This window comes from Catharus ustulatus, chromosome 1 (assembly GCF_009819885.2).
Source record: "Catharus ustulatus isolate bCatUst1 chromosome 1, bCatUst1.pri.v2, whole genome shotgun sequence".
NCBI lineage: Eukaryota > Metazoa > Chordata > Aves > Passeriformes > Turdidae > Catharus > Catharus ustulatus.
In genome coordinates this window covers 39,846,539-40,134,896 of record NC_046221.1, presented here as the reverse complement: position 1 = coordinate 40,134,896, position 288,358 = coordinate 39,846,539, and the positions used below count along the sequence as shown (strand labels likewise).

Sequence of the window (288,358 nt, the reverse complement as noted above, 5' to 3'; positions counted from 1 at the left end):
CTTCAACCTGCTCTGCTCCTGTCCTGTCTCTCTTCTCAAAACCCAACCTATTTTGGATTTGACATCTGGTGTGTATGTAACAATTTCAGCATTATGGGAACATTGTATAACAATGTGGTTGCATGCTACAGAGGAACTGGATGAAAACCCAAAGCAAGGAAGGCCACATAAACAAGGGAAACATTAGAAAGAAAAGTAAAGATAGGTTTCAGCAGCCAGGAAAAAAAAAAAAAAAAAAAAAAAGTTCACCCCTCAAAAGCACAGGAAAAGAGAAGGGGCAAGGAGGAGAAAGAAACAATAAATAGTTTAAATATGACATTGATTACAAAGTTGCTTCATTGTTCATGTTTGGCAGTAGAAGAGGAAGGGGAAAATAGCTTTTTGGAATGCTGCATGAACATTAATATTGATGGCCTCATAAAAGTAAATTTGGGTTTCTCAGGGGAGAAGAGTGCAGACACTCCTTTGCCATTTAAAGCTGAAGTTCATGTGGAGGAGCGTCACAAAAGTCTTCTTTCTGTGTACCAATACTCTGAGTATTCAAGAGACCAAATATTTTTGGCAATGTGCCTGCTTAGATGAGTGTGTTGTGCTGCCTGCTGGGTTATGTAAGGGGGGATACTGCAGCAGAGACAGTGAAGCAGGAAGCCTGAAATGTTCCAGAAGACCAACTGGGATTTCCCCTGCTGCTATTGTCACAGCAGAGCCACTATTTTTAATTTAACTAGTAAAAATTAATTTACTTCTCTTACTCTAAGCTTAGTCTGCTACCAAATGAAAAAAAGAATGCAGGCAATGCTAGTGGGATTTTAAACACAGAGTTTAAACACACTAATTTCCTGGCTGGAGGGGAGAAAGCTGGAAGACCGAGCAGCACAGACACACCATGTCTGCCTCATGCAGTACTGTGATGCTTGGTGGTGGGGGGAAATACTTGGCTGTGGTGCAAAAATGATAGAAAGCCAAGTGAAGCTGGCAACTCTGCTAACACAAACCAGAAAATAGCCAAAATTCTGTAGGAGATGCATCGTAAAAAAAAAAAAAATAAATGGAGAGGGCAATGTGATGTAACTGGTTATTAAAGCAGAGGGATGGGAACCAGAATGCCTGATTTCCAGTGTTGTCCAAGTTACACACTGAGAACATAGTCATGCCAGGTACTAAATGTCTTCTCACTTAGGCTCTTGTCTATTCAGGATATTGTTGTGTAGCTTTTCCATATTCACCTGCTTTAGCGAAACATTTGGACTACAAATACAGTTCGAAATGCTCCTCTCTTCCAAGCTAGAAGCAGACACTTTGCTGTGTTATTGTTTCTAGGGTAAAAGCATTATGTACACAGACTGAATGCTTTAAAAGTAATTATTTGAGAGTCTGCTTCCAATAAGATGCATTGTCCTTTCTGATACTGCCTTTTTTGAGTGGTAATATATGCAGCAGTAACATAAATCCTGTGACACATCTCTGCAGGGTATATTTGCACATGATAAATATACTAAACAATATTAGCTCTACCATGGCTGGGTTGCTGATGAAAAGACACAGTAACAAAGGCAGTGAAGCGTAAAAAGTCATGCATTAGTCACATATGAAGCTAGAGCTAACAGTTCCTGGACCCTGACCCAGTGTACTTTTCCTTTGGCCAAAGGGTAAATTTGAGCGTAAAACGGACAGAAAAATTTAAATGTGTCCATGGTTACTTGAATTTCAGAGTTGAACACATGACCTAGGAGAGATGTGACTTCAGAGATGCAGAGGAATGTAGGAGAATGTGATGAGTACTGATACGTTCTGAAAAATTAGGAAGTGGTTAACTTGTACTGCAATGCACTTATAAATAATTACTTTCCAGAGATTTATAATTTGTTCAGTGATTTCCATGGCACATCCCATCACAACCCCTGGCTACAGTCCTAATATCCCCGCTAAGTTCCTTGTCTAGTCATTCTGTCTTCCCTCTCTCCTCCTTGACCTCTAAATCCTACAGTCCACCCATTGTAAATTCTTGAGCTAGTTTTTCTCTCTTTCCACAAGCTTACAGTTTCTTTTTTTGAGCGTCACACCCACTTGTACCTTGCATTTCTGTCTGGCAGCTTTGTCCTCTATCTGTAACAAAAAGGAAAAAAAAAAAAAAGATAAGATAAAACATCAGGAAAAGCAATCTCTTGGTCCTGATAGGTAAAATCCCAAGGCATAACTGTTGTTAGGAAAAGTTGAGAATATTGTTGCACTTTGGAATTTCAGGTGAAAAGTGCAAGTGAGTCCCTTCTGAGCACTGATGAAGAGGTTTTCCAAAGACTTGGACCCTGGGCAAACTTGGTTGTGCTTTTCACTGAACAAGGGAATGGACCTACTCATTGCACAGAAATTGCCTCCTTACAAATTTCACATTTTCCAAGATGTGAAGTGCTGCAACTGTTCAGAGGAAAGGTTTTGAACAGACACAAACCCAGGTAATGGTAAAAGAGCAAACTGTTAAAGCACTGCAAAGTTATAGAAAGACAATATAGGGCATTATCCCAGAAAGTGCCAGACAAACTTACTCATAGCTGATGCTATCAGCACCACCTCTTACTGCAATTCACACATAGTAAACTCATACTTTTTCTGTCATAGTTAGATTTCATGTTTCTGAAACACATTGTAGGGTGATATTTTTCTTGAATGCTTATGGCCAAAAAAATCCTGCTGTTGATCCTTTTGATTTATGTATCAGTTTACCAGTTTAAAATAAGTGCTGTGTAAACAACAGTGAGATTCATAAAATATTGTGGGAAATTCTAAACCATTCATGTCTCAAGGTTTCATCAGATTAATAAAAGCAAGAGTTTCAGCTTCATCTATAAAATAATTGACACTTCTTTCTCTGTAGCCCTGACTCTGCAAAGTATCAATTGCCTTATATGAAGCCCCCAAATCTGTCAAAACATTTTGGATCAAGTACTCAGCTCCTGGAGCACTGAACTTCAATATACCAATTTTATCTGGATGCTGTGTTTGGTCTCTTAAAACTCCTGTCTTTTGTCATTATAATGTACAGTCCTTTATATTCAGCTTGCAGACACAGTTTCTGTTGATCACTTTAAACTTTGGCATGGCTCTGAATAAACCATGCAGCTTTTTGTACTGCATACCAGATGTGGATTAACTAAATGGTGCTCATTTTCCTAGAAATCAAAATCAAAAAATGTACTTGTGCTTAATCATTATATATCTATTTAATCAACCATTAAACCATTTAACTGTGGGATATATTTAATCAACCATTTTCCAGACAAGAGAAACATGGGTTTTATGTGGTAAATCAGTCTGTGTAGGATAATCTGCATTTTTCAGATTTCCCAAGGTGCTTATTTTAAGTGGTATAAGGTTTGCCTTTTTTTCTTTCTTTCATCTGGAGTATCACAAAGTGCTAGACAAACTGTAGCTTTGAGGAGCAGAACACTTCTGTGGGGAAATATGGCAACTAGTGACAAACAGGAAATGTGTGCCACTTAAAGAGAGTATGAAAAACAACAAAAATAAATCCCACACACTCAAACCCAGGACCAGGTTGAAACTATTGGGATGGTTCTCTCCCTGGATTTGAATCTTTGACTCACCTTGTACCATTCTAATATTTTAACTGAAGAATTGAGTTCAATTACAAAAAGGCTAGGCTTGCACTGGGGAGTCCAGATTCCCTACAAGCTCTGCTTTTGCCCCTTGTTCTTGACTTTATTTATGTCAGAGGCTGCTAGGTGAGCTCAGTTCTGGGTAGTTTTGCAATGTACACAAACATCCTGCAGAAAATAGAGTTATTATTCCCTCTGATTAATAATTTTAATTGGTTTAATGGAGCTTTACAAAATACAAATTGAAATACATTAATTTCCATGCGGGCTTTCAAAATCAAATGGATCTAACTGTGATGAAGACGGAGTCTGTCACTTCATGGGCCTGTCACCCACCTGTCATCAGTTCTCAGGAAGGTTTTCATGGAGGAAAGAGTGGTGCCGTGGAGAAGACACTGGAATGGCTCCTAACACAGCAGTGCACCAGCTGTATGACAATTCTGGTGGCACCAGGCAGTTTTGCTGCAGACAACATGGTTCATATCTCTGCTTCTGAACTAAGAGCTTGTGTAGGTGAGTTCCCAGGAGACAATGCTGATGCCAATCTCTTTGATTCTTGACCAAGACTCCCGAACTTCCCATTCCTTTTGGACCCCACTGCCAAAGCCTGCAAATACTACAAAGCCCTCTACTCCTTTCATCCAAATGTTTTTACACCCAAGTCTATTTCCCACTGGAAAGCCTCCCATTCCTTCTCACTTCCCAATGCTCATCCTGCAGCCTGCAACAACCACATGCCCCCAGTGAGGAGCATTCTGCTCTGTTTAGCCTTTGACCTGTCCCTTCCTACATCCCCTGCCAGAGCTCTTGCCCCAGCCTGCCACTCCTGCTCTGCCCATCCAGCTGCTGCTACTCCCCCATCTCCTACACTCCCTGACCCTCCTCCTGACTGCCACAACCACCTAAGGATGGTGCCTGTGTCATGCCCACCTATTCCCTTCTTCCTGCCCACTAGGCAAGACTTAGCCCATCTTCTGAAGCATTTCACAAGAGCAGGTTCCAGATGTGCTTCCTGGGCATCCTCTCTGAGAGCAGCGTTAGAAGATGCATTCTGGAAACCAAAAGGGCGTGTGAGTTATCCTACTGCAAAACTAAAGAGGGCCGGAGCAATTGTGGAAAAAAAAAAAAAAAAAAAATTAAAAAAACCCCAAACAAACCAAACAAGCAAACAAACAAAAACAAAAAAAAAAAAAACAGATCAGGAAAAAAACAAAACAAAACAAAACAAAAAAACCCTAAACAAAACAATGAGTCTAGTCGGCATGGGAAGGGGAGAGATGGAGCTCTAGGACCTGAGAGAAGATAATGGTGGTATCAAAGACTGAGAGTTCAGATGATTTTGATGAGGGCAGAGTTGAAAGAAAGGAGGGAAGAAAACAAACTTGCTAGTGCACATCAGGAAGGTTGTTTCATTCTTGTAATTGTGTGAAACTGTGAGGAAAGGGTAGTAGGAGTCATGTTTCATTTGCTTTCACCAAAAATAAACTAAACAGCATAATCCTGTGCTGGGAGGGGAATGTTCAACCACGGACAAAGGCTGCAGCCTACGGCATCCAGCAGATCTGTGTTGGATGCCACCACAGGACGTGGATGTGCTGCCACTGCCTTTCAAACAAAAAGCCATTTGCTTTTCAAAGTTGTCAAGAGCCCCTGAGAAGGGCGGGCGAAGGGATGTGACAGGCACTTCGGGGAGGTCACAGCCGCCCGTGCTTGGCAGCAGTGACACAGCTGCACAAAAGCTGGCACCCACTTCGCTGTGCCTCGCTGGGACCGATGATTATCGCCTCTAATCCGCACCAAGAGCTGACTCTGGGCTCTCTGTTGTGCCCCGTGCGATCGCATGACTGCACTCTCTACATGCATCGTCTGTAACCTCGGAGAGCTCTGGGATGCTCTGAACGCTCCAACTCGCCTTTTTTCCTTATGGTTTCCATTGTCGTGACACTAGAGGGTGACAAAGATTTAAACGAGACCCACAACGAAACCTTTAAAACTGGAAACTTGAAATTCGGATGAATTTTTTCAAAACTGACAAGTCTTCCACTGGAACAGGTATGAAGATTCAGTGCTGCTAATGGCATTTTACTGGAAGCTGGTGGCACTTAGTGGAAACTTGTTTGGTTTGGATCAACCCTTAAACAGATTCTTTAAAATTAAGAATCACAGAATCACTAGATTGAAAGAGTGCTAAGGTGATAACAAGATTTTTTCTAGGACTTTTCCAGAACAGAGCTGAAAAAATATACAATTTTTTTTTTTCCTTTTTTTTCTTGGAGTGGTCCAAAACATGATGCAAAATAAAGCAAATTTGAAGTAGTGATGGGAAATCTGTGTTTGTGGAAAGTGTGAATAAAAAGAAGACAAAAGCTACATAATCAAATTTAGGCACAAAAAAGTACTATTGCTATTATGAACAGCAGTTCTCAGTTAGAGAATTATGCAGAAAAAGAACACTTTTCTGTATTTAATTCTGTTTACAAATGTGAATATATTGGCTAAGAAGTGAAAAATACAACACTGATGAAACTAACCTTGTTTTCTGAAACAGTCTCATGATTTGCTCCTGCATTTTTATGGGCATACAATTCATGTTTCACTTGAAAATAGCGTTTGGAGACATATTAGCCACTTGATAACACTCAAGTGATTCAGGATCAAATCGACCATGCTGTCACTTTCAGACACTGCAGCAATCATGTTAAGCCTTGAATCACTTAAAACACGGTCTATTATGTATGTAAAAAAATTAAATTATTTAAAAATTGTAAGAAATGCTCTGCTGAGTTAATTACCTTAGCTTTATTTGCCAACTCCAAGTAATCTTTGAGTGAAATTTGCATGATGCTACCAGCTCCCAGGATCTTATCATGAAATTTTGTAGAAACTGTAATTTACTGGCACTAAAAAGTGTGTAAATCTCAGCTTTCATGTCTACAAAATCTTTCCAGGCTGTAAGACAGTGGAAAAACAGTGGAAAAGAAATGAATCTAAATTTCCAGCCTCTGAACTGCAATGAAAAGAGCTTCCCTTTGTTATTTTAAAATGTTATTTTTAATTTTATTGTTATTTTAAAAATGTTTAGGCAGTCTTATGATGTTTGGGCTCTTATTCATCACTCTCAGGGCTTGCTGTTGGCAATACAGCGTGCAAATGGCACCAGTCTGGGTTAGCGGGATCACTGACTGCAGTGAGGAATTTACCCCACCCTTGGAAATGAGAAAAAGACGTGTAAATCCCTTTCATGGAAACCTTGGGAAGAAATAGGAGATTTGGTTAAAGATTCTGGCTGCTTTAAGCACTTGGCCAAAAGAAACTATGTTTAGTGGTCAGAATAAGACACAGACTGTAACATCAGCTGTTGCCAGATCTAAGACAGTCATCACCTAACAGACCAAAAGTGCCTTTGTCCTCCTCTATCCCTCTGCACAAGTGCCCTCCTGGGTGATGTAGCATTTTCTGGCAGAGAGGTTGGGATGGCATTTTTTGTGGCATCTATGCACAAGACGAAGTAATGGTCAAAAAGAAGGTGTGCTTTGCTCAAGGGAGGATGAAAGCTCCACACAGACTCTAATGTGCATGTTCTTCACTTTGGATAAACCCTGGGAGAGGGAGGATCACCTCCTTTGGGGCTCCATGTGCTTCTTGAGTGAAGCAGAGAGGGCAGGATATTGGTGTAGGATGTGGGTCTGGGAAAGAGACCCTTCACATGCTTTAATAGCCCTCCTTTTGCTCCAGTTTCCCCTCTAAAAGCGTGTTCCCATGATAAAAACTTCTGTAATGTGTTTTGACATCTCTATGGTCCAACAGAAACACTGGTAAAAGCTGGAGATGAAGAAGTTGCTGTCGTAGACGTGTGTCGGCAGAGCAATGAGGGCTGAAGTCACCCAGTCCAACTGCAGGTGCTCAGCCACCATGGGTGTGTTGGGGCTGGAGCTGCCTTTGGTCCCCAGATGAGCAGTGACTGGAGAACTGCTGGGCTTTTTGGGATTGAACTGGCCCTTCTGCCCAAGTGTGTCATTTGCCTTTGCGCTGTGTTTTCCAATGAAAGAGACACCAGGAAGCATTCCAAAGGAAATATGTTTTTTAACAGTTGCTTGATGCAATCTTCTCTGTATTCCAGCAGCCCTGACTGATCCTCAGTGCTAAAAAATGAGGGCATAGACACCCAGGAGTTAGTTGATCTGAGAGAGGGAGCTGCTTTCACACAATGCAAGGACTCAGCCCCAGCAAAGGCAGGCAATGGCAATTAGATCACCACATGGATGGTTCACAAAGCCACTGGCGGTTTTGGTGCAGAGAAGAGGAATAACACTAATGTGCTCAAGATGCTGTCCAGAGAGAACAATCTACACTGGTGTCTCAAAGACTGGATCCAAGGGAATGTAAATGAAAGTCAATGAGAAGGGAAGTAACCCAAAGCACAGGACAGGTGGAGAGCATCTGTGATGAGCACGATTTTGCCGTGGGATCTGGGGCTCTACTTGTAGGCAGGACACAAAAGCCCCCATGGTTAAAACAATGCTACTGAGTACAACAGAAAGGCATTTGTGTTTGTTTTGCTTGTAACCTTTTTGTTACCCCAACTGTTTGTTTTATTAAGCCACTGAGGCTATGGGTAGGTATGTGGACAGCCAGGCAGTGTCTGAGGTATCTGTTTGTCAGCCCTGCAGGCTGGAAGCGATGCCTTTGAGGCTGCAATGCCCATGCTGATGGAAAGAGCACAAAGTCCTCCCTGGCAGATGGCAGAGGAACCTCCAAAGGAGCTGGCTGTGGTCCAGATCACACCCTCATGTAGGAGCTGCTGTCCGCTGCTGCAGTCGCTGTAATGAAGCAGTAGATCACCACATTTCTCAATATGTGCTGTGGAAATCTGTTTGTACTCACACACATGGTCCCTGGAAAAGGGCCTCCAGTGGAAGGCATGAACACAACATCTTGCCAATTTGTTTTATACAACAAGCTGATTTGCCATTTGAAGGAAAATGCCTCCTTCGTCTCAGACACTTCTTGTCTGTGGCTGTTCCATTTTTCAAGAGAAAGATGCAGGGGTTTTTTCCCCCTTTTTCCCCCAGACATTTACATTTTTCTTTCTCTTCCCTAATTCTTCAGTACTTTCCTGCCAAAAAGTACTGTTGGCATATATTTTTCTGTAAACACTCGTTGTGAGAGATTAAAAATAATTATTTATATCTTGGAAAGAAGAAATCTAGACTGTTCTGCACGTTTCTCTAAGTGGCATTATGCTTTGGCACGGATTGGGAATTGTTTGTAGCATTATTAATGACAGCACTTTAAAAGTTTACCTAGTCGTGTGCTTCACACAGAAACTATGAAGACACAGCATATTCCTCCAAAAACTGATGATTTTTAATAAAGATATAAAAATATATAATGCAGAAAACCAATAAGTACCTCATAAATTCTGACTAATCTGCATTTTAAAATCTAAAATTATAAACTTACTGTTTTTGATTTCTAAAATTATTTTAATGTTCCATCTATTTTTAAAATTACAGTAATTTCACGACTATAAGGCGCACCCTTTTGACTAAAATTTTCCCCTGAACCCAGAAATTCACCTTTTAGTCCGTTGCACCTTATCTGATGTACAAAGTTTGGAAATTTGCGAACCCGGAAGTGAGAGCTGCGAGCTGAGCCGGGACCCGCGGGAGCTGCAGCCGTGTGGGGGGAGTCGGGAACCGCGGGAGCTACGGCTGCTGGTCAGGGGAAACCGGGAACTGGCACGGCCACCGGCCAGGGAGAAGCGGGGAGAAGCAGCGCGGCCATGGGGAAGCGCCAAGAAGTGCCACAGGAAAGTGCTGAGAAGTGGCGAAAAAGTGCCTCGGGAAAGCGCTGAAAAAGCGGTGAAAAAGCGCCGATAGAAAGCGCCAAAAAGCAGTGAAAATCACTGCAGAAAAGCGGCGAAAAAGCGCCGTGGGAAAGCGCTGAGAAGCAGCACCGCCGCTGGTCGAGGGGAAGCTGGGACGCAGCGCGGCCAAGCGGTGGGAGCCGGGAACCGGGAGCCGTGCCAGCCAATGCCAGACGTGGGCGGGAGTGCCGGGGCCCGCTGCACGGGGAGGGCACCTGGGGCTATGTTTAAAGGCTACACTGATCTTTGAAAAATGTTTGCAAATTGAGCACCTGCCAGTAATTCGTTATTTTTTTGCATGCCGCGTTGCTCCTTGCTGCAAAAAAAAGGTGCGCCTTATAGTCCGGTGTGCCTTATATGATCTACAAAGTTGCGAATTTTGCTGACTCCCGGGGGGTGTGCCTTATAGTCCGGTGTGCTTTATGGTCGTGAAATTACTGTACCTGCATAAGTGTTGTGCTAAACTACACATAATCTCACCACGGTAAATTTCTTGGATTTATCATTGCAATCCAGTCTTGTGCTACTAGCTTGAAAACTTTGATGTTGAGCTTGTAAATCAGGGATAAAGTCACTAAGAAGATGTTGTTTCACAAATATCTCATGAATTGAGGGTTGGAGTCATGATTCTTTGCTGACATTTACCATTTGTCGCCACTGCGGCCTTTGTGAGCAGGATCGTCTGTGGTCCAGATTGCATTACTTCAGAAGTACAGAGTCTATAATGCAGTGGTAATGGGGACTTCTCTGGTTTTCAGAGAGATCCACAGAGGAAGAGAGCAGCTTGGTGGGTTTGTGGCATCTCTTCTACCTCCTCACTTTGAAACCTGGGGTGAACAGATCAGGTTGGAGCATTGCTGGGCTCTAGATATGCTTTGGCTGCAAGAGAGATCTACTGGGAATTGCTGCAGCCAGAACACGTTGGAAGTCTGTAACAGTTCTGGCTTAGGGGAGAGAGCCTTCAGCAGAGTCAGAGGAAAGTGAAAAGGAACAAAGTTGCTGCACATCTATTTTCTTCCTTCTGCATAAGCAGTAGGTGTGGGTTGTTAAGAGTGGGGGATACTCATCTACAAAGATGTCTGTTGATGCTTTGCAAGATTCTTAAGTTCATGATACTTTTAGATCTGGGGGAAATGTCCCTAGCTTATTACAGATCCTTCTCTCAAGTAAAGCCAAAGCAGCAAGCAAATTCAAATAGGTTAGCAGATGCCAATTGTGGAGATCTAGTGGATTGACAGAAATATTTGGGGAATTTTCAGAAAATGGATGACAAGTAATTTACAAAATTCCATCAGCCAAATCCTCATCTGGTTAATATAACTTTCTTTCCCTATGAAACTGAAACCTCCAGATTCATTAACAGCAGATGAAGATCTGGTCCTTGTCTGAATTTTTCCAGGCAGACATCTATTACTTTTGCCCTCAAATACTAGCCCTATTCCTTCAATAAATCCAAGCAGCCAAAAATTTAAAAATTAGGGGGAGGGATATAAGCGGAATTCCAAATTCAAGCCAATAATGAAAAGTTTCTTCTGTATAGTCTGGAGTAATAACTTGTGCTTCTCCATAATGGTCACATTGAGATGGTAATAGTAAGTGTAGTTAATAGCAATCGATATACTGACTGCTGTCAATACACAGGTTTTGTTCAATGTCTCATGTTTTCAAATGAATATGAAGTCTTCTTTACAGATATAGAAAATAGTTGACAATAATAAGAAAGCACAATTTCTTGTTTGCCCCTTCTCTGATAGCAATGAAAAAATCCTGTTGGTTTTCCAAAAATAATTCAACTGAATTCTGAGAAATATGGTTAGGGTCTGAAAGGTCTCTTTTTCATGAAAAAAACCCCCAACAATATGGGGAAAAATAATCCCTGCCCTCCTCCTTTTTTTACTATACTGAGACTCTCTGAGCAAAATTAAAATGTTACTGTGGTAACTGTACAAGCTGCAAGACACCATCCTCCAGAAAATGACCTTCTTATCACTCAATGGACATTTCCAATGCCTGTATGCCAGCATCTTGCTTTTTGTAACATATACCTTGTGACATTTTTAATGGATCTTTTGTGATTGTTCTTAATGCAGATCAAAACCCATTTATTTTCTCTAGTTTGTATAAGCTTGATGCTGTTACACACACTCTTTCCTTTGTCTGGGTGTCTGTGTGAGAAATATTGTCTATATTGAATTTTATCACTAAGGAACACCCACTGTACTTCCTGTGTTATGTGCCAACACATATTCATCAGTATTTCCATTTGTTTAGATTAATATAAATATTTAAAAGTGGATAACAAACTTCTGTAAAATAATAGGCTCCCTCAGAAAGTCTTAAGGATCTGGGCTGAATAGGTAAGACCCAATAACTTAGAGTCAAAATTAAACTTTGAGCCCTGGATCACCCAAATGCACAGAAATGTGTGAGAAACCAAGTTATCTCTTCAGTCTTCATTGCAGTGTGTTGAGCCAAGTAAGGTCACAATTTTTTTCTCTCAACTTCAGTGGTACCAAATAAAAGAGATGACAGACAGAATCCTTGTATTTTATAGCCCTGGAATTACCCAAGGAATTAACTTCTCAGTAAAAATTTAACTGTTGAACGTCATCAGACACATCAATTCATGTTCTTATCTCATGCCCATAATATACACAACATTGTCAGATACCAGTTTTTCATAATTATTCTAAAATAATCAAATAAAGGGGCTTTGTCTGGGATTTTGAGTCTGTTAGCAGACAGTCTTAGAGTACAGCAGCTGCTTGAAGGGGTTTCCTGAAAGTCTTTGTTCAAAGAGAATTACAGCCAAACAAAACATTACTAAGATGGAATTAGTACTAGCTACAAAAGAGGATGTTAAAAAAACCACACATACATATCAGACACTTGAGAGCTGATCATGGGTAAGATAAAAGACATGCAAAAGCAGCCAGCTTGTGTGAAATACTCTTACCCTCCCTGCCTGCCTGCTTTCCCAGGGTAATATTGCCCAGGCTACCCATGTTATGGAGCAGTACGAGTTGCAGTGACGAGTAACATGACCCCTCTGGGCAGAACCAGTCTTTTGGTCACCTCTCATCCAAGCATCCATTTCCTCCTTCAAATGGCAGCAGGAATAGAAATGACTGGACTTTCTCACACTTAATTCTTTGCCTTTCTTTGATGTGCATAGAAAAGAATTAATCTACTAGAATTATTTTATTTCTAGTTGGTTTTTTATTCTCCTCTGATTTCTGTGCCAAAAAGCCTGAGTGAGATTTCAGTGTTGTCCTCTTAAAATAAGTACAGTTCTTAGGCCAAAACAGTTGGAATTCCATCTGACACCACAACCTATTATTTTCTCCATCAGAGAAATCAATATCCATATTCAAATAAAACCCCAATAAATTTTTATGAGGCTGTATAAAGAACGTAAATATTATTTCATAACTAATAAGACCAAAACGCTTTTTGAATATGTTAAGTTGGCAAAGTTAGCAAATTGTGAGATTCCAATACATCTGGTAAGACATCAATAGCTTCTCAGTATTCTATCAATAGCCCAGGAGTAGAGTCAGATAACTAAGCATGAAAGATAGAGGGCCTTCATGGCCTTTAAAGCATTAACAGCTCAAAAGTAAAATTTAAAACAAACAAAATTCCAAGACCTGAGTCTTCCAATGTGATGAGGTTTTCTGCAAATTCTTCAAGTGAACTATGATATCACTTTTGGTTTTTGCTACTGTAGTTGTTGCCATCACTGTGCTCAATGAAGATGTTTTTACTGAGAATCAACCTTATTTCTAAATCAGTAAATACCAGTTAAGGTATGTTGATAGAAGTGATAAATGGGATGTAGTAATTCCCAAACAGAGATCCTTTTGCTTTCTCATGCAGTGAACTCTTGTTATTGTCAGGGAATATTAATTTTTTAAAAAAAAGGCTGCAAGTAAAAGTACGTGTCAGGCTCTTTTGGAGTGTTATGTATAGAATTTGGAATTGCTAACCTGTTCCTTACAAATAATATCTGCATATGATTAATAGAATTACCCACTATTGCCACAGACCTCTCTAGAACTCATGCAAAAGTGCCTCCAGCCTAACTACATAATTAATGGCACCACAAAATCTCATTCACTAATATCAGAAAATGATTTATTACCACAGATATATGCATTCATTCAGAAAAAAACCCCTTACATTGGATATACACTGTGTTGGATGAAGTAATGTGGTAAAATTATTCTTGATACTTTTTAGATATTTATCTGAGAACCCTAATGAAATTTACATGAAATCACTTTCAGTGTAGTTGTTTTTTTATATAATTTTTATTATCTGGGGACATTAAACTCAAAGAAAACTAAAAATGCACAAACTTTGCAAAATTGCTGTCCATTTAAAGAAAGCTAGGTCTAGACTTTAAAAGATTTGAACTGATAATCAAGTATATAGGCCAGTTACATTTCTGATTTCATCATTATGGAAAAATACTGTAGTATGTCCATGATATTCAATGTTTTTCCCAAAATACTTAATAATTTATCATTGCCAATAGTTTCAGTGTGGGAAACAGATGTATTTCTCCATGTCCCTCCCTGTGGTATATTTGAGTTCCCCATGAAGGAAAATCACTACCAGAAGATACGCAGTTCTACATGGCAGTTCTGCAAAGCAATGAAACTTCACTTTGCCTTTTCTCATAAAAAAAAAGCAACCGAAAAAGAAAAATCTTGATTTTGAAGTCTGTCTTAGTTTCTTCTCAAAAAGAAAGTTTAGGTCTCTGAATATCATGTGCAATAATCTGTGCTGGAGCTTAAAATAGTTCAGACATAGTTACAAAATGTCATGTACTTACTGTCTGAAAACATGAAATAGCAGCCTACTACTTTTTGTGATATTCCCTTTTCCAAAATTCACTGAAGTAAGTGGAAATGTTTTCCACTGATTACATGAGTTTTGGAACAGATTGTGTTCAAACCAGTTAAGGTTCTGCCTAAGGAAAGATTACAGGAATATGATTCTATTCTGAGAATTTAAGAAAATGTCTATTTTAAGAGATTTCCATTTAACTTTTTTTTGCAGGACAATCGAGTACTTAAACAAAACTGAAAAAAAAAAGGAACTAAAGGAAGAGTAATCTGCTTACTGGATAGCAATCTCTTCTATTCTATCTTCTTATTTTATTTAAATGACACTTTTGTTCATAAATATGCAACATCTTAAAATATTCAAATTTCAAGGAAAAAACTGAAGGAATTATTTGACTACTATTTCAATATTGCTGATATTTTGCAAATTATTAATTTAATTAAAGATACTCAGGAAAGTTCAATTAAATATAAGTAAATTCTGGCATTTGCATTGCAAGATTTAATTGACTTCTTTGACTAATAAACACTTCCGTTTTCTCACATACAGTAGATTAGAAAACTGCTGGAGGTAAAAATTTGTAGTATGGAGAATTGTCTGAGCTCCATGACATCAGCTATGGACTAATTATTCTCACCAATTTAATTTCTGTTGTTTCCCCCAATATTGCAATGTCCATGTTTTGCAAGTATATCAATAAATATACTAATTCTAAAGCATTAAATGTATGTCATGTCCTTTCCAATGAAGTAGATATAAATGAAATAAACTTCTTAATGTCTTATAACTAGTAAGATATTATATAAAGTGAATTTTATCATTAGAAAATGACACATTTTTCATGTGTCATGTAAACAGCAAGGTTACAATGCAGAAATTCCACATATGGAGAGCAATCTGTCAGTATGATCTTTTTTCACTAATGAGTACATATGGTTTTTCCTCATGTTTTCTCTGAACACTTGTACCTAACCCACAGTATTCCACAGCAATCAGATATTGTGGCAACAAGCCCACACACAAAAAATAGAACTTTGCTTATGCAGTGAAATCAAAACTTTGCTAATGCACATATATATATCTATGAAGGGTTCTTTTCCTAGGAGGAAAAGAGGCAAAAACTTCAAACTGTTTTGAACAATGAACTGGCTGGCCCTGCCAAACGTAGTTGCCTGTGATAACAGAGAACTGGACTAGATGACTCAGTCCTGTATTCCTGTTTAGGACAAGTCTGATTTGGTGTATAGAAAATATTGTAGGAAATCTCTAGGAGGTAGCTAAAAAGGAATTGAATAAATTTATTTATTCATTATCTATACGTAGGCAGAAACTAGTATGTTTGGCATATGTTACGACTTGTATTTAATTTCTTCTCATGAATCTCAATAACGTATGGTTTAATAATTATTTATGCATGAGTTAGCAAGTCTTGAACCTTCCAAAGGAGGTAGATTTTGTTTTGGTTTGGTTTGGGGTTTTTTTTCTAATGCTAATGCAAACTGTACGGTGTGAACTGCAATCAGAGCCCTGGTTTTGGCACTATTGCTTTGGCTGCTGCCATGGTTGTGACATTTCAACACCTGGTGATGCCACCAGCACACTGAGAATCAAGGTCTGCTTTAGAGATCATCTCTGTGGGACAGGGTCCATCTCCTGTGGGGCTGGGCAGGCATGAAGGAATCTCCCTGGCTTACCTGAACCTAGAGTCCCAGTCAGTTAGACTGACTCTGCTCTTCCTTGTAACACAGCAGGGGTCTGTGAAGCCCTGCTGCATTTCAGCCCCTTTCTTCAGGGTTACCAAGGAACCTAAAACTGAGTGAACCCCAAAAAGGAACGGCTTTTCTTCCAACCAGGAAGATTATGGCTAGCCCATCTGGCATTGATCCATCAGCTGCCTGTGCTTCAGACTTCTGTAGAGACTTTATACCAAAGGTCTGGGATGAAAGGGAAGGGATGAAAGAGGAGGTTAGCAATCCTGCTGAAATGCTAACTGGAACTGAGAGATCTGGGTCATGGATGAGGATTGCTGCCTCAGTGGACATACTTCTGGGTAGCACCTAGAAAATATATTGCTCAGCTCTGAAGATGAACTCAGGTAAGGAAAAGGAAATGAGGCTTGGCTTCCATACTCACATCCCTGCATCATGCAGAAAGGTGATCTTGAGGAAATGTACTGTTACCATTAGGGGAAAGAAATGATAATGTACCTGTATCACTTTATCTCCTGTTACTTTTATGCAGTTACAAGATTTTGATAATATTAAAGACTTTGCATGCAATTTTATTACTCTTCACTTTCTCTCACGTATTTACATAGCCAATTCATAGCACAGTCAAAACCAAGTACTAACAAACATGAGTCCAAACTGAGTACTTTTGAAGGCCATTGCAGACTTTACCTGCCAGCTGAAGAGCAAATAAAGGCCCAGAAAAGGCTGCTGGTGCTATGTGAAATCAACCTCTGCTGACTAGCTCTGCCTTATCTCAGACTATATCTGATACCTGGTCTATTTTGAGTATCTCAACTGAACTCTCCAATCTGCAGGACAGATCATTACAAATCACAGCATTCAGCAGAGCTGGGCTTGCAGCAGGGTGTTTTCCAGCCCATTCCTTGAGGTGGCTGTGTCCAAGGCTACTACAGGGCAGGTTAAAATCAAAGTGCTGCTTGTGAAACATGTTCTTTCCAAGTATTTTTAATCTGAACAAGAACAACAACAAAGATTATTTTTCCCCGGATTGATGCATTTGTGGGGATAAAGGATAGATTTTGCCTTGTTCATATTTTTTCATGGGTGACTACATAACAGACCGAGGTATCCTTTCTCTAAAGTCTGAGCTCTTCTTTAATTTTGCAACGCTGTTGGTGTGGAGAAGGAGTTCAGATTCCCCATTCACACCACAAGCACATGGACTAGCATTAAACTGCAAGAAAACAGTCTGGGGTCATTATAGTATTTTTTTCTCATCTGTGCCAGCACTGTTCTAAAACTACCAAAGGACTTCATGATAGAGTGCTTCACTAGTAACTTAGGCAAAACTGACTGTGATACTAGTCCATGCCATTTCAGAGACTAAATAAATGTGAAGATTATATTCATTTGTTATGTCTAATTTGAAGTCATATCTAGAAAAAGAATTGAATGTGACACAAGATCAAGAAAGCACAGACTACCAAAGCTTTTTCCTCATCAACTTTTGTCTGAAAGTTTGTGTCCAGGGATCCAGGCTTTAGTGCTTGAGTGATAGATGTTTTAATCAGCACTAGGGGAAAAGCCAAAGTGGAAAATATTCTGAAGCTTGTGTCTGTCGCATTTTATGGATTGACAAATGTTTACTGTTGTTTAGCAATATTAATGGATTGACGTAGAGAGAGAGATTTATTGGAACTGTTCTAATATCAAGATGCTTCTGCAAACACAAAAATAGATTTAAGACCCAAAGACTATCCAGGCTCATTTCAATGTCATGTACAAGTTTGGCAGCCCTTTTTGCTTTGATTTATCTGCTCTCTTGCTGAGTCCATAGTCTCTAAGACTGGTTCCTTGTTGATTATCACAGCATTACGGATTCCACTTGCTGTAAATAGGACAACTATTTATATAATATTTTCACAAAATATTATTTTATTATTAAATATATTTTAAATAATTAAATAATAGCAGTAGTTATTAATAATTATTTCCTTTTAACTACTTTTTTTTACTACCTTTTCTAGAGATTTCTTAACTGCACCGGCGACAGAAAAATTAAACAAAATAATGAAAATACAAATAAATCTCAGCTGACAAAACAAAATATAACTTAGGGTATTATTTTCTTTTCCTATAAATATGAAATAGATTTCACATACCTTTCCTGTGTTTATCTAGACTTTTCTTCCATAAAACTTGTGACTGCAAGGGCTTGCAGGTCTCATGCAAGAATTATTCTTGATCAAAAATTTCACAAACATCTAGTAATTATTTTGTTAGCTAACTGGAGACTGTGAAATCAATAGCCATTTTGGAAAATTGTTGCCTGTCAGAGATAATGTTTATCTAGCATAGTTCTGGTATTTTCTGCTTTTCACTGTTTTTCCATTGTCTGATTTTCACTTCCACTTGAAATATTTTTGAACATTATTTTCCTACTCTTGCTGTGCATTGTCTTCAATAAAACTGTACCTAAAGAGAAAATAAACATTCTTCAGCTCTCTGCTCTGATCATTTGGCAGCACCGTCTCACTGGTTCACTGTCTCAGTGTAAAGCCCAGTTTCTATTCCCTTGTACACAGCAGCAAGGTGAAGCAAAACACTTCTAAAAACCTAAATATACGTTTGAAATCACAAGAATGGAAGGGGAAGCAGGGACTACAGGAATACATTCTTGATATATTTAATCTCTGATCTCTATTGACCCAAGATAGAACATTCCCATTTCATGACTTGTTTCTGATGATCTAAGTGAACTTATTGTCTGTAAATCCTTCCTTAAAATTCACCTCCACCCTGATGTATACCCTGAACTTTGCAAGGCAGATGGGCTGGGTTCTCTTACCTAATTTAGTCATCTAAAAGGCATTTAAGCACTAAATATAGACCAGTTACCTAGGTGCCTACTGCAGTCAATGGACACAACCACATGCAGAAAGTGATTCATCACATCCTAAAATATGTTGGATGAATGGCCCATTTCATGGATCTGTCACTCTCCATGGACTATGGCAACAGCCCGGGTGTCTAAGACCAAATACCTCACGTTTATACAGCTAAAGTTAGGTGAGCTAAATCCCACTGCTGGCATTTGCATTGGATTTCCTGCCTTGATTGAAACAGTCCTACTGTTTCTTTGTCTATCTTGTCTGTGGTAACTATACATAATCTTGTTTATTGTAGACATATGTTCTGGTTTCAGGTGGTTTTTTCTCTTACTCACAAATTTCAAGCTCTTTAGAGAGGGGACATGGAGAAGTCTCTCCCTTCCCAGTTTCCTCCTCTCCCCCTAAAAGAACAATAAGAAATAATTCTGGTGCCAACAAAAAAAATCATTTGACACATACCCTTTAAACAATCTGTAGCAGCCAATTTAATCAGTAGAATATGTGACATCTCTTCACGAAAAATCCCCACAAATAATTTAAAAACTGGTACTGGAAACTCTTACTCTCTCAGTACTACTGAGGGCAATTTAAAGATTTCTATAAGTAAGGGTTTGAAATTAATGAGAAGACATGCAAAAATAACAATTACTTGCATCAGTAAGATTTGCTGAATGTAGCCTTTAATTTATCATCTGCAAATGCAGCCCAGTGAAGATGTAGTAAGACTTGCTTTTTTGTAAGAGTTACAGCTCCAGATTGTGTTATGTGATAGTCCATGATTAAATAAGTGCATGGTATTTCTGAAGGATTATGAAGGGATATAGAAAGATTATTTTCTTTACCACTCTTCTTGTGGAATTTCATGTATTTGGACAGTGTATAATTGAAAGTTCCATTTATTGCTATTTCCCTTTTAAAATTAAAACTCCTGAAGGTGGAAGCCAGAAACAATACCTCTGGGTTAATTATGTAGCACGTAATAGGATTAAATCTGCAAAAATAAAAAATAAATGTCATTTTCAGCATCATTAAGGCTTTAACAGCTATTGGAGTTGATTTAAACAACCCATAATGACAATGTCCTACCCTAAACTTACTGAATTCTAACAGTTCCCATTCCAGACTGTTAAAATTATGCACTTTGTGCCAATTCCTGAGAAGTTCCTTCTAATACCATTACACCTAGCTTAGTATTTTCTCAGGGTTTCTCATTAGAATTTAGAATTTCATCATTTCATTTGATTGTAGTAAATGCTTTAGACAGCTGGAATAAAAGAGGCTTTGTTTCATAAAATCATTTAGGTAGTTTCATATGTTTGAAAGAGAGTTGTGCTGGAAGGAGTTTGAAGCAGGCTCAGAAATTGCAGCTCCTTCCAGCACATCACATGTGAAGAAAGAACCCAGAGAGAATTCCCTTTGCTGAGCATGAGGCCAGACTTTGTGGAGAACTGAATCATTGCCAGCTCTCAAAATTTCTCAACAGTTACTGTTCATCCTCACCTTTAAACATGTCTAGTTCTGTGGAGTAATTTCTACCAATTCCTATGGGGGCCAGACACATAATCAAATAGAAATAATATCCCCCTCAACTTATTTATGTAGAAATTATTTTAAATACCATATTTTTCAGCTTTGCAAGAAGAGTTTTTAAATACTGAAGGTCTAGATTGCTGTCTGTGTGATAGAACCATCTACTAATCTATGTGTCCGTGTATTCAAAATCCCTGAAGCAAACTGATATTTTCTCACAAGAAACATCTGAAATGAAATCTCACAAATTTTATGCTGATGGTGGTTTGATGTTAGTTTTTACACAGCAACCTAAGACCACATTATTGAGGAAATCTCTTAGAACAGAATCATAGAATGATAGAATCACTTAGGTTGAAGAAGATCCTTAAGATCATCAAGTCCACTTAAGTCCAAAAGTGGACACCAAGTCTGAATTTGTCTGTTTTTCTAGAGTGTCATTTTGCTTTTTCCATTATGTAGAGAGATGATAAAGGCATTGACATCCATGGAGGATGATTCACAGTAGCCAGTGAATAAAAAGAGAATTTTAGGATCCTCTCTTCTTTGGCTATGTACTGGTTGAAAGTTTTCAGTCTCCTGGGGTCAGGTAGATAAACCCATGACCAGTTTTCAGACAGGTTGCTGATGTACAGCCACATGGTTCCTGGCCTCAGGGCCCAGGTTTCTGTGGAAAAAGAATGGAGGTTCACCAAATGATAAAGTGCTACTGTGCTCCTGCGTCCCACCTCTGATCTGGGTGACTGGAGAACCCAAACTCCAGGTTTCAAGCACTGTACTGTGTGAGAAATGCATCCCTTTCCTTTCCCCAGCTTCTTTAATTTCTCATGGTGCTGTCAAGTCACGTTGTATGAAATATGTTCTTTGGTGCTCAAGTATTCCTTGCAGGATTTTCTTATGTAATAATTTCATTGCCTTATATTTACTTTTGCATTTATAAATGATCCATCTATTTTTAATTTAGGTAATGAGTTCCTTCTACACTGAAACATCTCATTTTATTCATAGGTACACATTTCAGCAGAAATCTTAAAATATTAATAAGATTCTCTAGTTGTTTTTTTCCCAGGCTGTGAATCAGTCCCTGATAAAAAGGACCCGATCCTGCTTCTGTTTAAATCAACAGAAAAACTTTTAATTCCCTTTGGACAGAGATGAGCTCATCATGACACTGAGGAAAGTTTGTTTTACTTTTTTTTTCCCTAGCAAAGTATGTTTTGCTATCCTTCTGTAAGACCAAAGTACTTGCCAATATTTAAACTTTATTTAGGCAAAGCTCCCATGAATATGGGTGTCAGGATAAAATCTACTGGCTCTTTTAATAAAGGAGGGAAAAAAACCCAATCAAAGCCCTGATGTATTTTTCTTTTCCATTAGAGAGAAGCAGTAAGTGTTTTTCCTCAGCTCCTCATACCTTATTGCCCTGGGGTTATCCCTCAGGGCAGTGGGATGGGTGTGAAGAGGCCCAGAGCTGGTCCCTCTGTAAACTATTTTTGTGTGGGTCAGTATGAAGAAAGCTATAAAATCCCTGATAAATCCACCATGGTCTTCCTTGGTTAATGCCTTGATTTGTGCTTTTTCCTTAAAACTTTTTTTAATTTCTCCTTTGTCATATTAGGATTTAATTATTAAAATGGAATAACCAATATCCTCCAAATTCAGTGCATGAGGCTTCCCTGCCAAGTCCCACAAACAAAATTACAAGGTCTGGTGAAATCCTACACTTCTTGGTTATTAGCTCTGTCAAATGAATCATGCTTCTGGGGAATCAGATGTTCTTAGGATTTAAACTCTCATAGCAGTAAATGCAGAAAAATATCTGAATAAAACTTTGCTTTTTAATGAATTTCATCACATGATTTCTGCAACATGTCCTGTTATAAAATGTAGGAGTAACACAAATGTAGCATGACAGAGATAATAACTATCATAGCCCCTGCTAAGTCATGGTATGAGAAATTAAATTTATAATTAATAGTGACCCATCTCTTGTGGAACAAGGTCTTGTTTTGGATAGTTTCCAAGTAATTTTCTGTGTCTCTAGGCACAGACTCACTGCAGAGTGTCACAAAAATATCTTGCTTCAGAAGTAGGAAGGATAAAATAATGTAAAAACTAATTTTAAAGCACTTGAGACACCTAATCTTAGGACAGACTCATTTTGTAAAATTCACAAAGGAAATGTGCACGTATTGAAATATTTTTCTGCAGCTCTTTTGATTGTTGGTTCATTTATGGGTTTTCTTTTCATCTGCTCTGATGTGCAAAACGTAAATAAATATATAACAGAGTGAATGCAAACATTGTAACCAAATTAAAAGAATTGTCAGCAATTACCATTGTATTCCTCTTAATTTGCAAATTTAGTACTCACTCTGAAAAAGACAGAGGCAAATCCTATTTGTACTATTTTTTAGGAGATAAAACCCATTGCAAAAATCCCTTGTAGAGCAAAGCTTCAGATAGAAGTGAGGAACACAGCCTGACTCTAATCCAATTTTGACGCCTTCTCCCGCGAATAACTGGGGAGTTGTGGCAGTGTTCAGCCTTTTGGTGGTACCTAGTGTCTAATTCTACAGCCACATTGCAACTCAAGCGTGTCAGAGCTCTCATTTCTTCTAGCACATGTCATACATGGCCAAACCTGCCCTAGATTATTGAGGGAAGGGACAAAAGTCCACAGGCTGCTACTTTTGCTAAGTTTAAGTGGTACCTCATTTCAGAAGCATGGCTCTGGAGCCAACGCTCTCATGCACATCCCTGCTGGAAGCTGTGTGTCCATACTGACTCTGTGGAGACCAGACAGGTCTGTGTTCCAAGGATAAGCATGGAACTACCCACAGCCCTGATGCAATGGCACTGTGCCAGATAATCTGCTAAAGAGATGACATCAAGCTACCAGGGAATCTTTCATCCCTTCCCTATGCTGTTTGATACACTCAGGAACAGAATTTAGTAGTTGTGCTGCTGAAATCAGTACAGGTCATAGCCATTGTGAGCAGCTCCCGCAGGGAAAGTTCCAGTCCTCCCCCAAACTTTCCAAAGCTTTCAAAGCAAAAGAAATAAACCTCAAAACCCCCAAAATGAAAAAGTAAAACAATGAAAAGCCCTCCTAAGACATTTAACAGGCAACTGAAGTATTTTTTCCAAGACACTCAGTACTGGGTGTGCAACAGCTTTGAAGGAGGACATGCAATACATTGCAGAATTTCATGTCTTTAATCGTATTCCCATTATGGAACAGAAACTGGCTTGGATTTTGTGTGGGTCTTTTTTCGAGCTTGACTCTGACCAGTAAATTTCTTTCTGCTATAAAATGTCCTCTGATGTTTCCTATTGTAATAACTAGTCTTACATGGTTCCTGAGTCTGTTATGTTTTAAAATTCATTTAAAAGAATGACCCTCTTTCTTCACTGTTAAATTCATTAAACTCAAGAGACTTAATCTCTGTAGGAAATACTAGTTTCAAAAATATTTAAAGTTCTGAAGTTTTAATTTACTTTTTGTTTTTCCTCTATCTGATATCATTCTGATATCTTGTCACTGGAAAACTAGTGTCAGGAGACCTTGATGGAGTAGTCTGTATTTCCATTAATTTATTCTTGCCAGATAAATTATTGCCAGAACTTCTCAGTCACTGTCTTTATTAACTCAGTTAAATTTCTCCTTCGGGTCATTGTCCAGTAGTTTGTCCAGCTCACTGATCTGCTGGCAGACTGAAGTATCCAGTGTCCGGAAGAGCACTCTAGCAGGGAAGATGATTAAATCATAACATTTTTGGAATTACACTTTTTATTTTTTTTCAATGAAAAACAGTTTTATGAAAAACAGTCACTGCAGATCCACTTCCCTCAGAATACAAAGGACAAAACAACTCCGTTTAGTAAAATAATTTGTTTGGGACTGACTAGTTGGTTTTAAACACAGTTTTTCTTTGAACACAAAGCTTCTATTCACAAGAACAGCCATAGCCTGCACTGTTATTGAGGGGTGGTGCAGCATCCCTCCTGCCCAGCAGGACCCATTGAGAGGCTTAATGTTATCTTCTTATTTGTATTTACTACAGAGATAAAAGCTTCCTCCCCATCTAAATCTTCTCCCACCATGTTCTCACAAGTCTGCATAATGAGATTAATAAATAAAGCTTCAAAAGGTAACCCGATCAACAAGACTTTGTATCCCTCAGCTTTTGGTTGTGGTGAAGCAACCTGATGGTGACCTATGGTGAACTGGCAAGCGCCTGGTGCTCCCAGACACTACAAAGCACCTTAAATTACAAATCTATTCTCCAAAAAGTGATGCTAGAAAAATGATACAACCAAGTTATATTTTTGTATTGTTCTAATTTGTTCCAGACAAAACATATCAAATTTACAAATGGAAAGGAAAGCTATCTCCCTTTGCAGCCCTAATGTATTAACTTGCCAATACTTGGCTCTATCAACTTGCTAAGAAGTTGAATGTCATTTTGGATTCTTTCTCCTGTTTTTCCAGTGTGTTGCAATGAGCAGGCCAGTTCCACCACCAGAAACACTTGGCAATCAGATTGTCTTCAGTAGCTTTGCACACATACAATGGATTCTGACACTGCACAAGAGAAATAACAGAAACCATCTCACTTCCTCTGGTCTCTGCAGAGCTAGCAGGAGTCAAAATAAACTGCCAATCCTCCAGGCAAACAAATAACATGAACACACATGGACCGAGGCTGCAGCAACAATGGCCAGACTTTTGCAGGATCTTATAGGAAGCTGCCCTGCCTTTGAAAGCAATGGGAAGCCCTGCCTAAGGCACAGGCAGCTTCCCCCCACCCCCTTGCAGCTCCTCAAATTGCACTGCTGAATGTCTGGTCCACTCAGTGAGGTTGGAGCAGACTTTTCCTGGAGGACTGGCCCACATTATACATCCACCTTGGCACCCATTCAGCCTGCAGTCTTTCTCCCCTGGTTGCCAAAAAGCATGCTAGTAATTCAGATACACTGGTGGGTCTGGGATATGAATAGTTGGCCACTGGGAACAGTATGAAAACTTTATTGTTATTCATAGCCCATCATAAACCAAAAATGATTCGCCACATGTAACTGAGCTGGTTTTGGATTTTAAATCCTAAGACATCAAACCTTCCAATCTATTTCAATTACTAGTTCTTTTCTTTCCATTGCTCTGGGAGAGAAAGAAAAGAAAAGCTTCACTCCAACACAATAAAAAAATCCAGGGGTTATCAAGAGGCTGTTCAGGGATTGTTTGTGGTTTGTCAGGCAAATTTATGCAGTCCTTAAGTATACAGTTGGCACACCACTGAAAATGGGTCACTTCTGTATGTCTTTTGGGACAAGGAATTTAGCAGGTTAGTCAGATGGAGAGTTATGCAAACATGGTTTAAAAAGCCATGTTTTTGTAGATGGTTTCAAAAAACAGATTAAAAAACTGCAATTCATCAAAAGCTGACCAGAGAGAGATGGGGAAATAACACAGCTAAAAATGAAAACATTGGAAGATAGATGGGGTTTTCCTTCAACAGTGTGATGAAGAACTGACAGTGAGAGTTGGCTCTTCATGGATTCTGCTGTATTATGCTCTCAAAGCCATTAAAAGAACTGTTGAAAAATTAACCACCACACAGGAGTTCAAAAAATCTCTCAACCATGTGTTTATTTTTCCATCATGACACAGCTTTATGCATGCAAGAGAAAGAAGCAATCTACCATTTGTTTAAAATAACAGAGTCACAAGAAACCCTAGCTCTTATATAATCTAAAACCAGCAATATTAAAAATCTATCTACAAATTTCTGGAGTTGGACTTCTTATAGTATATTTGTGTGTCCTACACGCCTGCAGAAGAGGAGGTTGCTCCTCTCGGAACTGTCAAAGCTGTGGGCAGGTTTAGGGATAATGCCATTGCTGTAGTGGGCAGATACAGCAACATGGAAATCAGCTGAGCTTTGTCATTCTGAGTTTGTTTCATTCCAGGCAGGAACCCCACTGTTTTTCTCCACTTCACCTTCTTATGGTCTCTCACACCCTCAATAGTACATGCTGGAGTATCCTTCAGCTGTTCCAACTCCTTATTCTCTTGACATCTGGCAACGAGCAATTGCTAGCTCTGTTAGACACAAACCATTGCTTTTGGTGGAAGAAGACTAGTTCTTTCAGCCCATCAGAAAATTACAATGGAAACCTGTGTGGACAAGGTTGGGCACTGCCCACCCACTTTGCTTTCAGTCAGTGACAGCATTTCCTCTGTTCCTCCTTATTTTCTTCTGTTCCTAATTCAGCCATATGTTTGTGTTTTGTACATGTAAGTGAAGCTAGCAGGAGGCTTGCTGCTAACTTCAGTGGGGTTGAAATTTAACCCGCTATCTCCATTTCTGCTTGTACTAATAAATGAAGGAACTGGAATTTCAGCAGTGCTTTTACAGACAGAGAGATGCACACTTGGGTTAAGATCACTGGGGTGAAATTCAAGACTGTTGCAGTCAATGTGGGAGCTATTTTTTTCACTACGCCTCTGTTTAGCCCACACTTGAGAAGAAAACACACACAGACACTGAAGAATTATTTATTTAGAATAAACATCAGTTGAGGGAACTGAATGGTGGAAGCTGCTAAATTGCTTGTATCCCTAGTCACAATTATAAAAGCTGCCTCCAAAAGGGAATAGCATAGAAATAATATTCCTTTGGTCTCTTTCTCTTTTTTTCTGTAGCAGTCTTCTCAGTAATACTCTAAGTGATCTGGAAATGCAGCAACAGTATATTGTAATACTAATTTGAGTATGGAGGAAAAGCATTTGCTGTCAGTATTAACCTTTGTTTATTACTGTGAAAAAGCCACAGTAGCACGTCATGCTGAACTAATTTGAGAATTATGTGTTGAAATTATTATGTAATTCTTTTGTTTCCACCCTGTTCAGATGTTCTATGACTGTTTCTGTGTATTTTGTTTTAAAGTGTTTATAAGATTGTTTACAAGGCTTTGCTTGTTTATTGTCTAGTAAGGTAATAGATGCCAGAGCTGACTTTATCTTGGTTCCTCACCACCACGTAGTGTTATAAGTAGGGTTAACTTCTAAAAATTCAAATTGCTTCCACTGTCTTTGCTGTGCAAATAATACTGTGCATTTGGTTGCTCTTTTAATTCACTGATTTATCTGCACTTTGGATTCTGGCACCAGACTGTAAAGGCATCTAAATTTATTAAATTGGTAGTATTTATTGGTGTTTGTATGTTGCCTTTTCATGGTTTCCCTTCCATTCTCAAGGAAAACAAGAAAGAGAGAGAATTAAAAGCCTGTGCAAGGACACAGAGGAAGGTGGTGGCAGTCTTAGTAAGATTACTGCAGTCTCTTGGTGCTCATTCTCAAGCCACTGCCCTTCACTGTGTTGCCATTTGGAATCACCTCAAGAGAGCTACAGGCACCTCCTACCCTCCTAAACTGGGCTGGAAGTGATGCAGGTTGGAAGACTTATCTTTCAAGGCAAACTTTTCAATACACACATGGGAGGATGCTGAACAGAAGCTACACCGTTTTTTTTAACGTGCTGGTGGGGGCTAGTATTCTGCTCCACAGTAAACTCCCTACAACATCCATTCATTTCTATTTCTAGAACATTAAGTCCTTCTCAATATACAGGTCCACCTGTAAACTATGTGAACTGCTGTAGGAAGAAGATGGAGCGCATTCGCTTTTCATTAATATATATATTTGTACATGTATATATTTAGTATATTTTAGAGAGTTTTATGTGCTTTTTCAAAGGAATATAAATATATATACATTTGCATAAAGACTTGGTTCTAATGCTCAGCTCTGAGTAAGGAAAAAAACTGGTCTAAGAAGCCGAACAGCCTGTGCAACCAAATTTAAGACCCTTCAGTTTTTTCATTGGAAAGCTTCAGGTGGGTGCTTGTGATTACACAGCAGTCTGTGCACTGCAGGAGTTCCTATGAGAAAAAGTGGCTTCACCAGTTTTGCAACCTTAATAAAAAGTCATTCTATCATAGAGGAAAAGAATTCCTATTTTTGAAAAGCATGGCATGATTCATCTGTGTTTAAGTCACTTTTTAGAATAAACAAAATTTGTGTTTTTAGAGCACCAGTCTCTGCCACGTCGCTGCTGGTAAGATACAGTAAACTGCTGTGCTTCAGCTTCCCTGAACAGCAAACACTGGGGCCTATGGAACCAATATGAACTGATCTTATATAAAGGTTTAACTCACCAATGACATGGGAGACAAAATAACTCTCCTGCATGTTTGCAGAGCCTGCTGAATCGTAAAAAATGAAGTAGTTCTGGAAAACACGCCATACCACTAGTTCAGAAATAATTTATGTTTCCCTTCTAATTATATGCTGAATTTTGGCAGCACAGTCAAGGAGGACTATTTATTATACACAGTAGTTGCAAAAAGTTATCTCTTATTCACATGAAATAAAAAAAAAGAAAATTACAGTAATTTCACAACTACAAGGCGCATCCTTTTGACTAAACTTTTCCCCCGAACCCGGAAGTGCGCCTTATAGTCCGGTGCGCCTTATCTGATGGACAAAGTTCAGAAATTTGCCAAACCGGAAGTGAGAGCTGCGAGCCGCGGGGGGAGCCGACAGGGCCGCGGCTGCCAGGTGGAGGGGGGGCACAGCGCCGGTGGGCACACCCCGGCCCCGTGCAGGCAGGACAGTCCCTCCAGAGGCACGTCCTGGCCCCATGGAGGGGGCACGGAGGGACGGCGGCCATAGCCCAGCCCTGGAGAGGCGGCACGGAGCGGCGGCGGGCATGCCCCAGCCCCGTCGGGTACAGGTGGGCCCGGGGCCCATGGCTGCCGGGTTGAGGCGGGGCCTCGGCCAGAAACCGCGCAGGGGGAGCTGGGGGTGGAACCTCCCTGCAAAAAAAAAGTGCACCTTATAGTCCGGTGCACCTTATATGATCTACAAAGTTGCGAATTTTGCCGACTCCCCAGGGGTGCGCCTTATAGTCCGGTGCACCTTATGGTCGTGAAATTACTGTAAGTTAATAGGATAGTCAGAAAAGCAAATTGATAAAGAAATCTTATTCTTTTAGACATAAATAGTCAAATAATTTATGAATATGATTGACACTTCGTTCAAAATCCTTCAACAGTTTTGGATGGTTTATTAAGGTTAGCAGAATTTCACTTTGCAGGGAGTGTCAGCAATTTGTCCTCTTCTTCTCCTCACAAAAGGATGCTCTTATCGAGTGACTTTCCTGTGGAAGAGAGATGACCAGGCTTTTTATTTTTGACACTTGTCAAGTCAACTGTCATGCGTTTCCTTTGTTTGTTTTTTTCTGTGGTTCTCATTTCCAAGACATATCCTGTGGACTGTTCAAGTGCATTTCCAAAGTGAGAACTAAGTATATCTGCACAGTGTCTCACAGCAAGTTGTCTGTCTGAAATGACTGACTCTTACACTAATTGAGCCCATCCATAACTGTACCAGGGTTCACTCTTAGTCCTCTTCAAAGCTCCAAAATTTAACCCGACTTTGGAGGGCACAGCTGGGGTTTTTTCCACATCCCAGATATCTATCCTAGTAGAGCACTGATCTTGGCACAGACAAAAAATTCTACTTGTGAGGTGTTAGTTTTTCTTGTTGGACCAGTGTCAGCATTCCTACCCTAGAATGTGAACAGTTAAGAAATTTTTTTCTGGAACAACTGAGCTAATTAAATTTATAGTTTCACAGTGTCTCTGATCCTAAGATAATTTACTTGCGCACTTTTGCCCCCTTATTAGGTTACTTTGTTATAGGTTTTATTTGGTTCCAGGGAACATCAGGGCCAGTGAGAGCTGGGTGCTCTGCAAGGGCAGGGGAGCCTTGACTTGATTCTGGTTGCAGCTTCAGTTGAGGAAAGAAGAACATAAGACATTTTCCTCTCTATAGCAGAAAACCCAGTGATTTGCATACACTCTGATCTCATCTGAATGTGGTTTTAGCATGGCTGCTTAAGTTATTAATAGACTACTTTTAACTTGGACCTCCCTAAATATTCTCACAGTGGTATTGTTACCATAACGGAGCATACTCCTACATTATCCTCTTTGGTTAGCCTTAAAAATACTTCAAAACCTGAAAGGAAGAATGGAGTCTTTGTCTATGAATGCTAAAATCTATCTTCATCCATGAGAAGCTGTCGATGATCGCCATGGAAACATTTGCTAATTGTCCATGGAGCCTGTAAAAATAGTAACAAAAAAAAGGTAAGATTTGTCAAGAAATAACACTGTGAGGTGTGACCTGAACCAGAAGACTGTCAAACGACAGAAAGACATGGTGTGGTATAGCAAAGCCTTTTCTTCTCCTGATCCTCTCTTGGGTGCAGTCCACCTTGGTGTCTTACCTACAGAGACCATTCCCATTGAAAAAGAGTAGTGTCATCGTGTCCCTTGATGTCTGCTTACAAGGCATCTTTCAAAATACAGGGGCTGCTGGACTGTGACTGCAATCAGAAATCAGGATAGCCATCCATTCTCTATCATAGTTTGAAAGATTTGAGAAGTCACATTTCTCACTTTTAAATTTTTTTATAATTCCTTTTCCCTCTGTAAAAATGCCATTTTCCAGGTCTAAGTGTATGCTTCTGGGCTGGTTGTGATGCAAACCCAGTCGTAGCTCTCACTCTGTGGAATCTGCAAGGTACAGTAATTTCACAATTACAAGCCGCACCGATTATAAGCTGCACTTCCGGGGTGGCGGCAACGTTTCGTTTTTCCTCCATAAATAAGCCGCACCGGATTGCAAGCTGCACTTTCATTCGCAGCAAGGATCCACGTGCAACTTTCACAAAGTTGCCATTTAGTAACAGAATCGCGGGATCGCGGGATTTACTGGCTTGGCTCGGGGCCATGCAGGCTCAGATGGGCCCCGCTTTTCCCCTGCAGGGTCCAGACGACCTTGGATGGGTCCCGTTTTTCCCCTGCCGGGGCCGTGAGAGCTCGGATCAGCTCAGGGCCGTGCAGGCTCGAACTTCTGGATTAGTAAATTTCTGAACCTCATCAACATATTAGCCACACCTGATTATAAGCCGCTCTTCGGGTTCGGACCAAAATTTTAGTCAAAATGGTGCAGGTTGTAATCGTGAAATTACTGTAATTCAAAAGCTTAGAGTAAATGAGTGCAGTAAGTGGGAGAGACAGGACAAAAGAACACACTGATTTATAACTAGATTGGTCAAAAGTACATCTCAAGAAGCCTCAACAGCTGGTTGTTGATTTTCATTTCTGGGTTTTTTTAAATAATCTTAAAGTGCTACTGCTAAAATCTCGTATTTGCCCTCAGTTCTCCCTTGGCCAACCCATGGAGCATTTGGGCTCTTAAAAAAACACACTAAGGGTCTCTGTATCTTGTTAATCATCAGGTAGCAAAGGAATTTATCTGTTGTAGGAAATACTTTTGTGGCTGCAATGGTTTTAAAAGAGTTATGAAATGACAGCACCAATTTCGTTCATCACCAGTTTGGACTGCCAGCTATCAGTAGTTATTGACCTAACCTGCTTGTGTACTACTCTATTTAAACAATTCTTTACTCATTAAATGGGTCATTTAACATGGGCAGAAAATAGAATCAAACACAAGGAGTGGCTGTGCTTTGCTTCTGTCTTCCCATTAGAGAGGACTCTGTTCCCTACTGGGTCCCAGTGTGAATGAACAAAGTCTTCTCTTAAGAGAAACTGATTCCTTACTCACTAGCAAAACAGTGGAGCTTAGAATTAGTTTCTGCTAAAAGGCTTTCCTCCTTACTGTTCTTGCAGGACTTTATAAGAAGAAATATATCTATAAATATTTCGCTTAAAAGGGGATGCCATATGGACTTCTGCCATGTGGGCATTCAGAACATGTATGACAGAATATTACTACAGAAGAATTCTTGAATAAAATCACCATTTCAACCACCACATGCTTAATATTGATTATAAACCAACAAGGCCCCCTAACAGAACGATAGCAATGGAAATTTTCAGTGTGCTTTGGATCAGAAAGAAGTAATGAAATTGCTTTATACATTCCTACTGGAAATGTCACAAACCCACATTTCTTTACTATCTGAAGTCCATATTTTGACACATGAAGAGCTCTGCTTTCCTGAAGGTGCAACAAACCAGATCACTTAGGGGTTTAGTTAGTCTCTTAATATCATCTCTTGCAGATTTCATTGGGGATGACATGAAAAGGTAACTAGAAAGGTGAGAGGGAGGCTTGTTAGGCTGAAGACAAAAGCAATGGCCAAGGCAGAGCTGTGTCAGGACAGGAGCTGTCCAGGCAGCCCACGTTTACTGGATGAGAGCCACTGCACAGCTGAGGCCTTTTCCCTTTCCAATTTTTGCAATTCTTAAGCCTATGTTCTTTCAGTAACAATACCAGAAAAGTCCATTAAGCGAGCTGCACATTTGTCTGTTCCTTTATTTCTTCTTGGCGGATAAATCTTTTCATATGGTAAGTTGGCTGAGGTAAAGCTCATGGCAGCAACTTTGTTCCAGGTGAACATTATTAGATATTTCTCTCACAAGATAACTGCTGGCTTAGAGATAACTAATTTACTCCTAGCTCCAGTATACACTATGTGGTGATCTCACCTATGACTGGTCAGCACATGATCTTAGCAAGCTAGAGTGCATCTTTTTCCATATAAACACCGGCTTAATTTTTTTGCTAGTGTACAAAAGGGCACTTGAACTTGTTCAAGAATATTTTTTCTGTCATGCATAATTTTTCTATTATTTGTTGTTACATTAATTTTCCAGAGTGTGTATCAGCACAGTCTAAAAACAATCATTAGAGGAAAACTGAATAGCAAAAAAATACTGATATAAACTACATATTTCACAGAAGCATTTTATATTCTCTGTTCTGATGTATTTTGTTGTATCTTGATGAAATGTTTTATATCAAGGAAAGAAATTAAAATCAATACAGCTTTATATCTAGGTGCAGCACGCACAGATAAAGCATAAGTGAAATGAGATAAAATATTCTGCTTGATGATTAACATTGAATAAGGTTGTACTGAACAAAAAGATGCCAGAGCTTTTCATATGAATGTGTATCAACAAAAAATGAGTGCAAAGCAGTAAATGTTTTGGGATTGTTACTGATACAGCATCAGAAAAGTTTAGGCAGCCAATACTAGACTAGCTCAATGAGCAGTATGCTGAAATTTTATTCAACTAGAGACTTAGATCTTCAGTATCCACTCAGACATGTAAAATCATCTGGAAAGGTGAGTTTAAGGACTCCTGAGCAGTAAACATAGGGTTAACAACAATAATATGCAAAAAATAATTGCAACAAGAAACCTAAAATTCAAATATTGCTTTAGAATGCAAAAGAGTGCAAGAGATGAGTCAGTCTCAATACCTTGGCAGTAATATGCAAGCCAGTGGGGATATCCAGAATGAAATCATGTCACAAATTGGCAAGGCAGCAGCTGCATTTATCTGCTTTAAGAAGATTCAGTCCTTGAAAATCTACAACTTAAAGAACAAGCTGAATATTCAATTCGTGTTATTTTCAACTGAACAGATGGATGGGAAAGCTGAAAATCTACCAGAAATACAGGCACTCATCTAGGAAGTCTGATAAAACACTCAGAGAACTTAAACTTAGAAAAATAGTAATTTTTAATAAGTGAATTTCTAACAATTTTTCCAAAAATTGTGTGTATTATCAGATATTAACAGCAACAACAACAAAAAAAATAGCTGTATCTGTGATACATGTTGGTAATAAACATGAAGAATGGGCTGGGTAAAAGTCCATACAGAAGTGTAAGCAAAAAGGGAGAGCTAAAAGGACACCTTGTGCTGAACACTCTGAAGGACTCCCCACCATGAAGATAATAAAAGTTGCTGCATGTGCAGCCCCCCTGGCTGCTGCCAGGAGGCTCCTGGTGGCCCCCACCAAGCACAGCTCTGGCCAGCCTCCCCTTGTCCCCCTCCCACAGCAAGGGCTCCCAGAGCAAGAGGAAGCCCTGGGTGGCTGCTTCTAAACTGAGGAACAGCCACCATCTCAGAAAATACCTGCCTTTTACATGAGCTTCTATGAAATTCAAGTCATGAAACTGAGGATATTTGTGAATTTGCTGTTTGTACGATGCAGCAAAGCAGGGGCCACTGTGCTGGATGGAAGGATAAAAGCACTGCAATTACTCAAATAAACTAGAACAATGCCTGGGTGCATCAAGCAGCTGCTTCACCTGGTTGCACTGTCTGCTTGGGAGTTTTTCCAGTAGATTCACCCTACTCAAAATTTTAAGGGAAAAATCTGCAGGAGAAGATATCCCTTTTTTTGTATGCAAGTACAGAAAGACAGTTCTAGTAATTTTTAGTTGTACACTCAAAAAATAGTGTGATGTGATAGTGTAGTAGGAAGCATGAATAGCAAAGTCACAGACCCTGCTTCAGACATTGTTTTTCATTACACTGGGCCTTGTCTACTCTAACATGCTTCCCAGTTCTTCTCAGCTCCAGTCAATTATGTCTTCCTACCTGGTACTTTAGCAAAGAGAAAAATAAAACCACATCAATAATACAGTTTAGATCCATTCTTTTGCTGCTGGATGGAACTAAAGAAACCCAGGAACTTAAAATGTATCTCAGGAAAGGTCTTTTTCCTAATGGTCACTGTCTCTCCTTGTGCTCTGTCTACAGTACCCCTATCAAACAGCCAGCTTGTTTTCCTTGACCTGCTATGTTAAGGTGAAGTTTCTGTCCTGACTTGCCTTCACCTTGCTCTTTTGTCATCAATTTTATTTTATTGTCATCATTCCCCTCACCTTCTCTCATTAATAAAGCATGAAACAGCATATTTTGTTGGTTTATTACAGTCTTAGCCTGCAGACCTCCTTCTATACAGAGCAATTGGACTTATAGGACATCTTATATATCCTTGCTAGCTGAAAATCTCTAAGTTTGTATAAAAATGAGTAAAGGTAATCCAGTTCATCAGCCCTAAATATTTTAAAGTACTTTTCTTTTTTCTCTAGAGTAAGAATGGTCCTTCTTTAGGTCTCCAGAATACATTGAAACTTTTCTAGAGCTGATCATTACAGTGGGTTCTGAATTTGATAGGTCCACAAACATGATATGGATAGACCCTCTGGCAGTGTGTTGCCAGGACTCAGGACCAAATTCATGTTTGTTTAAATACGTAGCACGTTTCACCTGGCTTATGAGGATTTGTACTTTTTTGAGTACAAAATACACTTCTTCTGTGAAGACTTGAAGACACTGAACCGTGTATAGAAGTTATATTTTAATGTATTTCAGTACATTGTATTAAATAGCTACTCTATTATTCAAAAAGAAGACCCCAACTGACTTTGTAGGATTGCAATTCACTGGCAATATCTTCTAAATATAAGCTGAGCAGAAACATGATGTAGAAAGCACTGATACCCAGTCAGCACGTGCTATCCCATTTTCAGAGTAGAATCACGTTAGAGAGTAGCTGTGTTCTAGAAGCTTAAATACTGACTAGGATGGAGCTTTAATCCTGTTACTGCCTTTGAACCGCTCTCCTGTCTCAGCTGCGATATTATGAGGCTGTCTAGTCAAATTAATTGCATCCCCTAGTAGGAGTCATGTAGGTGCTACTCTTATTTCTACATTTGTAATGCAGGCAGCACTGTTATACCTAAACCACATCTTTGCATCATTTTCTTTCCTTCCATACCTTATCACATTGAAAAGTTGCGGGTAGAGATGTGAAAAAAAAACCAAACAAACAAACAAAAAAACCCAACAACACACAAGACATTGAAAACCTGTAAGTGAAAAGGTAGTCTATTTTAGCAGCTACGTAGGTCAGCCTCCACACCTGGCCACTGGTGCGAAGGAAAAAAAATTAAAACTAAATATAAAATAATTTTTTAAACCCACAACAAATAAACTTTGCAATCCGTAAGACAGACGGTGCCCAGTGTCCACGAGGTGCTTGCAAAACCACCTCCACGAGCCCGGGCGCTGGCAGCGGCCGCTCTTACGCAACCGCTGCTGCCTGCGGGGCGGCTCTGCGGAGCGGGGCTCGGCGCCGAGCCGGGCGATGGCCCCGAGCGCTGCCTCGGCTCCGCGCCGCTAACCACACACCGCCCGCACCGCCCGCACCGCCGCAATTAACACCGTTCGTCCGCCCGCAGTTCTGGCCGTGCAGAAAGCGCGCATTCCCGCGGAGAGCAGGCGTGGTGGGGCCTCTCTCTGCCGAGCGACAGGGACACTGTGGGTCTCGTGTCCGGCCAAGCCGGCAGAAGCGCTCAGGAGAGGCGTGAGGAGCTCCGGGACTCTGCGCTGTCCCCGCCGCCGTGCCCAGCGCTCCGCGCCATCTCGGCGCTCAGCTCCGCAGCGCTGCCCTCTCCCTCTCCCTCACCCTCTCCCTCTCCCTCTCCCGGCCGTCTCCCTCCGCAGGGAGAGCCGCCTGACCGGCCCCTCCAGCCCCCCCGGCCCCGCGTCCCGCAGCCGCCCCCCCGCGGGGTCAGCCGGGGACAGCGCCCGCCTCCCGCCGCAGGAAGCGCCGCAGCCGCCCCGGCGCTTCCCGCTCGGCGCTCGCCTGTGGCAGGTGAGACTCGCCGCGTCCCTCCCCGCTCCCCCGGGGGCCGCCCCGCACGCTCTCCCCGCCGGCCCACGGGACGGGGCTGGTGGGAGCTGTCCCGGGCCGGCAGGGGGGGCAGCCCGAGCAGGCGGGAACCGGGCGGGGATCCGGGCCGCGCTGCGGGCCGGCGCTGGGCCGGGGCGGCCGCGCTCCGGCGGGGATGCAGAGGCGCCGGGCGGGAGCGGCGCCGCCGGCCGCCCCCGCAGCCCGGGCCCGGCTGAGGCCCCGGTGTGCCGCTCCCTCCCTTCCCAGCCCTGCTGGGGCTCCCCTGCCGGCCTCGGGCCCCCCGCGCCGGCGAGCACCGGGCTGGAGCTGCGAGGGCAGCGTGTCTGAGCGTCCCCCGGCCCTGCGTTTTTGCCAGACGTGTTTACTGGCTACACGGGAAGAAAATAAGCTCCAGGAAGGGCTACGTCGCGTTTGCTGCTTCTGGAGAGTTCATTCCACCCCTGGGAACTGCTCAGAGCTCGCAGGAGGGGCCGGGCTGCTCCGTAGGGAATTCAGGCGCTTTCCCTCGCGGCGCGTGTGGGAGCGCTGAGCTCAGCTGGGACGGCAGCATGGGAGATAGCTGGGAAACCCTGGGGAGCTCGGGTCACAGATGGCAGCGGCCGCGTGTTACCATTCCAGACTGCGCTCCGTGACCAGCTGACAAATTGAAACAAGTTGTGAGAACCTCTCTGCGAATGTAGGAAGGCTGTTTGTTAACCGTACTTGTGACTACAAAGGAGCATGAACCAGATTGTTTTGTTGTTCTTATATTTTTTAACGGGTGCTACTGACCTCCTACTCGAGTGAAGTCAATATCCCTCATGGAAAAAAAATCCATAGAGTTGCATAGGGTGATCTGTGGGATGCTTCTGTGGGAGTGATGTAAACAAACTAACACAGAGTATTATATGGAAAATAAAATATGGAGTAACTTAAGCCCTGCAGCAACAGGTGGCAGAGCTGAGGAGAAGAGAGTGCAAGTCCCGGCTCTCTGTCCTGCACCTCTGTCATAGTGCAATCTTTATCTGTTAGGGGTAGGGCTTTGTCTCACCAAAACAGTGGCTAAACGTGTAGCGAAGCAGGAGGATGCTCTGCTGGGTCATGCAGCATGGAGCAGTTGTGCCCTGGGGCCATGGAGGCAGTGAAAAGTGGAAAAAGCCTCAGCAAAAAGCAGGCACCTACAGAACATACACGATAATCAAATCACAGTTCTTTCCCCCGTTAAAAATTTTTCCTTCCTCCCAGAAAGTATACCTGAAAGAAAATGCTGCAGGGTACTGAAGCACTAAACCAGTGGCAAAGGAAAACAGAATGATACTGTGTATCATTAAAAAAAGTTAATATAGTCAATTTATGCAGGCAAAGTTGCCAAAAGGGGTAAGGCTTGCTTAAGAATTTAAAGCACAACAGCATGCTTGGCTACAAAAGTTTAAGGTCTTGGCCTTCCTCATTGAATCAATAAACATAAACTGAAAATAGACAGATTCTAATATAAATTTATACTGAGCAGTTGAGATAAAACTTGAACGGAATAAATGAGAAGGCATTGTTTGGAAAAAAGGCTTGGGAAATGGTATCAGGATTTATAAGGGAAATGAAGAAAGACATATTGTCTGAGATTTAGAAAGGAAATCTCTTAAAAAATGAAGCCTAGCAGAAAGAAAGAAAGGGAACCTGCTAATACAACAATACTTTGTTTTCATGGAAAAAGTAGCAATGAAAAAGTTTTGAGAAAGAAAGGGCTGGGGAAAAAAGTTATATCAAAAGAAATGTTGATGATAATGATGGAAACATCCTATTAAAAAGAAATTGAAGTGCTCCAGGTGACAAACATTTTCAGAAAGTAATATTGGAGTAAGTGACTAGCTTAAGAGAAACAAACAAAAAGGACATGGGGTAGTATTTCTCAGAAAGAAGCTGAAATACAGGAGATAAATTCCATTAATTTCCATCACACAAATTGTCACCATCTGGAGATCAACCTGACTAATACACAAAAAGAGAGAGGTAGCTTACAGAAAAATTGTGAAAAAGTATTAGGAATAGAGAGTGGGGAACAGAGCATAAGCAGATAGCTGAACTGCTACAGGCATTTCTGCAGATTTTTATGTGAGAGGGAAGGATGCCACACTGCTGTCCTAGGGAATTGTGAGCTCATTTTGCTATGTGGATGGCAGATAAAACTAGAACCCCTAGAACTGAGATTTCACTGTTTATTTTCTTGGCACATAAAGATACTCTGGAGAAACCCGAGAAATTCTTGAATGTACAATGGGCTGCACTTCCAGAAAAAGGACTAAGCAGGAAAACAGCTGATATAGGATGATGTATCTGCCATGACAGGGGGATGTCAGAAGCAAGGCCAATAAGTTAAGGAGGATGACCCAAAACTCCCTTATGGGGCATTGGAAACCAAAGGTATTTACGGAAAATACAGATTTTTATATACACCTGAAAGAAAGACAAAAGATTGTGAGGTTATTACCTGGGAAGTATTACCAGCTAGAAGGGGCAACTGTGATAAGGTTCAGCCATTCATGTACAGCAGCACATACACAGCTATGAGGTACATTGTGTTACAGGATGTCCTGCAGACCCGGAACAGCCTAATAGCTATCCTGTACCAAGCTGGGCTTTCTAGGCCATGACAGACCAGCATTTTATGTAAAGAAAGGGGGTGACTAATTTCTTCATCTACCCAAAGGAAATGTAGCACTTTTAATGGGGTATTTAACACTGTAACAGGAAAAAACCCCAAAAACCCAACAAATCAAACCATTAATAAAAAGGAAGGAAAGCTTTTGTAGAAGGACAAATGTAACAATGTGGTGCATTTATGAGAATATAGACAGCTAAAGAAAAGGCATTACATAAATAAAATTATAGAGAAAAAACAGAGTAAAATTCCTGACCTTTCCAGGTCAACAAAGCAATTCAGCCCCATATGCAATCAGTCATAAATGATGACAGTCATTCTAACAAAAGATGTCTTCCATTAGGACACATCCTGACATAAACTTTACACTTAGGTCTGACCTTGGCTTCCTGAATATGGACCTATTTGTTTTTACTCTTTTTATGAAGTTCTTAATACTTCCATTGCAATTATTCCATTTGCATTTCAAAAAATGTGCTGCAGAGCGGAAAACAGTAATGTCATTCCTAATCAGTTCTGTCCCTACAAGTTTAGCAAAACATAAGCGAGAACACATGGAACCTATGAAACCTGAGGAACCTATGGAACTTAAGCTGAAAGACAGATAAAGATATGCAGGATCTTCCAAACATTTCCTGTTTTTATATTAATGGATTAATTAACCAATAATGGGAGGAAGAAAAGGATCCACACAAAGCTTTCAACATATTAGCTGAAATGTTGCACTTGTCTGACATGTTGTGGCTATAGTTCAAATGAGATATTGGGACTGCATGGTACTATCAGTTCTGTCCTCTTCCTTGGTGCATTAAGGTTTTAGCCATTGTTTTTGGAAAACAACAGAACACAAAAGCCACATGGTTACTTCAGAGAGGTGTTTTCCTTTAACGTTTCTAGAGTCAGGTGCAAGAGAAACCCTTGACTCTCTTCTGTATGACTAGGTCCTGGTGGTAAACCTTCATCAAAAACATGGTAAAGTAAAATAGCAGGAACTTTACCTGTCCTCCTGGTGAAGGTAAGGAGTTTTTTGTTAAGAGGTTTGATTTCTGAATGACAGGTAACTGTGTCAGGCATGAGTTGGGGGAATGTAATACTTGGTGTTGAGATAAAACTGCGGAAATCCTGTTTGTAAAACTGGCCAGCTGAAGATCAAATGACAAAGAAAACGGAGTAAGTAATATACATAGGAGGACTTTTAGAGGGTTCTGAGTCTCAAAATCATAATTCAAGAGTATTGGAGTGGAAAATGTTGCAAATAACTTTTATGACTTTGGCAAAAATATGTCATATAACACCACTTTCCTAATTTTGTTGGGATAATGACAGGTTAATAAAAAAGTAAAAGGAGACTATAAATAAGTAAGTAAATAAATAAATAAATGAATAAAATTAACCAAGTAAATAACTAAGTATGGTAAAGTAAGGACCAACATGTTATGAAATGGCAGAGTAGGTGTACATCTGGAACTGGAAACTCAGACACTATTTACTATATGTATGCACATTTTGTTCTCCTTTACTCTGGTCAGGTTATATGCATTTAAGTTCATTTATAGTGATGTTTAAAAAAAAAAATTAATTACTGGTCTTCACAGTAAGGATGAATGAGTTATTAACTGTTCTGAGATATTATAGGAGATGTACTTAGGATCCGGGATCTGTCCAGTCCTCTGGGATTTAGATGGAGGATCTCATTAGGTTCAGAGTCACTGCAGTAAGTCCAGAAATATACAGATGCTAAACAAAATGCAAAATCTTAAGTATTGTTTGCAGTTAATTAAAATGCTATTTTTGTTTGTTCTACCTCCCTCTGGCATCTTCAAGTCCTAATTAATTCTTAGCTGTGGGTGGTGGGATTAGGATTGGCAGCAAAACACACCTCAAACAGCCCACCAGCACCATAGGGCTGTACGTGCAGAAGTTCTGCCGAAGCAAAGATCACATTCTTGAGAAGTTAGATAAAGGTTGCTATTGTTCTTGCCGCCAAGATTATTTTTATCGCATTGTCAACATAGTTGTTAATGTACAAACATGCAGGTGAGATACAGAACACATGAAACTCATAAAAAAGGTGGAGATGTTGTACGCACGTGCAATTAGAGCACTGGAGATGAGATGTACATAAAAATGCTGAAGGGGAGCATGTGTTCGCTTGACAGATTAAGGAGCTGGCTGGCACTGCTCCTTGTGGTGAACTGCTCGGTGACATTTATGGCACTGATAAATAAAATTAGTGAGCAAATATCATTAATTGATGTAGTTCAAGGAGTGGCTGTTTGGCATGTTTCTATGGAGGTGGTAATTCAAGTGCATAACCAGAGCAACAGTGAGGGATTTTGAGTTTTGTTGGTTTTTTTTTTTCTTTTTCTATAATGTTCCAGTTGTTTCAGAGTACAATGAGATTTTTTGGCTTAGAAGTACTGCTGTAATTGGTTTCTGGGACTTTCTTGATTTGACCTAATTGGACATTTTGAAAGGTTGCCAAAGTACGGGGTAGGATTTTGCCAGTTTTCCATCAATGATTAATAAAGCTCATTTGGAGGATCAGTTAGAGTTTCAAAAATATTTTGCACCAGAATTATTATAAAAGCAATGAATTCTCTTTTATTAATGGACATTTTTGATGTCGAATGATGAAAAACAGTGCTACAGTGAGCAGTAAATGTACTTTTTTCGGAGAGGATTACCTCCCTTCAGGTTATTATTATATTATTTCAGGAATTTTATAATCAGGGTGGGAAAGCACTTTAATTCTGGTTTGTAGTGATACTTTTGGCAAAATTCAAATTGTTGTTTTTAAAAAATTATTAGACTATTAAAAAGTGGTTTAAACAGGTAAGATTTCCTGAAAAATTTATTTCCTTTTCACAGTGCTTGAAGTTAAGAAGCAGCTTTCTAAAGGTCTTTAGAAAGAATAAGTAACTGCTAACTGCTCTTGGTGTGTCTGAAGACCTAGTGAATTTAAAGAAATGAAGTGATATGTTTGGAGGAAGTAAGAGCAAGTAGTGTATGCCATCATCAGTTTCTAATCATCCCAGCTCCTCCCCAAGTTCTTGTTTTCATAAAGATAATTTAAAAACAACATGCAAGTGGTTCAGCCTGTCTCTGTGCATTTATAATTTGTTTATTTCCCTGGTACACAAGTATAGATGTGGATTGTTTTTTCTACAGTCAGAGGACTGACTAGGGTGGATAAGTTAACAAGCAGGAGGTTCCTGCATGTTGGAATTAGCAACTTATCTGTCTCATCCATTTCTTGTTTGTTCATGTTTTGCTCATTCAGTTGTATCCTAAAGAAATGAGATACCCAGCTATTACGGTAATGCCAGTTTCTAATTTGTTCCAGGAGTTCATAGCCGTGGGTCTAAGCGCATCAGGAAGGACCTGTAGGTGTTTCCACACTACTTGTTATTGCATTTGGGTCATAAGTAAGTTTTTAATCTTAATGTTATTGGGTTTCAGCTGACCGGGTATCTAAAAAAAGTGTAGCACTGCTATGCTATGCTATGCTATGCATAGTTATGCCATGAGTTGCTATACTTACTCTTTATAAGTCAAGCAAGAGCTTTTACTGAGGCACTTCCCTCTGTAAAGCTTTATGCACACCAGGTAACACTGCCAGTCTGCTGCAGTGCTTGAAGGTCACTTGAAAAACCAGAGTTTTGATTAAAGTAGGACTCGTCTTCCTCCTTCTTCTTTCCTACAGGGAGATTTTTCAAGCCGGCCTCCAAAGCACCTTCTGGGATTCCTGACAGATCGGGTTTTCTAGGGGAAGGAACTGTTTCTTTTGCAGACACTATTAGCATAAATATCACAACATGAAGCCCATAATCACACTCAGAGGACACTTTCCTCTTGTATGTCAGGCAAATTGAGTTTAATTTGGCATTTACTGAAATATGACAGTTGAAAATCTACCAGCACTACATTTTACACTGATCAGGTATATATACGACATTATGTGCTACACTTGGGGCAAAAAATGGCAACCCATTCTGAACTAATAGATTTATAGTGCTATCCATTAGAGCATTTCCACTAGCACCAGGGTAATATTTCTGTTCCTGTTCTCTCAAGAGAATTTACAAACCAAAATACTTCCATGAAAACTCTATGCATATCTCCAAAATCTTCCAGAAATTCAGCTATGAATGGATTCAGGATGAAGATGGTAAAATGATCTCGTTTGTTGCATGTATTAGGCCTGCTAAAATAAAGCTTAGCAAAATACTGCTTAAGCAAGAGTGGAGGATGAATGGGAAGATTATAGAGCATTATTTTACATGTTTTTACTTACTGAAAAGAGTAGATGACCTCATCTTCTCCAGACTAGAGATAGCAAGCTTCTACCTTCTATTCTGAACTTAGTAGAAAGGTGGAATCTCAATTCATAGATTTTATTTTTAGTCTAAGGTGGAGGTTGCTTCCCAGCATGTCTGTGTTTCTTGCTCTCTTTTCCACAGTAATGATTGCTTATGAAGTTGATTTAGAATAGGGTGAGCTGCACGATCCCACAATTAATACACCCACCCACCTGGTGATTGAGCTCCATATGGTCTTGGATTAGGAAAGAGAGAACTTGCAAAGCTCTTGCTTCTGTCATGCCTCCAAAATCAAGACTCTCCAGCGTGTTTTAGCTTTGCCTCAGAGTATCCCAGTTATAATTATTCCAACTGAAAGAGCGTTTCCAAGCCCTCGTCTTTTAACTGAAACCACTCACCGTGGTTTAGGACAAGGCATCTGGTTTCAATAGGACCTCTACACATCTTCCCACTCCACCTTCTCTCCCAGCTATATTCACTCTTCATTTGATTCTTTTCAAAAGAGATGTCTCTTGTCCACTGCTGAAAGCAAACTGTGTTGCTAGCCTTTGGTGCTGCCACAACCACTTCAAACTAGAGGCTTTTCTGCAGGCCAGTTAAACGCTATTTCTTCTTTCCTGATGGGTTGTTCCTTACTGGGGTGCTCCTTGACCATCCCATTTGGTATGAAGGAAAAGCTACAGATCTCAGCTACTGAAGCCTGTCATTTGTCATCTCCTTTTTGCATTAATAAATTAATGTGAAGTTGCTTCTGATATGTATTTTTGTAAAGTCCAAACTAGGTCCACTGTCATGAAATTTGGATCCATGACTCATTAAAAAAATCATCACAGATGGCACAGAACAAGAATGGTCATGATGATCTATTTAGAGAATAAGGAAAATAAACTACTGGTTTTGCTTACTCCAGTAGCCCATCTAGTTCAGTTGCCCTTGGCTGATGAGTACAGGATGCTTGCAGAAAGACTGGAAGAAATAGAACAAGTGTAGGATTTCCTAACTTCTGGAAGTCAGAGGATATGGGAATTTCCTAAACCAGAAATTTCACTGGATTGCATCATCATGTTTATTGGCCATTGATGGACTTGTCGACCATAAATTGTCTGATCTGTTTTGAACTTTCTTGAACCTCCACATCATCTTCTGATAACAGTCCAAATAGCCTTTTTTAGTAAAATAGTTTTGCAATAAAAAGAAGAACATACACAAATTCCTGTTTAGTCTGGAAGCTGGCTTCTTCTAGGAGAGCTGAGACCTGTTTTTCCCAATACTTTCTTGCTACAATTTAGAAACACAGATCTTAAAAATAATTTTTGATAATAATTTAATCTTACTGTTTTCTTTCAGTTCAGATTTTTTTGCCTGTGTTCATTTGCCTTTGTGGACTGAGCACTAATTTCCTGTGTCATGTGCAACCCTGCATAACTTGAAAAAAACTCCCTGCTGTGTTTTTTCATGACAGATCAAAAATGGCTATGAACTGTGCGTTGGAGGTTAGAATATGACTCCAGATTTGTTTCTCTCTCTTTTGCTTTCCTTCTTGTTATTTATTTTTCTTTCCTATTTGTCTCAATTTTCATTCATTTTCTCTTCTGTTCTCACCCATCCACTCTGATTCCACTTGAATTCTGGTGGTAGGATGGAATTGGATCTCTGTACAAAAGCAAAGTATTATTAAATCAGGTTATTTTTATATTCCCCAGAAATCTTGAAGCAGACATATATTACACTGTATTGGAAAATCGAAAATGAGGAGGAAAAGGAACAGTACATAGTACTACTGGTTTATTTTCCTTTTTGTTTTTCTCCAGGAAATTAATATTAGCCCCAGACAAAGACTAGAGAATGTTGGCCAAATACCTTCAGTTAACGCCAAAATGTTTTCAAGGGTTTCATGGCATTTAGAGAAGACTGGCCTCAGCTAGCATTAATAATAAATGGAAAATAATCTAGAGTCATTGCAGTCGCATACTGTCCATCAGTTTTGTTGTGCATACAAGCACTGCTTATCCATCGTTTAAAGCGGGACTCACACAGGATGCTTTCCTGCTGTGCTGACTCACTCCTGGTTGTCTAAAAATGAAAAGGGGCATGTATGCTTGCTGATTTTCACATTCTTTTTAACATTTTAAAGACAAAATGTTTTGGATTCTCTTTGTCTGCCAAAAGGTGAAGTATTCATTTAATCAGCAGACTGGAGTAATTTTTAAACTGCTGCTTTACCATGATTGTTTTCATCTTTAATCACCGTGTCCTATGCACTGTAGTACTCAGGAAGTAAGAGGCCTTGGGAAATTGCAAATAAAACCCGGATGTCTTGTAAGACCCTCCTTCAAAAAGTGATTAGAGGGTCCCCTGTTCACCAGATAATGTGTGCTAGGTGGTCAAGTGATTCAGCTAAGCTCATGTTTCATTGCCTGTGCTCTCTGCCTGCTTGTGTACAAACAAATGAAAAATGGAACAGGTGAGGTATGTAGTACTGAGAGAAACATGAAGTCATGTGTATTAGAGCTGATGTGCCAAGCAACCACTCTGAAATCTAAGTTCTGTAGGGCAAAACAAACCAACCAGTAACAAGGAAATCTGGCAGCTGGTGTCAGGTGCACGATGTCCATTACCATTAGAGAGCCCAAAGAAGCTAAAGCCTGTCCAGCCCTGAAGTGTGAAAGCCAGACAAAAATTACTTTGGAGGAAAAGTAAATTGAGAGCAATAAAGGATAAAAAGCTGAAATCCACCAAGGTACCAAGTTAAGTTGTTGTGTTAAAATGCAAAAAAAGAATACAGTTTCATTGACAAGAGCCTTATGTCCTGAAAGGTGTTTAGATTCTTTTCCAGCTCATCTCGGAGCTGGATCGCATCCTAGGCACTCCTGCTCCAGCTATCAGGTAATTGATGAGGTCAGCATTAGGTTGCTTTTTGATTGAAGGGTACTTTCTGACTCCTGCATTTGTGAACAAAGTCATGGGCTGTGCATAACTGATGCAGTAGGAAACAGTGCCTGTACACAACCTGAACTTTGCTTCTCAGAGAGGAGGAAAATGCTGTCATTACTGTCCTGGTACAAACTATGTGCTGCCTCCCTCTGCTCCTCCCTCCCTCTTTAGTGCCTGCTCCAGGTCAGGCAGCACAGATACTGCCCTGGTTTCAGAGGCTCTTTGACATGTCCTCTTCCATGGTACTGAACCCTCATTTCACAGCTGCTAAGAAAAGCATTTATGTGAATGCATGGTAGTCACAGCAGATCCCTGGAACTCAAAGAGCGCAACAGGACCATCCTTTCTTTTTCCCTGACAGGAGTAGTGTTTCAGGCACTGGGATGGGCATTGATAGTGAAAGTTGCAGAGGGTTTGGGGTCCTGAATTTCCCAAATCTGGGGACTTACAGTTCATATGCAAGTATCATCTTCTGCCTAAACAGATGGAAGGGAAACTGTGGTCATGTGAGGACCCAGGAGCATCTGTCCTCATGCAAAATAAGTGGCTAGAGGAACACTTTGGGATACTTTGACTTATCTATTCCAAAAGATGCAGGGAATTGGCATCAGAATACAGGAGGAAGCCATGCCTCTACAGTATCCACAAATATTTGCTGTTGCCATCAGTGAATGGTGTTCTGTGTCGGTGTCATTCGATGGGGATGATGACACATTTTGAGGCTTCCATTCTCACCATCACATGGCTTTGTGTCCCTGCATTTTAGTCATTTCAGAGCAGTGCATCACCACCCCACTGGCTCATGCTGTGCTCTGTGTTTAGCAGCACATATCTATGACACAGGGAGTGAAGAATGAAGTCTAACTCAAGTCCTTAGCTAACCCATAAGTGAGGGATTAACTGCCTACTGCAATCTTTTACAAAGTATTAATCACTTAACATTATTTTCATTTTTTCAAAAAGTCTTTTGCTGCCTTAGTATGTCAGCACACAACTGGGTCTGAAATCATGGTGTTTGAGCGACTGCTGATACATTAGATGGCCACTGCTGTTGTTAACCTGACAAGGAACCTGTTGTGTTACTTTCTGGGTGAATGAAAGTACATGTGGATGGGCTACAGCTATCAAGGTTTGCTCTTGCTTTACAAACCTGTCTTCCTGGCTGTGGCAGAGTTAAAAAAATAATTACAAGTTTTTCAAAGGATCACCCACATACACATGGTATGAGAGCTCTTTTCTTTGTTGGTTTCATTTTATTTGTACATGACTCACTCTTGGCAAACTGAGTGAGCCTCATGAGCCTGTAAAAATTCTGTTTGGATTAAATGATTTGCATTAAATGATTTATAACTGCAAGATGGCTTTAATATTCCTGTAATTCCTTAAGGAAAAACAAACTGATCTTACTCTTTCAAGTAGCTATTGCTTTCACGCCTGTTTCTTCAGACGCCATCTTACTTGCTCAAGCTGATAGCTGTTAATGAGACTCTGGGTACTTCTTCCTTGCTTTCCTGGCCTCATGAATTAGAGATGGGTAGTGGGGATGTACTGTCATCTTTTTCTGAAAACATTCTTCTGAGCGTGACTGAGGGCCAGGAAACCTACAGCCTCCCAGACCTGCTTGCCTTGCTAGGAGCAAGGAGCAGCATTTGTGCTGGCCTGAGGTGCGGTGATCATGTTTCTGAGACCCAATTTACCCCGGTTTTGTAACCCAGAGGCCCATCAGTCTTCATTTTCCTGTCAGAGCTGGTGTGCTGGTTACAGCCACTTCATTCCTGCCGACTCCTGCATGGATCAGCTGTCAGCAGGGCAGCTGGGCTATCCTTACAACCTGACCCCTTGGTTCCCCAAGCTCAGAGATGTGGGGGCAGGGGGAGAGCCCTCACTGGGCATCCCTGCAGAGAGGGGACCGCCAGCTGCCAGCCGCCACCGAGGCTGCCCGTACCCTTGGGACAGAGGCCTCGCAGCAGGGTGTGCCTGTCAAAGCCCATGGGAAAAGCATGCGAGTCAACAGCGGGACAGCCCAGCCGGATGCAGGACGTGCCATCAACAAGCCCTTTAACTTTGTGTTTGCGCACAGCCGCGGCTGCCCTGGCTGCCCCACTCCAGAGGCTGAGGCGCGGCACAGTTGTTAGCGGAGCCGCTGCCTTCGGACTCAGACCACGGGGAATCCTCCTCCCCTCCCGCGCCCGCGTCCCTCTGACAGAACGACCCGCGGGATTTTAACATCCGAAGCAGAGAAGCGCCGCGGTCCCTCGCCGCCCGCAGCCGCCGGCCGTGCCGCACCGCTCCCTCCGCCCGACCCCCGGGGCGAAGCGGTCACCGGCGGCGCCCCGGGGCCCGCCCTGCCGGGCACCGCCCGCGGGGCCGCGGCGCAGCCGGGGGGATCCCGGCCCCAGCGGCGCTACAAGTGGCCGCCGGGGGCGGTTTCGGCTCCGGCTCCGCCGCGGTTTCCCTCCGCCCCGCGCCCGCCTACCGGCGACCCTCTCCGCGGCGCGGAGGGGCCGCGGGGCGCGTTGCGTAACGCGGCGCTGGGCTCCGCTCCGCCGCGCGTCGCTCGGGGAGGCGCGGCGAGGCGAGGCGGGTCGGGTCGCGGCGGCCGGAGGTGAGCGGTGGCGGCAGCGGGGCGGGCGGGGCCGGGCCGGGCCGGGCCGGGGGGGCGCAGCGCGGCGCGGCGTGTGCGCGGCCCCGCGGGAGGCGGCGGCGCAGGCGGGGGGAATCCAGGTCACGTCCGCAGCCAGACGGCGGCTGGCGGGAGGGACGCGGCCAGAGGCACCGCACCGCACCGCACCAGGCGGGCGGCGAGCGGCGCGGGGCAGGCGCGCCACTGCGCTCCGCCGGTAAGTGCCGCGAGTCGCCCGGGCGGGCAGCGCGCCCGACCGCGGGCATGGGCGAGTAGGGGGTGCCGGCTCCGCAGGTTGGCGTCCCGGAGCGCCCGCGGGGAACTGTGGGGCGAGCGCGGCAGAGCCGAGCCGCGCTCCCCGCCGCTCACTATATTTAGCCGTCAGCGATGGGGAGCGCGGCGCGCAGACGCTGGCGGGGACGGAGCTCCGCCGGCCCGTCGGGGCGCCGCCCGCAGCAGCAGCGGCAGCATCCGGGGGCGGCGGGGGGCGAGCGGCGGCGCGGCCCGGCGGGGAGGGCAGGGACGGAGCCGCGGCACCGCCGGTATTCATCACCGGGGGCAGCGGCGGCGTGCGCGGCTGCCGGCGCTTCCTGATTTATTTATGTTTGCAGCATAGGTGGTATTTCCCCGTTAAGAGTTTGTCCATTGAAGTTTTCTAATTGACTTTCTAAAGCGGCGGCGACAGCAGCGACAGCAACTACAGAAATCCGCGAAGTAAAAAAGCCAAATGTGTTAATTGTTAACTAAATATAGACGAGGAAAGCTGTAGTGGGTGGATTGATCAGGCAGCGTACGAGTAAAAAGGAAAAAGGCAAAACTGTCCATGAAGCCAGGTGCCGGTAGGAAGGAAGCATCGCACCTGTTCTGGTGAGTGGTAGGAGCCCCATAGCCCCGTGGTGCCCCGAAACCTTGCACGTCCTCCTGTGATCCGGATGGGGGAACGCGAAACACAGGTTAAAAATGCTGTAATAAATACCAGGTCTGACCAGGAAGGCAAACGGGACGTTTTTTTTCTACAGTGTAAACCGTGTTGCCTTTAGTATTTTAACTTAACACAAAATTCGTGCATTCCAACTGAGCCATCTGCTAGTTATAGTAACATATTTAGAGTTTATTTACAAAACTTAGTCTGTCGTAAATATATGCTTGCATAATTGATAGACTGGATATTTTTATAAAAAATGGTTTGTTTTCCTTTTGCAGTTCAGTATTACTTGTGTGTTGAGACAATTTTCTAGATTTTATGGTCCCTGTTTTCTGTTCTGAATAAACATTTGAGAAGAAAAACCAAAACAACAGAGCAAAGGGTTTGCTCTTTTAAAAGAAATTTCTGTAATAACAAGGTAATTTTCAGGAGACTTTGCCAAATAATCAATGCAGTTGCACTGGTTAGTTGTATTGCCTCACAGAGAGGCTTGAGTTCTCTCCCTTACTTTGAACTCTAAATAGCACAGCTCTATGAATGTATAGTCATTTTTAAAGAGAAGAAGCTGGAGTACATCACTGGAAAGTATAACCTTTCACTTTCTCATAGAACAGCTGTTTAAGGCACAATAACAGCAAAAGTTTTGTGAAACTGTGTATGCTGACTTCCTGCCTGACAAGAATTTTTTTTGTTTTCAAATAACTGGCATGAAATCACCCTTCATATTAGTCCCAGGACCCTTAAATTAGTCTCAGCCTTCTTCCAGTTTATTTGAATTGGTGACCTTTGGATGAGCTGGTGTGTTCCATTGTTACTTGCTAATGATGGAATAATCTGGTCCTGACGTACCAGTTGTGAAACCAAGGGAGCTGCTGCTGGATGGAAATTCAAATGTATTATGGCTCCATGTTGGAAAAGACAGGATTTAGCTGTGGTTTTCATCTGCTTTTAACTCCATGTACTCTGGTTTCCAGAACTAAAAGGACTCAAACCAAAGTCTGTTAGAGTTGATGGAAAATCTGCCATTGATTTTTACTGGTTTTGGATAAAGTCTCGAGCTGGTGTTGAATACATCATGGCTACTCCAAATTGTTCAGTCCTTTTGAAATTCTTTGCATATCCAAGTCATTATGTAAAGTCAATTTTTTTGTGTGCTGCCTTTGTGAGAATGTTCTTTTGCTTAGTAGAAAGTGGTGGTATTTTTATTCACTCTCTTACATACTACAGCATTAATTTTATTATCTGATCATTTCCTATTATGTGAAGATGACACAGGTGATTTTGGAAAAAGTGAAAGTGCTTTTACTGAAGGCTGCTTACACTGAGGACAGGTTTCTTCAAGTATTTTTCAAACAACTTGCAGTAGTGGGACATCTGAAATTGTAAGACATGCTGTCTCTAATGTCCGTGTTGTACTTCCCTTGCCCAGTATATGGTTGTTTGCTGCCTTTTGTTTGTTTGGGTTTTTTTATTACAAATGTGAAGGGGAGAAAATTAATGTTAACGATAACAGATACTTGTGTTCTGTGAAGAAGCTTGCAGAATAACACATACCTGTGGTAGGCATATATCCTCTCCCTGCTGTTGATGATGAGCAGGAGTTTTCCTCTTGGCTATATGTAAAAACCCAGCCAAGAGAAAGTAGGGAGGAGAAGGATTGCTAAACTTAAATCATGGAAGTTTGTCAGAGTTTGTCTAGTGTAGCCTGTCTTGAAATTTGATTCCATTTGGAAGGGAGTCAAGGGATGAAACCTCAAAAAAAACCCACCTGATTTGAGGCAGGACGTCCTCCAGCAAGAATCTCATTTACCACCGGAAGGGTGAGACGTGGAATTTTGGCTCCTTGAAAAAGGAAATTCTGGAGCTCATTATCTCTCCATCATATTCTGGTTTACTGATTTGGGGTTTGCTTGTTACTAAAAGTTGAAGAAGGCGAAATAGGCATGCATGTGAGAGAAGCTCAGGTAAATAGGCTGAAATGAGGGAATGCAGGAGAAGCACCATTACTGTGAGCCCTCATGCCTTGGATTTCCTTCTAGGGTTTGGAAAGTGTTAATTTTCCCAGCCAAACTGATTTGCTCTTAAATGAGGGATGGCTGTCATGGCAGAAAGCAGAGCTGTAATGCAAGGTGCAGGGTAGCAGTGCAGAGCTACATCTTTTCTCTGTCTTGTCCTTTTTCCCATGGGATTTCCAAAACACCTGAGAATCTTGCCTCTGGAGGAAAGGTGGAGATAGTGCTGGGGCACTCTCCACCTGTCTGCAGGGACTGAGGCAGCACATCCATGCCACAGGTTTGCAGAGATTATGGCCAGGATCTAAATGTGTGAATTCTCTGTCAGAAAGGGTCAGAGGATCTATCAGGAAGGATTTTCCTAATATTTCCACAGTTTGTCTTGGTTCCCTTCTTTCCAAATACCAGAAATTGTTATGTATGTAGTCCTAGATTCTCTCCTGCATGGCCCCACTTAAGTTAATAAATAAAAGCTGTTCAGTAGCTCTTCAGGTGTATGACAGCAGAATTCTGCCAAGTCACCAAGGTGCTTTCCTTCTATCTGCTTAACTGAAGGAAGGCCTCTGGGTGGCATTCCTCCTAGTCCAGGGAACTCCTTGGCTTAATTTAGCCCATCAAAAAAGTTAGCAGAATAATTCACATGGCCACTAGTGTGACAGTACTGCTGCTGGCATTTTTTAAACTTTTCATTAATGGTGCAGTGGAGAAATAATCTCCCTTCTTAGGGATGAGCTAGGATTTTATTGTACAGGGATAACTAAACAAACAATGCATGTGTTATGAGAACCTTCGTCATTAAAATCAAGGGCAGACTATAAATTTCTGTGTAAAGATTAAAGAATTGTATTCCTTTAATTCTGTGTTATTCCATCAGTTGTATGTGGTCCAAGAGGACATTTTGAATAAAGTAATTGAGTCTTGCATAAGTTGTTTCTCTCATTTAATTCACAACACGTGAATGAGGTTGTTTCCATTATTCATCACAACTACTTAATTTAAATATGGTCATGGCAGGGGGACAATGCAAGTAAAAAGGCTGGTTGGAAAAGTTGTTTCTGTTGTTAATATTTTCAGTGTATGGTTACACTGCCAAAGTGCATTTAAGCCTGCAACTAGAGAAGAGTAAATTGAAAGCAAGTAAAATTTTTTTTACTTTTTAATTTTTTTTTTAAATACAGAAGTTAACTTCAGTATTCCATTTTGAATGCTTTTGGTCATAAAAATTCTCATTTTACTCTAACCCATCTTAGCTTATTAGAAATTAAGTACCTGTGAAACTAGTGAACTAATGAAAGAATAAAGAATTAAACCACAGTTTAAAAAATACTTTATATCCTCAAGTGTCTTAAATATAGAGAAGCTGCAATAATTTTTACTGATGAACTAAAAGGGCAAATACTCTTATAATTAGATTATGCGCATGAAAGCAGTGTGATCATTCTAGACTACAGAACTGTTCTGTGTCCTCTGGTGAACCTAACCCAATAAATTAGGGTTCTGTTTTTCCATTGGAAGAAATAAAAGGACTAATTGTCAAGCTGCCTAACAGTAAGGTAGAAAACAGAACAGGAAGATCAATCATCAAGTGAATTTAGAGTCAAACCAAATGTAAGTCTTTCTTCTACTGGGTGGAGTGAAGTTGGTACATGTAGAACCAAGTCACTTGTATGTTTGCATACACAATGATTACTGTTTTATCTTGGGCAGAAGTTCCTTCTGCTCACCTGCTAATTTTTTTTGCCTGTTTTGATGCTGATGTTTGAGTATGTCTTGAATACTCCATGGGAGTTGGTTGGCATGAACTGCATGCCATGGATACAGCACCAGTGTTGCTTGACAGTGAGATGTGCTTTGCAACAGCTGTGGTGTAGGAAAATAAAGGAGCTCTTTGAAGACAATTAGAAGTATCTGTCGACTACTGAAGTAGTTGGATCCTTGAACAATTGCTCACTAACTGATACCTTAGTGACATACATATGGATGAACCATTTTCAAAACATTCACTGGAAAAATATACTTCTGTGGGTAAGAAGAGCTGTTTTCATCACCACTGCAAGTTGGCTTCCTTGAGTTGTGTGTCATGTGTGCTGTCAATATCTACATCTGTACAAGGCTCTTGAACTATGGGCCCTTTCCTTTCTTATGTTTCCATTTGTAGACCTTCACTTCTTTCTTCCGCTGACTTGGTCTTGCACCTTGGGCCCCTTTAGATTCCTGTTATCTCCACACCTCCCACTCATGATTTTGCGTTGTTTCTCTTGATTTTGCTATGCCAGCTCCTTGCCATTTGCTCCAGCTCAGCTGTTCTTCAACAGGTATGGAGTACTGCTGCTGCTTCTTTGTTTCCTACCTGTGGAAAGAATGAGCACTAATAAATTGAAGCTATTTCTTTCGCATTGTTTTTTTTTCTCTGGCTTTTAGCACAAAATCATTCCTGGTCCATTTGCCTACCTTCTTGCAACTTTTGACGTGTAGGAGTGCCTTCATGTGACTTTATGCTGTTTTCTAGCTTTACATTAAAATAGTTTTATTCCCATGATTTATTAACTTGTCACTGGCTCTGTTTTATTTTAATATTTCATACATGTTTTAAAAAAATGTGGCATGTTTGTATACTAGGTGCTTCAAAGTATAATTATGAGCAATATCATTTATGTGTAAGACTTAACATAACTCTGTTCCTCCCTTCAGGAAATTGAAGGGTTTATCTTGAGCCTTCTTTTATAAGTTAGGTGTCTTACTTTCCATACTGCATTTTTTCTCATTAAAAAAAGATAAGGTGAAATGCATTATCCAGTTAGATAAATAGGGAAAAAGTCTATACAGAGTTGTAGCCATGTAATTCTAGAATATACATGACCATGCAGATATACACTAAAAGAATATTCCCTCGCAGAGTATTTGTGACAAAATTAATTTTTAAAGGAAAATAATTACTTCAATTAAATATTAAAGTATAATTTTAGTTCTAAAAATACGGAGAAAATTGTGCCAGGAACATAGAGTACTTCCTATGTAATGCTGAACTGCATGTAATTTGTGTTGTGCTTGATTCACTGATGTGACTTACTGAAGTGATTTAGTTTATCGAAATTCTCTATGTGACCAGAATAAAACAGCTTGGGCCAGAGAACTTGGATCAGCTATTTAACTGTGGAAGTTGCTGATTATTAAGGTTAAAGAAAGGAGAAATACCGAAATTATGGTTTGATATGCAGCCTTAATTCAGGTGTCATTGAATATATGCAGGTAAACTGAGGTTTAAAGTCTGTGTACGATATTGCTTCACTTTTCAGGGTGTTTAGCCCTGTGTAATAATTCTCATCCTTGAAAACTACACTTCCTCTTAACTTTATTTGAAACCAAGAAACTTGGGATCAGATGACGGGGAATGCAGGTGATTATGCAGAACATTGCGAGCATGTGGTCCTTGGTGTTATACATGTGTAACAGTAATTTTTCACTGGTTGTGAATTTTGAGTTGAAAGTTACCTCTGCACCATGAAGGTATCTAACCTGATTACCCAACTTTGTATTTAATTGTTGCAAACTGTTTAGCTCTCTTTGTTTCTCTTGCCTGACCTATTTTTCCTGCCCCCAGTCCCATACCTCAGACACCTCACACTTTTCTCCTTTGTCAGAAATGGGAGAGAGATGCGAGAAGCATTTCATTTTTCTGAGGAGTCTTATGCATGGAGATAGCATCCTTGACCTTCTTTCCCCTTAGAACGTCCTTTCAGTTGCTCCAGTTCTGAATTTGGCTGATGTTGAAGGCAACTGCCATGCACCTGGTTCTTTCTTACAGGGTCGTCTTGCTGCCAGAAGGGATAAGCCAATGACAGGAGTCACACTTGCCATTGTGTGACCTGTGTTTTGCCTTCTTGACTTTTTGTATTACTGAGTATTGAGTTTTTTGGGGTTGGTTTTTTTTTAGTCCTCTGTCCCACTGCCATTTGGCATGTCCCTCCCTGGCTCCCCTACCTTGCAGTTCTGTTGGCTGTGTATGGGAGCACTGACATGTGCTGTGAGACTTGGACAAAAATGGTGATAGCCTCTGTAACCTCCAAAATGCATGGAGACTTCTTTCCTGCTGAGTAGGTTGTTGCACAAGATACCATCTTGATGGCAGCTGTCTTCATTTGCATTGAACTCTGGGAGAACCCAGAGACTGCTCTGATACTCAGGCCTCCTAGGAAGCCTGTTTGCTTTCATCCTCTGCCCAGGGAAGATGAATCTCACCCGCTGCCACTCTCACGGCAGGATGGGGGGAATGCGCTTGCAGCCATTCTGGCCATGACTTTCCAGTGGGTGGATGGTGGGAGTGTGTTTTGCAAGGCAGAAAGATCTTCTACTGTTATCTCTTCAAGAGACCTCATATCAAAGCACTCTGTTAGTTTTGGGAAGTGCTTTCTGTGCTTAGAGGTTAGGCACGAGTGGGAATAGTATGACCCGGGGAAAGGAAAGTGCTGGATTCTATAATTCCCCAGGCAGAAAGGGCTCTGGTCATACTGTTTTTACAGAGCAGTTGCCTGAGCTGACCATCCTCATCTCTCCATCCTACTTGCAGTGACATGGATAAGTCTCCTTGCTTTGGCTCTGCAGTGGCTTCTCTTCAGTGCCACTTTCCTTGCGAGGAAAGCCATATGTATATACAGTGTGCTGCCTTCTGTTTTCGGATGTCTTCACATGTTCTGAAATACATGATAGCTTGTAAATTCAAGAATCTGGATGAAACGTGTTTTTTTTTTTTTCCAGTACTACAAGAAATGTTTGTGAAGAACAAATAAACTTAGGCAAGCCCCTCTCCCGACTAGATTTTTATTTTCAGAGGGACAGCAGGATTCATCCTTGTCATAAGGTCCTTTCTTGCCAAGTTACAGGTTCTCTTCCGAGGAATAGAATTCAAGTAGTTGAAAGAAAAAGAATTTAAAATTTTGCCTATAGAAAAAAGCCCAACCCCAAACATTTCCTTTGCAAGATTCTTTGTACAGGTTGCCCAGAGACATTTTGACGTCTCCATCCTTGGAGATACTAAAATAAACAGGTGGACATGGTCCAGGGCAACCTGCTTCAGGCTACCCTACTTGGGTACTGGACAGTCTGCAGAGGTCCTCTCCATCCTCAGGCATTCCTTGAATGAAACTTTCTGAAAAGGTTTTGAAAGAGAATTGCAGTTCACTTTCATAGAGCTGAGCAAAATACAAAATAATTTAAGGTAGATTCATTCAATGGAAAGTATAGAGCACACTTTCAAATTAAGCTGGTCTTCCAGGCTTGCCCATAATAAATTTAGGAGACTAAAAAAAATTATTAATTTATACTTAATTCACAGAGCAAATCATATTGCTTCTGTCTACACAAACAACTGAAGCGTCTCTGTAACTTTAAAAGGGGCTCTAAATGCATTTTCCATGCACAGATCAGAGTTACGAGCTTACTTAAAACTTAGAAAGAGATTTCATGCTCTCACCTTTGCACATAAGAGGCCAATTCTCAGGATCATTGCCTTTGATCCCATAGAAAGAATCATAGGCTTAAAAAGGAGCCAGGATTTGCCTGCTGTTTAGTAGTAATTTTCTGATTATACTTTGTTCATAGGAATGTAAATGTAAAGAACCAAATTTACATGAGCAGACTACTGTGTGAACCTTGTCCTTCCCTCTCCCTCAACCTTTGCTGTCCAGTTTGGCTCCCAGAGCATTTTCAGAAGTCTCTTTCTAGGGTTACTTGTCTCTCTTGCAAGAAAACCAAGTTCTGAAAGCAAGAAAGTGGCAGAATTGCAGCCACAAAACCTGAACTTAAGCGATCTTCCCTCTCCCATTACTGCTTCACCTACTCATGAGGCAGCCCTGTGGGGACCAGTCTGGACACTGGCTGGCAGCCAGGTGTGTACCAGACACCTCTTTACCTTTGCTCATAGATAGAGCTCATCCACAAATGGCAGCTAGAAATTCATGCCTATAAGTTCACATTACTTTTATCTGTGTTTTACAGCAACAGTGCAGGCTACCTTTTTCCTGAAAAAGAAATTATTTCTTAGTATTTTTAACATACTTAATTTCCTCATTTTAGGACTAGCAGGAAGGTTTATCAGCAATTTATGGTGAAGATAGAAGGAAAAGGAGAATTGGACTGCTGACAGGATATCACTTGCTGGCTGCACAAACATAGTGTGCAATAAGACAAAAAGCTTGGACTCCCCTTTGTGAAGTTCAACTCCAAGCCAAATTAACTTAACCTCAGCCTCTTTTCAAAACGTGTCTGTATAAATATAGCTGTAGTCTATTTTGATGATCACAAGTCTGCAGCTGAATTAATTATCTGATGGTGCAAGGAAGATATGTAAAGGGAGACCTTTACCACTGAAACCCAGATTTACAAGATCAAATCTACACTCTGATTTTCTTTCCTAATGTTTTCTTGCTAAGTGTTTCCTTATACATCATGCCTAATCTTGTCAATATTTCTTTAGGTCTTGCTCCCTTAAATAGCTCTGGATGAGTGGAACATCCCATATATTTTCAAAGGTCTCCTGGAGTCAGTGAAAGCCATTTGTGTGAACGTGGTCAGCTGAAAGAGCAAAGGCATTGTGAGCACTGCACAGTTTTAAGACAGTCTGTGTTTGGGACATGGGAGTAGTATGGCATAACTCTGTTTGCTTTGGAAGGTAATCTAATCTAAAAGGGCTTGAAACAATTTGCAAATTAGGATTGTGGAAACCTCAATGTCGGTGTTTTTTTTTCTTTAGGGAAGAAATATTTAAACCCAAAAAGAGCATTAGGCAGGAAGAATTTGAGAGATTCAACCTGGCAGATGTTGCAAGGCATGTGATAGAATAGGACTGAGCTTTACCTATTGCTGTGTGAAGTTAAGATCTGCAATCTCTGTTAGGAGCTCCAGATTTCACAACACTTGGGTGATGGTGTAACAGGAAGAAGGGTGTGGGCAAAACTACAGAGCTACATATGAGTAATTCAAGACCTCACCTGTTTTCCCATATGGAGAGCAGGACAGAGTGGGGAAGGCAGATGGACAGATCAGAAGTTAGAGTTTAATCGCTTAACTTTTGCTGAGTTTATCTGTACTGAGGATAATCTTTGGGGATTCATGTTTGTTGCGTACTTTTTGCATTTTTTGGTGAATGCATTTTGAGTCAGAAAAAATGATATCTGGTGTAACACCTTTTATATTCTGTCTCAGCATAGCAAATCTGAGCTACTAAATTATAGCCAGCAGTTTTTGTGGTTCTATACTGGTAATTTACTTGGATGTGTTTTCTGCAGTGATGTTCCTAGTGGTGAACAAACTACCTTTTTAATAATATCAAAGGGGTGGAATTACTGCCTCATTTCCATGTGAAAAAGTCTCAGTGAGTGTTACAGACAGATGATGACCTCAAGTAGTGCCCCGAAGTGATATGTCAGAAAGAAAAAGCTATGATCCCAACAATGATTTTTGAAATTTGGTCAACATTATATATGTTTAATAAATGCACATCTTCCTGCAATGTTTGAAATTGAGGTCAGGACTCCAAAAAGAAACTTAATGAGATTGTCTTCAGTGGCTATTACAACTGGAGAATCGAGAAAGGCAAAAATAAAGGTAGGTGATACAAGCTTGCTGTTTTCCAAAGCTCAACAGTTTTGTGAGCAAAGTGATCTGCTTACAGGGTGTTTTTAACATGGAAGTAATTTTATCTACAGTGCTACATTTGGAATCAGTTTACCCAGCCATCTGCATCTGTGTATATGGCAAGTCTAATACCTTAATTTGGGGATTAAATTTATACCATGCTCTTCAGTGTTTTTCTTCAGACCCTTACCTTAGGTTTTGGTTTTGGTTTTTTTTGTTTTTCTTTTTCTGTTATAATGCGGAGTCTCATTGAATATTGTTGCATTTCTTATTTACTGATATCTTATGAAAAACTTGGTGAAAGTTTGGGAAAACTCAAGGCTCCTTATACTCCTATATGTCAGTTAGCCAGTGGTATTGATACTGAATGCAATTAATGCTCTTCCCTTTGTAATCCAAGCTAATGTCCTCTAATCAACATTATGTAATTCAACAAATAGAGCAAAACCTACTGAATTAAGATACTGTACTGTTCTACTATCTCTGGATGTGCAGCATAGCACGTATTTTTGTATCTTCTGAATATTTTGTAGATCGGTAGCTGAATTTCTGGGAGTAAATGCATTGTATTTTTGAGTTAATGAATTTCACTTTCTTTCAGCACTTCTGTTCAAGTTATGTTTCTGCTGAATTACACATTGTTAATTATGAATAATTTTATCTCTTTGGTTAACAGAAGAAATTGGGGCATTATTAGGGTGTTGGCCTTGCTGTTTCCATAACAGGTTGGCTGCTTTGATCTGGCTGTGTTGACAGTAAAATTGGGTCTTCTGCTTGGACGTGTAGAAGTATGTGTTTGGTTAGACCGTTATCAAATTGGAGCAAGTAACTACAATGGGTAAAGTGAAGACAAGCACAGTAATGATAAAAAAAAAAGAGAGAGAAAATTAAGCAACACAGGGTCACATAGAATGCTGTCACTTTGCTGATGTAATTTGTGGCTGTAAGCAGAGGTCATGGTGTCATGCTACAGCTATCCCAGCTCTTCTCAGTTTTATACCATTTTCCTGTAGCTCATACAAGCCTAGTCCTAGAACACCACATTACCTTTTGTGTACTGCTCCTTATTTATTCTTTTTTTCCTAACCAGAAGAGATTAAATGGGAAAGAATCCAGGCAGGATTTGGAAAAGTAATAGAGAGTGTGAAATGAGTATTAAACTAGAAAGTACTGCAAAGTGTCTGTATAAATCTGTCAGTGACCTTGTCTGTTGTATTGACTGAAAGTATTGGTAAAAGGTAACTGCAGAAAGTGAGGATTTTTAAAATTTTAAAAAGGGGATTTACTTACTCGACTTTGGTCAGTGTGTGATGGTATTACCACCCTGGAAGTGGTCGATAGGAATTAAGTTGTGTACAGCACCAGCAGCTGTGTATTATAGAATGATAAAACTTTGTTAGAATGGGGGGTAGGCAGCTACTGAAGTCGCCTCTTGTATGATCATTTTTGGTATCGGTGGCATGTCCTGGCTTTGTACACTAAATGCCTTTGACCTAATTTAATTCTAGTGTAACAACAATGAGAGTATGGGGCATTTACATCATGGAAAGGAGAAAGGAAAATACATTGAAGTATTTCCTTATTTAAGTATAATATTTTTCCTTACCTAAACATATGCAATAATATATTAAGCAAGATACAGGAAAAATAGGATTCGGTGGTATTTGCCTAAAGTAAGCATATGCAATCTTGTAAGTGCTGTGTGACATTTTAGATTTTTATTTAATTTACCCTTAAAGCTTCAGACTGGAATTTAAAGTGCCCTAAAGGAGTCTTTATTCTAGTTGAAGTGCTGTGATTGCACTGATCTTTTCATCCTTTTCTTTTTTTTTTTTTTTGGTAGTATTTTAAGGTTTTTGGATTGTCAAGGAAGAAGTGTCTCTCTTATTAGGAACGTTGGCAGCTAAAGCTACTCAGTGCCCATTCAGTGATCTTAACAATCACCAGTCAGCCAGAAAAGGAGGAGGACCTTGCAGAACTGCAGGTTATGTGCGACCCTAATTCAGAAGTGTGTCTGTAATTTAGAAAACTTGCAGGGCAGGTTGTGAGATCCATGCTGTGGTTTTGCCATCTCACTGGCTGGCTGGCTCTTCTCAACAAAAAATGCTGTTTAAAATGTTACAACAGCTTTTGTGAAATTGTGATTTTAAATCACATAATCTCAAAAAAATCTGTACCCTAAGAGTATGAAGATTATAGATTGGTCAAAGCACAAGAGATTGCATTTCTAGACAATGCCAGGAGAAGTACACGGGGAAGAAAGCCAGAATTACCAGCTTTTGTTCCTCTACTTGCTTGGTATCCCAACAGGACAGCACTCGCCAGAATGGGATGGTCATAGCTGGGTTTGAACAGAGGTATCATGGTAGAACTTCAGTGCTTTTTGGTGCAAAGAAATCTAATGGGACTCTTATCCTCATGAAATTTTCAAATATATCCCAACATCTTTTATGTAGCATGCCAAGTAAAGAGCATTAGTCCTAACATTTAGACAACATTCATTTCAACTGGATCTTTTTCTAATGCACCCATGTTCACAAAGAAAGATAGTTGGGTGCTTGGTTTTTCATGTATTCATGTAATTCCTTATTGTTCTTAATTTTAAATTATTGTTTTTAAGAATCCAGCTTGTTCTAGAATAGTCCTTACAAATAAACATTTTTGAAGATTAAATGAAAGGTCTCAGTTCCATAGAGTATGGTAGTTTATGGTCTTTAATTCCTGGCATTACTTCACAGCCACCACTCTCAGCTGCTGCAAAGTCATAAGGATCACTAGATTCCATTTAATTTGTCTTCTAAAACTGCTGATGAACTTCACAGGTGTCTGTGTGGCTCTGCAGAATGTCTGGGAGCAAACTGTTTTAGGCAAAATCCTTAGAGGTGAATAGTGGATGTAAGCCTATTTTTCATAATTTTCATTCTGTCACCATACCCCCCTGAGGAACTTTTGGAGCCTAGTGGTGGTTTTAGAAATGAATAAGATGCATATAGAAATAAGATGCATATGGAAATAGCAATAATGAAGGAGAGATTATTTTACCACTGTTGGTGATAGTCTGGAGACGAATATCCTGACGTTAAATTCCCAAAGTGCTATGAAGTCATATAATAAAAATGAGCAGTTTGTATCCCTATTATAATTATGGTGTTAAATTTGTGCTACTTTCTTACCTGAATTTCAATATGTTTGGTCTGAATTGTTTGTAAGGATGGAGTAGTAATCTATCAAAAATGACAAAATTGCCATGGTTGGTTTGTGTTGTGTTGTCCAAATAAAAATCCCTTTTCTTTTTGTGCCTGCATATATTTAAGACTGCATTTACTTATTTGTATGTTACCCATTTGTAAATAGTGCTTTGCAGTCATATGAAAAGAAATACAGTCTTTTCAAGATCTTCCAATATATTTGTATGTAATTATGGCCATTTTCTATAGCTTTTCTGTTTTTTAACACTTAATTAGGACAAATGCACCTAAGTGATTCAATTTTCGGTGCTGTCTGGTTACCCATGTTAAAAATTATTCTTTAACTCTGTGTGTTTGCTTTTTTGAGGATATCGTGACTCATTATTTACTCGTGGGTAATCATCTTTAGCAAACACAAAGTGCATCTTGTGGGAGCTAATACAGAGCTCTGTGTGTATCAGTTGGAAAGAGACCCTTCGATTCGAAAGTTCCTGCCAGCTGTCACCTCCTGAGCTAATATCACCTCATAATATAGAGCCAGTCACAGAATGCAGAAGTAATGTTTGTGTTTTGAGAAAGCTTGCAAATAAACCAGAACTCAGTAACATGTATGACTTCAGAGCTGCAGCAAAATGTATCTGGGCATATAATATACAGATTTCTGTTTTGTGTCTGGTATCTTACTGCGATGTTTAGTTAGTATTATATACATTTGCAATTAATGGAAGCAACAGAAAAATGGCATAAAATAGAATAACTTAATCTTGTCCTTTTTCCTGCTGTGGGAAGAAAATATACTTTGTATCTGTTACCAGTTCCTTTCCTTAACATGATATCCTAGGCTTAGATTTTGAATCATTCCCCGGCTGACTAAGTGATGACTCGCTCGTTTTGTCTCCTATTTATAAAAGAAGTGAAAAGATTTAGCTCATGAATTTTTCATACAGACTACAGATGTACTAGTTGGGGCCAAATGCTGTCCTCAGTTACAAGTCAGTGTCGCCGGTGAGCTGTCAATGGCAGTGCTGTGAATGCATTTCAGCGTAGTACTGAGACTTGAATGTTTTGTTTCTGGTGTGCATGTGGGGGTAAGAATTAAGGAGATGGTAGATAAACTGATTATAAAAATAGATAGGAAATAGAGGTTCATTTTCCAGTTCAACATGCTGCTGCCAGTACTGAAGCAAGAGTAAAACCATTACTCACTGCCCTGCGGGTGCTGCGCCCTGCAATGAATGAGCACCGTATTTTAAAATATCTAGTAACATTATGAAAAATTGAAGTCGAAGCAGAAGTTCAGATCTTAATTAGTGAAACTGCCTTTCCACCTTTGGTGCTGCCAGCCAGAAAAATTTGATTATATTGTAAACTTTCCCAAACGGACTTTGCCTTTTGCCTTCTTAGGAACTGCCTGTGAGACCAACAGCAAGGAAAGGTGTAGCACAGAAGGCAGCTTTATGTGCCTGGTTTCAGGCTGGTAATATCCCTCTGAAGTTTTACTGTATTCTTTCAACCTCCCTGTTTTTCTGTACTTTGAAGTTAAAAACTAAGTTAACCTTTGACCAAGAATTTCAAAATCACCTGGTAGAAAGCCGTTCCCTTTCTGCTGCCTGATAAATGAAAAACTCTCCTCTGCGTATAGAACTCAAAAAACTTCTGTAGAAAAAGATGTGAGGCTTTATTAATTCTGAATTGCAGTTTTTCTGGATAATTCTCTTTAGGAGGAGGCACCTCTTCCAAGTGTTTGAAGCTCTTCCTTCCTTTCGGATCTGGAGAATAGAATACTGAGCAAAAATAATTAGAGGGAAAATGTTAGCAGCACTGCCATGATGTGAAGACCTTACCTGCAGCTGGGGTCTGCCAGGTAAATGAGGATGGCTGTCAGCCTCACCAGCTCGACAGCTGATATAAAAGACACAAAGAAAGCTAAATGGAAATGCGCCCTTGCCATGTGGTTTTTTGTGCTGGAATGAGGAAAAAAATCTCTTTGTGCTGAGCATAAGGTTGTTTTTTCCCATTGCTTGTCTCATTCAGCGTCTGTTTTCTAGAAAAGGGCAGAGCATGGGCCATTTCTGGTTTCACAGCCCTCTCCAGCTAGTGGGTATAGGAAGTCTTCTCAACCCCTGTACTAAATTTCAATAGAAACTGAAGAGCACTGTCTGGTATAGGGTAGGTGGCATATTTCATATTTGAAATTCCAGTCACTGCTCCTTGCATGAGCATCTTGAGGTTTCTGAGTGAATCTGTTAGCAGTTTCATAAGATTACTGTTCTCTTGTAAGGTTTTTTCAAACTTTTTTTGTCCTGATCTTGTGTCTGGATGACTCTGCTCTGTCTGTTGGGAGGGTTTTGTGCCAGGGAAGAGCTGGGTGTTGGTACCCCCTGGGCGTGGCATCCCTGGGCGCTCTGTGAGCTGCCCTACATCCCCCTTGGTGCTTCTGGGAGAAGGCTTCACATGGAGAAGGCTTCCTGTCTGATGCACAGGGTAGCATCAGTGGCATGGTTCAGCAGATCTGCAGTTCTGAGAGAGAGGGGATTTACAGACTGCATCATGGTCTGTAGAGCTGGGTGAGTGGTCAGCACCTCTCTTGCACCTACAGATAGTCCAACAAGCTCTGCAGTGTTGTCTGTGCATATATGCTGAATGCTCCTGCTTCAGGTTGGGAAAGTCAGAGATTCCTGCTCATGATGCAGCTCTGAAAGCATCAGGGTAGGACATTTTTAGTACCTTTTCAGGAAGTGTACCTGATGTGTACCTCAAAGAGATATTCCTCTAATGGAGGCAGTGTTGCTCATTGTGGGTTAAGGGAAAGCAGGTGGGACATGAATTCCTGAAGTATTACCAGGATAATGCAAGGTAGGTCTTTTAAGAGAAATCATAAACATGTTTGGCACATATACACAATAAAGTGTCTCCTGTAAGACTCATTCTTCCAGTGTTGGCTAATCAATTTGGTACGCTGTTTCTGAAGGTTTGATTTCTTTTATGCTTTGTGTCTCCTTCTGGAATTCAGATGTCTGGCTGGTGAGGTCTTTTTGATGCTGTATGTTGTATTAATAGCCCTTATGAACTTGTCTTGCAAAATTACTAGATTTTAATCACTCCCTTCTTTGAGAACTGAATCTTAAATATGCAGACTCCTTGGCACTTAGACAGCTTTATTTGTCTATCAAAATACATTAAAGACAAGTCAGTCTATCAGAGCTGGCTATCTTGAAAGGGTTACTGATTAAGTTATCAGCTTTATCCAGGGGCAGCACAGAGGTGAGAAACAATAGATAGATGGACAGAAAGATTGGAAAAGAATTATTAATTTAAGTATCTTGGAGTCATAAACTCCTGTTTTAGCAGAGCAAGTCTGTCATTATCTGCTTTGCTCTTTCTGTGGGAAGTTCTGATCTCTCTAAGGCTGCTGCTGAGTGCCATTTTGAAAATCTTGTCAAGGACAATTGCTGTTGCAAAGGTAGTCGTTCACACATTCTGGAAGATGCCTGGGATATAAAAATGGTGATGTCTCTAACTACCCATTTCCTTGCTTTTTCTCTTCTTTTCCTGAAATTTTGAAAAAGGTGTTAGGGAATGATGCTGGTAAAATGGATTGACTGCCCTTGAGTTTTTAAATTCCATCTTTTCTTTGTTTTGTCTTTTGATTTCTTCTTTCTTTTGAATTTCCTGGATTTTTGTTTACCTTTTAAATTATTTTCTGTGGAGAGTTAAAATTCTCAGGGAGGTTTTTAGGCATAGAATATGAATCGTGCTAACTGAACAAAGAATAGTTCCTACTGAAACCTGTGTGGCAACATGAACACAGAATGGAACAAAATAGGATATTAAGAAGGAATCTCAAAGATGTGATAAGTCCCCCCTTCTTTGCTACTAAAATACCTTAAAATTCAGAGAAAACTGATAAGGCAGTGTGTTGAAAATAGGCAATATACAGTATAAAAGCACAAGAGCACAAGTTTAGCTTTCAGCTTACATAATAGACAGGGGAAAATGTCACTCCAGATTATACTAGTTGCACTAAATGCCTGTCTATTAAAAGCAATTGAGTTTTTTTCCTGCTGTGCTGGCATATAGAGCTGCTGTCTGCTGTGCTGTAGCATTCAACCAACACAATTTCAGCTATGCTGATTTTTTTTTTTCTGAAACTCTATGTCTGTCAGTCACTTTGCAGAACTTGCTTGGAATTATGGATATAAAAGCTGTGTGACAAGGAAGCAGGCTGCTGTTTCATCAGTCTCTGCTTTTCAGTGTCTTTGCTCAGGGCAAAGCAGAATTTTAAGAGTTTTGGAATGTCAATTCTTCAAGTGTTGTGCAGGCAGACTGCTACTTATGCTAATTTTACTAGGTAAATTTTGGGGAATTTTGATCCTTAGCATTTATATTCAGTGGTTGAAATATGATATGTTTAAGCTTTTAGAGGCACGGTGCTTGAAATGGGTTGATGTTGCATTATGCACCGTGTCAAAAAGGAGATGAGCTTTTGTTGTTGCTATTATGATTCTTCTTCTGAAACTTGGGCAGAGGTTGTTTAATTTGTGAGCAATCTAAAGTAATTTTCCTCCATTTAAGAAAGAGGCTTGTTTTTGTTTGTTTATTTGTTTGTTTTTTAACTGGCCAGTTGAAAACCTTGGCTGTTGTGTTTTGTTTTGCTTTAGGAAAGAAACTAGCCAAAGTGATTCTTTCATTTTCTACAAATTATGGTGCTACTCTGATAATCGTTAAGGAATTTATTTTTTGCTGTGTTTTGAGACTAGATACAGGATCTTAAATTTTCAAAAGTGAGTCATGATTTGGCATAAGGCCATTTTAGAGTGCGTAACCTAAAACATCTGAAAGATGGTATTCAGTTCTTACTGAAAACAAGATTCTATTAAAGACATTTTAGTTGGTCAGAGAAGTGCCCAGGCATCCAAAATCACCACTTATATGTGCAAACTGAGCTTATTAGATTTCCTTCCAGACTGTGTTTGAAAGCTTTAAATAGTTTGAAAAAGTTAGAAGATTAAAATCAAACAGATTTTTACATCTATCTGTAATTACACAATACAATGTGATGATAGTATGATTTATGATATAATGTCATTTATTATAAAACAATTGTGTTATTATTGTCTGTATTTAGCACAAGGGGAAGGCAAGCAGGAATAACTGATGGCTAGACAGCATGGTAGGTTCTGCTGTTTTGTATACTGCAGTATAGAATCCCCCAAAATTTTCTCTTTATAGCCCTTACAACACTGATTTTGTGGCTATTTCATGGAATCACAGAATCATAGCATGGTTTGGGTTGGAAGGGGTCTGCCATGGGCAGAGATGCCTTCCGCTTGTCCAGGCTGCTGAAAGCCTTATCCAGCCTTGCCTTGAATATGTCTAAGATTGGGGCATCCAGAACTTCTCTGGAAAACCTATTCCAGGGCCTCACCATCCTCATAATAAAGAATTTCCTCCTAATATCTTATCTAATACTCTATTTCAGTTTAAAGCCATTCTGCCTTATACTGTCTCTGCATGTCCTTGTAAAAAGTCCCTTCTAGCTCTCTTGTAGGCTCCCTTTAGGTGCTGGAAGTGCTCCAAAGTCACCCCAGAGCCTTTTCTTCTTCAGACTGAACAACCTCAACTCTCTCAGCCTGTCTTCATCAGAGAGGTTTCCAGCCCTCTTACCGTCTTCATGGCCTCCTCTGGACTCCAACTGGAAGTTGCTAAGCAGCCTGACATAGAAGAAAAAACTAAATCTTACAGAGCAAAATACCTAGCAAAGATTCTTAAAACAGCAGCACCAAAACTCAAAAGTTTCATTGAATGACAATTTATATATTGATAGATAAAAGTGGTGTGCTGTGTTGATTTCTGCCAAGGAAACTGTTCAGATTTTTGTCACCAGTGTGAGGATAATCTGAACCACTACATTGTCCCCAAAATCCATTTACGAAGACATTCCATAAGCATCAGCTTGTTGATGTGTTTCATTCCCAAACACTGGCCATTTCTCTTAACTGCTAAAACAATCGGGAAAATAATTTGCACATCATAGATAAAAAGATCTGATTTAAAATAGATGGGACTGTTACAGTCATACTTGGTGTTTACAGCATCATTTTCAGCATAGCATAAAATGGAGATTAAAAAGTTATTTAAGAGTTCACCATGGATGTATCCTATGGGTCAAGTTTTCTGTTCATTACTGTTCTGAGTGAAAAAAGCAGGTACAAAACAGAAGGAAATCTAAAAAAGTTCCATGAAACAAGGAGCTGCTCATCAAATAACTTGATAATAAGTGTCAGCATCCAGTGGAAGATGTGTTCATAGTTAATCATTTTGATTCTTCATCAGTGAGGAAACCACAGAGTGTTCTGTCCAAGTTTTTAAAGATGCCATCCAAAATGCCGTCCAAGATTTTGATTAAAACAGAGTATGCCTTTTGCACAATGAGTTGTTGTGGCTGGATCTAATTAACAATGAACAATTGGAACCACGAGAGAACAAAATAAAATAATGATTCAGATAAATTATAGAGCTTTTCCATTACGTAGTCCATGTGACTGATCCCAAATACAAAAATTGTAGAATTTTTATTTTTTTTTTAATATCAGGATCAAACACCAGAGTTGAAATACTATATGTAGCAAAAGCTCTTCTGGTTTGTAAAACTGAAAATGTGGCTTTCTTATCCATTGCAGTTCAGCTGTGAAATTCACTTGCTTTGTCACAAAATCACAGAATATTCTGAGCTGGAAGGGACCCACAAGGATCATGGAGTCCAACTCCTTGCCCTGTAGAGGACAGCCCCAAGAATCACACCACGTGCCTGAAAGCATTGTTCAAACACTTCTTGATCTCCTTCCTTTTAAACAAGAAAGTAAACAATTATGAAAACCTTTTCTGAATTAAGTGGAAACGACAAAGTCTTTTTGTGCCTTAATATTGGCTATGAACATGGAATCATGCATCAGAGGGATCAGGCTGGAAGACTGTGAACCTCTGTCTCCTATTTTCCCTGTCCCTCTCCTGTGAAGCAGGCTTTGAGCACCTCCTATCACCATCAGGTAAAACTGATGTCTTTTGCATGGATCTGTAATTCCCTTTAATTAATCTAATTAATCATAGTCTGTCTCCATAAAAGCAATTAATAATAAAGTAGTGGATTTTTTTGGTAATACATTGCACTAGCAACTGTTTCAATGTGTTCAGGTGTAACTTTAAAGTCCAATACAGAATTGCATGTTACTGATACCAATAATCAGTTATTAAAAAAATCTAAACTAAGTAAATGAATCCCTGATCTTAGAGAAGAGGTTTGGGAAAGTGTATCCAATTTTATATTCTGTATTTTCTTGAACAACAGCCAGATTCTCCCATTTTAATTTACCAATAAACTAGTAAGGTCGAAACAATCTCAGAATAAATTTATACAAAATGTTTTGACTTTGTGATTCCCAGCTCAGTGTTTTACTGTGAGGAGACGTCGAAATCATTGTGAGTTAACAACAGTAGAAACTGTGGTGAACATTACTAAATAAAAAAATGTGCATCATATAGTAAAATAACTTCTCAACTACGTTCTGCTCACGGAAAATATTGAAGTGAATTTTAACATAATCTTTAATTCAGACAGTAGGATGCTTGAAGTCATCTTTGCTTTTGCTGTTATGGTTAAAGAGCCCTTACTATAAACAGTGATAATGCTCAGAGGATTTCTTTTTTTAAAAGTTATTCTGTGTATAGTATTTCTTTTAATACATCCTTAAGCATAAACCCTCTTGATATAATTACAGCTTTGTAAATCCCCATTATTTGTTCTCCCTTTATAATAAAGGATTTGTCTGTTGAGTTACAATTGCAAGTACCTCATAAACCCAGCAGCTAAGTATTATCTGTGATACACTGGAAGAAACAAGCAAATACCATCATCTTTCTAAAAATACAGAAGTGTAAATGAAGCCTTTTTTTATGGAGCTTCCAAAGTGAGGTTAATACCACTTTCCTCTTGCCTGCTAGTTGTGCCTTGAAAAGTTTTGTGCCTGAATCCAGTTTTGAATTTGAATACCTTGACAGATTTTTTTTTGTTCTGTTTTCCTTTGGTAGAAATAAGCACAAAAGGCAATTCCAGTGGATCGGTTTTGATACATTACTTCATAGCTCCTAAACAGATATCTTACCGAGTCCATTTGTCTCTTAATTGGAGTTTAGCCCTATTCCACCTTTAAAAAAAAAAACAAAACAAGCAACAAAACCCTGAACCTTCAGCATACTTGACCTTAGCTCCAGAAAATAAAGCAAATATAGTTTCTTAAGGCTTCTATCCTGTGAGTTTAGCCAGAAAACCTTGATTCAGCAAGATTCATAGTTGGTTATCACTAGCAAATTATGTCAATGTCACTAACAATGTTTTCCACTGCCTCTCCACAGGAGATGAAGTTAGGCAGCTGCAGACACTAGTCAAATATAACTCAGTTTAAGTGACGATTTATATTTGTTCTATATACTGGGCATAGGGAGACATTTTCCAAAGCCCTTTTTTCGAAATACCTGTTTCTGTTTCACTGTCTGTTTCTTATACTGGCAACCAAATCTGTCATTTGAAAGACACTTCCCAGCAGAATTGTGGGCCTGATGGTTATACAGCTGTACAACAGTTGTTGTACAATACACCTTAAAATCTTTAGAGTACCATAAATAAGAAGAAATAACTTCTCTTTAAGCTTGCTTTCACTGACTTTCAAATGTCAGATTTCCATTTTATTTATTCTTTGGGTACTTCTCATAGCTCTCAATATGCAGTATGCACAGCTTAAGGCCATTTCTAGCTCAAATCATGCAGTCTGTGCCACAGTTCTGAACAGTTCCCTGGGACATGTGCTATACATAGGACTTAAATGAAGGCACATGCCATACAGGTAGAAAGAAGAAAGAAATGTAACAAATAAAAGATCCTAAACTCAAAGCAGTTTGTGTGCTACAGACCAGTTCACCATTTTCCCCCATTAGATGCATGTATTAAACCTTTGCTTTCATGGAACTTAATTTTTGATGGAATTACCCTGACAGCTACATTCCAGTGTGCAGGTGTGATGGTTGTCATCCACCATCCCAAGAAAAACAGAACAGCACCAGTTATTAGAAAAAGCAGTGGGGGAAAAAATATATGTGTTCTTCTGGATGTATCATGAGTTGGAGGCTGCCAGGCTTTATTAAGTTCTAGGATGTGTTGGGTTGGTAGTGACACCCTGGAAAAGATAACATAACAAAGTCTGTCATGTTTTATTCTAGGACTCAATAATGAACTTACTGGCTGGGGATTTTATGCTGCAATACTTACTGTACATGTGTCCTTCAAGATACTAGCTTATTTAATTTGGCCATCTCACAGAAGATAAACCAAGGACAATTAAGAAAATCATAATCATTCATTTGTCAGTGGGGTGATTATAAGCAGAAGAGTATATGCTTTCTGAGAAAAAATATGAAGGTCCAAGTCATGTCTCTGCAGTACATTCTTTATGCTTACTCAGACGTATGGACAACGATTAAAATCAGGCATCTGGTGTAAGGCGGTCTGAGTCTAAGGATGATTGAATGGCTGAAGAAACCTTGTTTTGGCTGTCTGAGCTTATCTTCCTGGGCTCCTCTTCAGTAAGTTGGCATAGGAGGGGAGAAAATTCCAGGGTGCTGTTCGTGCCATCAATCTCAGAAGTAGTGACTTCCACCGATATTTGCAGTGTATGGTTAAAAACATGTGGATGAATACCCCTGAGTTCCCCAAACTTCCCGTATCACCATTGTCATATGTTGCATATAAAACTTGAAGGTTCCCCTTGGATTTGACTATTAGCTGGTTGGTTTTTTTAAGTTTTGATGAATATCAATACTTTAAAAGTATACATGAAGGCTTCTCTTCAACATCCTTATGCTTTTCACGCTTGAGTCTTTGGTCCTATGCAAGGTTTTCAAGCCAAAGGGGACTGCAAGGTTTCTCATCAGCTACAGTGTGCATTGTTGTGCTTTCTGTGGCATTGGGCCAGGCCATACTATGGAGATGACATCTTTAAATACCTTTCAGAGGAAGAAAATAATTGCATTTAGGGCAAATGATTGTGTTATGTACAGAGAGAATAGCTGCCCTTTTCTGGGATCTGCTTAGTTCTCTTGAATTTAATTAATTCTTACATTACAAAAATGCATTAACTTTTCTTTTTAAGGGCATAAATAATGTAATTTTTCTATAAAGAGAAGTAGAATAAGTTTGAAGATTTTAAACAATTATTTTGGTATGGTTTTTATTTTAAAGGTAAATTAATTTATTGTTGTACTTTTCAAAGTCAAGAAGAATTGTGACAGCATTTCTAATGTAAATACAATGTACTGTAATAGAACTTACAGGTCTACTAGCTAAAGTGTATTTAATCTTGTTAATTCTTCATTAAAGCAGAGAATTGTAATGGAAATGCTGGCAAAACAGGACTGCAGACATTACTGTGTGTGCACTCATCATCATCATCACAGGAGAGGATAACAGCTTCTGGACAGCGTTTTTGTAGCATTTTCTGTAAAGCAGCTTTGAGCTCTTTAGTATACAGCAGTACCAATGATGAATTTGTTTCCACGTTATTCCATCTCTGAACACTTGGGTCAAGCTACCTGGCTGATGTTTAAAACTTCTTAGATCCAGGAGGATGACTAGCTTACAAAAAAAAATCATTTAAGTCACTGATTTCTATGACAGTGAGTCATCATGAGCAATAATAAATGGTGACTTCTTTGACAATTTTCTTGGGGAGCAGGGCAGATGTGAGAGGATGGGTCTTGGCTGGTCATGCTGGAGGGGCAGCAGAGCACTTGCATTTGGCAGCCCCTACGTAGGCAGGTATAGCTGAGGGTGGGGTTACTTGCAGTTTTTTGGCAACAGTGGTTAATTTTTAATCTGTATGTATGCTTTAAATTGAGCTATTTTATGAGTTTTCTGCCTCCCAGCTATGGTCTTGTTCTTGCTGCCCATTCTGAACACAAGCTTTCTTCTGCCCTTTTATCCTGCAGAGAGCCCATACCTGCCTGCTGATTATGATTAGCATTGTACTGGTAGTAAACATTCTCAGGATGCATCCCTAGGTCCCAGAGTTCAGCCTGTGCACACCAGCCTTTCTGCTGCCTCGCAGCACCCAATAGTCCAAGCCATGCTGTGTAGAGCTCCAGAACTGGGAATGCCTGCCACAGATTAGACTTTGGCATGCTGCAGTCATGGCTTTTCACTCTGCAGAGTGCATGGCACAACTTGCTAGCTACTGCAGATACTGGAACTGTGAAATCAAATGGCCTTGAGTCAAGACTGGTGGGGCAGGAAGAATTAAATTAACTTTCTGTGCCAGCAGAGTTCCTTGCATCTTGAGGAAGAGCTTTTCTGAGGGAGGTCAGTGAGATTTTTCCCTGCTGTCTTTTTCTTTCCCCTACTTTTTTTGTTCTTTTTTACTCCACCTCCACTGACATGCTTTTAATTCTAACAGGGAGCTGCTAAACTGAAGAACTGAAAGCCAGACTTACTGGAGAAGCTTTAAGAATGAATTTATCTCCTGGTCAGGACTGCTCATCCCCCACTCCTTTCTTTTTCCTTCCTTGACTCTGATGGAATGAGAGCTCTCTGGCTTTTTCAGGCCCGTTTGGCTGTCTGGGATCTTTTGTGAAAAGGGAAATTGTAGTTACTTTGTTCAATCAGTCTCTTTGTGGATCTCTGAACACCAGAGCATCCTGCAAGGACTAAAAAAGTAAACTGAAAAAAAAAATCTAGGGTGAATCCTTCTAGAGGACTGAATAGATTTCCATCTTTTGGTAACTTTGTCTTTTTCTAAATATAGATGTCTGTGATGGGCGTGAGAAGCTTGAAAGTAAGTTTTAATAGGATGAATGGGATTTGATGGATAAGGGGAAAAGTATAAGAAGAAAAGTACTGCTCTCATCCCTAATCTGATATCTATTCAAAGACTTAGGCAGAATTTGTACTTTATATCTAAATTTTTGGAAGAGTACCTAGGTATCTTTTCTCCTATCATGTACTGGATAAGTGTTGGATCATATGGAAATGAGTTGTTTTAGCTAATTGAGTGTATTCCTTTTAGGGATCAAACCCATATTTTAGTTAACGACTAAATTTAAGTTACCTTCAGGTTTTCAGTTTCTCCTAAACAGCATACAACAAAAAAGGTGAAATAATAATGACTGAAACAAAAAGGAACATTTTTTATTTGTACAACTCCGTGCAGTCAGGAATTTTCTGTGTGTTAAAGTAGGAAATTTTCATCTTCATATATTCTACTGTCTGATCATTTTAGCAGTATTGATTTCCTGTGGTTCAACAAGTCAGTGGTGAGTCTTCCTTAAGAAAAATCATGGTAGCAAAGTACATTGTTTCAACAATCTCTATCAGTAGTCTTTTTTTACTGTTAATTACAGTATTTACAAAACTGAGAAAGTTCATAAGTTTTTCTGAAAAAACTGGAACTTGAAAAAATATTTATGTTGTTTTTTTTGGTTTTTTGTGGGTTTTTTTTTTGTTTGTTTTGGTTTTTTTTTTGGATAGAAAGGATAATTGTGAATACCCTGTTGAATTTACAGAGCCTCTTGTCACTGAGTGTGGACAGTTGTCTACTTAGTTTAACTTGATGGTACTGATGTGCCTTTGAGGCAGTCTGATAGAATCCTCCTAGAGTCTGCCCAAAGTTAACACATTTGGTGACTGGTAACAAGTATAGTTTTTACTGCAAAGAGGCATATGCTTAGCAAAATGACACATCTGAATATTGCAATGTAAATGTCTTCACTTTTTTGCCTTTTTTTTTTTTCTGTAGTGCTCTCCCCCTCCATCTAAGCAGTAGGCATTAAGCATGAAGGCAGTGAAAGCATTAAACAGGAGATATATTTTAATTGTAAATTCTTAGCCAAGGTGTCCGAGGCAGATAAGGCAGGAAACCTGCTAAGTCTTCTGTAGGGGCTAGTGAATGCTTGAACCTCACTTATCCAGTGTTGATTTGGGCACACTGGAGTGGAGGTTATCTCCATTGGATAAAAGCCAGATCTTCTGAGGCTAGGAGCTTCCTGCTATCTGCTGGAGATAGTAATGGGTCCTCTTGAGCACATGGCTACTGAGACCATGGGGCTAGGCAGGCAGCAGGGCCCGTGAGAACCTGGGGCAGGAGGTGCTCAAGGCCCTCATTATAGCTTGTCCTGTTATCAACAGCTAGATCAGATAAGGAAAACTTATGCAAATTGGTTTTTTTAAGCATGCTAGGGTGGTTTGGGTGTTTTTTTTTCTGAGAGTCATAAACTCTGCCAAAGTAAGATTCCATTCTTCTTTTAAAAGTATGTAGGATGCGTTAAATATGCTTCAAAGCAGCTTGTGCTGTGAGTGTTTCTAGCATAGAAATACTTTCCTTTAAAACTGTGGATCTTGTCACAGGATCTTGTCATCCTGGACTTTTAGTCTTCTTCAGACTGGCTTCTTTACCTCCTTTATGGTTAAAAGAGGCTAACCTGTGAGATACTCCTATCCCTTCCCAGAAAACAATTCTGGTCCCAGAAACTTTGTGCTGTGGACTGCAGTAGTATTGTGACAGGTGAGTAATAGGGAATCAAGATGCATTATGTCCTCAGTTGCACTCTGGCTAGCTTCAATGGGTGTTTTGCATGAGAAAAGTAAGAAGGATTTGGCTCGTGCTGTAATAAATCCCACTCAATCCTATTGAAACCCTGCATAGCATCCAGTGATAAAATACTTACTGGTTCTGTCCTTTGATTCCTGCATGCAAAAATCTTTCTTAAATTACCTTTTGTGGGTGACCCACACCTGAAGCCAGACAGGTAAATGTGAGCTAATCTGGTACTGATGTATGTTTTTAATAGATTATTAGCAGGGGGAGCTGTAGAAAAATTAGACCTGTGAGGATTTTATGTTTGGCTAAGTAATTAAATGACCTTAGAGTTATTCTTCTTCCTTTAAAGGTACACATGTGCAGGTACTCTGCTGTGGGAAAAATCAGACTTTGTAAATGTCAGCTTTCATGAGCTGACTTATAAAAATGGGATCTCATGGCTTTTCTCAAAACAGGTGGTTAATCCAAAGATTAACTGCACTCCAGGAATGTCTCTCTTTAAGTTTACCTTTCCCATTTGTGGAATCGCCTCATTTTATAGGTGTCTCAAAAATATCAGGTGACCATACCCCAAAAGAGGGTAAGAGGCACTTCCACTATTCTCTTAAGCTTTTTTTCCCTCAGATTGACAGATTCATTCTAGAAGACTCTGTTTGAACTCTGCTGTCCCCGAAATCACAACATTTTCACTGTAGAACAAAGAATTCATCTCTTCAAGCATTGCATCGATTGCATGCTTTGAGGCCAAGCTTCGAATTTGTCCTTGGCAAAGATGAACAAGGTCTCTCCTTGTTTTCTCTTCATCTGTAAATCTCTAACCATACTGACTGATGGCTAATGAAGTGTATGGAAAGTGCTAGAGGTTGAGATGTTTTGCCTGTGACTCAGCATGATTTTCTCTGCTTTTCAACAAATACTGCTAATAATTGTCAGATTTTATTAGACTTGGCTTCTTGTTTTCTATTTCATGCTGTATATTATGCTAATTTAGGAAATGAAATAAAAAGTGTGGTTTTGTTCTTGCATACATTGGTGACAAAAAATACCCATTTGCTTCAGAGTTACCAGAATCCAAGTCCCAGTTATAATGCTGATGCTTGCAAATAGTTCTCCCCAGTTGTAAAGGACTGCAAAAAACTAGTGAAAAAATGAAAGGTTAATTAATATTTTTGCAGGCCTCAACATTCATTGATTGTTCTGAGTTATGCCTGAACTCTCCCAGAATACTCTTAATACTTTTTTGTTGTTTGATTTTGTGAGTGTATCGGTAAATTGTTGACAAATGTATCATACAGAGCGGCTGAGTTGAAGTAGGTGTTTATTGAAATGGCTTGATGAAATGGCTTTCATTCTTCTAAACTGCCACTGACCCTACCTGAAAATAACTACTTAAAAAAAAAAAAAAAACCAACCTTCCAGGCTGAGAAACTCTTTGAATATGCATACTGCAATGCAAACCCATCTTATAATAGAAAATACCAAATGTCCAATAAAAATAATGGAAACATAAATACTGTTCATGAGATTCCGATTGAAGTGAAAATAAACCTACTGAATGCGTCTAATCAGCCAAATAGGTGGTGAATTTTAGGTGGTGAATTGATGAGATCAGTTGTTTGTATTGATATTTCCAAAGCATTTGAAATGTTTGTTCAGAACAGCTAATTAAGATGGTAAATAAATAAAGACCTCCACGCCAGAGTGCTGAGAATGATTAACCTTGCAAAATTACAGACTTACTACAGTTATGTAAAAAGAACCTTTCAGTTTTGGTGTTAATTGAAGTGAAACTAAAATAGTTACTTCAGAAGGTTCTTTTTACCAAGTGGATCTTTAATACAAATCTTTTTACTCTTTTCAGTGAAAGAACAGAAAATGAAGCTCTAATAAGGTAAGATTTTCTTTTTATTCCACTTTAGTAAGATATTCAAGTTAATTTGAGATAATTTTAACAAATATACTCAGTATTTTGGTCTAGATCCTGGACCAGTAGATTTCAGATTTCACTAATAGATCCCAGTTTGGGTCACTATGTCAAAGCACAAAAAAGAAAGAGTACATCATTGCAGAATGAGTCTAACAACACTTAACTTTTTCTGTTGGTGTTGTTTCTGAACCACTATTTGGTCTTTAATCAAAATAAGATGCTTTCATAAATTTGGAAACTTCTTTTTGCCTGTAAGGAATTTGCAGGTAATTATTTTTCAGCAGATGCTATAGTTTTTACTATGCAGTCATTGAAAATCTTCATTTTCTTCCAATTTGAAAATGAAATATTAGAGGATATGCTGCTAAGTAGCTTAGTCATAGATTTTTGGTTTTTGAGATGTGGTGGTGGGAGTTTATGCGTTACATAGTTAAATAAATAAAGGAGGGATAAACTCTTCTGGGAGTGAGTATTTCCCTTATATATAACATAATTCAGCTGCATTCTGAAAATAGATTCTGCATCATCTTCTAGATGGGCAGAAGGCAGAAGAAGGTCTTTCAATACACTACCAACTGTAAGAGATGTTTAAAATGTGGTTTTCCATTTCTTCAATTGCTAGTGGAGATGCTGATATTCATGTGGTGTGTCACCTAGAAAATGAAGCATCTATGTTGAATAACAAAGCCAGGTGTACAATAGCAAGTTGTTCTGACTGGCAGCTGAAGTATGAACCTGTTCAGAGCATTACAAAAATATATAATTACTTTCTTGTCACAGTTAATATTTCAATTATAATAGTCATTCTCAGGATTCCAAGGAAGGGAAGTGTTGTTGGTTATTATCATCTTTTCCTCCCGTATTTGCCTGGTTTGCTTTTTTGTATCAGTAGTTAAAGTAAAATTTTACAGAGTTGTTAGCTGGATTTCGTACACCTCTTTCAAGTCAAATGGCTTCCAAATGGAAGAGTGTTCAAAAGAAATTTTTTTAAAAGCTGTTGACATCAGTAAAATTGATATGTCTGCATAAACTGTGTTCCTGGTTTGCAGAGGGGCATTCTTGGAATGGGGAAGAGGGAGGCTTAAAAAGAAAAGACATTTAAGCTATGCAAAACATAAACTGCTAGAAACCACAAGTGAGTAGAAATGTGAAGTATTAATGGAAAAAACAGTAGCCTTGTGAAAAAGTAATGAGGTGTCATAACAAATGGTGGTGGTGTAAACAGCAGACTCTCTTTGCAATTCTTACTTTATATTGTATCATGGAGAGTATGTGCATCTATTTGCAGCTACAAAGGTGTGTGCTTATATAATACATCTCTGACAGCAAGATGCTGCTGGTTTTCACTCAGTCAGTAAAAAGGACTGAAAACCCTTCTGGAATAGGGCTGATGAAGCTAAGGAACTTTATAATGTGTTAAGAACCACATGGGTAGTGCAGGGATTTAGTAAATGCCAGAAGAAATTCTAGTTCTGAGCAGTCTTTGTACACTGCATCATCAGCATCCATGATCCAGGAAGAGCACAAGTCCTCCTTCTGTCTCTTTACCAAGATTCATCCATACAAGCACTGGGCAAACGTTGCAAAAACGATTTAAACTTGCTGTGTCTGTAGTTGATCACCTAACACAAGGGAGCCTTATATGGAGCCTCTGAATGGTGCAGTAATACAAATACCTAAGTAATGTGCCTAAGTAATATAGCATGACAACAGTGGTGGAAATTTACTTATTTTGTTTACCAGAGTCACAGCTGGAAGTATTTTAGGGTATACATATCTCACTCCTGGATTTCTGCCTTGGCAGCGCCTGCAGAAGTACCAGGTCATTTTTATGTGATTTGACATATGGGCAGTAGTAAAACACCTGCCACCAGCCATCTTTTTCTTTCTAAGTTGACTGTAGTGTTTAGTAACTACTGATCCAGTTAGAGCTAGAATTTATCAGTTAGGTTGAAAATGAAGCTATGCAGGTCACAGTGCTGTTCATCCCAAATTTCCAAGTCATACAAATGGGTGCTACGGAAGCTGGAAAAGCTTGTTAAAGAAGATGTTCAGTGCCTACCCCTTGCATTTGAACTGAGTTTTCTCTTTTAGTCTCTTTAGTCAAAAGCTATCTCTAATACATCACCACAGATGCTGTGCAATTGACTCAGGAATCCCTGTCTTGGTTTGCCAAGCAGGCAAACTATTTATCTCAGGTAAGAGAATTTTGAGGTGTGATGTGGTTTGTATCTAAAAATATCAGTGTAGGGAGATGGGATAGGGCTCCAACAGACAAAAACATAGGCAAGATAAGGAAGAGGAATTCACCTTGGAATTACGATACCGTGGGTGTAATTAACCATTGGAAATGCTTAGAAAGGAATGTGGTAGATCACTTGGAGTAATTAAATCAAGATTAGATCTGCTTCTGGAATATCTTCTAGTAGAGTTACAAGTTCTTGTGCTTTGTAAAGAAATTGCTGCATGAGGTATTACAGGCTGTGCCAGGCAGGAAGTCAGACCAGATTACCATAAGAGTTCCTCCAGGCCTTTTAAATCCACATCTCCACCAACAAAGGCTCTTATGTGGTACAGGCTGCCACAGAATTTCCAAAACCTGAGGTGGAGCAGGTCACTCTTGTTTCAGTGGTGAAAGGTTAAAAAGTCTTTGAGCAGATTCTTGCAGAGACATGGTGGTAGGTACTCGATGCTGCTGAGCTTGTACATCTTGTGTGCCTCAGTCCCATGTTCCAATACTGAGCCAGTTTCTGCCCTTGTCTGATCAGCCCTGACTGATTTAGTAGGTTGCATTTTTTATTGAGTTCAGTGAAAAATAGTAATTATTCTTTGATACTTGTTGAATCCGTTCTGTGATTCAAGTAAAGTCCTGAATGAGTTCAGAATTTTCTTCAGTTACTTAGTGAACATAATTCCATTGTCTTTAACACAGGATCTTCTGTAGCCACTCTTAATACTCCTGTGAGTAGAAAGGGCAGGGGACATTTTTAGCAGATTATGTAGAATTCCTAGGATAAAATAATCTGCTTTCCCCAAAACTGAAAAAGTAGTAACTTGTATGTTTGTTCTGGGACCTGCATGGAACACTGAGAGTGGAGGATACTCATATTTTAGTTCGCTTCAGCTACAGAACAGTGTATTCTTGTCTTACTGGGTAAGAGACAGCAGATCCTTTTAATAGAAAAGACATTAAAATAGATCAATAAGTAATTTTATACTAGAAGAAACACAAAACACAGTGGTGAACAAGAATAGACCCTGGCTCCTTCTTATTACTTTGATAAGCTCATTAATTTCAACATTCAGAATTAATCAGGAATTACTGTGCAAAATCTTGCAAATGGAAAAACCCACCAACTTGAGCTCAGAATTATGTCACCCTACTGTACTTAGGTTGCATAGCTTTTGTTACAGGAATGTTCAGTAATTCCACAGCAGCATGACAATAAGAAGAACTAAGAGTTGTCCTGGCCGTATACGGGGAAAAATCTTATTCAGGAAAGTTTTCATGTAATTCTCACTCTGTAGAAAAATCTATGAAAAAGTTTTTCTGAAAAATTATCCAGGGTAAATTCAAGAATGCGCCCAGGAATATCAGAAGATTTTTTTTTTCCAGAATACCTGATACTCAGCCTGACAGAAGGTAGTTTGCACTTGGTACCTGATCATACCTACTGCTCTCCCTCCCTAAACCAACGCGTATTTATGGTTTACAATGGGAGCCTAAACCCAAATTGGAAACAAAATATTGAACTAAAACAATAGTAGAACTAAAATAGAGAAGAGAGTTACCATTGTGTTTGATAAACCAAAGTATGGGGTTTGAGGTAAGTTTTGTGTCCCTCCATATGGAGACTCCACCTGCTTTCATGGACATCCAAGAAAGAGAACAAAATGCTGGAAAAAGATAAAAGGATAATTACCCTTGCTAGTAGGTTAGGGATTCATGGCTGTGGTGAAAGGAGAGAAGGCTTTGGTTAGTCAGGAATCAAAGATGTTTGCTTGGTTGCTATGCAATAATAGTTGTGATTTTTTAGCAAGAGGTTTCTTCTGCACCATGTGTTTCTTCTGCACCATGTATTTCTTCTGCAAAATGTATTACATGCCTATGGTTTTCACAAATTCCTGATAGCCATAATACTGACTGTGGGGAGTATTTATAAACAAACTTCAGGATGCCTCTTTTTCACATGTTTTTGCAACCAGTGAGTCACTCTTAATGGATACTTCAGTTCTGAAAAGGAATGGAGGAGACAGTGCCATGGAAGAAAATTGTCCTCTCCATTATTTGAGACATCATATTGCTGCTATTTCCTTCCATGTGAAAGCTCATGGCTAAGTCATTTAATGTAAAGGAAAACAGTCTTTTCTACAACAGAAGAAGTGCCTCTATTGGACAGTGGCACACAAGCCTGCAAAATTGACTTTGGTTATCACTGAGGGTTTCCTTGGCATTTCTTTCTGTTCAGGCAATTAATGCTGTAAAAGCATTCCATATGACAGAAAAGAGCAGTTGTGTTGAGGTCTGGGGAGTTCCTCTGGCGCATCTCCAGTGCACTGCTGGTCCAAAATTCATTGTATCTAAGAACTGCACTTGCTTTAAAAGCTCGGTTTTACTGCATTTGAAAGCTATTCAGTCTTGTTTCCTGCACTTTGTTTACTTAGTAACCCCTATACAAGAATCCATGATTTTGCCTGGGTAACTTGCTGCTCTCTTCCAAAAGATAAATATACTGTTTTTAAAGTTTTTTAAATCCCCATGCTAGGTTGGGGCAAAAGTCAGTGTAAAGAAGTAGCTGGTGCTTACACTGTGCTCACAATGTCTGCTCAGATGAGAATGTTGTGCTCACTGGTACAGAACTCTGCAAAAAGTGTCGATTCAGGGAAATTTGCTGCCGTGAGAGAACAGGAGCATCAGGAATGTTCTCTCCCACTTAATGGAAATGTGGCTTTTGGTGACTAGTACATTTAAAAAATAGCAGATTGCGTGTATGTGCTCGTTGACAGAGTCCAACTTGAACATCACAGTGATGTTCAGGACAGCAGATCCTGCTGTTTGCTGCAGCCCCAGGAGACTGGATGAGGCTCTGGTAACAGCAGGCTGGTACAGCATATGTCTGGCTGCTACCAAAGGGGATTTGCAGCTGTACAATTTTTGGTTTTGAGTAACCTTTAGATGAGTGCATCTGAAAAATTGCCAGGGTGGCCAAACAGATTAATGCCCATCAGCAGGAGAGACAGCTGTTCATTTGACAACATCTGCTTCATTTGACTGTGTGGGTCATCTTACCAGAGGGAATGGGCTCCAGAGACCTGCCTGTAGAGAAGAGAGGCAGGTAGGACAACATGCACTGTGCCAGAAATTCTCTTCATCTTTGACATTACAGAAATGGCCTTGCCTTATGGATGTGATGGAGGGGTAGGCTGCTTATCCTTATTGTTTGACCTTTGCCCTTCTGCACATAGCCCCTCTATTTACCCTTCTGCACATAGCTCCTGAGGGATTCCTGCATTTACAGAATAGATGGGTTAATTACAGAATATTTTAGATGGCTGCACCCTGCTGCTAACACTAGTAAAAAACTTCCCAACCCCCCAATATATTACTGTGAAAATATGAATAAGAAAATAAAGGTTGGAAAAGTCCATGTTGGCTGAATAATATTAGTGCTAATCTCTCTAATCAATAAGTATTCTTTGCCTTTTTGCTCACTTTAAGAATCAAAAACCTGTCTAGAAGCTGCTACAGATCTAGACAGTGTTAGCTAGATTTACTTCTAGGTCATTCTCATTCAGCACCATCCTCAGAGCAAACTTTGGTTCTATTATTTCAGTTTCCCCATCTGTGGCTTTAATCCAGTTCTCTTTCTTTAATCACATCCTACGTAGAATTGTCTCACAGCTCTTTTCCACTCCAAGTTTAAGGTCTCAGTTGTTGTGCAGGAGACCCTGTGAATGATTTTATTTTGAGGTAAACAGACAGTAAAAACATACACCAAAGCACAAAAATCTTCTGTCATCTGTTATGTGCCAAGTGCATTTAATTATTTAGTGTAGCTTGTAACAGTAATGAAGTCCTTGTAACATGAGATTTAACACTCTTCTATTAATTTTTCCCTAAGAGGTGGGAAAAGACTGCTGTATTTTTGTGTGCAAACTGAGAGCATGAAGCTAATGAGATTTGACTGAGAATACGTAAAAGGGGCTGGAACCTTTTAGTGCTTCTTAAGAGTTTTGCTAATAGGTAGTAAATCCAAGCACATCCCACAGTTAGATAAGATTCTGCCTGTGTTGGCAAACCAGAAGGTGCTGTCTGATGCTTTGCCAAGGCAAAACAGAGTTTTCTTGAGCCAGCTGTATTTTTTTTAATGTTTAGCTTAGTAAAAAGAAAAGTTGTAAGTCGCACTCTTGCTCAAGAGGTATCATTCAGAACAATTTTTTATAGCATGATAGATTTCATGTTGCTACAAAATAAATATTTAATCAGTGGTAATATTTTTGGTTCCCTCAGGCAGGGAGAGAAGTTCTAACTTTTTACTCAAGTAAGTCCAAATGGAATCTAGCAGGAAGTTCACAATAAAATGCATGTATATCCTAGAGATTTTTTAAAATGGATTTTAGGTTCAGCCAGCCAGGAATGATGGCTGATTTTGTTCCTGACAGAGAACACTTCATCTCAAAGTTAAAAAGCCCCTATCCCCAAAAAAGGAAAAGAACCCAAAAAGAATCTGTGTTTGATTGGTTTGAGTTGTATCATGAACTAGATCAGTTATAAATGAAAATGGAATTATTGAAAAAAGGAAAAAAATAAAAGAAGAAAGGCAGCCTGAAATGCTTTGTTTACAGTTACAAAGCTTCCACAACCATGCCAACCCAACTCAATGACTGAAGGGAACAGTCTCCATAGAGTTACACTTACTGGTTAGTTTTTAATTCCTTGATCTTGTGTCATCTACTGGGCTCTTTATTCAGGGGCTTCACTTTGAAGTACAAAAGTATATTGTGTGCAGGGAATATTTCTTACCTTGACAGCTGCTCTGTCAAGCACAGCTGCAGAATTGGGCCCTTGGAGGACGTGAGTTCTTTAGGGGCTTCCTACAAAAGCTCTAGCTCCCATGACCTTCATCAGACAGGAGGATGGGAACAAGCACTTAAATTTCATGCTCCTCCTATGTCTGCAGAGGCAGCAAGGACTAAATGGAGCTCACTTTATTTTTTTCTTCAAATGTGAACCACTGAGTGAGGGTCTTGCTGTTTTCCCTTTCTGCTCAAGAGTCAGTAAGAGCTCTTCCCTGGTGTCATGATGGGCAGACCTCTATTTGTAATGGGTCAGTCTTGAGACACTCATGATGCTTGCATTTAAGAAAATCTTTCAGAACACATCTACTCATTCGTGCTCTCTTTTGATCTGTTGTTGATCCTTCTAGCCATCAGCATCTTTAATTGTCCTTTCATAAATTAATTTAAAAACCAATCATCCCTTCTTTGATTTAGTAATCCCAGTAAACAACAAACAGAGGTAAAGGTAAAATAATACGATTTCAGGTGGGAAATTGTGTGTTCTGAACTGAAACTTGAATGCATGTGCACCTCACAGAAAGGCAGCAGGTTTCTCTCATGTTCACCCGGAAATTAGGAAAAGTATTCCCTGCCATGTCTGTCACCAAGGAAAAGCAGTACTGAATTTTTGCTGACTCTGAGGATGTCAGGTTAAAATTTGTCACAGTCCTTTAGTTGTAGTAGGTACATGGTGCAAAGAGACAACACTATTGAGCAGTTACGACAAGTTTCAACATTTCTGATTTCCTTTATATTAAGATGCTGACCATAGACACTATTAGTCTCTCCCCCTAACTGGGGCTGATTCAGAGAACTTTAAGTTTTCAGATAAAGAGGGGTTTGTAAAATGCTAAGACGTACAGGATAGTAAAATTTTCAGTGTAGAGCTGCTTTAAAATACAGTGACAGTACAAACCCATCAAGATTTCCAGGTAAGTAGCCACAGTGCAGATGTTCACCAGCTCTGATTTTCTTGAGATACAGTATGTTGTGCTTTTTCTGGCCTGAAATTCGATTTCTGAAAACAAATTGATTGGAAAATACTTAGATTTATAGGATGAGCTCCTGCTTTGCCAGCAGCAAAAGCTAAGTGAAAATGACAGGGAGTGCTCACTTCTTTCTGCAAGTTGTGTCTTCAGTGGGAAAATGGCAGGCTGACCCTGGTGTGTTCCAACTCTGTGTGGGAGGATTTGATGTACTTTGTTCCCAAAAGTTGGTTGTGATTGCAGCTTTCACATATGGAAAGAGACAGAGATTAAACACGAGACTGATGTAAAAATGTACTAGCATTCTTAATTATGTTTATATTTTATTACTCCTTGCTTCCTTGAAATAAAACAATTAGAGGAACCTAAAATAATAACAGAAGAGGAAAAAGTAATTTCTTTTTCTTATAGGATCATAAAATCATAGAATGAGTTGGAAAGGACTTTAGAGGTTATCTGCCTAAGATATGGACCGCTTCCCCTTGCCCAGGTGGCTCAAGGCCCTATCCAACCTGGCCTTGAACACTTCCAGGATTTGGACGCCCACAGGTTCTCTGGGCAACCTGTTCCAGTTCCCCACCACCCTCACAGAAAAGAATCCTGACCAAGTTCCTAAATCCTGGTTCTGATAATACTGCAGCCATTGTATCTGAACCTTTTAGATCCCCTTAACTTCTTCTGCCTTCCTTAAATTCCCAGTACAGTTGCTCCAACTAATTCTTAAATGGAGTGGAAATTACACAAATAGGAGTTATTTGAAGCTGCAGAATGATTTTACACTCATTATTACATAATGACCAAGAACTGCACAGCTGACCAAAAAACAGTCCTTAATTCAGAATTCCAGCCCTTTTTTCACTTCAGTGGCTTTGTAAACTTCCCTTTAGTCTTTATGCACCGTTTTATGTGGTTTAACTGAAATTCCGAGAAAGTAAAGGAAAATGAAACATAGAGAAATGTGGAAGGACAGATGAAGTGAGAGATTTCACATCAGAATGGGGCGTAGAGAAAACAGTTCTGTAAGAATGGTTTGATCAAAATGTTTGGGATGGTAAAGTGACATCGAGAAAAAAATTGATTAATTGAGAAAGAATGCATGACAGGAAAGATTGTGATTTATTGGACTGGAAAAATCTTCTGCGACGACAGCAAGTGGCATAATCTTCCAAAGAAAGTGTCTGTATCATTTGGGAGCTGAAAACTTGGTTGAATAGAGACTAGAAAATACCAGTGCTCTAAGTGAGCACTCTTCAAGCAGAAAACCTTTTCTATTTCTGTATTCTGACTTGCTTGAGAGAGCTTCATGAATCTGGTTCAGGCTTGGGATAAAACCATAAGGTATGTTTTCTCTGCCTGCTCCCTTTTCCCCCTAAATGTTATTATACTGCAGCTTGGCTCTGTCCACACAGTCTGGAGCAGACTGTGTTGTAACTTGCTTTAGCCGCCACTGAATTTAACAGCTTTTGGCTTTGTATGTCATGCCTTAGGAGAACTCTTGCTCATCTGTTCCCTGAGCCAAAGGAAAACTCCTCCAGTAGCTTTCCCAGTGTTTTCTCTGGCTGGAACACATAGTTACCGATTGCTAGGTGAAGATACACTATCTTTAATCTTATTTTTGTATTTTCAGTTTGTCCAGCTGACATATTCTAAGACAGCCACTTTGACTAAAGCAGTGACAGAGGACTTTCCCAATGGATTTTCTTTTCTCTTTTCTTTTTTCTTTTCTTTTCTTTTCTTTTCTTTTCTTTTCTTTTCTTTTCTTTTCTTTTCTTTTCTTTTCTTTTCTTTTCTTTTCTTTTCTTTTCTTTTCTTTTCTTTTCTTTTCTTTTCTTTTCTTTTCTTTTCTTTTCTTTTCTTTTCTTTTCTTTTCTTTTCTTTTCTTTTCTTTTCTTTTCTTTTCTTTTCTTTTCTTTTCTTTTCCCAGCACTCCGTGTAATTAAATTCTTCCATTGGTGGGAAAAAAGCTTTTCCTTGATGTAAATGTGTGGCAAGTAGTTGAATACGGAGCCAGTCAGCTGTATTTCCCTGCTAAGCATAGTATTTCCAACATTTTTCCTAGCAGAAGGACTTATCTTTGTTTCTTAGCTCTGTACGATTGGCTTTCTGATCCTATTGTCATTTAATCTGTTCCAAGAAATGCATCCATTGGGAAATTATTAAATAGGATCTCAATAAACATTCAGATTATATTTAGCAAGTACAAATCACTAGGAGATATTTGCATATTTATTTGTTGAATCTCAGCTTCCACTTCAGGTTAGATGAGACATAAACAATTATACAGCCCCTCTGGCAAAGAATTAGTCTTCAAAGCAAGTCAAAGTAACACTGGGAATTGGGAGGAAGATTTCTGAAGTTTTAGAAGGAACTGTGAACATTCTATGTCAAGTATGGAATTAATGTTGTAGACTTTGATACATCTTGTTTGTTTTACTCTAATATGTCTTTCTAAAAAATATTTATGGCAGCACTGGTCAGAGACTACACCTTTGCCTGCATCATTAATGTAAAAATTATCCTGATTTAAAGCCAGCTAAAATATTTCAGGGGTGGTGGTTTGTTTGTTTGTTTGTTTGTTTGTTTGTTTTGGGGTGGGTTTTTGTTTATTTGTTGTTTGTTTTCCCAGGGTCCATGGATCAGACTCTGCATTGTACTTTGTAACAGAGACCACAGATAACTGTGATCTGCCAGAAAGATTTTAATAGGTTTTATGCAAGATCTAGGATCAGGAGTCCAGGTACCACAGCATGCTTTTGTGCCCTAGCAGAGGAAATAACTCTTTGGATGTGTTCTTGGCCTGCTTCATTTTTGGAGAATCTCTGTGTAAATTATAAGTGAAAATTAATGTAATTAATTGTAATTAGCATAGTGTTTATAGTGGATACATGTTAAAATCTTTAACAACAGTGCAGAAGACTTAATAGTTTCCAGGAACTGTAGATTTACAGCAGCAATTAGATCATTCAGGCCAACCCTGAATACCTTTTGAACTCTGCATTTACTGTCCATTTGCATCTTTGAAAATACTCCCACTTATTGACAATTAAATTTGATGCCTCTTTACTTTGTTTACATGAAAGCAATTGGCATACTCTTTCTGTTTGTGTCTCAGTGTGCCTTATTTATTTAGTAGCATTGCTGGATTTTAAGTTCTTGAGAGAAACCAAAGCATTAAGGGCACAAGCCTTACCTGCTGTTCATTGCTTGTCCTTCCTTGCATGCCTGGATTTGCAGGAAAGACTTGCACTGAAAGTGAGACTGATAAGCTTCCAGTTCTCAAAACAAAATGCTATTTTTATTATATCGTAAAAGACTTGACACTTGGCTTGGTACTCTGTTCTTACACATCCACATGTTCTTTGAAGCTCTGTCCTTAATATTTGTCCTATAAAATCTATGTTGTTTAAAGGGGAAAAAACAATTAAAGGGTGTTTTAGAATGTTTGATTCCTTAATGTTATTTCATACTTTGATGGGAATAATCAAGGGTTGGAGTCTGTACTTTGATTAGCAGAAAGATATCCTTAAATCCTTGAACTGTATTTTCTTTTCAGCTACATGCTTCTGCAATCATTTCCAGTTTTGCAGAATATTATGTTCAAAACACTATGTTCTGTATGAGATTCATGTAAATTTGTTTTTCCTATTTCACAAGCATGAGGAGTCATTTGTTGGTGCCTAGCCTCACCTCAGAAAATTAAGATTACTCAATCTGGATTTGTGATCTCCTCCCACTACTTCTTTCATTTTCTTCCACTTAGGTAGGCATCCATTCTTCTTCAGCTTCTAGTAAAGCTTCATGTACAAGAATCCCTGCTCTACATTGTAATTACAGTAATTTCACGACTATAAGGCGCACCCTTATGACTAAAATTTTTCCCTAAACCCGGAAGTGCGCCTTATAGTCCGGTGCGCCTTATCTGATGTACAAAGTTGCAAAATTTTCCACCCTGGAAGTGAGAGCCGCGAGGGGGGGCGGCGCCGCGGGAGCGCCGAGTAGCCATGGTGGGGCAGCCGCGGGCAGTCCCAGGCACAGGGAGCAGTGCGGGCTGGAAGGCGGGGGGCGGCCCCGGGCTGCCCTAGGCACAGGGAGCAGTGCGGGCTGGAAGGCAGGGGGCGGCCCCCGGCAGCCCCAGGCACCGGGAGCAGCGCGGGCAGGGAGGTGTTACTACTTTGTAACTTTGTTGTGCGCAGCGGCCTGAGCCGACGGGACCACAGTGCTGGGGGCAGCGGCGCCACAGCTGATAGGGGCAGGCGCAGCCAGCGGGGCTGCGGTGCTGGAGGCAGCGGGGCCACAGCCCGATAGGGGCCGACGGGGCCGCAGTGCGCCAAGCCGAGCGAGGGATGGGAGGCAGGGCAGTTGGCGCCGGCGAGCCGAGCGAGGGATGGGCGGCAGGGCAGTGGCGGCGCGGGGCAAGCCCGCTGACATGGGGGCACCCGGAGCACCAGGGAACTCCGGAGCAGCGGGGCCCTGGGGACGCCGCACGGAGCGGCAGCAGGCGTTCCCCGGCCCTGGGGACACCGCACGGAGCGGCGGAGGGCTTTCTCCGGCCCCGGGGATGCCACACGGAGCGGCGGCGGGCATTTTCTAGCCCCGGGGACGCCGCATGGAGTGGTGGCGGGCATTTTCCAGCCCTGGGGACGCTGCACGGAGCGGCGGCGGGCATTTTCCAGCCCCGGGGACGCCGCACGGAGCGGCGGCAGGCGTTCCCTGGCCCCGGGGATGCCGCACGGAATGGCGGATACAGGCAGGCCCGGGGGCCAATGGCTGCCGGGTTGGGGCGGGGCCTTGGCCAGCAACCGCGCGGGGGGAGCTGGGGGCGGAGCCTCGCTAAAAAAAAAAAAAAAAAGTGCGCCTTATAGTCCGGTGCGCCTTATCTGATCTGCAAAGTTGCAAAATTTACCAACTCCCGGGGGGTGCGCCTTATAGTCCGGTGCGCCTTATGGTCGTGAAATTACTGTACTCTCTTTTTTTAAATTTTTTTTTCCCCCTGGTGTTCACGAGACCAATTTGCTGTTTTCAGTGGATTAAACATGGGGGAGTTTCTCTGCCTTTGATCACAACTAGAACTTTCCACCTAAGAGAGTTTAGTTCAGGCAGATAACTGCCTTTCAGTCAGTGGCCAGAGGAAGCCATCATTTAATGAAAATTTAGAGTCTGGATGCATTTTGTCTGGGCTATTTATTTTTCCTTGAAGGCAGAGATGAGGAAGGATGTGCAGTGATGCAGCACTGAATGAAGAATAGCAGAGGAGACACCAAGACTGGATGCAGGAACAGAAGGAGATTTACTTTCTTCAGTGTTACCTGATAGGATCTATTTTTATATAGAAATGTCACCTGACAGAAGTCAGGAGAGAGAATATCCAAGTAGTTTAGATGCAGCTAGAGGCAGGGAGCTAAAGCCACGAGGGAACAGAAGAGGCAGTTAAGGTGATCTGAATGCACAGCTGTATATAAAAATAGTAGGTGGAAGGCAGAGGTCTTTGAGGAAGCTGACCAGATACTACATGAGGCTATAATCATAGCATAGAAGCTGGCACTAATTGGTAGTGGAGAAATCAAGTGAAAGACTGATGTGTTATGATGGAGAGCTCAGGAGGAAAAGGTGAGAAACAGATGACTGAGAAAAGAGTGGCACCAGAAAAAATCAGGAGGAGTGAAAAAAAAATGGAGGTAAGTAGAGATTTGAGGCTGAGAAAGAAGAAGGATGTGACTAAAGAACTGAGGACAGCAAATATAAGGTAGTTAGGCAGCACCAGGGAAAAAAGAAAAAAACCCAAACCCCATGAAAATCTGGGTTTCCTAGTGGCACGAGAAAGATGCAAGTGTGTGAGTCTGAAGACTCATTTTCTTTAGGTGGAAAGGCAGATCAGCAGAGTTTATCTGGGAAAAGAGCAGTGTTTTGTTTTCCAATACCAAAGAAACACTATGGAAAGACAAAACTGAGAACAGTCCTGGAGAAGAAACTTGAAACAAAGATCTCAGAATCCCTTTTGGAACAAAATATATCCAGGAAGGAGAAAACTGTCCTAAAATCTGTGGCTGGTGTGGTTTTAGTAAAATTATCTTGGTCTCTGAGAAGGAAGGGGGGTGAATGACAAGCTAATGAAGATGCACCAAGAGGCATGAAGAATTCGGGGTCATGCAGGCATTAAGAGGTCTTCATGCCGTGGGCATGTCTGTACTAGCAAATTAAATGGAGTCTAGAAGCAGTCCCTGGCCCTGAAAATTAAATGTATCTACTGTTGACTGTCCCTGGCCTAGTTTTGGTGTGTACTTACGGGAACTCACCTGAAGTATTCCCAGGTAAGGTTTGAAAGTTATCTTGGGATTGTTCCCGGTAGGCAGTTTGAAAGCAACCTCCCTGTTTTGGAGGGTGATAGACTTTATTAGCATGGCACCTTTCTGTGCCAGTTGGCCTCAACATTCTTGGACATGTTTATTTTGCTTGTAGAAATAGTGCTGTAAATGGCTCAGTAGATGCAATCCCTTAGAAACTTAGGACATCAACAGTCTTTGATGCAAGCTGTGACAGGCAGCGAATATGATTCCTGCTTTAAAACGTTGCTGAACTGAGATGTTGATGTGCTCTCAGATTTTGTTTTCATTGAGCATGATGACATTGAAGAAGATTCGGTTATACAAAATAAGTTTATATGAAGCATGCATTTACTTATTTCCATTTAAATATTATACAGGCATAAGCAAACATAGGTCATAAATACCACTCCGTCTCACAGAAGGACAGGCTGTAAAATTAAGGAAACAAGGTCGTGAGGTTGGTAGGTAATTCAGTTGGCTGGACTAAAAAGCCCAAACATTTAAAAGTAGAGAAAATATTTTTAAAAGTTCCTGAAACTTGTGTAAAAACAAGGCAAATCTCCAGACCTAAACAGATAAGATAAATATGGGTCTAAAATGGAATAGGTGTAATATGAAGGTGATGGAGGCATGGAAACTTTGCAGTCAGTGTAGAAAAATGTGTAAAATGAAATTTCATGTGTTGTTCTGGATTTTGAATTCAGGAATGATTCAAACTAAAACAGGAACAGCAAGAAAAGCATCTCTGAGAGCCTTTATCTTAGCAGAACAGGCTAGCAAAATGAAACCCAGAGCATGATAAAATAGTTCCTTGATAAATACAACAGGAAAAGGGCTGTACAGAGGACAGCTGGTTAATAAGGCTAAACAGTGTTGTCACATGAACAAAGTTAGTAACAGATGTCAATTTTAGCAGGAAGCTGTCAATGGACTCTGAAACTAAAGTTAGATCTTTCATGCTACTACAAGCAGCATGCATCTCAGCTGGCATTTTCTAAATGGGTTCATGAACGTGACCTGTTCTTAACCAGGCACAACGTCAGTTTTGTGAGGAGCTTCAGAGATGAGCAGGAGGATTTGCACTTTTCTTTTGAATGCCTTGGCTTCTGAAGAGCCAAATGCAATGCTTTTGGAAAGGACTGTGCAGGGTATTTGGCAGTTCTCCTCCAGCATATCATCAGTCTTTCAGCAGTCATCCTACACTCATGGATCCTTTCCTCTTCAGTTACAGAATTATAGAATCATAGAATGATTTGGGTTGGGTCTTTCACTAGCTGGGGTTGCTCAAAACCTCATCCAATCTGTCCTTGAACAATTCCAGGGATGGGGCTTCCATAGCTTCTCGGGGTGACCTGTTCCAGTGTCTCTGCACCCTCACAGTAAAGAATTTCTTCCTAATCTAAACATACCTTCTTTCAGTTTAAAGCCATCACTTGTGCCTATACTGCAGGTCATTGTAAAAAGTCCCTCTCCAGATCTCCTGTAGGTCCCCTCTAAGTGCTGGAAGGTGCTCTTAGGTGTCTCCAGAGCCTTCTCCAGTTCTGCCCTTTAGATTTTCTCTGTTGAGGTTTGATGTTGTATATGTTCTCCATGGTCCTGCTATCACAGGTTGTGTCCTGCTTTCCTGGTTCAGCTGTATGGGAAATCAAGCCCACAGAGCAAGTTCACCTGTAGGAGCTTGTCTCCAGGCAGCCTTAAGTTGTGTCAGATTGTCAGAATGTTGCACTGTTTTTTTTTACCTTGGTTTGCCTTGTTGCTGGAGCAGGATTTCATGGAGACCATTGAAAGAGCATGTCAGTGTAATACTAGTGTTTTGTTTATGTGTAACTGAATGTGAATTGATAACCCCAAATTGTGACATAATGTAATTTTAATGTCATTCTTATTATTTTTGTTGGCCTTTACATATTTCTATAAATACTGTGTAGTTGAATGAATACCAGACTGATGAATGTGGAAGCCCTCTGTGTCTCTAAATGAAAACTTTCAAATATAAATAGCTCTAAAACTATAAATAGAAAACCTCTATACTATATTTATCACTGACCAGTTTTTTTCCCCCTTTCACCACATCTCCCATTTTATTTTTAGTGATGCTTACTTAAAATAGTTTTCCTACTTTCCTGTTGGCCATTATATGGCCACTGTGGAATCTGAGTGATTTCTAAGCCAGATGGTAAGGAAAGTGTTCCTTACTTGAGCAGTGTGAACCTGAAGTCTGTTCAGACCTTCTTCACTGATGTCATCAGCTTTGTCTTTTCAGCTGATTTCACGTACATATTCCTTAACTGGTTTCAAAATGTGATTCCAGCATTGTTCTGGACCTCCTGTTCTTCTTACATTGATGTTATTCTATGTCCCACTCATAAGATGGTAGCTCTGGTTTGGTCAACTTACTAAAGTCCATACTCTTCACAAAAGTCACTATGTTGGCAGCCATAACAATTTCTTTTTCAATTCTAATTTAATTCATTTTACGATATTGATATGTTGGTGATCACCTCAGCTGCACACAAGGAAATAGGAATAGCTTAAAGTTTAAATGACCCTTAGGCCTTAGCTTTGACTTCACTGTTGAAACTCCAGCTTCCTGTGCACTTTTAATTTGTGCTATTGCATGTGTTAATAGTTACATAATTTAAAGTAAGGTTGAATGTAGTGTAAGCCACATTACTGTTTGTTAGAGTTTGCAGGCCACAGCTGTCTTCCAACATGACTTGTTTGAAGAGGCTGCAAGGGCATCACATGGTTCTTTTCTCCTGAACTGTCTCAAGAAAGTGAAGTAAGTGTCTGTAAGGACTGACTGATTATCTGTGCACTGCTCAAAATGAAATGCAGTTATTTAAGGCAACTAGGATCATGGTTAGTTCCTTGTAACTCTGCATGCTTTGGTGTCAGCCTGTAACACTGCTGTGGGAAGGAAGGCAGCAAGACGGGAATTCTTGTGGCAAAGAAGTAGGTAACAAGTAGGACAAGTGGACAAGTTTTGTGCCCACATCACCAGCAGCAAAAGGCTTCCTGGCACTTCTGAGGCAGCAGTGGGTCCCTCTTGTACCAAGATAAATGCCTTGTCCCCTGTCATTTCCCAGTAGCCAGAAGATGTGTCTGTATGGGAGATGTATCTGTGTGGGCAGGGTGCACCTCAGATGTGTCAAGGTGTTTGGTGCCATTTCTTGTGGTGTTAGTGGGGTCCCAAGAGCAGCAGCTCTGAGATGAGATGGAGTGAGAGTTGATGTTCCTGTCTCTGCCCAAGCCTGTGCAACTGTAGTCATTGCCATGACACCACTTGTACCTTGGACTTCTTGCAACTCTGGAGCAGCAAAGACAGGAGCAGAAATGTGTTCTGTCATCTTTGGGAGGTGGAGGAACCATTTGCTGCTTGTCAGATAGGAAATCCCCAAAATGGCCAGCTACTGCTCATGGACTAAAACTGTTTTCCTGTCCTTATCAGGTGGGAATATTTTTTCCTGCTGGCAGGCCATCATGAAGATTCCTTAACTTTAAATTCAAGCAGATTGCTGTTGCGTCCATCCAGTGACAGATAAATCAGTCTGTGTTCATGGGGCTCTGAGACTCTGGGGAATTATGGACTCATTTAACCATCAATCTTTATGATTTGAGGCATGCTAGCATCTGCATGCTTCTTGTTAGTTTTAAATGTGATTGAGTTAGTTTCATTTCTGTGCAGCACCTTGGGATGCCTACTGAGAAGGGCCCTTAAAATAGGTGTAACTTAATGTGCTGTTCAGACTTCTCATTAATCTGCTTGTCTTTACTCTTACCCAGAGGTAAAATACAAAAGCTACAGAGGGAGGAGTTTGGAATAAAATGATAGAAAAGGGGGCTCTGAAATAAAGACATTTAGTACTGAGGACTAAGACTAGCAGTGGAGGAAACAGAACAGGATGTTCAGAAAGTCCAAGCCCTTTGGCATGAGTTAAGGAGCTTGGAAAATAAGCAGGGCTACAGTGAATTTGTGAAACAATGTTTGTCTTCCTAAACTGAATACTGGAAAGGATCCATTTCACACTTTGCCTTTGCCAGCGCCCTGATATCTATTGTAGCACTCATCTTCTGGCCTCTTTATTTTCAGAGAAAAGTTTGACTTTGTGTTTAGAAGTTATTTGTGCTTCCTGCTTTCTTATGGTACTAACAAGATTATGTTGTGGCTACAGGGCTAAACTTTGGAGTCTTAATCTTTGGTCCTGCTGTGCCACCCTGTTTCTGATGTTTGTATTTTAACTGCAGCAATGGGCTAAAACGACTCCACTTCCAGTTTGCTTCACCACTGCTTTCTCTGCATGGGTAAATTAATCAGGGCCAGGACATGTATCTTATGATTGTCCATATTGTTTAATTTCTAGCACATTCCATGACATGATTTTGGTCCGTGCCAACTAGCACACTCCCAGATGACAGCTGTGGCAGGATGGCGTGGGAGAGAGACTGTTCTCAACAGGCATTATTGACGAGGTAACCATGTTTTGCAGGGGAAGACCGTGTAAAGATGTGGATTGGAACTGGCTTTGCCTTTCTTCCCAAGCCTCTGGATTCTGATGTATTTTATACACTAGGATCAGTCTCTCCTGATCTTAGCATTTGTGAAAGATACTGAAATACAAACTTTTGCTTCCTCATTGCATCACTAGGTGCTGTTACCCACAAAAACATCAAGCCACCTCCTCCTTCTCCCTTTGGGCCATCTGCTCAGGCTTACAGCAACACTTCCATAGTGATAAGATCTTTTATCATTGAATAAGAGTCAGGTTAGGGGCACAACTCAAGTTTTATGTCAAGCTAGTTCACGACAAAACCAATCCCTCTGAACCCAAGTGAGCTTTCCAGAGAGTGGTCTTCCATCAGGCAGCATATTTGCACCAAGAGGTACAGCACACAAAGCTGGTGTTGTCACAGGCCCACAACAGCAAGTTAGATAAGTAATTGCTGTTCTGGTATGTGTGTATTTGCTTATCACACAGGGTCATGATGATTGCCCATACAGATTATACATTTGCTTGCACACAAGGATTTTTTTGAATTTCACACCTATAATTCACTCTTCAGGCTTTGTTTGTTGCACTTTACATAAAATAGGAAATGTTTACTTTCCCCTGTAGGATTTCTAGTTTGTGAAGCCCGCTGCAGTTGTCTGTTGTGTAAGGAATCATTGAATTCCAGAGCACTGCTGATGCTTTGGCTGAATGTGTTTTTCCAAAAATTGTTTGTATAAGGTACACCTCTATAGGAAATATTCCTTATAAACCTTGATTGCTCTCTTTATGGCTTCATTTTTTGGTTTCTGAGTTTTTTGTTGCAAATGGAGATGTTGCAAAAACCATAGTCTTCCTCACTCACTGGTGCAAATATTTTTTCATTTACATAGTACGTGGTGTGATGTTTGCAGCATGTACATCAACAGTAGCTGCACAAACTTGGGTTTTTGTCTTGAAAATGATAGGATTAGCTGCACAGTGAGCCTGTATCTCTCATCAAGATTTAAGCTCTTGAGCCTGTTCTTGGTGCTACTGGAGTGGCAAAGGAAGAAACCACTGCTGAGTCATTGGACTAACCAGGGTAGGTTTCTTCATCGTGACAATCTCTGTACAGCGCGGTTATCAAGGGGATTAGAAACGCTGAGCAAAAGGGATTTTGTTGTGTTAGTGCGAGATGAAATGGTGCTTTTACAAACTGGTGTGCTGGGCAGGTTTGAGGCTAGGGAGAGCCATGAGAACCATGATGGTAGGAGTCACACAGAAATTGTCAGGAAAAAGAAGGGTTGTGAGAGGTGCGGGGTCTCCTGTGTAAACTCTGTTTACAGTCGTTGCCAGTCCATGCACTCCTCTCAGTATTCATTAGCTGAAGAGACTGAAAAGTCAGTTTGGAAGAGATTGTGCTGACTACAAGTTTCTGTAGCCTTTGGTGGTGTCAGCTGCAAAAATAGGCAAATCCGGCTGCAGTGGAAGGGCGTGATGGGGCAGCTCCAGCCCAACTGCTACCCTGGAGGCGCTTGGAGGCTTTGGCTGGAAGCCGTGAAATGCATCTCCCGGGGAGGACTGCATTGCAAACAGACCTTGCCCTTCCCTGTTGGTGGATTCCTTTGGCAACAGGCTGGCATCAGAACACCTCAACATATTTATGATAAACTGCAGTGGTTTTTTTGCCCCTCTTTGAGGTGGATGTGAAATTTGCATTGTGTTCATTAATTCATCTCACATATGACCCTTTCAAAAGGTCTCGTTGTAGCAGCTGTTCATTAGTGGTGGCACTGTGCCTGGCTGAAGGCCAGGTGAAAACATGTTTCTCAATTTCTCACTCTTACATGGCCTAAACCAAACATTAATGGCTCCCCATTGATTTAAGTGGCTCTTGATTGGGTCAAGCCTTATCTGTTGGAAGAAACAAAGGACTGGAGGAGCAGTTCCTATTTTTCCCTTGGAGTTTAGCTTTCTTAAAGAGGAGAACTGAGAGGTCCTCTGCATCCCAACCTGAAGGAATTCCTTGAAATAGGATACTTTTTTACGTGTATAAAGAGATTAGCATTAGAAGTAACTTAGAGGTAATGAAATAAAGCTTTATGTGTGTTTTAGAGGACTTTCTCTTTCCCCACAGAATTGTGGTCCTTGGTAATTTGGTCAACTCTGTGTAGGAAAGATCTTTCTGGGAAGGGATTAATGTACAGGGAGAAAAGCCCACTGAACAAAGCAAGCTTTCTGCTGAAAATTAAGTCTTTAAAAACACATAAAACTACTTTATCTGTTATAATTTCATTATTTTTTTTCACAGGAAATAATTAATTTTTCTTGTTCATCTTATTTACTTACTTTTCATAGGAAAGGGAGAATGTTGGGATAACTCAGTAAACAAGAAGTCTCAATAAGAGCCAACGTTTACTTCAGGCAGCAATTGGACCACAGCAAATGTAGGCAGACTGGTGTGAGCTCCCATGAACTGTAATGACACTTAGATTGTTGCTGAACTAAGTATGCAGGTCAATGGGTAGGTCTCTGCATCCCATACTGGAGCTCTTACTGCTGAATGATTCACTGCTTTTAGGACCTGCATTAGGAAGATTAAAGTGCTGCTTTGCCTACCTAGCTACCTCCTGCAGGGAATGCAGGGGGAAAATACTTCTGAAATCCTGAGCACACAGAAAACAGAGATCCACACTTATCTTGTTGCAGTGATTTTGAGGCTTTTCTACACTTTCCTGTGGGACAAATTGCTGTGCTGCCTCATTTTCGTTGGTGTTGTTCAGACATCAGTTATTCAGCTCCTACCCTTGCACAAGTGCCAGAAATCACAGATGTGGAAATCTTGGACACTGTGATTTTTCACAGCATTCATGACAAAACGACAGTTGGCTTCAGAGATCAGAGGCATCTTTGAGAATGAAAAAAGCTCTTTTAAGTATGTTCTTCCTTTGTAAAGGCAGTTGCTCATTCAGGCCACAGTCAAGTGTGAGTACCCTCAGCTGGAACCCTCTGCTGCAGTGTGGTCTTGCTCCTGTTTTGAGTCAGCCAGTTTGCACCACTGCAGCTCATTACCCGGGCTTTTCATCAGCTGCTGAACTTCATTTGTTTTCTGGAGTTTGCTCCCTTAAAAATATGGTAGCCAACAGTAAAAAAACAACTGAAACAAGAAGTGTTTGGCTTATTTTTTATTTAGGTATTATGTGGTTCTATAGCAAATAAAAGGTATGGATTATTTAGCTTGATTCAAACAAATAATTTGCATCAGCTAGTAAGAAAGGGGAGCAGCCATGAGCTGAAAATAAAATTTGCAGCACAATTCCGTGTATGTTGTCAGGGAATCATTCCCATGCAGCCCAGTAATGGCACAGAGATTTCAGGGATTATGTTCAGATTAAATGTCATCAAGAGCTGAGCCTTGGCAGTATGCCAGGAAGGTCATATGAGGAAAGTCCCAAACTTTTACACTCAAATAAAATTGTGTTCTGCTCAATAACCATAACACACTGCAAATTTTAGAACAAATAACGACTTAGCTTAGGAAATCTCATAATAATTTTATTTTTAGAAAATGTATTATTTAGTTTAGGTTCAGGATTTTTCACTGCTTTTTGGGATTTACGACTATGTCAGCAATTTTATTTTGGGATACAGATTTTTTTCTTGGTAGCATGACATTAAGAAACTTTAAACCAAAGCTTTTACAAGTTTTAAAATTTGAAATTTTTCATTTTCAAGTTAAGCATGAATGGAACAATAGCCTGCTAATACTTCCACAAGTATTATTATTTCCCAGAAATACCTCTGTTTATTTTTAAGAAGTCTAAAATGCTGTAATTCCATGACATTTATGGAAGACTATTACTGGGAGGGAATGAGAAAATAGTTACAAATGCATAGTTGAGAATTGCTTTTTCTTTTATTTATCTTTGGTTGGTCTGTACCATTCCAAAATACCTGTGGAATTATGAAGGAATATGCTGACAGTCTAATTCTGCTTTGAGAATGTCTCATTTTGGTTTAATCTGATCTGTTTAGAGTAGATTGGTTTCAACTATGGAAGGGAATTCTTTCCCTAGGGGATATCTATACATGGAATTGTAGACCCTGTAGATCCTTAGCTATACCACTTGAAATAAACACTCTTTTAATCTACTTGCTCTCTGTAAAAAAAACAAACAAACAAAAAAAACCCAACCAAAACCAACAACAACAACAAAAAAAAAACCTGGAAGTATTTAAAAAGTGATTTCTTAAATCTCTTAAGTGCTCTCAAATGTGATCCTACTCTGCATATGCCTGAGGGTGTATGATGATTTTTTCCATATCTTTGGTGTGGGCACACCCCTTCCTGCTCCCCATGGTGGGCATCGGGTGCTACGGAGAGAATTGTCACAAGACTTTCTTCTGGGTGGACCACCCTCCTGAATCAAACCGTAGTTGTTGGATTTGATTTACCAGGGAGTTTCAGTAAAAAGGGAGTAAAACTTGGAGCCATTAGCAAAAGCAGTGATGAGACCATGGGTTCAGGGCTCCACCTTTATTGTCTGGTTATATATGCATCCCATATTTGTAAACCTTATTTTAGGTATATTGTATGTACATAAAAATGGGTTTATATACCCAAGTATGCATGTATGTGTAAACATATGTGTGTGTGTGCATGATGAAGTTTATTTTCCCCTTTCTCCTCCTCTCCTCTTTGCTCACCTTGCCTGCTGCAGTGAGGCACCAGACAGGGAAGAAAACTGTTTTAGCTGACCAGCATTGCAAAGGGAGAGTCTACAAACTCATCTTCAGTTCATTAAAATGTAGAGGCTGGGTGATAATGATCAGAGTTATCAGGTTCTGGAGAGGGTCACAGTGATAACAGTGGGATCAAAAAGTCAAACTGAAAAGCACCAGGAGATGTGGCTGGGTGCAGCAGCAGGACCCCAGGGTGAGCGAGCATCCAGGCTCCTGAGGCAGAGGTGCTGGCAAGTTTTGCAGAACAGCAGATCCAATTGGTTTGTTATTTATGAAGGGTATGGTATGCAACCCTCAACATGTCAACAGTTCTTTAAAGTGCAGATGTAAGAAATTCCAGTTAGAAGTAAGTCCTTTAAATACTATGAATAAACAAGGCAAATCCATTAATTATCTCAACATAAAGACCTCATGTTGTGCCATCAGTTTGTCCTGAATTATTGATAGGATTTTTTCCATTACTTTTCTAGACCTTTATTTAAACTACAGTCAGTAGAATCTAACCATCCTACAGCCCCAGACACACAGCAATAAATCAACCCTTATTTCCTTATTTGCTTGAAGCTAATGTGACAACAAATAGCCTGTTCACATACATTATTTCTTTGTACTACATCATATGCAAATATTTCAATTATTATCCTTTTATCTCCATAATATTTTAACAACATGATACAACATGTTTCTCTGATAAATTGAGTTACATAAAAGCAGCTTCACATCTACATAATGCTTTAACAAAACATTCCCTCTATTTCAAGTTAAAATGTGTGTTCAGCTTGGGAATATCCTCATAAAGAAACTTAATTTGCCTTATTAAGAAACACTTGTGTATTCTCATAAATTTCAATTTCTTTTTTTTTTTTAATAATAATTTTATCACATTTTGGAGTCCTGCCTGCCCAGGCTGCCTAAGGCTGTCAAAGGTTTGGTAAGTTGAGTTCTGCAGTAAAATTGAGTTGGTTTCTTGTTTATAAAGGATGTAGCTTGACTTCCTTGCACCGTTTTTTTATCCCCGTTCTGTGAATATTTATGTAACTGGATGTTTATTTTCTAGTATTAATCCTTAGTGGCTTGAGAACTATGGCTTTCCCTCTAAAGCTGGTAGAAACCTGAAAACTGCCCAGCAGGGCTCATCCAGCTCCATACCTGTGCAACGCTGTGTCACCAGCATTTTTTATTAAGCAGGATTGTTCTAAGGGCCTGTGAGATCCCATGGCAGGGTGCAGCCTCACCCTGTGTCAGTGGCTGTGTCCCAGTGCTGTGCTCAGAGTTTCAGTATTCCCCTTTTCCAAAGAAGGGGAAGAGAAACACATAATGGTAGAAGAATTAATTTCCTCTTCTCTCTTGGCTGTGCTGTCTTGAGGCTTTTTATAAAACCAAATAGCATTACTAAGCATCTGTTTGCTGGAGGGGTGTGAAATAGCCAGGTGTGCTTTGTGTAAAAGCAAGTGATTGTAGCCTGAAACATCGCTGCAGACGCTTCATGAGTCAGATCATTCCTAACTGCAATAACGAGATTATTCATGGCAGGCTCCTCATTGTGACAATGGTCCTTTGTTTGAAGTCTGCATTGTGTATGGGCTATACTTCCGATTTGAAGATTCCTTCTCTGCTAGAAAACAGCATTGCAGCAGGGAACCAGAAGTGAAGATCAGTGCTGCTAAATTCAGGATGTTACTCAGTGCTGGAAATAATTGGGAAAGTTCATAGTTGAGTTAAAAGCTCTAGCCAGGAACTTCAGCGGGATGGTACTACTTCCTGTTGGTCCTGAGGTAGGTTTTTTATTTGATTTTTAGTGAGTTGTTTTTCGGTTTTGTGGGTTTTTTAAAACTCTATCTTCTGATTAGAACTGGTTAAATACTGCCAAGAGAGTTTTGTTGTTCGTGATCATGTAAGACATGTTTTGTCTTGATAGTGAGGGTCCTTTATGTGCATAGCCATTTTGTTTAAGGAAAGGAAGAAAAAGACCTCAGCATTTCTTTAGAGTTCGGAGTCAAGTTAATTTTAAGTTCATCACTATTTTTAATTTTTTAAAGAAATTATTCTTGTCTCCATTATCTGACGTCCCTATGTTAAGTTTATCCCCCACAGTAAGGTGATTTCACTTTGTGGTTGAACCATGACCACATTGTTTTAGACTTGAGTGCTATAACATGGCTTGGATTTGTCTCCTGTACACCTGGGTGGTCAGGCTGAAACCAAGGCATGTTGTGCTCCACATCTTTGCCCCAAGTGGAGCATCCTTGTGTGATCTTCCTGTACCTGGTGCACAGAGCTGCTGGGAAGTTCATCCCTGCTGAGGCAGGCTGGGGAGCAGGAGGTACTGGAATCTTCCTTCTCACCACGAAGCTCACAGGCAGCTCAGGTGACTGCACTCAGAGGAGGCAAGCTGTGCCACCACTGGGAAGATGATGATGTGCCAGGGAATTTTTGGGAAAGTGGAGAGACCATCCCAGTATGGCTGAGGCACTTCACACAGAATCACCAGAGCTGTCTGCTGCAGTAGCAGAAGTGAAAATAAGTGTGTTCCCATGGTCAGCAGCTTGTAAGGAAAACACAGAGCAAACTTGGTTCTTGAAAAGCGCATCTGCAACTAAAATACTGCTTTTGTTTTTACTTTTGATAACAGCTTTTGTCCTTGAAGCTCAGAGGTTTCCTGGTGTTTTCTTTTGAAACTGTGCTGTTTCATGCAAGGCAAACAAGACTAAAATAAATCCAATGCAAGCATTACAGAGACTCTGTCCTCTATTTGGGCACGTGATTTTTTAATTTTTCCCCCCAATTAATTATTATATTCTACAGCAGAAGATTGTTTTGATTTTATGGATGTTAGCTTTGAATTTTGAACTCCAGTATAAATTTGAATTCCAGGTCATATTATTGCAAGTTCATATAATATTTATATGCTCACTTTCAGAAATAAAAAAGAAGGAGTTAATTGTTTGACAGGAAGAATAAAGCATTTGACTATTCTGTATTGTGTGGGGTTGTTATGACAGACTTCTTTTGGTTGCACAGCATTCAAATTATACACCAGTAGAGTAATGTTACATTATGTCATCTGTTGGTACTTCTACAAGCAATTTCATTACTTCATTAAAAATTTATAGTAATCTGAAAGGCACTTTGTGATAGATATAATGATAATTATATATGTGTGATTTTGTATAGTGTTATGTTGATCTGCATTTTCTGCATCCTATAACTAGAAACAAACTACTATTGCTCTTGAGATACTTTCCAGGTAATTGAATATAAAACCTGAATTTTTACTGGAGTTTTTGGTATTTGGATTTTAGCCATTTCAGTTGCAGCTGACAAAAATGCTTTCACTGTTACTGGGAGGATAATCAAATTGAGTTTGCTGAAACTGAGATAATTTTTTGAGACTGATTTATTTACAAATGAGCAATAATACTTTTTGCCTTAAGCAGTTAAAGGAAGCAGTGTTTACTTATTACCTTTTCCACACATCTAGATTAGTGCTGTTTAAATTGCAGGTTTGATTTAGGCTTGAGCCATAAGCATATTTGACCTTGCTATGATTACATTAACTTTCCCTGATGGTGTTGGAAATATGGCACATCTTGCTGTTTTTTCCGGTTTCTTGGAGAGTGAATTCACCATTCCTAGGTGTCAAGATTGTGCATGACTCTTGGATAGCCATGAAGATGCAGATCTTACAACAAATAGCTGGATAACCCTTAGTAAATTAACTGAGTAATGCGAATTAATACAGTATTACCTTGTTATTTACTGCAAAAGTTTTGTTTTAATGAAAGGAAAAAAATGACCTGTACAATTCTGTTGTCAGTGAACTTTTTACAGTTGTATTTAAAAATTATGTTTTCTATTAAAATATATAAATTTCTATTAAAATGTATAAAACCTTTGCTGTGACCAGAACTTTTTTGTTGTTGTTTTGAGAAGTTCACAGATTTGCTGTTGAAGTTTTATAGTAAATACCAGGTCTGAAACTCTTCAGCAGAACTACTGAAGTGTAGTTACTGTGTACACAGCAGAGGAAAAGTCTTGACAAGAAGATCCTCCCATTTCCAGTTTCCACAGAACTCTTAAAAGGAAGAGCAATGTGAAAATATTTTCTTTAAATTGTTTGACAGTGCCATTCAAAAATGAGATGTTTTGTACTCCTACTTGTTAACTCAAGCACAACCAGATAATGATAATTCTTCGACCTGTGATTATTCATTGCTAAATTTATTAATAATGGTACTCTTTCATTCTTGCATGGTAGCTTTCCAAAGAAATTTCTGTAGTGAAAGGCAGCCTGCTCATATTTTCTTTTTTAGTGGTTTCTTTTTCTTTTTCTTTTTCTTTTTCTTTTTCTTTTTCTTTTTCTTTTTCTTTTTCTTTTTCTTTTTCTTTTTCTTTTTCTTTTTCTTTTTCTTTTTCTTTTTCTTTTTCTTTTTCTTTTCTATTTTTTAACTAATTATTGTATAAAAAAATACATGAAATTTTAATATACAGCCTTGCTAGGGATGAGAATGGGGGGAAATAGGTAAACTAGCCTAAAAGCAAATTGAAGTCTAAAATTGAAGTAAAGCTCTTAACTGAACTGAACTTTGAAATATTTATCTACATCAGTAATGATTTTCTCTGTGAGCTCTGTAAAAAAAATAAAAAAGGAAATCTGGAATTATTTACCTAAGGTTGAAACATACCATTATTAGATATATGTCACTGTCATCTGTGGATTATTCAGTGGTTAATGTGTAACAATAATTCTTTACAGTGATCAGTTTATTTGTATCAAAATTTGCTCTATAAGATCTTCACAAATGTTGAGGAAAGAAGAGGAGGAGAGATTTATTTTCTTAGCGTGGTGGTAGAATTTTTTTAAAAAAACACTACCACTAAACCTATTATAGGACTATTTAGAGGAGATTTCTTACATGTGCTTTCAACAATACTTTATCCAAAAACATCTTTTCCACTTCTCTCGTTTTTTTTCTCAGTCTCAAGGGTGTCATCGCTTCCTTCGGAACTTCTGCTGGGCTTGGGGTTATTCCACCCATACACAGAGACCTCAAAATACTTGTCCACTGAAGTGTTTTTTCTCAAGACCTCTGGAAATCAGGCTTGCCCTGAGACTGAATTGGTCCATTGTTCAGCTCAACCCTAAACAAACAAAGGATCTTCATATTTAATAGGAATGGAAATGTATTTACATGCTCATGAGCTACAGAGAAATCCATTTGCTCAGTCTTTGGTGTAACAGCATTGTTGACACAATTCTGGATGCTAAGCATCCCTTTTTGACATTACTGGAAGAATTTGGAATATGTGGTAAAGGCCAATGCACCACATCATAATAAGGCTATATTTCCCTGTTTTCCTCTAGCTGAACAATTCTGACTTGTAACAGGTGATGGTACCATATGAGTGTAATATTTAAAGTTACATATGTGAAGAGGGTCTGTTTTAACTAGCTTGTCCAGGAGGCAGCACTATTAACTCTTCTGCATGTCGACACCCTTCTTACTCACTGAAAATTTCTTAAAGGAATTTCTGGGTTAATGTGAGAGCTTGGCTGTAGAGCTGCAGTAACTGAACTTTGTAATCTGTGTCATCTTTGTCATCTTTGTCACAGAGATGACCTGGATCAAAACTTTACCTGTCGGAAGGGTTTCAGAGCAAGTAGAAGCAAACTGAATGTAGTTTTTGAACTTGGGTTAATTTTATTGGACTGTTTCACTTGGAAAGATCCTGGCCAGCCCATTTACAACAGCACTAAAGTGGGCAGTGATGAAGACAAACATTTGAGTAGGCAGAGTCACAGAAACCTTTTGGAAGCATCCTTTAATCTGGTGGTGTGGCATGTGTGAAATCCCCCAGGGGTTGCTGTCATTAACTACTCCCATGAGACTCCTGACAGAGAAGGTTTTTCAACACCAAATGTGAATCATGAAGCGTGCCTTTGATTGATTGCAGCCTCTTGTTTGGGAATGTAATTAATGCCTCAGTTCAGCTGCCAACACGCTGATGAGCAGTGATACTTGAGATGTCACACAGGGTGTCCCCCTTGGCCTCCAGCAGTGGCCCTACAAGGAAGGGTGTCTCTGTTGGGATGGTACTCGGGAATAGGCAGTTGAAAAAAAAGCCCTTCTGTCAGGAGAGCTTTGCTTTATTTGAATTCTTATGAGAATTTGGGATTTTTTCTATTTTCATCCTTTTGCCTTTCACTTTTTCCCCTTATAAATAAAAATATTATATATATGTTTATATATATATATATGTTTTATAAATATAAATTTTTCCTGTTATAAATAAAACTTACATGTTCTGTAGAAGAGGACTAGATTGACAGCAAAGATACCAGCCATTTCTCACAAGGAAAGACTTGTTAGTCTTGGACTTCATGATGTGTAATAATGGCCAAATGATAAAAATATAGTATTTTTTCTTTAATCTTTTTGATGTGGAGATTATCAAATAATAAATTATTTTTTACTTTGGCTGCTGATATCCTCATTATAAAACTGAAGGGTTCTTAGGGCAGTTCAGCGATGCTTTCAAAGCATTTCCTCTTGGATGAGATCCAGAGGATTCCAGCATGGTCGTTTTGGCACAGTTGGTTCATTTTCTAAAACAGGTGTCTACATGTGTGTAATAAATCCAGTTGGGCTGATAAATCTGAACAGATAATTGAAAAGTGTCTGTTACAGTGAACAAGGCTGGTAATTTACCATGTCAGTAAAGCAAAATATAAGCAACATTTCTGTAATGTGTGTAATGTTCAGTAATTCTATAATTTAATGGCTCCATTGTGTGAGCCATTTTTAAATTCCTGTTCAAGATGTTCTTGATCCAGATGTTCATATATTTTATTTTATTACTAGCTGCCTCTCAGTTAAAATCTGCAAAACTGATTCTTTTCTTGCTTTACCATGGTACCAGCCAGTCCATGACAAAGGATGTAAAATTAATGTGCAAGTTGAGAACTGAATCATACACATTAAAAATAAATGTAGTAAATGAAAATCAGTAGGCTTGTATTACTAAGAGTCACTTTTCCAGGTGGTGTTCCAGTCTATTCTTTGAAACCAAAAAAGCTTTTTAATCCTACTCGTATCACTTACATCAGACTGTTGCTAATTAAGTTGCTAAGATTCAGCAATATCTCAGATGGTCTGGAAATATTAGAAAAGCAGACTGGTCGATTTTATTGTAATGAATTTCATCATTAGCACTGAGATGTTTTGGGCTCTTTTTATAAATTTCCTTCCAAAGTTCTGAAGTCTCAGTCCTTATTTCAGATTAATGCATTGACCTAATTATCACCATATTCACGTGGAGTCCCGTGACTTTCAGAGAAGGGCAGAGGATCTTCAGTGTTTTGTAAAGCTCATAAACAGCTGAAAAAAATTAGGCTCAAAGGCTATCTGCTACTGAATTAAACAAAGGAAACATTTTGAGGAAACAGTTATATTGCATTTACTGGTTAGCAAAAGTTCTTCTAAGTCCCAAAGGATAAGCTGTAGTTTGGTCTTTGTTGCTCAAGTGTGTGACAGATTTCAAGAGTTGCCTCCAAATCTGGAAAGAACTAGGACGCATGACCAAAGATTTCAGAGATGCAGGGAGAACTGCTAAAGAAAGTCCTGGATTCTGTAGTGATTTTGGATGTGTGCTGAAGCTGAGGATCACTCAGTCAGGATCAGTAGATGAGTATCTATGTGGTGTAACTGTACCTATAAAGTATATCTATATTGTATCTGTACATTCAGGATCTATGTATGAGTTGATTATTTAAGGGATGTGGCCTCCATAACTCGTCAAATGGCAGTCCAGTAAAGGAATTATAGTGCAATCCCTCGTTCCTTTAAATGCTCTGTAAAAGTCCAGCATTCTTAAGAGGCCACCTGGATGAGAGCTGATAATGGCATTGTAAGAGACTCTTTTCCCCTCTTTAAAGTGTGTTTTTTTCTTTGCACAGAGAATAGGTCTGATCCTGAGAAGACTTATCCTAAATGCCTTTGTTCAGGGAAGTGAATATATTGCTTCTGTTGCATTCCTTCCTCCTGCTTGGGATATCCAACTAGAGCTAAGGGTAGCTTGGTGAATTAACAATTTTTGCATTGTATTTTCTTCATCATGATTTTAGGAGCAAAAATTCCCTTTAGTATCTCTCTGAGCTGCTAGATACAAGGGAGGGAGCTGTTCAGGACGTTGTCTGAAAAAGCGGGTATGTGAATCCTCTTCAAACTGGGAATATAATTTCAAGTAAAGAACTTCTTTTGTGTCCCCTGATGCAATGACAGTCAGTTAATAATAGTTCTCTTAGCTGAGTATTATGGGGGGGTCTCCAGACATTCAAATATCTAAGGAGGGTTAGGATCTGAGATGAAAGGCTTGATGTCCAAGCAAAACATTGTGAGAAAAAATTGTGTTGTGCTTAGCTTCATCTGTAATTATGTTTTGTATCCAAGAGGAGGAAGGAAGTGTGATTTACAGTGTTGAGATTTGTGATGCTTTCCATTAATTTTGACACTGAAAATAGTATTGGAGCTCTTGTATTGTGTGCTGCAAATCTCCTCTAGATGAAAGTAATACAGAGAAAGCAAGAAAACCATAATATCAACAACCATGCTTATAAGAGTGTTGTGTGATAATCAATTCTACATGAAAGAGTGATGTACAAGTTTGTGTAGATGTTCTTGGTTTGCAGGTTTTTTTAGGGGTTTTTTTGTTTGTTTGTGTGTATGTCTTTGTGTGTGTGTGTGTGAGAGAGAGAGAGAGAAAAATCAGAAGTTCCAAGATATACAACTATTGAATTTTTTTAAAGAATTAATGTTAAACTCTATGCTTACTGCCAAGTCAACACATAAAAATAAATGAAACACTCGCACAAACATTCTGCTTACCATTTCTGTGCTCAGAAAGATTTGAGTTTTTACTGCCTCTCTCAGCCAATATGTAATGACCCAGCATTTCTGCTGCTGAGCAAGATTGATTTGTTGTGCAAAACTGAAGATACTAATTGTTCTACCTGAGCTGTTTACTTATGTCTCTGCCCACTACAATTGGTGGTGATGTGTGGGTAGGGTTCCAAGGTTAGGTGCCTGAACTGCTTGCAGTAAATCTCACAAAATCCACAAAATCACAGAATATAGCTGAGTTGGAAGAGATCCACAAGGTCCAGCTCTTGGCCCTGTGCAGGACCATCCCCAAGAGTCACACTCTGTATCTGAGAGCACTGTCCAAATGCTTCTTGAACTCTGTCAGCCTATTCCAGTGCCCAACACCCTCTGGCTGAAGAACCTTTTCTAATATCCTACCTAAACCTTCTCTTATACAGCTTCAGGCCATTCCTTTGGGTCCTGTCACTGGTCACCAGAGAGGAGAGATCAGTGCCTGCCCCTCCTTCCCCTCATCTCTTCATCTCAAGATGAAGCCTCTTCATCTCAGGAGCATGCACAGGGTGCATCAGAATATGAGTGTATGTTATGGTGTTGCACTTGTAGTGTCTTGGACATTATCGGTATAAGAATATTGGGGGGGTTTATGCCCTACAGATTGAATATGAATGGAATGAATGAAGGACTGGATGGAAGTTGAATTCCAGTACCAGCTTTCAAGTGTAACTGGATTGAAATTACTCTGCTTCTGGTTTAGAACTAAAAAAGTTTTTCGAAACCATAACTAAATAGAAATGGGGTCTAGATTTATCATCTGCCGACAAGAACAGAGAACAGTCCTATGCTTTTGGCTAATCCACTGCACATATTCTCTATAGTAATATGACCAATGCAAAAGTAGTTTATACTGTATATTAATGTCTTGTTCTTGAATGGATACAGCCTCAAAGTTACATATTATCTTTAAAACAGGGAATGGAGGTGGACAGGAAATATGAGACAGACCAGACTAAGCCAGGACAGTGCAGGTTTTACTGATGATACCTGCAGTACTCAGAAAGAATTGTACTGTTCTTTGTCAGTATGAAGTACACACAATACTAGCAAGACCGTTCATGCCAGCCTTGCCTTGTGATTTTTTTCAATGATGAAGCACACCCTTTTGTACCAGAAGGGAAAGAAGTTAATTAAATCCTTTACAAATACATGTGAAATATGCAATGAATAAAATCTTTTAAGAGTGCTGCTTAAGGTTATAGTGTGCCTATAGTGTTCATATATCAAGTTTAGAAGAAAAGTCCAATTACAAGCCCCATGCAATGAGTGGTTTTATGTTATGTGTGCAGTACAGGGTATCATAATAGTTTTCTTCTCTTGATATATTGGTAATTTGCTGAGTAGTGGCATGAGGTAGTGATTTGTTTTATGACTGTCTAAGATCATGGTATAGTGTTAATGCTTCATATTCTTCTGACTGAAATGGTTTGGATGCCTTCTCTACTTTATTGAGGTCTAGAGCTATACATAAATGTATTTTACCTTATTGATTTATCAACTTTTCATAACCGTAGCTGAATTGTCTCAAATACCCTCCTATCCCAAATCACTCAGCTTGTGTTATAGTCACTCAGACACCTTCCTCACAGCTGCCTGTCCTGTATCATCATCTGTGCCTTTATTCTCTGACAGAAAGTGTAATTAGAGAACGATGATTTACCTTTTGGTTTGGCATACACTAAAAACTTACTACAGTACTCTTTCATCTACTGCTGTTGTCTTACCCAAGTGTTTTAAGCATCTCTTGTTTTTCTCCAGTTAACTTCCCATCCCTCTCAGAGGTGAAATGCTCTGTCCATTAGCCATATAAAACATTGTTGTCAAGGCGGGGAAGAGAAGAGTTGTTTCTATTAGTCAGCCTAGTGTGGGAATTTGGAGAGACAGAATGTAATTAATTATCAAACTTGAGTTTTGGCCAAGACTCTATTAGAGATGAGAGTTACAGTTTATGAATTTCTTTCATTCTTGTGATGATAGGATGAGCAGGAGGGAGATGAGAGTGGGGTTTTATGCAAGCATAGAAATTTGGACTCTTGCTGTGGCAGCGTGTTTCAGTTGTCATCATGTTAAACTGGACTGTTTTATGTGGCTGTGGCAGGAGAATGGGGGGTAAAAATGATAGCACAGCTTCGAATGAAATTGTTTTCAGGGGAAAAAATGGTTAATTATACATAAATCAAGCTCACAAAAACCAACCAGAGCATGAAAGAGCTACAGTGCATGCCCTCTGCCTTTCACAGACTCTTTCCAATTCACTTGGTGCTTTGTGTTGCTTTTCTGAGGCAGTTCTTTTCTCTTTATTTTGTCATAGTTTGTTGATGGTAATTTTGGGGCCAGATCTACCAAGTCTCTAGTAGGCTGTTTAGCAATTAGATCAAATATAAATCAAGAAATTACTGTATAAGTTATGTTTTAATTCCTCTACCATGTCTAGAGTTAATTTTGTAGGGAAGGAGTAATCACAGAGACAAGTATTAAGACTGAACACATCCAGAATTGGAGTGGAGGAGAAGTTATGTGTCCACCAAGGCCATTTTTCTGCCATGTTATTGGGACCATATGCCACATCAGCCAGCACTAAAAAAAATAGTCTTAGGCAATGGAGAAACAGGATTGGAGAATAGATGATCTGTCTTTGACAAATACCTCCCCTGTGAATTTTCAGTTGTGTTCCTTTTTACCATTAAAATTCCTCAAATGTTATCTAATAGTTTATATTAAAAGCATGGAAGAAAGTAATTCAAGGTTCTAAATGTTCTTGCTTGTATGAATTTGTCTTAAATGCATGGTATGCCAAGTCCCAGTATGTCTTGGTTCTTACATAATAAGAAAATAACAATTAATGAGATCTGTTTTTCTTCTGAAGACATGCTTGCATGCTGAAAAGGTTGTAGTGGTGTGCTGTTTAATGGTCCCACTGTCCTTGTAAAACAAGATGTACTTTGTCCTGTTAAAATTAGAACTATTTAAGAGATGCCACACTTACTATGAAATTGCAAGTCATCTCCCTTGGGAGAAGGTGATTTTCCTTGCTGAAGGAAAGTTGGCATTGATAAGCATATTATCCATGAAAACAGTGTTGACATAAATGGATATCGAAGTTCCTATCTTTGGGAATAAATAATACTGTAGGGAGTGGGATAATAATCAGGGTGCAACTGCACAACCAGCATTCCTCTCCATCTTCTGCCTTTAGGACTAATTCATCACATAACCAACTACTTCTGCAAAGTAGAATTCACTGTTGAAAGGAGAACAGGGGAATGAGATAGAAAATGACTTGAAAATTGAAAGAAAAATATCTGTGTACCTTTCAAAGACTAATCACTGGGTACAGCCTTGAACCCCCCATCACAGTAAGTTTTCTGCCTTACTTTGTTCCATTTCACCTCCAGGTTGTGGTGTAGCTGCACATGCAATGTGCAGTGCTCTCTGTTGAGCAACCAACACAACCAACACAAGAAGGGTCAATAATTAACCAACGCTTGGCTACCGATCAAAAATCACAGCAGAAATCAGTGAAAACCATCACAAATTCTCCTGTGCTGAGGCAGATTACCCATCCCACTCTCTGCTCACAGAGTTCAGGGCTGCCCTGTCCTTCTGGCCCTGGGTGTGCTGGCATGGTGCAGCTGTGCTGGAGCAAACTCAGATAGGCAGGGTCCGAGCTGTGGCTTCTCCAAAGGCAGAGCCTCGGGGGGTTTTGCACACCTGGATTCTCCGCTGCCACTGCAGCTGGGTTAAAGGTGGTGTGCACCAGGCTACACCACGGCAGCTGCAAAATAAACACACAGTTTGACCTTCCCAAGGGTTTTGTTTAATATTTTGTTCCCAGTGGTGATGAGTAGCTCCTGCATCCTCTCCTCTGGTGAAATGAAGTTGTACGTAGCTGGATTTGTAAGGAAACAGGGAAGATTTTCAAAGGCATATTTCCTTTAAAAACTCTGTAAAACTATCTACCTGACTGCTGTAAGAAGTACCTCAGACCTTGTTTCTCATTTTTCATATGTACATTTCTAATCATGGAAACAGGGGATGTATTTTTATATACCTGTTAAATAGAGGGATCTTTTCCCGATTTCTGACTGCAGTTTTGGGTATGTTTTGAGTCTCGGTACAGGACACCTGTGTGGAGTGGCCTAAATATTTAGGAGCAGCATGTTTTAGTCAGTATCCGAGAACATCAGAATTTCTGACTTAGGAAGTTATTATATCCTTTTAAATGCATTTTATTCTTGCTTAAGTGCTGCCCACACATAACGAACAGTTTGCAAAGTCAATTGCTGTACCCCACCAATGACCCCGTCTGTTTCCTTTCATCATAAACTCATTACCAGTCAACTAAATCCTCTTCTTTTTAATCTCTTCTTCAGGGGATCCTACTCTCTTCTTCTGCATACATGGTCTGTATGGACCAGATACACCTTATTTCTCCTCCTCTTTCCAGCAGTTTTTTCCTGCTGGAGTGGGGGTCAGCCTGGTCCCACTCTCTGTGCTGCCTGACCTCCATCCCGGGCTGTGGTGCAGGCATCAAATGGCAGCAAAGGCATCTCACCTTCCTCTCTTCACATGAGGATAATGCCCTTCTGTGGAACCCAGAATTAAACCCAGTAGCTAGCACTTCTCACAAGTTTGCAGACATTTGGTGTGTCATCACATCTGAACTGATTTTAACAGGCCTGGCAAGAGCCACTTCCCTGACTAAAATGTACTCTCTGCTGTTTAAAACAAGAGGCATATTTAAATTCTTGAAGATAATATTTTCTCATTGCAAAACATTGTCTTTTTTTTTTCCTGGCCTCTCTCTTGGAATTAATTAAACCATTTTGGTTAATGTAAGAAAAAAGCATAGCCTGAACCAAGCATCCAACCTGGAAAGTTTCAGCCCAAACAATTAGTCTTGCAAAATTATAAGCAAGTGAAAATCAGATTTTTAGGAGGCATTGGATAATCCTTAGTACAGTAATTTCACGAATACAAGCCGCAGCAATTTGACAAAAATTTTGGTGGAAACCCGGAAGTGCGGCTAATACTTGGGGACGGCTAATATGTGAATAATTTTCTGACATTTACAACCCCAGATGTGCCAGCCAGGGCGCCAAGCCAAGCACCTGCCAGTAAAAGCCGGCATTTCGCAATTGTTACAAAGTGTTACTCTGTTGCCCTGGCTCCCTGCAGGCAGCAAGGGGGGCGGGGAGAGAGGCAGGAGAGCTCTCTTCTTCCCTCCTCTGCCGCAGCCCAGGGGAAAGACGGGGGGACTCCGCGCTGCCATTGCCGCAGGTCGGGGAGGTGGGGGGGGGGGGGGGGCTCTGCCCCCGCCCTCCGCCGCCGTGGCGGGAGCAGGGGGTACTCCGTGCCCGGCCAGTGCCGCGGCGCAAGCGGGGCGTGCTCTCTGTGCCTGGCTGGCGCCGCGGCGGGAGCGGGGCCGGGGCGAGCAAACCCAGAGGCGGCGGCCAGCCCCGAGCGGCACCACCGAGCTGGGCCACCTGGCCCCATTGGCAGCCCCTAGCAGGCCGAGCCTGCACAGCCTTAGTTGAGCCATTAACCCCCCGCCCTCCCGCAGTTCTGTTAGTATTTGGCAACTTTGTTGCACGCGGGTCCTCGCTGCGAACGACAGAGCGGTTTATATTCAGGTGCGGCTTATTTATGGACAAAGAACTAAATATTTGCCAACACCCAGAGATGCGGCTTATACTCAGTGTGGCTTGTATTCGTGAATTTACTGTAACCATCCCTGTCACAGCTCCCACCTGTGTGTATTGAATTCACAAGACAGCTTTTTTTTCAACATGCATGCAACTTAAACATGCTCTCATCCAATGTATTCTATGGAAATGCATATCACTTAAAAGAAATAAATATTTAATATTATTATTTTTTTGTGCTTATGAGTGCTTTGCTTGTTGAATAAACATGTTTTTCCACTTTTCTCCAAGGAAATCTTTTCCCAAACTAGTTGGGGGAGGGGCCACTTGAATCTGCTTTCTAGAGGGACTCCATTTGAAGGTTTCCTCCCAAATTTTGCCCTAAACCAGGACAATAATCCACTTAACATGCATAAGAATGACTCTGTCTAAATATGACTGCAGCTAATCGCCTGTGTTGTTAAACCTGTTAATTGCTTATCATCTGTTTGCGTAGATTGCATTTTATAACAGCAAATAGAGGACCAAATGCTCAGTTATCATTTATAATTGTTCCTGTTAGACATGTTTTAATAATTATAAAATTTTTGTCCTCAAAAACATACAGTAAATTTATAATATAAAAGCTGAGTAATTGAAATGCTATTGTGACACAGAAAGCTGTCTAGCAATTAATGGTTCAGAAAAACAATAAGTTAGTGCAAAGCCTTGAGTCTTCATTCTCCTAATACATTATTTTGTTTGTTTCCATACTGTGTTGTTCACAGTGGGAGTCAGAGGAAGCCTTTGGCTGAATATTCTTTATCCCAACTAAGAGACTCTGTTGTGTTTTCATTGCATTTGCCTCACATAATCACTCACTGTTAATTTCAAAAAGCCTTTGATATTTCTGCATGTGTGTGTCCTAAACAATAAGCTGATCCGTAATGCATCATGATTTATTGCCTTCTGACCTTACACACAGCTTCTCCTTGTGGAAAACAGCTTACAAATCTGGGTGTTAGCTGCAGCTTGAGTAGCACAGAAAACTTTCTTCTGTGTGCAGTACCTGCATTCCTAGGCAAGGTCAGTGATCTGGTCAAGTGAGGCTTTTTTGTTTGGATGGCCTGCCTTGCCCACATTCCTTATAATAATTTTTTCCCAATATTCAAGTATGCTTCCCAACTCTGTGTGTGAAGAAGTCTCAGTATTTACTGGGGCTGCAGGCTGCTGATGCAGTGCATTTGGGCTGAGTACTCCTGGGACCAGATGGAAAGTGCCAGTGTGCTGTGGAAGAACAGCAGCAAGCATGAACACCTTTCCTTCAGCTTGTTTGTTTTGATGGGTTCACATTGTGCCACCAGAACAAGTCTGATGTAAGGGATGCTGGGGCAGCAAGGCTGAAACTTGCCAGGGAGATGTGGAGAAGGAAGGTGGTGTGCAGAGAACATTGCCTTAAAGCTTATAATTTTCAGAGATGCTGCCTGTAGGAATGCTGTAGGCGTGGAGGAATGAGAATCTCAGGAGGTTGCACTGGCTGTACCCCGGGATGTATACCTATTTATGGGAGGAGTCTTCTCACAATGTTGTAGGTAGTACTGTTTAAATTTAAGTAGCGTAACTGAACCCAGAAAATCATTGCCCAGCATTAAAAAGTTTGAGTTAGGAGTTTGAGTCCAGGAATCTCTGCTACTTAGTTCTCCAGTAGATAGAGTAGATACTTGTTGCTTAAGGCACACAGGAGGGAAAGGGTTAGAAGAATAAAAGTAAGCAAAGAATTTGGAAATCCAGTATCTTTGCATGGGACATATGATCAAAGTCTGCTAGAAACCTTTTGTGAGAGAAAGAATGTGCAGTTAAAATAGTAATTTGTTGTTCAGGCAAGTTCTTTTGGAAGAAGGTGGCTGTCTGAATCTCCAGGTGCTAATAGTGAGAGTGGCAGTGGTTACTTTTCTGGTTCTGCTCAGTGACATGGCTTGGCCAGTTTTTCCTCCTCTGTCAGTCTTTTCAAGGTGGGCAGAGCCCAGGAGGATTTTACAGTGGCACCATGCCTTGCAGTCAGTTCCAGAGTAAATGGAAATAATGGAAAATGTAATAAGAAGGCAACAGTAGTCGGGCAGGGAGAGAAAAAAAGACTACAGTGGTACTGCCCTGTTCTGTGGGAATGAAGGATCACACATTAGGGGAAAAGCTGGCTCATATATGTGTGGAGATCAGCCACATACATGCTCATGTGCTGATCATGGTCAGTGACCTCATCCATATGCAGTCCTGGATATCACAGTGGTTAGGGCTTGCCAGCCAAGGACTGACTCTGGAGGAAAGTGAAGACTGGCTGGTTTTGGCAGAGAATCCCCACTCTTTGCGGAGTCACTTGGAATCTTGCGAAGGCTATGAATCTTAGAGCCTTTTCTTTGCAAGGCTTTAAAGGTGGATGGCAGATGAAATAAGTTCATTTATTGGTTATTTTATTCCTCAACTAAATCTGCTTTCTATTTGTACCTGCATGAGCTCACAGATTTGCAATGTGCTCTTTCTCTTTTCTTTTATTTTTTTGGGCTATCTTACTGTAGAGTCCCCAAAATCCAATACCCTACTAAGTGCATTGAGACACAGAGCAATGGTGATACCCATTCCATGTGCAGGCTGATGGGAATGACCTTGGAAAGGGTCATGACAGTCTGGATCAGCAATACAAGTCTGGGCTGAAGCCTCTGTCCCTGCAGGTGCTCTCAGTTGCATGCAGGGTCATCAAGCTGTTTTATGTGAGCTGGGACTTGTTCTGTAACTCAGCGTTTCCGGGCAGGGAAAGGCATGCGAACAGGACTGCTCTTTCCCAGCAGTGTTGCTCAGCTCTGTCCAGGACGTGCCAAGTCCTCATTAACATCTTTTACCCACTCTTGGCATAGCTCTGGGATGGCAGTGGTTGGTATTTCCATTTAGAGGGACTGATTTTTAGGTTCCTTTCATAGTTCTGCACCTAGCAGTCCTTGTTAGAGCATACAGTAAGTATAGATTAAACTCTCCTGTGGTCCCCAGAGCTCTGCAGTAAAGGTAGAACTGGAGATCCCAAGAGACAGAGCATTTTCCCATAAATTCTTTGCCCTGTCTGTTTTCACATTAACTGGTGATGGATGAGGGGGAAGAGGAAGAGAAAGAATAGCGTTATAAAACCCCCCCATTGCATCACTTAAAATTCTCAAGGAATGTTCGTAAAAAATCAATGCTGCTTCTCTTCAAGCTGCTGGGGGGTACAAGTCTTTAATCAATTAAATTCTCATTTTTAGATTTTTTTTTTTTTAGCAAGGCTTCTTAAATGTCTTTGTGCTGTTATGTGTGCCTGGTGTTACTTTTCTAGCTAAAATAATCAGATAAATTTTGCATGTTTTAGGTCTATACTAGCAAATAATAATGGGAAACATGAAAGTATGGTTCACATTAGGAATTAAAAGTTGATGTAATCTGAATGGGAGCCACAAGAGTTTGAATTGTTTGGCTAATTTAGTTCATGCAATTGGGAAAATAATGGAAAGGAAATTTAAGTATATGTTGCACATTTGTTTATTGTGGATAAAGCAGAATATCATCTAAAATTGCATATTTCTTTTTGTGATAATCCTTTCCAGTCTTAGGGGGCCATCAAGATAAAATAAGATCTGTGTACTGCCATTTTCCCTGTTAGCTGTAAAAACCTTATTCTGGTAATTTGTTCATGAGTAGGTGAACGTGGCTGTTCTTATTGTAGTACTAATTTTCATTTTCAATAAGGATATTAATCTGGCAGGCTGTACTTGATTCATTTTTCAAAAAAAAAACCAAACCTGGTGGGATATGTGTAGGCCAGATAGGAATAATTTTATCTGAAATACTTTCTTCTTTAATAACAAGTGATCCCTTTTTCTCAGTGTAGTTTATCCCACTACTTTTTTCACCCATTTCAACTCCTACAAGGGCTGGTATCCTGAGAAGACCTCCATTCCTTTCATTTTGTGTCTGACCTCCCAACAGTAGTACTGTTTACCTAGGGAGATAATTGTTTTCTGGAGAGCATCCAGCTGATAACTTACTTTTTCATTAGACCCCTTTTTCCTATTAGTTGTCTCCTGTTAGTTGATCTGTGTCATTTGATAAAACTAATTAGGTAATAAAAGACTGTTACTGAGCTCCTCCCTTTAATTTTGGCATGGTGAAATGTACTTCTTGGCACCTTGCTCTTTCCACATAAAGACAGCCTTCAGTTGACAAACAACATTAATCCAAAAGAAAACAAGCCAGTTCACGCATCCTCTCTTGATATATCCTTGTGCCAGGACAAAATAGTTCCTAACAAATTATTTGTACCAAAGATAGTGACATAACCCTGGCTCTGTTTTAGAGTTTTGCAAATGTTTGCAGAGCTTCTGAAGAGGCCAGGCTAAAAATACTCAATGAAACCATTCAGAATTCTACTAAAAGCATTTTGTTTCCTAGGACTTTCCTCCCTTCTGAAAATGCCCTCCCACAGCTGCATGGCATTTATTAGAAGGTGATGAAGGTATAAGGTAGGAAATCACATTTTATATTTTATTTTAAAATATAGGCTAGTTTTCAGGCTTCCTTTTTAGATTACATACATTTTTGTAAAGAAAGGGCTATCTCAATGGAAGGTAAGCTTATTATTAGCTTCAAATTGAAGTATACTCATCCAATGAAAAAGTCTGATCAGATTGTCCTTCATGAACGTTTTCAATGTGAAGGTTGGAAGTATGCAGCATTTCAAAGACAAATAGCCAAGAATTGCCACTCCTGTATGGACAATGGCCTCTGCTGCACCCTAATCATGGAGGAACTTCCTGAGGATGCTGGTGGATTTTTTTTTTTTGATTGCTGCACCCCAGAATAAAATTCTTCTTCAGAGTTTACTTTGAGAAGAGTATAGAACATACTATGCTCAGATATGAGACTTGAAGAAATCGCTGTAGTAATTTTCCATTCTGCCCAGAGAAAATCTATCCAGTGAAATTAGACTAACAAAAGGATCTCCTGTTCCGTGTTTTCACTCAGAAATGTCATCTCTCTTAAAAGAATGGCTTCTACATGTTTGGTTTTAAATGCAAGCAGTGCTTTGGTCAGGTCTGAAAAACTGTTTTGATATTAGTTGCGTATTTACTGTGTGTTGCATTTATTTCCATCTCAGAAAGATCTACCATGGGGATGTTTATGTTGTGCTTGCAGAGATTTGGAGTATTATGTCTTCTGGGATGCAAGAGCCCCAAAATAGCAGTATATGAAATTTTAAAATCAGTGTTATGATAAACCTGGATAGTACCAGTGTGTGTTTGTGAGTCATGTGATAAATAAATGATGGAAGTGATAGTGAGTCAGTTACAGCAACAAGAAGTGACTGTTTTAAAAACTAAGGGGAAATAAAGTTTCGCACTTTCATTTGTCCCAATTAGATTCAGGGTTTGACTTGCTTTCTGCCCCTGAACATTTTTTATTGTCTTCTCTAGATGTACTTATAGCCAATAGTGCCTCATGGGCATTCAGTTAAGATGCCTGAGATGGTTATTATCCTCTGGAGCTTCTGCTTTTCCTATCAGGAACAGTCCTGAGATACTGCAGTTTATAACCTACCATAATGTTAACTACAACTTTTTTTTTCTATTTTGACTCTCATACCTTGTAGCTCAGGCAGAGCTGATTTTGCATTTCTAGCATTAAACGTAAGAGCTTTTCAAGAAAATGGCAGCTATCACTGCAAAGGAATTGAAAGCATGGGCTAGCTGCCATTGTGTCAAATCTGATAATTGGTTTTACACATAAGCAGCTCTGGAAATCCAAACGACCAAGCCTGTTTGTCCTGTGTGCTTTTCTTTAGTGTACCACTCATTTTCATTTCAGATAATTTCCAAGCTCTCCTGGCTGAAATTCAGTGCCTCAAGAAGCCCCTGTCAAAGCCTTGCTCAGATTGTTCCAGTGCTGTGCTAAGTGGTGCATCAGTGAATTGTATCCTGTGTGGCATGATTTTCAGCTTACTGTGAACAAATTCTCCAGGATTACAGATTTGCTAAGAGGTAGTGTTGGGAGTCTCTGTATTTATGGGCAGCCCTGTGGTGCCCAGCAGCATAACAGTCATTTCCCCTCAGGATCCTTTCCCTGTCTGGGCTCTGTGCTGTCTGCCCCTCTTGTAAATGAAGATGTGGAGCAGTGCCAGAGGTGCTCTTGCCAGCAGGGTTATGGGATCATTTTGGCTTGACCCCAGAAGAAGGGCAACAGATAAGGAACAGAGGAGGCTACAGCCCAGTTTTGAATGGAGTAACTCTTGGTTTCTCTGCTTTGGCTTAATATTTAGCCATGGTCTCTGCACAGCTGTCAAGATCAGATCCATAGGAAGGGAGGGAGACTGCTTGGCTCACACTGCTGCAGTCCTATCCTAGGCACTGCAGAAATAAATGAGGAAGTGCTGTTGAGCAGAAGCACTGCTCTGGGTGTCCTGGCAGGAGACAGAACTGTGCCTCTACTGCCTTCTTGGCTGGACAGGTTGAGAGAACTCACCTGCCTGCTGCTCATTTGTGCTGCTGACAGATGCTGCTTGTACAACTGATGGGAGAAGCAAACCTTTCCATCCCCACCCTTGCACATGAAGATAATGCAGTTTAATATTAGCATGTCCTTTTCACTGCTTATTAAAACAGAACTGTTAACATATTGTGGATTAAACCATTAATATTCACATTTTCACTCATATGGGGTCCACAAATGCTATCTGTATATGGAATTCAGAGTGCATAGCTGTAGGAGAACTTTTTTTGTGTGTCTTTTCTGGCTAACTACTGTGCAGCATTTTTCTGAATTAATGAGAAATCCTTCTACAGTTCAGGATTGTTTTTTCTAGTAGGGATTGCTGTTGTGACAATAGATTCTTTTCAGGTTCAACCTCATTGTGCTTAGATAAGACAATTATTGTTTTGTTGGATTTTTTTTTTTTTTTTAATTAACACATCAGAGAAATGCCTAAACTCATCTGAAAATTATAAGGGGAAAAATCTATTTTACTGTCAGGCTAGTGTGAGCTCTACTGACAGTTCAGCAGCTGATGATGTTTTACAGTGCTTTTGTTTGGTGCTAAAAAAAAACATTTTCTGATTTATGCCTAAGTTACATGGAATACATATAAGAGCTAAAACTGAGTATGTGTCTTGCAAAGGAGAATTAAAATTGGAAGGAAAATACACTAAATTGCAGTGTGAGTGGATTGTGGCAGTGTCCTTCTTCTATGCAAAATTTAAGATAAAAGATGAAAAATGCTAAAAGCTAAGTAACAGCTGGTGCTGGTAAACAGTATTTATCTTCAAAGACCATAGGGATTTTCATGAATTTCAAAAGATCCATAAGTGAAAGAGATGATTTGGCTTAACTTGCAGATACTGCTGCTGAAGCAAGGAACTTAAGTAACTGTCCATAGCAGAGCCAAAATGAAATCTGACTCAGGTATTCCTGGTCTCTCTCCTTGTTCTACAGTTGCTTGACTGTCAAGGCAGACTGACACTAAATAGTCTGCATGTTGTTCCTGATTTTTTTTTTTTAGCAGTTAGAAACTTTGATTCTCTGCGACAGACAATGTTTGTACTACAGATGCATGAAAGTGGTTTGAGCATGTCTGCTTGTGAATATATTTTATTTTTAGAAACTGCAGAATTTTCCCCTGTTCTTACCATTTCCTGTGGTTTTACTCTGGAGCATGATGGATGAAGAAGGCTATTTGTGTGATTGAGGTATGAGAATAGCAACTGTAGGTCTTGGGTTTACAGTTGCAAGTCAGATGTGACGGTCGGTCCCTGAAGTGTAGTAGCAACAAGTGAACTTCTTCATCTGTAAAAGAATATTTGTTCTATTAGAAGTGTGTAGGAGGAGTGAGGCTGCATGAATATTTCAAAAGCCCTGTGGGATCTATGTAGGAAAGTGTCCATGGAAGTGATATTAAATCAGTGAGAGTGCAGAAACAATACATTCACCTGTAGTAAGCAGGGAGAGAATTAAGCTAAACAGGAACACGACGCACTGGAATAGGTGTTGACACATGGAGTTAATTGAGAACAATTAGGTCTGTGCATAGACAAGATCTACACAGCCCGTTTGATGCATGACATTATGTGAGTAAAGGGTGCAGGATTAGACCTTTTGTTTACTGATTTACCTAATGCTTTAAACTATTTGGATGAATGGTGTTACACAAATGTTAGTCATAATTATAATTTAATTATGACCGCATGTTTACTTTGAACATAGTCCTATGCTTAATATGTAGGAAAGCCAGGATAATATTGCAGCTCCAGTGCGTGAGCTAGTGTTTGCCAAGCAGCGTTTTCCTAATGGCTTCTCCTTCCACGGGATGAAAATGCCTCCCTGGACGGTGAAGTTACACCAGTTGTGGTGTGTAATAGGTAAATAGCTTGCATAAGAATACCTTCAGCTAGAACATTTTGGAATATGTATCTGATATAGAATGCTAACTTATTAAAATTGGTGCTATTAAATGTGCTTGGTTGTATATAATTTCAAAATCCCTGAGATGCCAGTATTTCATTCTGTTTCCATTGAGAGTGCAGAAAGCAAATTTTACAGTATGATTCATAATATAGGAGTGCTACAGAATTTTTATAATTCATGTGTTGCTACTTTAATTTGCATTTAAATGTTTAAACTGTTATAAAATTGAAGATTCTTTAAACTTTAATCTATTTTTTTTCACTCTTAAGCAGAATGAAGTTGTTCCTTGTTTAACTCTATTTTGAGGTTTTCTTTTGCTCAGATCTTCCATTTCAAATACTGTGGAGATCTTAAGATAATTTTATGAGTGGCTGTGCACATAAGCAAGAAAGAGCTTAGTGGGGTGTTTTTTTTGTTTTGTTTTGGTTTTTTTTGTCAAGGGTTTTTTTGTGGGGTTTTTTGTGTGTGTGTGGTTTTTTGGTTTGTTTGTTTGGGGTTTTTTTGTCTTTTGGGGTTTTGGTTTTTTTTGGTTTTTTTTTTTTTTTGGCTTTTTGCTTGTGTGGTTTGGTTTTGGGTTTTTTTAACTTTTTATTTTTTTTCTTTTTTTAAAGACCCTTATAAGAAATATAATTCTGAGGGACGTATGGTAGGTATATCCTAGGTTGCAAGAGATAGGATGCTTTCTGTCCTATCCTTTTCACTAAGTTAATGTGGGTGGTTTTTTAAGTGACCAAAGGTAATGGAGAATATGAACCTTTTCCTTAGAATGCTCTTAGTGCTTTGAATGGAGATACCTCAGTTCCTCTGTGCCTGGCATTTACAGTAATTTTTGGTGCTACTGAGAGGGGGAAAAAGATCTCTCTTGAGCACAGGCTGTGCACATGGACTTGTGTGCAGGATCAACCTCATTAATTCAACAATTAGTCTTTTTTTTAACCCAATACAGGTAACTTCTGATTCCTCACTGAGTTACTGAATCCCATATAGTAATTCCAGCTTATATTTTTCTCATTGTTTAAGGCACTTGATCTTCCCTGTGGGCTTCCCCTGACATGCTTGCCCCTGCTCACCAGTTTGTAGAAGAAGATTTGTTAAGCTTAAGGTGATATGACACTTCCCATGTGCACCAGAAAAGCGTGTATTTCTGCACTTCAGTTTTCCTGAGCACCTGTTTGCTTTGGTGAGAAATTACTTATCCAATAAATTTAAAAAGAAAATTAAAATATTGGATCATTTAGAATAAGTGTATTTTTTCTAAGGGCAAAAGGGGAGACATGCTGATTCCTGCAGAAAAGAAGAAACTTTTTAAAACTCTAGGTGTTCAAAGTTTACTTAAACTTTCTTTCACACGAAAGACATTCTGTTCTACCTGGAAACAAAGTATTTTGGTGGAAGTAATTTATGTTTGATTTGAAAAGATTTCTGAAAGGAAGTTTGGTTTTAAAAAATTACTTCACCCCTTCCATTTATTATTTTGGTGTAGAAATGAAAGTAAAAATAATTTGTGAATGCAGTTTCCTTGAGAGGGCTTGAGTTTCTACATTCCTTCGCTTTTCTCTGTGTTTTTCCAGCCCAGCCGTACGATTGACTGTTTGAATATTGTAGTGTCAACAGCTCCTTGTATTTTCACTTGATACAGTTGAGCAAAAATTTTGACATTCAGCTGAAATGTTTGAGGAGCCATTACCAGCATAATTCTGCTTCTTAAGTAAATCTCATCTCAGTGCTTGAAATCTAAATGGATTAATATTTTTAATGTCTTGTTTACAATGCTGCCTATGAAAGCCTGTATTTGTCTACTTGCCAACCTTCCTTCTTGGCCAGGAACCATTCTGGCATGAATCTCAACGCTGGGCTCCCATCCATTTTCCTTGAGTCTCTCTCTGGTTCCCTCCCTTTTCCTCAGGGGCTCTCTGGAAGATTGTCAGAAGGGCTTTAATTTCTTGAGCAAGTCAGCTTTTTTTGACTCCTAAATATTTCTGCCCCAGCCCTGAATTTCAGAGTTTGCCAGCCAACCACAGATGGCTTGCCCCGGTGGTGTTACAAAAAAATTACATATATTCTCAGGTTTTGCTGAAAACAAACCTAAAAACAAACCAGTGTTAGCTTTGTAAGTGGGCAGAAAAAGATGCTTAAGAAAAAGGAATCATACAGGGTGTATGTGTGTATGACTTGACTGGGTGCCCAGCAGTCATGGTGGAGTAAAGGTGAGCTAGTAGGTAACTCCTAATGTAGATTGTATCCATTAGAGCATCCCATACCATTTATACGTTTTAGCAGCAGAGCCATACTAGCTAGGAATGCCCCAAAAATTACTAAAATTAGAAAAAAACCCACATATTACCAGTATGGTGGACCTGGTTTAGCTGTGATTGCTGAGCATCTTCAGGGGTAGGGGGACTCTTAGAGGAGAGTCTTGGGACTTGGTGTGTGTGACATAAGCCCAAGTGCTAAAGCAGGAGCAGGTTATTAGAGGTGTATGATAGGGTGTATTAGGGCTGTATGATATCAGACTACATTACAGTAAAATTATACAGCTGTAGGTGTGGTGAACCCTCTCTTCTGAGCAGGCCAGCAAATCCTCACTAGTGGTTATTTTGATATGTGAGACTCTGATGCTAACCTGAGGAGTTGAATGCGAAACCAAAGAAACCCCAGTGACAATGAGAGCCCTTAGCTGAGCAAGGAGCACTTGGCAGTTCCCTCTGCCTTCCCAGAAACAGAGAGTGACACGAGCTCACGCAGTGACAGGGTGCAAGGTTCCCGGAGAGGCATGGATGGGTGGGTCCCTGCGTGGTCCCCTGAGCCAGGTACACCTGCAAAGAAGAGGTGGTGTCCTCACATCACAATACTGGTACTCAAACAGCCCCCAAAGCAACAACAATTTCTGCTTGGTTTGGCTCGAGGTGAGAGTTTCTGCCTGGTCTGGCATTAGGGAGTGCAGTGGGATGGCAGCCCTGGAGCAGAGCCTGACCAGAGACATGTTTTGCCAGACTGCCACTGCCTTTGGAAGAGTGGGAGCCACTGCAATTCTCCCCATGGTGGAGGAGAACCCACATTGCCCCTGCCATCAGTACAGTGCTGGTCTGCCTCCTGCTTGTGGCTGGGCTCCAGCATGGGAAAGGTCCTCTGTGCTGGAGGTGAAAGATGAAGGCGTGAGTGAGAGGAGACAGCCAAAGCCCTGCGTGCCTGCCCATGAGACACAGGCGGTGTCTGTGCACCCCAGGAATGAGTGACTGAATGAGTGAGTGAATACATGTGTGTGCGTGTAAGATGCTGATTTCTAAGGAGATTTTAATTTCTGGTTCTCAACATGCCATTTATTTTTGAAAACACGATATTACTCAAAATGAGATCGGTTGATGAGACACAATAATCTTGACAATCTTTTATTACAGCTATCTGAAGGAATATGAGCATTTTTAATGTTTTATAGACTAGCATGTCTGGCTCTGAGAAATTATAAAAGAAGTATAAATAGCAGGGATAAAGAAAAGGGAAATATGGATTTAATATGTGAAGCAACCAAGTATTTGGCTACCCTTTATCATTTATTGATCATTCTCTCTGCTGTTCAGAAATTATTTGCAGTCAAGGATTCTCAGATTTATTTTTTTTTTAATCTCCTTCTCTGTCTCAGACACCAGGCTTACAAGAAGAACATACAAATATGAGTGTGTGAGTCAGGAAACATGTCAGTGGAGGTGGCTGTGTGAGCAAGGCAGTAGGTAAACAGAAATAAAGTTAATTGGCAGTTTTCTTGTATGCACGGGCAGCTGAAGTCCTTTTCGCTGGAAGAAATTTTCTTTTCCCATTATCCTTCAACATTCTCTTGGAGGAATTGTCTCAAGGGAAGTGAGTGAGTCAGAAAATATGCCAAGTTCATGTCATGGCTGTTTCGGCGTTTCTTTCTCTTGCTGGCCTCCAGGAGCTTTATTGGCAAGTGTTTTTAAAGGAAATATTGGCACAGGAAGGCCTTATTGTTTATGTCATGAAAGTCTTTTGGCTTCTTCTGCCTTGTTATTTTTCTCCCTTAAATGGGGAAATTAGGAGTGGGGGGGACTGAGAAGGGAAAAGAGGAGAGAAGCAGAAACTATTGATGGTTGCTACCAAAACTCTTCCCCCTACATTAGGATGTATCTTGGTGAGTCCTCTCTTTGCCTTTTCTCTGTTGCTGCTTTTCAGGCTCTGTTACCATTGGTAAATGGGTTTCTAAATAAGTTTCCTTTTTATGCTTTTCAAGACGTGGCACTTAGAGAGCTTTTTGAAAGAAGCCAGCAGTTTTCTGCTGGGCTCTCCTCTGCCAGAACAGCACAGGGAGAGGCGAATGCAGAGCCCAGACAGGGTCAGATCACTGCCACCTTCTCACATGCAGATCAGAGCTTTGGGATGGGAGGACATTTCATGAAATTCTTTTCAGTTCTCTGTAAGGTTTGCATACAAAATACAATGTGATTTACAGGAAGAAAAAGTAAAATTGGGAAGTTCTGCAGAGCAGATGCAGCGGGTGCAAAGAGAAACAATAGTGAGATGGTGCATGGTCAGAAATGTTGCTTGTTAAAAACCAAACCAGAAAGCAAAAGCATTTCTTCAAATGTGTACATGTTCTTAAAAAAAATACCAAACCAACAACCAACCCCCTCCCTCTACCTAAACTTACTCATATGCATTCTGGCAATTTTGGCGTAACATAAAAGCACACAAAAAAAAAAATTATGTCCAGTGCAGCAATAAAAATTGCTGTAACCTATTACTCTCAAATTAGGTGAGAGTTGGAAAGTCTCTGAGGATGCTATTAAAGAATTAAATATTAACATTTCAAAGAATGCTTCAGTATTTAATTTTTTTTTATTTGGAAAGTAAAAAGTTAACTCTCCTTGTGATACTTCATGGCAGAAATTCTGTTTCTAAAACAGGTTCATTTTTATCTATGATATTTGCTTCTCTGTTATTTGTGCATGCAGTTCAAAGATCTAGGATACAAAATTCTTTCAAGTTAATGTAACAAAGGTATGCATTGATGTACAAGAAATGTATAACCCTATTTCTTCTGGATTTGTTACCACAGAAAACGAAATTTAAAACAAATGCCTATTTTTGTGAGTTAAACAGAGAAAATGACATCTCAACCACTTTCCTTTGTACCCGTTTAAAATAAGGATTGGCTGTGGAATTAAATATCTATTTCAAGGCTGTGATGCAGTTTTTGTGATGTCTCTTCAAACACTAAATATTTGTTGGTACATAATATTTCTTTTTATTGTGGCATCTTACTTGCATTTTGGTGATGCCTTTTTGGAATGCTCTTTTTCAAAGGAAAGAGAGATTATTAATCTTGGCTCTTTAAACCTTTATTGCTTCACTTTTCAACTCTTTCATGTTTTTTTGTTTTCTAACCTACCTATTTGCAGCATCTGTGCAAAATTCTGTTGTGCATAACAGTTTAATTTGTGGAAGCTTTTCCCTTCCCCCTCTACTTCCAATTTTGTACTTTGCTTTGCTCAGACCTTGCTTTTACTTTCTTTAAAAATGTATATGCAATTTAAGGTTAGTTAGAAGTTCTCGTGGAACATGCATTTCTAGACCTGAGTATTCTTAGAGCTTGTTATTTTTTCAGATTTGGGATCTTGCTCAGCCTGTTACAGGAAAAGCAGCTGCCTGCCAACTTTAGAATCCAGGGAACAGGACCCTGGATTTTGCTTGGAAAACATCGTTAGGAAAGGTGGCTGTGGCTTTTATATTCCTGCCTTCAAGTGTTTTTACCAAGACTGAGCCATAAGAATTATATGGTGAAATGATAGTTACAAAACCAGGAAAAAATACCCCTTCTAGCAGCACTAGCGTATTTGTTTATAATTTATTTGTATGAATATGAATCTGTAACAAAGTAATCACTTAAAAGGATATCATAGTTCCATATAGGATGTTGCAAGTGAGCCATATTCACTATGTTGTAATTGTTATCTAGAGTGGAACATAAGTATTTACTGTTTTTTTTTAGTATGTACATATACCTGTATCTATGAATATATTTGAACAAATATTATATATATATATTATATATATAATATATATATTATATCAAAAGACAGGCGCTGGAATACTTATGGTACTATCACCATGGATTTTTCTTCTGTGTTAGTAGTCCTACATTTGTCAGTTCAAGCAGACAGAAACCTTTGTGCCGTGTTTTTTGTCTCATGTCATAACACTAGAAAAAACAAACCATAAAACTGGGTGTGAATAACTGTACTTTGGCCTGTGTCTGCTGTCCCCTTTACCAGACAGCCAAAATTCTTTAGACATGGCAGTAAAAGCTCAATATTAAATCATCAGCCCATACCTACTGTTCCAGCATCAGGTACACTGTGACAATATTGCTTTATCACTGTGATGGAGCACCAAGTGAAATCACCTGTTTCCTTAGGGACTTTCATTGGAGATGTCTTTCTCTTCTGTCCCCTGAAACTTTGAGGTCTCTTGTGAGCTAGGAAGCCCTCAATTTGGGCTGCTGCATTGGTATTAGGCTTGTTGGTTTCCTTAGCAATGAAGTCTAGGAAAGCTACCTTCTCCTTTTCAAGAGCTTTCTCCTCCCTCCCACAGCTCCATTCATTTTTGCTGCATTGGAGAAATAAAAGAAAATAAAAATTGGATATGGTCAATAACATTCTTGTAAAAAAATGTCCATAATTCAGAACTTTTCATTTTCTGACAGCTGGACTGTCACATGTACATAGAGAGTTGACGGAACAGGGAGTCAATTATAATTTAGGATTGTGTTGTTCATAATGCAGGCTAAACAGCCTGGCTTAACAGGAAGAGGTCAAAATTCACGGGTCTACCCAATTCTTCAGGAGAGGCAGTGACTTGGGTTAAAATTATGATCCAGTTATAATCTACTTGAATTTCCAGACGTTATTAATAGGGTTCTTTCCTGGAGGCTTATACAGAATTAAAGCTGCTGTGCACTGAAAGGGAAACTCTCATAGTGAATTAATAGCAGGTTCAAAGTCAGGAAGTAGTAGGGAGTAAATCATCAAGTTTCACAGTGAGGGAATCCTGTAAGGCATCAATCCAACATAAGGAAAAAGGGGTTAATATTGAAGTAATAAAACCTGATGGTGGTGCTTGAGTCAACTGGGAAGAATTGTACAATGATTTGACAGTATTGAGTGTGACTGACCAGAGGAAATGGCAGATGAAATTCAGTCGCAATAAATGTTAATATTTTTAAAAGAAGAAGAATTGCAGTCATAGTGGACTTATGGCCACTTAGGAAAAAAGTGCTGGTGTCTAATAGATTTTTATAAAGGTAACAGCTGAATGTCCATCATATGTCAAAAGCAAACACTGGGAATTTTTAGGAACAGGGCAGAGAAAAATGTCATATTCTCCATGTTTCACTCTACATAGGACTGCATCCAAGTAATGTGGTCTTTGTTCTGACGTGCCAGATTTTCATATCTGTAGTGTTAAAACGTATAACAGCACAGTATTTTCCATCCTCAGATGCATCTTTTTCTGGCACGATCTAAAAACCCTATAATATGAAGAACAAGTGAAGATAGACTAATGCCTACCAATTTTATAACACTTTGATATAAGCATCTAGCAGTTTCTTACTGGTAATTAAGAAAGGAAAATACTGAAAGCATATCTGAAAAATAGAAGGAGTGAAGCCTGTATGAAATTTCAAGCTGGGAAAAGTTACAAATGTAAACACATTTATGATAAACAGAAGCCCTCCTTAATAAATAAAAATAGTTCATCTGGAGACTTTGCTGTAACAAGCCTGTCTTCCGTAATGTTTTATTCCAGAATGGGTTAGTCCCAAAGGACTTTTTGAATGTGTGGATTCAGATGTATGTACATATAACTGCTGTACCTATCAATTTATACCTCACTTTATTCCAGAGCAATTTTACCCAGCAAAATTTATGCCTTTTAGCTACTAAGCACCAGTATCATGGCCACAAATACACAAAATTAACCAGTTTGCCAGGTACTTTCCAGGTACAATAACTGCTACATATTTTGTATATAGTTCAATTGTTCTCTTGGTTACAAACTTGCACATGAAGTATGGGATGCATACTGAACATAACAATATCTACTTTTCTCTCCCCATCCATCTGAAGATCTCAGATATTAAAAAGAAGAAAAATATTCTAGTAATGCATTCATTGGTACTTTGAATCATTTTACTTACGGTTTTATATGTTGTTAAAATTTCACCATTTCTGACCAAAAAAAAAAAAAATTACAAAATTCTTTGTCACCTATGAAAGGCTTGAGATCACACTGACCAGACTGCTCTTCAGAATTATGTAGGTGTATTCAAACAGCTTAAAAGACTATTCTTGCTTCCCTCATTAAAAAGAAAAGAAAATTATGCTGATGTTGTTCTACGGTTCATCTAATATGTATATAGAATAAGTAATTTTACAATTTACACAAATTTAAATAGAAAAATACTAAAATTGAAAGCAGAAAACCCGATGGATAATCAAATGTGCTTTTTCACAGAAAAAGTTACGCAAAGATTTCTACTGTATAAATAGATTCTGCTTAAAGACAGAAAATGTTATTTCTACATTGCTTAATTTCTCATTTTTCTCCCTGACATTTTGAATCCCACATTGGTCTGTAGAACAAATTCAAAATATCAGAGGTACAACAAAAAGCCAAACTTTGTCTTCAGGATGTAGTTTCACTAACTTGATTGGGCATTACTCAGAGCAGATTCAATTTTAGCATATTGCAATTTGCATAGTGACCTTTTCTGCACTGTGAATGAAAATTGATGCTGTGATGTGTTAATAAGTCCCGTAAAAGAATGTCTAAGATTTCATTTAAATATATTGTTTGGTGAAAAATAACGACATCTACTCTATTACAATAATAAAAATGTACATCACAATAATAAAATAAATCTAGATTGCTTCCAGATAGCTGAAAAATATGAACTTACAAAGCTAAGATTTGTTTGCAGAAATGTGCACTGACATTTTCTGTCTTTGGTCGCTCTCAGTGAAGTGCAGAACCGTTGAAAGTTTAACAGTCTTATGTAGGATGGATGTAAACATCTGGTCTGCAATGGGGGGATGTGTACATTTGCACACGTGCATATGCTGATGATAATAGTTTGGAAGAATGTCACCTCAAAACTCGAGACAGGGCAGCTGCTCCAGGTGAGCTATGTAAATGGATGCTTTTATTTCTCTTCCAGTGTGATTGCTCCATAGTTTAACATAAACTGAAAGCACACTTACTTCAGGGAGAATGTTATGGAGTAGTTAATGTGTAGATTGTCCTAAGTAATGACTGCAAAATATGTGCATCATTATTAGTTTGACCTGCTGAGGTCCCAGGTGGAGCACCTGCTCCAGTTTAGTATTACAGGAGAGAGAGTGAGCAACAGGAGGCAGTCTAGACAGGAATATCAAGAAATACCAAAGGCATGGTAAGCTGGAGTTCCAAGTAAGGTTTTAGCAAAGCACAGCTGCTTAGTTTTGTGCAAAGGTGATTGGGAAGACCAGGATAACAGTTCTCATGAAACAGATATAAGTTAGCTATGAAGAAGAGCCAGCATTGCTTGTGGATCTAGCAGGACATTGACAGCTGTGTTGACAGTAAGAGAACCTGTACTGGGAAAAACACTTGAAAGAAAGGAAGAGATGAGCAATATAAGATGTTGCCTAGGGTAGGTGTGGTGTTTGGAGCTGGCATAAATGGGACTGGGTTTGCAGGAGAGATACACCCACTGGAAGATCTTCCCTAGTCACAACTGGTGAGGTGCTCACTTGGTCTCAGGTGAGACATGCTATAGTAGTCCCAATAGGTAGCCTCTAGTATACTAGAATTTATATAAACCCCTGTAAGATGAAAGCCTTTTGATCGTTGCTGTCCTTCACTACTTCACCCTGTACTTATGCAAATCCTGCTCACAAATTACAACAGCAAGTCTGTATGGACAGATGAAATAAATCCTCTGCTGGACTGGAGATGATCCCCTGCATTGAAAGAACAAACATTAAACTTGTTGAAATGCTAAAAGCCTGTTGAACACTGCAGGTAATTTCTTAATGCATGGCTTAAGGATGTTTCCTTACTCTACAGAAACTGGGAAAATAGATGCAGATTGTACTATTTCAGAGAGGCCATTCAGTGGTTAACTTTCAGCTATGTATCTCAAAAAAAAGGAAGCAAGCTTTCCATCCTTCACACTCCAGTGTTCATTCTGAATGATGTTTAATGTACAGCCTACTGTGGCACCTCCTCTAATTAGCACTTGCTGCTTTTCTTCTTCTGAAGACAATTGTGATAGTGGCAGACTTCATGTCTTTATTACCAGCAAGATGGAAAAGGCTCCTGTGACTTCTGTAACTGATGGGCTGAGACAGTCTGGGTGCCTGTAGCTCCTAATGAGCAGCACATGACATGGTGCAGAGTATTGGCAAGATTAACGAGCCCAGGTTTCCTTACCAGCACACTGCCTTGTCCTAGCAGCACAGACAAGGAGTGAGAGCATTAGCACATAGTCTGCAACGTACCTCTGTACTGATAGGAAAATCCTGTGCAACCAGCCACAGGAATAGATGTGAAAAAAAAATCAGGTTTCTATTTGCAAATCAGGATTGGTGCAGATGGTTGGGCACTGATCATTGTTAGCAGACTGAAGCCCTAAACGGGGAATCTGCCATTTACCTTAATTTGGGAAAATATTCCCATATAGGAAAACAGATCAGAATACACTCCCCTCCAAAACTCTTCCCAGTTCTCTTGGCAACATCAAAGGGTATTTTTTCTTTGTTGAAGTCCCTGTCAGTAATTTTCTGACATCTTTAACAAGCTACCTCATTTTAACAAGAAAACATTATCACATAAGCCCCCTGAAACGAAATAATACTAATTCTGATGTTTTCTAATCATTAGATTCCTGCTAAGTTTTCCTCTGTACGGGTGAAATTTTTTTAAAAATGCTTTAGTTTGGAAAGCTATGACACTTGGAATAGTTTCTGACTAAGACTCTGCAAATACCTGATTTTCATCTGAAGTTTCTGATTTTGTGATACAGACAGCTGTAAGGAAGTATAATCTTTTGGGTAATCTTGAGAGTGTCAGGACATGGAGAGGCTAATTTGAATTGAAATCACATATTATAACCATTCAACTCATAATTTGGCATCTAAAGTGCTTAAAAACACCCACTGATTTCTTATATTTCCTGAAGACCAGAAAGATGAAATGTTAGGAAGCTGTATGAAGTGGGATGAAAGAAGACTAACAGAGTATGTGCTTTAACTTACCTTCCTTCAAGGAGATGAGCACCTGCACACTGGAGAGACCAGAGACTTAATTTGAGATCAAAAAAGCAAAGTGCAGTACAGGATTCCTGTGTAGGTAAATACATGAAGGTTTTGCTTTGTGACACCTATTTCTCAGAGTCTGAAGGTTATTTCAGGCTTAATTCTTGGTGTTCCTTATTGCACATATACACCTGCCAGCTGCCCATAATAAGAGATGCTTTGGAGAGGAATGGAAGCAAAGTCTTACCCCTAAGGTGGTGAGTTGGGGCTGACAGTGCTCAGTTCTGGAGTCAGGCAAGTTATATCCCTCCCTGTCTCCAAAACCAGGAAGAAATGCCTGATACATAAGAGAGCAGGTTGGCAGCACTGAGGCTTTCCTATTTCTGTCTCTCATCTTGTCTGATTTGATCTCTGACTGTCAGCTTCCTTGGTAGCTGGGTAGAATTAGCCAGAGTGTGGGTCTCTCAGCATCCCTGCTGAAGCTGTTTCTCTTTTAATATAAAATATTTAAATATTCCCTGAAAACACAGAAAGAAAATGATCAGTCTTTTCTGGGAGAAATCTGTGCAGCATGGGACTGAAATCAGTCTGGAGTTGTTTTACATGGATTTAGAAAACAAAACAAAATATCCACCAGCTGTGAAAAAGTACTGAGAGAAGCCAGCATTGCCCAGCATCAATAAAGTGCGGGCTCGTTTGCTGAGTATGTAAAAACGTCGATTTCTTCAGATGGTTTACATGGTAGTACTAATTTCATAAGACAGAAGAATATTTCGGCAATCATCTGTCCAGCTCCAGAGCAGCTGATTCTTATAAACAATGGGTACTCATGGACTGGTGAAATTTAATCTGAAAGTCTTGATCTCAGGCAGTGCATCTGAGTTGTGAGACAGTGCACCAGTGAGGGCTGTGGAATTGCAAATGAGCACCGCGCTCCTCTTCTCCTGGGTGGTGTAGGCAGCTTTCTGCTCCAGGCTGCTGCCTACCTTGCCTGCTGCCTTGAGCTATCTCTGCTTTTCCATGAAAGACTATAAGCAGTGTGTAGAGAAAAATTCTCTCGAGTGAAATGGGAACAGGATCAGGATCAGACTGCTTGTTGTTTTTTTGGTTTTGCAAAGTCAAAGTATTTCAGGTGAATGTCATCTTTATTCAACCACTTGAAACAGGGAACTGATGATCATTGTAAAGAGGGTTTCACTTGAGATCATTCTTGTGTACAGCTGCCAAATCTGGGCCTCAAATAAAATCTCAGTGTTATGTCAAAGACTAGGAGAACTGTGATTACCACTGCCTAAGAATTATGGAAAGTCATCCACCCATATATTCATCATGATTTTTAATAAATAAAATTAGTGCAGGTTCTTTCCTTCTGATTTAATTATTTTAAAATTTGTTGGGAATTTCAATAGCTTGTAATTTGGAAGAAAAACAGTTCTACCTGCATGTCAGAAGTTTTCCCCGCTGAGAAGTAACAACAAAAAAGGCATACAGGTATTTTGTTACTTACCTTGTAAATGTGATTTTTGACACTGCATGTAGGTTGATCTTCCAAATTCTTGGCTATTTCAGTGATGAACAAATCCTAAAAAACAGAACTTTTTATTTAGCAGCTTAAAATCTTCTTCTTGTTAACAAGCACTCTGTGTATAAAATACCAGTCTTCCTGAGAGAACATTAATAAAGAATGTATGGTACTGTTAAATATTCTAGTAGCTTAACCAAGCAAGAAATATGCAGGCAAAGACTAAGATCCCAAGTCTCAGATTCCTCTTAGGAGTGCCTGGATTCTCCAGTATTATGCTGCTCTTTGTGCAGTTGTTTGCATTTTGTAGCATTGAACAGTGCTTCTGCTCAGTTGTAAATGTGCTGTGAGTGCAAGTGGATGCTTTTCAGTGGTTATTCAGTAGACATTCAGTCGCTGTCCCTGGAAAATGGAACAGATTTTAATAAAAACCTTGTCATTAATAAGAGTTAATATATTTAGTGACATACCTGGGTTTATATCTACTGTAGGTGTGGAGATTTCTTTCTGCAGGCTAGTCTCTGAATTTTATTAAGTCTTCTCCTTAAAGAACAAGCCCCTTTTTCTTCTTTTTGTCTAGCTCTCTTTAAAAGTTGTAGAACTCTCTTTTGTTTTTGAGGATAATAATACTCATATATGACTTCTTTTTGCTGTGTGGCGTCTCACTTCAGAATTTGAACTAAACTTCAGAAGCACAGCTGGCACCCAAAGACAGAACATGTCTGCTGGAAAATTAAGCCTTAGTTATTTCAACATCAGTAGTTTACACTCTGAGTGGGGGTACTTGGATTTGATATCTGTGAGGATAATACACTATATACTCCTTTTAAGGATAATTTGTGCAGTATCTAAAGGCAGTAATACTTACAGGAAAATTTTGTCAGTATGAAAAAACTGAAAAAAGATCTAAGGGTTATTTTACAAAAGCACCAGGGAAAAAAAGAATTTGGGAGGAAGAGACTTTTGCCTAGTTTTCTAGCTAAGTCCCTATTGTCCCCAAAATAATGCTTTCAATGTAAGAATGCAATAATTTAATGTAGCATTTTTGCGGATAAATGGGCAAATCAGTTTCATTACCTGGTCTTCCATTTACTAAATTTAAAGACATTAACTCCTTCTTTGGGACCAGGCAAGCAGTGAAATGACTTCAGATGATTTTTCCAGCATGCATATGTTGTGTAGAGACATCTAAAAATAATCATCCCCTCCTAGCTGGTGAAATTATCCTGGCAAAGCCCCTAATACATACGAAGCTATGCCAATGGAAAGTGCCGCCGCCTTTATCAATTTAGCTGATGCCAAATTGGGGAGATGACGCAGTGTTGGTGGGAGAGGGTTTCCTTCTGCTGGTGTGCATGTGAGGAGAAGGTCAGGAAGAGGCTGATGCTGTCAGGCTTGGTACATGCACCACCATGACAGCACTGAATGCTCGATCCATCCGCCTTGGATGTTCCCCTGTGCTCATCCCACTCAGTCCTCCCGAGTGTGCCAGCAGGTCAGCGCATGTGATGTGCTCAGAACAACAGGCTTGGTTGTTTGTTCCATTTTGGGACAACAGGCTGCAGTACTCAAGTGCACCCCCACCTCGTTGTAACCCCCAAGCAGCCCTGGTTAACATCTTTCGCATCTGCTGGTACTACTTCTGCCATTTCTTGACACTTCTTTTTGCTCTTGTGCCTCTTTTCCCCACTCCCGTCTCCTCCACACTAAACCCACCCATAATTGCCTTTTTCCCACCTTGATCCCATTTTATCCACATCCATCTCAACCTTGTAAACCTCAGGTGACAGGATTGGTCCTGATGGCCCTGTGTGGCTGTATGCCCCAGCAGGTCCTCTGCCCTCCCCATTCCCTGTCTGTGGCACTCTTGCCAAGCTCCCCTTCACCCATCAGTGAAATCATTGAAACCTGTATAAAGGGTGCAAGAGTGACAGTTCCAGTAGACTTCATTGAGCCTGCTCAATGGAAATGAGTGCCAATGAAGAAGTACAGAATTTGGCATGAGTAGCTCTTTTTTGTGTCCTAATCCCTTGCTGGAGAAACATGGTACAAAATAGCTGACGTCAGTAGAAAGAATCCCTTGGCTTCATGGGCCTTCCAGCAGACCCTTATCTTTTGTCTTACTATCTTAATGCTGGCAGGATGACTAATACAGACAGATATCCTAAAGCTGACAATGACATCTTAAATCTGTTGTAAAGGATTATTTCTACAGCAGAGCAGATTTTTCATGAATTATAGCCCGTTATTCTAAAAAAAAGTGTAAGGATGAAAAAAATCAAAATTAAGAAATACTTGTAAAATATAGCAAAAAGATATATGCTTGAAAAAAAGATAACTGGAAGAGAGGCACATATTTTGGCTATAGCTGTTGACCACAATACCTGAGAAATAAAGCCTAGTGTGGTTATGAAATCTCAGCAAATTTATGGATTGTAGTGATGTCAGTTTGTTCAGGAGAGATGTCTGTGTTATTAAGGCATTTCTAATGATCCAGTACTGTCAAATTCCAGCACTCAGGAACTGTGAATCAGGTCATTACTGCTAACTCTGCTATTTTATTCTGAATTTTTAAGACTTTTTGTTGTTGTTGTTGTTTACATGTAATCAAGGACAGCATTTTATAGTACACTATCCCCTGTAGCTTCTGTGCCAGCTCAGAAAATGCTGATAGTATACCAGTCTCCCTTCTGAGAGACCTACAAAGATTTTTTTTTAAAAAAAAAGCCTGGTTTAAAAACACATATCATCTTGTTTCTTAAGACTTTTTTTTCCCCCTCTAATTTGGATAGGATACCTCAAAGAAAATTCTATTTTAAAGTCATTATAAATAACTTCTTATGTAAGATTCTCCAACAACTTCACAGATACTAAAAAATAAGCCTTCTCTAGAAGCTAGTACATTTTGTGCTTCCCATATAAGCAAACTGCTTTGTCATTTAGACCAAAGTCTCTTGGAGGATAGCAGAGCATGAAAATAAATCTGGGTATCCTGTTCTGATAAAGTTTTCCCACAGTGGATTGCAGATACCTTCCACGAACAATACAAGGTGCTCTCTCATTCTGTCAGTATCTTTGGGTTTTTTCTAATTAATCTATCTGTTTTTCATAGTAGAGACCCTCCGTTTTGAATTGCACAAAATTACAGAATCCTCCATGCTGTATTTGGTTTTTTCCACAGAAATTTCACTATGAGCTTTTGCAATCTCCACATATTGTATCTTGGCACAAAACACTACCTCTGCTTATGGTTTGCATCATTAACTATCAGATTGGCTGCTCACTGTGTTTATAGGGTACAACAAGAAATAGCCTGTTAAATCTGGCTGGTTGGTAAAACTGATGTTAGTTGAATCATTCCTCTCCTGTGTTCTCACATTGTACAGAGAACAGAATCCCATAAAACTAATAAGCTGTAAAATAGAATTAAAGCCAGTGGCAAAGAATATGCCCAAGCGTTGTAAAATAAATTGAGAATAACTTTCCTGAAGTCTAAAATAGTAAACACTGAGAGTAGACTAGAAATGCATTGTGTAAAACTGTTTTGAAGTAAGAAAGGCATGCCAAGCATATAGGATATTAATAATAGCAGTTCTGATGGCTTATCTGTAGATCTTAGTGGCATACTGTTGGAACTGAAGCAAGTATTATCATCTCCACCTTATGGATGAGGAAGCTGGGTAACCGTAAGAATGAATTTTCAACACGGAACATGAGGCAGTGCTGACTCCAATTCCTGTTGCAACTCCCCAACTTTAATTATTTTTCTGTGAGCTTCGTTTGTTTCTCTTCATTACACAGAACTTGTTCTTTCAGCACAAGGCAATTTGGATAACGTGGAATGTAGATTAGATCCATCTATTAATACTTATGAAACTTATTAATTCTAAAATTGCTGTGATAGATTAGCTTCTTCCCATCACTGGATGGGAAAATGCCCACGTCCTTAATGTAGACTGGTGTGTTGCTTTTCACGCTTAATATTTTTCTACTGGAGACACTATGAAAAGCATGTCTGTGATGCTTATTTTAGCATGTTTCCAGATAAGCCTGGTGGGAAGTATGTGGAATATCACGTCTAAGATCATGTATTTTCACTGTCCTTTTTAATATCCATGTGATGCTGCTGAGATAAATCATGGGAAGCCACAGTATCAGGAATACAAGGATGATTTCCCACTCTGCTTCTCCTGATTGATGTGAGTGGCACAAAAACTGTCTCTGAGTGTCTGGCTAAAGACAAACTGCATATTAGTTAAATAGAAATGGTACTCAATGGAGGACTAAAATCTACTGAAAAAGCAGTGGTTTCCATCTTGCCTTGTGTTTGGGACTTGTTTTGGTTGTGGCCTCTCCCTTGGCTCTCTTTGGCTTCTTTATTGTCTTTATTTTCAGGGCAATCTTTCCTGAGACAAGCGGTGAAAATTCATCTGGTAACTTGACTTGGGTAATCTCCACATTTGTATGTTCCATCCCTTACCACTGCAGTGTGTTTCTATAGAGTTTTAACCATAAAACTCTTCAATTCCTTGTAACTGTTCAGTGTGCTGCAGCTCTGGGAGCACTCCCTGCTTTATCACTGTCTTGCCCCTGGCACTCCATACCAGGTGGGATTCAGCATCTTCCTGCTAACCTTTGAAGTCATCTCTGCTGGGTTCTTAAAACAAAGTTTTCCTTGAATGGTGATTGCCCCTGCTTGCAGCTATGTTCTTCAAGGATCTGTTCGTTTGTCAGGCAGCAGATGCACAGGAGCAGCACACAGAGATGGAGTCATCAGGGCCATGGCTTTTGCATTTGGGAGTGGAGCCCGTCAGGAATGAAATGCGACATCCAGATTTCCTATTGCACAGTTGCACAAACAAGACATGAAATTAGAACAGAAGGAGAGATTAATTGGAAATTTGGAAAGGAGGAGAAAAGAGAGAATTGTGTATTCAAAGAAAAGCCTGGCTCATCCCACTGACTCAGGAGAGCAAAGAAATTTGGATTGATACCTTGGTGTTACCTCAGTGACATAGCCATCATGAAACACTGTAGTATTGAGAGTTTAATGAACTTAATAAAAGGGATGGATAAGATTTCTGCATGTGATTTTTGGTGTGCTTTCTGGGGAAATTGTATCTGCTCAAACGAGGGTTTTGCTTCAAAAACTGGGAGAATGCTGCTTCCATACTGACCCCCCTCTGCCTTTTCAAGACCCCTAATTTTACTGCTTCGATAAATACATGCTCTAAGTCATAAATAGGGGTTGAATGGAGGGAGTAGTGAAACTGGAAAGATCTGAGCCAACTACTGACAAACCAAGGAAAGCAAAACAGCTTCAGATGTACAACTCACAACTCAGGGGAAGCAGATGGTGCTGAACAGGACCTTACAATTGAATTTCCCCTGCTCGATTTTTCCATGTTTTCCTTCCAGAGGCTTGGACTCTTGTGGGTTGTTTCCAGCATGTACCTATGCCTCTGTGTGCTTACAAGCAGACGACCCTTAAAGCTGTTCTTTCAGTGCTTTGGCTTTCTCTATCAGTCTAAGCTTCTGGAACACCTGTCCAAAGCCTCATCATCTCAGGACAGGTCAATATGGGTCATTTAATGATGGGTCATATAATATAAAAGCATGTTCAGAATCAGCTGGTAGAAATATCTTTCTGAGTCTCACTGCACTTCTATGGCTTTAAAGAATCTTTGATTCTTTACCCCTTTTATAAGCAAATGTAAGCTTTCTGATTGTATTCTCACTCTCTGTATGACAGGTACATCTATTTGTGGAGCTTTTCATGGCTTCTCTACAGGCTTTGCTGTCCCTGAAGTCCATCCAAAAACTCCTCGTTAAAAAATTAAAAGTCTCCCCCTCTTGTTTACATCATTGTGCAGCCCCTCATGTTCCTCCTCTGCACCTGTGAGCTGTCTCACAGTGGAAGTGCTATCACAGCAAATGGAGTGTTCTGCCAAGGAGTGGCACAAAGACTGGGGGGTGGCGAGGTGAGCTTCACAGGCATGCTGCCTGTGGTGGTGTGGAGCTACTGAGATCAGTGAGGAGCGCGTCACAGTGAATGCAGTAGTAGAAATCTGGCAGCAACAGAATGTTGCAACACAATCTTCCAGCCATGCCTTGGTAGCCTGTAGCTGAAGGTAAAATACATAGATAACACAGCAAGATGAAGAGATCAGTTGCAGCTTCTTCACTGCTCAGAAAAATTGTCTTTTGGATGGGTTGCTGTAGGTCTTATTCAGGTGTGCTCCATAAGCTACTTTATTTATTCTAATATTTTATTCATTTTACTCCTGATTTCATATACAGTAATTTCAAGACTATAAGGTGCACCCTTTTGACTAAAATTTTCCCCCGAACCCAGAAGTGTGCCTTATAGTCCGGTGCACCTTATGTGATGGACAAAGTTGCGACATTTGCCACCCCGGAAGTGTGAGCCGTGAGCCATGGGGGGAGCTGGCAGTGCCATGGCTGCCGGGTGGAGGCGGGCCCGGGGACCCGCGGCACCGCCCCTGTCAGGTCCGGGCGGGCCTGGGGGCCCATGGCTGCCGGGTTGAGGCAGGGCCTTGGCCAGCAACCACGTGGGAGGAGCTGGGGGCGGAGCCTCACTGCAAAAAAAAAGTGCGCCCTATAGTCCGGTGCGCCTTATATGATCTACAAAGTTGCGAATTTTGCCGACTCCCAGGGGGTGCACCTTATAGTCCGGTGCGCCTTATGGTCATGAAATTACTGTACTTACTGTTTTCTGGTAGAAAAAGGGAAGAAAACTTTTAAAGTCTAGGCTGGTCTTGGGTTTTAGTGTTGTTAACAAATTTTCAGGACAAAGTTTGTGTGGCAAGTTCAGCTAGCTAACTCTTACCTAAGTCTTTCCTGTGTGTGGTCTTTATTATCTATTTGGCCCACTGTTACATTTAGGTAACTTAGCAATGGTGTGGACTTGGGTTCTTGCTGGAAATACATTCTCATGTCTCAGTAGTACTAGATTCATGGCTTTACTTAGTGCTAAAGGGAAGACTGACCTTACTGATTCATACTGTCATTCTCCAGAACATACAACTAGCACATCTTAGTGCCTTTCTTCAGCATATAAGGATTAAACAGAGTTATAATGAATTATGTTGTCTTTAGGATTTTTGCTTTTGACAGTGCAAGACTTAGAATCTTCAAAAGTGTTTCAGAAAGCTTCAGAAGTAATTCAACAATTAAAAAGTATATCCAATGCCCTAGTTTATTACAAAAGACATCAACCCATCCTGCGTTCCTGTGGCACGCTGATCTCTGAGGCATGGTGAACCTCATCTCCCTCCCCTTGCCTCCGTGCAGCTGTGGTCTCCTGCCACTTAGTGCCAGCTGTGTTGGTCACCAGTCACCTCACAGGGATAATTCAACTCACTAACCCAGCGCAAAACTAACCCAGCAAAAAGTGGGTATTTTCTGCAGGGTCAGTGAAGCGAGTCAGGTCATGCAAGGGGTAGAAGGGGGCTGCGCTACAGAGAAAAAAAATCTTTTATGTCTGTCCTCATTACACATTATGTCTATCTTAAAGCTATCACCAGTTTTTGTAGTGTTTTGCATGAAGATTTTTAATGGGTTGACTGTTAGCCTCATACCTCTGTCCCATGTGTTAGGCCTTCTTTATTCTCTTTATTTTGAAATTCGGCTGTTAATATACAGTTGTGCTGCATTTCAAAGAGTTGTGCTACACAGCAAAGTAAGCATTGTGGTATTGGCATTTTCTAGAACTATTAGCATAATTATTCCTTTATTAAAAATTATTTCAAGCAACTAATTAATGTTGTGATTGCCATACTAGGAATAAAAAAATACCCTCCTGTATTTGCAGTAAACTTTCATCCATTAGAAATACGCCACTGGACATTAAAATCAAATCACCTAAGGAAAGCAGCTTAACTCCTCTTTATCTTCAGCAACTTCAGCAGTTTTGCAGAGCCACCTGTAACTCAGAGTGGTTCAACAGCTCCCCACTCATGACCCCGTAGAGCCATACCAGGAACTAAATAAACCCTACTTACTAGCAATTAAAGTGATTTAATTTAAAACACACTGACAGATGCATAATGGGTTAATTAGAAAATAAGTAATTAGCAAATAGGATGGAAAAGGTTAAAAGGTTGTGGACTTTTGTTGTTTGCTTGGGAGAGATAGCGAAATTATCAGCGATTAAACTTTTTCTTTTAATTTCTGGGCTTAATTCTATTATTGTTAGCTGCAAATGAGGCAGCAAACAAGAAGAGAGGGCTAAAGAAATAAGAAGAAATCACTGTTTTATCAGACATACTGAAAGGCTATTGTTTACACTTAGGCTATGGGATTTATTTCCAGTCTGCCCACAAAAGCAAGCACACATCTATGATGTTTGTACTTAATATCAGTATATATCTTCTGAGAAAAAGTAGCTGTCCTCTCCTCTCTGCACTGGGCCCCCAGTGGGGTTAGGAAAAAGGGTATAAGACGTGATAGAGAATAGAACACACCTCTTAGGAAACTCTGCCTGCCTTAAAGATTAAATCAGTGAATTATTTATTTGAGAATATGCCATAATGTGTTTCTCCTCCAAAAAAAAAAGTTAAAGACTTTGAATGTGGTAACTTCTGAGCTGTGAAAATCCTCAGCTGAAATCCAGTTAGCTACATGCAGTGCTGGTTATACAGACAAAGCCATTACAGAGAGTATAAGCAATTTTCTGTTTGAAAAAAAAAAGAGTGAAATAAGAGCTTCTACTTCATTTTCACAAGTATTATTCCTTCTCTCATGACTTCTGTCTGCCCACAACCAGAAGCAAATGGGCATTTAGATAATTTTAAAACAGTCATATTTTATGACCACTAGCTTTTTGCCAGGTAACTTAAAACTCTTTATTTATTTATAATAATTATAAATGTATTTATATATCTATGAAACATGTGGTTTGTATTTTGAAATTTCAGAGAGAATGTTTGCAGAAAGCTTTCTCCAATTTGAGCCTAATTTTTACTGAAGTCATTGAATTTTTTCTTTTGAAAAATAAGCTTTTGGGTGAACCTCAGAAATAGCAATATGAAGTTTTCCATTTCAAAATATCAATTAAAACCAGGCATGATTTTTTTTTTAAATATAGCTGCCTGCTAACTTAATTACATGTCCACCAGTAACCATTAGCATAATTTGACCAAATTTCCCACAGCAGTCACATTCTTCCATCATTCCTTGTTCTCTTTTGACCATGGCTGTCCTGTATTCACTTCCTTGTCACTAAGCCATAGTCAACTCTCAACAGATATCTGTCAGTCCAGCCCTATAATCATTTAACTTTACATGTTTGTCCCTCCTTTTCTATTAGTCATACTTTTTTGTGTGCCTGCTGTGCTTTCAATGTGCCTTCAGGGTTGTTTTCTGCTTTACTGCTTGGTATAAAGCCTGAACCTACACATCCAGAGATGCACTATCCTCTTCTGGTGTGTGTCACATTGTCATTGACCCTCTGATGCCCTTTCCCCTTGAGCCACTTCTGCAGTGGCAGGCAAAGGCTCCAGGTCTGCCAGACTGACTTGTGGAAAGGACCTTGCACAGATTCTAGCTAGACTTTATTCACCCACCATAGCTCTTGTGGCTAGGAATATAGATTTCAGAAAACAACTAACTTCTTGTTCTGTTCTGTTACTTTGATTTTGTTGAAAATCAACTCCTTCAAAATTTTTTCCTATTATAATTGAGTTTAAGCCATATATTTCAGGCCTGGAATCTGTGTAAAACATTTCAGAATTCAGTGGCTTGGCAATTCAGCTATCAGTTTTTAGGAAACTCCTTAAGTCACACAACAGACAAAACCCATGAGGCTAAATCAATAGCTGTAAAAGCATCTTTTGTTCTGTTTTCCAAGGTTTTCTGCAAAGTTCTATATATTTGCACACTGTAAGTCAAATCCTGCAATACAGATAACAATTTTTCATTTAGATTTTTTTTTCATTTTAGAATTTATTTTTTCAACTAAGTGGTAACTTTCTGAAGCTCTGGTAAGAAAAGCGGAAAGCTTAAGCTGAATTAATTCCCTGAAAATAGCTCAAACAAATGCCAGTACCAATCTTTAAAGTAATACTTATGCCTATTCAGAGTGACATTTGTAGATTAGAACATACTCATTTTTGCTTCACTGATTTTTAGGCACAGCATATATAAGATGCGTTGACAAAATGCATTCATGTTAACAAGATTCACCCAGGTACCTCCCCTCTTGACATTTAGAAAATATTTCTTTTCCTTATCTATTCCATCATAAGGGGGAAAATTCACCCGTTTTGAGGAAAGTCTTTGAAATTTATTATCTTTGGGATTAACTAACATCAGTCAGTTGCAGAGTAGGTAGGTAATTCAGCCTTTGTGTAATATATACTTCTAAGTGAGTAGTAAGAGAAATTAGTATTGAAGATAAACTGTCCCTTGTTGAAATTTCAGGGAGAGCAGCTAATATTTCCTGAGTTGAGAGAACAGAACAGACAAACAAGGAAAGTTTTATATCAAAGCTGTTGTCTGAATGGAACACCCATGTGCTAGAGAAAGAACACAAAAGCCATGAAGTATCTCAAAAACCCACAAAATTATCACTCAAAATAGAGATCTTTTGTATAGCACCCCTCCTTTTTGCTTTTCTATCGTTCTTGGCCCTCCAGGATCCTTGCTCAACTTTATTCAATTTGGTAGAGTTCTTTGTGAATTAAGGCTTAACTCTTTGATGATATAAATTGATAATAATAATGATTAATTCAGAGTTACAGATCAGATACTCTTTGGCAAATCTGGCTAGCTCATGCAGTAGCACTTCAAGTTCAGGAAATTACTCACAGGCAATAGAACCCTGGTTATCAGTGGCTAAACAGGGCTGTCTCCAGTTCTGTGCTCCTCTCATGCCCTCCTGTGTACACATGTAGTAGGTCAAAGCAAAGTGCTGGAGAGCTGACATTTCTGCTAGGGGATGAAGTAAAGCAAAGAGAAGGCTGCAGCCCATTATGCTGACCTAGTGTTAAACTGAATGTAAGTAGATTTCTTAGAGCCTTTACATCTTAAGGGCAGTCAGCAGCTCTAGATCGTGATAATAAGTGATTTGAGATACTCTGGAAATTAGATTACTCATTTCTGTAAGTACAGGGCAAAAGGAGAATTACATATTCCATTTTCTGCTTGATGCCCAGGTGGTTTAAAGGTAATATTACAGTCTCCCTCTGTGTTCTTTCAGTGATACTTATGAAACTGCCTTTCTAATCCATTCAGGCTACTGGGAGACAGACACACTAAAATTCTGTTTCTTTTTGACTATGAAGAAATGCATTATTATATTTTCCATGCATTATAATTCATTATTACATTTTCCACATATAAAAAGATATATTTACCTCAATACAGTAAGCTATTAAGTTTTGATGAAATCATAAAAACAGCTTCTATCTTGCTTCTGTCTTGCATTACTTTATTTTGCGGTGCTGAATCTTCTTTTTTTTTTTCTTTTTTTTTTTGGTAGCTATGTTCAGATCAACAGCTTTATCGTTCAGGCTGTCCTGCAAACCATATGCCAGATCCAAAGCCTTGCTACAATGAGACTATAGGACGAATTAGTTTTTCTATCTAATTCAGTAGTGTTTATCCTGCAGATCTGCTTATTGAAACACAAGAGCTTTCAAAAACCTGTTAAACAGTGAAGTTACCATTATCTTTTATGAAACTTATTGTCTGCATGTAATAATTTTCTGTCTTTCATGCTGTAAAAAATTCTGCTGATGCCTGCACAGAGCTGAGCATGAGTTGAGTCTGTGTGAGGAGGGTATTACACAGAATTACTGGACATTCCTATTAAGAAGCTCAACAGCTCTTTGCCTTTTTGTTCTTATGTTTTGGGATAGACTGCAAATGTTTATAGAGATAGTGCACTGTGGTTTTGATTTTATGCTTTATTGCATGTTTTTGTGTCCTCGTGAACTGAGCTATACCAGCAATAAAAAGCATGAGTCAAAGCCCACTTCTGAGCCTGTGCCTACAAGCTAGTTCTTTTGGGTTCTTTTTCTTTTCATTAAACATATTTGGAAAACTAGATAGATTTTTATTTCTCATGCAATGCACAGTTGTTCATTATGTTTTGCAAGGGAAGATGTGTTTTGCTGGTTCATGATAAATGTATCAGGTACCATAAACAGTGGTCTAGTACATTTTATACTGAATATGTATAACTTGCAAAATCCTCTGTATAACTTGCTCCAAAATACTAATTCTGCTTTGCTGTTAAATATTGAAATATTAAATATTGAAACAAAGTTTAAAATTCAGTTAGGCATCAATACAGCCTATGGGCTACTCTGTAATTTTTCCTGATTCAGAGCTGTTACTCAGGATTTTTCACTAAATAAGAACTTAAAAGTGAGAGCAACTTTCACAGAGGGAGTTTACAGAACAAAATATTCAGATGATACATCCCATAATTCATCACCCCCAAGTGAAGATAGCCCCCAAGAAAAAGAAATAAAAGTGCCATAACTTGTGGAATGGAAGGCATGAGGGGCTGGTGTCCTGGGGCTGTCTCTCTGGCTGTGATGGAACTTTCCCCCTGTGCCTGGTTCCAAAACCTACAAATTCTGCTATCCCGCTCAGTGTCCCCGTCAGCTCCCAGGACCTGGGCAGGCTTCCCCCATCCCCAGGTCTGCCAGCAGCCTGTCCCTCTTCTCAGCCTCCTGGGAGGCAGCCCAGCTCCTGGCAAGCATTGTGTAAGAGTGTTGTGTAAGAGTGCCAGGGATAAGCCAGAGACATCGGGAATTGCAGGTAGGGTTACAGGAGCGATTTGTGCAAATGAGCCAGGTTGCCCCATGGCCCTTTCTCTGGCTTTTAAAAGGGGACATCAAAGAGCAGTCCAGCAAGGAGCCGGGAAGCTTGTCATTGCTTCTGAAAGGTGCAAAATCACTTTTCCCACCTGCCTTGAGGAGAGACAGGAGGCAGCAGTGCTTGTCCACCCTGTGCAGCTGCTTGATGAGTGGGAAGGGAAGCCTGAGGCCCTCCAGAAGGTGTGTGGTTCATGGTGTGGACAGGAACCAGGATTCAAACCTCAAAATTACCCTGGCCCTGGCCCAGAGGAGACTGGTAGTCACCATTTAAATCTGAAGCATCAGAATACGGTCAAAAACACACTGATCCCCTGGGCAGCAAACTCCTGTTAGATAGTCATTGGTTAATCTGATGTATTCATGTGAAGGAGGAGGCACTTGGTGAAAGTGGGAAAACACCTAACTACACTGATTAATGCTAATTGGTTAATCACCTTTCATTAAGGAAAAAGTAAGGATCTGCAGTAACTGGCAATGGCTAGACAGTACTTCTGTATTGGAGACCAGAGCTTGAGAACTAATTCCAAATATCACCTATTCAGGCCAGAGGAGCTGAAGATTCCAAAGATATCTATTTTTTTTAAGTTTATTTAGGGGCACTATAAGAATATTATTTTCGTAGATCTGAAACAATACTCTGTATCAGGATGCAGTATGTATTTTGCTGCTTTCACTTGAGGTAGCCAATATGATCATGAGGACTAACTTGTTTAAAAAATAAAAAACTAAAAAAAGCAGGATATAATGCCAGTGATGGAGAAGGAGCATAGTTCCCAGTCTGTTGCTGCAGCTCTCTAGCAGGGAGGTCATGCAGGATGTGAGATAGCAGCCTCTGAATCCTGCGTGCTCAGAGACTGTGACTCACAGCCATGAGACCTTGGGTAGCTCTTTTGTGGGCAAGTAAGTGCTCAACACTCAAAAGATAATCTAACAAAGCCTGCTCCCTGTGACGTTAACAAAGCTTAGCCATAAAAATTGTGTCACTTCTGGCAAGAAAGAATCTTACTCTGCAGTCTCCGTAAAGACCCCCAGACATTACTGGCCTGATGGAGTGGAGACTCATCTGTGACTCATCCACATCCTTCCCATTTGTGCCTGCTTATGTACTTTTCAGCTGTAGACTCTTAAAAAGAACTGGTTTCCTTCAATGTCTTGCACAACTATGCCTTCAAGAGGAACTGGCTTCAATTACAGTAATTTCACTACTATAAGGCGCACCCTTTTGACTAAAATTTTCCCTCAAACCCGGAAGTGCGCCTTATAGTCCGGTGCACCTTATCTGATGTACAAAGTTGCGAAATTTGCCAAACCGGAAGTGTGAGCTGTGAGCCGTGGGGGGAGCCGGCAGTGCCACGGCAGCTGGGTGGAGGTGGGCCTGGGGGCCCATGGCTGCCGGGTGAATGCGGGCCAGGGGGCCCGCGGCACCCCCCCTGCCAGGTACAGGTGGGCCTGGGGGCCAATGGCTGCCAGGTTGAGGCGGGGCCTTGGCCAGCAACCGCGCAGGAGGTGCTGGGGACGGAGCCTCACTGCAAAAAAAAAATTGCGCCCTATAGTCCGGTGCGCCTTATATGAGCTACAAAGTTGCGAATTTTGCCGACTCCCGGGGCATGCGCCTTGTAGTCCGGTGCGCCTTATGGTTGTGAAATTACTGTAATGTGGACACCACTTAATATTCTTGCTCATGTGAAGTAGAAGCTGTGTTGTGCCTTCAGAAGACTGCGCTATGTATGTTCCAGAATGGATAAATAGTTCTATATTTCCACAATGTTTCCAGCTATGAGCCACATTCCTTGGAAAGAAAAATAGGAAATTATTTCTGGTGTATAAAATGCGGTATTAAAGCATCCTTTAGAAAATATCCCAAGATATTTGGGAAGATTATTAAACTCAGAAAAGATTTTAATTATCACTATGTTTTCAATAATTATTTATTTATAATTTTAATTAATGGTTTAAATAATCATCAAAATTATGATTAAAATCATCATCATCACAAAGCATCTTTTTACTTATTACAAGTGTATCTTTTAGCATTTGCTAAATTGACCTAGTGGACATGCCAGATGGGTGAAATGCTGTATATTTACAGCAACATCAAGACCTGTTCCAAGAAACTTTGTCTCTAGGCAGGTATGAGGAGAAAAAGAGGATGCACACTCTCCATTTTATACTTTGGTACACGAAAAGACTGCCAAAGCCAGATATGTTAGTGTAATGCTTCCAAACAAAAGACCATCTTTTCTTACAGTTATTTAGTAATTAGTTTTTTTACATAAGTGACAGCTGCTTTTATGCCACATCCTAGTCTCATCAGGGAAAATGGCAAAACTCCCAGGATAACAAGAATTTTTCTCATTATACAGAATTCATTGAAGAACATTGTATTTATCCCTTTTTTAAAATTGTCCTTTTAAATAGATTGGTGCAAAACCAATAATTTTAGGTTTAGTAAGTAATTATTTACAGGAGGGACAGAATTTTTGTTCAAAACACTCAATTGTTTGCTTCAAGTATGCTTGTGTGTCACTGAGTCACCAAACCACAATTAAATTCTGGGAAATTACTTATTGTTGAGGTTCACGACATGAACCCATGACGTGGTGGGGTGGGTCAGAATTTGATTTTGATTGGAGGCCTAAATTGGAGGATCTAAATTTGTACCCTCTCAAATCTGGATTGACACACTGTGAAGGATTTTGAAGTTCTACAAGATGTCAGCAGCATTGTCGCCTCTGGTTGTCTGGTTTGTACATGGCAAATATCAAGCAGAATATTTCCTCTTCCCTTATAAGATTAAAGAGATTCTGTCGTTTTTAGGAGCCCAGATGAAGTCCTGGGTGGCTTGCTTGGGAGAAAAGACAAGTAAAAAATACATTGTCATACATATGCGGGAGGATATTTTACCAGTTCACAGACTTGTTGGAAGGGACTTCTGGAGATCATCCAGTCCAACCCCCTGCCAAGGCAGGGTCACCTAGAGCAGGTTACAGGTGACACAGGAACGTGTCCAGGTGTGTTTTAAATGTCTCTAGAGAGGGAGACTCCATGACTTCCAAGGGCAGCACGTTCCAATGCTCTGAATCCTGCATGTAAAGAAGTTTCTTCTGTAAAACTTCAGTAAGTTTTGCATTCTGTGTGCTTTGCAAATAGAATGAACATTATATCCTGAAATCAGTAATTTCCATTCAGTATAATATACTGCAGGAAGAAATCATTCCAGATTACTAGGAAATTAGAAAGGACAAAATAAACTGTCTCCTTGGGAAGTGGTCACAGTCCCAAGCCTGCCAGAGCTCCAGGAGCCCGAGGCAATGCTCTCAGGCACATGGAGACATCCGCAGAATCACAGAATCATAGAATCTGCTCAGCGGGAAGGGACCCATCAGGATCACATTCCTAGAGTTGGCCTGTGCAGGGCCAGGAGCTGGACTTCGACGATCCTTGTGGGTCCCTTCTAGCTCCGAATATTCTATGAGTATGGGCTTGTTAGGGATTTTTCCTACTTTTTTTATTTGGGAGAGGGGATGTTTTGTGTGTTGTTGTTTGCTGAGGACTTTTTTGTTCTTTATTGTTTGGTTTCGGGTATTTTTTTAAACCATAAGCAATTCCGACCTTTGGTGTAGCAATTAATTCAATTTCCAGGTTTATGCAGAGCTCCCCGATTAAGACAAGGAAACACGAAAGGCCCGGGAATGGCGCTGTGGGCTACGCCGTGCCGCCAGGGGGCGCTGCCGCGCCGCAGGCGGTTCTGCCTGAGGGAGGGCGGGGAGGCCGCGGCTCCTCCCGGAGCCCTTTCCCTGCCGCGCTGCCCCTGAGCCCCTTCCGTGCGGCTCCGCCCGGCGCCTTTTCTCTCCCGCGCTGCCCTCTGCCTCCCAGGCCGCAGCCGGCTCTCGGAGGGCCCGGGGCATGGCCGTGCCTCACACTCCGTCTGGAGCAGCGGGGCGCGAAGCGGCGCCCCGGGCTGGGGCCGTTCCGCCCACGCGGCGTAGCTGAGCAGAGCCGCGGGTGTGGGAGCGCCCCGGAGGCGATGGGCTGAGGTGAAGCGGCGGGGCCGTGTCCCCGGCTGCTTTGATTACCCGGTACTGCGGCTCACCTGCTCTCCCGTTCTCACCTAAACACAGCAGATGCGCTCGATGTTCAGCCCGCTGCTAGGAGAGGATATTTATTTCAAGGGAAAGGCTCCCTGTGTGAGGAAACAGGGACGTGGTATTGAATGGATGGAGAGAAATAAAATCCACAAGTCTGTTAACAAAGACCATTTTTTACCATAAAATTATGATCAGGACAATTTAAGAGAGGTTCTACTTCCTGTCTAAAATATCTCTTCCACACTAACATTAAAAGAGAGGTGTTTTCTGTTGGTAGAATCACAGAATCAGCAAGGTTGGAAGAGGCCTTTTAGATCATCCAGTCAAAACATCAACCCAGAACTACCACAGTAACCACTAAACCACATCATCCAGCACCAGATCCAGATGCATCTTAAACCCTTCCAGGGATGGTGACTCCACAACCCCTCTGGGCTACCTATTCCAATGCTGGACCGCCATAACAGTGAAAACTTTGATGTAATATCTAGTCTGAGTCTTCCCTGTCTCAGCTGAAGGCCATTTCCTCTGGTCCTCTCATTTCAGTCACACCTCACTGCATTTTCTTTCCAGGGAGTTGTAGAGAGCGATGAGGTTCCCCCTAAGCCTCCTCCAGGCTAAACAACCCCAGCTCCCTCCGCCCTTCCTCACAGGACATGTTTTCTTCGTGAGCCTTGTTGTCCTTCTCAGACATGCTGCAGCACTTCAATGTTCTTTTTAAAGTGAAGTAAAACTCACCCAAAACTGCACACAGTGTTTGAGCTGTGGCCTCACCAATGCTGAGTACAGGGGGATGTTCCAGAGAGCATGACTCGGCTAGTTTTCCACAGGTGTTATTTGGGTCACTTGTAGGCCCCGGATTTCTTACTTAAAAATTCTAATGAGATCTTGTCGCTATTCTGGAGTAATGCCTTTAGGATTGTCTCTGCTTGGGTTGGATTGTTGATGCTTAAACTAGGGAGCGGGCTGGGATCATCCAGCTGGGCACTGTGTTTTGGGCAGGCATGCTGCCTGTGATGCCTCCATGTGAAAAACATGAGGGCTGGTATAAATACCAGCATGGCTGAAGGATGTTGTCATAACTGATATCCATTACTTTCTCTCCTGGCACTACAGTAGCTTGCAGGCCTTCGATCTTTCCTACCAAACAGAAAAAGAGTACAGTTACTATTTCAGTGTGTGTGTATGTGTGTATAGGGACAAATGAAAGGGGGGCACAATCTAAATATAAAAATCAAGACTTTAAAATGCCAGATTCAGGTCTTCACAGCTGCATATGTCTTGTTAATAAAATAGAAGATGTCATTGTTCAAAAATTAACAAAGTACATATAAATTAGTTTTCTATCATATGAGTAAAATTACTATTTACATCTCAGAACTTTGTAAAAGTCAGTAGACTTTTGGGTTTTGGTTGCCTGAGTAAGAATCTATATAATTTTGACAGAGAATTTCAAATTCCTTTGAATCCTCTGTTTTTACTGAACTTGAGAGTAATGGGCATATATCGTTAGAAACTGTAAAGTAGAAACCAGTTAGCTCCTAAAGTCACATATGACACTTAGAGGAACTTCTGCAAAAAAAAAAATTATGGCAAGTATTCCATGAAGTGGGAAGAAGTATTTTTTTTTTCAACATCAGTAGACATGAGCTTTTAAAGGTTGCTTCCACAGCTCCTCCAGTCCACAATGTTTTGGACCTGATCTACATTTGTTACCTCATGTAGCTAAGCAAAGTGCTTTGAATTTAATGTGTTAAACTATCAGACATGGACCATGCCATTCAAGATCCAGAAGGTTCCATCTTGGTTAAATGTTGATGGTATTCTGCAGATAAACATTTATGAACATATTACATGAGGGTTTTTTTCTTTTTTTTTGGCAGGTGACATTGGTGACGGGAGAAGGACAAGAATGATTACATATCCATAACTCCCAGCAGTATGTCAGGTAATATACTTAATAAGAACATCTGTGCAATATTTCTTTCCTTTCTGGAGCGATTATTGCTGAATATTTATTGAAAAAATGCTTCTTTAACAATTTCTGTAGTTATTAGTGCTGGGAATGGAAATCTTTCCTCCATCCAGAGCACAGAGATGTGGGACACATAGTAATCTTGCTCAACATTTTCAAAACTTTCATCGTCCTTGGTTTGCTTTCCAGAACCTAGTTGTGTTTTGTTCTAAATGTACATTCCAACTTCAGCATTCCTGCTGAACTGCCAGCACAGTAACAGTTTCTGCTGAGCATCCTGTTATTTTGTAACATGGACATATCCCCTGAGCTTCAAAGTGAGACGGTCAAATTTATTTTACATAGATTACCAAGTACATGGACTAGGTCTACAGGTGAGCTAAAGATCCAGAGTGTACATGACCATCAACCATTTTAGGCCTGCTTAACCATCTTATCCCTCCCAGTTGCAAAGCATCTGAAGGTTACTTATAAATTAACTGTGTCAGAACCCCCATGTGTCTAGTCCCAGAACAGGGTGTCTAAAAAGGCATGTTGATTATGTGGAGAGCATATAGAAGACCGGAGAATTTCAGACTTCCAGAATTTGTTTTAGTATTCATCAATTTGCCTAAGAAAATGTTCTACTGATACTCTTTGTCAATGCGTATTTCAAGGGTCAAATGCATTAATGGGATCTTTTATAAACCTGCAAAGTACAGCATGTGCTACATAGGGAAAATCATCACTAACAATACTGTATTTCTGGTGTTCTGCCCAAGAGACAGTTTATTTTAACTTGACTATGCAGATCAATTTTCTTTTCTATAGAAGGCTCCCATCCATTTGTAGTGAGCAGCAAGGCATAACAGCTGCATTCACCAACAAAGATGGTCTTCTGACTTTAGGTTTCTAGATAAAAGGTATAGGGTAAAATTCATTGGAAGAAACAGAGTATTATGTAAATAGACACATTCTTAGTGAACTGTATTTTTTGGTAATATGAAAAGGTGGTTTTTTAAATTATTTTGTTTACTGCCCATTGAAGCAGAGACAAATATAAGAAGGAAGTAGAGAGCGTTGAGGCGTTTTGTGTAATTAAGTGAAATACTGACCCTTGGTTGATGTGTCAGGCTCTGATTTAGCATCACTGCCTCATGAGGATTGGGAAGGAGTTAGTGTCCTTAGGCTGCATTGGCAGGCCCTGCTAGAGTGGTTTTACACTGTCCTGAAGGCATTCTGGACATGGTGATTTCATCTGACAGATACCTGTTTTGGAAGAATTTAAAGCACTGGCATGAAGTTTGGTCTGTTCCAACTCTCTGTTGTGCTCTCCCTTGTCTCATGTGAAATTGTGTGTTTCATGGCATTTTACTACAGGGCTGGAGATTGCTGTGGTTTTGGAGAGAGACGTTAATAGCTTCTACTGTGTCATGGCAAGAGATGAGGAAGGAAAGCAGTGTAACCACTTTATCATCACCTTATCTGTTGGATCTGTGGCTTCGTATGGAGGGTGGATTTGTGGATATTTTCCACTAGCGCTCTAATCAATCCTGTCTCCCTGGACTTGCCCCTGGCAGGGCAGCTCTGCTAAGCTCAGAGAAACACAATGCCTAATCAGAAGGACCTACATTTTCTGCATTTCTTCTGACAGAAGTCAGCAGAACAAATATGTGCAAAGAAAATGATCATCAAGCAAAAAAAAAAAAAAGGGTTGAGATGGAGATGACTGTTTGTACGGCTGTAGATGTCCAGCACTTTTCATTATGAGCAGTTCATATTTTCTGTTTCTGATTATAGGAATGACATTCCCTACATGAGTGCAAATGTGAAGAGAAACACAGATGAAAGTCTTTCAAACTGTATAAAAACTTCATAAATACCATGATCCAGAACCAGACAAGAGTCCTTTTCTAATGAATGATAATGGAAGTTTAGGTTCTGTTACTGAGTCACTGGAATATGGGTACAGAATCTAATATGAAACCAAACCAGCTGACTAAAATAACAGGCTGTATTATTCTGTATTTTTCATAGATAATTTTTCTTCCCATATGTTACGTTTCTACTGCAGTATGTGTTTTCCACTGCCTGAAAGCCTTCAGGTTCTAGTGCAATCTAGAGTTTTTCTGACAGGAGATTGTAGAATTTGGCAGTAAAACCAGACTTTATTACATTTGCAGGCTAAAAAAATTTGTACCCAACTTTCTTATAGGCCCATTTCCCCAGAGCTTTCCCTCTTCAAGGCTGAACAGTTTCAAATTTTTCAGGTTTCATTACAGGAGAGAGATTTGATTCCTGTGATCGTCTGGGTGGCCCTCCTCTGGACTCACAGGTTTTTGTCCTTACTGTTCTGAGGACCCCAGAGCTGGATGCAGTGTTCCAGCTCATGAGAGGGCAATAGTGGGGCAGAATCTCCTTTTCTTGCTCTGGTGGCCATGCTGCTTTGGATGCAGTGGGCTGCAACAGCAGTGTTCATCGGCAGTTTTACAGTTGGCACCAACAATTGCCACCCACAGAGTAATGTCTGAGAAATAAACTTTATCAGCATTTTAAATGAGTTCTCTCTTAACAATAAGAGCAAGTTCTTTCATGTGCATACATTTGCACAACAGAATAGTGAAAAAGTTAGAAGGTATTATTTTCTCAATGAGAAAACAGTAAATAAATATGTAAAATAATTTTGAAAGTTCTTGCTATTTCAACACTGTAATTGTAGCTTCTGGTTTTAGCATCACTATTCACTGACCATAGCTATCACTGAAGGCTCCCTTCTGTACATTTTCTCCCAAAATATAGGACAAACCTTGAGACATAGTTTCATCTTACTTTATTTACTAGAGTGAAAACCGAAGAAGAAATTCAAGAATGGGTTCTAAAACCCAGAAGATAGTGTTCACAGAATACAGTAAATCTCATAATTTTTACCTTCATGGCAGATGAAGAGAGAATGTAAAGAGTGTAATAGTGGTTCCAGCAAAAACTGCAGCAGTTCTTTCACTGATTTCAGTAATGCTGGGGTTTTACTCTGCTTTTACTTGGGAGCTTCAAAATCAACTCAGTCATTGTGCTTCTACTCAAATATCCACACTGTTCTATTTGGTAATGACTGTAAAGTTAGATCAAGATAGGAATTACAATAAAATTAAGTGCTTACATTCGGGAATATAATTTAAATGTCATAAATGCATATTTTCAGTAAGTAGAATTTAATATGCAACATTTCTTGAAACAGGTCCCTCATTTGGAGAAGAAAATTAATCAGCTTTCGTGCAACAAATCCATTTGAAAACCAGTGTCTCCAAGGGTGTTGCACGTAGTTTCCAAGAACTGGGAAAAGTAATAGAATAGGAAAGGTACCACATTTTCTTCATGAGTCTTTTCACTGTAATGCTCATTACCCTGTAAACTTGACATAAATTCAGGCGGCGAACAGCTTATTGTTTAACATCAGCTGAGAAATTATTTCTTCCGAATTTCTAGAATTATTTTCCTAGGATAATTTAATTTGACATACATCGCTGTCTGACACTTCTTTGCCTGCCAGACCATGATAAAATCCGACTAACTCAAGTGTATTATTTCTTTTAAGTAATGGACTTTTTAGGAGGGTAGTAAATACTTTAATATAAGGTTTTGTTACGCCAGGATTCAGCAGCTTTGTAATGAGCTTTTGGGGATTTTCAAAAGGTTAACAAGATTTATATTGTGGGATGTTTTTGCATGAAGCTATGAATCACTCCATGATGGCTCTTATTACTTAGAAGCGTATTCCTGAATATGCAGTTAAAAATATCACACTTGCTATGTTCTAGGTTACAGACACTTTGGGTCAATTTAACCTTTTTTTTGGTTCAAAATTTATTATTTTTAGAAGTGCTTTGTAAAAGTGCTGTATAAATACAAAAGCCAAATTGTCTGGGAAACATTTTATAATGTTTCAAATTTTATGCAATTCTGTAATACATTGTGTTTTCTTTCCAACTTATCCAACTTACCTACAGTTTTTTCCACAAAAGATCACACAATTAAAAAAAAAAAAAAAAAAAAAAAGAATAGGGACATCTGATTAGATTTCACAAAGAACAGAAAGAACAAACTTTTTTTTTGGTAGTAGCAGTATTTTTTTTGGTTTTGTAGCATTTGCTCATCATTTTAAGTACATTTCATTATATTAATGCTAATATGTTTTTTCTATGTTGTTTTTAATGATCTATCAGTATATTTAGTCTATTTCTACAGTAGTGTTATTTAAACCAGAGCTGTTTCTTTTGTTAACTCATTTTTCTGAAATTTATTTCTGATGGGAGCAGACTGTTGTGTTTGAAAATTTGAGTGTAATTCTTAGACTGTGTAGCTGTGTTTCACTACTGGCATCAGGTTAGGAGAACTGCAAAGTGTTGTCAGTATAAAATGTACTTGTTCATTTTGCAGGCAAGAATCTTTTGGAGTAGTTATTTAAAAGGAGTAAAATGTCCTTCTGTTTTTTCTAAGTCTTCTCCGATAAAATAAAGCACTTTGCTGTGCTTGCCACAGGAGTTTCAGCCTGCCATCTTATGATCTTCAAAAACCTGACCACAACTGCTGTTTAGTTCTTCTCATAACTGTATGTCAGAGCAATGAATTTAATTGTCCTTGGTATTGATCCCTGAATGTAGACAGGACTGTAATTTTTTTGTGTGCCAATTGTAAAGCTGTTGGTAGATTATAAGATCAATCCAATCTGGCATTTTCCAGTTACTTCCATATAAAAATACCTTCTACATTCACTAAATGCACTTCTCATTATGTTCTTTAATAGCATCAGATCTGCTACAGTGCTTGTTGCAGCAGAAGAGAAGTGTTTAAGGAAATGTGTAAATGTTGCCATAGACAAAGGCCTTTCACTATTGCTTTGCTGTGTTGCTGGAAATGGTTTAGACCTGTACCAAGCTTGAGTTTATTTGAAGTTAAAAGAGTCTGTCATTCTTACTGAAGAAACTTTGACTGCATTGTTTGGGCAAATTTTATTTGTTTATTTACCTTTTTTGTCCTTAACAAATTACATATTTGTCAAGACTGCTAGTTTTAGTACCTTTGTTTTACCGGCCATTATTCAAACCTCAGCCCTTCAATGGGAGGTGTTATTTCAAGATACTGGCTATCTCTTTAAGCAGTTTTAGAACCAAAATAACTTGAACTGTTTCATCACCTTGAAAAAAGAAAGATCTGTGCATGTATCCCTATGATTTTTTTACCAAGCAGCAGCCAAACATACAGTCTACTTCCCAGTGGGAAGAAGTGGAACGTTTAATGAGAGATTACAGAAAGACCATGTGAATTGATTTGAAAGCTCACGAGGAAAGTAATACACAGAATCAGCATTTTAGAAAAAGGTGGCAGTGATCTGAAGTGATTTTTGAAAGTGATTTGAGTGACTTCCTAAATGGTTTCACTGTAACTTCCTTGTTTTAAAGATCTGTTTTATGAATTTTGAGCTATATTCTGAAAATGGTGTTTTGTCTTCTCACTTTTATTTTAGTAGATTCCCAGGCATTACAAGAATTATCTAACACAACATGAAGAGAGTAAACAACCATTAGCATTCCCATATTCACACAAACAGTAGTCTGCAAAATGAGCCCTGGAGACATGGATCACTGTCTGTGGGGAGTTAAATTGATGTTGTTTTAAAACAAACAGAGGGAGATGGTTCTGCACATGAAGAGTCAAACACTGGGATTCCTTGCCAGAGGGGATTGTGAATACAAGAAATATACACAAGATCAGACTGGCTGTAGTTCAAAAAGAGATCCATTGAATATTGCTGCATTTTAGAAAGGCCACAAGGGCTCAGGCAGTCCCTTGGGCTGAGGAGTACCTGGGGATCGATAGACTCATGGTGGGAGCTCTCATATGTGCTTGCTTTGTTCTTACTCTTCCCTGGGTATCCACTTATGACTCCCTTTGGAAGCAGCAACCAGGTGAGCCCTGTGGTTGAAGTATAGCTTCTCAGAAAAACTCCCTCCCATGTGTCATGCAGAACTATGAGAGGGAAGGATGCATTTAACATCTATGTGGCTATTGGTTAGCACCCCTGTTCTAGTTCCATGGTGTATCTTGGTATTTTACTGCTTTTTCCCATGCAGCTTTGGTCATTCATTCCTTTGGTAAGTTTGTTTTATCTGTAGATGCTACAAGATTCCATATTGGTCTATACAATTTCTGTTCATTTCTCAAAGGGCAGATTTTCAGAGAACTCTTTACATACCAAAACCCTGAGCCCTGAATCATTTGCTTCTCTGTGCTTAGAACCTGCCTCTGGTTAACTTACAGATGAACAGTCATGTTCTTCTGGGTATACCTTTTCTCTGATTAATTCTTTCTCATGTTTAGAAATTTGAGCATAATGTCAACCCCAGGTCTTGATGAGATAAGTATATGTGTAGTATTACTTTAAAAGTTAATGGAAATTCAGTGTGTTTTTAAAAAGTGGTTGCACTGATTCACAGAGGAGCTCATTAAGATGCATCAAGAACAAGGATAAAGTTACTACCACTGTTCATTACAAGTTTCCTAATATTGCCTTTCCTTACATATTAGAAACTGTTTACAAAGTTTATTGTAGTTATCTGTGTGCTCTTCTTTCATGGTGATTTAATACTTGTCCAAAAGGTTGGAAATAATGAAATTTTATCTTGAAATCCATATTCTAAAATGTAATATTTAAATATTTTATAATATTACCACTGCTAAAGCAAGTAGCAGGACAACAGTCCTGGATTAAATAACCCTGGCTGTTTATTTCCACAAGCACCCACATATGCATATATTTCTGAAATATTGAAAACCACCTAATGGTTTCAGCAGACATTGCTAGTTCTACCTGCTACGGTTCCTTTCACTGTACAATATTTTTTCTTATAGGCACTGTAATTTTTATATTTTAAAAATTTAGAAAAGAAGTCACATGTTCTCAAAGGTTTTATTTAGCACATTTACAGAGGCAGAATTTGCATATTTAAAAAGAGGAGTCTGGCTAGTCTGTGTGAGCTGGGTTCCATCCTTCTGCTTATTCATTTATCATATGAGCCTAGTTTAAAAGTTGTGAAACTCAATTGTGAAGTGTTTCCCTCTTTTATGAGGAAGCATAAGGAGAAAATGCTATGACTTTTTGGGTGAAAATGGAAGAATGGGAGAGAAAAGAGGAAGAAGAGAGAAGAAGCAAAATAAATGAAAGAAAATAAAATGCTGTGAACTGGCAGCAAGATTAATGAGAAGAAATGAAACCTTAGCCTTGTCTGGCACAGATGGTTTTGTCTTTCCTAGCACAAACAGACGTGAAAACTTTATGTGCTTTTACTTATAGTTAGTTTGTAAGGTTTAAAATGCTGGAAAAAAGTATGAATCAGGTCTTAACTTTACTGAGGACATGTCTTTTAATTGTAACTTTGTTGCTTTTTTTTCTTTTTTTCTCTCAAGTCATCAAGTAAAAATCCTCTAGTGTTATTGGACTAGGTCCATACAGAGCTAGGCTGCTTCATCAACCTACTGTGCACTCCTCAGTCCTAATCCTGATTACATTTGCCTTGGCTGATCTCTCTGAAGCCAACCCACTTCAGTGTCCTTATATGCTTGCATACTTCAATGGCGGAAAAAAAAAAAAAAAAAAAAAAAAAAAAAAAAAAAAAAAAAAGAACAGACCAGTGAAGTGATGTTATCTTTGCTGCTCTTTTTTCAGTAAACCTCAAATATCCAAAAAGGCAAAACTTTACTCTGTATGTTTTACAATCAAATAAGTTAATGACAATTCAGGGATCTTTTAGTTGCTTTCCAACTTGTCACTATTTTGACCAACTGCAAATTGAAATACTGTATAGAGAGAATTTTCAGTGAAAATTCTGCTCTGAGCAACCTTGGAATGTAAAATAACTTTTTATTGTTAGAGGAAGTGTCTTTGTAACTGGGAAAATAGCAATCCTCTGACATCCCAGAACTGTTAATTTACCTTTTGCCTAAGTGACAACCTGTTGCTGAGGGCGAAAAATAAATGTTTGCACTCCCCCAAAAAGTGTGAGCAATGTAGTCAGTCTCTGAGGAGCAGGAACCGATTGCCTATGTGGTCACAGCAGATTTCATCACCAATGGATTTAGCTGTCAACTGGAGCTACTGTGGTATAAGCAGTAATAGTAATAATGGTAATGCAAATCCAGCCTTGATTGCAACAGGGCAGATCCCAAGCGTGGAAAATTAGTGTCACTCTCAGGGGCACAGCAGGGGGAATTTAATGCAGTGCCTCTAAGGCTGTTGTGAGCATGGACACTCCTTCAGTGTGGTTTTTGGTCCTGTTTTGTGCGCTCTGAGTTTTTGTCAGGATCAAAGTTGAAGCTTGGTGTCCAACTCATTCCAGCAGGAAAACACTCTCCTTCTGTTGGGTGGCTACCACCTTCCGTCTTTCTGGGGAAACAACTTAATGCCTGTCTTCACTTGAATTGTACTAAAAATGGGAGACGTTTTTGTGTATTGCTTCTTTGCTGTTGGCAGATACTAGCAGAGAATTGGGAAAAAATCACATGCATAACTGAGGCAAAAACAAATTAATTGTTCCATATTTTTTGTAGTCCTTTATATACTGGCATTCAGATAACTGCATGTCAACAGGCCAGCCTTTACATTTACCCATTAAGGAGTATTTACTTTGGCCTGTAATAAAAGAATTCCAAGGGATTTCCCCTTGCCTGTTCTTTTAGTTAAGCTTAATGGGCACTTCATCTGCTAAAACTTTTCATCTTCTACAAAAACAAGCTCCCCTTTAAAAAAAAGCTTTTGCTGGGAATTTTAGGAAGTTTTTTGACCTATTGGTTGCTGAGATGGCAATTATTGGTACAGTGTGCATTTTGAAATTGCTTGACAGTTCCCTGATCAGAAGAGCTCTGGCCCTGCTTGCTAGTCCCTCTTAACTCTGAAACAGGGCCTGTGATTATAGCCATTTTAACAATAGAGAGAGAGAGAGAGAGAGAGAGAGATGCTTCTCTTACACGTAAGGAGTGGAGACAAAATTATATTATCATCCTTTATCCAAGATTTTGGGTTGACAAGACGAAGAGCAGATGCAGGAGATTTCAACTGTGTTTGAAGAAGCCTGTGAGAAATTCAGTATATGTTAGAACCAATGGAGTAGAATAAATAATGTACTCCTCTCATGAAACTAATTTAACATTATAATAAGATGAATGGTAATTTAAGACATAAACATCCACTGTGCCACAGTATATGAAGTACAAGAGAAGGAGATGAAATATAAGAGCCCTCAGTGGTAGTTCCTTGCAACTTAATCTTTGACTAGCAAAACTTGAATGTGAAATGTCCCTGGTGACTGAGGAGAATTTGTGAAATAAAGTGGAAACTTGTAAAATTAAATGAACTGTAGCTAACATGGCAGACAAAATAGTGAGACAAATTTCAGAGGGAACTAAAAGGAAAAGAGAGTACGTAGCTTCTTGATGTTTGGCTAGCCTTGGTAAATTCTGCCTGGGTAAATTTCAAATGATGGAAATTGTAATAGAATCAATTTCTCCTTATAGTTTAAATGTGTCTATGATCATATTTCAAAGTCCCACAGATGTTTTGCAAACAAAGAAATTGGAAAATATGTTTTGATTTTTAAGTTGCAGAGGGTTTTGGAGTTCCTTGTTAAAGGTAAAAATCTGTAAACCTTGTGTGACACCTTCTCTGAGTCCTTGGGGAACAGAATTTTTACCATAGTCCTGAATGTACGGGTTTTAATTAAAATCAAAGGTAACACAAATCCATATAAGCTAAGATAGCCTTTAATATCAAAGATAAATTTGGGGAAAGGATATAGAAATTTTTGCCTAATGAGATTGAACTACCTGGATTATGAATCACTGATCTTGAGGACTAATAGCAAGACCTGAGTAACTGAGGATATAACTGACTTTTTTAAACAAGGTCAAGAATTATGTTGGTTTACTGGACTGCTCAAGGAGCTGACAAAGCATGGATCTATTTATGAGTGTATTATAGAAATGCCTGTATTTTTAATACATATATATATATATTGCACATGCCTGACTCTTGCATTTTGTCTAGATGCAATATCATCCATGCAGGGAGATAATTAGGGTGAGAAGGAACTCAAGGGAGAGTAGCCTTCTACTGAACCAGGTATGCTGTTCAAAGTTATGCGAAGTCTAGAGGAAGGGTGGGTTGTAGTGCGCAGTTCCTCTTTGTGCCACAGAAAATGAGGTGTCTAAGTTCAGAGGGAAGTTCTCAGCTCCCAGAGGGTCTTATCAGAGAAATTCTATCTCTCCTTTTGAGTTTTACGAAGCCAAGAGAATATCGAAGTGTTCAAATTATGAAAAAAAGTTTTATATTCTGTTCTTCTTCTTCTTTTTTTTTTTTTTAAATTGCCTAATATTTCTGGGTTACTTTCACTATTCCATTTTAAACTGATTATCCTCCTACAAGTGATATTCTCTTACCCTATTACCTGCATTTAGAATTCGTTTTTAATTTTACTTAGAAAATCAAGTCTGAACTAAGAGCAGATCTGTAAAGCTAGAAGTAAGTAGATAAGGGCAAATTATATAGGTAACTTACCTGCCCTTTGCATTGAAGTCCGTGATGCTGGGTACTCTCTCAAATTTGTGTTACTGATGTCCAGCTCAGATACAGTGAGTAGAAGAAATGGACTTGTAGCTGCAAATGTCAGGTGAGCTTGTATTCCTAGCAGAAAAAAAAGTGTTTACATCAAAAATTAAATATGTACATACAGGAATTAACATAGGATAACAGTATTTAAAACTAACCATGAGTAAGTTTTCTGTCTTTTTCCTATAATAACAATATTCCACTTAAGGGGAGTCCTAAGACAAAGGATTCAGAACCAGCAATGTTATGACAGATCTGGTAACTGAAATCCCAATTTACTTTTAATCTTTTTTTTTTTCTGGAAATTGATGACTTGGCATGTGCCTGCTTACTAATATGTACTTTACTGAGTGGTATGTGAAGTTAACTCTTAGATTGAGTAGAATAGCAGAATCTTACTATGACTAAAACTACTGTGGGTATCGGTCATCAGATGTCTAGAATTTGCTATTTTCTTTGTGCAAGTTAAACAGCTGTTCTGTATTTGAATTTTGTTACATATAATATAAAATAGGGTAGTATCTTTAAATACAGAATATGATCTTTGATGGGTCATTTCTACTGAATTTAGTTTTGCTGCTTAGATGCAGAAATTGGGCTATATTTAGTTTTACAAATTTGTCAACTAATGGTATCTCAGTTTCTTCTATACCAAAGAATAAGAAATGACCAATTAGATAAAATCATGCAGCTTTGATATTTTTCATTATCTAGATTGGAGCCAAGTGTCCGGGCTACTGTGATAAAATTAGCATCTCTGATTCTTCACAGTGACCGCAGGCGGAGAAAGGCAGTAGGTAGCAAAAGCGGAACTGCTAAGCATGCCCACATAAGAATGTCACACTTAGGTAACAGAGTGTCCCTCAGGTCAGCCTACGATAAGAGCAAAGTCAAACAAGGCTGAATCCTTGATGTTTTGTGTTTTAAGTATCTGAAAATTGTTCACGACCAGCCTCGACCTACAAGACCTCAAATGATCATATGAGCAAGGCAATAAATCGGTGGTAACTTGCCCTGGGGCCCATGTTGTAGTTGTGATGTTGTGAAAGTTACATCTAGCATTAGCCTGTCCACATAGATCTGCCTGCTTTTTCAGGATTATCAGACAGGAAAATTTTATATTCACTTTTACTGAAGGGGAACTATGGTGGCTGAATGGGCATGGCTGAAAGGTTCTGCATCATATCAGTGCAGTCCAGTGGAGATGCATGGGAATATCACAGCATCAGGAGAGCTGGGAAACCACTTGCTTTCCAAAACTCCACACCTGAGCAAGATTTTGGCAAAGCCAACAGTTTGTAGCCCTGCAGTATTTGCCAAACATCCAGGACGTGGCTTCCTGTTGTGGGACAGACTGATACACCTTCCTGAGAGAAATCAGAAATGGAATGTAGTGGGCATAAGAGAAAATCGTTTCTGTAGGAAAAGACACTTCAAAAATGATGATATCCAGAGGAATGGACAGCAGCTTCCGCAATGCCTACCTGCTTCAACTTGGACTAGTACAATTTTACAGCCAGGCCATACAAAAACGAACTTTCAAATCATGTCAAGTGCACAGGAATGCGAAAAAGAAGAAAAAAAGTGTAAAGGTAACTGACATTGTCATGCAGAGCACAGAAAATGCTGTATTTAGAAAAAAAACCAAAACAAAGCAAAACCAAGTTATGTCTTTGTTTACTGTCAGGGATTTGGCCATTGGTAAAAGCATTGTTATGTGGGGATGTTTTTTTGCTACCAACCTTTTTTAGATTTTTTTTTTCATCAGTGGTAATTGTGTTTTTCAGTTTTCTCTTCTATTAAATTTAATTAGCTTTGTGAAGAACCCTTATGATAATGTGATGAGTACTTACTGGGGTTTTCTGTGTGATACCTAATACAAAATAATATCTCTAATTTTAGAGCTTTTAAAAATATTTGTCTTTCTCTTTATGATTTTATAAGCTGATAAAATTTTTTTTCTGAACCTGGCCTTTTTAAATAAAGCATATATTTGATACATTAAAAATGAAAAGAGAAAAGAAAACATTCTTTTCTACTTTCAAGGTGTTCAGCTCTCACCTGTGACTATGCTGTTTGCCTTCTTTCTTGTTGTTAACCATACCCAAAGCCTCAGTAAGTGCATGTACAGAACTCAAGTAGGACTTCTTGTTAGGAATACTGTCTGCCTCACTAGTCAGTAGAATAAACCATTTTCTCTGAGGTAGGTTGTTTTATTCACATCAGCACAGCATTGAAGGAATTCCTTTTAAGAATCACCATTGCTAAGGTATTAGCACAAATGCAGTGCTTAAGTTATTCTTATTCCTCTTTAAACTTGGATAAATAGTTCTTCATTGCTTTTCACCTAAAAAATAATTACTGCATATTGGGAGAGAGGATTACAAGTTGTTTTCTTTTACTTAAGTCTTGCGTCACTCCAGGAAGAAAGATTACAGTGTCAGGCAGGATATCACCTCATGAAAAAGTTAAACTGGTCTAAGTACCTGATTTCTTTAGATTTAGTTGTGCTTTACCTCAGAATGCCTCTTTGCTAACAGATGTCAGGTGTTGATCGCTTTAACGTCTTACTAAGGGCTGTCAGGAGGCTACCAAACCCAGACAGTCCCATCTAGGAGCCTGTTAATTATGTTATGTCAAGTTAAATTGGCCTGTTTTCTGCTTGGTTTTATTTTTGAACAAATGAAACTTCTTACCTTGATGTTTTCATATTAAGTTGAGGCAGGGAATGACTCAAAAAAGGTACATGTTTTAAGTATTGGCCATTACTTTCTCAAGAGATAAGCTCTGTAATTAACTGATGTCTGCTAACAGAGTCTTCCAATTATGATATATGAGGAGGCTTAACAAACTGGGTTGTCTGGGTCACAGTTCTATAATTACTCTTAGTAATATTTGTTCAGGGACCATCTTAAAAGTTGTCAAAACTATTCAAGAATTTTGTTTGCCCATTTGTTGGCCAGCATCTCAAGGAGCAAGTGCTTTCTGATGAGACTGTGTGCTACCTATCGACGTCGTGAATAGTGCAAGAAAAAGCAAGCACAAACCCTGGAGGAGTCCTGATCAGAAAACAGCAAGCTCCATTCTCTTTTTACCAAATTTATTCAAGGTGTCAAAAATATTTTGAGGGATAGCTGGAATTGTAGTGAATCTGAACATTTCAATATAAACTATGACATTCTTTGTTATTCAAGCAGACTAATGAGTCTGAAGTATTTCAATAAAAGGCACACCATACTGGCATTTTATGAGTCACAGACAAATTTAGTGTCATGTCATAACTGAAGTACAGTAGGTTTTGTGAGAGGAACAGGGAAATAACTGACTTGGTACACTTAGAGAAAAGAGGTGGGCTGTTGTATAAGTAAGATTTTCCTCCGGTTTGTACCACAGGGTAGCTAGTTTGTATCTTCCTGCATCTGTTGCAAACCCAAGGAAATCATTTTATGTCAGAAAGATTTAGCTTTTTTCTTTCAGCTGCTGTTGTAAATGTAGCATGGACAAAATGATGATTTTTTTAATGTCTTGTCTTCCACTGAGACATACTCCAAAAATTGTCAAATGTTGTTGTGACTTTTCAGCACTACAATTCCATAATCCTATCTACCTTATGATTTAGTCACAAGTAGAGTTTTCAAGATAAACACAAATAACAAAGACTTTATTTTCTTGTAAATGCTTGTTGTCTTGGATTCTGATGTTTGAGGTTTTCTTAGCTTAATCTCTAACAGTGATTTTGCATAGTCGTACTTCTGAGGGACCATTCTGAGTCTGATCATGGTGCACAAAGTGAATGAATAAGATCGTGTGAATGCATACATTAAGGGAGATGGTAACTCATTGTGTGGGCACTGAGACAGTTGTATTTGACAACTTATGTGTGTTGTAAAAGCCACGTTAGTAGTTTTGCTCAAAAGGTGTTGCAGTTTTAAGTATATTTTCCTTATGAAACGAGAAGATCTGTCTAGGACGTAGCCCATGTTATGAAAGTAAAGATTGGTGTTTGCTCAAAAAGCAGTGGTCTAATTTCTTTTTCCCCAAAACCATCAGAGGTGGCTGAGACAATTAGGGCAACAATAAAATCTATAAATAGAAAATATAACAGTTATTTTTTAATGTATAAAATTTTGTTTTACAAAACTAGGAACTGATAGTACAAGCATACAAAACAGTGAGGAGGTCAGAACAGTATGTTTAATATTTGCAACTACATGTTTAAATGTGCAAAATTCTTGTACTAAAATCTGGATTTTTGTTCATCTTTATGCATTTGGTCTGAACAGCAACCAATGTAAGATTCTTCCATTTGGTCCTTCAGAAGTGGCATTCTGCCCTGACTGATTTGAATGCTCTGCAATACCTCCCACGTACCGGCACTGCCAAATCTTTTAGAACGGCATGCAGGGGCCCTATCTGCAGCATTGCGATACCCAGGACTCTAGACCAGGGGTGCACAGTTTGGAAAAAGTCAGGAGAATAGGACTCTTGCAGGTAATATGCCACAGCAGATTAAATTGCACTGTGTGATACTTCTTTTTTCTGTGTCAGGGACCTCTGTTGGTTGGGCTGTAGCGTCCAGAGGGTCATCCACAGGATTTTTGTCTTTCCTTAACATTTCTGTGTGTTCATTTTGGTGGGTTTTGTAACTGAGCTAAGTCATAAGGAGAAGTAAGTGCATCTTAATGGGGGTATTTCATTGTTTGTAATTAAAAGTCTCAGTCATAATTTGTAAAACTGGAGTTAATGAAGAGCTGAATAGTGTAGTGTAAGGTGGTCTCTTCTGCAGACTCCCCCTTTCAGGCATTCTAAGCCTGATTTCTGCCTACTCAGTTAATATCACTGCTAGACTTCTGATTTACACCAGGGTGAGTATATAAAAACCTTTGGGGCATTCCAGGCACATGTTCAACAAGTAATTACTGCCTTTTTTAGAAAAATGGACTAACACCTTAGAGTGTGAGAGGTTTGAGCTTTGGGTCCTCAGCCATTACAGTATCAAAATTTATGTTTTATCCCTGGCCTGTTGCTTGAATTGAAGAGTTTATTCTTATGGTGATTAACTTCCATGTGTTCACATAATCAAACACATGTGAACTAATAAAATTTCAAGTGTGATATTACATTGCTGGAGGCAGCAAAAGCTCAGCATGACTTGATGTAAAGACATGAATATTCAAATCAGAATACAAAACAAGAAAAAAACTGTTGATATTATTCTACTCCACAGTCTGACTTTCTTGTATCAGACAATTTAATTCAAAGGCATACATGAAACAAACCTACAGCATTGGACTCTAAAAGATTAAAATGAAAATATTTTAGGAATATTTCAGTTTTTAAAATCTTTGCAGTATTCTTTGAACTGATTTGCTTCCAAGGGAACAACAATCTGCAGAGCTATGAATCTCTTTAATATTAGCATGTCACAGGTAAGGAACCCACAATCCCTGGCAGTGTTAATCTTTTGTTGTTGTTGTTGTTGAAAAAGTCTTACATTCATTTTTTTATTTTTTCCCCATCCTTCACAGTTTCATGTAATTTAATTTCCTTGCAGTATTAAAGGAACTCTTGACAAAAATAGTACATGTGACACATTTCTAAGCATTATTGATACAGCAATAGAAAATAAGAAATGTTTGAGAGATTTATTTTGGAACAGAATGTAAGTCACAGGCTGTGTCATGTTGAAATACCATTTCCTCAGGTGCCATCCTGGCTGGAACAGCTCTGTCTATGCAAGGTTTCAATTCTGTTTAATTTTTCAGTAGCAAACCTAAATCCAGTCAGAGAGGGAACAAAAAAGAGAATAAAAGATTTGTGGGAATTTTGACTTTGCTGGCAAAGCAAATCCACATGGGAGAAATTCTCACTAAGAATTTAAAGCCCAGATCCCCGAAGCTTTTTCGGGTGGTGTAAAAATATATAGGTATTGTGCTCTGCTAACCTGTAAAACACAGCCTCACGTCTGTGGGAGCTCTACATAAATTCCTGTTGGCCGTACAGGGGATCTTTTTGTGGTAAATGAACAACCCGGGTACTGTACTTGGGAATGTTTTATTGGGAGTGTGGAGAAGCAAACTCGGCAAGCTGTATGTGTTACATACACTAGAGTATTACCAACCCATCACCTCAGTGGGAATGGTTTGGGGGTTTTGGAATAAACAACTGTTGCGGAATTACTTGAATGAAACACATGCGTTTTTTATGAAGTGCTAAGCATCCATTATTGAAAAATCAGATCTTTCATGAGTCATGCTTTTTATCACAGACAAACTCACTGTTTGTAAAATCTAGATGATGGGCTTGATTTAAAATGAAAATTAACTTCTATTGTGTGCTTTTTCACACTGTATTTTACAGTGGTATTTGTTGAGTTAAACAGCAGTAAATTAATGAGGGTTCATTAGGGTTTTACTTGTTGGATTTCAGTAGCTGTTTGTGATCTTAATGAAATAAAATATATAAATTATTAGAGTTTTAGGAGAACAAGTTCATTTTGGAGGCAACTTCATTGGCTTCAGTAGCACTTACCTCTACAGAGTTGTCTGACTTACCAAATGCATTATTATTTTATGAGCAAGTCAATAAGAAATGCGTGTCAAAGACGCTTCTTTTATAATTAGAGGGGGAAGAAGAACTCCAAGTATGAATTTTTACTTCTCTGATCATTGGAAAGACTTGTTCTGGGTTTGTTAGTTAATTAGACATTAACTGGAAATGCTGCTTATTTAGATAGATTAGTTATAGTTGTATGTTGGAAGGGAAAATGTTTCTCTGTTGGCTGTTTTTATTAGTCTGATATATTTAGCAATATCAGTTAGAGAATAATATGGATACGTCATGCCCAGTTCTTTACCTATTGCACTGAACTCTTGAAGACTGTTTAAAAGTATGTTCATGAAGATTGTTAGATGTATGCTGAAGATCCTAGAAGAAAAAGGGCCAAGTTACATGGTAATGTTCACAATCCTTTAGTTTAAGCTACTGAAATAAAAAAACTCTCATTATCAAATCAGTAATAACTCAGCTCACTAATATATGAGCAGATATTAGAAAGGGATACCAGTTTGTTACTGACTTCACAAGTTTTACTGTATTGTAACTGTGCTGTAAAGAAAAAACACATTTTTCCTAGTTAAAAAACAAATAACAGCTAATATAAGTTAAAAGTGAAATAATTTGTTCAGATCAAAAAAGAATGACTGATTAAAGGTTTACTAACCATACTAAAGTTTGGGGTGCATTAAGCAATTAAAATATCATACAGTTTTTGTTGTAGTGGCATTGTCATGTTCATAGGTGAGCCAAAATGAGCAAAAAACGTTCCTTCCTTTCCTCGCTCAGTTTTTAGGAAAAAAAAACTCTTCTAAAAGTGCTTCATTACTGAAACAGAAAAGATAACAAAGCAGAATAGCAAAGCAATTAGCTTGTTGATAATATTTAAGCAGTGTTCTTTTTGCTGATTATATTATTTTTAAGTTTCCCACCTGTTGAACTCAATAGAAATTACTTCTTGAAATCACTGAAGTTTAGAAAAGCCGCTTTCCCGTAAATTCATTACCAGGCAGTGGGGGAGGATTGTGTATGTGTGGTAGGCTGGGGAGATTCATGCATGTAATTCTGTAAAACAAAATCAATAAAGCTGATGACAGATTAAGTTGCTAAATTTTGTAAAAGTAGACTACTGTTTGGGTCATCAGCACAGCACTATTGGATTTTCTATGGTTTAATGCTGAAAAACAGGATTATTGATTTTAGGATTTTCAGCGTATCCCCTCTGGGAGTTCTTAAGCAGTCTTTATAATTCTTCACACTTAAGTTGACAACTACAGTGACATAACTGTGTCCTCGCCTTAGTAATCGTTTTCTAATCATATTGGAAAAGGCTGGAAATGGTTTATAAAATGATTATTCCAGACAAACGAGGGAACAGGAGGGTTGTCAGGATGTCGCTTCTTTGTCTGGTGGTCATTGCTACCTGACTGCCATCTTCCCTTGGAATTAACTTACAGTCACAGATTAAGACCTTTGACTGTCATAAATCTGCTTCCCAATATGTTTGACTGGCAGGGGAGTTCACAAGCCGTCCCAATATAAATAGGATTTTAGCACATCAGGTGCTGCTCTGAAGTAAAACGGGCTGTTTTGCAGTCGACTTTGTTGGTGTATATTCATTGCTCCTCTCCCGATCCATGTGTATGCATGCCTGCGTGTGTATGCATGTGTGTGTGTACGTAAAGTAGAAGCTGAGATAGGCTAACAAAATGAACTACTGTATGCAAGAAATATATGAAGTGCACCCAGCTGCTGGTAGCAATTGCTACATGCAGTCCACTGATTATTGCACATATATCGAAGATAATCAGGGTTACAGCAGTTGTGATGCTCAGGTCCTGCACAGTAACAACATATATATGGAACAGGCCTGGGCGGTGAATCAGCCTTATACCTGTAGTTACCCTGGAAACGTGTTTAAAAGCGAGTACTCTGACATGGACATGGCCCTGAATCAGTACAACCAACCTGAATTTTTCACAGAAGAAAAACCTACTTTTTCTCAAGTGCAGTCGCCATCGTACTCTCAGAAGAAAGGTAGGGGCATTTTATTTAAATAACAAAAAAAAAATAATCTCTGTTTTTGTTTTTGTTTTGCTTTAAACTTACAGTTGCATCAGTTGGCTCAGATGCATCTTTGAATGTGAAGGCTGCCTGTTCAAAATTGAAAGCAGCAGTAACATAGGTTGCTAGGTGATTGTAAGGTTTTTGGTGAGCGATGAGGATTTCCAAGAACTTTTTCTTAATCTATAAGAGACATTTGCAAGTATATTGCTTTTTTTTCTGCTTTCCTGGGCTATTAAGTTCCTTTGCTATTCACCAGTGAGCTCGATAAGAAAGTTTCTCTCCTGAAATGTCGTCATTATATATTCAGCATCTTAAAGCTATGTTTCTGGTTACATGCAAACTGTGTAAGTCCGTGTTCTCAGTAAATGTGAACTCTGTTTGCTCAGCAACTCAGGCAAAAGATTTTGAAAATAGGACTGTAAATATGTATGGGAAAATGATTGTGTTTGAGTTACTGTCTTCTAAGTGAGAACCACGAGTTTCTGATTATGCAGAGCAAAAAAAGACTGAAAATTCAAGACTATATCTATACAAGCAAGATGACTTTACATCCAAAAGGATATCTAATCAATATGTTTGTAAGACAAGTGCAATGTCTGTTCCCTAGGGGTTAAATGATTGCCGGTTTTTAGAATTTCTTCTTTTGCTTTCAAGTAAGCAAAGGAGATTTGAAAAGAGCCCAAAATACTAACAGACCCTTGGAAATGTTTTCAGTGTTGTTTTGAACTTGGTAACCCAACTGACGCATACAAAGTATACATTCTCTGTGTTTCTTTAAAATCACGTTATTAAAGATGAAAAATAAATTGTATGTTATACCAAAATGCTGTCCTTTTCTAATCAGACCAGATATTGTTTGCAGTTTTCCAAAATCCAGATGAATCTGATGTAACTAGAGAAATAAAGAAAACACCATTTATTACTTTTGAAGTATCTTTGTAGTGAAAAGTAGACTGTTTATTTTTATTAACTGCATGGAAAACTGAAATATTTTCCTTTGGGCAGAAAATATTCATTAACCCTCGATGCAGTAAATCTCTGTGATTGATAGAAAAATGTCTTAATTTTATACATTGAACAGCATCATGTTTCATAATAAAGAAAATTATTTTTTAAATGCTTCTTGGAAGCTGTAACAACATGGTCAAATTGTAGGCTAAATATAGTTGTGGATAATGCATGTTTTTCTGTTGTGCAACATTTTAAATGCTTTTTAAGGCTATTTATTTGTTGTTCGGTTTTAATTAATGAATTCATAGCTTTTCCCATGCCTTAGTTTTGGTTAAAATAAAAGTTTATCTCAGGATTAACTTAGAAAAAATAAAGGCTTGCTGTTGCAAAGTCCCTGAAGGAATACATTTTTCACAGAGTTAAACGTTATAAATGATACTTAGTAGACCTAGATCAGAGCTTTAAGTTATTTCAGTACTCAGACACCCGACATCTGCCTTCTGTAAAGTTTTTGAACTTGTTTGTTTGAAATAGCACAGAGTTGTTTTTAAAAACGGTTTGTATGCCCTTATTTTCTACCACCTCAGTTTCACTGAGAAATGGTGGTGAATTTCTGTGGAAGCCGGCTTTCAAGCAGTCTTTTAATTGATCATTCACAGAGACTGAGCAACGTGTTTTGGGATTCTTTAGAGCCTTATTACTGTGATAATCAATAAAAAGTGGCCTCCCTTCTGTCAAACCTTTGCAAATGTTGAGTTTGTTAGACAGAAGAGATCTAAACTGCATGGAACATGTGCATCTTCTCTTTTTTTTTTTTTTTTTTTTTTTTTTTTAATTTCCATCTTTTAAGCAAGCTATCGTAAAACTAACGAATCTTTTAATCCTGTCCTAAGAACAGAAGGCTTTTCACAGGGCATGTGTGTCTGTATTGATCCAGAATTGATTGGGAGAGCGAGTGAGTTTGTTAGAGAAGCCTTGGTAATAGCCCATTAAAACAAAATTAAGTCCCTAAACAGGTGTTCATGAGGAGTCTTGATTGTTGCAGTTGGTATTTTTGTTAGTCCCCTGAAATTTGTCATAATCTCAATAACGTGCTGTTCAAATTAGATTGTACTTTACAGTAGCACATGGACTCTTTCCTTATCAGAACTTTTGCTAGTTACTAAATGGTTAAAGTCTTGTTTTCCTTCTGGGAAGGAAAAAACCCCAACATTTTATATGTTGAAAAGCTTATCATTTGTGAACAGGTATTTAATTACTTCTCTGTTTTTTATGTCACTTCGAAAGAATTCAGAAAATAACTTGGAAAACAACAACCAAAGACCCCAGCAATGTGTCACTAAGGGGGCGGGGGGGGGGGGGGGGGAAGCATTTATAAAGCATAGCTAGTTATTCTAAATATCTGAAAGCTGCTTCAGTTATTACAGTACATTAAAAACTATTATTTCCTGACTATCTGTCAGAAATTCTGATGAAAGAATTAACTTTTAAAAAAAAGAACTGTAGTCCAGAAAATGAAGAGGTGGAGATGTGGGTTTAGCTTTGCATTTACTTGTTGCTCTATTACCTTTTGTGCTCTGGTGCATGCTGTTAAAAGGTGACAGCACAACATTTGTACAAGAGCTTGCTGTTTTTTTAAGGAAACCCTTTTGGACCTGATCCTGCCCTAGGAAACAGGCAGACAGATACACTTTGTTTTCTGCGCAGTGCTGTGAAATCTGATAAGCAGAACAGGGCTCATCGTCATGAGAACAAGGTGCTATTCTCAGTTTTGTCCCAGAGAGCTTAAACTGGAATATTTTTCCCTTCATATAGTGCTGCCAACCATGGCGAGCTTGCAGCAGTGCCTGCTGGAGGGGTGATGTTCTGGGGGAGCCTGTGGCCCCTGCCCCTGTGCAGAGGCTGAGCAGACAGGCAGAAATGTCCCCGGATCTCCTCACACCACGTATGCTCTGAGGAGAAGTACGCAGTGACAGGAAGGAGATAATGCAGTTAGGAAGGCACAAAAGAAATATGTACAGGAGTTCAGAAACCTCAGTCTCCCCACACTTGGTGTCTGCACAGTGTTTTGGACATTTGGACAGCATGGGAGAAATGTCTGCAAAGTCAAAACTGGGATGAGAGTTGGCTTTCACTTTCCTTTGCGGGGTAATTTCTTGGACAATGTTAATGAAGGATGTCCACAGATGTCTGTGAGGTTGGGCTTTAACTTCAGATTCTGTGGGGCAGAGAGCAGCAAGCAGAGGCTGCCCCCCAAACCAAGGGTTTGCAGGAGGGAATACTTGGGTTTAGTCTGTCACAGAGCCAGCTTCTCATCCCTGCAGTTCACTTTGCTTCCAAGATACTGGTGAGCTTAATGCCCTGTTTTGAAGGGCCCCTGGTATGGTGGAAGAATGGGACTTTGAAAGTTGTTATTACTGATGTTATTTTTGTAATTGTATTTGCCATAATTATTTTTCTTTATATTTTCTTAGACAATTAACATGCAGCTGAAAATACATAGTGTTGAGTGCTAGAGTATGCAACTGAATTAGCCTAAACCTAGTTCTCAGCAGTGTGAGAACATTAGGGTATTTTCTAAATAACTAAGAAGAACATTAGGGTACTTTCTAAATAGCTAAGAAAAAGTAACATGAAGCTTATGCCAAAACATCATCTCATCAATGCAGGGAGTGTGTGTGGATATAATCAATTTACAGAAACACTGAGAGTTTGTCATCCTGGCCTGCCTTTGCAGCAGAGCAGCTCCCAGTAGTTAACGATTATTCAAGGCTTAAAAGTATTAATTTTGCTCTTGACTACCCATCTAAGGGAATAGCACTAAGAAAAAATGCATAATCCATTGCATAAATCATTATGCATTTGGAGACAAAAGTCAATGGAAATAATGTGTTTTCATCTCCTTTACTGTAACCTTTCCACAGCCAGATGAAGGATGAGAAAGTGAAGTAAGTTATACTTTGCTTTGTTCAGTGAGGCTTAGATTTCTAAACAAATAACTTTCTTGCAGTACTAAGATATTGTCTCTAAAAACATTTAAATAATTTAAGGGGTGGGGAAACTGCATGGTCTGACCCTTAAAATTATGTATTTTGTACCTGTAATTGGCAATGGCTGCAGGTACAGTACAGATAGCAGAAGTTTAAGTGGCAGCACAGTTTGGGCTAAAATGTTCTCAGCACATTCTCTGCAGAGAATTGTTACTGATAAGGTTTCTGACTCAACCTAAGGAACGGAGCTAATGCACTGAAAAGTCATTGAGAGAAAAGGGACTATAAAATGTTTCAGATTCAATCTTTGCAGAATCTTTTCCCAAATTTTAGTAATTTCATAAATCAAAGAATGTCAACAAAAATAAAAATTGAGGACATGCAAGCCAGTTAGCGAACAAGGAAAGTGTGAATCTGCTCAGCAACATTCTCAGTGCTTCCAAGCCTGAAGGAGAAATAAACCATTTTTCTCAGTGGGAATATTTTAAAGAAAGTGGGAAACAAGGATCAGTGTGTCTGGCCAGCCTTTCAGATCAATGTCGATAATAGCACAAGAATGGAGTATGCTTTTTCTCTGTCGGCTCTATGCTTTCACCAAGAAACACTCCATTTAAGCTTTTACTGCACAAGTATCTCAAGGATGATGCATGGCTGGTCCTTGTAATTTTTTATAATTTCTAAAGAGTTCAAGGTGACTATGAAAGCAGTAGAACAGCAGTACAAATTTATATTTCAGTTTTAATACAGTTGAGGATTCTCAAGGTAGTAATTAATTTCATCTTTTTCAGTTTCGTACTGCAGTGTCTAGTAAGTGAATACCAACTTACTGGTATGTCCTAACTCCTCATTTTAGTGAGGACTCCAGTCATGCAAACCATACCACATGGGGAAAGAAAGATTTCAGGGAATATAATACATGACTCTGCCAGTATACAATGAAAATTAAAATACTGAATAATGGTCTTGAAATGTAACTGACCTTCTGCAATAGCAAAAAATGGCATTTTCTACCTGCAAGCTATAAATCTATGGTGGATTAGGAACAAGCTAATAATGAACATCTGGCAGACAGACATAATTTGCTTGCATCGATGTTACTCATATCCCTGTTTGATAGTCAAGTACTATTTGGTTCTACATTTTTTTAAGGTGTGGATTAATTCCCTAGGCGAATATCACATTATCTGTACAGATCTGGAGATATAAAGTATGTGCAATGATACTTTAATAAAACTGAAATCAGTTCTTTACTTTTCTAAAAATATGCTTGTTGTTGCTGTTGTTGCTAATGTGTACCAGGTACAGAGGAAAATGAAACACTGTAATTTTTCAGAATTTTTTGTAATTGAGATAGTTTTTCTTTGCCTTGGTGCATGGAGGAATACCCACTGAGTGCCTCATTTGTGTATTTCCAGCCCGTTACTATGTGCAGGGTCATATTTGGTGATTTAAGGCACCATTCCTGCAAATGGTCATTCAAGAGTGCATGCATAGTGTTAATGGAGGAGTACCTCAGATGACTGCATGGGTTAGCAGATCTCCTTCTGTCCTTATGGCTCCTTGGGGCAGACTCATTGTGCATTTTCCTGTTGAAGGGAATTGTTTCCTGCCATGCCTCTACAAAGCTACAGTTGTGATTAAAATCACTCTCAAGATTGGCTATAGTGGATTATATGGCGTGTTCTTCTAGAGCAGGGCAAGTGGTCCTGCTGTGTGCTTAGCCTTGCCAAGACAGTAAGATTAGGCAGGCTGGCAGGTGGGAGTCTGGGGACCGTAGGTGTTATTTTAGGCTATGGGGGAAACACCAGACATGGCAGATCAAGGTCATTCACTATTGTTCTCCACTCAAAACAAAGATCCAAGGTGGGCATCAGGATAAACAATGTCAGCTCATATTGACAGATAATTAACTTTGAGGATCATACAGGATGCAACAAATGACAGTCCATGAGGATGCTGAACACAGCAGATAGAGACTTGAAACAACAAGTAACAATATTGGTTGTTTTTGTACAATTCGGTGAGGTTGATGTTGGTCTTGAACAGTTCCTCTTAGCTATTTACTTTAAAAGGTTTTCACCAAATGAAATAAAAGATAAATTAGGACCACCTGAAATGGGAACCTACCTGATGTTCCCATGAGATTTTCAGACATTATTCTTTAGTAAGGGAGCACCAGTGTTGCTCTGTCCAGTCAGCATCCACTTTTCCACATAGGCATTTTTATCTTTGCTTCGGAGTTACTACACGTACATGAAGCAAAAGTACTTGTTGATATAAGAGACAAGGTGACAAGGTACTAATAGTGGTGCAAAGAGAGAAACAAGTCTGTTGCTCTTCCTCCTCCTCAAAACATCTAACAGACAGCTCTGCTGCCATCCATGGCTTGCCCAAGAATCTCCACTGCACAATTCATTTCTTCCATGCTGGTACCATGTTTAAGAAAACAGTGTTGAATTTCTTCCTGGTAATGCTGTTTCCAGCTGTGAGAAGCAGAAGAAAAAAATGTTCTGAGTCTGTTTATCTGCACGTCTTTCAAACGCAATTATATTGAATTTATAAAGAGGTCATACAGGATATTTGCAACTACTAGAAATTTCTTAGAATGGACATTAGTGGTTATAAAAACTGAATGTAAATCCAGTAACTCCTTTTGCAGTGATTTCTGTCTGAATTATATCTCTTAAAAATACTACTGAAAGTCCAGGCTTCCCATTCTAGCCATTTCCGACCCATTAGATGTTGGAAGAAGTGTTAAAAAAATAGAAAACTGTAATAGAAAGAAAAGATGTGTATTGCATGCTTTTGTTACCAGTGATTTCTTGGAATAAGATTTTTCTGGTTTGTGTTTCCTGTTGAATCACTAGAAGAGTTCCAGGTGTGTAATTCCCTTGTAACATGGATTCAGTCTGCAGAAGAATTGAACATAATATTTAGGTAGCTTAAGTAGGTGGCACTTAATTGTAAGAGCTGAAATGAGGGATGCGGAACTCCAGACTGGCTCTTTAAAATGCTGTTTATTGTATCCAAATGATGCAGCAATTCACGGGTCATGGGTGGCAAGAGCCTGGTCCACAGCCTTTTCAGCCACAGCTGTGGGTTCACCTGAAAGCTTCCCCTAGTTCTGGTTACAATGCATTATATACTTTTCATTGTAGATCATCTTAATACATGGCAACCAATCAATACCTTTACTATTACCTATAGCCTATCATAGCTACTAACATTTCCTTATTCATGTTACTATATCCCAATCACAAAAAAGTTAATATGTTACAGTTTAAGCTAGAAGTTGTTTTTCAGTTTTCTTGCAGTGGAAAATTCTGAGATCTTTTCTCTACTTGCAACATGGCACTTTTGTTTGTCTGTGAAAATTCTTTTTTTTTTCCTTGGTAAAAACATCTTTTGTTTGAGGTGGATTTATCATTTGCTCAGAGTCATAAAAGCCCCTTCCAACTCACTTGCTCTTTGCCTTCTTAGCTACCCAGTAAGACTGGCTCAGCACTTCTTTTCCTCTATATCAAAACTTGATATAGTTTCTATTCCTTCTTCAGATTCTACATTCAAAGATCTTTCTGTTATACATACATATCTGTGAGACCTTCCTGTCAAATCCTCATCCTTCCCAACACTTAATGCTTCTGATGCAAGAAAATTGGCAATGTGGTTGCATGTAAGAAGGCCATTTTTAATTTCTGACTAGGAGTGCCCCTAGGAGATTTTGTGTTCTGCCAAATTGGAGACTGGTTGTTGTATTGGATAAAGTCACAAAACTCCAGGAAGGAGATGGACAGCAGTGGAGCAGTGGTCACGTGTATGACCTACTGTACATATATTTAAGGAAGTACAGTAATTTCACGATTATAAGCCGCACTGAGTATAAGCCACACTTCCGGGTGCCAGCAACTTTTCATTCTTTGTCCATATATAAGCCGCACCTGATTATAAGCCGCATGTTACAATACAGAGTGTGATAAAAGGTATCTGTTCTATCACCATCTGTTGAGGGTGGGGACAGTGATCCTTATCTCAATGGCAGATATTCTGCTAATGGGCCATCCATTGAAGCCAGGCGGGGCATTGTTCTTTATCTTTTCACAACCCATCCTTCCTCCAGCGAGTTATTTTCTGCTAATGGCCCATTGAGTCCCACTGTGTGACTGATAAAATTACTTCATCCCATTGGAAGTTGCTCCAGCCAGGGGGAAGAGTCCAACATTTCTTACCACGATAAAAACAGTGGTTTTGGGACACTAAGGTAGCCCCTTTCTCCACTGGACTCCAGAGGAAAACTGGATTTCTCCACATCACCACTGGACCTCCAGAGGGAAACTGCACCTTCTGCAGGAGCACTGCTTCAACTGAATCACATCTGTCACTGCAGGAGGATACAGCCACCATTTAATGGGACTGCTACCAACACCCTGCCTGACAGGGTGTCAGGTTGTACTCTGAGTTTGTCAGGGTTTGGAGTTTGTTCCTTTGTAGTACTGTATTTCTATTTTAATTGCCCTAGAAAAGAACTGTTATTCCTAATTCCCATATTTTTGCCTGAAAGCCTCTTGATTACAAAATTATAATAATTTGGAGGGAGGGTTGGAGGGTTTACATTCTCCATTTCTAAGAGAACTTCCTGCCTTTCTCAGCAGACACCTGTCCCCCAAACTAAAACAGCAACTTTTCATTCTTTGTCCATATATAAGCCGCACCTGATTATGAGCCGCACTTTGAGTTCGGACCAAAATTTTAGTCAAAATGGTGCGGCTTATAATCGTGAAATTACTGTAGTTTAGGCAAGTGGTCTCCTGCTCCTCCAGTAGAAGAAGTTGCCATTAGATGAGCGGCACTAACCAGCTTGTATAATTACTGAAATATTGAGGCATTTAATTCAGAAGCAATTCTTGAGGAAGCTAACCAGGGATACCGAATTTTTGGGGATGTATTTTATACTATGCAAAGACTATATTTCATGAATAGCAGTAACCAGCAATAACAAGAAGCCATTGATCTTCATTATAAATTTAGGGGAAAATTCAGCATCCCTTTGCTGCATCTTCTGCCCACTCTATCAGCTCTATGTTGTGTATGTGTTGCATGTGCAGAGGCAGGTGTGAGCAGAGTGGGGGCAGGATGGAGATAATAGCCTCTGCTAATCCCCCACTGGCATAGTGTCTATTAGGAGTCTGTGATGTAATTAGAGTTGATACCCTGCTGTCTCTCACCCCTCAGTGTCGCATGGCCTCCAGTCTATCCAAGCATAACTTGTTCATCATGGAGAAATGCAGCCTGAATATAAATCTGGTCTTTTGCTGACTTGCAGACTGGCTTGATACAATATTAAGATCTCAGCTTGTTCCCCCACTCCCCTTTCAGATGTCAGTAGGAATATTGGCAGACCTGAGATGCCTGTACACAGGAATGGCTTTCGAGTACTACTGCTTCCTTGTTTAGAGAAGAGGGATAAGTGCTCCTCTATAATTAGAGGTTCTCATAATTATACTCAAATTAGGCCATACAAATACTTCTTACCTTCTTTGCATTCTCCTGATTTATTCAGCTGCCTCCATAAAGTTTAAGCATTTTAAGCTCAGTTAACTTTAAGTGTTTTGTCTAATTTGGGCTTTCCTTTCTGGAGAGCCTTTGGAAGGATGACTTTAGGAAGGCAGTTGAATTTAAACTGTCTGTTCCCGAGCTGATCCTCTGGCATGTTAGTTGCAAAAATATGATGGCCACCCCTCTTGCGGCATCCTGCAACAGCCTTCTGCTGGCCTGAGTCTTGCTGCTGGTTGCCCTCCAAGTGACTGGTGTCCCAAGTTCCCAAGCTGTACCAACCCACACTGCTGTGAGGGCTGCATAAAGACAGCAAGCTTCATGTCTGGCCTTATGTGTGGTGCTACAGATGGATTCAGCAAGCCAGTGTTAAGGGATAGTGTTACAGGCAGCTGCATCCAAAGAGCTCTCCTTCATTGCACTCAAAAATTCCTCTCAGACAGCTGGCAGTTGATGCAAAACTGGGAGGAGCGGCTGGAACAGCAGATGGGTGTGCTGCCATTCAGAGCAACCTAGGCAGGCTAGAAAAATGGGATGAGAGTTGAACTCTTGAAGTTCATCAAAGGAAAAGGCCAAATTCTGCATGAGGGAAGGAATAATAAACACAGCGGTATGGGCCCAGCTGGCAGGAAACTGCTTTTAAGTACTTGGGGGTTCCTGTTGGGCAGCTAGTTGCATATAGGCCAGCAGCGTGTCCTTGAAGCAAGGGACGTAAATGGCATCTGGTCTGCTTTAGGAAAATCATAATCAGAAGGGATGTGATCCTTCCCTTCTGTTCAGCTCTAGTGAAACACATTTGCAGTGTTGGGTCCAGTTCTGGGCTCCCCAATAGAAGAAGGACACAGATATCCTGGAGTAAGCCCAGCAAAGGGCAACAGAGATGATGAACTGGAGAATTTCTTCTATGAAGAGTAACTGAGAAAGCTGGCACTCAACTTGGAGCAGAGAAGGCTCAAGGGGGCATATCAATGTGTGTGAATACCTGATCCTCCATATTGTAGAAGACAAGGCCAGACTCCTCTCAGTTCCTGGTGACAGAACAAGAGGCAATGAGCAGTAGAAGTACAGGGAATTCCTTCTGAGAGTAATCAAATACTATTTTCTTTTCACTATGAAGGTGGCAGAGCAGAGCACTTGCACAGATTGCCCAAAAAACTTGTGGAGTCTCCATCCCTGGAGATACTCATGCATGGCCTGGACAACTGGCTCTAGGTGACCTTGTGTTGAGCAAGGGAGTTGGAGCACTTGACCTCCATAAGTGACTTCCAACCTCAGCCATGGTGGGATTCTGTGAAATGTTTACTACACTCCACTAATCTTACACATTTATACATATAGGTGCCCTTTCCTCTCTCCACTCAAAGGAAATCTGAGATCTCTATGTTACATCTTCACAGTGAGATTTTTCAGAAGGTAAAGTTACAAACCCTAACTCCATTAGTTATGAGTCATGAAAACATTGATTTTGAAATGTTTGTGTTTTACCCTGTTTAAAAGTTGCCTGTGGTTACAGTTAGTTTTTGCTCGCCATCAGAATTGTTTTGGTTTTTTGCTCAAATTGAAAATATGTTTGTGTTTTCAAAACAAATGTCTTTGTGGGAAAAGAACCAAGCATTGCGAATTTTTTTCACAGCAGGAATATTTTCACTGGCTGGATCTGGTAAGCCACTTCTGAAGAGAAAATTTCATTCTAGCACTTACACGCGTGCACACACACACACACACATTTGAATGTCCATGTATTTTTCTTTAAATTCAGGCTATGTTACATATTCCCGTGGAACATGTCCAGGTCATGCATGATCAATACAGCTTGGGCTATATGTTGCTAGTACCTCTCTGCTTTGAAACAAACCATCTGTCAGTAAATATTTCTTATTACCAAGTCCCCCAGTCACACTGAAACCTGGGATCTCATCTGCAGTGTACAAGTATATTGAGGTTTTTTTCTGATATATAAAACAGAAATATATTGTATGTCTTCACTGCTGTTTTCACATCAAATCTTTTGAAGTAATGAATATTTTCTGATGTAGTATGGCACTGGTAGACAAGATCTACGGTGGATTTCATTACAATCTTTTTATATCAAATGTATCGTATTTTTTTGTATGGAGTTTACATGCCATAACCTCTTTTTCTTTGTAGGGTATATACCCAGTTACTTAGACAAGGATGAGCTATGTGTAGTATGTGGGGACAAAGCCACCGGATACCATTATCGCTGCATCACTTGTGAAGGTTGCAAGGTAAATGGCACAGTGGGAAAGTGGGAATCAGAAATAGCTCTCCAGCTCCTCCATTATACAGACTTCCTGAACTGTGCTGTCAAATCAAATAAAGACAGATTAGAAGCTAATAAGAACATCCCGTACTGATGATAAGCTGTATCTGGCCATGCTGCTGCTCTTCATATGCATAAGGAATGTAGTTGGATTTTACCGTGTTTGCTTCTGAAAAGAAAACACGAAATTTAGATTGTTGTTGCTGCTGTTTAACAGTTAGCTTTTGGATTTCCATTTTTTAATGTTTCTTTAGCCATGTTCTCAGCCAGAGTACATCAACATGTTCCCAGCTACTCCACTGAAGCTGTTTATGCAATAGCTGAGGTTCTGCTTATGGCCATGAAGAGTCTGTAGCGATTAGCAGTGCCTCTCACCATCTCTGTGTAGAAGCAAAAATCAAAATCCTTTCCAAATGTTTATACTACGGTTACATCCATCAGTTTGGGAAGCACTGTCACCCAATTAAAATAGTTTCAAAAATATTTTGACTTCTTTAACCTAAGCATATTGAAATGTGCTTTCAACCCTAAAATGCATCTCCAAGACTACATGCAAAATTAAATTTAAAAAGAGATTGCTTTGGGCAAGTAAATTAAAAAATTAAGTGACAGAATCAGGCACATCTTACATGACTTCACTGCCATGAATTTGCCTGAATAGCTTGAGATTCTGTAAGAAAGCTATTCTTTCCTGCAGAAAATTTAAAAAAAAATACTGTTTTCTAAACAAATGGGACCACACATGTTTTGGACTAGTGTCAGGAGACTAAGCCACAGAAGTCTCATTCTGTTCATCCACAAAGTCTGGAACATTTGGATCTGAGACTTTTGGGTTTGGATTGGCTTTAGAGCTCCTCATTACAGTAACTCTTGTGTTGAAGTAGTTCCTTTGGTTGTACATCATTGCCCTAAGTTACATTTAGGAAATGCACACAGACCTAAATATCCTATGTATAGCAGATTCATGGTAATATTCATAATGGTTCATACATGTACTTACATACAATGTATGGAAAAAGTTCTTTTATCTTTAGAAAGAACTGTGGAGCTGCACAAGCGATTCTTACACATTTGCATCCTGAATGCCAGATGATAACAATACATAACATGTATGGGTGCAATTTAATTCAGATACAATGGGAAGTAAGCATCACTGGGCCATTATGAAGTATACTTAGCTCCCAGCTGAACAGCTGTATCTCTTGCCAGCTTTTCTGCTAAGGTTTTTGTTACTTAAACTCAAGCAGTTTTTTTTATGCCTACCAGCTATTTTAGAGACATAGCATACAAATCTGCTTTTATCTTCACTTACAGTTCTTCTGTCTGATGTACAATCTAAAATAATGCTTAGGTGCACAAGGAACTGAGATGACAATTTCCAAGAAGTAATTAATTTCTTGGAGGAGCTGCATACACATTTCAAGTTGTATGATATATCAACAAAGTTGTATGCTTTATCAATATACAATATATATAATCAATTTTCAATTAATTTGATGTTTACTAGTTGCTTCCACTCAAAATCACTTTAGTTTTGTAACAAGCATAATCAGGGCTGACAGTCAAAGATTTTCTTTGGCAAGTGCTTTCATGAACAACACATCTTCATACATGATTTCTGAAGAATAAATAGTGAGGAATTCAGACACAAATAAATGAACAGTGAGTTCTGACATCACTGAAATGTTTTTCCAGACTTTACCCATTGCATCTACTGCTATATAGGTGCATAGTAAAAGAGTTTAGGAAGTTACTGCCTACAATACAGTGTGCTTTCTTTTATTGATGAGAGTAACACTTCTGTGGTGAAGTGTTTGGACAGATAGAGAGAGCAGTTTCCATAACATGTATCTAGATATGAACAAAGAATTTTTTTGCAAAATTCTTCTGAGAAATGCAAAGAAATAAGAAGGTGAAATGGGGTGTCCCAGCAGAAGTGATGGAGACCCTTGCCATCATAAAGCTACAGCTACATTAAATTCCATGAAAGGTTTGCAAAACACAAGATCACTCACTGAGATTCATTACAGATTTTTCCATCTCTTGCTGTAACTACTGATAACCCTGTGAGCCTGGTTGTCCACAGCCATCTTAGGTCTTCAGGAAGTGGAGGAGCAGATCCTGTCTCTAGGAATTCGTCACAGGGTTGAGAGCAGAACCAAAACTGGCTGTTCAGTTGATGAGAGTTTGAGACTTATTCCAAACCCCACATAAGGATATCTTGCCTGTGATTTCCTGGATTTTATCTCAACACAACTGGTCTCCATCTTGCCAAGGCTCACACACAGGCTTTATGCCACTCAGTTTAATTAACATTTCAGGTCTTAACATAATTAAGGAAGAGAGAGTTGTATTTTTAGCTCAAGCTGAACCTCATAAGATAAAACTCTAATGAGGACAAGTCTCTTTGTTGTCTTCACAGGAGTTAGGAGTACAAGCTGAAATACAGACTTATCTGTACATGTTAATTCAACATTCTGTGTTAAAAGAAATTGCGCACTGCTCTAAGATTTTACTGGGTGTTATTTAACATGATTTAAAAACAGACCTTTTACCTACTGAAGTGAAGAGACTATTCATTAGACAAAATCCCAGCTGAAGAGACTATTCATAAGGTAAAATCTCACTTGAATTTTGCCATCGTTTTGACTGAAACCAAAGCCATTCTGAGCAGCCTTAGTCAAGCAGGACCAGGGTATCAAGTGTGTTCTCAGTGTCAAGGTAATCCCAAGCTGTACATGAATGTAGGCAGTCTCAAATAATGGTGAAACTTAAAATTAAAGTGAAGTCTAAATTTCCTGCTTTATCTTGTTCATATCTTGCAGTTCTGGGAAGTTCATCTAGCCTTTGCAAAAGTCAGCGAGAAAAGTCATGTGGAAATTAATTCCAGGATTATGTCCATAATATTGAGAGAGAAATTTTATCTGATTTTGTTACCTACAGCGAGGTTTCATGGGGTGTTTAAGTAAGCTAATTCACTGGGATTCCATTAGTTCATATGGTCTTAGGATCTGTTTAAATTTGCAATATAGATCTGTATTATGATAAGATAGAAAGATAGATAGATAGATAGATAGATAGATAGATAGATAGATAGATAGATAGATAGATAGATAGATAGATTCATTCATCTGTGGTGGTGATGCAGCTTTTGAAATTCTGTGGTAAATACAAATTAAATCTGCTTCTCAGAAATACAAATAATTTATAAATTAGGGATCCTTTGAGTTTAGAACCAAACTCAAAGACTGTGTAGACTGTGTTTGCAAAATCTTTGTCTTGCCCAGGTTTAGTTGGTTCATTGGTTGGTTGGTTGGTTGGCTTTTATAGAAAGAAAGAAGTGGAACTGTTTGTCCTCAATCTTTTAATAGCGCAAACACACCACCATTCTTACTATTTGCAGAAGCTACTTTTTAATTAAAACTATATGTATGCCTTTTAAAATCCTTCAAAATTATTACAGAGTTTGAAAAGGGGCTCAAAATAAAATACTCCATTACAAAAAAAATTAACATAGTAAAACATAAGACTACAAGAAGATATGCACACAGTATTTGTGCCTCAAGACAGCATTGCTTGCACCTTTAGTTATCTAAATGTATATATGTTTTTAATTGTTAAGGAAAATCAAAAGAAATGCCATACACTATAAAACTTGTTTGAGAGCTTTGAGAATTTCAGGGAATGAAGTGTGTTATTTTGCATACTTAGGTACATGCCTAACCAATCAGCTCCCAAATTTTAAAAATTACTCAGTGCTAATGCTTTCCAATGTCTTTATTTCTTGCACCTAGGGTTTTTTTAGAAGAACCATTCAGAAGAACCTCCATCCAACCTATTCCTGTAAATATGAAGGAAAATGTGTGATAGACAAAGTAACAAGAAATCAGTGCCAGGAATGTCGCTTCAAAAAATGTATCTTTGTTGGCATGGCAACAGATTGTAAGTATATTTTCCTGGTTTTCTTTATTTTATTTCATTTTTTTTCAGTGTCTGTGTTTGCTTGAAGTGTGTTGATTGATAAAGCTTGTTAAAGTAAAGTAAAGAAGAACTGCCAGCCCTTTTCTGGTTTTAATAATACCAGGGAATTGCACTCATTGCATTAAGCCACTTTCACAGGGCTGTAATTTTTTGTTTATCCTTCATCAGGCTGCACCTTCTCCTGGCCTTACCAAGCTGAGTAACAATAGGAATGTTCACTCTTTGGAGGAGAGGAGGGAGAGATGCATCTGGATGGACACTTTGCTTGAGATGAAAACATCTTGTTTAGAAAATTCTGGAGGATGTGAAATTGAATGTCATTGTATGAGTCATCCTGCAGTTGTTTGTTTTATTTTTAGCCCTGAAGAAGTTATCTGCTGCAAAGATTTCGACTCTCATTCTAAAGAACTAGAAAATATGGCTGTAAGATTAACCCTAGGGGTCTTCTTTTCCTGCCATTGCACAGGGATTTACACCAATAACTTCAATTACTACAAATGGGAGGAAGTCATGTAAAACCCCCAGAAGTCATATAAATCCCCTTGTGCCTTCATGGTTGTTGCCAGTATAATCCTTTGCAGAGGAACTAACAGGAAAACAGGCCCAGTAAACAACAAAAAAATAGTGTAACTTAGTGTTTTCGTTGTTAATGTAATGCATAACAGTGCCCTCTGTCTAGAGGGAAATAGAATAAAGGAAACAATGAAATAGAATAAAGGAGACATTTTCTTCTGAGAAAATGAAGTTTGAAGGGAGAAATAAGAGAACTGTCCCATCTGTGGGTCTTGCCGAGGTACTTTCTTACTGATTAGTTAAGGTGTTTGTAAGCAACTGGTACCTCAGGCACAGAAAAGACCAAAGTTCGGACAGTCTTAAGAGCTTCCTGCCATTTTTGTGTATTTTTTCCCCTACTAGTGGTGTTGGATGACAGCAAGAGGTTGGCAAAGAGGAAGCTGATAGAAGAAAATCGAGAGAAGAGACGTCGGGAAGAGCTGCAGAAAACCATTGGGCACAAACCAGAGCCAACAGATGAGGAATGGGAGCTCATCAAAATTGTTACTGAAGCACATGTGGCCACTAATGCACAAGGAAGCCACTGGAAGCAGAAAAGGAAATTTCTGGTAAGGACAGCAGACTTGTACACTGCTCTTAGAGCCAGGTTCTGTTCTTCTGCGGTGCCTTCCCAGTGTTGCAACCCCAAAGAGATTTTATTGCCAGTGTGCTGATGTTTGTGAAAAAAGGATGATTTTGCGTAGTTATTACTTCATTTTTCGTGCCTGAACCTCAGTGTTTGATCAGACTGTGTATTTCGAAAGATAAACAGCATGTTTCTGTGTTAAGGCTTACTCAGCTGTAACACTCAGCTACGAACTTTTATTGTGCTATAGAGAGAAAACGTAGAAAAATAGTTTCACTTCTAATTGAGAACAGAAGCAGTATATAAAGCATATTGTATTTTTAAAATATATTCTATCTAGGGGTTAGTTGTCTCTATTAGGGACTATCATAAAACATACTGAAAGTGTTAAAACAATATAATGTTCTAGATGAAAGCTGGTATTTTTTGTTAATAACTCAGGGGGTTTGCCTCTTGGTTCATGCTGGATACATTAATGAAAATAAATTAGGCACAGAAAATTAATTTCAGTGAGAACAGAAAGATACGTACACTATACCATTGGGATTGCAGCCTACAAAAAACTTAGATTTTCATACTATTACTAAGGGTCAGAAAATAAATGGTGATTTGTGATACTCAACCTTAAAAAAGAATTTATTTGATTTTTCTAAATCGGTTTTTAAGGGAAATAAGTGCAGAAAGCAAAATGCTTGTACAGCACAAAAGAGGGATTAGAGACTGCATTTCAGAAATGCACAGGGGTCTTTAACCAAATCAGACAGAGCACACTCATCTTTTTGCAAGCCTAGGCTCCTACTGTGTAATTCACCATGGGAATTTTCAACTCACTTTTGAATTGATAAGAGAAATTATGTATTCAAAGCAACTGATCTCTTTTATAATGTTGGGGTTTTTTTAAAATTTCAATGATACCATCTAAATTTCTATATGAATAACTCATGTTCATAGTACTCTACAGTCAGGAAACCACAACCAGTCATCACTGGCAAGAAACAAGAGAGCACTTTCCAGGAGTGTTGCAGATCAAGGTGTGAGCAGATCAAGAAGCAGCTGCAGTAGTACTTTTGGTTGCTTAGACAGGAGTGCTGTTCTTCAGGTATCAGCTGGTTTGGGATAAAACCTAGGGAGCTCGATGTTGAGGGTGGGAATGAATTGTTGCAGAGCAGGAGAAGCTGACAGTCTGCCCCAGGAGCTATGGATCTGTCCTTATGTGGCTGAGGCTGGTTCTTTGACAACAGGGACTTCATTGAGGTCCTAACCTCTTCTCCTCTTGAGCTGGGTGGAAAGGACTCCCCTCCTGTGTGTTAGCTTTAGCTGGCTCTCCTGACTTGCTTTGACTTTCCCAAGATAATGCTGTGCTCTTTCTTTTTCTCCATAACAATGGTTCGCATCAGTTTAAGCATTTGGTCTTCTTGCTTGGAAGAGATAAAGTTGTTTATCATGAGCACACAGACAATGTGATTTAGTTGCCCAGGATTCAGGGAGGGAGGGAGAGAGCCTAGAAATGAGTTTATTTGAGTTTTTTAGTAGAAACCATCAGATAATTGAGCCCAGTCTTCTTCATTGTTCCTTCATAATTGGTGCTTGCTTTATTAACACATTGCTGAGTTTTTTCTTGTAAAAAGTTAGATTTGGATTCAGATTGGTTACAGAGCTGTGGAATGATCTTTTATGATGTGTTTCTTTTAAAAAGTGGTTAAACACAAGCTTTGGTTACAGACAGCACTTTCAGCACCTTCCCCGTTTAAGTGTCTTATATAAATGTCATGGGGCCCATCGGTCCTAAAGGTCTAATTCTCTGGATTTCATCTAGTTTTTGACCTTAATGTGAACAGAATGAAATCTCTGCATGTTTTTGGTAGGTGTTTTGTAATTGCAAAGCCACACTTAACAAACTAAGCAGCTTTGATGTGCCTGTTTTTAAAATACATGGTCACATTGACCATAAAAACCAAGTTCAAGTGTAGTTGGAAAAAAACCCCACTCATTACAGATTCTGCTTGAAACTGTTTCATTGTATATCCCTATTGAAATCCTCAAAATACTGTTTGTTTCTCATTTGGAGAAGCCTTGAGCTGAAATCATGCAATAGGCAATTTTCAACCAAAATTTTACCCAGATGAGTTCAAATTCTATTTACATTATCCAGGGCACCTTTACGTTAGCCTGTGCTTGCTCATAAGTTGTTTTAGCTTTGCACATAACTTGTTTTAGCCTTTTGGAAACTGACCTTGGCAATTACCTGGAGGGGCCCTGTGATACCTGGCAGTCTGTTCTGGGGGAACTTTCCAAGCTTTGCATAGGTGAAAGAGCCTAAATCTGCAAAGCTTGCAGCATTGTCTCAGGGTTAACATGTCTCCTCAACTGTCTGTGCTTTTAGAGAAACTTGAAAGTTTTCAGCTCCTGTAAGGAAAAACATGCCTGTGTTTTAAAGCAAAAGCTGCATGTGCTGCACCCAAAAAATGCATAGATACAGACACAAGGAAGAAACTGTGCACACAGCAGTCCAGCTGTCCACAAAGAAAGGGTAGAAGCATACCAGTCACCCATTTATCTGTGCAGTCACCTCTTTCACAAATGCTTTACAAATAAATTCACATTCTGTAATGTAAATGGACTTTACTTATAAAGCAAATAATGTTGCTTTTTATTTTAGCATATCACCATCACGAAGCAGGACTTTTTGGAGTATAAAATAGTTGCTCTAAGACAGACTGCTGCCTTAAATATCTTTGTTTATATCCTTAGCCAGAAGATATTGGGCAGGCACCAATAGTTAATGCCCCAGAAGGTGGTAAAGTGGATTTAGAAGCCTTCAGCCAGTTTACAAAAATTATCACACCAGCGATTACAAGAGTGGTGGATTTTGCCAAAAAGTTGCCTATGTTTTGTGAGGTAAGAAGACTTTCTTGCTTTCCTCATTTATATGCCTATTGTTATAAACTACTCAAAATATGCTGGCATGGAACTTAAAAATTCACTGTGTCTAAAACTGAAAAATTAAAGACACTCAAAATCAATGGGACTAGAATAATCTGAAATTTTATGAATTTTCTTTTACCTGTGATTGCTAAAATCCTGAGTTTGTTAATCTGGAAGTCATTGTGGTTCATTAGGAACTCAGATATGTCTTTAGAGGTGGCCTTGAACAAAGCAAAGAACAAAAATATACTGTCCAGAAGCATTGTGAATATGTCTGATAAAATCTTCCAGCACATGGTTCCCTATGTATCTTCTGGTTCCTTGGCAGGTACAGTATTGTAGAGTTGGGTCTGTGAAGTAAAAAATTCTTCAAATTCAGGAAAGCACCCGGTCCAGGAGTGGCACTTTCCTCTGTGGGTTCCCTAGGCTTGGTTTTCTTGAATGGGGAGGTTATGCATAAAAGAGTCTGAAAGTAATAGATTGTCATTCCAGGTATATACTCACATGTAAAATATACAGTAAATAGACTCAAAGGCTTGGTTGCACATTAGGAATGCAGAGGCCTTACACTGATCTTATTTGTACAAAGGTATCATTTTTATTGAAGGACCAGATGCAATAACTGATTATATTTTCTTTTCTCCAATTTAATAAATGGTATCAGAACTGCAGCCTGAAATAATACTTAAGTCTTAATAATCTAAATAGTTTGCATAGAATCATAGAATGGTTTGGGTTGGAAAGGACCTTAAAGATCATCCATTTCCAATCCCCCTGCCATTGGCAGAAGCACCTTCTATTGCACCCTTTGAGGGGTCCTTTCCCTCCTAGGAAGGAAGGGTAAGGCAGCCATAACATTTTACTGTACTATGGCTGGCAATTTTTAAAGAAAAGTCAATCAGGGAGAGCTGTATATGTCCTCTGGCAAGTACAGAACAAGAAGAGGCAAATATCAATAGTTGTCATAGTGTAAATATCTCACCCTGGCCGGTCTCTGCATTGGCGCTATCAGTCAAGGAAATATGAAATAGTAGCCAAGCATGAAGACTTTAAAATACGAGGAATATGTCCATAGATCATGAGGCCCCTGCAGCATTTAGCATCTGAGGGAATCTGTCTCCTCTGATCTGGCGTTTGTTGGTGGGAAATTGCAGTGACATACCAAGGTAGTCTTTTTAATTTAGAAAGCTCTGCCAGTCACACACAGACTTCAGTGCCCATCTGACATCTCCTACCCCTCCTGGCTGCCATGGGCCCACTTGTGTCAGAGTTAGGCAGGAAGCATGGATGAAGAAATCAAGGCATCATTGAGCATGACCTCTGTATGTTATGTGGCTCAGCTGGACAGGCTTTGTTTACAGCTGAGCTACTGTGTAAACCTGACACCTGCCCATATGCAGCAAGATCTGATGGCAGGGTAAGGGACAACTCCTCAGAAACACAAAGGAGTAGGACAGCTGTCCTCCATGTTGTTGTATAGCACTTGCTGTAGCATGAAGAAAATGACAAATGTTTGCTCCTTTTTGAAGGGGCACCCTCCTGGTAACTTTGTCTACATTATAATCTTTAACCCATATCTTTTTCTTAGAAGCAACGCTGTGTGGACTGTAGATTTTTTACTAGAAAAACACCCCATTTTTCCACAGGACCTGCAGAGCATTAAATATTAACTCGGTTGGTAATTCCAGAAGCTGTCTGAGAATGTAGTAAATCTCTATGAAAGAGGAACATGGCAGGGAACATCCATGGCCACTTATATTTTCATGGCTACTTTTCCTTATTTTTCACATCTTTGGACACATGTAGAAGCCAGCAAAGCACTGTGAGTGCCCACCTTAGTTTGTGTGCATCCATTGGTCCCTGCCTCAAAACAAGTATCCAATCCCAGAGTAATCAAAGTATAAGGAAAACTTCATTTGCTTCTCAGCTTTTCTTCTGTTGTTTCTCTCCTGCTTTTCTTTCTGCTTAAGAGATGAAGATTGAGGAGAATGTAATAAGTTTGGTGTGAGTTTTAAATGTCAAGGCATCAGTGGTTCCACAGTAGGTGAAGCTGTGTAAATACTCTTTGAGGTTGCTCAGCTCAGCTCAGTTCTATGGTGCTGCATTGCACATGTGTCCTGCAGAGGTGAGCACCTCAGATTCCTTTCTCCCTGCAGAGAGAGGAAAGGAAAACCCACAGCAGATCCTTGAACTGTTTGTTGACCCTGATCTGAAAGATGCTCTGGTAGCAGCACTCAAGTAATGAGTGTAGATAGCATTAAAATCTGCACAGTTGGGAATAAAACTGATGTTCAAGCCTCCTGTCTCTGGTAACTCCTGCTACTAGCAGATAAGACCTGAGGCCTGGCATCTGTGAAACAGGTGTCCCAGGTATCCTTCAGAATCAGGAAAGCAGGTGAAAGATAGGCATAGTCAGATCACCACTACCATAAAGAAGTTTTAAGAAAGATCAAGTAGAAAGAGAAATCCTCATTAGTTTCATGACTCACTAATAAAACATCTGAAGTATCACAAAATATCTTCTCTACTGTTATCTGTTTATTTTCTACTATTCTTTCTTCTATTTAGAAGCTTGGTGGTTTTTTAATTTCCCTTTTCTTGTCCCTTGTCTCTTCCTTTCTTTCATGTGTTTTTTTTACTGTTACTACTTATTCTGGTGTCTCTTCATGGTTCCTCTCACATATCTATTCTTGTTTTAATTTTTTTTAACTCTCTTTCTTTCCCTAATTCAGTTTCTGCTGCTAAACAGTGGAATTGTCATTGGGTAGCAAGACTGCTGTTGTGCCTGTGCAGTCTTCCCCCCACTGCTGTTGAGCTGAGGGTCATCTTTAGGGAAACTGATTTGCCCTGAACAGGATGAGCCAGTTTTCTTGTGTATTAAACACTTCACACCTGAAACTGGCATTGCTGGAAAAGTAGATGTATGACTCAACTCATTTTCCTGAGCATGGCTAGCTTTGTGCTTAAAACTCTTGTCTAACAGGGAACTGCTTTCCGCTTGGATTAGTTAGCTCTGCATCATTTCACACCAAATCAGTTCTCTTGCTTTGGAAGTACACATTGCCATGTAAACCTGTATTTCATGGGGGTTTCATTTTGAATTGAAAAACAGGTAAATATAATAATTTTATATAAATCAAAAATAAATGGCTTTTTGCCTCCTTTCAAGCCAAGTAGAAGTGTGCTACTATTTCATATGTGGGACCCTTGCTATTCACATGCATGAACAGTCTCAAAATTGTCTTGGTGGGTTTTGTTATTGTTGAATAACCTATGAAAATATAAAGACATGCTTTATAGAACATGTTCTGCTCATGTGTCAGCATCTTGGTTATACTCTGTAAATAAAGAACCTACATGTAACAATTTGGACAGCTTGCCTTTGTTAATGGCATGGAAAAGACACATACCTTGAAGATCACAACTTAGGCACCAGCATAAAAGCTGTAGCTACACCGTAGTGTCTGTCCAGCAATAAGGTAGAGAGCTCAGGGAAAACAGCCTTACTAGATTACAGTAATTTGAAGACTATAAGGCGCACCCTTTTGACTAAAATTTTGGCCCAAACGCGAAAGTGCACTTTCTAGTCTGGTGCACCTTATATAATGTACAAAGTTTGTAAATTAATTTGCCAACACGGAAGTGGGAGCCGCGAGCCGTGGGGGGACCTGTGGCAGCCAGGTGAAGGAGGGGCTGCAGGGCTGCGGTGCCCTTCCTGCCGGGTACAGGCGGGCCCAGGGCCCCATGGCTGCCAGGTGTAGGTAGGGCCTCAGCCAGCAATCGCGCAGGGGGAGCTGGGGGCCGATCCTTGCTGCAAAAAAAAAGTGTGTCCTATATTCGGTGCACCTTATATAATGTACAAAGTTGCAAAATTTACCGGCTCCCGGGGGTGCGCCTTATAGTCCGGTGCGCCTTATGGTCATGAAATTACTGTAAGTATAGATTAATAAATTCTCTGTTGTTAAAATGGGCAGTGAGAATTACTGCTCCACTGATTGAGGTATATCCTCTAGATATAAACATTTATTTAATTATTTTTGTTTAAAACACAGTCCACTCTTACAGACCCTCTCAAATGTCTTTCTTTTCCTCTGGTCAGGTAAAAAATAAGTATGGCTGGTAGTGAATTTAACTGGGATGGGTGAGGTCTGCACCAGCCCCAATTATGGTTTATTCTGCTGTGATCAGTTGTAAGCTGAGGGAGCCAGTAGCTGTGTTATTGCTAGATTTCTTGAGGGTCTGTGGGGTTGCTAACCAGGGAATGTTATTCTGCAGGCAGATCCTGAAGGCAGGAACACAGATCCTGAGGATTTGTGCAGAGCTGCATGTTTCAAGGAGAGCTGCACTATGTGGTGCAGTGTCCTGGGCTGTGAATTGCAACTTTGTGCTTGTAGATTTATTGTAGTTGTAAAAGCCACTCCACGTGACAAACAGGAATTTTTCTTTGCCATTTATAATTTCTGCAGCTGCCATGTGAAGACCAGATCATCCTTCTGAAAGGCTGCTGTATGGAGATCATGTCCCTCCGAGCAGCGGTTCGCTATGACCCCGAGAGTGAGACTTTAACACTAAATGGGGAGATGGCGGTGACAAGGGGCCAGCTGAAAAATGGGGGTCTTGGCGTAGTGTCTGATGCCATTTTTGACCTGGGCATGTCTCTTTCTTCATTTAACCTGGATGACACCGAGGTTGCCCTTCTTCAGGCTGTTCTGCTCATGTCATCAGGTGAGAACAGAAATATATTGGGATCCAAACAATTTTTAAACTCTTTGGTCTTTGTCAGAAGCCCCTTTGTAAAAGAAATAAGATTGGTTAGATCTTGTAGTGCTGACTAGAGTAATGTGGGAGAAATTTTCCCTCGAAACCCCAGTGACTTATTTTGATAACCACTAGGAAAAAAATTCAGGGTATTCAGAGAGATGGACATAAAAGTGGTTTTGGTAACACACCTTGCTCAGTTTGGTACTTAGGAATGAGCCAGGGATGATCATCAAGAAGAAATTAGTTCTGATTCTGAGCCAGTTTGCCTTGAATGTAAAATTTATAATTTAGCAACACTGGTCCTTACGATAAGTCCCCTCTTTCCCTGAGTAATGTCATGCACTGGGCATTCATTCACATTTCCACCAGTCTCATATGTTTAGTTTGACTTGTCCTATTGTTTTCCTAATTAACAGCACCACTGCTTCTTAATGGGCATTTACAAGCTGTGCTGCTTACCTACACTGGGAATGTTTGCAACTGGTCATGATACAAAAGCAGTACAGACAACTTCCTGTGTTTTCCAAAGAGTTTCTAACCTTCTCAATTTGAGTATGTTTTCAAATATGCTTCCAGCATTGTGCCAACCCAAAGAGGAAATTCCATTCTTGGGCAGTGGCAGATTTGGCACAATTTTATTTTACGATGGCTTTGAAGATTGGGCACTGAGTAACAATACACAATCAGTGATTTACAAGCATTAACTGCATCTGAGATAAAAAGGTTTCCACATTAATCACAACAAAGCACTTCATCTTCCCCATCAAAACATTTTGATTTCTTTTTAGATTCCTACACAGTGATATAGGAGCAGGGCTTTCAGAAAGCAATTCAAAAAGGACTTGCTTTCCCAGAAATGTCTCCTGAGAAGTGACTTGTCAAAGGGGCTTTCCCAGTCCTGAACTGAGTGCCAGTCGAGACAGCCACATTTTTGGCCTTTGTTGTTCCGTGATGCTCCATAACAGCTCACCTGGGATCAAAGCATGATTAAAGCGTGATCAAACCATTGGTCAGATAGTAGAAGAACAGATAGAAAGGAACTGTAATTTAGATATCTGACAAGGAACTTTTTGTTTCTTTATTAGTTGTTTTACAGAAAAAATGTAGCTAGAAGCCTGAGCTGAAATTAGGGATCCAATGCTCTAGTCACTGTAAGGAAATATTTCCCAAACAGCTCACTCTAAGTGAGCCAAGCTGGCAAAGGATGAAGAAAGGAAGGAGTATCTTCTTCTTTTAATGGGGATAGTACTAACTACTACTAAAGTGAGTTGGCTGAAGTGAAAGAAGTTTGTGACAGAGCCACAAATGTCCCCAGTCCCTCTCCTTTCTTTCCTAGCATCAGAATGATCTTATTTTTCATTATTTATGATCAAGGATTTATTAAAAGCAAATAAGTAAGTATGATAATTCTGCTGCTTTGTATCTACAGATCGTCCGGGCCTTGTTTGCGTCGAAAGAATAGAAAAGTGTCAAGAGGGTTTCCTCCTGGCATTTGAACACTACATTAACTACAGAAAACACCATGTTGCACACTTTTGGCCAAAACTGCTGATGAAAGTGACAGACCTGCGAATGATCGGAGCCTGCCATGCCAGCCGCTTCCTGCACATGAAGGTGGAGTGCCCCACAGAACTGTTCCCTCCTTTGTTCCTGGAAGTGTTCGAGGATTAGAGAGACTGACATGGTTCTCCACACTGCTGTCGCACTACTGGCTGTCATTTCATCACGTTGCCCAGCTCTTCTCACCTGTTTGTTCTTCTTCTTTCGTGGTCTTCTGTTTCTTGAGATGGGGCTGGGGTTTTGTTTGGATTTTCTTTTGGGGTTGCTGGGGGGCAGTTGTATACACATGGATGAAAACATCCCTTTAATGCGGGTACTTGTGACTATTGCAATTTGTTCTTCAGTCCTTTGATGTGAGTGCTTTGACAGCTTAACAGTGAAAATACGAACAGACCAATCTCATTCACCAGCATTTGCGTGGTCACCAGCTCACACTCATCATTGCCTGGAAATAGGGGCGAGAGGTTGAAGTGGCAGAAAAATAAATTGGCCTTCAAGTTAAAACACCTATTGTTAATTTGATCCTGACAATTCTGTCTTGTATTATCTCCTTTTGCAGGGTACAACTGACCAATTCATAATACAAAATTTCTGGTCTTTGTGATTGTTTCTATTGTAACAATTACCACTGTGATCTAGGATCTTCATCATCATCATCATCATCATCATCATGATCCCATCGTTCTCTGAGATTTTTTCCAGCAGATGCAGTTTAACTGTGCCCCATAAATCAACTACTTAAAATAATGCAGAATGTTAGAAGGGACTAAGTCTTTTTTTTTTTTCCATGTGTATAAGATATTAAGATCTTCAGTTAATAAATTTAGACTCCAGGTAACTTCACTGGAAGGTTTGTTGGAGTGAGGAGGGAAATTTGATCCTCTGAGGTGCTTTTCCTGATAGTGGAGGGGTCTACTTTTTCTGAGGTGTGTGGAAAATCCATCACTCTGAGGGAGAAGGCTCTCTGTCAGGATAGCAGGCATTGTCTCAGAGTTATTCAGGGACATGAGGGCTCACAGAATGAAGGCAAGCAGAATGAAACATACGGGGTTACCTTCAGATGGGACAGAAACCAACTGTGTTATTAACAACACTTAAGACTGTAGAGCTTTATCCCAGTAATACAAATAGTGTTGCTCGGCAGTAATCCTTTGTTTGATATATATATATATATATATAAAGTTTATATGCACGTATATATATAATTTTATATATATATAATTACAAATCTTCAGCAGATGTCTTAAGCATATTTCCATATTTTTATCTTTTCTCTTTTTCTGACTCTGTCCTGTGCGTATGTGTGTGCGTGTGTGGATCAGCTGAGTTCTCCCTCCCTACAGGTGTGTTTGTGTGTGTTTTCTTAGGCTAGATGCTCTCTTGATTCTTTTAATTTATTTCCACTAACTGCATTAGCAGGAACCAAACTGAGCAATGACAAAATGTCCTGCTGCCGAAGTCTGCAAGCCAGTACTCACAGTCCTGGAATATTTGGAGGCCAGTGATGAGGACATTGTATGTAGTGGTTCCTCTCTGTCACCATCTCCATTCAGGGATGTTGTCCCTGGACTTTATAAACTTGATATTAAACCATCTTCTGAATATGTGTGACACATCTAAAACATCTTTCTGTTCTTCCTGGAAACCAGAGACTTAGTTCATGTTTTGTGCACTGCCTCACACCTTACATCCTTTCATGTAGTGCATTGATTTGTACTAGTTTCTTTCTCTGCTATTTATTGACCCATTTGCCCAGCAAGTTGTGGCATTATTAGAGTGGATGTGTTGACTTTCAAAGTTCGTGGCCCGTATCTGAACCCATATGTTATGTGCTTATCCCCTCAAGAAAACAGGATACTCAGGAAAACTTATAGATGGAACATGATATATGTGTGTCAGGAGTTAAATTCTTTCTACCCTCCTTTCCCTACATCATTGATAAAGCATTTGGATGAGGTGCTATTGGGCATGTTCTAAGGGATGTGGGATCTTGTTCTCTCTGTTGTTTGATACCATATTCACCTGTGATGAGCTATGAGCACTTAGGGGCTTTTTTGTCAGAACATGAAACACATTGGGGTGTTTAGGAGTTTTTTTTTCAAGTATCAGTGAAGACACACCATTGGAGATTAATTCTTAAATATTTGGCATAGAAGCTCTCTTGTTGGCTGTGTTGGCTCCATCTTAAAGTGTGTGTCTAAACAACGTCTCTGTCCAAATTCCTTGTAGAGTCAGAAACTGACTGTTTGGATAGGTGATTTGGGGTGACTTGATGGAGGACTTACAGTATGTAATAGGGAACTCTGAAAAGCAGCTGATCCCTTTCTTGCACTGATGCCTTCACAATCTAGAAACAAAACCACACACTTTCAAGATAATATTAATATAGCAAGGAATATAAAAGCAGAATTGGAGACCTCCAGGTGCAAATATGGCAAAATGCACACGTGATACAGGACTTCTACAATTTTATAAGTTTAACAAATTAGCATATATAACAATAGTGTCCAATTAGAAGAGCACTTAGTTAAGTAATCTCCCCTTTTGGTTTTCTGCCCATTTAGATCCCCTCCTGAGTTTCTAGCCCAATATTTATTATGTCTAGGATACATGGTAAAAAGAAATAAGACGTTCTTGGCTAAAGAGGCAGAACTAAAAAATATTTCAGGAATGTAGCATAATATGTCTTAGAAGGTTATCTTATTGGTCTAAAATGTAGTGGGAAAGGAGTAGAAAAAGTACTGGGAGCTACAGCCATGTGTCAGAAATCTACAAAGTTACAATTATATGACAAATATATGAAAAGCATAGGCATCAGTGCATGTGCCCACAGTGGCTTGTAAAGAAAATAGAAATGTGTGTGTCTTCTGAAGCCCTGTTCTGCCATGAATCTAAGCATGGAATTCCTCCTGAAGCCAGTGCAAGTACCTCACCTGTTTGCTTAATGTGAGCTTGAGTAGGCATTGGGTAGCAAAGCTTTTGACTTTGCTGCAGGTGAGACCCAGGAGAAGCAGCATCACATCTCTTCTTGTTCCAAAATACAGTTTAGAGCTGTGCTTAGTCAGGGTTCAGAAAATCAGGCTATCTTCCTTAGGTGATTGCAGAATGAGTGAAGTGCCTAAAATCAGGCAACCAACTTTGACAGTTCTGGCAGTGCTGTAAGCAGAAAGGACATATATCAACATGTTTTTTAGCCTTTCAGGTTAAGTTGGAGTCTGGCACTAATTAACAGACTGAGTTAGTAATACTCCCTGACTGAAAACTAAAGCCAAGCTCATAGGTGGACAGATTTGATGTACTGACATCTAATGGCCTCTGATCTCCTACCAGTCTTACTTTGTGTCATTTCCTTTACTTCCTCAGTATGACTGCTGATTTATGTGATTGTGAGAGCAAAACTAACTGACCTTAGCTCTGCAAAGACATACTTCTAAATATCAGTGGTCTCAAGCCATTGTGGGATTGAGCCCCTGGACTGACCACCTTGGTGGCAGACACCAGTGCCACAGTCAGCACCCTTTGTAGTAACTAGCCTTCTGAGTGAAATAACAAACTTGTGCTTTCCAGAGCAGTCCAGAATCTTGTTTTTGCTGGTGCCACATGGCTCTCATGTTTGCTTTGTGGTCTACATGTAGGTCTTACAGAGAAGGTTTTTCCTGTCAAACCTGATTGTCACCATTCATGGTATTGCCCTGAGTAACATGTGCATTTAGATACTCATTTAATGTGTAATCTCAGTTAAGTTGTGATATTTATTATAACATATATAGTGCGTGCTAATGATTTTTGTTTACATTCTGCCAAAATGTAGATGTTAGAGTTAGACCTCCCAGGTCCAAAATCATCCTTGAGCAGACTGCTTGCTTCTTCAGAGGCAGGTATCAGAAAGAGGAAAAAACTGTCCAGAAAGACCATTTATATCAGAAATCTGCCAAGAGAGGGCTGTTAATCACAAGCAGAGCATGTCATTGCTAGTGATGTATTTTTATGCTATGGAACTCTAATCTGTATGTGTCATATTGACTTCTTGCTGCATGAATCATAAATTTTAAAAATCCGTCTTACAGTTTATGGAGATGTAGCCAGCATTCCTAAGGCTAAACCTTTTTCATTGACAGAATCAAAATCCACAACCAAGAAACGTTTTCCTCTCACTGTGAGAGCAATTGAAAGTGTTCAACTTTTATCTTTTCACAAAGGAAGAGGCAACAGAACCTCTTAATGTGTCTTGTTATTGTGATCATCTGGAAATGATTGCCAGACGTTTCCTTTTGATATAGTAATGAAGTGATCTGTATTTAAATTTTATAGAGAGAATTTTATTCTAGTGTGATAGAGATTTATTTTCCACTTAAAGACTCAAAATGGTGTAAGCACGTTTTTGGTTTTCTTTTTTTTTTTTTTTTTTTTTACTATGGTATATTTTTGCTTTAAAATTTAAAAGAAAACAAAAAAAAAAAGGTTTGGCCTTATCACAAAGTTTTAGTATAGATGTTAGCAAACGCAAAGAGTATGCATTATTTGTGTGTATCCACATTGACTGATGTCGCCTTCAAAAAGCAATATTGTGCAGGTAATAAGTTGTTTGTGACTGTCCATTGCACAGTTTACCTTCTTTAAAAGCTAACCTTGTTTATGCACAAGACAATCAAATGTAAATCTACATCAGCACCCAGGTGTGGATTAAATTTATGTAAATTACTGAGCACAATGTAAAACATTAAAAGACACTTTATTTAATTACACATTTAATGTTGGTAAAGATAGTATCAGGGCATGAACTAGCTGACATACTGTAATTTCTTTTTTCTCTTTTCCTACTTCCTTAGCACTCTACAGTTTCAGTTTACTCATAAATACATCAAATTAGTCATTCATAATTTTTTAAAAGAGGAGGGTTGTTTATTTGTTTTTATGAAGTTGACTGGGAGGACTTACTACTTTGTCTATGAGGTTTGTGGGTTTTGCTTAATTGTTTTATTTTTTTATATCAGTTTCATGCCCTGAGGGTAAGACAAACATTACACCGTACAGTCAAAAAACAAAGTACCTTGGATGATGTATTTTTTTGCAAACAGTGTTAAGAGTTATGCTAGATTGGTAATATTTTTTCAGCCTAAAATATATTAAAAAAAATCTGTGATCACAAATGTTTTAAACTATCTAAAGAGAGAATTTGTATATTTGGGGAAGAAAATAATTTTTACATAGCTTTTGTATGCAGATATTAAAATGTAATTATGAATATAGTGGGCATAGATAACTGTGTAAGCTTGAATTCTAAAAAAGAAAAAGCTTATAACTGAAAAGTGGTCCTGGTGTCTCTGTCTTTTTGTTGCAGGCTATTTTGTCAGCTCTGTCTCACACTTCCAAGCCATTGGAATGGGAAAAGTAGGATCTAGAGCACAATGTTTTATCAGCTCTAACCTGTTCACATTTCTGTGCTTCTGCATCCCTTTCATCACCTACCTCATATCTTATCTCCTCTCCTCCCTTCCCTTGGGCAGCCAACCAAAGATTTTCACTTCCTCACTCTTCACAGCAGCCAACCTTAATTTACTCCAGTGAACTGACTCTTGATTTATGTCTCACTCAATTATATTTTTTAAGGGAACACCCTTTCTTTCCTTCTCCGCTCCCAGTCTAAACAGGGATGATGTGACAGGAGCAATAAGCTTCCCATCTTTTCATACTTTCCATACCTTGATCTCCTACCTATTGGAGAAGATCTTCTCTTTCAGATAATTTCTCTATTCTTACTTTCCTTTGCAATTCTTATTTCTCCTCCAGTTCTTTTACTCTCACCTGGAAGAAAAGCCAGACCTATTGCCTGGATCCAGAGTAATTTCTTGGCCTGTCCCAGATGGCAAACCTATTTTGGGCTGTGGTTTCACGGTGATTTCCACAGGCATTTACTGGCTGGCTGCCAGCTCCTGCTCCTGGTCCCTTTCCACAGGAGGTGCTGGGAGCCTTCCGAGGGATGCTGAGCTCCCTGAGCTCTCTCTGCCTGGCACCCCTGGCAGCACATTCCTGACATGGGGCTTCATGTCCCTGGGGAGTGCTGGGGCAGCAGCTTCAGGGTTTGTTCCCACTGTGGGAACAGGGACTGCCTTCAAAGGCAGGAGCTGAATGTGAGGAGCCAGAGGGAAAGCCAGAGTGAAATCCCTGCTGTGCCTTAAATGGAATCCCTTCAAGCACTCCAGTTCAGACACCCTTGTGGGGAAGCCTTGCCAAAGCCTCTGCTGGGTTTGCACCAAGCAAGCAGCAACGTGGGTTGCTTTGGTCCCCCAGGACCAGCTCTGGAGCAAGGAATCAATTTGGTGTGTAAAAACTTGTTTACTGGATGTGAAGAAACAGTTCTGCTTCCACAGATGCCAGTGCTGTAGGCATAACATTTTCAGTCTTCATTTGTAGTGGTGAAATCTGTTTTTCAAAAAGTAGTGTGATATCTGTGAATTCTGAGAGCCACATGAATTTGCTTTAGTGTCTATTCATCCCTACAGAAAAGGACATAAGAGATGGTAGCTGTTCCCCTGGAGCCCTCTCATTAAAGCAGGAGCGTGTTCTTGACCTGCGGGCTGCCTCTTGCACCCTCAGCCTGTTGGTGAACACAGGTGCAATTTGTTTGTCCAGTTGGTGACAGTGCGTGAGGCTTTTCTGTCCTTGAAAACTGAGCCACGTCTGAAGGATTTTCTTTGTGAACTTGGGAGTCTTAACAACAAACAAATGTGAGTCATACTCATGGTCACGTGTACTGTGTGGTATTCCCCAGAGCATCAGTAGTTCCAAAATGAACTTGTATATGAAAAGTGACTGCAAACACATCACCTTTGAAATAAACAAAGGGTATGTACAAAAGTCCCTTTGTTCTGTTTATCATATTGCAGCCCTTATTACTGTTTACCACGTAGAGAGGACTCTTTTCCAGACTGAATCACAGAGCATTTTTCTCTCTTCTCATGCCTATGCCTGGTGTAAGCGCTGACCCTGCAGGTACTGCACAAGCTGCCTTGGTACGCACAATCATATGCCTGAAGTCCCTTAGAAAAATTAGAAAAAAGCTTGAGGAGTCTCCTTTGTATCATTTGGGAGAGCTTTGAGATTTTCGAGTTCAAGGAATACTGGAAGGTTTGTGGGATCTTTAAGCAGAGGCCCCAAAGGGAGAAATAAAATGTCTCCTGGGTCATCCTGACCTTGTAGTGCCTTGAAAAATTGGCACAAACTTGAAAAAGTGATCTGAGCTCCGTAGCCTGCTGTGCAGAACCAGGGTGGAGCCTACAGGAAAAACAAGACAATTCTTAGTGGATTGTATTTGGAAAACAGTGTAAAAAAGTAGAGAAAGATGTCAGCAAATCAAAATAAATACTCAGAATGAGTAATTTTCCAAATTTCATTGGAATTTGAATTTGCAAGAGACTGTCTGAGTGGGTATGAGGCTAGCTTCAAGCAGTGTTTCTCTGAACAGAAATGTTCTAGTTACAAGAAACAAAAGCAGTTTTGCAAGATTCAAGCAAAATCTGTACAGTAATTTCACGACTATAAGGCGCACCCTTTTGACTAAAATTTTGGCCCAAACCCAGAAGTGCACCTTATAGTCCGGTGCGCCTTATATAATGGACACAGTTGCGAAACTTGCCAACCCGGAAGTGTGAGCCGCAATGGCGGGGCGGTGCCGCAGGAGTGCCGAGTCACGAGGGGGGGTGGGAGAGGGCGGCCACAACCGGCAGGAGCCGGGCGGGGAGGGAGGGAGCCAGCGCCAGCCCTGGCCTTGGCACGGGGGGAAGAAGAAGCCGGGCAGCACCAGCCAGCACCGGACAGGAGTGCCTGGGCCCGCAGCAGCTGTGGCTGCCGGGCAGGGGAAGCCGGGACCTGCGGCTGCGCGGTTGGAAGCCAGGAGCTGCGAGCCGCACCAGCCAGTGCTGGGAGCGGGCGGGAGTGCGGGGTCCCGCGGCACGGGGAGGGCACCTGGGGCTGCATTTAAAGGCTATGCCAGTCTGTGAAAAATGTTTGCAAACTGAGCACCTGCCAGTAATTCGTTACTTTGTTGCACACGGCGCAGCTCCTCGCTGCAAAAAAAGTGCGAGCCGTGAGCTGAGCCGGGGTGGGGGGGGTGGGCGGGGTGGTGCCACGGGAGCGCCGAGTCGCGAGGAGGGGCAGGAGCGGCCAGACCCTGGTCCCAGCCCCTGGCAGCCGCATGGGCTGAGTGGGACTGCCCAGTCCCTGGCCAGTGGCAGCCGCACAGGGAGAGAGGGAGGGGGCAGCGCTGTGCTGCCCTGAGCCGCGGGCGGCCCCGTTCCACCCTGAACCGCAGCAACCCTGAGGTGTGAGCCGTGGCCGCCCCGAACAGTGGCAGCTGCGAGCCCGGCCGCCCTGAGCCCCACCTCGCCAGCGTTTAGAGGCTGCACCAATCTGTGAAAAATCTTTGCAAATTGAGCACCTGCCAGTAAACTCCACGATCGCAGGATTCTGTTACTAATTCGTTACTTTGTTACACACAGCGCGGCTCCTTGCTGCAAAAAAAATGTGTGCCTTATAGTCCAGTGCGCCTTATATAATGTACAAAGTTGCAAAATTTGCCGGCTCCTGGAGGTGCGCCTTATAGTCTGGTGTGCCTTATGGTGGTGAAATTACTGTATTTATAGGGGAAAAAACCGTGTTATATGGGACTGCAAGGTCTTTAGTATCTCCTTGCCCAGAGATAGGAACAAAAACGGGAAGAAGTTGTCTTTGCTGGATAACTGTAGAGGCAGAAAGATTCACTGCCTGATGTAATGTTTAAAATGGAAATGAAAGGGGAGCATGTCTTCATGTGTATGTAAAGTTGCAGCAGGAGTCAGCTATGGCTGAAAACATGTCCCAGGTGAAATGCCAGAGGAAGAAAGGAAGGAAGTCTGTGTCCCCTGAAGTTGGAGCTGTAGATAATGACAAAAGGTGATATTGCAGGCAGTGGTTTGTAAGTGTGGTGGCTTTGTCTGGCTGCTCTGTGACCGTGGTGTGTCATTTTTCAGAGACTTCCAAAAAAATGGTGGGGCAACAGGGTAGGTTTTTCTCCTGAATGCCAGAGCACACACCAAAACTCCTGACATCTCTCTGTTGCCAAAGTGAGTTCCTTGTTCTCTGTGCCCACAATCCTGGCTCTAGCCCTGAGACCCCCCTGGAATGGAAGAGCTGAGCACACTGTGCTGGCTCAGCTGGGTGCCTTGGAGGTGAAGCCCATCTTTGTGACTGCCTGGGCAGTGAACAAGGCACTTTTCCATTCAGTCAGTGCCTGCTTTGTCTATCTTTGTTGATCACCTCAGTCCTAGACACTGCTTTCTTCCAGAGAGAGCAGAGAACTCTTCCAGAGCTCCCACTAATGGCTTGTCAAGGCAGGTCCTGACACCCATCTAGCATTCCAGAGAGGCATGTGTGGAGAAGTAATGTGCCCCAGAGGCATGAGCCTCCCCTGGAAGTCCTGCTGACACCAGAGATGGGATGAAGGGCACCAGAACAGACTTACTCTGTAGGTCAGGAACTACGGAGATGGAGTGATGGTCACAAAGGTCTGCCTGGAGGAAATGGGTGGTGACAACAGGGACAGGTCTGTGTCTCCAAAACCTGTTGCAAAGATCAGGAGCAAAGTATTCTTCGTCAGAACTCTGTAGTGATAAAACAAGCATGTGTTGGTTCTAAAATCCCAACATTCCCTTGTTTGTTCTCCTCAGCAGTATCCTGTCATGGGAGTTTGTAAGTTTGTACCGCTGCCAAGGCCCAAGGGAGAACTAAGAGATTATGGGGAACGGAAGCTGCTCCATCCAGAAAGAGAGGGGGTTGAGCTCCCTGCAAACTGTGCATGTGCACAACTTTGCACTCAACACAGGGCTAAAAATCCAACCTGGGCCATGCCGTTTCCAGGCTATATCCCAAAAGCTCTGTCCTGAAAAAGAGGTGCTGATTGCCCTGTAAATCAAAGGTACTCTGAGGCAGCTCATTTTGGAAGCCAAGGATGGCCTCAGCTCCCAGGCTGCCCTGTGCTGAAATCAAGGGAACACATCAGGCTGGGAATATCCATGGTGAAATCCCCACATGCCTTGAGCAGCTGACAGGCACACAGCCCTGTGAGCCTGGAGCTGCTGGAGCTGTGCTCCAGCTTCAGCACCAGGGCTTGGCTGCTGCTCTGAACCCAGGGCAGAAAGGACACGTGGAGTCCACTTGGGATGTGAGCTGTGGGATTCTTCTCCTTTTCATTTGTGTTTCAAGTTCTATTAAATAAATCAGTAGTGAAACCAGGCAATCACCTGATGTTAATGATGGCTTGTCACATTTCTAGCTGTGCTGATCTGATCAGATTTGCCTCTGGCCTTGGCAGTTAAATGCACCTACACTCCATTATTACCACACATGTTTTTTCCTGAGTTGGGCATGACGACAGTATTTCAACTTCAAAATAAACTTCACAATATCAATTGCTTTTTTATGGTGGAAAATAAGGTGTTTGTAAGGATTTTAACCAGGAGATGTCATGACCAGATAGGTGTGTAGGCCAGGAGAAGAGGCTGGACTAATAAGCCAGGTTTGAAAATAATTTTTATAACCTGTGATGCTGCACTTTTATCCATCCACGCTCCAGGAGATTGACCCCAGTAATATTTTCATTTTCATCAAGGAAGTAATACTTTTCCCCCTTCTTCTGGGCTTCATGAGAGGCTTAGGAGATGTTTGCCTTCCTCAGAGCCAAGATGCTTGACTTCTTCAAACTCAGGTGAGCACCTCTCGGCTGTTGACATTTGTATCTGATGCAGGTGAAATTCTCTTGCTATTCAAAGTATATTTTAAGCAGAGAGTTTGATCAAGAAGAGAGAGTACGTGTCTGCACTGGCCATTTGATCTTCGTTCCTATATGTCATCCATATGCACATGCTGACTCCTGGGCATTTTCCTTTCCAGGGTGACACAGTAGCTGCTGCCCTTGGATTGGAGGTCAGGTGCCAAGGGCCTGTAAGAAGGAGAATTATTCTGGGTTGGTGCCAGTGCTCTCCATAGACTGGAAATACAATCACTCTAGAAGTACTGCAAAAGCTTAGATTCTTTGTGAGAGGGCGCAGATTTTTCCTGTTGCATGAGTTAAGGGTCAGTTATGAAAACCTTGCTGTTCTTTCCTTTTGCAAGCTGTGAGTGTGCTCAGGACTGCATTATTCTTGGGCTAGATTTGAAGTAGTTTAGCACTGACCATAAGAACATATTCTGAGCTTTAATTCGCTTGGCACTTAGTTTAGAAGTTGACCTGATATTGTTGTATTAAGAAATCTGTTGCCTTCCCTCGAAGTATCCATCATGTTCCTGAAATGGGTGTTGACTAGTCTGTACCAAGTTTTCCCTTTATTTTTTTAGTCTGTGACTTCTGGCCCACTGGATGGAATAATTTTTGCACAATGCAAACTAACTGATGACTAATAATAATAAGACCCAAGACTTGAAGCTGCTTTTGAAATTCCACTTCTTGAAAATAGATGTTAAAAAAACCCCTCCATTTCTCTTCTCTGTATAAATCACTGTGTAAATCTCTGTGCCTTATCTAATACAGATATTTCCTACTGCTTCTGCATTGCAACATCATATTTTAATGATTTTTAAGTGCAAATGGGGGTAACCAACAGATGACAACTATAAACTACTACAAGTAAGCAGAGAGAGAACGGATAGCTTAAGGTTTGTTTTATTTAAGGAGGTGATCCAACTGATGTTGATCTGTTTTGGTTCAGGCCTAAAAGCTATTAAAGTTGTCCAGAAATCAAGTGGATATAGAAAAAAATTTTACTTGCGTGTAAGTCAGTGGTCCCCAAAATATATTTTAGTAGGAATCTTTCTGAATAAAACATCTGGTTTTTTTCCCTAACGTGGAGATAACAACATTAAGAAGTGATGTACTTGTCTAAGAAAAAGTGAGAGAACTTTGGACTTTTTCACCAATTTTACACTGCACAGAGCCTTTTTAAGGGGGAAAAGCCGCAAAGGAACTGGGCTTTGCAAGGCATCTCATTTGGTCGGAAAGCCAGCTTTCTAGCTAACCCAGTTTGAAAAACCATGTTCCACCTGTAGGTTAAATGCACATACACAAATGAAGCTAGAAAATGAAGTGGTTTTCACTGAGCCCTGATTTTGTGACAGCAGCCTAGCACACTGAGTGCCTGGTCAAACCCCACCAGCTGTGAAGCAGGGCAGAGTGTTGGCATCTCTGTTGTTTAAAATGTCAGGACTCTTTCCACATGGAAAAGGTGGTGCATTATGCTGTCAATGTTGATTTTGCAGCTAGACAATAAGTGGTACCTTGTGTGACAGACACGCTGATGAATATATTCAGGGGGCCGTTTATCATCTAAAATGTCTCTGTTGAGAAATATCCTCTGGCTGTCAGTCTGGAGGGACCAGGGTTCCTGTCAGAGCCTTTGTAAGCACAGGGCTGGTTTTGGTCTGATTCTGCACAGTCTTCTTTGAACTGCTCCGTTGTTCTTACAGCACACAGCTGGTGAGGACGTGCTTGAGGGAGGGAGGAATTTTTGCTCCCTGCAAATCATATCCTAGTCACAACAATCATCAGTTACACTCCTTGTAACTGGGCCATGAAGACAGGCTGAGTTTGTCACTTTGAAGAGTCTGAGCAGAGAAGTGCATTGAAAGCACAGGTAGTTGTTTCCTTTGAATCTTCAATTGTGACTGCACACTGGACTGTTTGGAGGACTGCATTTCAAGCTGGTTTAGAGAGAAAGCTGGTTTTCCAACAGAAAAAAAAAAGCATTCTTCTTTCCATCAACTTGCAAAAGCATTCTTCTTTCCGTCAACTTCCTTGATTCTGCAGTTCAGGTATTCTTTTTCAGATACAGTATTGCAGTTTATCCTGGGACTGCAGCATGGGCATCAAACCCAAGCATCTTCAGCTGGAACAAAGTAAAACTGGCTTCAGAAATATCCTAGCCTATAGGATCTTCTGAAGCTCATCTCCCTAGCCAGGCTGCCTCTTTCATTCCCTGTCACCTGCCTCTGTGCACAATGCCACAAACTGATAAATGAACTTCGAACTCCATAGACCCCTCCCCTGCAGCAGAATGGGGGCACATGGAGCCCACACCATGTGCTGATAGAAAGCATCTCTGCCATCCCTGATCAACTTCAGGAGAGCAAATGAAAGCTTCTCTTTCAACTATTATCTTTCACAAAGTACTTTGCCAAAACTGCAAAAGTCAAAGAAAGGAAAAAAATCCAGCTAATCTAAATTGAAGCAAACCTCCGGTCAAGGAGCTTGCCAGGCTGGTGAACAGGTTACACAAATTACTGACGTGTGTTTACCCTTCTGCCTCCTCCCCTCAGTCATTTGATTTCACAAGTTTTGCTGGGAAGATTGTAGATTAAATAGATGAGCTTTGCCCAAACCAGTAGCAAAAAGTGCCAGAGAGCCTAAAGTGAAAAACAGGAAGCTTCTACACCACAGGAATCCTGAATGTTCAGTTTAAAGAGGATTCACTGATTGGAAAATGCTAAATATTGACTTGGGGGCAATAAGAATGATGAATGTTCAGAAAGGAGGATATGACATCCATTTAAAGAAGGAACACAAAGAAAAGAGGAGAAGTAGTCCAGCTAAAAATCTTATTTTGCATTTTGGGGGGGGAAGATCTAAAATTATATAACTATGCAAAAACCCTAGGAAAAGTGTTTAAGGCTTCACAAGCTAAGGAACTCCACTGAATCCTGATTTTAATATGGCCTCTAAAGCTTGAAAAGGAATGTTAAAGTCTTCCCAAAAGGTCAGAAAATGTCCATTTACTTTCTTCTGAATATTAAACAGACTCTCCAGACATGGGAATAGACTTCAAGTACCTGTCACAGTCTCGGTCTTTGCTGCCTCCTCCCTTTCATCCCTCAGGCTGAGCTGAGGGCTGGAGTTTGTGGTGGGCAGCCCTGAGCTCTTCACCAGCCCCACTCAGTGCCCACCTGGCTGCTCAGCAGGAGGCTGGCTGTGCCTCAGGATGTGGGCTCTGGTTTCCAGGAACAAAGGCTCCTACTCGGTTCTTGCACTGGAGGCAAGGATCTGGCATTGCACTGACCATGAGCAGCACCTTGTCCCCTTCCTGTGGCCAAGAACGTTTGCATTTGGCCAGCTTGGGCAAGAGGACCGAAATGGGCAGGAGTAGCCGGAGCAGCAGGAGGGTTGGGAAAGGAGTGACTGCCACACTTCATTGTTCCCTGGGTTTTAGAAACCTTCCAGAGTCAGGTTGAAGGCTGGAACACACAACTATGCCTAGGTCTCCAGCTCTTTGATCTCGGAATCATTAAGGTTGCAAAAGGCCTCTAAGACCATCAAGTTCAGCTGTTAACCCTGCACCATCATTAAACCATATCCCAAAATGCCTTATCAGCATGTCCTTTGGTCACAAGAATGGTGCTTCTACTCCTTTCCTGGGTAGCTTGTTCCAGTGCCTGGCCACCCCTTCAGTGAAGAAATTTTCCCTAATGTCCCATTCAAACCTCCCCTAGTACAACTCAAAGCCATCTCCCATTGTCCTGTTGCTTGATAGCTGGGAGAAGAGAGTGACATAGAATCACAGAATCCTGAGGTTGGAAAAGGCCTCCGAGATCATCGAGTCCAACAGAGGAGCCCACCTGGAGCCCAAACTCGAGATTCTGCATGACCTGACACCCCTGGCCCCATTCCATCACTGCACCTAAGAGACAGAGACAATCTGGAGTTCCTGCCCCAGATCCTGGTGTGTTCAGCCCCATGGGACCATACAGGAATACTGTTCATCAATTCCCCCTTCAACAGACCAAGAAACTGCCACCAAGACACAAATGCATTCCCCAAATTGTAGGGGAGACCAAACAGGCCTAGCACGAATAGGAGACCTCTGCAGCCTGAACAGCAGCCCTGTGAGCCTCCCTGGCCCCCGTGGCCAGTTGTGGGACTGTTCCTATCCAGGGCACAGATCCCAAAACTGTTGTCAGCTCCAGCCACACGTGATGGGAGAGTAAGGCCATCAACTTGCTGGTTGAAAATACTAATTCCTACCTAGCTTATGCCATCACAGGGCACCTTTCCACCTATTCCTGGTATGCAGAACCAATGATCCATTTTCATCTTGCCTCTACTCTGACTTCCAGCATTAAGAGAGACAATGCTGTCTTTCTGTACATAGAAAAGTCACTCCTTTATTTCACATACTGCCATTTTTTTGGTTTGGTCTTTGTTGATTTTCATCTCTAACTTAATTCTGCTTTGCTATAAAATATGATGTGTTGTTTAACTTTCACTTATTCTATTTGCTTTCCTTGGTAAAGATAACACAGTAATTTTTAATTCTTCATAAAAGTCCTGTTGCTGCCCATAATAATAAATTAAATTGTTCATGACATATAATTCACTTTTATGATCATGTGATCATCCACCTTGAAAGAGCAGGACTTATGCAGAATTGAGTAAATTAACTACCTAGGAAAGCAAAGGTCGGACTTAATAATGTCCAACATGCTTGTGTACTTGGACTTTATATCTTAAATCTGTAACACAGGAAGTTCTTGTTCTTTCTCACCTTTCTGTAGGATAGAACAGCACCTGTTACAAACAGACTGTGTGCCAGTGTCTAGAGAATCTGCAAATCATGACCATCATCTTCCCCAGTGTGCCATGGAAGCAGATGGCCTTCCAAGTCAGCAATAAACCACAGTCCTCAGTGCTCTGATGGGGGACTCAGCCCAAAGAAATTGTGGCTGCCCCACCCTTGGAGGTGTTCAAGGCCAGGTGGGATGGGGCTCTGAGCAACCTGGTCTAGTGAAAGGTGTCCCTGCCTGCAGCAAGGGGGTTGGGTCTTTGAGGACCCTCTCAACCCAGGCCATCCTGTGATTTTATGATGTTGGCAATAGCTCCTGATCATTTAAGGTCAGGATGGCAGAGAGTAATGCAAGTTCCCTGAACTCTGTTACAGAAATTATAATAAATATAACACAAAATCAGAAGCCAGAGAAGCTTTTACTTAATCACACTACTCTAATTAAAATGTCCCATACATGTGGTCAGGAACAGAAACATGCTAATGTGGGTACAGTGTAGAGAAGGTTTTTATAGTTTAGCATCCTCTCATTTTTTCCTCATAGGATGTTCTGTCTGTTATAATATAAATACCTTCTGTCCTTTCTTACTTGTATTAAGAGAAATTAAGAGAGAAATGGCAAAAAATGTCAAGTATATTTTAAAAACCTTCATCAGTAGCAGGATTTCATCAGTTTGACATCAGTTTAGCAACAGTTTAGCATCAACATTCTGAACTTGTTTAAACTGTACAAAACCAAAAAGTACAGCTTTTGGTTGCATCTTATATGTTTGCATATAAATTCCAAAATGTATCTCAGCTTCATTTCTACCGTATTTCAATGCATGGTAGTGACTGTTTCCTCAGCTGGCAAGGCTATGACAGAGTAACTAAGAGCAAAATTGTAAAAAGTTTGATTTCTCAAACTCCAATCTGTTGTTTAAAAATCCTGACTTGGAAAGCTTTCCCACTCGTAAGGCGTTTTCCATTTGCAGAGAAATCTGGCTCCACCAAGTGACAATTGCGGTGATTGCTGGTCTGCACCTGCAGCTAAAATAATGAAAATCTGGCAGTAGGTCACACAGCCAGCCAGTGCATCAAATTGCCATTGGACAACTTTCAACTCCAGCAATTTTATGCTAATGTGGACAGAGAGCATTGTCACTGATACTCTTGGTCTTTGTTGCACTGCACGTGCCACCAGCATCCAGGTTTCTGTGTGCATCCATAATGGATAGTTTAAAGACATAGGTTCCATGGAGGAGTTCAGAAAAAGTGAAGTGTAAATATACATTTTCTTGTCTATGTTTCTCTCTTCACCACATATATATATATACATATACACACACACATATATATATATTAACAGTGCCATGTAATGAGGATATATCTGTGGCATTCCAGCTCTTTTCTGAACTTAGACCAGCATATGCTAAAGTATTAATAATAAATTTTACCTGTAGTAGAAGGAACAACAGTTTCTCATCTATATAATAACCCCTGTGTGTATTTTCTTATTTTGAACTTCCTCCATAAATAGATGAGAAGGTTTATTCATTTTTTACTTACCTATTTGCACTAAATTGGTGAATAACCGAAAGTAGTAAAAGTCTTGACATGCTTTCATTGCCACTTTTTATGGTATCATCATTTTAAAGGGAGATTTTTACATCTGCTACAAAGATCCAGCAGAAATGTTGTATTTCCAGTTATAATCTGAAAAATTTGATCATGGGAGCGACAAAACCAACAAATGAACATTGGACAGGACATTCTGGATCCAGCTGGGAAAAGAAACCTTCTGACTTAAAAGCACTACATGCAGTCCATGGTGGTGCTGTATGTGGACCTCTACACCATGTGTCACACAACAGAGTGCAGCTTGAGTTCCAAACTCCAACGAGCAGTGTCTGGAATGCTGCTAGAACCACAGCTCTGATTCCCTTTATTTAATGCAACTGTATGATGTAACTCTCTCCCTCATGGCTTAGTAGAGTGAGATCAAACCTGACTTGAAGTTTTATCTTTAAATTCTCCGACTCTAGTCACTGTAGCAAGTTTTGCCATATGAATAAACTTACCTGCAATTAATTAATATTAATAACTGATACAATACAGCATCATCTTCATAGAGAAAAGCATCAGTTTGCAGTAGAGAATCACTGGAAGTATTGACTGTTTGGGGGGATATGCCCAGCTGTCGGGGTAAAAAACAGTGGAAGGCTTGGGTGGCGTTAGGATGAAGGTAATTGTACAGTATCATAAAACTATTACTGTGTTGGGCACTTGTTCCATTACATCCAGTGGAATCCCACTTTTCCCCAAGCTTGTGGGGCTTTTAGTCTTTGGGAGGAGGCTGGTAGATGTTTGGAGGAGCTAGGAAGAATGAACAGGGGGACAAAAAGGAAAGTGGGGGCAAGAAGAAAAACTGAAATGCTGTTTTGGCTTTCTGTGGCATTAGGAACTAAAGCAAAGGCTTTAATTAACTAATTTGCTCATGATTTTTCATATTGAAGACTAAGAGATTGCCACTCTTTATGGTATCATCAGATACTTCAAAGGGGGATCTTTATGCTGGATTAATGAGTTGTGTTTCCACAGAAATTTACTTGACAGAAGAGAAGTGAATCCCAACTTTTTTGATGTAAATCAAGAATAAGTTTTAAAAAAATATTAATTTACAACATTGTAAAAGCTATGTAGACAAAGCCAGTGATTTTGAGCTGAAGAAAAAAAAAAATACAGAACCTTCTAAGGACTGGGTACACATAAATGACTGTTGTTTCCATTCTCAATGCATAGGAGCCTTCTCTAGTTTGAAATATGTCCCTGCCCACAGCAGAGACTGGGACCAGGTGATCTTTAAAGGTCCCTTGGAACCCAAACCATTCTATGATTCTGTGTTCCTATGTTCTGTGTTAGAATCATTTATTAATCTGTATTTATATTTAAAAATTCTACACGATACACTTATCTTTCTGATTGCAATACAACTTGTTTGCTGCCCTAAAAATGTTGTTATTCATTAAATTCTACCTTTTTTCCTTGGAGGATTTCCATGATGAGCTGCTGAAGATGGTGAAACACTTGGATGTAAAATCCAAGGTTGATAGTAATAGAAATGTGCCTTCTCATTTTATTTGGGGTCTGCCAGCAGTCTGACAATGCTGTTTTCATAATGAAAATGGCTCCAGACAAAAGTAAACAAATCTAAGTAGAAATTAGGCATTGTTTCTACAACATAATTACTGCTTTTCATGTAATTGCGAAGCAATTTTCACTTATTATCATAAAAAGGGTACATTAATGTCGGTAAAGGATGGACCTTTTGGATGAAGATGCCTAGCAGAACAGAAGAATTTGAAGATGGGTTTTCTTATATCTGCAATCTATTTTCATTATTTACTGAGCAGTTCAATAGAGACAACTATTGTTCAATGGTGCAATTAGTATTTATGTAATCAACAGCTGTTACAAAGTAAAAGATTTGGAAAACCTATTTAGAAAAACAGATGTGGCCTGTAGCTAAAATTCCCAAACTGCAGTAGTTTAGAGGAATTCTCCATCAGTAGTACATTTATGTTCCTTTCTGGAGCATGTCTTGAAACAGAGATTATTTGGTAACTATATGTTGGCACATCCAAGTCTTTCTAGAAAGTTCCTAACACACTACTTGTTTTAGTTGCTTATAGGTTCCAAATATGATCAAAATTCCTTTTTTTTTTTTTTCAATGACATGTTTTCATTTGTAAGGGTGTGCAGCAGGTTCTTGTCTGGACAAAATAGTGTCAGAGCTCAGAGATTTTTTTTTTTTTTTTGAGTGAAGAGAAGCCATTTTACAGTATGTTACCAAAAAACTTGTCCACTGGGCATCACTGCTTAAAGGATCACTGAATTCAGGATGCACTGGGTGTGTGTAGCTTGGACCATGAAGAGACAGCAGATTCAATGGGAGACTTGTGTAAATTGGGGGGCAATTGGACTTAAAAGGCTAGAGAAGTACTCTGTAGGAAATACAATCCCAGTATTTTCCCGAGATATATCCAGGATGAAGCAACTGGAAGGACAGATTGAATGATCTCAAGAGTGTCAGTGTAAATGTTTATTTAATCTTAATTGAAAGTTGCCTCTGTGGCATACAGCTGGGAGTTCCTGTCTGGCACCTTCACACACACAGATCCTTGTTGGTCTGAATCATCCTAAGTGTGTAATGATCCATCATACCTTAAGTTTTTAAATAGGAGGAACTTCTGAGCCACTTTCTGGTGTTGCCAAAAGTCAAAACTTCATCATTGCAGAACAGTGAATGCACATAATTGTTCCAGAAAGTGAAGACCCAAGTAGTTCCAAAAGGCATGTGAATTGTGCACTTGCCATCTCTCAGGAGGCAAGCATTGAAAGAAAGCTACTTAGTGAAATTAAGCTGAAAATTAAGTGCATAAGGCTATCTTAAAATGCAGTCTTGGAAGAAGAGGTATTTATATATGAAAAATATATTCTTAATTAAAATCAGTACAGAATGATTGGTAAGGGCAATAGAAAAGAGTTCAAGTAGAAAAAGACTTCCTGAATTGCCAATTGTGTTTCATGGTGTGCTACCTATTGGAAAAGGTTTCCTCATTCAGATGTTATCTCTGTTCCCATATTCCTTTGCAATTTTTAATTATTCTCCAGTTCTTTTACTCCTGCCTGGATCCAAAGTAATTTCTTGGCCTGTCCCAGATGGCAAACCTATTTTGGGCTGTTGTTTCACGGTGATTTCCACAGGCATTTACTGGCTGGCTGCCAGCTCCTGCTCCTGGTCCCTTTCCACAGGAGGTGCTGGGAGCCTTCCAAGGGATGCTGAGCTCCCTGAGCTCTCTCTGCCTGGCACCCCTGGCAGCACATTCCTGACATGGGGCTTCATGTCCCTGGGGAGTGCTGGGGCAGCAGCTCCAGGATTTGTTCCCACTGTGTGAACAGGGGCTGCCTTCAAAGGCAGGAGCTGAATGTGAGGAGCCAGAGGGAAAGCCAGAGTGAAATCCCTGCTGTGCCTTAAATGGAATCCCTTCAAGCACTCCAGTTCAGACACCCTTGTGGGGAAGCCTTGCCAAAGCCTCTGCTGGGTGTGCACCAAGGACCAGCTCTGGAGCAAGGAATCAATTTGGTGTGTAAAAACTTGTTTACTGGATGTGAAGAAATAATTCTGCTCCCACAAATTCCAGTGCTCTGGCTGGGACATTTTCAGCTTTCATTTGTAGCAGTAAAGTGTGTGGGTTTTTTTTAAAAATAGCATAATGATGTCGGCAGGGGCTTCCAGAATGTGTCAGAGCAAGTCTGCCACACCACTGTGCAGCAAAAGGTACTTGAAATGGATGGCAAAAGTATGGGGAAAGAGCTACAGCCTGCATTTGGATTGTGTATATCAGGTTTTTACAGCACTGTTAGTCCCATCCCAGACTTAACTCTGCTGAGCTTGAGGGCAAAACTGAGACATCAACAAGTGTTGTGATGCTTGGGACGTGTGGAAGGGCAGACAGAAGCGAGACTGAAGCTAATGGTAGCAAATGACCCACTGGAGGTTTGGCCAGGAGTAGCTAGCATCTCCCAGGTTTTCCTCTTTGCCCTGTAAATCAAAGGTACTCTGAGGCAGCTCTTTTTGGAAGCCAAGGATGGCTTCAGCTCCCAGGCTGCCCTGTGCTGAAAGCAAGGGAACACATCAGGATGGGAATATCCATGGTGAAATCCCCACATGCCTTGAGCAGCTGACAGGCACACAGCCCTGTGAGCCTGGAACTGCTGGAGCTGTGCTCCAGCTCCAGCACCAGGGCTTGGCTGCTGCTCTGAACCCAGGGCAGAAAGGACACATGGAGTCCACTTGGGATGTGAACTGTGGGATTCTTCTCCTTTTCATTTGTGTTTCAAGTTCTATTAAATAAATCAGTAGTGAAACCAGGCAATCACCTGATGTTAATGATGGCTTGTCACATTTCTAACTGTGCTGATCTGATCAGATTTGCCTCTAGCCTTGGCAGTTAAATGCACCTACACTCCATTATTCCCATGAGTGTGCTTCTTCCTCAACTGGTCATGATGACAGTGTTTTCAGCCTTAGAACATACTAACAATATTCCCCATGTTTTCTTTTTTCACGAGAAAGTAGTAGGTAATGAGGATTTTAACCAGGAGATGTCATGACCAGATAGGTGTGTAGGCCAGGAAAAGAGGCTGGACTAACAAACCAGGTTTCAGAATTGTTTTCACCAGCCAGCAACTGCAGTGCTGCACTTTTAAAGGGCTATTACAGTGCTAGTTTTGCAATTCCCCTGATTTACTGATAAAGAATACTTCTTTTTTTCTTTTTGTGAGCTTCAAAGAGACAAATGATGCTCACAGCAGAGGTGCTCTACCCCTATAATCATCTTGGTGACCCTCCTCTGGATTTCCTCCAACAGGTTGATGTCTTTCCTGAATTCATCCTACTATAAAACTACTGCACTTGCAAAAATTTGTGTTCTTTGTGGGGTAAAGCTCGTCTCTCACTTTACAAAAACGGCAAAGGAAGTGGAAGTGTGGATGTTCAGGAAGCCTGACTTGACCTTGACACAAAGCTGTGATTTGTGACTAGGAGGCTGGGTGCTTGATCAGACCATGGCAGCTATAGGGCAGAGCACCTCCATCATTCAGAATGTTCTCCATTAAATGGTCAGATCATTGTGCTGTGAGAGTTTTTGTGCACCTATGCAGCACAAACAATAGCTTTTGTGACAGAAATACCAATACATTGATATGGGGAACCATTTATCATCTAAAGTGTCCCTGTTCTGAAACACAGCCTGGCTACGAGTCCTAACACATCTGGTCTCCTGTCAGAACTTCTGTAGGTCCAGGGTGATATCAGTCCAATTCTGGACAGATTTTTTCCATGGTCCATGTTTCTTGTGACACACAGCTGGTGTGGACATCATGGGCTGCCTGAAAATCATGTCGTTTTAAAAATAATTTTTTAAATCTGCAGTCAGATGACTGTGCCTTTACCTGCCTTTGAAGTGACTGAGCAGGTCATCAGAAACCACTGGGAATGACATGAGCAATGGCCAAGCACGACAGGCTACCAGGGGGTGAAGAGACAGATCTGTACCTGCCCCTCAGTTCCCCTCATGAAGATGCTGAAAATCACAATAGGTCTCCTCTCAGTCTCCTCTTCTCCAGACTGAACAAACCAAGTGGCCTCAGCCACTCCTCATAAGACCAACTCCCCAGGCTCTTCACCATCTCTGTGCATTCTCTAATAGCTCAATATTTTTTTATGTTGTAATGCCTGAAACTGCACACATGGCTCAAGGTGAGACATACAAGGTTAAGAATATCTACATATCATTATCAGAAGTACATAATTTGGATATGGATCCAGCCAGATTATGATTGAAAAGGAAAAAGTAATTAGGGTTTTCTTGTTTATTTGGGAGGAGGTTAGGGTGGAGAAAGGAGGATTGAAATATGGGAAAGGGCCTAATAGGTGATAATGACGTAAGCACAGCTGTCCATGGGTACCTGCCCTTTATCACTACAGCCTGAAGCAGGACAATTAGCCAAGCCTGTTGTTGGGATCACACCACACGTCTAGCTTGTTTCCAGAGCCAAGAGGCCCAGAGTGCATTCAGTTGCCAGCAAGAGAACACCCAGGATGGACAAAATGAGCCTGCCATCATCACCATGTTGGTATCTGCTCCAGGACCGATGGTATCAACAGCTCTCTGTCAGCCTAACATCACTATTCATGACACAAATGTTGGTTACATCCTTCTTAACAGATTGATTGCCCTGCTTCAAAATGCTGTGTGTATTTTACTGACTCACCTTGAAAAATTTCTTGTTACTCAGCCAAGATGCAATAGAGAGAAAAATGACAGTCTCCAGGCAGGGACTGTAGGATGAAACCTGCAGTTGTCCCTTTGAGGACTCCAGAAATGCTCTGAGAAGCTCATACAGTTTTTATGTTGTTTTCTTTAGATCTTCAGGACTCAAGCTAATCTAAATTACTCCAAACCCCAGGCTAAGGAACTTACCAGACTATATGGTGAACAAGTTTCAGAAATTACTTCTTCATATTTACCCTCTGATTTCACCAGGTTTGCTAGATTAAATAGAGAATTTTTTTCCCATGTCATTTTTTTGTATCTCTCTAGTACTTTTTAGTGGTAGACAGTTATGAAAATTCAGAGTCCTACACAACAAAGATCTTGAATATCAGCTGAGCACTTAGGTCTGACCGCACATTGTGTGCTTAGTACATGTTCATTTCTGCATCCTGTGTCAGGTATTCTCCTCACAGCACTGCATTTCCAGAACTGATCTTGCTCATTGCCCTGCTTCCTTGCTTGTCCCAAAGTGAGCACTGAAGGGGGAGGGTAGGGATATTGGTTCTGTCTCAAATATATGGTTTGTAAATGGGAATCATGGGTCTTAAGCTAAACTGTCTGCAAAAAGGAAATAACATAATTCTGCCTTCCTAGATCACTGATGATATAGAAATAGCACAGTAATAAGAGTCATATTTACACCTTTTAGAGCAGTGGAGGACAGCCTGATCTCTTCCATACCTGTCACATTGAATGTCACCCTTTGTATACAACACTGTTGGCAATTGCCTGAGTCAGCTTTGCTTGTTTGAATGAATGCCTCTGGATGGTGGATTTAATGCAGTTCATTTTATCAAGCCTTCCTAGGCTTTCTGACAGGGTAATTAATAGTAACACACACACAGCATTGGTAGGTTTTGTGTTCCTCTTATTGTGAAACACTTGTAATGATGAAACATTTTCACCTGAAGTCTTGAGGACTGAGTCTATAGGGAGTTAATAAAATTAATTGAACTGAATGAAAAGAATCCCAGGGAGGGCAAGACCTTTCCTTCTGGCAAGCACAGGTATTTTGCAAGTGGGAGTGCTGTTCTGACAGAGAAACAGAAGCAATGGAGTAAAAAACCTGCTGGTTTCAAGACAAAGAACAGCATGGTCCTCATTCTCCATTTGCTTTTTAACAGAAGTGTCTTGAACCCCTCCAATTCTGCCTTCTCAGTATCCTCCTGGCATGTAGGACATGGACTTGAGCCATGTGGAACAGAAAGCTTTCTCCTGCTCTGCTACACTTGATGTTTTCTTCCACAGGTCAACTAATATAAATTCCACTGATATTTTCACAGTGATTTCTTTGGCTGTTGCATTAATGGATATGAATTAACACTGAGGAAGAAATGCTTATGAGTCGTAGGTTCAGGATGTACTTCTCATTGCAGTAATTGATGTGTGAGAGTGCTGGCAGGATAAACTCTACAGTTCAGTCCAAGAACGAGTTTATTATTCTACCATTCAGGAGCCTGGATAAATTGTGGTCACAGGTTTTACCTCAGGAAAAGATTAGCCTCCTTAAGAGATGCATCCTCATGCTTGGTGTGAGACATAACACAGGGAGATGGTGGAAGGCAAAAATATGACAGGTTGAGTGTTGATGGGAATTGAGTGTGTGGCAGCCCAGAGCCATTCTCTGATTTCTACTAGTGTCCAGAAAAGGACAGCAAAATTAATTCTCTGAAAACACCAGGAATATGAAAGAAGCATCATGAATAAATGAAGAAGGACAAAGAAACACACAGGAACTATTTTTTTAATGCCAGTTTGTTAAGATGCCTGTAATTCTGCTTTCGTTCTCTCTCACTGGTTTTATGTACCTCCATCGATTTTACCCTTCCCTCTCATCAGTGAGTTTTGATTATTGGTGTTTTCTAGAGGAACTGTAATCTCAAGAGTGTTGGTTAAGATGCCTCAGGTTAAAGAAGAGTTTCTGTTCCCCTTACAAAGGCAAAAGACAAGCTCAGTGCTTACTCAACAGAAAGGGCTGCATGTGGGACGGAGAAAAAAAGGGAGAAAGCAGATGAATGCCCACATTGTGGAAGTGCATCGTTTCAAGATTACATGGAGTCACAGCTAATTATTATCAACATGCTCAACACTTTTTGCACCCCATGCTATATTCTCATGATCAAACATGAAATACGCTCTTTAGCAGCAAAGAATAAGGTCTGGAAAAATATACACAACTATTCTAAGACTGCTGGACTGAAAAGATGAAGATATGAGTTTCTGAGGAGGAAGAGAATGAGAATAGGAAAAGAGATTAACAAGCAATTTTAATACTTTAGGCCACTTAGTAATTTTTTTTAATATATGTTCTTTCTTGATAAGGATAATGAGGGTTGTTTACATTACTCAGGGGTGCCACACAGAAGGGCTGCCAGGAAGGCTTAGAAAAAAGACAGCTTCGTGGATGAACTACAGCTCCAAAGGTTCAAACTATGAGCTGCAGGGTATGCCAAGAGGCATGTGATCTTGTGCAGCTATGTAGTGGTTTTCAGGGATGTGTGGCATGCAAGTGGTGGTCTGAAGAGGTCTTTGGAGTCTGAAGAGGGATTTGGATGCTTTTGAACCATGTCTTAATATTATTCCTGCACAATTCTGTTGTTTCAGAAACTTCAGAGAAACAGATTACCTTTGAAGAGGCTTAAAACCAAACTGTCAGGTGTATTTTCTTTTTTTCATAATTTACCCCAGCCCTCTAAGTGTTGTACATATTCCACAGATAAGGAGGGAGGCTAGGGGATAATTCAGCAATCTTCATGCACAATAACAGCCTCAGCAGTAAGGCTTACTTTTCTCTGAGGGATTTATGATTTCCTAGAGAAGGGTCAACTGAATAAAGAAATACAAGAAAGTGATGATGTGGGAAAACTTAGCTGTGTATCCCTCAACCAGTGTCTTCTAGTTTGATCTCACTTTGTTGTTAATTTTTATATTTATATTTGGCATCTTTCTGAAGTACTTCTCATCACAATGGAAGCACAAATCATGTTAATTAATGAGAGTGGCAGCCAAAAAAAAAAAAAAGGAGCTAGCACTTCTTTGCCATAGTCAAGAGCTCTTGAAAAACTTGTCCTTGATGTTGTTTTGGCTGAACAAAAATTAGATGCATAATCACTATTAGGCTTGATTGACTGCATAATTCTTTCTATTACGTTGATGAAAAGCACATGGCAGGAATTCTTAGCCTTGTACAACTTTATTGCCACATACACATGTTGCTAAATAGCTGAGCATCTCCTTGACTTGGACATTTATCACTGAGGATGCTGAAATGTCTGAGGTAGTCCACAATAGTTTTGGTATGATGGAGAAAAAAATCCTTCTGTTGATGTAAAGTCCCTGTCAGGCACAGGAATAGGGTATGATATTGTGAATCAGCACAGTACAGATGGAGAACCTGTGAGCTCCAAACCTTTGGTGTCCTTCTTATACTCACCTGAAATCATTCAAGGAGGCTGAATTTGAGTAAGTTGACCTTAGACAACAGCTCACACTGTTCGCTGTGGGGTGCTGTCCCCCTGGCCACACAGCAGCAGCAGTTCGAAGAGACCAGGAGGCTTCTCCAGTCACAAGGACACAGCAGTGCAGCCTGTAGATATTCCCATGCCAGAAAGGAAGGGTGCAACTAGCAAAGTTCTCAGCCTTGTGTGTCATTAAATTCATAACCTATCTGTCCTTCAGTGGTTGCTCCTCAAATGTTTTTCTTGTGGGCTGAGATATGACAGTGAAAGAGAAATAGAAATTTAAAACCAGGGTTTATTCAGTTCCTTCTCCATCTTTAGATGAGAGATGATGAAAATGTCACCATCATGGCTCACTCACCACCAGTAGCAAAGTGATGCAAGTGGCTTAGCAGGAACACACAGGGTGTCTGAAGGACAGGCTTTCCTATGCACTTACTGCTCATCTCAAAGCTAAATCAGGGTTATATGTAAACAAGGAAGAAAATTAACTGGGTTTCCCCACAGCTAAAGATCAATGTAGTTTGAAGATTTTAAATGCAAGACTGGTCCTGAAAATGCACTTACAACCTTTCTCTAAAAGCCTGCCACCATTCAGAGCTGCTGCCTTGGCAGGAGTTAAATGAAGCAGAACTGGGTTCTTGCCCTCCCACCTGAACAGGTAATCCTTGAGACCTCTGGGGCAGCAGCCTGGTGTTGAGTCAATAGGTAGAGGAACCAAAATACTTCAAATGGTTGGCAGCTTAAATAGCATGAAAGCCGTGGCTGACACGGCTGTGTCTATGGCATTACTGAGCTGCCAGCCCAATGCTGTTCAGTGCTTGGTAGCCATTTTTCTGGTCTTATGGCAAATCGCCCCTTGATTCTTTTCCCCTCCTTGATCACTGTGTCTTTAATAAAATGCTGTTGATTGCTACTGGCACAAATCTGTGCTACCCAGGCACAAATCTGGCTCTCAGTGCAAATTCAGGTTGTCTTTGTGGACAATTCTTGAGGGTATCATGGGGTGGTGGGGTGGGAGAGGCTGCAAGGGAAACTTTCATTAAGGAGGGGAGGGGTAGAGGATCACCAACAAGCAAGGAAGTGCCCGTGGCAACAGCCCTGAGTCAGACAACCTGGAATGAAGCTGACAGCCAGAAAAGGCAGGCAGGACACAGCAGCATGTGGGAGAGTCTGAAGCTGGCTGCAGACCTGCCAGAGGGGAGGAAGGTCTCAGGAAAGGAGGGGATATGCATGGCTGGAGGTGCTAGAAGGTCAGAGCAGGGGCCTCTGCTCTTTGACCAGCAAGTGGCAGAGCAGGAGCAAAGTGAGCTGTGGAAGGCATGATGCGAACCTTGATGTTACCTCATCTGGCAAGGACAGGAGGTATTGCTGGAGGTGGGACTTGAGAAGAGGCACAGCAGAACTGGGTTCTTTTCTCTCAGCTGAGGTCCAACCACAGCAGACTCCAGCAGAATCCTCTTTGGCATATAAACACATTAAGAGCCGCTATTCATGGGAGCAGTGCAAACAACCCAAGGGGCTGGCTTGCAGCTCCCATCAGTCACACATTAAACTCTATTTATACCTTCCTACACAACCAAATGAGCTGTGATTAACAAACACAGACCATTTTAAGCATCACAGACTAGGCTTGATGGCAATTGAAAAAAGGGGATGGAGAGGAACAAAAATGTTCTCCTCTTCTCTGTCTTTGTTTTGTTCTCAGTTTTGCTGGCAGTCTCCATGTCCTGCCTCCCAGAGGTGATTTAAAGGTTATTTGATTATATGAGGACTGTTTTGTCTTACAGGACAAAACATCATCCCCGGGAAACTTAGGAGATGCTCCTGCTGCAAGGCCATGCCTGCATGCCTGCAGATGATGGTCCCCATCAAGCCCCAGGAGCTGGAACCGTGTTTGTGTGTGCATGTGCACGCATGAGTGTTTGTATTTGTGTGTGTGTGTGTGTGTGTCTCTGTGTGTGTCTGTGCGTGTGCACAAGCACTCAGTGGCTGGCCAGGTGGAATCTCTGTGTTTAAACATGAGAAAGCTAACTTGTGAGGCCTCCTGGGTTTGGGAAGGAAAAAAAATCAGGAAAAGCTGATTCCTAATACACAAATTTAAAAAAAAAAACAAAATCGGTAAGTGAAAAGGATGAAAGTTAAAGGTGTCTGGTATTATTATTTCCAGGCCCCAGAAGAAGCATAGAGGCTGGTGTTGAGTCCTGTTCTGTAAAGGGCTGCTTGCTCTTAAGGCTCATTCCCTCATCTTTCTCCCACCAGAAGAAACAGTAGCTGAGATGGGAGATGTGAGGCAGGAACCATGGGCAAAGGCAGAGACCCTACAGGGACATCACTTTGATGCTCCAGCTCTAATGCTGCGACACAACTCCTCTCCCCTCACCAAATGCCCACCACCAAGAGGAGCTCAGTACAGTACACTACATTGCATCACAATTATTCTCAGCAGCCATTTAGGGTTCTTCCCATCCCCTAATTCCCTCCTGCTGCCTTGCTGTGCTCTGGGGCCAGTGCCTGTTTGTGGGGCTGGTGCTGTGCCCAGCTCTGATGCAGACGTTGCAGTGAGAAATGGCTGTGCATTGCTGAGCAGCTGGAAGCAGTTATTAACTGAATTTGGCATCCAGATGCATGTAGCTGAACTACAAATGCATCTGGGTGGCTGGAATTGTTCTTAATTATATTTTTGTTTTATTGTTTTCATTTTGAGCTGTGCTCCACCACTACTCTCTGTATATCTCTGTGCTGTACATTTTCTTTGCTCCCAGCCCAGCGTAATTGCTCCTTGTCGTGCTGTGTTTGCCATTTTAATTTTTTATCATCTCAGATACTTTCTTTTCTTTCCCCCTTTTGATTATTTGGTTATGTCATTCCCATTTGCCCTGACATTTCAATAAATTCACTTCTACATTATCTTTGTCCCTAGAGCAGCAGTTTATCCCTCTCTTCCTCATGTCTCTGTCTCAAAGCTGGATATGAACTGTTTATTTTTTCCTAACAGCTTCCCTTTTGGGCTGATCAGTAACCAGCAGCAGAGAGCAGCGTGCTGGGCTGCAATCCTGGAGCCAGAGTGCCCCCTTCCAGAAATACCGAGGAATAACACAGCTCCCTTTAGGGGAAGAAGCACAGCCAGGCAGGACTCTGCAGCTCAGGGTCTAGCCACAGGTTAATATCCAGGTATAATATCCAGATGAGACTAACTAAAAAGATGCTGCTGCAAATGATGTGTAAAGAAGAGAATTTTCCTAGATTGCCCTTTATCCACTGGATTTTTCACTTCCCTCTCTCCTTCAGGCGCTTCTTTTTGTCTCTTTCAAGCTTGCTTTTTGATCCTTCCACCTAAGAACTCAGAGGAAGGGTCTGCAGACACTTTTAAAAAATTTCACTCTGTAGTTAAAGACTGCTCTGTCCAGTCCAGTCACTTATGAAGGGAACAACCCCTCTTGCAGCATCACTGGAGAAAAAGAGGCTCAGTGGGGAACCTTATCACCTGAAAGTGATGGAAATTAGTCTTTTCTCCCAAGAACAAGAGAAAGTGGCCTCAAGTTGCACCAGAGGAGCTTTAGATTGGATATAAGGAAAAATTCCTTTACTGAAAGTGTGATCTGGCAATGGAACAGGAAGCCCAGGAAGTGATGGAATCAGCATCCAAGATATGAAAACTGTAGATATGGCACTTGGGGACATGGTTTAGTGGTGGACCTGGCAGAGTTAATGGCAGTTCAGTGGCTGAACCTGAAAACCTTAAAGGCCTTTTCCAACCTTAATGATTCTGTGATTCTTATACTTTTTGGATCAGCAGAGTGGCATGAATGAAAGGGTTCAGGGGCCTGGACTTTGGCAACAGTGGAGCAAAATCTGGCAACTCAGTTTAAAGGGATTGATGAAGATGGGTTTTGAGGGAGCTGTTGGCCTTTGTGCAGAAGTGGGGTGGCACTGCATTGCATCCCAGTGTTTCTGGGGGAGACAGGGTGGATACTGCTGGGTGGAGAGGTGAGCGGAACAGAGGAAGATGATATTTTATTAACCTGCCTTTTGGGGGTCTGAATAGTGCTTGCCTTGTCACCACTCCTTAAGGGAAAGTCCTCACAAATAGTTTGTTTTCTTTAGCAAGAAAATCACTAAGACTTTGAACTGTGGTTTGAGCTGTGAGTTCACCCCCACAGTGGCTCTGTGTATTCAGGCCTCTCTGAAGTGCTTGTGTTGAAAACATTTGTCCATTTGAAGCTAGAACACAGAGACTAAGACACACCTTCATTTAAAACTATTCTCTGCATAGAGGAAGCTTTGGTCATACCTGCATCAAGAGGAAATGTGAAGGAAACCTACTGTCCACACTTCATTCCAGGGTGGTATGAACACATATGGTTGATTTGAAACTGTAACACCAGGTAATACTCTTCTTATTGCTATTAAACTTTATTAATATAAGAAACACCATTTCCCTTCAAGGCACTCCTTTCAGACTTCAATAAAGTCTTCTTGTATTAACAAGCCACTGGAGTCTTGCTCTTTCTTTTATCTTTTAAGGCTCTGCAAAGAAGACAAAACCTACCCTGGTAGTAGCTATGTGTTTAAGTTCCAGGGCAGGAAGGTGCCTTGCTAATACATGGCAGCTCCTCAGCACTCTGGGAAAGACATAGGCTCCTGTCAGGGCTGTCCCAGCAGTCAGCTAACGTTTTGGAATGGGAGGCCATGGTATTCTCACATGGTAAGCACTGTGCCATGCAGCCAGGGAACTCAGCAGAGCGAGGGAACACGACATGTCCAAGAGCACACAGTGAGTAAAGGACAGACTGGGGACTAAACCCCAGCTCTTCCTCTCCAGGCCTTCAGTACACCACTTTATCATTTTAAGCCACAGCTGCAGTAGCACCAGGAATGTGACCCACAGCCATGCACTCATTCAGGTTCTTCCACTGCCAGAGAGAGCAGCACCACAGGTTCTGAGGCACTGACACTGCTCCCTCAGGTGGGGATGCACAGTCCAGAGGGATGCACAGTCCCAAAGGATGCACAGTCCTGATTTAGGGATGCACAAACCCAAGGGATGCACAGTCCCAAGGGATGCACAGTCCTGGTTTAGGGATGCACAAACCCAAGGGATGCACAGTCCCAAGGGATGCACAGTCCTGGTTTAGGGATGCACAATCCCAAGGGATGCACAGTCCCAAGGGATGCACACTCCTGACTGAGGGCACCATCCCGTCCCTGAGCCAGTCTCAGCAGTGCTGAGCCTGGGCACGCAGGAATGCACACGTGCTGTGCTGGGAGAGCACTGGCACAGAAATATGGCTGCACCTCAGCAGGACAAGGCTGAAGCTGATTTCCCCTCTGTGGAAACCTTCCCAGCTGCTAGACATCAGGTGACTCATACAGTGAAAGTACTGTGATTGTGTTACTAGGCTGAACCAACTACTGAGCCTGAATTGTGCCAGTTTGTAAGCCAAGAGGCTTACACTGCATCAGGGCTGCATCAAAAGCAGCATGGACAACAGGTAAAGGGGGACATTCTCTCCCTCTGCACTTGTGAGACCCCATCTGGAATATTGCATCCAAGACATGGGCCTGTTAAAGTGAGTCCAGAGGAGGGCCACAAAGGTGGTGAAACAGCTGGAGCACCTCTCCTATGGAGAGAGGCAAAGACATTTAGGAATGGAGAAGAGAAGGCTCTGGGGAGACTTTATAGCAGTTTTCCACTTCCCAGAGGGAGTCTACAAGAGAGTTGGAGAGGGATTTTTTACAAGGTATGTTGTGCTAGGACAAGGGTTCATGGCTTTGAACTGAAAGAAGGCAGGTTTGGATTGGAAGTTAGGAAGAAATTCTTTTCTATGAGGGTGGTGAGGTGCTGGAACAGCATGCTCCACCCTTGGAAGGGGTGGATGCTCCATCTCTAGAAGTGTTCAAGGCCAGGTTGGATGGGGCTTTGAGTAACCTGTTCTAGTGGAAGGTGGCTCTACCCATGCAGTGAGCTGACCTTTACGGTCCCTTCCAACCCAAACCATTCTATGATCCTGTGATCAGTAACTACACCACAGTAAGGGTACATATGCATGTCTGCAGATATGTATGGATAGGCACACAAAGCTGTGTCATGCTTCTGAGGGTCTTACAGTTTTATTTCTCTTAGTTCTAATGAAAAGATAGGACTAAACAAGGAAACTCATGTCACTAAGGCAAACTTAGCTCTGTCATAACTGTTTCTGGCCATTTTAGGGGCTAAGATGGGTGTAGAGGCAAAGCAGCCATGCAGGTTTTGTGCTAAGAGTGTTTGAAGGCCGAGCCACAACTGGAAGTGTGCCACAGACAAGCACAGTGTGGACATCAGAGCCTCCAAGCACTTTGCCCTTCAGGCCCAGAACTATTTTTAAGGATCCTGACCTGGTTACAGACCTGCAGACACCTGGTGGGTGGGAAGGACCAAACACAGGGACCTTCTCCATGATTTGAAGATAATTATTAGCTGTGAATGTAGTCACCAAACTTATTATCCTGGCCCATCCCATGTTTGTCATCTCCTCATCACCTCCAACCCCCCAAACGTGACACACTCATGTCTTGGCTTCAGTGCATTAGGAGGGTTTTCAGAGCCAGATTTGCAGTCTGAGTGTGGATCAGAAGCTGTGGTGCCTGGGGCAGCTAGGGGAGGCTGACACCTACAAAGAAGCAAAGGCTGAGCCCACAGCCTGCTGTTTCATGCCAAGGAATTTTGGCTGCAGGTGTAAGTTAATTCCTGGTATTGCTGGCAGGCAATCCTCCCAGCTATTCACAGCAGTGCTTTAATTCAGCCCACCTATGCTCAAGTGAGGATCCTGTGCAAGAACAGCCCTGTGCAGGAGCTTGTATGGGTTGAGCTACCAAGAAAGGCTTTTTTTATGGTGAAGTTAAAAAGTGATGTGTGAAGTTAAAAAATGACATGTCAGTTTGCCTCAAAAATCAGTGGAAGGACCTTTCCATTGGTGAAGCATCTGTATGAAAAGTGGTACTGTAGCGCCCAGGATTATCACAGTATTTGCTGTGTGCAGATATATTAAAAGCAAGCAGCCACTGAGTGATAGCACTGGACTTCCTGATATATTGGCATTGTAGCACAGAGCTTCTGTGAGGCACAGGGAAAATGATTGCAAATAATTACAGAATCATAGAATCAAAGAATCGTTTGTGTTGGAAAAGACCTCCAAGATCATCAAGTCCAGCATGCCAAGCCCACCACTAAACCATGTCCCCAGGTGCCACATCTACATGTTTTTGGAATACTTTCAGAAATCATGATTCCACCACTTCCATGGACAGCCTGAACACCCTTTTAGAGAATATTTTTTTTCCTAGTATCCAATCTAGACCTCCTCTGGCACAACTTGAGACCATTTCTTCTTGTCCTTTCCTTGGGCATTTTTGTTATTTGGGGGTAGAGACTGACCCCATCTGGCTACACCTCGTGTCAGGTATCTGCAGAGAGCAATAAGGTCCCTCTTTGGAGCTTCCTTTTCTCTTGGCTGAATACCTCCAGCTCCCTCAGCTGCCCCTCATCAGATCTGTGCTCCACACCCTTCACCAGCTTTATTGCCATTCTCTGGGCCCACTTCAGCCCCTCACTGTCTTGTAGTAAAAGCCCCAAACCTGAACACAGGATTTGAGGTGTGGCGTCACTAGTGCAGGGGTACAGGGGGACAATCGCTGCCCTGCTCCTGCTGGCCACACTATTGCTGATACAGGCCAGGATGCCATGGGCCTGCTTGGCCACCTGGGCACACTGCTGTCTTGTGTTCAGATGGCTGTCAACCACCCCCCACCTCCCCAGGACATTTTCCACCTGGCAGCTTTCCATGAATCCCACAAATTATGGAAAACATGACTGAATTCTCCTAGTGCAGTGTAAGAACCAGCATTCATTTTGTGATGCATTAAGCTGGCAGTTTTGCTCATGCCCTCATAAAGGCGCTAACAGGACAGATGTTGCCCTGCAGGTGTGTGTGCAGGGGGTCAGCTTGGCCCCGTGTCAAGCTCTCAACAAGGGGGAGCCTGTGCATAGGCACACAGAGGGCAAAGGCACACTGCACAGTAGGAAATAGGGCTGCCAAGCCACACACATGTTAAGCAGCATGAGACAAGGCTGGAGAGGTTCCTGTTGGGCAAGGATAAGAAGGTGAAAAGAAAAAAATCCTTCACGCAGCATTGACTGAGCTCTGCACCACAAGCCAGCCTGAGGGGTCCTAGTTTAGACAGTGGGGAAAGGCAATATTGTTAAATAGCTAAATAATTTTTATTTAAATAATTTTTGGGAAACCAGGTTTAGGTTGCATGTTAGCTTGACCATTCAATCCATGTGTTTTCCCTATCCCAAAGTCTTGTGCAGAAGACAAGTCAGCTATCAGGATATGCACAGGTCTGGGTTGCTTCCTCGGGCTTCTGCATGAGCAGAGGGAAGGGGACCAAAGGATGCTTGAGATTCTCCTCGAGATCCTGCCATAATCTGGGACTACGCAAGAACCAAGGCAGTTTCCAGCCTAGGTCAGACAATCTTCAGCTGTGTGCTGGCGACTGAACCTGCCAAAGTGGCGTACAAGAGGGCATCAGTGTCAGCCTCATTTTACATAGCATTACCAGTGCAGCTAATCCAGAGCTGCCTGTATGGGGCCTGTGGAGCATCACACACGATGGAGAAGTGCTGTTGTACAGCAGCAATCCAGCAGCAATATCTCTCTAGCTGGGCTGCATTTTGAGCTGCAGCTTCTGGGCCAGATGGGCTTGTGCCACATTGTTGTTTTCCTCTGCCTTGTACCGTCTTACAAGTAGTGCTCCATGCTGTTGCAAGGAATAATTTGAATTACAATCTTCTTAAAATAAGGAGGTGGGGGGGGAGCAGATAGAAGGGCCTTTTAAGAAGATAACCCCCCCAACAGGTTTTAAGCATGTAACTTTATATGTAATCCCCTGAGGATCCCCCTCCAGCCAGAGGCAAAGGCAGTCCTGGGGTGCAGCGCAGGGGAGCAAACCCTGCCATGGGAATTCAGGCCAGGCAGGAGAACAGAACAGTTCAGTCACATTGCAGTGCAAGCTGTGCATTCATAGACAATTAGGGTGTGCATTTACAGCAGGCATAAACTGCTCTGTGAAGGAACCTGGTGTGGCAGAGCAGTGTCTGCAGGAGAAACGCTTTTTTTGGTGTGAACGGGCATTTTTGTTCCAAATAACCAGGAATGTGCAGCCTCTCAGCCTCCACTGCTCAGCTCCTCTCTTGCTGGTGATGCATCTGTGTCCTTGACCAACTTTCCTGCCCAGCAAGCACAGCCTCCACAGTGCTTTCCACAAGCCGCCCATTGCAGCTCAGTCAGCTGCCAGGAGCGGCTGCCTCCAGGCTCTCCTTATACCTGGATGTTCTTCCTTCCCACTCCAAACTTCAACTTGAAATAAAAAAAAGTAAATTAAAAGGGGGGAAAAAGGTGGTATTCAGTGATGAAGGGCTCCTGCAGCTGCTCGCTGTACTCATCAAAGAAGGGGAAGTGCCAATTACTTCCTTGTAGGAACTGTTTCTGTAATCCAAGCGCTCTGCGGTGGAGCTGCAAACGCCGATTCCCTCCTGCCCAGCACAGCCCCTGGGTCCTGAGCCAGAACAGGAGGTAGCTGGCTGCCCACACCCTCATCAGTTTACACTTTCACACAGAACACTCATACCTCTGTTTTCCTTGTGACATTCACCATTTCCTGGTGCAGCGAGCACAGCCCAGTGCTGTGGGCACACTGGCTCTCAGAGCCCAGCACATTTCCCATGAACAAGCACAGGAGCCTCATGTCCCATTCCCAGAGCATCCTGCCACACTGGGAGGTTGGGAGAGTGAGGGGAACACAATCATGTTTTTGCTGAGAAATGCCTTTCCTGCCCTCACCATTTGCTGTGGTAAGACTCTTGCAGCCAAACAGGGAAGAATTACTTGCAGCAAGAGTTGAAAAGAGCTCTTCCCAAGGACCTCCCAGGTCCTGGAACCTCTGTGCCTTGTGGCACTATTCACAGGGCCTCAGACTTTGTGGCAACAAGGAAAGGCATGTGCAAACATGGTACCAGAAAAAACATGCTAAAAAAAAAAAAAAAGGCTTTTTTGTGCTGTTAATTTTTCCAATGCTGGCAGTTGCAATTTTGTTCAACTTTTTTTGGTGCGTGCCTTTTTTTAAAATACTAGTAGGTACAATATTTCCTGGAGAAGCTTCTCTTATCTCCTAAAAGAGAGCACGTTCTAAAGTAGGAAATCAAGCTGGAAAATAACAGATCTTTGCTCCTCCTGTTTTTTCTCTACCTCTCTTATAACCCAAATACTTGTCCTAACCAAACAGCATCTTTTTTTTCAGTTTCATTCTTTAGTGTTTTATCTTTTCCTCAGTTACAAGTTATATTCTCCATATTAAAGAAGTGTTTAAAATAACTATGATCTATCAAAAAAAAGTCCTGTAACTGTAGTAAATGAAGTGCAGCAGAAAACCCCATCCAAACAGCTGGGAAGACAGAGGAGCAGCAGACAGGGATATGCTGGCTCGCCCTGCTGCTGTGCCCCCGCTCAGCCCCGTGACCTCTCAGCAGCTGATGTTCTCATCCAGAAGAGAATCTCTCCTGCTTTGTTCATCCCAGCGTGCTGTCCTCCCCGCCAGATTTTGTACAGAGAAATACAAAGAACACAGACACACAAGTTTAGCTTGCTGACATAATGCCCATATTTAATCTTTTAAAACAAGAACAAAATCAAGAATAAAATCAAGAATAAAAATTTCATTTAAGTTCATACAGTACATTAATCTTTCAGCAATGACCCAATCTACAGTACTCAAATGCCTGGCATGAAGTCTATTATCTCAGCATTTAACAAGTGTATAACCAGTGACACAGTAAAAGAAGAGCTCACAATACACAGCTAACACAATGAGTTTAGATTTTCTTTGAAGAGTCCAGCTAGGGTTTGTAATACATGGGTCACTTTTGAACCATACTTTTAATCAGTTTTTTGTTCAGTCAATTTGTTTGGGGCTTTTTTTTTTTTTTTCTGTTATGCGAGTTTTTCCATTATGTACAGGAAGATTATTTCAAATGAAATTGCACAAGTTAGAATATCTATCTATAGGCATACATGGTCAATCTAACTAAAAAAATTTAATAAGCAGTAATTACTCAGTCCTGGTTATACATTCCTAAAGGCTTAATAATACAGTTTTAAGAAGAAAAAAAAAAAATAAAACACAACAAAACACAGCTGTAGGGTGGCAATCTGTAAGAAGCCTTCTTCCCTCCTGAAACAACCAAGGGCTGACTGTACTTTCCATGTCTGAAACGGGGTCTACAAAGAAGTCATTTCAGCAACTAAATAATAAAAACCGAGTGACTGTGTCCTCTCTAAAGTCTGAATGGTTCAATGCGTAATTCAGTGAAGCTCTCAAACAAGTAATACTGGCAGGATGCAGACTGTTAACAGAAATTAGGACAATATGCCCTGATAGCACATTTGGGTAGCAAAACTGTATGCAGGAAGGGCCATTACCCGCTGGTTAAAGCAGCTTGAAGCAGGATAGTCCTGCCTGCAGAGGAGGGGAAAGGGTGGGCTCTGCTGCTCCTTAGCCAAGGCTGACTTTTCCCCACCCTTTACCAAGCACTTGCCCACCTGCTCTCAGCCCCTTCCTCCTGTCTGAGGCAGAATCCCCAGTCCAAAGGCCAGGGGAGTGTGGCAGGGTGCAAGCCCTCCCTCTTCCCACCCCAGATCCTGATGCTGAGCAGGAGGCACAGGTTCCTTCTGCTGCAGCCCCACCACAGGCAGCAGGGCTCCTCCCAACCCACCCTGGTGTGGGCAGGAACTCTGCAAGCTGGAGGCTTCCTGGGTCCTGGCCCTGACCACCAGGAGTAGACTCCCTCCCAAGAGCAGCTTTAGCAAACACTAGAGACCCAGAGGGCTACCTCTAAGGCAAGTTAACTGAACAAGGGTGATGGAGCACCTTCTTCCCACATTAGCAAAACATAAATGTAACTAATTAACACAACTGCTTTGACTTCTTTTCGTCTCTCTTTTCTGGTGCCAGGTCCTGCTACAAATGGAAAAAACCCCACAGAGAGCTGCTTTCCTAGATGGAAAAGCAGCAGAATCTTAAGCCTTGTGGATCCGCTTTGTAATTTGCTACTGGCATAAACAACAAGAAAAAGTCCCATTTGTTTGGTTGGTTTTTGTGGTGTTTTTTTAAGGAAAAAATAAAAAAATCCAGACCATCTAATGCACCTTCTCTGCACATCACACACGCCCACATGCACACGCACCAATGGAGAGCTCCAGAAGAACAGGCACGGGAACCACAAAGCCCAAATGGTGAAAAGACGTGGGGAATCTCACATTTGTTTTCAATTCTCATTTAGCAATGAAGCAGCAAAATGATGTATTGCAAGAAATAAACAGTCACAGAACACACATACACCCAAATGCAACCATGGATACGTTTTTCCCATTTTTTTTCTTTTTCTGACAGACTTTGCTGTTCATCTGATAGTTTCTTTCTGGCTGTGCTGAAGTTTTTGAAGAGCATCTGGTGCTTATTTAACCTATATCAGAACACAAGAACCTCCAGTGGCAATGGACAATCCACCTCATTAGTGCCACAACCAACCATATATGCTTGAGATTCTCTACAAAACCCTTTTGGAAGTTGAATCCGACTCTTGCCTCTTTAGTGCCACTCTTGGTTGTTGCTTTTTTTTTTTTTAAATTAACAAACACAGCATATTAATGCAAATTTGATGTTTTCTAAAAAATGCTCAGATAATTAGTTCAGCAATATGCAAAGTGCATCTATTTGGTTCTTTCCATAGATCACCTTCTGTTTTAAGTTTAAATTCCTTCACAGTTTAAAATATTGTGAAGAAATTATATGTATACTTTATGTATAGAACTATTTATATACATACACATATATACACACAACTCTGTACTGTATATAGCCATAAACACTCACTACTTAACTATTTATATTATATACACATGGCATGAACACACGCTCAGTGAAGAGTTGGTGCAGGCTGAAACCATTCCATCGGGTTTAATGGAATAACAACAGTGAAACCATGAGTGAGTTATCAAGAGACACGGACATACATCTATTAGATAAGTGAAAGACCAATTAAATCAGCTCTTCCATTTTCCTACTAGCACAGGATTCTTCCCACCCCATTCCATGCTCCATAAGCACATACACAGCTACTCTGCATTCAGTTTACATGAGAGGACAGTGGTGGTTCTGCTTCCTAAATAAAAGGAGAGTCCATATTTACTGGGGCTCATGGCAGCCTCTTCTGCAGGAGTGCAGCACAGCTGGGCCTGGATGCCTCGGAGGATTCCAAAGGCTGTGCCGCCGTCAGCTGAGAGCACCTGCCAAAGCTTTATTGCATGGTTATGGGACAGCTATCAAACTGCTCACAGTCTGTGAACTCTCTCCAACAAGTGGTACAACTGTATAAATACATATTTTAGCACAAAACAGTTTAACACGAGGCAAGTCCAAGTACAAACGAGACCTAAAGGCCTATGGGTGAACTTTAAAGGCCAGCAGTTCTTCAGAGTGCATGTTGTTTAAGGAACGCAAGTCGGGTAATTTCAAAAGAAGTTTTGTGAAAATAGAGGCTTCATTTGGGTGATTTTTCATAATTAAGGTCCTTAATGCACGGATTAGTGTTTCCTGAAGTGCCTCCACAGAATTGACATTTTCTATTCCGGAGCGATCTAAACAAAAGGGTAGGGTGAGAGGGAGAGAGGGAGAAAGAGAAATTAAAAAACAGGAGGGTAGGGGGGAAAAAAAAATATTGACTGAACAGATGTAGCCTGCAACATAAAACCAGGGCAGTAAGAATCCCTTGCTAAATTAACAAGCACAAGAAAAATCACATACTTATGCCAGAAGTTTTAAATCACACACCAAAAATCTTTTAAAGGTTATTCAGCATTAACTTTTCAAAGTACTAAGTTCATGCCAAACTGGCAGCGTTCAATCACTATTTCTGTGATCCCTAACCCATGTTCCCAAGAGGGACAGATTGAAGCAAATGTTTAAATATGTTGCTGAATCACAACTTTCAACCCAAGGAGAAAGACAGGGCACATGAAAGTAAAAATTTCAAACATTTCTCACAGTTTGATGCAGAACCCTAAATTTAAACTGAAGGTTTGAGGAGGAAATCCTACTCAGGACAAGTGACAATTGTTATCTGCACAATGGGATTCTCAGGGGCAAAGGGAGTACAATTACAATTTCCAAGTGTATTCTGAAGCACTTACAAAACAAAACACCATGCACCCAAAAATTCCCAGCTGAGGAAAAGAAGAATGTCAGCATCAAGACAAATAATATGTTCTCACATGCTGCACTCCCACCACGCCTGAAGCATTTTTTTCAAGAGAGCTGCATTTAAGAACATACCTGGTATCACTAGGTGGAACCTAAGTAAGCAGCTTGAAAGGATGAATTTTTAAGTAAAACATCTCACCTCACAACCATGCACAGTGGCTGTTTTTCCTCCCAAGCTGTAGCTTCTTTTCTTAAACACTATGTAAATTCAGCAGGGCACATACATAGCCGAGTGACTGGCACAAACAGAAATGTGCTTTGATGTGTACATGTACTTAAGCACTCTGCAGAACTGGGACAAGGAATGACAACAGCTTTCTGGAGTAACACTGAGTCAGATCCTCCAGTCAGAGTGGGAATCCCTTCCTTATGCTGTCAGTGTCAATCCAATCAGATTGCCCAGGTGAACAGTCTAGGAAGTCCTCCTGGACTACTCAGCGCAGTTTCCTACTGCTACAGGAAAAATTATTACATAATCCACTCAAGTATGCATCTTGAAGCAGTTACATGTTTTGTTCCTTTAGGAAGATTGTTCCAGAATCTTCTACAATTAGGAGCTCTGATTATTACTAAGCAGTTTTTATTAGCACACATTCCACTCTTCTGTGAAGACTGTCCATTAGGTTTGACAGCTGCTGCTGTCCAAGAGAATATGAGTGAGGAGACATCTCACTGCCTTTATTTATTAAAGGATCTCTCCTGTTTACCCCTCTGCTCTGCAAAAGCTTTGCTCTATTCCGAGCAGGTACAGTGACATTTGCACAGAACATGCCCAAGAGAGTTTCACAAGAGCACTGTACAGTGAGAATAGTACTGCCTTGCCTCTGAAGGTGGAAGAATGCAGGTCAGCCTTTTCTGGCAGCCTCAGGTGAGTTACTGTAACCTCCTCACTTCAATTAGTCCAAGTCTTTCCTCCTCCCTCTCAGTCTACTTCCAGTTGCTCCCAGTGGCCAGTAGATTTTGCTAGTATTATGCCAGTAAGGGAGAGTAATAGAGGGTGTGTACCTTATATTCTTCTACCACAAAGCAAGACCCTTAGTTAAGGGATTATCTGGTCTCTAGACCTGCACAAACCACATTCTTTCAGCTTTGCTTCTGCCTTGCTTTTTCCTCCTTCAGTGGCCATGATCCACCTTGCTACCTCTCCTCCATCTTCAACACATCCACCTAACTGAAGCCAGAAGTGAAGCATTCTTTTAACTCTGGAACAGTACCCAGATAATTCCTCAGCCTCACCCAAGTGTGATCCTGCTTTTTCTTTCTTTGCCACATGACATGGGAAGGAGAGGATGTACAGAGTTACACACAGTCCTTGCTACTACCACTGCTTCTTCAGCCCATTCTAAATACTCCTCCTATGAGTGGTTATTCATCCAGTGTTAAGCAGAGTGTTTCTGACAAGCATTCTCCTAACTAGCAGTATTTAGAGACTTAATTTCCATTGGTGGGTTTTGTTTTTTTTCCTAATTTTAATCAGCTAAAAGTCTTTAAAACGAACTTTAATTAGTGCAGCATGGTACTGTATATTGTGGACCACTTAATCAGTATTCATCAGTTCCAAAAGCAGGAAGAAGTGTAACTGTTGTAAATCTTGGCTTCTATCTTCCTTTCAGTCTTCTCTTGAATAACTTCCTGATACAAAGAATGGCCTTTTTCTTCCACCTTCAGTTCTTCTTACATTTATGGCATTTTTTCCTTTGCCTGCATCTCCATGTCATTCTCTCTCATCCTGTTCTTCAACTGCTCATCTCCAGTAAGTGTCACCTCCCCTCACAGGACATTACTTTTTTGGTTACACTACTCCTCGAAGAGGGTGCGCAGGGATCTGTCTGTCAAGATCTGTTTAATCAACACATGCCCACAATCCTTTGTTTCTACGGGCACCTTCTCCTCCTGGCACTCCCTCACATCTGTGAGGATCTTCCCCAGGAGTTCTGCAGAGGCCACTTCTGTTCTTCAATACCTGCCTGAGCATGAAGCCTCCTTGTTTACTCACTTGGGCAAACAACTGCAGCATTTCAATCCAGTCTCATATAACAGTGAAGTTGCTCTGAATATTTTTGAACTCACAGTGATCATCAGGGTTAGTTTTGTGTCTGGAATACAGCCCCAACATTGACTAATAAAGCTGTACTTTATAAAATCCTCTAAAATTTTGTGAAGATGTCCAAGAAGGCTGTGATCAGACTGCAGATCAGATCATGAGATAGCTAAGATAGGCAGCAATAATATCCAAAATATGATCTGAAAAATCCTCAGCAACTGCAAGAAGCCTGAACACCAAACACCCTTTCTTTCTGTCCGGTTGCACAGCTGACACTACAGGCTGTATATGTTACATGTCATCCCTAAGCTGATCCCTGCTGGGAGCTGGCAATCAGCACAGTGCTTTAAAGGCTGGGGATATGGCACTGTGCTAGAAGCACATTTAACAGAACAGATACAGCCACTTACACTGAAAACAGGTGGCACAGAGAATGAGATATTCTAGGACCCAGGAGCTGAGCAAGTAAGAAGAATGACTGTAAGCCTAGTTAGAGTGCACAGAAGGGAAGAGACCTGGTTCACAGTCCTTATTTTAAAGGCTGCCTCCAGTTCTTGTCAAGAATTTCCAGAGTCTGGAAAGGCAACTAAGACTTCATGCTTCTCTCTGCTACCTGAACATTTTCATTTCCATGTCTCCTTCAGATTATAGTGGCATGCTTTCTTCACACTGCCATTTGTTCTGGCTCTTGAAGCTTGCTAACTCTGTGCCACCCTCTGCTCATTATCACGGCTTACAAACTGAAGAGGCAACAGCTGCCCCATCCTGTGCTCTGACATTTCAGTTCAGCCATGCACAAAGCTATCAGACTGAACTGTCCTACCTTGTTACAGAGGCCTTATGTGCCCCCAGCACCATGCCTGGGTGTCCCTCCTTGATGACACGTGGGTCTAAACTGCTCATGTGAAAGGGGTGCACTTGTTCAAGGAGTTCAGTGCTCCCCAGCTGCTGGCTCGCAGTCTAAGTGGGCGCTGTGAGCATTCCTGCTACCTACCTTTAGAGAGCTTCTTACCCAACAAGCAGGCATTCTGCATCTTGCATTCCAGGCATTATATGCGGAGCTAGTGTGCCTAATTTGAGGCTTGAGATAATACTACAGAAGTAGGTGCTTAATCCTTCTTTGAATCTGGGCCAGGGTGCTTTGTCTATCCAGGGACTGAAACAAGACAGGAGGCTGGTGAAGATGTCAGTGGATTGGGAGGCCTTTAGTGGTAAGAAGTCACGATGCAGATGATAGGGCTTTCTTGCTGACATAGGCAGAGATCAAACTGCTGGATTTAGACTTAAGTAAAATACGCAAGAGACTTAAACAACGATACTTGGAAGCAAAAATACACCTCATCCAAAGACTTATGCTGTGCAAGTCAGGAGTAATTTCAGTGATGCTGTCCTGTGAAACTTAGGAGTCAGACAAATAGCATCTAAATGGCCATGGGGCAGCTACTTGTTTTTGCATTACATAGAAAGCAGTAGGAAAACATAAGCCCATTGTCACCTTCTTTTTTAAAGGCAATATTAGAAAGACTAGGTATGTTATGAAGTACATTACAGGCTGCTACTACCTTAAAACCTACTCAACTGCACTTAGACATGAAATAACAGGGTGTACATTTTACAGAAAACTTCTAATAGGGAGTCACATTCAATTTTTGGCAAAGGTGGAAGTTAACTTTCTCTCCTTACCAGCAGATACCAGGACAACCGCTGTAAACAAACTCATTTCCTCATCGCTAAGTTGCAGGGCATTTAGTTTCTCACTAAATTCAAACATTGAGTTGAGCAGATCACCAGCTCCCATTGAATGCAAGTCATCCACACTGTACTTCTTGCCACTCAGGAAGGTGACAGTACGTTCCTTTGCATCAAACAAAGATGCAAATCGTACCATTAAAACCTGGTGAAAGAAAAAGGAAGAAAAAAAGAACAACAAAACCAGATAAATGTAGGTGCATTTCTAGAAAAGCCAAAGAAAAAATTTAAACTTTTCAACATCATTCAAAATGTCTCGTTAACCATTCTAAAAGCATTCTATACAGAAACTGTCAGCATGCTACTGAGCTGCAAAACACAGTGCAAGCTCTGGCCCCGTAATCTGAGAGAAACAAACAAATGACAAAATTAGGGAGTGGATGCAGGGGAGGGGCTACAGCATATGAAAGGCAGGAAAATTAAAATTTAAGCCTCAGACAGCCTGAGCCACACAGACCATGTCATTCATAAATATGCGAGTAGGACAACTTGCTTGAGCCACACAACAGCCAAAGGCATACAGAGCATTAAAAGAAATTTTTTTCCTGGCCACACTCATGAGGAGCAAAATGAAGGTACTGAACCAGATTCTCACTTGGTGTAAAATGGAGCAGCTCTATGGAAACAATGCTGATTTACACCACCTGATGATCAGGCCCCCTAGGCATTCTTTGGAAAAGTACCATGCCACATCACTGTACCCACAGGAATGTTAACGAGCTCTGCTAGAAAGGAGCCACATGTAGAGCTTTTAAAAGGCTGGGGAAGCACAGCTTGAGATGGCACCTGGTCTGCTGCAGCTGGGAATACCCCTTTGGTACAAGCACCTGGGCTGGAGCAGTTGAGGTGTGCTAAACTTACCCCTTTGGGCTGAAATTTCTCTTGTGGTTTCTCAGTTGTACTGTGAAATGTTTCCCTCTGGAATGGCTTGTAAAGTTTCATTTGCTCATGCTCAACAACCTTATTTACATTTTCAAGGTTTAAGTCGCACAGAACAGCCTTCTTATTTGAAGAAAACTAACTGGCATTGGTTAAAACGTCAGACCTGGTGTAATCTCTTGGTGGGACAGTTTCTCTTCTCATTTACCCTACTAACTGCATTAATTCTAATGTTTACTGCAGGTGAGAGGAGAACCAGGTTTGTGAAGACTAGTGCCTTTGACAAGCTTAAAGAAAGGACTGTTCAAAACAAATGAAAATGTTTGAGAATTCAAACACTGTTCATGCACATTACATGACCTGCTCCAAAATTTTACGAGCCAAACAACATGCAGCAACCTCGATGGATACAAGAGCACCATGTACTAGTCACTTCTGTCAGCTAAGCTATCTGTCCTTTGATGACATTAACTACAGAGTGCAGAAACCCAGATGCAGAAGCCATCAGAATACAACAAAAACAGGCAAAGGGCAGGCAGACAAAGCTGAACTGATGCATTAGCACAGACCCACCAGGTATCCAGCAACCTTTCAGTTCACAACGGTATTCTCCCTATAGAATTGGCTTTAAAAACATCCTTAAATAATGAGCAACCAGGATTAGTGCTGGTATTCAAAACTGAAGCTCATGACGTTGTGCTGACTTATTCTAAGGCAAAGACCTCTCCTATTTCAATGCCACCATTCTAGACAAGGAAGTACAGTTTGGACTATGGCATAGCACAGAATTGATTCATCCCATTTCACTTCCAACCAGGCTCGTACTTGCACATGCTGAGAGCACACCTCATCCATCCTATCATCCGACCACAGGCACATAAAAACCTCCACTCTTGGAGGTTGCTTGATCACTTCCCTACCAGCTGCAGTCAAATCTGAGTCACTACTCAAAGGGATCCAAGGGCCTTGTTGGCTCTACCATCAACTCCATTTGGAGGGGAGGTGGAGGAGGGCCCACTCAAAACCAGTCGAGTTCCTTATTTTAGGCTCACTGCTGTTTCTGAGCTGGCTCTCCTAAGAAGCCATGCAAATGCCACCACGATACACTGAACTTCCCAGTACTCCCAGTTCTAAGAGACCTTTTTAGCTTACATGTGTGTGAATATATATAGCAGCTCCTGCACCAGCATTGTCTCCATGTGTCCTCTTACCCTCAAAGGAACAGGCACTCCTGGAACACGAGCTGCTAAGCAGCACAGTGCCAAGCCAGCCACACCAGACTTGGAGGCAGCACTTTCACTCGGGTTCTTCTATCATCATGCAGACATTGGAACATCCTGGTTCAGTTACCCAGAAGACAGAAATGACCTTGGATGCACCAGGCTTTCAAGATGCTTTTGCCTCTATCACAATGGTTTCATTAATCCTGCTGTGGATTTTTTTCCACTGTTCTGCAGCCCTACAGGCTTTTTTTCCCTGTTGCTAAGATGCCACACAGGCCTTTAACTACAAGTTGTAGCTCACTAACAGGAATCATAAATGTTTCTTATAACTAAGTGAATAGTGACAAGCATGCAGCCATACATAATTATTAATTCCCCTGGATATAGAAACCTTATCAGCAGTGCTTGTAACTGGCAAAAATGCATATGAGTGAGGCCTGAGAGAAACTTCAGGTGAAGCAAGGGCAAGACAAAATGTTTTGCTTGCAAAACATGAAGGTTTGGTCTTGCATTATAGAGACAGTTCAAGCCAAATTTTTCACCCTCTTCCTCCTTTGCAGAGGAAGGAACCAACATTTTTGTGTAAGGTGAAAGTAGTGAAGAAGTAAAAATATAGCCACTTCACGAGTTGTAGACAACTACTAAAAGGTCAAAAATAAGTACAACAGAAAAAAAATACATGACAGTAAAATGAAGGAAACAAGAAAACTAAGACTCCAGGCAAGAAGTCTTCCTGTAAAACTTACACCTTCCAACCCAACAATTATCCATTTTAGAAGTGGGCTGTATAAATGCAGACAGAAGACCCAACACATCACACGAGAAATGTCTTCATCTCAGGTAAACATAAAATCTAGCATCTCTCTTTGAAAGAATAAATCATGTAAACAAGAGAAAGGCATCACCAATGCTACACTCCCCAGAAAAGCACAGTAACATCAAATACTTGGGACTTTGACCCCTCTGACCCTCTCTATTCAAATTTCACATTTCAATAATCATGAAATGCCTACCATCTCCAGTAGACACAAGGGTCTGGAAGGGCAACTAAAACATGATGTAAAGGTCATCTAGTGAAGGTCACTAATTATAAAACAGCACCAAGCTCTTTGGTATCATTTCCAAACTAATACCACTAATTCACATATACGTCATGACCACATGCAATTAACCACGAGGACCTAGTGGGATTAGTCTAGAGTAAGTCAAGCTGCAGCTGGCACACAGTATCTAACAGAGCTGCAGCAGTACAGGTAGTTACCATTGTTACTGCATTGGACACAGAAACTTCAGACACTCCCAAGCTGACACCAAAGTGGTGGCTGGTCAGGATTGGATACTCTGGCTTTTGCAGGAAGCAGAGTGGCACAAGGAAGGACATGCAGAGCAGTAAACACATTCCTCAACAAAACTTTTAAGTCAGTAGACAGCTTTCTAACCTATCCACCCTTCAGATGCAGTACAGTTCCCCAGAGTAAGAAAAGGTAGCTAAAACCCCCTAATTAATGTCCAGGGAAGGGGGAAGGGTAGAAGGGCTGAGCAGTTTTGAGCTCATTGGAAGAGGGACAGGTCACCAAGGTCTGACCTGCCACAGATCCCTTGGACACCATCACCTCAGAGAACAACGCTCAGAGCGCCCATGAACAAGCTGGTTTCAGCTGATGTAACCCACCTCCATTTGATTCTGCTCTTACAGGGTCAGACTGATGCCCAGCATGTCAGGTTTGCAATACACACACAGTGGTCTCACCTCAAAGGTCCCAGCCTTTAGAAGATTGACCTGGTCATGCTGGGAGAGATCTCGAAAACCTGGGATGCGCTTGGCGAACTCCACCACTTCCTTCACTGCAGGAGTAAAACTCAGGGAAAACTCTTCCCAGATTTCATGGCCAGACTTGTTTGGGTCCACATGGGGAGTCTTACTCATTGGGCAGACCTGATGTTTGCAAAACATAGACAGAAAACAACTTTTAAAGGTATAATTCCAAATGCTGACAAATACTTAAAAGGAACATGCTCATTATTCAACAAAACTTTGCAATAATGACACAGAAAAGAAACCAAAACAGTATTCCACAATCAATTTCCAAAAAAACTGGATTTCTTCCTCTTGCTTTAAAACAAACAAGAAAAAATCCATGGGATTGTTAGCAATCTGTTTATAAACTTGTTAACTCTGGAACCTACAACACTGTGTACTGCAAAAGACCTGGCAGAACCAAGGTTGTTATTCTTCCTTGACCTCAACTGATCTGGTCTGACATATGAATTTCTCTTTACTTGTATGATCCCTGTAATTTCACAGTAAATTGCGATTACACAATCAATCAGTTGCAATCTTGCAGTCACTATGACATTCATTTTCCCATCTTTCTTGTTTTGCAGGCAACTGAAGTGCTTCAGTCAAGGCGACAAAGATGTCAACACCAGAGCCAGAAAGCAAGCCTTGGTTTCCTGAGTCACAGGTTTACACCCTCATTACAAGGATTACCCTCTTCTGCAAGTTTGCTTTTACTTGTATCACTGAAGGAGGAACACCAAGGAACTGGTATTCCAGTATTTCTCAGTCACAAGATGACAAAATGCTCTTTCTTTTATACAAACATACAGCAATTTTTGTAGGCAAGTCTGAATCCATTATATTGAGATCAGATGTATCAGTCAGGGCTGACTGCCAATAAATTCCCTCTGCAAGAGCCAACCAGAAGCTCTGCGATATTTTCAGTTCTAGCTTCTAAAATTTACATCTTTTAATGAAGCTTAAACCTTTTAATATTCATTTCACCTGTCATCATCAAGGACAGAAATTCCTTTTAAGTATTCCTCACAAGTATACCAAACGATGTATGCAATTCTACATAATGTCAGCAAAACAAAGAGAAAACAGTGAAATAGATTAGCAATTCCTCAGAGCTGTGCTGTTTTTGCAGGGCATCTTGAATATGGTAATTGCCTAGCAATTCTTTGCATGGGAGGTCTTAAGATTACAAGACTATAATATTTTGGCAAAAGGAAAGGTCTAGGCACACAACCAGAAGGGCAGCAGATGCCAACCACTGCTCTGCCTGTGGTATTGCAATGGTTCATATAGGTATTGTTATAAATACAGCACTCGCTGAAAATAATGAATTTCTGGTCCACACCCAGTGCATTGTGTCCGTGGTCTCTTGACAGACCTCTGCCCATGAATCAGAGTATCTCAAATTAGGAGAGACCCATAAGGACAGAGTCCAACTCCATGCTCCCTGCAGAACCACCTAAAAACTGAACCATATGCCAAAGAGTGCCATCCAGGCACTCCCTGAACTCTGACAGGCTTCCTATGGAAGCAGTTGTCAGCTTGAACAGTCACCAGTTCTCTTCACAGGAACCTCTTCAGGAATGACCTGTTCTGCTTTTCTGGTTACAGAGGTGTTGAGTAAAAATGACCAAACCCCTGAATATCTGCCTCTATACTGGTTCAGAGCCTAATTACTTGCCCTTATTGCTGCTGACTCATTTTGGTGAGATCCTGAACTCTTTGAGTTCTTGGGCAAAACCCTCATCCATATCAGGGATGTGGGGCGGGGAGGGGGAGCTGCAGTGCTCTGTTGGATTTGGTTTTGTCTCTTCATCACTGACTAACTCCTGCCTGCAGCTGCCCTGCACGGGTCAAACTGAGCAGCTGAGGCTCTGCAAGGCAGCACCACTCCCTCCCCACCCATACTGACAGGTTTAACCTCTGCTTCTCAAGAGCGCCAAGAATGCCGTTGTAGTGACACCACATACTTTCCCTGCAAGGAAGAAAGGCTGGGAATTATTATTTGCCACGATGTAGTGCCTGGAGTCTGCAATTAAGGTCAGACCCTGCTAGGGATGGCAGGGTCTATGCATGCAGTAGACAAAGAAGGGTTAAAACAAAAAAAAACCCACAACAAAAAAGTCCCCATGGAAATGCAGCATCAAAATAAACACCTTCATTGCGGAGACCTTTGGGGGTCTTCAAGAACCTGTGAAGGATCTTCACAAAGTAGGAGGAAGAAAAACACCAGCAGCTGAAGTACTTCAGAAAGGTCAGGGGCTCGCGCTTCACACCAGGAGCGCAGGATGAGAACGAGGATGTTATGTTCTCTCATCCCAAGTGGCTCCAGTGATAAAGAGAAGGACAATCTATTTTAAGGGGCTTACAGAACTGGTTGCCTGAATGGCAGAGAAACAGCAGGTGCAAGGCAAATGAGAGGGACCTGTTAAGCAAAGGCGAAAAAAAACCTCCAACCAAACCAAACCAACAACCATATGCAAAAAACCAGGAAGCATCCTTGTTAGGAATTCAGTGAGAAAATACTCTAGCAAAGTCATCTAAGGTACCCAGAAGCGTGTCCAGAGCCTCACTTGCATAAATACTACAGAGAAGACCCTGAACTTCTCTCTAATGGTTTAGCTCTGCATCTTCTTCCTGCCTCTCTTCAGATCTGAAGATGCTCTACTGTGAAAAGGATGCACAGCCTGTGGGCCTCATTAAAACAAAACAAATTTAACAAAAAAGCAGCCTGCCTACCCTGCAACAGAGATTTCAGAACCCATAATAAGGCCTGTAGACCCACTTAAATCCTAGGGCTGGGGTTTTATCCCAGAAATTTTCTCTGAATACCCTTAGAGAAAATACAGTACACCTGACTGCACAGATTATTTGAAAGTGAGTCTTCAAAAGGGCTGAGTAAAAAGGGAAATTTATAAACTCCTATTTTCATTTTGAAGTCAAGACACATAAAAAACCCATGACTGTTTTTCAACCAATACTCTTTGACATTATTTTACTTTCAATTGGTTAAAATCCAAGCCAAGAAACCCCATCACTTGTATGATTTCAAATCCTTCACACCTTGAGCCAATTTTGTCCTTCATCACAATTTGCACTATCCAACTTGTGTCCCCCTTTAAAGTTTCAACAGTTGTGCCAACAGCCTGCAGCTTCACTGACTACTGAGGCACAGCTGGATCACACCCACCAACAACTAAGTCAAATCAAACAACTGATATCAATATACCAGATGCATTCTTCCTCCAGTGCCGCAAGAGTAAGTGGTGCTCTTGTTTGGAGAAAAGCCATCCTCTGGGATCCTCTCACACATTCGCTGAGGGTACCCACTGGTGAAGTTCATGCAGTGGCTGTTTGTGAAGCACACGGCGTGCCCGCTCGGATAATGCACCGCGCTCCTCCCCTTGTACTGTCCGCCAAGGTGCTGCTCCCTTTCAGGGTACTGAGGGCCACCGAGGCCACCAACACAGTGCTCACTGCTCAAGATGTACTGCTCAGTGCTCTTTGATGCTCTCTCCCCACTCTGGGGCTGCATCATCTCTGCTGGGTTTTGGGACTGTTCCTGGTTGTACATGAAAGTGTCTTTGTGGGCCCTGGTGACCATACCGATCACCTCCTCCTTAGCCATGTCAGCACTAGGAGGGGGAGAAGGGCTTTTGATGGTTTCTCGCTCTTGTTTGGGCTTGGAGGAAAGATCTTCTTGAGGTGCTTGGTCTTGATGTTCTGTAAGTGCTTCGTTGGGCAAGTGACCGCTGAACTGACTGTTCATCATGGTTTTCATGGCACTCTGCATTTCAATCAACATCCGCTGTTTTTCACGTTTGGGAATACGGCCAAATCGAACAGCTGCCAAGGTGGGGAAATGGACAGCAGTGGGAAGGAGTGGGAAAAAAAAAAAAGAACAAAAAAGTCAGTCCTGAAAGTGTTAGCATGCACACACAAAATATACACACCCCAATGAAAAAATCTTGCCTTAGAAGGCAGGATTTAACTGCTCTCACCAAAACTACAGCAGGGGGATTACCAGTAAAGTCAAAGAGTACAGGCATAGGACTGGCATGAATACAAGTATATGCTGTTGTGTACACACAGGGAGAAGGCAGTCTAAGACACACAGTCTGTAACGCCTTTTCCCCTTTTGCCTCAAAGCTGGCTATGCAGTACACACATAGTTGTGTTAACTGACAAAGTGTCAGGCTTTAAGATTGGATCTATTAAATCAGCACAACTTCATCAGCTGACAATTACCTGAATGTAAACATAGTTCATATCATCTTTGCATAAAAGTCCTACAAGACAGGTCCTCACGACCAATTACGTAACTTACCAAAACAAGAGAATCAATGCTGAACAAAGCTTACCTTGGAAAAATTTTCTTGATAACTTTGCCTTGACAAGGACATTTTCTGCTGGCAAGGGGATGGGCATCATTGTGGCTGCAGCACTTTTGACCCTGTCCTAGGGAATCTACAACTCTCCCACCCTGTCCAACCAAGGCTGCACAAGGGCTTATAACCAGTTTCGACTGATGTAATTATCCTTGTGCAGTAGTCCATCATTAATGTAACTAAGTCTCTTTCATTAAAGCAGGTGCAACCTTGTGCACAAACAAGCGCCTAGGGGATGAAATAACTCCTATGCACGACAAGAACTCGGAACAATTATTTAAAATAAGTTCTAACACTCCACCCACTAAATTATTAACAGCTCGAGATTCCTAGTTCTTGTGAAATAAACACCCAGAGAAAATTAAAAAGTGAAACATAAGGAAGAGTTCTAGTTGTGGCAGTAAGTTGTAGCAGACGAATGAACTACACTTTCAGCATTATTTATTAAAATGTCACAAGGATTGGACAGCCAGCAAGGTGGTCAGAGACACCAATCAACATCACCATTTCCTCCTTGCCTTTCCTCCTCCTCTAAGAAAAGAAAGAAGGGGGAAAAAAAGGAGCAGATACATGCTCATCCTATGCACCCAAAGCTAACTCTTTAGGCTCTATGGTGACTACTCTAAAGCTATCAGGTTGGGCAGAATTCCCTTTCATTGAAAAAGCAATAGTAACAAAAGAAAACAGAAAAAACAAAGAAAAAAAAAAAGAAAAATATGAGTCTTTTTCAGATTCAGGTAGGACACAGCTGTATGTCTTAACATTAAACCAAAATTGAGATACTTGTTACAACCATCCCCCTAGCAGGCCTACACATCCCACTCCAGAGGCGGGAGGACAGCTCTGTGGCTGCTCGCAGTATCACCTTACCAGCCCCGGACACTCACGGAGCAAGAAGGCAAGCTGAACTAAATGCTTTCACACAGGAAACCTCTCCTTGACAATAGGGCTTGGCTGCATTATCTGCCATCAAGACCCTCAGCAATTGTTTTTGAGGCGGGCAGCAGACTCCCTCTCAGAGGATCCCTGCTCAGTACAGGAACGTACCATCTCTTGACATCCCAACAGACAGGCATTTTTTGAAACGACACTGTTGGCATCTGTTCCTATTCATTCTCATTATAGAGCAGTTGTTATTCTTCAAGCACTTCTTATACTGGATGTTTTGCTGAATGCTTCTTCTGAAAAAACCCTGTAAACAAGCAAAAAAACCCCACAACTATCATTACAGCACATGTCAAATCCTTCCACCAATGCTCATCTCTCTGCGAACAGAGACAGTAAACCTCACTGCATCACATCAGCTGCTTCAGAGCCATCAGCCCCAGGAGATTTTAAAGAACTTAGTACTCCTCATGACTTACTTCCCCTATCTGTGTGTGATCTGTATGTAATGTGAACTAGTTATGATTTCTAATTACAAAAGATGCCAAGTTGTTCCCTGCATAGTCAGCATCTAAGACCAAAGAATCTCCAATATTACCTCTATTACTGTACTAACAGCTCCTAAGAACTCAAACACCTACGACATCAAGTGCAAAGATAGGTGTCAAAATAACATCTTTTGATTTCCATCTCTGCAGTTTGGCAAAAAAACCATCCTGCTGCACCACATGACCTTCAAAGGCGATTTTTTCACATAACCCTTTATGTTGATAAGCTCCTTCACAGAACATAGTATTTGCAGTATTACAGATTAAGAAAATACATATTTAGTTCTGGCTTTCCCTATGGTACAGAATTGCTCTTCCAAAGCTGTTTTGTTCTGTGTCCCAGCCTAGGTGACAACTCACACCCACTATCTCTTAATGCAATTAACGTGCACATGTCTTGCGTGACATGGTCCTTACCCCCTCTGCTTCCAGCTCGTGCTCTCTGCTGTGCGCTCCAAGTCAGGTAGGATTGGACAAGGGGTGGGAACAGAAAGTACTGCAGAGTTTGGAAAATGCTGCGTATTCCTAAGTGGTTTGCCTGCTCCCTACAGCTTCTGAAATTTCTCGTATTTAACAGAGAACTACACCAATTTGGGTTTTTTTTGGCAGTATCACCCCTTTTCCTCTATGGGGACAACTTGAGCATTTCACCAGCAGAAAGGTGAGCAGAAATATAGCTCACCTTGCAGCCCTCACAGGCATGAACACCATAATGAAATCCTGAAGCGACATCTCCACAGACTTTGCAAAGAAGAACCATGCCATTAAATTCTAGAATCAAACAAAAAAGTCAAGGATATAGAAACCAATGACAACTGCAGGAGCATGTTTCCAGCTTTTAAAACCTGGACTTAAATCGAAATATGTCAGGTCAGTTCAACACATGAAAAAATACAGAACAGACAACATGAATGTACAAACACCCTGAACAGTTCAGAAGGTACCAGTGCAAGGGTGGGGGAAAAAGAGGACAAACACGAAGCACTCAAACGAATAGGGAGAAAGCACATATTCACTGGGCTTTCAAACAGACTAGCGCTGCACTCAGCAGTAGAAAAAGAAAGTCTGCTTACATTTAAGCACTTTTAAAAGGACCATTCAGTTAACTAGGCCACCAAAGTTCAGGCTCAATCTGTTTTTTCCATCAGGACAAGAAAGCCTATGAAAGGCTACAGTTTCCCCAATAGAGAATAAACACTTTTTCTTAAAAACCAGAAATACTAAAGAACATTTTATAATATATTCAACACCAGCCATACACTGTACCTATCTGATAACAATTTAGGACTGGTAACTCGGCCATATCTACATATGTAGATACCACTCTTTTGAGTGCATATCCAGAATAGCTTGCACACTTCAACTTGAAAATACCTTCTCAATCTCATAAAAATGCTCATGGTTTGGGTTTTTAAAGTTTTTCCCCCACCTATTTTATTTCAGCTTGTCAATAAAAATTTTTTGCAAGTCCTAAGTGCTGGTCTAACATTGGTTTCACTGAAGCCAATGGGAATTTTACCAGTGAGTTCAGTAACCACAAAGTTACCTTAGAGACAGCTGGAAATACTCCCACAGAAACATATTCTACCAGAAAAGTAACTTATTTGACATTTGGGTTTCATTTGTAAAGAGGAACTAAAACATTTTTTTATGTTTTCAAAATGAAAAAGGACCAAACCACAACTTTTTCTCTTCTTTTAACACTGTTCATACTGAGCCAAAAAAAACAGTTATCTATCTGAACAATTTACAACAGGTTTCATTTCAGGAACCTCGCCCTGATATGAAGAGTATAGTTACTAGAGAATTTTTAAGTATAGGTTCTTACTAAGAACTTAGCATAGAAACACTTTAAAAAACCCAACAATAAATCAACAAAAAAACTCTATTTGAGGTAGAACTGTTAGACACTTATTCTAGCTTCATAACAATCCAAAATGATAAAACAATTCTGCCAATAAAAGAATTGAGCCCCCAAAAGACTAAATTCTAGCTGTTTGCTGAATCACTCATTCCAGTACTTATTTTGAATCCTGCCCTTCCAAAACTGTTCAAATATACTTCTCTACCACCGATCTTTTCTGATTACCAAAAGAAATGCGAAGTAAATATGTGGAGATAGATTGTTTTATGTATTTTAAAAGACAATCCTTTAGGTCCAGTTTACAAGTATTTTATTTTTCACATCCACAAAATTGTGGCTTGGAATCAAAAAGATAACTGTTCCACACACAGCTATAAAAGTATTATGCTTGGGTAATTAATTTATTTTGTTCCTAACAGCTGGGGGGGAGGGAAGGTGAAGGAGCAGGGGACAAAGTATGAAAGAACAGAGAAACCAGATTTCCAAGACAGTTCCATAAATACTCTTGAAGGCAATTTCTGCTTGTATTACCTTTACTTCATCACTTCTTTTTAACCAAGTGTTTGATTTTACTGAGATCAGTTTCCACTAGCGAAGATTTGAAGTAAATCTGGATTGTATTTATGGACTGTTTGAAGTTGGCAGCAATGGGACCCCCATTGTATTAGCATTTGTATGGCAATACTGTGTGTATCACCACAATATAATGCCAGAATATACAAATGGAGGCTTTGCTGTGCACCTACACCACAAGCCAAAGGGAGACCTGGTTATAACACACAGGGTTGTAATACGTAAGGGGAAAACGGTGTTTTCAGGAACTGGCACCAAACATACTTGTGACTCCATTATGGCCTTTTGTCAAACCAGCAACACTTGACTGGTTTGTTTTAATAGTCTCCTCCAGCCGATCGCTCTTCGGCGCCCCGTCAGAGCCTTCACTGCTCCGGCCATTGCATCCGCTTTCCGAGGAGGAGCTGTTTGGAGGAGATGGTACAGGCGAAGAGGACGACTGGAAACCGCTGTCTGAGCTCTCGCTGTGACATGAGGCTGGGCTAGATGCCGAGCTCGAAGAGCTGATGTAAGCTATCACACCCCCTAAGGCAAGAAAAAAAGGCAGCACGTAGTGACATAACCAGCAGACATGCACCGCTGCCATGTGAGCCACACCGTGACCCAGCACCACCAGATCAGCCATTACGTGCTCCTGGGAGCACTCCTCTCCCTCCCTCTCTCCCTCAAGCTTGTTTGTCTCCATTCGTTGTCTAAGGCTGATCTCCCAGTCTGCCCCATCCCCTTCTCCCATCTTAGCAGCTGCCTCTGGCCCAGGTTGAGATGAAATGGCATAACCAAAAGATGGAGCAGCAAGCCATGGTGCTGGAAGGATGGGGCAGCAAGGACAGGACACAGAATGACCCAGAGAGGGCTTCCCTGGCCAGAGCTCATCTGGAGCCAGAGCAAAGACAGGACCTTAGAGCGCTGTGGAGCCAGAACACAAACAAGCTAGGTTAGGGACAGAAATAGGGCAGAGAGAAAGACTTCATGCAGGCTACGTGCCAGAGGCACAGAAAGGAAGGACTGGGAGGCGCTCACGATGCAGAAGGAAAGGGGGCAAGGGAAGGAAATAGCACTGCAGTCTGGTTAGCCTACTGAACGCCATTTGTCCGACTGCAAGCCTTTGTAGCGTTTGTTTCTAGCAGCAGCTAAACTCCAACTGCCAGGCTGCTATTTGCAAACAGCCTCTGTCCTGCCGCATCTTGCAATCTGACACACTTGAGAATCCCTCAGATGAAACAGCTTTTTGTCCTCAGGCAGACCTGGGAGCAATTCTGGCTTTTCACAGGCTCCTTCTCCTTGCTCATAAGCAAGCAAAATTGTTTGCACTTCATATGAGTTTGCCTCCAAGACTCAGCATTTCAAAAGTCAATATAAAAACATTTGATACTTCACACAAGAATTTCAAAAGCCATAGCCATGAAACTGCTTAAATAAATTACACTCCGTATGTTCTACATTTTATGCCTCTATTGCTCAGTGGACTCTCTTCACTGATGACTCAGGACATTGCAGCAAGGAACTCCACACACCAGTAAGAACCCAAAACTTTAAAAGGGCCATGCACTGCCTGCCTTTGGAGGAAAAAAGCACTGGTGTCTGTAGAGTCCTTGATCAACTGAATTGGCACAGCAGGCAGAGGCTGTAGCATCTTACATGAGCCATACCCTCCTCACAGATAAAAGCAGTGGTCTTATACAACCCTGGAAACACCGCTGCTAGCAGGGAACAATTCTGACTTACAAATTTTCAATACTCTTATAACGGTCCTCTCAGCACCCCTGCAGCAACAGAACTGGCCCACTTCCTCTTCAACATTTCATGTTTTTCTACCAAGGAAATCTTTGGCAGGAGGGTTCCCTGAAGAGCACGCAGCCCAGGAGCAGAAGTCAGACGGAGGGGCCATGTGACACGTGCAGGACACACAGACTGCTGCTCACGTTCCCAGACACCAATGTCCCTGCACCCTGCCACAGGGCTTGTACCCGCACTGACTTTTTTTTTTTTTTCCAGAAATCCTCCACACAGTACAGCATGCATTCCGGATCAGGTTTTCGGAGAAAGGAGGATTGGCAAGGGGGTCACGGGTTCAGCCGTGGCTTGAGAAACAAGGCATCACCAGCCACCGTGCTGGGCTAAGACACCACCTGTTTGACAAAGCCTGTGCCATCCCCCAGCGCCGCACGCGCCTCTGCCAGGTGCCAGGTCAAAGCTCACTGTTCACCTGGTCCAGGGAGGCACCAGGCTTCTCAGCAGGCGCCATCCTTATCGGCAAGGGGCAGATCGGGACACGCAAGCACGGCCCCTGCAGGGAACTCCACGTTTCTCCTTGCTGCCACCGCGCCCCATTATCTTTAAACCCTGCTCGTAAAAGAGATGCTCTTTTCCCTCAAGGGTAAGGCCAATGTCACAGAGGAGCACAGAAAGTGTGCGCCTGTGGGGGGGGAGATTCACCCCTCTTCTCCTTAGAGCTGGAGGAGCGCCAGATAGCTGGGCTGCTCTGGCACCCTAGAGAGCTTGGCAGGCTCGCCAGCGTTACGGCCGCGATTCCTCGTATTTTTTGTTATTTTAGAAGTTGCACTTCCCTGTGAACCCTGGTTTTGTTTGGTCAGCAGCCAAAAGTTGACTCTCCCTCAGAGCACAGGGTGACATCTCGGAACAAAGAGCACAGGCACGGAGCACGTAGGCGCGCACACGGCTGCTGGCACGCCGCAGGAAGGGGGTACCGGGGCGCTCGGGGGAGAGGGCAGCCCCGCTTCCGAGACCTGCCGGGGATTTTCTCAGGGAACCCACCTGCCGGTGGGCGCTGAAATGAGTCATGTGGGCTACGCGGAGCTGCGCTACTGCTGCTGCAGCACCCCCGGCTGGGTGACACGGACCCTTCAGGCTCTACCTGGCGGGATGCACTTAAGGGATGGGGCGGGGGGCACCGCAGCGTGCTAGTATTGCATTAACACTGAGATCTGGAAAGCGGTAACGCCGCAGGGGCGCGAACCAGCGGGGCCACCAAACCGGCCCCCGGGGCGCTGCGGCAGCAGAAGCACCCCGGCCGGCACCCCCGATCTCCAACGCCAACAAAGTGGGGAGGGAGCGGAGAGCGCGGTCGCCGGGCCCGCAGCCGCCCTCCCGCCTCATCCCATTCCACCGCACCGGGGCTGCGGCTTTTCCCTGCCGCGGTCACGCGGCGCCGGGGCTGGAAGAGCCGGGCCCGCCCTGCGCTGCCCCCGGGCCGCCCCCTCCCCGTTACACAACACCGCCCCCGCGCACCGCGGCGGGCCGCGTGCCGCCGCCGCCGCACACGGCCGCACCGCGTGTCCCCCCGCGACCCCGCGCACTCCCCCGCACCGCGCCGCGCCGCCGGCGCCCCCTCACCCCCCGCGCTCCACCGCGGCGGGGGCGGAGCCGCGGGGGCGGGGCCGCCCGGCGCCGCAGCAGCAGCGCCGCGGCCCCACGTGTCCCCGGCGCGCCCCCGCCGCCGCCGCCGCCCCGAATGTAGGTCACCAAAACAGCGGCCGCCCGCCCGCCCGCGCGCCTCACGTGTCCGCGCCGCCCGCCGCCCCGCGCCGCCGCCCCGCCGCTATTATGCAATGCGCGCGTCACCGCCCCGCGCGGCCAATGAGCGGGCGCGCCGCGCGGAACGTAAACACAGCGCGCACATGGCTCGCCCGGCGGGTCCATGTGAGGCGGCGCGGGGCCGTCCCGGCCACCAGCGGGGCCGGGGCCGGGCAGCGCCGCCGCCCGCCGCGCTCCCCCCGCCCCGCCGCGCCCCGGCCGACCCCCGCCCGCATCCCCGCGCCCGCCCTGCCCCGCGGGACCGTCCCGCACGGCTGCCCCCCGCCTCCCGCAGCGGCCGACCCCGCTTACCCGCGCTGACTTCCATGGCGGCCTCCTCCCCCAGGGGCACGGGCGGCGCCGCGCTGGGTTCCGCCGGGGCCGGTTCGGCTCCGGTCGGCGCGGCGCGGCTCCGCTCGGTCGTTGTCTTCCCAGCTCCGTGTCCCCGCCGCAGCCCTACATGCAGCCGGCGGGAGGCAGGCAGGGAGGGAGGGAGGCGGCCGCGCTGTCTCCTGTCAGAGCAGCGGGTGCGCGTCCCCGCCGCGGCGCCCTCCCCTTTACAACAAAAGCGCTCTCGGGGAGCCGCGCAGAGCGAGTGCGGCACCGCCGCCCGCCCCGCCCCGCCTCCAGCCCGCCCCGCCCCGGCGGCCGCCCCGCCCCGCCCCCGGCCGCCCCCCTCACCCAGTGACACACTTTCCGCGCCGGCCGCACCGCTCACGTGCGGCGGCAGCGTGCGGGAGCGCGGGGGCACTGCGGCGGCGGCGGGGCAGCGCCCCGAGCCGGGCGGTGCGGCGGGCGAGCCCCACCGAGGTCACCGGCGCTGCCGCAAGCGGCGCGGCGCTCGCCCCCCGCGGCCGCGGGGCACGGCGAGGCGCGGCGGCGTGTGTCAGCTGCTCCGCCGCCGAGCACCGGCAGGAAATGCCATCGCTGTGACTGCCGCAGCTGACGAGGTCGCTCCTATCCCGACACGAGCATCTGACAGCTCCCAGTTCCAACTGTCAGCGCTCCGTGCCCTCTTAGCCGCGCGTTTTCTCGCTGCCGGGAAAAGGGAATATCCGGGGGAGACCCCTCTCGGCAGTGCACACTCACCGCTGCAGCCATAGTCTCTCCCTCTGCAGCCATAGGGAGAGGCCATCACACAGTTCATCCCAATCTCCGTCTCTCCTGTTTTCTGCCAGGACGTGGTTTTGTCACTCCCAGAGCAATTCCAGCCTCTAATACCTTATAGCATGCAGTGATGTCTCTGGGCACAGACTTCCCGCAATAGGGGAGGGATGCTCCCCCAGAGGCCCTAAAGCAGGGATGTCCCCACCGGGGTCCCCACACTCCCTCCCCCAGAAGGAAACCCACGAAGAAAATGCACCACAACAAAAAAGGGACCAGAAATTTGGGGATGACTCTCCATTAAGTGAATACAGAGCCCCAGATGAAGCTCTGTCCCTCCCTGACCCCGGGTTTCAGAGCAGATGCATGGCTTCATGGATTATATTGACCTCCAGACTGAGAGCGAGGCGGTGGAGTTAAATGAGGTTAACAAGAGGAGCTAAATGTAGTTTACTGCCTCCTGATTTGGGTGAGATTCCTCTCCTCTCAAATGAGGTAAACAGGTCAGATTGTGTGAGCTTCATCACTTCTCAAATAAGGTAAGAGGGTGAGTTTTCCCATTTTTCTGTACGTGGTCAGCAGTTGGGAGGCATACAGCTTTCCTCTATGTCCACACTCAATATCCACCACTATCTCCAGACCCTTCACCCCCCAGCCCAAATTTCCTATAGAAAAAGCTCCTCATATTCCCAGTTCTCCTCCTCATACCAGCTTTAAACTACATTTCCTAAGACCTGCCGTGCTGATATCTCTGGCTCTTGCATAGTCCCTGCCTGCCTGGGCACGGTCAGGTACCAGGCATGATGGCCCACCCTCCCTTCCTATGCTCAGGGCTGTTTCACTCCTCCACCTGGCTGCTGGTTTCTGTGGACAGAGCACAAATAAGATGTATTTGATATTAGCTTATCATGGCATCTCAAACCCCTCAAGAGATTAAGTTGGCCTACAGCCTCAAAGGAGAAGGTAGTGAATACATCAAATGCTGTTAGAAAACTAGCTCGGACATCAGCAACAACAGCAGAGCAAGTCCTCTCTGTCTGTGTATTCTGTGTCTCTGGGATTTCTAATGTCGTATTTGGATTTTAACAAAACAGATGTTTGAGTAATGTTTATTAACTGGTGGGTCATCAACCCCAGATGTTCACCAGGTCTGCTAAAAACCCCTACAGAACTCTTACTTTTTGGATAAGGCTTCATTATGCCAGTGTGGAGGCACTGGCACTCAGATCAAAGGTCCACCTGGCCTGCAGGCCGTTTGTGGTGCTCAAGGGAGGCTCCAGGTTTTTCAGGTGCATGGACTCCATTCCTGAGAGTGGTCAGTAAAGGGAAGGACTGCTTGTTCACTTCCTTTGTGGGCAAGGATAAATGCTGCTGCTCCTGCCTGGCGGGACAAATGGGAAAGGCAATGTACGCAGGTTTGTAGGATGCCATAGGGAGAGGCCATCACATTATTGCTCCCAATCTCAGTTCTATCCTATTTACTGCCACAGCATGATTTTGTCACTCCCAGAGAGATTCCAGCCTCTAATATCTTTTACCATCTACTTTTGAGGCTCTCGGGTTCATTATAGCAGTTTCAGCCTGCTCTTGCATCTGGTGCTGCACTTGGCAGTGCTGAAGCCAAGCCTCATCTATCTTCAAGAATGTATTTATTTTGCTTCTCTCTCCTATCTCAGAACAGCCTATCCAGACCTAGGAGTGCTCTCTCTGCTCCCATACTACATCCTTTTTGGTTCCTTCCCTGAGGTGGCTCCAGACACATACACAGTTTGTAGGAGCCAAGCACTTCTCTTAGGACTAGAGTATGGCAAAAAGCAAATAATGGGCCCACCACCCAGCCTCACACAGGATCCTGGTCCACATCAAGGGCACCAAAAGGGATGTTTCCTGAGAAGGTCCAGTAAGGTAGAGCTGGCTGTAGGTAGCCACGGGATGCAAACAGTGTGATGCCTGCCCTGGAGTTTCTAAAGAAGGTCTCAGAAATGGCCCTGTCCGCTCCTATGCTCTAGTTCTGCTGTTTAGCACAAAGCACAAGAGCAGCTTCCATGTTTGGAGAAGAAAACTTAGAGGACATCAAGGTTTTTAATCTTGCCCTCTAACCTGGAAGAAAACTTCACTCTGCCAATGTAATAAGAGGGTCAAGTTTTTCTTGGAGCCTCTTTTTGCCTACCTCTTGCAAACCCACACAAGCAAACACCTGGCATAGTAGCTGGTGGCTTTAACTGCTGGCCAAGTCATGGTGCCTGGGCTTCTTCTTGAGGGGCTTCTCTTTGACTCTAGCTTGGCTGCTAAAGCTCTAGTGTTACTTGTGGAGCTGCAAATAACATTCCCTTAAAGATGTGATAGTCAGTGGATAATCCCTGGTCCCCACAAGGGACTGTGATCCAGCTTTCCATGAAGAGCAAAACAAATCCTAGCATTATGGAGAGGTAGTGTACTGCTGGCATTCACGGTGGCATGGCACCTCTCCAGCCTGAAGGCTGGGCAGGCACTTGAATGATCAGTGGAGGAGTGATTGGGAATTCGTGTGTTTGGTCAGTCCTTAGAATCCTTCAGCCTCTGTTTACTGCTGCTGTGTGCAGAGGACTTGTGGTACTGGGAACACACTGAAGCGAGGCATTGAAGCACGAAGGGGCAGAAGAAGGAAAAAGCACAGAAGGTGGGACAAAAAGCTTCTTCAAACCCCTTCCCACCCCTGGGAAGGAATACAAACATTTATCCCTCTTTCCTCCCAGCCCACACACGGAGCAGCTCAAGCTGCATGTTTAAATTCCAGAGGTTGCGGAGTGATTCGCATCTGTGCTACCTCTGGATGGGAGATGGCACAATGTTGTTGCACCAACTAATGCTGACTTAAATGTTAAGTGCTGATAGCTGGATGGTGGGACAGGATACACTTTGGCTACCTCAGCAGAGGTATGTAGAGGCTGATGACTCTGTCCTCGGGCCTAAAATGCTGGTGGTTGGCTCCTCAGGTTGGAACTGAATGCCTGCACCTTTGTATCCCTGTGGAGTGGCCCTCCTAATCCTAGTAAACATCCACACATCAGCCAGGAACGCCGTGAGTTTCCACCAGCAGGCATTTGTGCTTTTGGATGAGTTGGATTTCTTCAGTGCCTGGCACATTTACAATAATAATAGTTTGATCTCAAAACATAAACTTTGTAAAGAGAAGAAGATTGTTTACTTGAAGAGTGCCAAGGAGCAGCATTTTTTCATGCCGCAACAGCTCCTGAAGTTTTCTATTTCTTTATTTCCTTATTACCTCAGGAAAAAATTCCTAACCTCTTATTTGTCTTTTTGACTGATGCTCAGAACAGTGATGACATTTGCACATAAGCCCAAGTTCTCTTCCCTGGGTGTTTGCAGCATACTACGGTTTAAATATAATAAGTTTTTTCCCTCATATAAAATTCTTTGTCACTCTTTTTCTCTCTGGTCAGTCGGTGTGATAAGATCCTCCTGAAACCCTCAGTAATGTGTCTGTCCTGAATGATTTGTGCTCCACAACTGCAGATGGAACTAGTTCATACAAGTACACTTAGGTGAGGCAACTGATACCAAACCCATGCTTGCATTTCCAGTTTCTTTAAAGCAAATATTCACTTGCTATCTACAGTTACTACCTTAAATACTGCCCTCTAAAAGTCTTTATAAAGATAGCTGTAGCTGTGACTTTCTTTCGTACATTAAATGATATAAATAGCCATAACTCATCTAACTAATCTTAGCCTCTGGAAGCCAGTGGAAATTTTTCTATCGATCAGAGTCAGCTTGGGTCAAGCCCTACAGAGTGTTTTCTGACCCCATGCCCTACTTTTTCTCCATTCCTATTTAACATATATATATATCTAACTCTTTCAGTTGGTGCACTTTTTTCTCTCTGTCAAAGAGAAATCCTGATAAGGAGGTCCCAGAGGTCTTCAGCTTATCATCACATCCCTTCATAGGCTGAATGTGTGCAGAATGCCTTAGGAAGAAGCAAAAGCTAAATATAGAATAATTTAAAGCTACCCATTAAGGGCATGCCTACATGACACAAATGCAGCTAGCTTAGGTTCTGGGAGTGGTGCAGTCACAGAGCTAAGTATAACCAAGCAGAGGATGTGGCTCACAAACCATCTCCTTGCACTCACATCCTGTCTCTCGGTATCAGAGCCTTAGAGGAAGATATAAAAGCTCATCATAGACAGTCATATAATAACTTGCCCATAGGGTAACTCTCTTCCTGATTAAGGTCCTTAGCAGCCAGTTTATAGCCTGAAGCATATAACCCTGCCACTTTTTTCTCTTACCCAGCATTATTGCAAGCATGCTTTTTTTCACATACTTTGGTAATACAATGATTGCCTGGGCTGGTCAAATTGATGGGAAATAACCTCATACAATAGTGATGTATTACCACTAGCTTCATCTGCCCCATGGAAGGTGATGACTTGGGCTTTTAGTCTAGAAAGACAAAGCATTAATTCTATGTTAATTAAGCCTATCTTGTATGGCAGTAATATTACTGCCCACCGTTTCCTTTTTGTGCTATAAATTCCTTAGTCTGTCAGTATATCATCTATTTATCCATAAATAAAATCATCACCTAATGAGACAAAGATGAGAACATATACTGCTTATATAAAAAAAATCACATATAATGTACAAAGGACAAACAAGGAGCTACCCTATGCCTTCACTGAAAAAGACTCACACAACTTAGCTTCAGGTGATTGCTGGCACATTGTGCTGTCCTGGAGAAGGCATCAGCAGTGTTGTATTGAAGGCACAGTCAGCACATGACTGCTGCCTTATGCTCTGATAGCTGCCAGTCCCTTCTCCCCACCACCCAAACCTCTCTTGGCCAACTGCATTTCCCACTCTGGTGTCTTTTGTAATATATACCCTTCTAAGTCTGGATTTTTGTATTTTCCTCTGCCTTTTTCCAACTCTTTTCTATCACAGTGTCCTGATGAGCACCTTATTTCAAAGCACCTATGCTCTCTAGGAAGTGAGCTAAGCTTCAGGCTGGCAGCAATCACGTTGGCACTGGGTGACATGGTGCTGGCCAGGACATCCCTGGTGTGGTGTCAGTGCTGTCACCAGATCAAAACCATTGCTTCAGAAGTCTCCTCATAGCTCAGCTCCACCATTCCTCTTCTGAACTCTTCAGGCCACCAAAACATAAACCCAGTTTGAATTTTGTCTTTGTAAGCTATGTTCATTCTTGGAGAGATGTAGTGTAAGACAAACATAAAGCTCATCCTGGGCAAAGCAGAGATGCAGAATGATGTCTTCTCCTTGTATTGGGGAAATTCTGCGGGTTGTATGAAGGGAACACACCGACAGAAATTCTAGCCCCAACTCCTGCAAATTTTTATGTATCACGCTTTCTTCTGTCCTCTGCAGCAGCACAAGCTTACTGTGATAACTCGTGTATTTTACAAGGAAAATTCCAGAGAAAACTCAGTCACCAACAGAGGCAAATACAATTTGCATCTGGGCCTTAAATAGCACAAGTTTGTAGAAAATTAACAGCTTTCATTACAGGTACCATTGGTCCCCGGGCATTGGCCCAGAGAGTGAGAACTGCCTTTTATATCCTGACGAAACAAAGGCAACTATAGTCAAATCTGAAAAAATTCTCTGGGAAATAAACCAAAACACGTTTTGGCCCTGAGACTTAACTACCTGTAACTACCTAAAGGATAGCTGGCAGCTCAAGGGCCAAGACAGCTCTAGGCTCTACACAGCACAGTGTTTTTTCTCCTGATTGTTGTCTCACCCTGGCTAACCTTGGTAGCCCAAAAGATGACTTACAGCTTCAGGGTTCTGAGTTGAATCAAGAGATGATGCATGGCACTCTGTATTGGACCTTGTGTGCTGCTGGATTAGGCCCAATTGGTCAAACTCTTGTTCTGAAAAGCTGGCTTCTGTATTCTGTAAAGAGCCTGAAGAGTTAACGTTATTAACTGGCTTCTGAATAAAATGCATTAGGAATAAATATGCTTTAGGATAAACCTATTAAATGGATAAAAATGCCATTACCGGGGTGAAATATGATTGTGTGACCTTTTAAATAAATAAGCCTGCTATGCACCAAATTATCTCAGATAATAAGCTTTATACATGATAAAGTCATGCAGTAGGTCTCAATCTTCAGGTATTCAATGAAATACTGCTAGCCATAAAGGACTCCTGAAATGTTACACTAAAGAAAATTGCTTTCAGCTATAAAAACTTAACTGTTAAAACAAATGGAGTTTCTCTCGTAAAACTCTTTGCAAGGCATTGGTAGCAAGAGTGGAAGCTTACTAGAAACAAACCTGAGGCATTTGCAAGTACACAACGCTTCTTAAAATAACTCAGATTCCAGATAAATCTGGAATAACTCTATTGAAAGCAGAAGGGTGTAACCCCAAAGCACCAGCATGAGATCCAAATTATATTTGTAGGGCCTTAGAAATATGTTGGTGGGTTATCTCTGGGTACAAACATTGTTGTGTATCCAAACTAATCTGCACTTGCAGTTCTGGCACTTGTACAAGCAGTGGAAATGCTGACCTCTCTGGCTGTCCTGAATCTTGGGTCTGGCTGTGTTATGCCTCAGCGACTTGCCCAGATTACTCCTGACACAACAATATTCCTATTAAGGGACCATTCGTATTTGATGGGATGGAAACAGAGCTGGATATTATCAGCCTTGCAAATAAAGGCAGACGTGCATTTAGTCAGATTCAGCTACCAGCTTCACATGCAGCAAAACTGGCTCTCTGCATTAAGTCAGAGTAAGAACTTTCTGCTCTGAACCATTACAAATAAGAGGGGAGGGAGCCAATTCTCTCATTCCTTCTAGTGATCACAGGCAAACCAACAACACCTCCCGGTGAGGCGCTTGCAGTTTTAATAAAATCATCATGGTCACTTCATCTCTTGTTACATGAACATCAGCAAATAAACGCAATTCCCAGCTCGAGTCTTGTGCTGGTTTTGGCTGGAACAAAGTTAATTACTTTCAAACACAGTTCCAAGGACTGAAAATACTCTTGGAATTCCCTGACACAATCAATTATCTTCTTCAAAAGTTGATATCAGACACTGACAAAAAGGACCATTCCTGTTCCTTCTGGGTTTTCTTTTTTGTTTGTTTATTTTGTTTTGTTTGTTTGTTTTGATGAGTTTTCTTGTGTGGGGGTGGTTGTTGTTTTTTTCCTCTGAACTGGGAGAATGCATCCTAAAAAGGATCTTCTTAACCTTCATCAACAAACACTGACAATTTTCACCAAAGCTCAATCCAGTGCAATCTTTCCCAGGAGGGGCTCTTAAAGAGACATAGAAAAATTCAAGCACTCTAAATAAGACAGCTTTGCTCCAGTTCCTAAAGGTCTCACTCTCTGAGCCGTAGCAAAGAAAGAGGTACATTCTCCACAACTAGTTTTATTGCTCCTGCTAAACAGAGCAAGTTACACTGGCAAACACAACCTAAACAGCACCACTGCAAAGGAATGGGTGGCATCATGAGGCTAGCAGTGACATTTTATCATGTTTTCCTGAACTGGAGTGCAATGTCTAGAAGCAAATAATAGATCCGCTCCAGGCAGGACCTCAGCTGCATCCTGAAGATGCCTCCAGGCACTTGCCATTTTGTTTTATTGCTGTTCCTCAACACTGGTGAATTGTGAGCATCAGTCTCACAGAGAAGACACATTATCAGGGATGAAGGACAACTGCTTGTTATATAATCCTGCCAAATCCTTAATACAGCAGTTCTCAGCAAACAACCGTCTTGCTCTGAGTCATCTAGAAAGTCTCTGGTTCAGTGAGCTTCCAGGAGCAGACCATCAAAACAGGTTGTATTTCCACTTCCCATTTCAAATTACAGGAGGTACTTATGAGTCAAGCCAATAATTTTCTCTTTATCTTCCTTCAGATGCCATCCTGCATACAGATCCAGCCCATGCACCTGCTGAGCCAGAAGCCCTGTGGGAGTTCCCAGCCAGTGCTGGATGTCACAGCTTGCAGCTGTCCTGGGAGGTTGCTGGCACGAGGGCAACCACAAGTGTGAGGAAATCCTTACCCTGCTCTTCAGAAAACTGCAGATGCTACATGTGGGGCTGGACTTGCTACACACTCACCAGCCTTTTTCCAAATGCCCATTGCTGGTCCTTGTCAAAAACTGGCACTGTGCCCATTGGGGCTGGCCCTGCATGGCCATTCACATTTTTTTTCTTATTTCCCTTTGAGGCAACGCCAAGTCTTAATTCAGTGCTGGGTCAGAGATCCCAGCAGGACGTATTACACTGTGTCTGTCTTGGAATTAGGAAGTCTCCCACCTTAGAGCTGGCCAGCTCAGACCCATTGCCCTCCCACCTCTGCTCCTCCCTGCCATGCCTGACAGACAGTCAGAATCAGCTCTTGTGACAGCAGCATTGGCACAAGAAGCTGACCTGCTCATCTTTTACAAACCAAACAACTACAACTTTGGCAATCTCACTCCTACTGAATAACAACAACAAAAAGGACCGAGTCAGCAGCAAGCAGTAGCCTGTTGCACAGAGCTGTAAATAAATCCAGGAGAAATAAGATGGGTCAGCTTGGTTTGGCTGGTGGTGCTGAAAGAGCTGGTCCAGAGTTAACACTTCAGGGTGGGCCAAAGTGGGGGAAGATGGAAGGCAGCCACTTCCGTGGTTCTCTGACTCCCTGCATAGGACAAAATTGCTTCAGCCTTTACTGCTATTACAAACTTCCTATGAAAGTACCATACAACTCAATGCTCAAGCTGTAAAGCAATTCATGTGATTTTAGGACAATTTGCAGAATCTGCAAAAACCATCAAATTTCATATCTGTGGTTCATTTCAACACTGTCATAATTTGTCTAACAGAATTATTCATGCTCAAAACTTTTCTTATTTTAAAATTATTTTTTCTTTAAATAGGTTAAAATTTCAGAATGTTGTCAGAATAGCTCCTACTAGAAGGTGAGATTGCTAGAGAGGCATTTTTGAGTTTTCAGCTCTAAACAAATGGGGCCATCACTGAGAAAACAGAACTTATGTATGCCATATACTTTACATAGTTTTATGATTCTCATATTTTTTATTAAACTAGCCGATGATAGTAATAACTGTACTGGAGGTTTTCATTCAGCCTTAGGAGTCAGAACAGTTGATTCAGTTTTTCACAGCGTTTTCATTTCTATTTTCTTTCTCAGCAACATAAATCCTAAATCTAAGAGCTGAGTTTTCAGTGTAACTTACAGTAATCAACTTATTTTGTGTTTCCTATTGATATGGTATAACTATGGCTTTAAAATTGCTGCTTCAAATAGACAGCAATCACCTTCCCAGCACCAAATCATTGGTCTAAAATGAAAAACTTAGTATCTTACTATTAGCTCATAGGAGTTTTTAGTCTCTGCCTCTTAAGGAAGGATTACCAGGCATCTATCAGAAATAAAACTACTTAGATTAAGACTGGGGACTAGGTCCTACAGATTCACCAGAACCAATTGAATCAAGTATTTTCTATAATTCTATTAAAAACCCCCAAACCTCAAGAAAGGTCATTTTACTTGCACACTGGTTTTTCTGTGTAGCTCAATCTTACTGTGTGTCTTTTTCTGTAAAAAAGATCTTAAGTAGATGTTCTCCAACAACACCTGTAGCACTAACTTGCAAAGTGAAAATAATACAAAACTTCGTTTTGCTTAAAAGATTCACTAGGACTTTGTTTAACTGTGCCTTGGCAAAATGGCTTTCCAAAGATCTGCAAACATAGCAATTTATAAAACATTCTTTTTATATATGGCTCTGAAAGAACTGAAAACACAAAGCTCAAAACACATAATTTATAAAGGTTGCACAACTTGCTATCTAAACTTATCTGACTAATCATGAAACCCGTGAGAGAGGCAGGTGGATCGTAACAGTAGATGAGTTGAAGGGCTGCGATTCTCATACAAGGAAAGGGTTCAAATAATTGCTTGTTAGTCACAGAAAAACAATGCTGCAAGAAAACTGTATGAATAAATGAATCAGTGAACACTGGACTAATGAGCTACTTCCTCTGCTTGGTGGATGAGCTCTCAGGGGATGACAACTCAGCTACACTCGTGAGCACAGTGCAAAGTTAACAGGGTCTTGGTTTCTGCCTGCTGCTCTATTGACACACTGCCTGGTGACAAGGCCTGGGACATGGAGGGTTTGAGCACTGGACACAGGACATTTATTTCACAGCACCACTTGAGAACTGTCCTCCTGCTCTGGGTTTGGTGAAGTACAGCTGCTGCCTGGTGTTTCAGGGAAGCAGATTGATACCAGAGACACAAGCTGAGCTATTCTGAGGAGCTGCAGGTTCATTCAGACATGTTTATAGCGTGGGTGGTGCCCCACACAGACCTGGCAGATGTGCCCTGAGGGACCCTGGTTAGCTGTAGCCTCCTCAACCTGTTGGTTCCAGTTCGTTCCTGTCACTGAGCAGCACCAGGGTACTAAGAAGCCTTACTCAAAGCCTCTTCTTTTTTTTTTTACTTCTCCTCTTTGTTTGTTTTTTTCCACTTTGATGTGCTTCTCCATTCTTGTGTTCCCAAGGGAACTCCTCAACTTGCACATGGACAGCCAGCTTGGGTCTAGAGGCATTCTTCTGCTGCTCTTATGCAAGGAGATACAGACTGCAAAACCCCGATGGAGTCAGCTAGGGTCCAACACACTAACTAGCGAGGGTTTTCCCAAAACCTAGCACCAGAAGTGCAGGGAGACCTGAGAAGACTTGGAAGAAGCAGTGACTTAGGAGAGCAGTGTCAGCCAGCAATCTGGTCTTACCAGAGCCAGGTTTAATTTAATCACTCATCTGCTCTCTGATCTCCAGGATACCCCTGCTCTTCATTCCGCTGAATGATGGAGAGATGACAGTATTTAATGAGATTGAATGTCATCTTCATTACCATAAGAGCCTTTAATTATATCACTGAACATCATTTGATACCAAAAGAAAGCATGCTCTCTTAAATTTCAGGCAGTGACAAGGGGTCCAGAAGAACTGGGTTCCAGTCCTGGCTTTGCCAGAGGCCCATTAGGTAAGAGCAGAACAGCCACTGAATTAAAGGTTGTGTAAGCAGTAGCTCAGACACTTCCTAACTGTAGGGAGCAAGGCTCTGCAACCTAAACACTCTGTGTGTAATTATTAAATTGAAGCTGATTCAGAACCTTGACACATAAAGCGAACAACCTACAGGCTCTCCATCCTTTCATACAGCTTTACATTTCAAACAATTACTTTAAAAGGACTGGATCAAAAAGTTGGTGGTTGCTCAAAGCCCCAGATAAGAGCATTTGATTCAAATCCAAATCGAGGTTTTTTTGTGGCTGCAGCAGTGTTTCTATCACTCTGAGTATTTTGGCTAGACACTTTCCGAACTAGACTTGTGTCTGCTGGAAAAGAGATGTACAAAAATATGGTGTTTTTTCCCAGCTTGGAGAGCGAGTAGATAATAGAGTAGGAATCAGGCTCTATTTTTAGAGCCTAGCTTTTTAATTCATTAGCTGTTCAGAAGTCTTCACAGGCAGTCACTTTACTGGGTCAAGGCTAGTGAACAACTGCTGCATTACAAGGACAGAGATAAGTGAGAAAGTTGAGCTATAACTCTCCTCCATTGCTAATTACTTCATTCTAAGGCCCCCACAAAAATCACCAGTGAAATTCCATGACCTTCTGCTGCAAAAAAGGAGCCAACTGCCTCCTCCACCAGCATCTGTGCCTTTCGCAGGCATCATGCCAGTGTCCCTCTCCCAGCAGCACACAGCTGCCTCACAGAGATTCCCAACGCTTCAGAGACAAAGCAAGGAAACAATTACACTTGCTGTTGATTAGTGAGTCCCTGCTTTTCAACCTAGCTAGTGTTGCCAAGTAATGAGCACTTCTATTAGCTATGTGGAAGGGTGTTTACTACTTGCTTATTTAAAGAACATCGTAAATCACACAATCTGTTTTTACACATCCCACCCTTTGGGACAGAAATAGTGCCCTTGCCAGGTCCTCACCTTGTAACAAAAATTGAGTGATTAGCTAATCTAGGCAGCTGACACAGAAGTGAAATCCAGCCTAATAAAAGCTTACAGTCAACTATTTTCAACAGCACCTAAAACTAGGCTGAACCAGGCTGGTACTGTACAGCCCTATTTCCCTGCAGTTTAACTGTGGTATTCATTTTGTCTTGCCTAGAAATCAGACAGCTCTTTTAATTACATCCAAAACATGCCTGCTCAGACTGAGAAATGATCAGCCCTGCAAACAGAGCCAAGTAGATGGCTTGGAAACAGATTACTAGATTCTTCTATGTCTTAATAGATTTGCCTTGTGAAATTCCTGAAGCTTCCTCTTCCCTCCTCCTGCCCTCCTTCAGCTTCAACTTAGTGTCCCTGTTTCAGGCAGACCCTTGGTGTCTAAACTCAAGTTACAGCCTCTCACTAAGACTGTCACAGATGACTGGTTTCTACCAGAATCTTAAGGAACACAGATTACTTGCAATCTCTTCAACTTGCACAACATGTTCAAGAATCAAGTAGGAAAGGCAGAGATCACATAACCTCTCGCTAACCCTGATTGCCCAAGCCAACACTCCCAAACAAAAAAGTTTTTCCTCAACGTTTCGCCTTTATAAAATAAAGATTTGAATAAAATATGTCTTTCCGCTTCACATGAATTCTGCATAGCAATGTTCCTTCAAACCCAAAATCCTGTCTTAAGAGCATGAGACACTTCCAGTGTGGAAAGACACTAAAGTAATCTGGCTTCTCAAAGACTTAGAATGAGCTGTACATACCCAGGGCATCCTCTGAAGGCACCATCATCTGTTTCAAATTCCTTCACTGGTCTGCTAGATACCATGCCCTTTTAGATACATGGTCATCAGCGGTTTTCAACAAACTTTGGAGGGGATAGTATTTTCCCCTTTAAAATAAAGTTCAAAGAATTACAGGACCCCAAGGGCCAACCTAAGGCAGGTCTCACTAAAGACACCTGCCATGTGCTGCAAGGTTTGAATGCTGGCAAAGGACACAGCAATAGTGCTGACTGCCTGCCCCATCACCTGTTGTCACCCTCCTGCATCAATGGCAAGGGTCCCAAACAGCTTAACAACCCCTAGTACAGTATCATCAGTCTTGAAGTTGTTGCCTTATAAAAAAAAAAACCAACCCTATAGATTTGGGTTGAAGGAATCTTAAAGATCATCTAGTTCCAAATCCCCTGCCATGGGCAGAGACATGACCTTTTTCTAGACCATGTTGTTCAAACAGACAAAAGAAATTCCAAAGGAATGGACGAACTTGGTCATACTGGCACTACCTGAAGCCATTAAATCTACAAACTAGACAGATCAGCCCCCTCTCTGCAATAACCCCTCCAATGCTCAGGAGAGACCTCACTCATCAAATTTGCTCTGAGGAACTTCCACTTCCTGTCGTATACCATCACAGGACTATTGTTCAAGAACACCACTGACACTTCAAAGGAGAGGTTTAAAAAAATCTCACATCTTTAGAGCACATAGCTTTAACACTTTTTGGCAATTATTTTGCATTTTTCTTGTTTGAACCAAACATATCATCAAATTGCTACCTTGAGCTGTTCTTCCTGGCTTTGAGAACACACTGCCTAAATGTCTCTTCTTCAGACTACCACCCTCCTGTATGAGCTTAAATTGGAGTATTAAGTGAATTTCTCAGTTGAAGGGAAAATCCTGACATGTTTTAAGTCTCAGGGAAAAAAAATTCCACATCCCAAGCTGAAGTTTCATGAAGACATAGCTACTTCTATCAACCTTCTTTTTCCTATCACTACCTAATGGATATAGTACAGAATCTGTGGAAGCTACGACAGCCATCCACCTAATTTACCAGGAACTGCATTTAATCTCTCAGCCTTTATGTGCAAACTGACTTCATGACCTCAAAAGGTCACATTGTGATTTCACAAAAAGTTGTCTAAATACATTCATCTCTAACTGTTACCAAAATGTGATTATTTCTACCACCTAACCATGCTGAGTAAATAAAAATGCAGCTCTTTAACACAGAGATGTTTCCTGTTCTGGTATCAAAAAGAAGGTTCAATAAACTGTCCTCCCTCAATCATGACAAATGAAATAATACCTTCTCTACAGTCAGTATTTTACTATTCAGCCTAAAACCTTAGCATTCTTTGTGACGTGCCCACATTTTTAATACTGTGCACTGCAAGGAACAGACCAAGCTTTATCTTTCCATTCAGTGCTTAGCTGATTTAGACAATGTCTGTAGCGGAGAGGCCCAAGAGCTGGTTTAACACTGAAGAAGTACAAGAAAACAGAACTTGAAAAATAAAATAGCCATTAGTATTTAATTGCCTATAAAAAATAAGTGAGCACTTTCAGTTTACATCTCATTGCACAAGATCAAAGCTGGCCATCTGTCCAAGCACAGGACAACACTTAGCCCAACCTACAAACAGTGACTAAATAAACTCAGACCAAGAGAAAAAAGAACATGGACCAGTGCTTGGGCTTTCAATACACATTGCACACGTCCTTCCATGTCACCAAAAGTGAAGCCCATCACAGAACTCTACTCTCAGGGCCTACAATCTTCACAAGTACTAAATTACATTTTCAAAAGCCTGTCAAAACAGGGGAACACCTGGACTCCTGGAAAATTGTATGCTTATCCACATAACCCAAGAAGCAGCAGAAGCACTGTTAAATTGAACAACCTGCATGATCTTTATTAGATGGCCACGTTTACAAGAATTAGCGGTAGCGGTGCAGCTGCAGGGTGTTGCGCCTCCTCCAGGCCGCACGGCGCGAGCCACCAATGGTGTGGTGGAATTTGTGGCCCTTGCCAAGCCCACGGCTCTTGCGCCCGGCTGACGTCAGCCCACGCATCTCTCTGTGCTTGTGGACAGGCTTGGTGATCCATTGGGTGTCGGGGTTCCGCCTGATGGTCTTATGGAAGGGATCAATCAGGATCACTTCAAAAAACTTGTAAGTGGAATCTTCACCCACCCAATACGAGTTCAAGACTCTCAGAGCCCCACAGTGACGGCCAGCACGTTCCTAGAGGAAAAAATAAATGCAACATGCTGTAAAATCATGAATGCAGGGCACTCTTCATGCAGAAAGATTACTAACTCAAGCATAAAATTTCAAGTTTTTCTAGGACAACCTCTTTTCCTATAAAAACTCATCCCCTTCCAGCTGCAAAGGTGCAAGGAAAGTAACAGCTGAAAAGAATGCAGTGTAAGGCTGTTTGGATTCCTGCATGAAGTAGGTTTTTAAATATCATGAGCAGGAAGGTACTTGGTTGACAAAAGAAAGAACTCTGTGTATATAGAAGCACCCAGTCAGTAAATACACAATGTCAAAAATAACTTCAACGTGACAATGAAGAGCATGAGCTGCACTTGGGGTCATGGAACAATCTTTTGTGGGAAGTTATGAAAGACTGATTAATTTGCACATCCAAAGCTACAAGGGACAAAGAAATTTCTGTGTAAGCCTGTACTGGTAGGAGTAAAGGAATAGCTGATGTCGATCTTTGTACTACTGCTGGCATATTAGTGCTTGCTATTCCTATCCTTGCCTGTGGTTTGGAAGACATAATCTTAGTACAGAAAACAAAACAAAGCAGAAAATAGCAATTATGCAACTCAATCTGCTTCTCGTGTCAAGAATGCTCCTTATTTAAAACACACACTGAGTGTGTTTAATTGTAGGACTTTATCATCATCATGGGGAAGCATGAACCAATGGACCCCGTTCATCTTCTTACCCAGTGTGATCCTAACCTATTGTTATAAGCTTCCCTAAAAAGCCTTTGACTATTTTCTGCACATGGAATAACATTTTTTCAAGTCCTTTTATTCTAGTGTGAGAGCAACACCTGTATGAAATATTGGAACACCAATATCCTTGACCAGCTTCTATTCGAGGATGGGAGCTCCAATTGAGGCTTTGCAGACCTGTAATCCGAAAAATGTAAGTTTTCCAGAAAGACTGTGTCAGATTCAGAACATTTCAAGCTAGAACCAAGGGCAAATAACCTCTTCCATAGTTGTCATAAGTGAGAATGTGATTAGCCATCAGGTATCTGGTAATAACACTTATAAAGAGAATGCCATGAGCACTGAAAACAGAATATCATTTTTAATTCAAACTCATCACCCAGTGTTTCTTTTAAATAAGGATGTCCCATTTATATTTCTTCCCTGAATAAAAAATTCCCACCATATTCAACTTGCAGAAGTCACTCAGCAATATTTTCAAAGTCCTGAGAACAGAGAAGTCTTCTGCTTCAAGATGGAAAGGCAATGACACTCTCCCTTCTTCCACAATGTCTCGCTTGAGAATGCAGCCTGGTATTAACTCAAACCCACTGAAAAAGGTTTTTTTTGTAAAGGTGAAAACTCTATCTCTTCCAGACTACAACCGTGACAGCAATGAAGCTTGCAAGATCTCATCAAGGTTTACATTTTGAGTGTTTCAGTAACAAGATCTCACCTAAAAATAAGTTAGCCACCAAGCTGTGTGCCTGTGAGGTACCAGTTTTTTATAAAGAAGCAGAAGGTCTCTGGCATGCTGCCTTCAGCTCCTGCACTACAGCTAAGCGTGCTGTGCAGCACTACTACTACACAAACAGGCGCTACAGGCTTCAAGACAGGAACTCACGTGTGCTTTGTGTAAGGACCATCACCTACAGCTGGTGATCCACACCACAGGGCAGGAAACACAGCAGTGGGATTTACTGACAAATTAGACACCTTAGAACATTCAAGTTCTTATTTCTCATGCCTAGTTCTTTATTTTACTGTGGCTTGGACTAGTTATGTGCTTTTCATAACAAATATTGTGGCATACTTGAGAAGTACTGACTTCACTAAACCACTCAAGTGGCTCCCATAGACCCCATTTTTAAAGTCTGAATAGTTTTTTATTGTCTCAATAAGCTTTTAAAGACATTCTGCTGCTTTCCTGCCACCATTATTCAAAATCTTACGAAGAACTTATTAACAAAGCAGCTGGTTTGGTTTTGTATTTTTTGCATTTTTTGTCTTTGAGTATATTCAGCTTTTACAGACTAAAACTTTCCAACCCAAACTTGTGAGCAACAAGCAAAATACTCACCTCTGCTACAGACTGAAGACTCCGGGCAAACTTGAGCTGGTTAACACCATGATGCACAGGTTTACCATAGGTCGCACCTTTGGGGACTGGGCGTTTGCGGCCACCACGGCGGACGCGGACACGGTAGATAACGTAACCTAAAACAAACAGTACTTAGGAACTAGAACAATTCCGGTAGCAATTTTCATCCCTGTACTGCACTTCCAATCCCTCAAAACTTGCATGACATGCTGCAACACAGTCATTATACCAATTTTTACTACAATTTACAACTCGACGTGGATAATAAAATATATTTTTGTTATTTTCATTACAACTGAGTACGGAAAGTGATGTGCTGATGCAACTATTTTTTGTTTCCAAACCAGAGTTCATGGCACCTTTCCACTGTCCAGTCCCAAACCAACTAAGATCAGTTAAAGCTATATCATAATACAATCATAAAAAATCCCCCACCAAAAAACCTCAGCAAACTACCCCAAATGCACAATCCAGATGGCAGCACTCACAAAGCACTGAAGCACAGGCCATCCCCAAACCCTGCTGAAATCTGGTCACTGAGAAATGAGGAAACTAGATATAAACAGTGACAGGAGTAAGAAGCCTTAGCTTTTTATTTCCTTTGTGAATAAACATGCTGGGTTTTTAATTGTAATTCCACAAGTTACACATGGATGGCCACTTTTCCCATTTCTTTCCCTGACCAGTAACTGTTTTTCAACAGTACAAACTCCATCATCTTGGACAAGTGCATCCAGCTCTAACACAGTAGTGCTACATGCAAGCCACAGTATGGCTTGGGTTGGAAGAACCTCAAACATCGCCTAGTTCCAAGCTCCCCTGCCATGGACAGGGACACCTTCCACCAGACTAGTTTGCCCAGAGCTCCATCCAGCCTGGCCTTGAAGCCATTCCCCCTTGTCCTGTCACTACATGCTCCAGTGCAAGTCTCTATCCAGATCTCTTGTAGGTCTTTTCAAGGTGCTAGAAGGTCACAGTTCAGTCACCTGAAAAAAGCTGAGCAACACATGACAAAACTTGGGCAGAAAAAGGACATCTCCCAAACCTAGGATACTAAAAGCCCTGTTTAATTCTGTGGCACTAACATTGCACAAGAAAAAAAAGGAGGCCAAAGCCCACCTGACTTCCCCCTGCTAGAATGGCAACAGAAGGCACAGATGCAAAATTAAGTGAAGGTCTTAGGCTGTGAGCACTGCTACCAACTGAGGACATTTACAATATTCTGTTCATTTCATGCAGGACACTTCAGTTTATTGGGGGACACTTCAGTTTCAGACTTTGTTACTCTGCTGTCACTAAGGAAGCCAATGTCACTGCGTGGTGAGGGGCACAGGGACTTCATGTCCATGCCATTACCTTGCTTGGCCTTGTATCCCAGCCTGCGGGCTTTGTCCGGCCGCGTGGGGCGTGGGGCCCGGTGCAAGGCCGACAGCTGGCGGTACTGCCAGCAGCGCACGCGCAGCAGGAACCGCATCACGTCCGACTGCTTCTTCCTCCACAGCTCCTGGATGTACTTGTAGGCACCCATGTCTGTCTACCTGCTGGGCAGAGAGCTCAGTGAGAACAGTGCGCCAAAAGCAACTCCTAGATTGAGCATCTTCCAACAGCACTCAAAGGCAGGGAGCTCTCACGCTTCTTTGGATCACTGACACACCTGGGAACACGGATCACACCTGGCAGCTGTCAGCATGACACCCTGCAGCCACCATTCCCAGCCAATTTTGTTTTTTTTTAATTTATTCTGAAGTGGTAAACTCCTCAACTGAGAAATTTTCAAATGTGTTATGTCTGATACTACCAACCCCAACAACTAACACCTGAAACAAGTTTTACACACAAATCTGTCAAGAACTACAGGACTATGAGAAGCATGGCCCTTACTATTAACTCTGACTTCAGTAAGGTTTTACTAAGTGAAAGCTAACAGTTTTATTAGTAAGAGGAAGTTTAATACTTGCTTAAGAAATGAATTGGATTGGGATTTTTATTCCTTAGAGCTATTTCCACGGTGTTTCCCACATCTCAGGAGAGACAAGGCCTTCCTCCACATCCACTGAAACTGGGCTTAAAGTAAAATGGGACGTACTGACCCTGTCAGACTAAAAAAGAAGTGTCACAGCTCAGTGTCCTACTGCTGCTGACAGTTGTATTTTGCTCCATAGGTACCCTGTGGGCTTTTTTGAAGTTGTTTTTAAAAATCGTTTCTACTGAGCACCATCGGGTTTGAACTGACTTCAGCAAAGCAAGGGTTCAACACAAAGTTCCTACAGATCAAGTTTTGTCCCTAAGAAAACAATAATTATTACAAACTCCCTCTTCTGAGTTTAAAATGTTTTAAAGTTGAAGGCATTTCAAAAATCAAGTATTACTTTATTTTTTCATCGCGTTTACTGCTGTTTTCATCTGAGGCCTCATACATCTGCAGCAATCAGCACGTGTACCTGAATGCCATCAAGTCCCAACCCAACTCACCATCAGATACACGCAGCTCACTTTATTTACATTTAAAAACATGCCCAAAACAGTTCGTGTGTGATTCTGGATATCCCTCTTGTTTTAACCTGCCCAGCTATAGCTCATGCATTCCCATCCTTAGCCACCCCACCTTTTCACGGCCTAATGGCACAAAAAATCCCCACGAACAAACAGCAAGCCCGGAGCAAAGCAGGGAGCGCCGTCTGTCACCGATCTGCACCCGCTCTGGCCCTCCGGTGCCACGACGGGTGCCCCGCTCCCCTCCCCGCCCCACCGAGGCGCAGCCCGCGGGCCCTCCTCCACCGGCCTCCCCGAGGGTCCGCGCCGCAGGAACAGCCCCATCCCACCCGGAGCCGGGCGGGCGCGGCGGCAGGACGGGTGGATGGGCGCTCGGATCCCGGGATGGGCGCGGATTGAGGGAAAGGCCGCGCGCGGACCGGCCCTCACCTGATGGCGCCCAGCGACGGAAAGGAAAGGCCCTACGTCCCACAAACCCTCGGGCCACGAGACACTTCCGGCGGTGGCAGCGGTGCCTCCTGGGTAACGTAGTCCGGCGGGGGTGCAGGCCGCGCGTCGCTCCCGGCCCGGCCCCCCGCGCTCGCCAATGGGCGCCGGGGGCGGGGCCCGCGCGGCTCCGTGGGGCCGGCCGGGACGCTCGGTCCAGGTGCGCGCTCGCGGCGGGGGGCGGCCCCGGGGGCGCGCTCGGGGGCCGGGGCGCTGGGGCACGGGCGAGACGCGGCATCCCCCGAGACACCCCCTCTCCCGACCCCCATAAGAGCCCCCGGTCAGGGTTGGGGTGGGACTTTGCTTGAAACCCTGAAAAGAAGCCTTAAAAACCACAACAAAAAAAATCTCTAAAATAATAATAATTTTAAAAATCGTAAGAATATGAGGAACGGCTGAGGGAGCTGGGTTTGTTTGGTTTCGAGAGGAGGCGGCTCGAGGGGAACCTCACTCCTCTCTCCCTGGAAGGAGAATGTAGTGAGGTGGGGGTCGGTCTCCTCTCTGTGACTGCAGTGAGAGAGGAAATGGCCTTCAGCTGAGACAGGGGGGACTCGGATTCGCCACCAGAAAAAATTTTTTCACTGTTAGGGCGGTCAGGCGCTGTAATAGGTTGCCCGGGGAGGTTGCAGAGTCTCCATCCCTGGAGGCGTTTAAAAGGTGTCTGGATCTGCTGCTGGATGATGTGGTTTAGTGGTTACTGGGTTGATGTTTGGATTGGATGATCTTAAAGGTCTCTTCCAACCTAATGATTCTATTCTAGTCTAAATAATAAACCCTGAGGGGGAATAAAAAAGCCCTAAAAACAATCTCAAGATCTTTTCATTGGAGGGTAGGGAGAAGGCACCATGGAGTCCCTGGTTCTGCATACCCTGGCCTTACCCACTGATCTGCTCCTGTCCCTGCTCCCGTCCCTCCTGCATGTGGCATGGCACAGGTTGGGTTTGAGCAACCTGGTCTTGTTGGTGGCATCCCTACCCATGGCAGGGGGCTGGAAGGAGAGGATCTTTAAGCTGCTTTCCAACCAAGCTATTCTATGATTCTAGGAGTTAGGCTTTCCTAGCCTGCAAGTCCTTTCTACCCCCCTACCTGTGGCTGCAGGATGACCTCTCTGTTTTTCAGTGTATGCTTTTCAGAGTACCCTGGCTTGCGAAGCATTGCCTGGTTAAACTGGAATTGAAGCAGGACAACGCCAGCCCCTCCTGGTCCAGAAAAGGTACTCTCCAGCTCTCTCTGTGGGAAATGGCTCCTGGAAACAGCAAACTGAGTCAGGGCCTGCTGCCCTGCCATGGCTCCACTAACAGAGGGAAGTGCCCTAGCTGCTGGATGTCTCCAGCTAGAACCAACCCCCACCCATCAGAGTGCTTTAATGCAGACTGAAAAACCTGCTTCTGCATTTGCTTTCCTGTGCTTCTGCCTTTAACACTCCTGTTTTGTAGTTCCTAGTCCGTAAAAGCTAGAAACTTTCTGTGAGCCCAATAAAAGGGAGGGAACCACCATTTTCTTGCATTTCCAGAAGCCATCCTGGTACCATGAGATGCCATCAAGCCCACTGCAAACCCAGGAAGCCTGATAACACCGTGCACACACACGCCAGCAAACACAGCCCCTGCCCGGGGGGTGTGCATGCTCCAGCGCTCCCAGCCTCCCCAAGCTGACAGGACAAGTGTCGAGGCTGCAGGCAAGCATCAGCACCACTGGCAGCAGCCTAAAACCTGAGAAAATGGTGTGGGAGGAAACTCTAATCCTAAAAATATCAGTCACTGTTGAGCGCTGGGAGGGAGCTGTGCCCCCGCTGCTTCGCGCTTTGCCTTGCGCCTTCCGTGGGCTCGGCTCCCGCGGTGCCCATCCCTGCACCGAGCCAGGCTCACAGCCAAGCCCGGCTCACAGCTGAGCCCGGCTCACTGCCGACCTAGGCTCACAGCATCCCGTGTCTGCACAGGGCTCTGCCGCGGGACCGGCCCTCGGGAAGCATGGGAAAGGGCTACAAGGTGGTGGTTTGTGGAATGGCCTCAGTGGGAAAGACTGCGATTTTGGAGCAGCTTCTCTATGGAAAGCACACTGTTGGTGAGACGTTTTTACTTTTGGGGGGAGTTTGTTTCCTTTTCTAGTATCCTGTTCGGTGTGGGCCCCAAAACACCAATAATGGAGGAGTGCAAGCTGTGCTGAGGTGAAGGAGGAAATTAATGTGGTTTTGTGGCATGTCTGGGCTATTCTTAAAATTCATAGTCCCTTGCTTATAGATTTTTAGAGAGTCTTGGAGAAGAACCCGTTCCATGATGTTCCCAGCAATAAAACACAAGAATGTTTAAAAAGAAACAAACACTGAAAGTAGGTGATGTGCCTGCTGCATATTTACAAAATAAATATCTTGTTCCCTGAAAGATGTCATAGACGCCTGAAAAATAAATAGCTGTCACATGATGAGTGTAGACACTGTTTAGACTTTTGTTTCATCTTCTTAAAGCTTTATTTTGCTTAGTCTTGGCTAACATTTAATTGAAGCTCTGGGGGGAAAAAAAAAAAAACAGCTCATCTTTAGGTTCCATGTTCTGTGCTGAATTTTGAAGGCCAAGTGTCTCAACTCTCTAAGAAATCCTCACAGGGGAAACAGACTTGACAGAGGATCAGGGGATGCCTGATATTTGCTGTGCACAAAAGAAAGGGAATGAAGGCAAAGCCGGTATGTTTCCCTCTGTTTCTACATTTGGCTTTGAAAGGAAGGGCAATGATCATCAGGCTGACAAATTATTCCCACCTCACCTAGAAACAAGGGGTGGCACCAGGGCTTTGACAGAAGATGTTCAGTCACTTCGCATTTTCTCCTTGAGCCAGTAAATTAGACTTCAGGATAAGCTGTTGGATAAAGACAAGGATTTCTAGCATGGTGCTTTGCAGCGCTGCACCTTTAAAATGTGTCGATGGGAGGAATTTCCTGGCAAAATGTGATACAGAACTGTGTGCTAATATCCGTGTTTAAAAGGAGGATTTCCTCTAATGTTGCAGCAACATCTGTTTCCAGCATCCTACCGAGCGCTAGGCACGTAGCCCCGTGTAGCTGTCAATGTGAAGGTTGCAGAGATCTGCAGGCTGAAGGTTTTTCCCTTTGCTACTAACCTGCCTCTCCTCTGTGCCGGACTGGGTGACTGTCAGATACACCCGAGCAGCATGAGCAAGGCCACGTTACTTAAATCGTATTGCCTTGCATTAATTCCTGCCTCCTATTAGCAACCCGGGCAGGAAGGATATTCGGGTGTTGCTGATCAGAGGAGCTATTTATGGAGCCAGCCATGTACGTGATTATACAGTGTCATGGACACTGGCTGACATAACCAGAGGGAGGCCTCGTGCCTGGGGTTTAGCCGTGGGTGTCCCTCTGTTACTCCCAAATGCCCTGTTCCAGCTTGGCCATTGAGCAATGCACACCTACCCCCCAGCCCCTCTGCACTTAAAAAAGTCATTTTTCCTTGTCTGCAGCTCTGCTCTTATTTTTTGGAGTTACTGGTAAGGGAAAGAACAACTGATAGCAGATGGGGAGTGCAAGGAGAGAGGAAAGAAGGAAGAAGGTAGTTTGTGTTTTCTGTGTTTTCTGTGATTTTGGTCAAATCATATTCCTAAGACATGCAGAGAAAGAGGGCAAGTAGCAGAGTCAAGATGAAGATATGGAGAGGGTAATTATGGAGCTGCTGCAACCCCAAGAGT

At 41.1% G+C, this 288,358-nt stretch overlaps 4 protein-coding genes and 1 long non-coding RNA gene across 19 annotated transcripts in view; 3 read left to right on the top strand and 2 right to left on the bottom strand.

The window, feature by feature from the left end:
* The first annotated feature begins 36,966 nt into the window (after positions 1-36,966).
* Positions 36,967-42,775, top strand: LOC116992718. Its single transcript, XR_004417098.1, has 2 exons — positions 36,967-37,019; positions 37,414-42,775. It is a non-coding gene; the product is annotated as an uncharacterized LOC116992718 (long non-coding RNA).
* A 6,748-nt stretch (positions 42,776-49,523) lies between these two features.
* THRB (thyroid hormone receptor beta) lies at positions 49,524-207,963 on the top strand. Of its 11 annotated transcripts, none has more exons than XM_033052577.1 (9): positions 49,524-49,554; positions 78,831-78,860; positions 157,165-157,229; positions 188,151-188,251; positions 192,081-192,228; positions 193,183-193,388; positions 196,157-196,303; positions 200,797-201,055; positions 202,521-207,963. In XM_033052577.1, exons 3-9 carry the CDS (start codon positions 157,223-157,225, stop codon positions 202,760-202,762), a joined length of 1,110 nt encoding a protein of 369 aa, XP_032908468.1. In that variant the 5' UTR covers positions 49,524-49,554; positions 78,831-78,860; positions 157,165-157,222; the 3' UTR covers positions 202,763-207,963. The 11 variants fall into 11 exon arrangements, with proteins under 11 accessions (XP_032908468.1, XP_042634958.1, XP_032908444.1 ...); XM_033052553.1 differs by lacking the exon at positions 49,524-49,554 and adding an exon at positions 49,742-49,789; XM_042779024.1 differs by lacking the exon at positions 78,831-78,860 and having other exon boundaries at positions 49,537-49,554.
* Positions 207,964-240,247: 32,284 nt separating this feature from the next.
* Positions 240,248-264,582, bottom strand: NR1D2 (nuclear receptor subfamily 1 group D member 2). Of its 3 annotated transcripts, none has more exons than XM_033065429.1 (8): positions 264,503-264,582; positions 260,144-260,404; positions 258,125-258,213; positions 257,057-257,201; positions 254,851-255,467; positions 251,574-251,759; positions 247,656-247,866; positions 240,248-243,306 (listed from the first exon to the last, which is right to left on the bottom strand). In XM_033065429.1, the coding sequence occupies exons 1-8, from the start codon at positions 264,558-264,560 to the stop codon at positions 243,110-243,112; spliced, it is 1,764 nt and encodes a 587-aa protein (XP_032921320.1). In that variant the 5' UTR covers positions 264,561-264,582; the 3' UTR covers positions 240,248-243,109. The 3 variants fall into 3 exon arrangements, with proteins under 3 accessions (XP_032921320.1, XP_032921329.1, XP_032921312.1); XM_033065438.1 differs by lacking the exon at positions 264,503-264,582 and adding an exon at positions 263,726-264,018; XM_033065421.2 differs by lacking the exon at positions 264,503-264,582 and having other exon boundaries at positions 260,144-261,583.
* Positions 264,583-279,235: 14,653 nt separating this feature from the next.
* Positions 279,236-284,695, bottom strand: RPL15 (ribosomal protein L15). 2 transcript variants are annotated; one of them, XM_033065400.1, is made up of 4 exons: positions 284,603-284,695; positions 283,037-283,218; positions 281,660-281,796; positions 279,236-279,592 (listed from the first exon to the last, which is right to left on the bottom strand). In XM_033065400.1, exons 2-4 carry the CDS (start codon positions 283,206-283,208, stop codon positions 279,287-279,289), a joined length of 615 nt encoding a protein of 204 aa, XP_032921291.1. In that variant the 5' UTR covers positions 283,209-283,218; positions 284,603-284,695; the 3' UTR covers positions 279,236-279,286. The 2 variants fall into 2 exon arrangements, with proteins under 2 accessions (XP_032921291.1, XP_032921300.1); XM_033065409.1 differs by having other exon boundaries at positions 283,037-283,221; positions 284,603-284,688.
* Positions 284,696-284,755: 60 nt separating this feature from the next.
* The window catches only part of NKIRAS1 (NFKB inhibitor interacting Ras like 1), a 13,902-nt gene continuing 10,299 nt past the window's right edge, over positions 284,756-288,358 (top strand). Inside the window, exons 1-2 of one of the 2 annotated variants that reach the window (XM_033053413.2) lie at positions 284,756-284,819; positions 285,779-285,872. In XM_033053413.2, the coding sequence (XP_032909304.1) occupies positions 284,760-284,819; positions 285,779-285,872 (154 nt within the window). In that variant the 5' untranslated portion in view covers positions 284,756-284,759. Of the gene's footprint in view, positions 284,820-285,778; positions 285,873-286,598; positions 286,724-288,358 lie in introns of those variants that run through there. The other variant, XM_033053424.2, reaches the window with a different exon arrangement.

Excerpts from the sequence above, each read along its gene's own strand:
- THRB (XM_033052534.1), top strand. The coding sequence starts at position 169,034 with ATGGTGGCTGAATGGGCATGGCTGAAAGGTTCTGCATCATATCAGTGC. Across the intron at positions 188,252-192,080 it reads TCACTTGTGAAGGTTGCAAG|GGTTTTTTTAGAAGAACCAT; the intron begins GTAAATGGCACA and ends TCTTGCACCTAG. Across the intron at positions 193,389-196,156 it reads AGCAGAAAAGGAAATTTCTG|CCAGAAGATATTGGGCAGGC; the intron begins GTAAGGACAGCA and ends TTATATCCTTAG.
- NR1D2 (XM_033065421.2), bottom strand. The coding sequence starts at position 260,612 with ATGGGAGAAGGGGATGGGGCAGACTGGGAGATCAGCCTTAGACAACGA. Across the intron at positions 251,760-254,850 it reads CTGGAGGAAGAATGCATCTG|GTCTGCCCAATGAGTAAGAC; the intron begins GTATATTGATAT and ends TGCAAACATCAG. Across the intron at positions 243,307-247,655 it reads GGTTGTCCTGGTATCTGCTG|ATCGCTCCGGAATAGAAAAT; the intron begins GTAAGGAGAGAA and ends CCTTTTGTTTAG.
- RPL15 (XM_033065400.1), bottom strand. The coding sequence starts at position 283,208 with ATGGGTGCCTACAAGTACATCCAGGAGCTGTGGAGGAAGAAGCAGTCG. Across the intron at positions 281,797-283,036 it reads GGGATACAAGGCCAAGCAAG|GTTACGTTATCTACCGTGTC; the intron begins GTAATGGCATGG and ends TGTTTGTTTTAG. Across the intron at positions 279,593-281,659 it reads GTCTTCAGTCTGTAGCAGAG|GAACGTGCTGGCCGTCACTG; the intron begins GTGAGTATTTTG and ends TTTTTCCTCTAG.